Source organism: Danio rerio, chromosome 13 (genome assembly GCF_052040795.2).
Source record: "Danio rerio strain M-AB ecotype USA chromosome 13, GRCz13ab, whole genome shotgun sequence".
Classification (NCBI taxonomy): domain Eukaryota; kingdom Metazoa; phylum Chordata; class Actinopteri; order Cypriniformes; family Danionidae; genus Danio; species Danio rerio.
The window spans coordinates 37,888,038-38,140,537 of record NC_141033.1 but is presented as its reverse complement, the minus strand read 5'-3'; the positions used below and the strand labels follow the sequence as shown (position 1 = coordinate 38,140,537).

The following is a 252,500-nucleotide window of genomic DNA, read 5'->3' as shown; positions in this document are numbered from 1 at the left end:
TCTTGTGTAACTATCAGAAGGAAAACAGAAATGCTCCTTTTCAACCTCACCAAGGTTTGAAAGCCTCAAAGCAGATTTTCAAACAGAAATCAAAGCATGTCGTACCATGCAGATGTGCCTTGGGTCAGTGTTAAAACGTTTATTTTTCATCCTGTGTTATCCACTCTCCATTTTGCCCACTAAAAAAAAAAAGACTTGATTTTAGTCTGTCTCGAATCGGTTTTCACTGTTTTTAAAGTAGGGGAAGAGATTCATCGGCTTCACCCAGCACAACACCTGTTCTTGTACTGTTAAGAGCTTTTGTTATGTTAGTACCGTTTATAACTATTCAAAACTATTAAAATAGCAGTTCACGCGTTGTCAAACCAATGTCGGAGTTAATTGAAGCACTCCACATGGGAGTCGTTTTTTGAATCTCAGGTTACATTAAAGCATTACGGAATTCTCGCCAGATATGACAAAGGGTCATGGCAAATGTTGCAAAGAAACAATAAAGTGTAATAATGACAAAAAGTTAATATGCTGTGGTGTTCCTTTTACTCGTCTTAAGTGTTTTGCAATTTCTTTCAGTGTTTGTGACATGTTTATGAGAAAGTTTGTTATTGAAGTGGCCCACATTCATTTAATTGCGCTTCTCTCCCAAGTTGTTGTTTCTCTGCCGCTTTGTTTTGTTTTTAACTGAAAGTTAAACGAATCATTGATGTGTGAGTATTTGTAATCCATGTTAAGTGAAACAATCTAAATGTGTATGTTTAAATGATTTATATGCAGTAAAAGCAATCCTTAACATGCTTCGGTCATTATCAGTCATGGATGTGATTAGAATTGTGCAATTGTTAATGATATAGTATTATTGAGTTCTGATATTTGTACTGAAAGTTTTCACTGTAAAAAGCAATTAGTTAGGGGAGAGCGGGGACGCAATTAACGTGGGACGAAAGTAACAAAGCAATTTTTTTTAAAGCCATGACAACATTTGCTTTCCAGGCTATAACAGCACATACAGCATGCAATCCTTGATGGATCTGCCAAATATCAGCTGATTGCAGGACCGTGTCCCGTGGTTAGGTCTGAATTTCAGTATTAAGTGCAAAAAGTAAATTATTGTAGCGGTTCTTTTTTTCTTACTACAAGTTGTGTTTCTCTTTTCATGTATCACTGGAATGATCAATCTACAGGTTATTTAGTGCAATAACACATCCTTAAGTTTGCAATCTCTGAGTTTTTCAGTTTAAAAGTAAATCAGGTTTAAATGGTTCCTGTGGGGACGAAAGTAACATTGTTATTTATGTCCTACTGCTAATAGACAAACCTTATTTTTCACTACCACGTTACGAGTTTTCAGGGTTTGGACTCATTTGTTTTATATTATATTTAATTTTCAATAATAAAAAATAATATTGAAAAAATCTAGAAAATTTTAACACATCGCATTGTTGGATTGCTTTTGAAACATTTGATGAAAGTGAAATTTACAATGAAAATGCAGTTCAATTAATTTTTTATTTTTTGCAAAAATAAAGGACAAAATATGTTTGTAGTGAACCTTTACAAGGTCATAGTCAGATGTATTTAAAATAAACAAGATCAAGCTAGAATATCTAGAAAATATTGTGTTAATTTTGACCCTCCCATGTGTTTTTTCAACCATGCTGACGGGGTCAAAAGTAACAATGCACAATTTGTTTAAATTGGAATTATTTTGAAGTTGTTCTACATTTTTTCAAAATAGCACCCGATATTGATAGACCACACTTATGAGTTAGTAACCAGAGCAAAAATATATTTCTGTCTAAAAGGTTATCTTTTAAATGAAAATGGTATTTTCTTTCCCGCTCTCTCCTACTTAAAATATGGTAAACAATTGGCTTAAAAGCAGCAAGTTGACTTTACTTTAAAAAGTGAGTAAAGCAATTGTAACTTTGAACTCTTATGTAAATTGAATATACATTTACTTAATTTTATGGCAACGGATCAACGGATCTTGAATTATGGTAAATACATGACATGCAAACTGAATAGTATCTGCTGGTTTTAAACAGAGTAATAATGAAATACAGTTACGTAAACAACCTAAACATTACCCTTATCCCTTACCCAAATCAAAAATACAATAAAAACAAATAAATAAATATTTAAATAAATGAATTAATAAAAAAAAAAAACTAAAAGTAAAAGAAGGAAAAAAAAAAGGTGGGTGGGGATGGGGGTTGCATCTACAAAGAAGGTAAGATCTTGACAAAAGAACTCGCAGGTTTCCACATTTTATAAAATAAAGTCTCTAATGGAGTATTTGCAATAAAGAATTTTTGTGATGCTATTTTGTCACAGAAATTGTTGCAATAAGCGGTAGTATTGAGATCATGCCACTGATTATATAATTATAATACTAAAGCATAATGTAAATAGCCATAAACACTCAAGACACAAAGGCTTTCCATTATTAAGGTCATTTAGATTGTGTAATTTGATGTTAGAGTATGTTAAAAAGGTTGATGTTAAAATGTTAATATACTGTATACACACTTTTAAATGTCCAAATATAAACCTCGACACTGGGGAGGTAGAATGTAAATGTAATAGTAAAATGGCTTTAATATTTGTGAATTTGTAAATATTTATTGCAAAACCAAAAATGATTGAGGTCATGTCCAAGTATTGTACAATTAGTCAATATATTGATTATTGTGACAAGCCTATTTTAAAAGCTTAAGGGTTATTTACTGTTCAAGGGAAAGTGAACTAATCACAGTTTAGGTTTTTTTGTGTAATTTCAAGATTGAGCTTTTAGTCTATGTGGTTTTAGTTGATGCATGAATAAAACTGAAGTATAGGCATTATATAGCTTGCAAATCTCAACTAATAATCACAAGGAGCTTTGTGTTGTATAGACAACATTTGAAGTTCTGTCCATGTTATGAGGGCAATAATAATTAAGAGAATGCAGTTTTTAATGCACTTTAGTTTGTATAGGCATATCAGTTCAAACATTGAGGGAATATGATCATTTCTTCCTCTATAATGCTAGTTACAGCACAAAATAAACATGAATAAATTCTCTCACTATTTCCTTTAGAAAAATTTAAATATTGGCATTATATTAGCCTAAATTACTTATCTTGGTTATGAAACTCACTGTTTAAATAAATAAAAAAAAAAAAGACTAAGGAACTGAAATGCAATTTAAAAATGATAAAATAAAGATTTAGATGTCATTTTAAATGCTGATTATTATATGTAGAATAAAATAGGTCGGGTTCTGTTGTTAAATGCAGAAGTAGTGTACAAGCATTAGGGCTCCCTGTGTAGTTTGAGATGTTGTTTTTTTTATTCCTTAGAAAATTATAAGGATAATTGAATCCACTTAAAGACTAGTTACTAATCAATTATAATTGGAAAATGGACTTGTCAAACCTTCTGTAGGAGAAAGACTGTTTTCCTCTCCATATGACACCTTTTTATAAACATTTAACATTTCACATTGTGCAATTCTGAGTGTGCTTCACTCTGGTAAGTGGGCATGACAAACCATCTGTACTGTCGGAAACACACTCTTTCCATATGCAACAGACACTTTTCTACAAACACACTGTTATATGGACCCTATAAATAAGTTTAGAAAAAAAGCTGAATTAACTTATAGACTTGTCATGGCATCTATATATCACTGCTTTTATCCGTATTCGTAAGTTTAGATAAAAGCATCTGCTAAATGAGTAAATGTAAATATTTGTACAAATTTATCTTAAAATAAATAAATTCATATCTAAATTATATTTATATTTATAAAATTATTTTATATAAAACATATTAAAATATTAATTTTGTGTTTTTATATTTTTGTATTATGTATTAAAAATATTTAAAAACAAAACCTTATTAAACCCACATATTAAGTGCTCACGAATGACAAGTCTTATTCAATTGCTCTTGCAAGCAAAGTCTTATATTGAAAACAGAATAGTCAGGCACTTTTCTGCCAACCTCACGCAATCGTCACATTATCGTGCATGTTTTTTAAATAAGAAGAGCACACGCAGGGCTGTGCATCTGCACGGCAGGCCAGTTTACCTTTTAATTCTGGGTTCTATTCAGCAGAATTCCTGCAGGAATAAGAATTTCCTGTTTATTTTCCATTGATTTCTGTAGATAGCTGGGGCCATAAAACAATCTCAAGCTCTTTAAGTAATTGAGGTGATAGATTTGGACAGAGTGAATGAAAACTAAGTGCAATTATAGACAATCCTAAGGATACATTTTCGTAGCCCAAACTGTGGTCAAATAAACATTAATAGATAGTGGTGAACGCCTTGGAAAAGTTTTGACATTTGAATAAAGAGCTTGTTTTTATTGGCAGAATTGGAAGTAAAACTCTTTCAATTGTGTTTTTTAACTTCTTGCATTGGTTTAAAGTTTAAATTCTAATTCATTTTCTTTGAAAAAGGATTTGTTTTAAATTAGAATTCATTTTTTGTGAAGTCATTCACAAGGGAACATGAGATTGCGGTTCCCAATAATTGGAGCAGCTCAACAAATATATCACTTCATCAATCAGTTCTCAGTTTAGCAGTGTTAACGTTTCAAATGAGCCGTTTCAGGGTGCACCAAATTCATCCGGGACGTCAAGAATTAGTTTTGAACACAGGTGTCAGCTGTGGTGACCGCAAGTTTCTAATATGACTTCAGTGTTGCTCTCTGCCTTACACTATGTTCTCGAACGAAATAAAAAGCTTGTTCCGAATCGAGGTCCTACTTTATACTAGGTGGCCTTAACTACTATGTACTTGCATCAAAAAGATATACAATATACCTACTGTGTTCATGATGTATTATAGAAAACAGATGTTGCTGCTTACACTTTTTCTAATTAAATACTGTAGTCATCTCAACTTAGATCAGTCAAATTGACAAAAATATTAAATTAAACCTGATAACTTAAAATAAGCTAATGTAGCATAAAAACACGTGTTGTCATGACTTTTTGTTATATCATTATTACAGTGTAAGGTGAGGATGGGTGAAAGGGCCATGAAACCCCCCTCTTTCAGTACAAATCTACCTCAGAATTTTTTCAAAAAATACTGCATGATGGGCGTGGAGCGCTGTGAGCAGAGGGAGGAGTGGGTGTGGCCGGCAGAGCATGGGAAAAAGAGGGGAGAGAACTGTTGTCAGTTAGCTCACAAAATAAGACACAAACCACGAGGAGACCAATGATTTATAGTTAAAATGCAAAGAAATAAACAGTAATTTAATGCCCTGCTACATATATTACTTGTAATTTCAAACACACATAACCACAATTTGTTATGTCATCATAAAGATAATCATGTTATTATAAACACTATAAATGAGGAGAACTTCTCTCCTCTATCCCCTGGTTTGAATGCTGACAGTGGATAGCAGCGCAGCATTAGGGTGCTTTCACACCTGTGAATCGATTCAGTTGTTCCGGAATAGGGATTAAAATTGTTACATTGTTGCTCTTTGCTCTTGGTGCGGTTTGCTTTCACACAGCAAAGTTTCTAACCGGACCAAAAGAGCTAAAACAAGTCACGTGTGAGTAAACTCTCCTCACATTGGTCAGAGTTTCACGGTTTATTTTGCAGAGTCCCGCTCAGCTTTCAGGGGAAGTGGTGGTTTGGTGGTGTTTGACAAGGTGCATGTGACGTGTCTGAATAGTGAAGAGGGATGCAGTAGGGAGAAGGGAGCACAACGTATTTGAGGACCGGGAGAGAGACGCGTGATTTCCGGGAGATTATCACTCGTTTGCGGGCATCCGGGAGTGTCTGTGCCAGTGGCGTAGCGCAAAATGCAGAGGCCCCCCTGCAGGGATCGCTGACGGGGCCCCCTGATGAAGGGGGGGGGGATACGTCAATTTGCATATCACTGACGTCATCACGTTCTACCGTTTCTGTTTAACAGCATATGGTTAATAAAGGGGTATTTATAATTGCACTACACTTTATATAAGCATGTTTATTTAACTAAATTTATTGCTGTTTGAATACAGTATGTCATTATAGATGTGTAGTGAATGTGCAGTAATCTCTCATATGTAATAAACTCAGACAAGTTCAGAAACTGTCAATAAAATATCTGTAATTGTAAACAAGAAAAAATAAACGGTCCAATTAAATTGTTAAAATAAAGGAGAAGTACATCGGTTTGACTGTACAAGGGAAATACCTTCACACTGCCTGTGCTAAATCATTTGTCGTCGGTACGCAGAGGGGTGATCTGCTTTCGGGCTGCAGGTTGGAGAGGCTGCTGTACGAGGACTGACTGGGCCGCCTGTCAGTGCTGTGAGGCGGGGGAGGGGCCGGCGGCATCACACGCAGCTTGTTGAGAAGAGTAGGGACGGTACAGTATGGACAAATGACAGTCTAAAAAAAATCTCCAATAACACACAAAAAAGTCGCTAGATTTGTCGCTAGGGGGGTCTGAAAATTCGCTAAATCTAGTGACAAAGTCGCTAAGTTGGCAACATTGGCGGCAAGCAATCAGAATGAAGTAGTCCACCGCTTGAGAGATGTTCAGAGAACACAGACGTGTGAACTTTGGTCCCGACCACAGTTGTTCCCAAGAGTTTATTGAAAATCGCGACGACGCGGGGCCCCCTAATCACGCGGGGCCCCCCCGCGGTGCGTGCCCTGCGGGTCCGTCCGCTACACCACTGGTCTGTGCATTTGCGGGAGACTACCAAAACTTCTGGGAGACTCGGGATGTCAGTTGAATGACCACCTGCCCTACTCATAATTCTCTCTTCATATAGCCGTATGCCCATTACGTATCCATAAAACACTGTGAAGTAACCGGGTTCGGATTGTATCGTTCTCACTACAATCGATCCACATCAGAGTTTGTTTCAGTCGAACCGAGACCACCTCATTCAAGCGATCTCCGAGTGATTGTTTTGGCGCAGATCGGAGCAGGATTGGTGCATTCACATATGCCAAATGAACCGTGCTAACTGGGCAAACGAGACGGGTTCCGAAACAATAGTCTAGGTGTGAAAGCACCCTTACTGTCTATTCTAACCATTAACCCTGCTGGAAATCTGGATGATTTAAAACATATGGCGAACAGCAGCACGGAAATAGACGATGTGTCTGAAAGGTAATGAACTCAACTGATAAAAGACAAAGCCTGCCATTCTCCAAATCTCCTACAGCTCTTCTGACAAAACTGCTTGCTGCACACAAACAGCTTTGCTGTATCGGCACTGACAGAATCGCGGGGAAAAACAAGCAACAAATCCTGTGGAACGTGTAAACAAACACATACAACCCGTGCCATGCGTAGACACGCCAGTCATTGGGTCTCACAACTTGGCAGCTCTGTCTTCGGAAAGCATGTGCTCTCCGAATCTGAATAATTAAGAAGCAGGGTCTTCTCATAGGATAAGAAAACTCTGCTATAAATAATAATGAGAAACCGTCACGTCATCACTCCAATAGCAGATTCGCACTACGTCACTGATTTTGATCCCACCCCAAAAATTATTTTAAACCCGGAAGATGAAATTAGCTGACAAAAGCTCAAAATTATACAATTTTCTCCACAATTTAGGCTGACAGGTGTTAACGTTTTCTTCAATGATGCTCAACACACACAAATCTGTGTGAAAAAAAAAAGTAGTCCAGGGTGTCTTGAAACTTGAAGGTGTAAGGGATGGTCAACATTGTAATTTAAAATGCAATTACAGATGTAATAACATGCAGGTATTTACTCAGTCATGAGTAGACCCACACGGAATCTGCATGTGCATAAATTCACAGATTTTATCCCATAATTGAGTCTATTTATTTACTTGTGTAGCTTAAATGTGTGTAAATGTGTATTTTGAAACTAATTTTAGTAATATTATTGACTAAGATGAAAGTGTTTATTTGATTCATTTACGATACAGTTTGTAAAGTAATATTTAGTTTTTTAGTTGATATATTATATGAAAGACTTGCGTTGTTTATCAAATTAGTGGATCTAATTGGATTTGCATTGTAAACATTAAATAAAAGTAAAAAAGGTATTATTTTTTGATTTCATATTTTAAGTTTTTAGTTATGATAGTATGATACAGCATGAACCCACAGATTCTTTTGCAAGATTTTGCGCAAAAATAGCAAAAAACGTCTGCAGATTCTGTCTTGCCCTATACATACAATGTAAAAACATGTATTTACACAATAAGTAGATTGTAAGAAATGATTAATTTCCATATGAGTACATATTAGTTAAGGACACCTAATATAAAGAGGAACTAAAATTGAATACATTTTAAATTCCAAAAAAATTCTGTTTCTTTTTTCATCTTTGTTTTATTTTCTGTCAAGCAGGTAAACATGTTTGCGTAAATGCACATCAATCAAAATGAAGTAATTGAAGTAATGGCTATTTCAAGATTCATTTATCAGCGGTCAGGCTGTAAAATGTATTCTTTTAAGTGTTTCCTTGGAAACGTAACGTGAAGGACTTGGCTTTGCCGTGCTCCCCGTTGTTTTAAGTGACTTTTATGGAGTGGCTGGTTTATGCTGGGGACATAAACACTGAAAGGTTATTGGTAATATGGATTAATGGTGCGAGGGGAAATACTCAGGCATGTTTCCTGCTGTTTGATGTAGTTCTTTACATACACAGCATCCACGCGTACACTGTTCTCAGCGGGTACTTTCTTAATTACAGGAAATAACCTGTTGTGAGCCATAGAAGAGACCGCATGCTTTTCTGCAAACCATTTGATTTCATCATACTGTACATTAATGACCTGAGGGAAGAACGATCTGAAACTATTTGCCCACAATTTTGGAAACTGTCTGAACTTGATTGTGTGATGATTATGTCAAAATATTTAGGGTAATGTTGTGTAAAAATGTATAGCCTGAGTCACCATTTGAGGTAATCAATAGTGACGTACAACAACATTTATTAAGTCGAGCTTTATTGTTTACTTTATTATGTTTACTTTATTATTTACTTTACTGTTTATGTTACTAAATAGATATTTTTATTTTAATTAAAAACAGTTTCTTTTTTACTTTCTGATTAGAGAGTCTAAACATGTATGATGGGCTCCATAAGAAAAAATATTAAACAGTATAACGGTTTTCAATTGTCAGAATAAGAAATGTTAATCACTGGCCAACAATTTATGAAGGATCACGTAACACTGAAAACATAACAGCAATAAATTTAATTAAATAAGCTTTTAAACTTTAATTAAACTGCTTGGGGTTATTCATATCATTAAACATTATTGTACTTATACAGTAGACATTTTAGTCATATTTAAATTAATTAGTATATTATAAATGATATAATATAGATTAGGGTTGTCGTGATACCATTAATTTATCTTACGATACTATACCAGCTTAAGTATCACGATAGCAAGTAGTATTGCGATACTGTAATTCATAACTCAAATTATGAAGAAAATTGTCATAAATACTTTATTTTACATGTTATAATAAGGCTTGAATTTAATTCATAATTACATTTTTATTGAAAAAAGTGTTATTTAGGAAGTAAAAGTATCACCTAAGATTTATTCGTTTTTTTTATTTTGTAGATAACTGGCTAACAAAAAAATACAATAAAATAATGATACAAATTATACCAAATTAAACAAAAAGAGCATTTTTCAAAAAAAAAAAAATATATATATATAAATATATATTATAATACCTATATATATATATTTTGGTTATATGAAGTGGGCAAAAACTGTTTTAATGTTTCTCGTTGCTATTTTGAGTTTTTCATCTATTGTTTTTTTTTTAGCCTGATCAGGAAACAACCTGAAGTATTTCAAAATTTTACTTTGTGAGTCGTTCTTTTTAAAAGATTGTCTCTTAATTTGAATTGTCTCTTCTTTTTTTTTTTTTTTTTTTGGTCAACTTAATAGTTCTTATGGCCAGTCCACTTAAATTTGTAAAAACTAATAGGTTAAATTAATTCCTTCATGTTGTCCCAACACAAATAATTTGGAGCCTGGCATTTTTAACAGTGGCCAATATTTATAGATGATATTATCAAATATTTAATAATAATAAATCTTTCTGGATAGCTATCTTTGTTGTTTTAACAATACTGATCTTTCTAATTAGGGAAACTTATCTGGGAATGAACATGCATAATACTGATTAGTTTCTTAATTATTAATAATTGTACTTAATGTAAAAGTTATTTAAAACTAGAATAGAACTTAAAATAAAATTAAAAAGTGTGTCCATGTATATATATATATATTTAGATAGTTGAAGTCAGAATTATTAGCCCCTGTTTGAATTTTTTTTTTCTTTTTTTAAATATTTCCCAAATGATGTTTAACAGAGCAAGGAAATTTTCAGTATGTCTGATAATAGTTTTTCTTCTGGAGAAAGTCTTATTTGTTTTATTTCGGCTAGAATAAAAGCAGTTTTTAATTTTTTTTTTATCAATTTTAAGTTTAAAGTTTAAAGTTAAAAATTATTAGCTCCTTTAATATTTTTTCAATACAGAACAAACCATCGTTACACAATAACTTGCCTAATTACCCTAACCTGCCTAGTTAACCCAATTAACCCAGTTAAACATTTAAATGTCACTTTAAACTGTATAGAAGTGTCCTAAAAAAGATGTAGTCAAATATGATTTACTGTCATCATGGCAAAGATCAAATAAATCAGTTATAAGAAATGAGTTATTAAAACTATTATGTTTAGAAATGTGTAGAAAATCCATTAAACAGAAATTGGGGAATAAAAATAAATAGGTGGGCTAATAATTCAGGGGGTTAATAATTCTGTCTTCAATTATATATAACATAACATTTGTATTTATATTATTAATGTATTAACATAATACATGTAAAGTTCCTTGCATATATAAGACACACTTTTACAGTCTGAGAGGAGATGTTTTTTGATAAGTATTGATACGTCAGCAAAAACAAGAACACACGCACACACACAAACATAACGCCCAGAAATGTGTCAATACTCAAAAGAATTAGCTCTTTCTCCAAGCTTGTCATGCTTTGACTTGAAACAGGTTGATCAAGGACAGATAGTGGATAATTACAAATGAGAATCCAATACCTCTGTTGAATCTTTTGGAGCATAAATATATATGATCGTGCCTTCAGCAGGTAACAACCTCCATCCTGCTGATGACAAAAACATCAGTCTATCCTCTCTGACATGCACAAAAAAACAGACATGCTTTTGTTTTTAGACCATTCTGTGAACAGAAAACTGATGCCCCCCACATCCCCCTCCCACCCCCATCAACTAGTGCATTTCTGGAAAAATCTCCCTCAAAATGTCAAAAAAAAAGAGGAAATGTCTTTGAAAAAGGCATTCTCACATTTCAGCAAGCTGTAGCACGGTCAGGACTCCACTCTCGCCTTGCTTTTTTTTGGGGAGGAGCTGCTTTTAGACGCTGTGTTTGCGCAAATCTGCTGAGGGGTTAAGAGGGGAGATACAGCATTAGGCTCATACCTGGTTTGAAAACGGACGGATACTCGACCTCCAATGCAGTGTCAGGAGCTCCTCGTGCGGGGCCTGAGTTTAGGGATGATCCTGGGTGGGGTAATGCACTTTATTTGTCTCATGAAGTCTCACGCTGCCTATGGCCGCTACGTGGACACCTCGGGCAGCTCCATGATGGTGCCCGCAAGGCTAGCGTGGTTCCTCCAGGAGATTCCAGCTTTACTGGTGCCCTTGCTTTTGATGATGACCACCGATGGAAACCACGGCACTGGGAAACACCTGATGCTCTGGACCTTCTGCCTGCACTACTTCCAAAGGTAATCTAGAACAAAAAATGGGGTAAAGACAGCTTTTACTCAGAACTTGCTGGTAAATTTTTATAATCACTAAGAAATGGCAAGTAACGCTTAAATGTGAAATTTGAGAGTAGAAAATCTGACTTTTTTATTGGAAAATCAAACTGTGTGCATGATGGAGAAACCATTGGGGCAGATGATGAAAAGCTATAAACTGTTAGGGCGATCATGTTTCTAAAATGGAAACTGGAGACATTTCCAAGTTCAACTGTTGAAATGTAATTGAAATCACACGCTGTTTGTAATTTATCAAAAAGAAAATTGTTTGTATTTTAATTGTTGTGGGTTCCACAGAACTAGAATTATTATTATTATAAATAATAATGATAATGTTTGCCAACTGGTTTAATACAATTCACCAATATTGCACAATAAATTATATTAAATAGAAAACAGACTGTTGCGGCAAAACTAAAAGTGGTTAAATGCGAAAACAAAACCATTTCCTTTTGTATTTTATCCTGTAGTAATAACTTTTTAAACTTTTTATATTCTGCTTGTACTTTTGTATTTGAATATTTACTACCCCAAAACTGTATTATTAGTTTGCATTTTAAGCTCATTTTGAATCCGAAGTATATGCTTTTCTGCTTTTGTAATTGCTGTAAGTGTTATTGTTTAGTTGATTCTTATCACAAACAGCAAAACTACACCCTCCAGCCCTGTTAAACACTACTGTTTTCATTTAAATTCATGTTAGGCTACGTGACTACACTAACAGAAATAATATTATCCCTTTTTATATATTTGATGATAATACTGCTCTGCTTTAGTCCACGTTCAGTTCTTCATGGCTAAAGAAGCTGCGAATGATGTCAGGGGTTTCCAAGCATAGTCCTGGAGGGCCAGTGTCCTGTAAGGTTTAGTTCCAACCCTAATTAGACACATCTGAACCAGCAAATCAAGCTCTTTCTAGGTATACTAGAAACTTCCAGACAGGCATGTTGGAGCTAAACTACGTAGGACACCGACCCTTCGGGACTAAGTTTAGACACCCCTAATAGATGGCAGCACACTCTGTTGGTGACAATATTCAAAATATTGCTCAACCAACCAACCGTTTTGATCAGGCCTTTTTTTATCTTATTTATTGATGTTATAAGAACATGATTTCATAAGAACACACACGCACACAAAACTTCTGATCAATATACAAAGTGGGCCATTTATATAGATACACCTTAATAACATGGAAATGGTTGGTGATATTAATGTCCTGTTTGTGGCACATTAGTATATGTGAGGGGGCTTGTAAATAACTCATAAAAGAATAAAGTTACATTTAAAACCAAGCACACCATTGTTTTGATTGTGAAATTCCTAAAAAGGTTATTAAGGTGTATCCATATAAATGGCCCACCCTGTATTATATTTAAGAACATGTATTATGTGTCATTGTTTTTTTTTTTTTTTTTGGCAATGGCTTGCTTCCTCCAAAACACATGAACTGGCACAGGCAGTTGTAGACCTGGGGCCAGAACTTGAAAGAGATTACCTTACAGTATGTCTCATTTACCAGTGAGAAAATATTACACTGTACTTCTAAAAGCATAATATTACAGTGGAAACATAATAAGGCTGTGTGTCCACAAATAAGTTTAATCCACCAGAATGACGACGCAATGTTCACACAGTGTTTTTTAAAAATGCATGGAGAATAGTCAACTTTGAGTTAAATGCAGCATTGCAGAAAAGTTGTGTTTTCTGCAGGTGGTTTGTCAAGCCCACTCATCTGTGTGAGACACATGTCATGTGGTGAGAAGAGGGGGTCAGGTGATCGTTGATGTTTTTACTTTTTAGTTGTCGTTTGAATAATAACACTGCAAAAAATATATATATATATCGCTGCCTTATTGTTTTTAGTTGAATCAGATGAATGTTTCTAGTCATCTCAACTTACATCAATCAAACTGATTTAAAATATTAAGTTGAAATTTAAAAAAAATTAGATGAAACCTGATTAACTTATTAAAATTAGTTAAAGTAACTTAAAAACATGCGGCACAGTGGCACAGTGGGCAGCTGGAAGGGCATCCGCTGCATAAAACAAATGCTGGATAAGTTGGCAGTTCATTCTGCTGTGGCAACCCCAAATTAATAAAGGGACTGAGCCAAAATGAAAATAAATGAACTTCAAAAGATTTGTTGTCATGACTTTTTGTCATGTATTTTTTTTACAGTGTAGTGAATCAGCAGTTAATGTTTTTTAAATCAGAAAAAGTTGGGACAGTAAGGAAAACAATACATTTAAATTTATTAATATAATAAAAGTAATACGATGCAGGTACTTGACTGGCCTGCCTGCAGTCCTGACCTGCCTCCAAAAGAGAATGTGTGACACATTTTAAAGCGCAAAATGCAACATCTGTTGCCCACCTTAAGACTTGTTTGCATGAAGAAAATTACTAAATGACACCAGAAACAGTTCATCACTTAGTGTCTTCAGTTCCCAAACGTCTTTTAAGTGTTGTGAAAAGGAATGGTAACATTACAAAGTGGTAAATGCTTTACAACTCCAACCTTTTTTGAAATGTGTTGCAAGAACCAAAATTAGTATATGTTTATTTTTAAAATAATATTAAAAAACAAAACAAAAAAAAATTGTGAGGAATACATTAAATAATGTTTGCTGTATTGTCTGCAATAAAATACATGTCATTCAAAAAGTAATTTAGAAATCACTACTTTCTTTTTTTATTTGCGTTTTCCATAATGTCCCGACTTTTTCTGATTTGGGGTTGTAGCTTATTAGCTTAATGAGCGCTATTGAGATATGAAAAGACTTTTATCACCTACCCTGATGAGTAAAAATGACCTTTTCAAAAAATATAGGTCAGTTTTTTCCTAGGAATTTAATATTATGAGAAGATTTACTGGCAATGTGTGAACACTGTCTGAAGGCAGAACAATACAACCAATATGAGAATGTACAAGGTTAGAACGCACTGATAGAAGAGTAATTCTATGCAAGTCATAAGATTCTGATCCAGATGAAGCATTTATTTGCTGTTGGATGTGCAAATATCTGACGCAGTAATATGTGTAAACAGCACAGTTTTTTAGCAGCATGTAGTGTCTCTTCCTTTGGATGCTAGCATTTGAAGTTGCCTAATAAGATGTCTCTGAGCCCAATGCAGCTGCAAAAATGTGAACGTTTGACACAAAAATTATGGGTCCTACTTTATATCAAGGCTTAACTACTATGCACTTACATAAAAAAAATAAAAAAAAATAAATAAGTACAGTGTATTTATTGTGTTCATATTGTATTGCATATGAATTATATGGGTATGGTCAGTCACATGTTTATATGGGTAGCTTTAAGGGTAAGATGATGGGTCGATACTGTAATTATACATGTAGTTACAGACATTAATTACAAACGTAATTACACTGAGATCATTTTTAAAAGATAAGTACATTCTCAAAACATGTATATACAGTACATATTAAGAGCATTGTGTCAAATGATTAATTTGAAAATAATTGTATAGTAATTAAGTCCACTTAATGTAAAGTTAGACCAAACTAGGCTTTCATTTTTCATCAAAACGTTGACCATGTGTACCCCTTTAGGAAGGTATAGCCATTTAGATATCATTTCTGGTTAATGGGCTTCTCAGAAATTACTGGTGCTTTAAAAATCTTAATGGTGCTTTAAGGATTTTTTTATGTACCGGCAAAGTGGTTCTGTAATTTTACAGCAATTTACTGGTATTTACTGTGTAAAAGAGGGCTAATTTTGTTATGCAAAAGGAATTATCTTTACAGACATATCTATATATAGTCTAAAGTCTGAAATATATATTGTAATCCAACTAGCATCATTTTATTTTAATTACTTCATCTGTCGATTTGATACCATTATCATTACATGCTTTTTAAAGGGTTGTCTTCTCACTGCTGTTTTTGTTTTGCTTGTTAATTTGTTAATAACCTTTGAGACTGTCAGGATTGTGAAAGGAACTGGGATGTTTGTTTACAGTATATGACTAAGAGCACTTCTGGGCTGTATTTCAGAAAGTTAGGTTAACTTAACATCTGCTAAACCCTGAACTCTGAGTTTATTAAATCTAAACCTGCTTACTCAAGACATGTCCATTACAAAACTGCTCCTAGGAATAAGTTTAGTCATCTCAGAGTATGTTAACCACGACCATAAAATACATTCTCAACAGAAAGCAGAAACCACAAGTCTCCATGGAAACAGACGTCAAAAAGCAGTATGCCACACCTCTCCTTTCTTTTTCTTCAGATTAATAGTGGATTACGTTCTTAAAGTTTATAGTGGTAGTTGTTCATTATTTTATAATATTGATCTTAATTCTTTAATATTAGTTTTATTGTTTACAAGAGTTATAAACTTTGCAAGACGATAATTACAAATTACAATTAAAATACAAATATTAATGAACATTAAATGGACGATTCATTAAAATGTTAACAATCCTTGCAAGATAATGTAAGTTTATATTTATTTAGATGGTTGGTTGGTTTTGCTTCCACATTTCTTATATATATATATATATATATATATATATATATATATATATATATATATATATATATATATATATATATATATATATCTTTATAAGAAATGTGGAAGCAAAACCAACCATCTAAATAAATATAAACTTACATTATCTTGCAAGGATTTTTAACATTTTACAGTATGTAATTTTATTATGGAAATAAATAAATAAATAAATATATATTTACCGTATATATATATATATATATATATATATATATATATATATATATATATATATATATATATATATATATATATATATTAATTAATAATTAATTATATTAATTTTAAGCATCCTGTTATAATAATAAAATATAGTGCAAATCCAGATCTAATATCCCATAAAAAGTACATACATTTTTTTTCAAAGAAGATGACTACAAACTCTATTGGGATCTTGTCGCCCTTTGAAGCTGCACAGATTCTTTAGTTTAAAAGTTCAAACCACTGAGCACCACAGAAATCCACTGTATGAACATATACTTAAACTTATATGGGATAATCTGCTGTCTAGAATCTGCTTCCCCTGATCAAATAGCTCAAAATATCTTTGCCTTAAGCACATTAAGGTATTGAATTATACTCAGTCTTTCATACCTATGGCACAATTGCGAGCGCAAGCAATGCATTTCTGGCTTCAGTTCAGTACTTCACTTAAAGGATTAGTTCCCTTCAAGAAAAATACTAAACTGAAATCCTTATAATTTACTCACCCATTAAAAGTGACCTTGCCATTTATTATTTTCTTCAGTGAAAAATAAATGTTTTATATATATATATATATATATATATATATATATATATATATATATATATATATATATATATATATATATATATATATATATATGTATGTTTTGGACTTTTAAACTGCAGTTTCTATGGATCCTCAAAGGGCTACATGATCCCAATAGAGGAATAAGAGTCTGTCTTAGTCATTTACTAAATAAATAATAAATACATAAAATAAAATAAAAAAAACTGTATGCTCTTTTTAACCACAAAATGCTCATCTGGGATGCAAGGTTTTGGGATTACATGATTTTTCTTTCGTTTTTTTTTCTTAAAGAAAATGACTAATATTTTTTTCCTCCTCTGGGATCCTGCAGGGCTCTTTGATGCTACACTGAAATGGCAATTTGGAAGCTGGAAAAACCACAGACATCCACTATTTGTAAAAAAAAAAAAAATTATCTGCAATTAACATCTTGACAAGGGGTTGAGAAGAAATGTTCATTCTGAAAGTGAACCAATCAATTAATAGCCATTAATTAATGGTATATCATCAATAAAAGTTTCTGTATTCTACATAAATCCCCTTTAATTTAACAATGTTAATAAAAAATGGTTAAACACTTTAAAATAATGGTCCATTAGTTAATGTTAGTTACTGGATTTACTAACATGACCAAACTATTAGTAATACATTTATTACAGTATTTATTCTTTTTTTTTTTTTTAGCTTTAGTTAATGTTAAGTTCATAGTAACTCTAATGTTAACAAGCATAACTTTAGAATTTAATAATGAATTAGCAAATGATGAACTATGATAAATAAATGCTTTACAAGATTATTCATACCTAATGTTAGTAAATGAGACATTCTAACAGAAACGTACATTATCTGGGCCTGAAATAAAAACATAAATACAGTCAATAAAAAGTATTTCATGCCAAAGATACCTGTTGTTCTGTAAAGGAATATGTCATTCATTTGGTTCTTTATTTAAAACACTTTACAAATGTACAAACTGTCATTCAGAAATAGCAAGTGTAAGTTGTTATGATTTACATCAATTGATTAAAAACATAAAATTCTAAATAAATTCTACTAATAAAAAATACCAATATATAAAACAAATAAATTTACAATTGTCCCCATGTTTCTGTCCTTTCACATTTGCATTATATTTAACACAAAATGTGTGCAATACACCTTTAAGACTATGACTCGGAAGACATCATTTGATAGAGAAGCTGACATTAAGGATGCGTTCTATCATTAAATTGTATGATTTTTTTAAGGACGACAAGCTTAAAGATCACATTCATTCATTCATTTTCTTTTCGGCTTAGTTCCTTTATTAATCCCGGGTCACCACAGCGGAATGAACTGCCAACTTATCTAGCACGTTTTTATGCAGCAGATGCCCTTCCACACAGAAACACCAACTGACTCTACTGAGGCTCGAACCAGCGACCTTCTTGCTGTGAGGCGACAGCACTACCTACTGCACCATTGCGTCACCCTTTTAAGATCGCATTTTTATGAAAATGAAAACATACATTTCTGGTCGAATGTCCCAAATACATTAACATTAACTAATGGACCATTATTATAGTGTTGCCACTGTAAGTTTAAAAAGCTTATAAGCTTTTGGGATGACTCTGTGTGGATCATCACAACTTTAAAATTACATTGGCATGCCATTAGACTATACACTGTAAAAAGTGATAACTTAAAGCAAGTAAACCAATTGCGTTAAAAGCAACAAGTTGACTTTACAAAAATAATGTAAGTAAACCCATTGTAACTTGGAACTGTTAAGTTGACTTGATTTTTTAAATTATGCACACTTTTTTTAAAGTCAACTATCACATTTTTACAGTGTCAGACTATCTTAGCATGTCTGTTTTCAAATAAATATCGTAATTATCACAATATGACATATTTGGTGCTTCATTAAGTCTATAAAATATACAATTACAGCCTGTATTGAATTTTGAGGACACACTGGAGTCTGGAAGAGCAGATTTATTTTACTGTGTCATTTTGCTAGACACAGAAAAGCTGATTATATATAATAAATATATATATAAAATAAAGGTGTATTGAAAAGAAAAGTGATTGCTTTACTTTTATTTTTAAAAGTGAGTACAATTTGCATAATTATAAAAATTAAGTCAACTTAACAGTTCCAAGTTACAATGGGTTTCCTTAGATTATGTTTGTAAAGTCAACTTGTTGCTTTTAAGGCAATTGGTTTACTAATCACTTTTTACAGTGTACTAAAAAAAATATATATATATTTTTCTGCTTGTTCAAACTACTTACAGTATTAAAAATGAGTTGAAACAACACAATTGTTTTATGTGTTTGAAGACAATGTAATTGTTTTATGTTCAATCAACTTAAAAATTGTTAATCAATTAGTGTTGTGACAACATGAAGTACAGTAATTGTGTGGATCCAAGAATTTTTACAGTACATTTTTGCTAGTAGTTTGTTTATTTAACTTGCTGTGAAACCAAATACAGTCATGCCATTTCACAAATCTGGATGTGCTATCTAGCTCACCCAGAACAAATGTGGAAAAAAATACCCTTAATCCAAAGACAAAAGGGATCACGCTAGGCGGAACGTTCTAGATTCCTGCTCCTTTCGACAATCATGTTCTGTTCACAACAAATCAAGCCTGCAGAAATGTAACAGCAGAAATAATTTGTGAAATTACACTTAACTGCACTCTAAATAAAGTGTGAATAAAGTGAGAAATGCCTGTATAATTTAACAGAATCATCATCTGGACAAAACACAACAGGTTTGTGAGATGGTGTTATGATCTGGTGCCACAAATTTACCAAAGTACTGTAATCCACTGTAGGCAGATGACCAAAAGATTGAATTTAATGTGTATGTATTTTCCGGTTTCCAGGAGCTGTATCTACTCTCTGCTGACCAAAGGACGACCGTATCCATTTAACATCATGTTAACAGGGGTGGTGGTTTGCTCTATTAACGGCTTCCTGCAGGCACACTATCTGCTCCACTGTGCTACATTTCACAGCACATGGTTTTCTGATGCCTGTTTACTGACTGGTAAAACTTGTTTACTGAAATAATTCATTTAATACTGGGTGGTTGTGCAAGAATCAGAATTGAATTGAGAGCCAAAACAGTGGCATAAGGTGATGGGAGATTATTAGTTACAATTTTATTTAAGAAAGTGGAATTAAATAGGGTTCATTCAAAGAAATTGAGGTTACACTACGGTGCCCTTATTACATTGTAACTGCTCAGTTAATTACTAAGTACGATTAATTAACAACTCTTATTTTTATAATGTTGGGATTTTTGCATTATGATTTGGTTTAAGGTTATTGTGTGTAATTAACTATGCTATTACTATAGTAAATAAACAGTCATTAAATGTAAATCCTAATTTTATTGAAAGAATTGTATTTATTAATAAGTTCAAAAATAAAAAATTCTACAATAATTTTTAGTAAATCCTACAATGTCTTGATAGACATGGTGGCTTATGCCTAGTTCAGACTGCGTGATTTTAGCCCGGATTTTGGCTCGCCGACAGGTTTTGAGAAATCGCCGACAAATGCCTGAAATTACAGGCAAATCGCTGCTCGTGCACGGGAGTGACAATCACATGATTTTGAGAGAATCGCAGATGAGTCGCCGATGCCTGCGAGATATTTGGCATGCTAAATATCTGGAGCTGTCGGCGATTCAAATCGAAATAGTATTTATAGTAAATGCTGTGTGAATTGAGTTTTGACTGAAAATAACATCGGCGATCGCCTACAGCCAATGAGAGAGCAGCATTCACTGGTGTGTGCGTGTGTGTATACCTGCTGCAGGCCAACGGGAGGCTGGGGGAGAAGTTAAAAGGGCTCTTTTTTGGTTTATTTGGACCCACGAAATGGAGGAAAAACTAGTGGCGGTTTGACAGGACTCAGGAGCAACCGTGTCTGTTTGACGTTTCATACAGAAAGAAATTTGTTTATTATCAACGTTGAGGGGAAATGGCTAATTCCCTTTAAACCCAGGTGAGCAAACATGCACATGTTCTACCCCATTAAAGGCTTCTTTCTCATTATGTAGTTAATAACAAAAGACATACTACGTGTTTTTGGCTGTGAGATGTAGTTTGGACGAACTTGTCGGCGATTCTTCCTATAGTAAAGTCATGCAATGTGAAAGTCCTTGTCACCGATCCATCTTGCAGTGTAAACAAAGCAGCGACGAAACGCTAACCCAGATAGTCATGCAGTGTGAAAACATCTGTGACACAACTACTTTGAAAATCAAGCAGTCTGAACTCGGCATTAGTGGTTAGGGTCCCACTTTATATTAATTGGCCTTAATTAATATGTACTTACATAGGAATTAATAGTTTGTTACAATGTACTTATTGTGTAAATACATGTATTTACTGTGTACTTATGCTTGAGTAAATACATGTATGCAACTACATCTGTAATTAACTTTTGTAATTACATTTGTAAATACACTGTTGACCATCCCTTACACCTTAACCCACCCTTAAACCTACCCATGCCACCAAACCTGTCCCTAACCCAACCTCTATGCCAACTCAAAAGCACTACAAGTGTTCTCAAATACATTATAAACACAGTAAGTACATTGTATTTATTTTTTGATGCAAGTACATAGTAGTTAAGGATACTTAATATAAAGTGGAACCGTGGTTAGTACTGTCGCCTCACAGCAAGAAGGTCGCTGTTTCGGGTCAGTTGGGCCAGTTGGCATTTCTGTGTGGAGTTACATGTTCTCCACGTTTGTGTGGGTTTCCTCCGGATGCTCGGCTTTCCCCTACAGTCCAAGGACATGTCAATTGGATGACTATAGGTGTGTATGTAAATGCAACTGTGCATGGATGTTTTCCAGCACTGGGTTGCAGCTGAAAGGGCATACGCCGCGTTAAACACATGCTGGAATAGTTGGTGGTTCATTCCTAAGACTAAGCCAAAGGAAAATGAATGAATGAATGTAATGTTTTTGATTCATACTATAGTAAAGTACTTGAATTGATCTGTTGCGGTCATGCTATAGTTCTTATGGTAAGACAGAAACTATATAAACAAATCACCCAATACTGTAAATAAATAAATAAAGCAGAGTTTATTGTAGTAAAAACTAAAGTATACTACAGTATTTATTATAATTCATCAGTTCACTATAGTTAATACTAGAGTATGCTGTGACATTCATTAACAAAAATTTGTGATCACTGTAATATGTATACGGTATAAAACACTTTACTATAGTATGGTTAAAAACCACTATGATATTAACTATACATTACTACACTACCTGACAAAAGTCTTGTCATTGATTTCAGTTGTAAAAGTAACAAATAATAACTTGACTTCTAGTTGATCATTTGGAGAAGTGGCAGAAGGTGGATTTTTCCATTGAATCATCTGTTGAACTGCATCTCAATCATCACAAATACTGCAGAAGACCTATTGGAACCCGCATGGACCCAAGATTCTCACAGAAATCAGTCAAGTTTGCTTCAGTCAAATCATGGTTTTGGGTTACATTCAGTGTGGGGGCATGCAAAAGATCTGCAGAGTGGATGGCAACATCAAAAGTCTGAGGTATCAAGATGTTTGTGCTGCCCAGTACATTACAAACCACAGAAGAGGGAAAATTCTTAAGCAGAAGAGCGCTCCTTTTTCAGACTTCAGCCTCCATATCAAAGTTTTTGAAAGCAAAGAAGGTCAAGGTGCTCCAGGATTGGCCAGCCCAGTCACCAGAAATGAACATTATTGAGCATGTGGGGTAAGATGGAGGAGGAGGCATTGAAGATGAAAACAAAGAATCATGATGAACTCTGGGAGTGCTGCAAGAACGCTTTCTTTGCCATTCCAGATGACTTTATTAATGAGTTATTTGAGTCACTGTAGAAATTTATGGATGCAGTCATCCAAGCTAATGGGCGTCATACACAATATTAACTATATATATTATAATACTATACTGTTGTCACCGACTTGGTCCCAGTCATTCCCCTCGCTGGCCAGCAGAGGTCACCATCTCCGGACTTCTAACCATTACGTCATCCATTTCACTCTGTTCCCAGCACACCTGTTATCCATTCCACTAATGACCCACGTACCACATATAAGCAGCTCTCACACACACTTCAGTGCGAAGTCTTGTTTAGTCCCGGCCAGCATTTCTGAGCGTTCTATCCTGCCTGATCTCCCGTTTACCACTTCAGCCCGTTTCACGACTCTGCTCTGTCTTCTGCCTGCCCTCGACCAAAGCCTGTTTTCCTCGGACTCTGATTCTCGCTGCCTGCACCTGACCAAAGCCTGTTACACGGACTCTGAATCACGCTGCCTGCCTCTGACCCAAGCCTGGTAATCACTCTGCGTCTGTTATCTGCTAAACCTCCTTTGATGTGTATGTTGTATGTCCGCACAGCGACATTGTTGATGTTTAAGTGTGACTTAATAAATACTGCAAAATGGATCCCTCCGTGTCAGTCTCCCCGTTACAACTGTACATTATTTCTGTTAAGTTACAAAAGTTTTGTCTAAGCAAATTCATACCTTACTGTCCTAATTAAATAATTTATAATTAAGGCATGATGATATTTTATTTTGGTAAAATGAGTGCAATTTTGAGGCCTTTGCTTTTCGTATAAGCCACTTCTGATACCAAATGATCAAGAACTTTTCATGTGGGTTTTAATAGGTGTTTTACACAATTTTTAAATGATTCATTGCACACTGTAGTTTAATGGTTAAAAGAAATCACTGTAAATTGAAAGAAAAATTCATTTTATTGGTACCAGGTATACATTTTCTATGGATTTAATTGTATAGTATGTGTAATAACAGCAGAATTAAATAACCTGCAAATAACTTGCACTCTAAGTAAAAGTTTTAATTTTAACAATAAACTGGGAAAAAGGCCAACCAGGCAGTTAAAGTGCCTTTTAAAGTGATAAAGAGTTCATGAAGTTTAGAATACACATGTATATGATAATTATTTTAAACTGTATCTTTGCTTCTAGGTCTGATCATATTTTTCCTAGGAATGGGAATCAATATCCACAGTGACCACATTCTTCGAAACCTGAGAAACCCTGGAGAAATATCCTATAAAATCCCGAGAGGTACAAATACATCAGGTTCTTTGTAATGTTAGCAACACTCATCATTTACTGTCTCTATCTTAGTCTCTCTAAGCAAACCCCAATTAGTGTCAGCGAATAAATGCTGAGCTGATTTATGTGTTCGTTTTAACTGCAGGCGGCATGTTCGAGTACGTGTCTGGAGCAAATTTCTTCGGAGAGATAGTGGAGTGGCTGGGATACGCTGTTGCTACATGGTCTTTACCAACGTTCGCTTTTGCTTTTTTCACAATCTGCTTCATAGGCCCCAGAGCCTATCATCATCACAAGTAAACCGAAATTCATCAATTACTCAGAAATATACAAACTGCACTACTCTAACATGCTTTCATTTGGAATTTCGATTGATTCAGTAAATTGATTTTCGACAGTACAATGCCGGAAATAAATGTTAGAAGTGGTTACTCTAATCTCTTCCAGGTTTTATAATGAGAAGTTCAAAGATTTCCCCAGATCAAGAAGATCTCTCATTCCCTTCATCTTCTGAGGAGCCACAACGAATAAAATGAATTCATCTTCTCAACTGTTGCAATGAAGAGCTGTTCTTGGGGTTGTTTTCATTACCTGATTTACCATACATTATGAGGGAAATTCTGCCACATGTAGGAAAGTAACTAAAATGTATAACTCGAAAATGTAATGGTAAAGGATAAATCATATAACAGAATGTTTTATTACTTGCTTATATTTTGTTGCAGTTGTTAGTGTGAAACTGTGTCATCTTTTTGTGATAATTGTAAGTGGGTTGATTTCCCTAAACAGTGTCAATACTATGTGATGCTACAGTATTAAAACCTAAGCGTCTTAACCGGCTCGTTTGAAAATCAGTAATTACATTTTGTTGAATGATTAGGGGTATTGACAGTGTCTGGTAATTCTGAACACAATTTTGCAAGTCGGTGATGCTTATTTTACTGCATCTTTAAAGTAAAAAGGTATTAATAGAACAATTAAACTACTTGGTTTAGAAATGTTGTTAATCCTCTGTTTTATTTAATAAAAGCGACAATCATTTAATCAAGACGTTGAAAGTAGGATGTAAAGAGAGAAGAATGTGGCCTACAGGCTTTTAAATCAAAAATATCAAATTGTATAAAATATGAATCAGTTATGGGTGTTTGTATAAAATATCTGGTGTAATACTGTATACATTTTTAAAGGTTTTCTGAGGAACCAAAGTGGGAAAAGGCCAGCATTTAGGCTACAGTATAGCAAATATTGTGAGCAAGCTGTGGAATCAGAAAAAGCTAAAACATTTGGAAAAGAAAAATACATAAATTATTTTAAAGACAAGTAATTGGTACCTCAATACTCCTCAGTCGTCAATTATGGACATTGAGCCAGATTAGTGTATCTTCAGACCTCAGAATTTACCAACCACGATTAAACAATGTTTACAACGAAAACGAATCGCTCATTTGATTTGAATCAGTTGAATCGGTTCAGTAAAATGTCCGAGTGATTCCCTTGAATCTGAAGAGGCATAAAGCGAGTCGACTCACTGAGTGAACTAAGAACTCTGAAACAAGTAGGCTAGTAAATTGTTCAATGAGCTGTTACCGTATAAAATTGACTCGAATCTTTAATTGCTGAGCCACTCTTCACCACGAGGGAGACAGTAGGAATCATTAATAAGTAAGTGTATTATAATGGAAGACTCAGATTTATAGAACTGTAAACTATCCAAGTCATATGCATTATAATTGTGTAAGTTATACATTAAAAATAACCTTTAATATAATTTTTTAGAACTGCTTCAGTGAACTTGAACAAGTATATTAAAAACCATTCATGTTCACTAGTTTTATTAGTATTTTTTCAAAGTGTACTTAAAATGCTTAAAAATTAGTCAAATCTTTGAAGACTAGAAATATATGTACTATATCATTTGTTTAAAAAAATGTGGGCAATAAATTATAGATTAACTTTATTTAAAAAATATTATATTAATCTAGGGCGAAGCAGTGGCGCAGTAGGTAGTGCTGTCGCCTCACAGCAAGAAGGTCGCTGGTTCGAGCCTCGGCTCAGTTGGCATTTCTGTGTAGAGTTTGCATGTTCTCCCTGCGTTCGCGTGGGTTTCCTCCAGGTGCTCCGGTTTCCCCCACAGTCCAAAAGACATGCAGTACAGGGGAATTGGGTAGGCTAAATTGTCTATAGTGTATGAGTGTGTGTTTGAATGTTTCCCAGGAATCGGTTGCGGCTGGAAGGGCATCCGCTGCGTAAAAACTTGCTGGATAAGTTGGCGGTTCATTCCGCTGTGGCGACCCCGGATTAATAAAGGGACTAAGCCGACAAGAAAATGAATGAATGAATGAATGTTAATCAAATTTTTAAATTCAACTATAGGGGTGCGGCCTGGTAGGGGGCCCTACAGGACATTGTGCCCAGGGGCCTCTGAATTCTTAATCCGGGCCTGGATGTGCCGTATCTATGGCTATATTTTAATATCCATTAATAACTGTATATTAAAATACAATATAAATTTAAAAGGAAAACTTTACCCTTATGTAAAAAATTACTAGGAAACATGCTTGTTCTTTCCTACAACGTATAATTTCATTTAAAATAGAAACTTGTGTGGAAATTAAGCAGATGTTTTAAACCTTATACTGCAATAATTTCAACAACTCTACCTGGAGATAAGTGCTTGCTCAAAGGCACAATGACAGTGACTGAGGCAGACTCCAAAATAAAACTTTTACCACACCTTTAACTGCTAAACTGAGGAAATGCACCTACAGTCACAAAACTTTATCGTGCCTTTAAAAATTCATCCTTGTGGCAACATGTTTAACTGTTTGCATAAAAAAAATAAATTAATTAAAAAACCATTCTGACATTTGAAGCTGGCCTAAAGTAAAATTTTGGCAAATCTACCAATGGTTGGTAAAAGTTAGTGGCCATTAATATATTGTTTACTGCCTAATTAATTATAGTTATATTATTTGATAATAATTATTATCAACATTGATATTAGTATTTGCCAAACAAACTTTTATAGTTGTTTAAGATCTTCATTATTTGCATTTGCCACACGTGAGAGTTCATTTTAGCCCAGGCTTGGAGCATTTTATTTAAAATAAAATTGACATTACAGTTTTTTTGTTTACAAATATTTTCCTCATAAAATTTGTTTTGAGTAAGAAATATAATATTTTTATATTACCACTTGGAGGAAAAAAACATCAGATTATAAAAACCTACCATACCAATCATCCTTGATTCAAATCACAATTCTTCACCAACATTCAATTAACATCCTTGATTATATATTTTACATCAAGAACCAAACTAGCCATCTCAACTGCCACATTCAACGCATTAAGCTTGGCAGAAAAGGAATCTAATACTTTAGGCTGAGTGTCATTGTTTTCTAGGAAAACAGGAGAAAAAGTCTGACAAGCTGTATTTAGATGAGTCTTCTCCAGGTTGGATCTGTCCTCCAGCAGTCCACAACCACAGGTGTGCTTAACTTCTGTCTGAGAACTGATATCCATGACCCATCTGTGGCCATATGTCAGGTCAATGAGACAGTCCTGTCCATCATGCTCTAAGGAAAGAGCCACAGCAAGTAAAGAACTGCGAAATGACTCGACTGCCATCAGGAACTCTGAATGGGAAATACCCAGAGCTGCAGCAGTGGTTGGAGCTGTGGACTGATTCTGTAAAGTAAAAAACAAGAATTAAAACAGAAGTTAATTAATGGGTGTTTCAATGGAATGTCTATTGTGATTGTGTCTCTGATAGGTGAAGTAACCCACTTGCAACATCCAGCTATAGGGGTTCCTCAGGGCTTAGTACAACAAACAGCATTAATAGGATCACATCCTTCCTTTCAGACCATGCTACACAACTCCTTGTCCAAGTTTTTGAAGATAATTAATTGGTTTCTACAGTCATCAAACCTTGTCAAAGTGTTTTTAATAATTTTTGACCACTGCAGCCTCAAAATAATTCAATCTTATTTAAAATTCAAGAGATCACACTTTATAGCTGATGATAGATTATAAAGCGTGTTTGGCATGCTGTCCCAGGAGAGAGCCCTGCGCTCATAAGATCCTCCAGCCTAGGGCTCCCTCCCGTTTGTAGGGCGAGAGGAGAGTTTGAGCTCAGATAGGGGCTTATTTATGGCTAATTACAAATTAGGAATAGCTATGGAGAGATATACTGCTGACTAAGAGCTAATCTATGGTGTCAATTTGGTTTAGTCAATTCACTTACAGTTAAAACCAGAAGTTTACATACACCGTATAAAAAGGCACATAACCATTTAAAAAAGTCAGATGTTAATGTGACTAAACTTTTTCTCTTTTAGTTAAGTTAGGATTATCAAATTTGTTTCTGTTATGTTTAATAGCAGAATAATAAGAGAGATATTTTTTGAAAAATTGTTATAACTTTTCTTGAAAGTCAAGTGTACATAGCATTATTATGCCTCTGAAAAGCTAAGATGATGTCGGCAAGGTTTTTGAGGTTTTTGATAATTGACAACATTTGAGTTAATTTGAGGCACAACTGTAGAATACTATTTAGGGAAAACCTCAAACATATTGTTTCCTTTTGTGACAACATGGGGAAATCAATGAGCCAGAATCAACAAAAAAAGCTAGATTACAATTTGCTAAATTACACTGGGAAAAAGAATAATTTTTGGAGACATGTCCTGTGGTCTGATGGAACCAAGACTGAACTGTTTGGCCATAATGACCAGTGTTACATTTGGTGGACAAAGGGGAAAGCTTACAAGCCTAGGAACACCATCCCAACTGTGAAGTATAGGGGCATCATATTGTGGGGCTGTTTTGCTGCAGGAGGGACTGGTCCACTTCACAGCATAGATTGCATCATGAAGAAAGAACATTATGTAGAAATACTGAAGCAACATCTTAGGACATCAGCCAGGAAATGAAAACTTGGCCAAAAATAGGTCTTCCAAACAGACCATGACCCTAAGCATACTGCCAAATTATTTCAAATGTGCTTTAAGGACAACACAGTGAATGTTTTGGAGTGGCCATCACAAAGTGCTGAACTCAATCCTATAGAAAATTTGTGGGCAGAGTTGAAAAAGCTTGTGCGAGCAAGACAGACAACAAATCTGACTTAGTTACACCAGTTATGTCAGGAAAAATTGGCCAAAATTCCTTCAAACTATTGTGAGAAGCTAGTGGAAGGATACCCAAAACATATGAAAAGAGTTACAGTTTAAAAGCAAAGCTAAAAAAATACCAAAGAAATGAAAACTTTTGACTCTCTGGAAATTAATAGAAAAATTCTCATTATTCTGTCATTTAGCAAATGTAAATCATTTAGGTAATCCTACGGACCTTAAATAGTAAACGTTTAGTATGATTTACCACCAGACATTTTTTAAAAAATGGTTATGTCCGGGTAAACCTACGTGAGCACGAGGAGAACATGTAAACTCTGCACAGAAACGTCGACTGGCCTGGTAAGGATATGAACCAGTGACATTTTTGCTGTGAAGATGCCACCCTATCAAGGAAAAGGGAGGAGGAGTTGGGGTGGAAGGAGGGATACATCAAGACAAAGATAGCTGAGGTAAGAAACTCTGGTTATTTATTATGAGTTGTATCATGTGATGGCTAATGCGGCACCAGCTGTGATCAATCATAAGCATATGATCCTCTTGAAATTTGTTTATAAATAAAATTTACTTATTTAATGCAAACATGTAATTGTCTGTAGATTAAATTAACAAAACATTTTATTACAATCAAGCGCATTGTTTTAAACAGATGTATGGTAACCTTATTGATGTTTATATATATATATATATATATATATATATATATATATATATATATATATATATATATATATATATATATATATATATATATATATATATATATTGCCAATTTGGAGGAGCTGCTTTTTTCAAAAAACAATTTATTCTTGGAGGCGCACACCTGTTTCTTAAAATGATGCAACCCAAAATTGTGAATGATCCAACAAAAGCTGCAAACTGTAATGGTTTATACACCCCGCCAATAATATCTATGTTTGTTTGCACACCCCCCAATAATATCTACATTTTTTACATTTCTAAATGAGGAATGTACTATATAATGCACAAACTCTTTTGTAAAATTCTGACTTGTGAAAGTTTCTAATCAATATTGTAGAACTGAACGTCAATCTGATGTGTAACTCAGTGTAATAGAATACCATATGTGTGATGTGGGTGGCCAGCTGTGTTTCTGTGCAGCCGCCTCCAAGCAGGGCGTAGGGCTCCCTCAGAGTCAGTCGCAACACATGTTCTGCTCTCTGGCAAGTCATCTGTCCGACAAATGGAACAAATGTTCATCATTTCAGAGCAATGAAAGAGGAAATCAATGCAATACATTTGAATGAACAACAAATGGAGTTCATTAAATCTGGAAAAAAGTTTGACTTCATTTGGATTCATGTCTTTGGACTGTGGAGGAAATCGAAGTACCCGGAGGAAACCAATGCGAACATGGGGAGAACCAGTGGAACCAGAACCAGAATTGGACTCGAACCAGTGACCTCCTTGATTTGAGGAGACAGTGCTATATAGACTTAAGATCAATGCTTATAGAGATAGTTCAAACAAAAAGAAAATATTTAAGACTTGAAAGTATGACAATTGTCCTAAGTGACATGTTCTGTGCGAAACATTTCATGTGTTTTGGAAAAAAATAGATTCATATAAATAGGCATAGATTCAACAAGGTACTGGAAATATTCCTGAGAGATTCTGGTCCATATTGACATGATAGCATCACACAGCTGCTGCAGATTTGCACTGCAAAAAATGCTTTTCTTGCTTAGATTTTTTGTCTTGTTTCTAGTCTAAATATCGAAAATTTCTTATATCAAAAAGCATTTTCTAGACAGCAAAACATATTGTCTTGTTTTGAGAAATAATATGCCAATATTAAGTGAGTTTTTCCTTAAAACAAGCTAAATAATCTGCTAATGGGGTAAGCAAATAAATCTTGCTTTTTCTTTTAACGTAAGATTATTTTGCTTGCCCCATTAGCAGATTATTTTGCTTGTTTTAAGGAAAAACCCACTTAATATTGGCATATTATTTCTCAAAACAAGATAAAATGTTTTGCTTGTCTAGAAAATTCTTCTTGTTTTAGGAATTTTTAGATATTTGGACTAAAAACAAGACAAAAAAATCTAAGAAAAAAAAGCATTTTTTGCAGTGTGTTGGCTGCCCATCCATGATGCGAATCTCCCATTCCACCACATCCCAAAGGTGCTGTACTAGATTGAGATCTGGTGATTGATTTGTGCGTGAAAATCCCAGTAGATCAGCAGTTTCTGAAATACTCAGACCAGCCTATCTGGCACAAACAACCATGCCATGTTCAAAGTGACTTAAATCACCTTTCTTCGCCATTCTGATGCTCGTTCTGAACTGCTGCAGATCGTCTTGACCATGTATACATGCCTCAATGCATTGAGTTGCTGCCATTTGATTAGCTGATTAAAAATTTGCAATAACAAGCAGTTGGACAGATGTACCTAATAAAGTGGCTTGTGAGTGTATTTTCAATCTCTGAGTCAAATTGAGAATGAAGATATGATTCAAAATGAGAGCTTCTGAAGCAGAACCTAATCAACTCAAACATCTAAATCAAATTAAAACAAACTGCTAAACAAAATAATTAAAATTTAAAATAAAAAAGTCTAAATAACAAGAAGCACTCAACTGCACAAACCTTCAGTTCTTCCAGCATAGTTTCATTTCTGTGGCAGAGGACCATAGTGCTTATTGCAGCATGTTTAGAGGAGAGGAGCTGAAGCAGCTTCTTGGATCCACAGTCCTGGAAACATAATCCAGCAACCAACCCATAAGCTTCCATCGGGACCAGAGAGAAAAGAGATGCAACAGCCCGTGCACCTGAAATATCAGCATAAGTGTTCAAGTTAAGCCTCTATGAATGTAGAGACTAACATCTACTTTAAATTCTACTGCATTGGACTATAATATTACATATTATTACCAATAACGTAAGCAAAGGCATGGCTTTAAATAATAAAAATAAAAAGTAAATTCATATATATTGACCAGTGGTTCTCAAAGAGAGGTCCAGGACCCCCTGAGGGGTTGCAGGACAATGACAGGGAGTCGCTTTGTGATTTTCAAAAGTCAAATAAATTGTATTAAACCATTGATTTTAACCATAAGCCACATAAGATAAATAGTAGTTTTTAATAGTAAAAAACAAAAACATGCAAATGAAAAGCATCAGTCTTTAAACTTCTTTTTTAAAGGATTAGTGCGATTATGTTAGATTAGCAACACAGCAATAGTGTCAGCTGCAGCAGATTGATTTTATAGCACCAGGGTAAACTTTCTGACACCTTTCTGACATTTAAATACATTAAAAATAAATACAGGCCACAACTGAATATTGAGGATGATCTCCATTATTATTATCTCTAAAATAAACCAAGAATAGACTTGTGCTGAAAATATTTTGCCCAACAGTTTTTTTTAGGTGTGGTTAATATTAAATTAAATAAATTAATAAATGACTATAAAATGATATGACTGTTAGACTGTTGTACTTTTTTGTGCTGTCAATATACTTGTGTTTATATACAGGCATATTGTTGTTTGCGAAACGTTTGTATATTTATAACCACCTTCGAGAAATTTAGGATAAAACGTTTGGGAACCCCTGATATGGGCTACAGTTCAAACGTTTAGGGTAAACAAATATAAAGATAAAAAAACATAATCCTGCAGCACTGCAATTTAAAATAACCATTTTCAGAATTATTATATTTTAAAATGGAACCTATTCCTGTGATGCAAAGCTGAAGCCGTTCCTCCAGGAATCAGTGTTATATGATCCTGCACAAATCGTTCTAATGCACTAATTTGACACTACTTGAAAATAAAAAAAGGTTAAAAGCTTTTAAAAATTTAATTTAAAATATAAAGATTTACTCTTAATCAATTTAATGCATCTTTGCAGAATAGGGATAATAAACACAACCAATAATATAACGCTAGACTTTATAACTACATTTTTAATAGTACAATAATAATAATACTCATTAATGATATTTTGGGGCAAAGCAGTGGCGCAGTAGGTAGTGCTGTCGCCTCACAGCAAGAAGGTCGCTGGTTCGAACCTCGGCTCAGTTGGCTTTTTCATATGGAGTTTGCATGTTCTCCCTGCCTTCGCGTGGGTTTCCTCCGGGTGCTCCGGTTCCCCCCACAGTCCAAAGACGTGCTGTACAGGTGAATTGGGTAGGCTAAATTGTCTGTAGTGTATGAGTGTGTGCATGAATGTGTGTGTGGATGTTTCCCAGAGATGGGTTGTGGCTGGAAGGGCATCCTGCGTATAAACTTGCTGGATAAGTTGGCGGTACATTCTGCTGTGGCGACCCCTATTTAATGAAGGGACTAAGCCGACAAGAAAATGAATGAATAATAATATTTTGACAACAATTTCATTAGCCCACAAACATTTAAAAAAAAAAACATTTATAAATGCATTTATATGTGTTAGTTTTCATAATTACATAAATAAAAGTCAAACACACATTTTAAGCTAAATCCTTTTTTTTTTCAAAACATCATACTCGGAAACCAGAGCACCCGGAGGAAACCTATGCGGATATGGGGAGAACATGCAAACTCCACACAGAAATGCCAACTGGCCCAGTTGGGACTCGAACCAGCAACCTTCTTGCTATGAAGTGACAGTGCTAACCACTAAGCCACTGTGCCACCCCAGATGCAGTATATACACTTGTATTTCACAACTCCATTACAGTAAAACTTCATATTAAATTACACAAAAACAAATCCCCATGAAGCCCTGAACTAAATATTTACCTGTTATCTTGGCAAACGGCTCCATCAGAGCGAGTCCGAGCCTTTCGATCACGACCACTTCATGCTCTCTCAGGTAGTGCTGAAGAACTGGATGTACCACTTTTTGGCATGCGAATAAACTCACTTTATCCTTTACAACCTGTTCCCCAATCTTCAAGAGCTGCTGAAGGAGATCTCGTTCGGGGTTCAATCCTCTGTGGACCTCCAAAGCAACATCGCCAACCTCAGAAATATCCCCCGACAGTGACACACCAAAAAGCACCACCTTAAACGGACCATCTCCCAGTCTTTCGAGATCTCCAGGCAGGAGCATCTCAGGAACATCCAGCAGCAGTCCAGGAAAAACTGAAGAATGGTTCACAGATTGACCCTCAATGCCAATAGTGACCGTTCTTCCAAAGCAGGCTGTACCAGAAGAGTTGCAAGGGATGGAGTACAGAAAAGCCTGTGTGATCAATGAACTGATCTGCTGCGTCTCTCTGCTGTCCAACATGCAGGCTGGTTTGCTGGTGATCATGCTGTGCGCCAATGCAACAAGAGAATCACAGCTGCTAAACTCCACTGGCACCTTACAGCCACAAGAGTCTCCTTTAAGATACACATTACATTGTTCCACAAGGTGTTTGTACACTTTGATTGCCGTGGATGTCCTAAGCCCATATTTTTTGGTGTTTTCAATAAGTGTGAGTGTAAAAATCCCCATAAACAGCCCTGAGTCACTGTAACGTGTGGTGTGATGTTGAAGAGCAGTTGAGATCAGTTTGAGAAGCGGCTCAGACATTTCTAGTCGTTTGAGAAGCGCTGTTGAGGTTGAAGTTGTCAAGACGTGGCCCCCAACGTTGTTGTGTATTTGTTTCAGTCTGCCGGTAGGTCCATAGGCTGTGCTGAGTATGTTTCTTAATAGAGTGATCTTTTGGCAGATGGTACTGTTGGAAAGAGGTTCGTCTGTGCATAATGCTGGCTTCTTCTTACTAATGCGAGACATGCTGTGGCTTAATTTGAAAAAATTGGCTAAATCAATGTAGGTCAGTTACTTTGACAAGAATAGATGGTATGTATATAGTATTATAGAAAAGGTTAAGTATTGATTAAACTGGTATATGAATACCTATAGGTAGGCCCACACAGAATCTGTGCACGCAGATTTTTAGCCCATGGTTGCGTCTATATATTTACTTGAGTAAAAGTGTGTAAATTTATATTTATTCAGTATTTAAATTAATGTTAATGAATTTAAAGTAATATTATTGACTAATATGAAAATGTTCTTATGATTAATTTACAATACAGTTTGTATTGTATTGTATTGTATTGTACTCGCTTTATTTTACTAATTAAGTGGATCTAATTGGATTTGCGTTGTATACATTAAATAAAAGTTTAAAAGGTATTATTTTTTATTTCATATATCAAGTTTCAGTAATGATACTCCCAAAATCTTTTAAATTTAAACATTTTCTGTGCAGAAATAGCTAAAAATGTCCGCAAATTCTGTCTGGCCCAACCTATAGGTAACTGTATATATAACGTCCTATGACTGTTGCCATTCACTAGTTATTTTAAATGACAAAACAATATTTAACAATCATAACACAATTGGAACCATTTAACCTGAACCAGATAAATAAAAATGTCTAAAAATGCATTGTTTTCAGTGAGGGAATTCATTTTTGCAATTTTTCATCTAAATAATTATTTATGTTTCATACATTATGACAGTTTTTGAGCAATCTTTAGTTATTATCTATTTATTTCATTGGAATATATGTGCATTTTAAAAAAAAAATCTTACATATGAAATATTAAGTGATTATTTTTGATGAGATATTAAATTATACTATTTCAATATTTACATTAACATATTAAATAATTTATAATACACTAAGGCAATTTGATTCTTATCAAAATTTATTTTGCATCTGTTTATAGTTAGCAACTTGTTTATAAGTTAACAAAAGGTCATATATGTAGTAATAACATGGTAAAATCATGGTAACGTTGAAAATATTTACGACTTTAATTTGCTCACGAGATGTTGCTGATATAAATATGGTTTTGTTTAAAAAAACAAAGTTCCAAAATATTAATATTATAAATATTATAAACGGCTAAATAGTTACGTTATAACAAAGTATCTTTTAAAGTCTTTGGTTATAATAATTCAGATAGTGTTATGTGGTTATTTATTATGAGGTCAGTACATTTTATTTGTAGTCTACAAAGTATTGTACTTTAACCACTCATTATAACATAGCGTTACTACACTTATCTTTTACTTAATAGCAATATCTTCTTTCATATAACAACTAATAACAAACCTAATAGCTTATAAAACGCGCATATTTAGCGTCATACATACCAAAATTCAGCTTATATCTTAACTAACTGAAGAAAGAACAGCCAAAGGAACATTAAACCGTACCGCACAAACCAGGCAGATGGTGTTTATGTGCTGCACATGATCTCATAGAGTAACTAAACTATGCCAGTTAAAAAGTGTTTTACAAAATAAATGGATAAATTAATGGTTAAATTATGAACAGCAAGCGCTATTCATGTTTTGTGTCCTTTTATGTAAGCTGAGATATATCGTTCAGGATATTTCACAATTTACGTAAAATAGCAATCACCGCTGTCTGGCAAAAATATAGCTTCCTACATCCGGCTACGTCTCTATGACAACTGGTAGCGCTGGGGTCCTTACGTGACACAGGGCATGTTTCAAACCATCGGCGGGAGATTAAAGTTTCGTTCATTGCGGCTATTTTATTGTCATTCTCGACTAAATTGTGATTAAACATGTTAAATATTTATTGTACGTTACATTCAAATAACCCATGTATATTGTAAGCCAGGTCTGAGTGCCGCATAATCGCCCTTCTGCTTTGTGTTTTGAATTTGACTTGTATCTGTCACAATCCAAACACGTGAGTAGCTGCTTCACTCTAATGACTTGACGTTCATCACTGAATGCTCAAAATATCAGCAATAAATAAAAAGTATTTGTGTTTATCTAGATGGGGGAAATCTAACGACTGAATTTGAACAGGATGGAGCCCTCGAAATTTGTGGTCAAGGTAAACTTTTCATTTTATCAGTTTATCTTAGAATCTTCGTTGCTTTTGTGTTTTATTTTTACAGTAATTGTAAAATTAGTGGTTGAGACAAATGAAATCGAAGCTGTAATTTCACAATTTTGACGTTTTGTGTCTGAATGTTTACAAATGTATGTCGTTATGCCAGCCTTATTGTTTTATGAATGTGTTGTTACCCTTTATGCAGTGATCATGATTATCTTCATATCATCATAATTTAGAATTCGTAACCTTGGAGTTATGTCCAAGTTTCTGTCTGCGTTCTGAATGATTTTGAGGTATTGAGCTTTAAAGTTTTTGCACTGAATAGCAAACAGTATGTGTGTAACATTTTTTTATTTTTTATAAAAAGGCTTAAAATGTAAACAATAATAAAAAAACATCCCATAATGTAAATAAGTTGTCATTTAATAAGAATATATGAATATCTCAATTTGGACAAAAATGTCAGGTAGAACCTTATAATTCTAAGGTGACAAATTGTTTATCATGATTTTGAATTTTTAAGTCGTTACTGTGATTTACCAAAGATTATGGCTTCCATATAATAAATTATGATAAACCTAAAGAAACGAGTGTATTCAATGCTTAAGAGATCGTTGAAACAAAAATAAATAATAAATTCTGAAAAAAATGAGTTTTTCTGTTTTTGAAAGCTTCAGGTATTTCTGATTTGTGACTTGGAGTTGAGACAGAGGGTATAGTTAGCTCAGAGAAAAAAGTTTGTGGATTTTGTTTTGTCGTAGTTGTATTTGTCTTGATTTCTCAAAACTTGTGTTTTTTTTGTGTGGGTGAGTTGCATACATAGTCAGCTACAAAGACCAGGGTGAGCTAATGTTTGGAGTTCTGTCAAAAATAATAGCCCTGCTGTGACTCTTCTTTTCAAATATTTGGCAAATTATGTTTTACAGAGCAAGGCATTTGTCAAAGTATTTCCTATATATATATATATATTTTTTTTTTTTCTAGAGAAAGTCTTATTTGTTTTATTTTGGCTAGAATAAAATCAGTTTTATTATTTATTTATTTTTAAATTAACATTTTAGGATCAAAATTATTTGCCCTCTTGTTTTGATTGGCTACAGCACAAACCACTGTTATACAATGACTTGCTTAATTAACCTAATTTACCTAGTAAAGCCTTTATATTGCACTTTAACCTTAATACTAGTATCTTGGAAAATATTTAGTAAAATATTCACTGGCATGATGGTAAAGATAAAAAAAATCAGTTATTAGGAATTAGTTATTACAACTATTATGTTTAGAAATGTGTTGAAAGAAAATTTTTATTTCCATTAAACAGAAATTCGGGAAAAAATATAAAATATTATATTATATTTTCTTTTACCAAACTCTATTATATATCTTGGGAACACTTAATATATGATGCACGTGCTGCTTAGGACAATTCTTTGAAATGTTTGGGCCAGATTTACCAAACAGGGTAAATAATCACCTAATTTTCATAATATCAAAGAATTGCATAAACTACGGCAGTTTGGCTCATAAACAAGCAGATTGATGATAAGGTGCAAAAGCACTGGTGCAAATTAGGGTAATCTGGTAACGTTGAGTTGAGTTGACTTTATTAGTACCCGTAGGTAGATTCTTTTTTCAGCAAAGTTTTGCATTTGGTACAAACAATTAAATCACACATATACATACCCACATATACACATACAAAGTACCTTTTAAAAGATTATAATTTATTCAGAGCAACAATAGATGATGGGACAAAGCTATTCCTGAACCATTTTGTCCTATAAAGCATCTGAAACCTTTGACCCGAAGGGAGTAGGTTAAACTCCTCAAACAGAGGATGAGAGCTACAAATAATAATGTTCTGGGCATTCCGTAAAAGCTGCCTACTATACAGGGATTCAATACTTAGCTGTGATTCACCAATCAACCTGCTAGACCACCTAACATCCTGGCTCAGTCTATTCTTGTTTTTGAGAGACAGACCTCCAAACCATGCCACCAGAACGGAGGATAGAATAGACTCAATAAAAGCAGGATAGAAAAGAGTAATCATATTGGGGCCAATGTGGGCATTTCACAGCTTTGAAAGTTAACTTCATGAAATACAATAACAACTCACCCAAAAATAAAAACAAATAAATGAAATATTTGGAAAGCTGAGATTTGAATGCTGTAAACCAAAATACTAATTTTCTAATGTATTGTAACATTTGAAATTGGGCATAATTCTTTTCCATTTTACCTATTAAAATAGACCAAATCCATGCTTATACTCCAAATAATGCAGTTTACTTTTTAGACATGTACAGTTTTACAAGTTTTTAGCTGTTAGTAGCAGAAATATACAATAAATAATCGATTGAAGATGTGCATACGGCATTAAAAAACACCAGAGTGAGTTTTATTTTTGTGTGAACTATCTGTTTAGAAGTGCGGACTGTACTTCATTATTTAAACTCTAGATGGAGCAGCTGTCTTAGGAATGAGGGCTATTAGCTCATAGAAGAGCATTGAGCTGTCTGTATGTATTCAATGTGTTGTTTAAAAAGCACAGCTCTTAATTTTTCATGTTCTAAACCCATAATATGTTCAGTCTGTGCTTTTTTTTTTTTTTAACTCAAATTTCATAGTAATGTTAGAGATATTATGTTTTCCATATATCTCAGCTTCTTTGTTTTACATTACATTACGGTTTGATGTTTCTTTTTTTCTTTTTTTTTTTTAAAGTATTCATGTATGTATATCTATCCAGTTGATTGTCTCTGCAGCACAGATGCTGGACCGGTGCTGTCTATTCATCCACAGGCCAGATGAATGAATGTCAGTACTAATGCTTGTCAGATGTTTCTATTAAGCGCTAGAAAAGCCCCGGGTCTTTTTCTTTGTTGACGTTTCATATAGCGAAGGCTTTAACTCTAGATTCTGGACGCGACTGTGGATCACACACATCCGCGTTGAGTGCCAGACTTTGGCTGCATATTTCTCTCTTTCTGTCTTTCTCACTCATCATCTCTCCCGTCTTTCTGTTTTTCATTGTGGGAGAGCACCACTCACCAACTTCACCCTCCCAGTCTGCACATAATGATACTGTTATATATGTTGCTCTCCCTGAGAAAGAAACTGTCATGCCCAACACTGCGACCACAGAGAGACATTTAAAATGGGGAAGCAAACAATACCGTCAGCTGGGCCCAGTTCTTAGCTAAACTGTTCTAGGACAGCATAAGACCCGCGTCATTTGTAAAATAATTTTTCTTATTTTTAGTTAAAAGTTATAGTTTAGTAAAAATTTAAATTCTGTCATGTTTTTTAAAATGTTGCAACTTTGAATGAAAATGTATATGTAGTTAACATAAAGACTCATTTAATAACTTAATAAAAAATAACTGTTTTATTTAGAACAACTGCAAGTTAAACATGTGTAGAAAAATGTCACTGATCATTTAGTTTTTGCTAGAGTTTTCATTAACACTAAATGGAACATTGGTTTAATTTAAGTTAATACACCTATAAAAAATAAATATGGAATTTCTTCATAATAGCTTAAAATATAATTTGCGATAATCTTTTTTTCCCCATCATGGCTTGAGTATAAAACCTTCTTGAACAAGAAAACATGTAGAGTAGACATATGAGGATATTCAATAATAATATAAATATATTGTAAAAATTAAACATGGACAATATTAACATCCTGGGCACCTCAAAATTCCATGAATAATTATTATTTATTCAATCATTCAGGATGCTTTTTGAGATTATGCAGATTTTTGCCAGTTCTTCATCAGATCAGCAAGTGCTTCAAGATTTAATAGTTTTTTTATTTATCTTTTTATTTTTTTCAAACATTAACATTTTCACAAAGTAATCTAATCTGGTTTATGATATTAAAAATTCTGTGACTGTGTACAGGCAGTATGTTTATTAACTCTGTAGTCTGTACACCAAGGATCCATTTAGCATCAGTTAATTTGTTCATTCATTTTCCTTCGGCTTAGTCCCTTTTTTAATCAGGGGTCACCACAGTGGAATTAACTGCCAGCTTCTCCAGCATATGTTTTACACGGCAGATGCCCTTCCACCTGCAACCAAATACTGGAAAACACCCATACACTCACATTCACACACACATACACTACGACCAATTTAGTTTATTCAATTCACTTGTACCACATGTCTTTAGACTGTGGGGGAAACCGGAGCACCTGGAGGAAACCCAGATGAACAAAGGGAGAACGTGCAAACTCCACACAAAAATGCCAACTGACCCAGTTGGGATACAAACCAGTGACCTTCTTACTGTGAGGCAACAGTGCAATCCACTGAGCCACTGTGTCGCCCTATCAATTAATTCAATGTAATGACAACTACAAAAGCAATTATTAATCTTATATGATGTTAATTTAGTTAATGATTAATAATGCATTAAAAGCAAAAGTAGTACTTGTTTTATTATTTATGTAATAATTAATAATCAATAACCAATAAACTTAGTTTTAATAATAATTAATAATATTAATTATTAATAACTAATTAAAAAAGCTGTACATTTTTTTATTTTACTTGAACATAATATAATATGGCTATTTCTCACTGTTGATTTTAATCCATCAATTAAGGCTGCAGTTATTGATTATTTTATTAATCGATTAATCTACCACTGTAATGAATTAAGTTTTTTCCATTTTCATTGAAGATCTTGTGACACACACACACACACACACACACACACACACACACTTACACACACACACACAAACAGTAGCATGTAAATTGAGCTGAACGCAATAAAGTTTACCACTATAAAACTACTATATTCTGAATTTAAACAATGGCATTTTTTATTTCACCAGATATTACATATAATCATATAATATCAGGATAAAATAAAAACAAGCTCCATATTGCTTAATTAAAATAATTATAACAAGCAAATCAAATAAATGTTATACAGACAAGAAGTGATGAGTTAAATGTATTTTTTAAAGCAAGTAACTCAATTATAACTTTCAGATAGCATCAACAAATGTTCAATTCTAAGACTTAATAGTAACATGCTGTTACCTATTGCTTCATCCTTTCGTCCTTTTGTACAGTTTAATTTGTTTAAAACATTTATTTGGTCATGCATATACAATATGCATATACAATAAAGCATTACAGTAAATATCATTTGGTTATTATACTGTTATATGCAGCTTAAGTCAGTATCGTATATCATGATAAAAGCATCAGCAATTAATTGCAACAAAAAACTATTAATAGTGGCAGAAGCCTAATGTAGAGTAGGACTGAATGAATAAGTGGATTGTCGTCTTTGCTGTTGCAGCCTGTGGTCTTTGTCATTGCAAGATAGATCAGAAATAGGCCTAAATAAATCAGTTACAATAAATACTTCAACATTCCATAAAATGGTAACTTTAAAACAATGCATTGTGCCTTCAACCTTACTACAGATTCTTGTAGAGTGTGAGCCAACATTCTGTCCAGCCTTACACAGCAGCGTAAAGTTGGATGTCATATTTCCACTGTGCACTGCAATTCTTGCAGGCGATGAGATACTCCCACATTAGTTGACTCATGCTTTGAGACCCTGGGTTTCTCCTTAACGCCTCAGAAGACACTGAATATTTACACAAGACCTGCCACACCACTCTACTGTTATACCCATCTGGTGTATGAGATGGTGGGAGAGCGAGATTCTTTGTTTTTGAGTATGAACGTTAAGTGCTGGGTAGTATGACAGATGTCTTGGCTCTGGTTTATGTGCTAGGTCGACTTCCCTGGTAGATACGGACCACACACTTGGACCTCCAAGCATCCTGTTACTGTCATCAGATCAAGGAAATCTGTTGTCATTTCTGAAACACAGAGGGAAAATTTGGATGGATGCAGCTTAGCAGACATGGGAGGATGTAATAGAATTCTAATCTTGGCGTTCTTGGATAATACAGAAAATTACAGCAGATGTTGAGACCGACAGGCTTTTGCAGTCATTCTTGTAAAAAAAAAACACACTGCATGGGTATGGAGGAATAGTTGTTTAGTTTTTCTTGTCTCCTCACACTTCCTTTTTACTAGAATTCTTAGGATCTCTCTGATATTGTTTAATTGTTTGTAGAGCTTTACCAGGTGATATTCCTGCCTGTTCTTGCTGTTGGAATTTCGCTTCTGGGTTGTGTCCTCGCTTGTGGAAAAAACAGAAATCCATTCAGGTGTGCTAACATCCAGAGCTTAACTCGCAGAGTGCTTCAGAGTTGCTAGAAATAAAAGCCAGCTTAGTTATAATCACACTGATTTATTAGTGGTTCATGTTGAGGTTTTGAAAACCTCTGACCCTAAATAGGGGCTCCAGACTTTAAAAAAAATGATTAAGGATTTACTGGCACCCATAATAAACATTTGGCTTTTAAACAAATTAAACACTTTAATTATAGAAATAGCTTTTTAAGGGGAAAAATACAGAATTGATGAATTATATTTGTACAACATTTATTACAATAAAATAAAAAAGGCCTGTGAAGGTTTGTTTAGAATACATAACTGAAAAATGACTGGAGATATTCTAAGAGTGTCTTTAAGCTTGGTTATGCTTTTTAACGATTTACTGGCTTAGTGAAACCAAAAAACAAACTGGCAATCAAGTCTTGTTTTGGGAATCAATTAAATTAAATTAAAGTTTTAAAATAATCGTCTTTTGATCACAAAGTGGACCTCGCAACTTATCATCAAACATTCGAAGCATGACACCTTTTGAAACGCCTTACGATGTGATAGCTAACAAAACTAGGCTTTTGTTTTTATAACCTTATAAGTAACCTTGCATGGTGAAAATTGTGTAAATTGTTTATGAATGTTAATAAGTATTTATAAATAGTTTTACTGCCGCAGACACATCACACTGAAGTCCGATTACTCTCTGAAGCTAAACAGGGTTGAGCCTGGTCAGTACCTAGATGGTAGACAACATACTTAACCGCCAACTTAACCAGCATATGTTTTACACAGCGGATGCCCTTCCAGCTACATCTCATCACTGGGAAACACCTATGCACTTTTTTTCAAACACATACACTACGGACAATTTAGTTTACCCAATTCACCTACTGTATAGTGCTTGTCTTTGGACTGTGGGGGAAACCGGAGCACCCGGAGAAAACCCACACCAACACGGGGAAAACATGCAAACTCCACACAGAAATGCCAACTGCCAGGCTCGAACCGGTGACCTTCTTGCTGTGAGGCGAGATCGCTACCCACTGCGCCACCGTGTTGCCCCAAGTATTCTTTTTATTTATTTATTTATTTAATATAATTTAGTTGAAGTTCTTTCATTGGTATATTGTACTGTCATATCTTAGTATTGGTTATGATAGCTGGATTTTTATACTGTAACTTTTTATAGATTTTTGTTTTGTGAGATTTTTGCAAATCTTTTTTTGTCTTTTTCTTTCATTTTTATTGGATTCAGAGCCCTGCTAAGTGTCACATAACAAATCCCACTTTGGATGTCATAGATATTCATCAAAGGACGGGCTTGATGCGCTTCTAGATCTCACAATTTCTAAAATAATATCTATGCTAGATGAAAGTAGCAAGAGGACGTATTGGAAACTTTAGTTTACTCACATTCAGTGTTGACAACAAACACTGTTGCTGTGACAATGTCAAGTTTAGACATGATGTTAGAGAGTTGGGGGTAGGCAGTTTTTACTTCAACCAATAGAAATCTTCCATTGAACACCTTAGCAACCGCACAACAACATCTTGGCAACCACCCAAATCACACTACCATCACGGCTTCATGTTTTCCATGTAAAAATCTAGATAAACTTGTTTGTGTCTCATGTCTCTTTTGCTTGTTTGAAATTGACAGCACCAATGTTGACCCTCTTGAAAGAATTCCAGGTGACTCACACTACACAAAATCAGCAAGTCAAGACCAAAGATTTAAACCTTTAACAGGCAACACCCAGAGATCTAAAGAGTTCCCTTAGGCTCCGGAGACTGTTCGTCGACCTGCGACGCTCTTGCAAAGACAAAGACGGAGCTAGACGGAGGGGGAGTTTTATTGAGTGAGACTGTTTCTGCTGCCCTCTCTCTCTCTCTCTCTCTCTCTCTCCCTCTCTCTCTCTTTCTCGCTCTCTCTCTTTCTCTTTCAGTATAAACATCTGTGGCTGGTTAATGTTAGCCCCAGAGCTAAGTGCAGAGAAAGGGGTTCTGGTTCTCACAACAGTGATAGCAGTGGTAAAAGGGCAGGGAGGTGTGGTGGCGAACAGGCAACAGCTACACAAATGCTCCTGGGCCGACTGCCCAATACTAATCAGAGAGAGAGGGCAGGAGAAAGCCCATTTAGGGGGGTAAAACTGATAAGAGAAGGTAGCTGGGGAGCATCTTGGGAACTGAAAGTGATGCAGAGTAGGAGTCCAAAAAGCTGAAAGCGACTCTGCTTTGCCTTGTGTGTTTTCTTAACAATAGGGAGCAGAAAATAGCACAGCTTAGTTGTGGACTTTGGTCAGAATGGCAGGGACTGATTTGGTACTGTTCTGTTTTATTGTTTGTTTGGTTTCAGGGCCTTTGTAGTATGTTTTTGGCAGGTCAAGCTGATCTGATAAAGAGTGAAATGTAAGAACCAGTTTAATCTGGAGGTTATTGACCCACAAGAAGCCTCAGGTGTATTCAACGAGAATCAACAAACCAAAGGAAAATGAAAAAGCAGCTCTGCCTCAAGCTCTATGTACAATAATTAATATGGCAAAGACTAAAGAAACCTTGTACGATCCTATCTGCAAAGGATTTCCTGAAGACACTATCACTCTTCCTACACCATGCGACAGAGAGCTGTCAAGACTTTCATTGCACAATAGTGAAGAATTTGGTAAAACCATAGACCCTTTTCACATTTCCGGGTTTCTCAGTAGCCGAAGGCATCAAAGTTAAGTAAACTTAACGCGCAGTGAATTGGAGAGTACAAAAAGTTTTTTTACAGTCCTATTTGCTGAAATAATAAAAAAGAAATGACACAATAGTGTTAAGACTTTCAGAAAAAGAAAATAGTTTGTGAGACTGATGACGGCAGCCAGAGGAGAGAATAACTTCAAATTTACTCTAAGCCCCATAAACGATGCATTAGAAACTCCTTGCATAAGCAGTAATTTGTTAGTTTGACGCAAAGATAATATAATGCATTCATAAATGCATATAAATCTTCTTAGTTTTTTTCAAATCAAAATATTAAAAAATTTCAAAGAATTTAGATTATGTTGACCGTTAAATGCATCATAACAGTTTTGTGAAAAGGCTCCATTGAAAGTGTTTAAAATAAGTAAGGTAGACTAATACATTACACTGGGATAAATAATGAAGCAGCAAATAAACATGGAACTCCACTAACAAAAGGAACTCTGCAAACATACGTCTAGTAGATTACAGATTCTGAGAAATTTCATGCATCCGCTTAGGGAATAGTTTAACAGAGGTTGTGTAGCGGCTAAGGTCAGAGATCACCTCTAGTTTCAGCTGTTTTCAGACTGATTTACTTTTTTTTTGTTTTTTTTTCAAACTGAAAGAGATTTCTGTAAGACATTCAAGAAAATCATTGCAAGAGTAACTGTTGCAAAATGTGTTATGTTTTTACACCACTCTCAAATGCAAATACAGCCAAGGATTTGCTGGTTTACTGGTATAATAATAGACTTTGGATGGCTTTTTAGTGTTTGTTATTGTAAAGTTTCGCAGACTGTTTTGGGAATTCAAACAACAAAAATTAATCCAAATCTACAGATCTTTTTATTGTAGCTTGTTAATGCAACATTGGTTCATTTGCTGGTATTTATGCAAACAGGAAGGTTGTAAAATGTACAAAACCCCCAAGTTTAATTTATTTGGCTTCTCCATTCATAGAAACATGTGTCCTCTCACTGCCCGCTTTAAAGAGATTTGCTCCACAGTTGAAGGTTCTGTCATCATTTATTCATTTTCTGCTGTTTCACCTGTATTTTCCCATTCAGTGAACATATCAGACCTCTTTGACCTTTACTCCTATGCATCATAATATGCATGAATTGATGTTGTACCTTCTTTTGTGCTCTGTATGCATGGCATATGCATGTTTAAACAACATATATGTGAATTAATGATCGCATGTCTTTCAGTTTTTGCTAAACAACCCTTAAAACACCAATTTCACCAGTCCTTCTCGAAGCAACCCTTGTTTTTCTTTCCAAACAGTCTGTAACAATGTGGACTTGACTCATTCTAACTGCACATTTAGGACTCCCATAACAGGCAAATGCAGTTTACTGTTTCTCTCTGTCCCATAGTTGCACAGGGCCTGGAAAAGCCGAGCGAACATGTCTCACAAACACTGGGAACATTCCTACAGTGTTTTGTAATGGCATATTTCAGATTTCGAAAAGAAAGTGGAGAAAAACAAAACAGCATGCGATAACGCGGCGGTTCCAGAAGCAGCATAAGAAGACACATTATGGAACCATCGAAGCCAAGCTCCTTTTCACTGCCTGATTGACAGTTCCCGTCCATCCCCTCTGATGCTTTCCCACGCCACAGTAATTGTAAAAGGCAGTCAGCCGAAACCACTGGTCAGTCGCAGAATGGCCACAACACAAAGACTTGATGAGAAAGCCGGCCAGTGTTTTCTAAAGGATCTGCTGTCCTCCACATACATGCATACATAAAGATGCCTCTGTTTCTTGTTTTAGCTCTTGTCTCTGCTTGCCCGCAAAAGGATTAACTCTTTCTCAGCTTTTAATGCTGCGTCGGATGAGATTTATCACGGATGATGGAATGAATGTATGTTTAAGCATGTCTGTGAAATACAAACAAACTTGACACAGATTCTAATAGAGTTGTCTCGTGCCTACACCTATATATAGTTGGTAATTCCTAAAAAACACATTTCCGTAGTGTGACACAAGGGGGCAGCCTGTCCCTCAAGTTCAGCGCCCCTGCCACCAAACTAACCCTCATGTACACAAAGCAGCAATTAGAGGAAAATATGCTTTCATGTCAAAAACAAAGCTATTTGGCAGCACGATTTGGCCTGTCTTTGTGCTAATAATGTGCCGTAATCCTGCTTGACTGGAGATGAATTTGGAGGTTAGAAGCCAAACGAGAATGCTGGAGACGTTTTATTTACTCAGTCGCTGTAGATTCCTCTGGTATGGGAGGCATAAATCATCGCTTATGGGACGAAAGAGAACGAGACAGTGGAGATGTAAGGAGAGAGAGAAAAATGAGTGTAGCTAGAGAGTGGTGCTAAACAATGGGCTTTACCCAACACACCCTACTAATTCACTTTCTCACGTCATCTCTTCTCAGATGGCTTTGGGGAAACATGGACCCAGAGCATTACCGCCTGGCCCGGGCCACTTTAGCTCCTCTCTAGGGCCCACTAAAACACACACTCGCTCACTCGTGTTCTATCAGGGTTTTATCTAGCACTCTGGAAGTGCTCTAGAATGTGTTCTGGTCAGTGTCTTGAATAGGGGAATTTCTTCCTGTCTCCTTCTTTCTGATGTCATCAATGCGGGAATCAATGCAGCCACATCTAGCTCTGAGCTCAGGTGTTGACATGCATCAGTGCCGGCTCCTCTTCGTCCTCTTGCGGGTGGTCTGGGAAAGACCCGTGTGAGTGGACTGGAGCGCAGTGACAGGCTTGCTCTTGCGCTCATGTGTAAAACATAATCAGGCCGGTGTGGAGCAGAGATGTAACGAGTGCTTAAACGGCCGCGACGTCTCTGGCTCCCCTACTCTGCAATGACTTATTGTCCTTGACGTGCTGACGCAGCACTCTAAGAATTCCAGTCTTTGGATGAAGTTCTGCAGACTCCCCAATTCGGGCCCTCTTCTTTTCTTGTCACATTTCCATAAACTAACAGGTTAGCGAGGGCATCCTTTGGCAAAGCCTGCAAATCCTTTGCTGTGTCATTCCTCTGCATGGCTTTGGTTTTAACGCCTCCATCTCTGAGATCAAGTGTATCTGGTTACTGACATAATGCTAATGAGGTGCGTTTACAAAGCTTGTAAAACTGCTGGGTAGAAAGGGGGAAGCAGATGCACAAAGACAAGAGGAAGGGGATGATGTGACTTGCCTTCAGCTATGGATTTGAAGGTGTCATTCAATCAGCTTAGTGATGACTTCTTTTTTGTTGTGTTTAATACCCTCATCCTTCTCTCTTTCTCTCTCAAAAGTGTGGGAATTACGCCGTGCTGGTGGATCTTCACATATTGGCCTTAGGCGACCAAGACAATGCCAACTGGTTCTCTCCAGCGCACAGGAAGGTATGGGAATGAGGGTGTGTTTCTGTTTGTTTGTGTATGTCCTCTTACATTTCAAAAAGCTTATACTGCAGGAATCTGGAATTTGGATCTTCTCTTGGGGATCCCCCCATCCTCTTTCTGCATTTATAAGATATATGTTTTCATTGGCCCACACTGCCTAAAGGCAGAGAGGCTTTGAATGATTTCCCCTCCAAGGTTTAACTCTACATGCAGCACTTCTAGTTAAATTTGAGCTCCATATAAAAGGTTTCGAGTGAATGTCACCTTGGGAGGTTTTTTTAGGTTTGCACAAACCGTTACTTGTTTTTATTCACAGGAAGTGGGCTCTTTGATTAGGGATGCATTGGAGCCCAGGGTGAGGCAGTTCCAAGAGGCCAGATACCAGAAGATCCAGTCCAAACCAAGGAAAGATCTCACCCCGACTGCCCCTCTTTGTCTTGAAGGTATAAACACATATGCTCTGTTCCAAAATCTAAGCTGTGTCTGAAATTGAATGCTTTCTAGTGCAGGAGTGTCCAGTCTTGCTCCAGGGCAGCCAATGTCCTTCAAATTTGAGCTCCAACGTGCTCAAACACACTTGTCTGAAATTTTCTATTGACTCTGAAAACCGGGTTTAACTGTGTTTGATTGGGGCTGAAGGTAAACTCTGGAGCACATTGGTTTGGACACCCTTGATCTTGTAGGCACTTCATTTGTGTTTACACCTATTTTGCAACTGTAAAGTATGTTTTATGTAGTGTACATGTGGGTAGTGTAAATGAAACTTGACCCACCAATTTGTGTTGTTTTACTGCCTATGGCAACTCCTTTACTGTGGGCTCATGGGTTAGTAAAGATGTGCCCTTCAGATAATCTAGAGTTGTTGTTGTTTGCCAATGTAAGATATTTAACTACACTATTTAGTTTAAACCTTTGGCATGCATTGAGATAATGGTGATGAATGGACCCATCCTTTACTTTAATTAATGTCTACTAATACTTAACATTATATTGATTTATGTCTATTTTGCTGTGCCCTTTTGAACCACAATTACCACTGTAATGTTCCAATACAATACCGAATGCATCTGTCAAGATGCGTAAAATATCGGTTACACCTGCATATTTGACAATTTGCTATAGGCTATTGAAATGTATAATTACCTGTGATCAAGTTGCAAGTGAAGACCTGCGTTTTTCTCTCACACCTATTTTAAAAATGAACTCTACTTCATGAACATGAGACATGTCACACAGCTTTACCGCACGGGTGCTCAGTATGTTGCTGTCCCACAGCAGGAAGGGAGAGATTTCATAACAAAGTAGAGAAATTGATGACATACCTGCATGCCAGCATAAATGAAAACTAGTTGAGACTAGGTAGCACTCCCCAGGAGTGTCTCGACCGCCCCCATAGAGATGTGCTGAATGTGTTTAACTTGGCTTTCTCTTCAGCATGTATGCAGGCCATATGTCTCACCCGCCCACCTCTGCTTTTCTCTTGATATTCTCATGTTGCGTTTAAACTATCATGCAGTTGGCTTTAAGTTTTCTGTATTTTGATCAGGGATGCCAAAACTACTAGATATTTTTTTCAAACTGCATAATGCGTTTAACTTTGAGATTTTAGGAATTGATATCAATAATGTTTCAAGTTAAACTTTAACTCTTGTCAGTGATCTTTCAGTTCCATTTTTTGATTTGCATTTCTTGATCTTGCTCAGTTTTCATAATTACCTTAAATCATAATTACACTAAGAATGTTTCTTGCATTAATTGCAATTTCCTGTTATGTATTTGATCTATGAGCAGGTTTTTCTACTCAACCTTTTAGGTAGTTATTTACTCTTAAAATAAACTCTTTGAATTATATTTTTTCATGAACAAATGACATTCAGAATCGAGGTGAATGTATATAAAATGTATACAAATTCAATCCGCAGCTTGTTATTCTGAATCAAATTTTAAAAAATGTGATAGTGTGATACCTGAGCATTAAGGGTGTCACGATCCTCCAAATCCTCGATTCGATTACATTTTCGATTCTAAAGGCATGATTCAATTCGATTTTCGATTATGAATAATTAATTAATGACCAATTAATTATTTGTAGCCTACCATTTAAACTACCTGACCTGCATGGTCTTTGTTTTACCCATAAACAAATCATACAGTAAATGAATAAAGGCAAGATACACGCATAATTACCACCTGTCAATCACTTTTTTCTGCGGGACTCGTGAATAGGCAGTGATCTGTGTCGTTATAATGGCGTCGGTAAAAAAGACGCACAACCAACAGGAACCAGCCAACAGTATCTGAGGTGTTCGCTAAAATGACTAAGTACAAGTGAGTGAAAGATTGAAGCAGTCCTCTGACTGCCTGGACCTGCTGTCTCGAGCGCATGGCTGTGAGTGCGTCTGTGTCTGTGTGGTCACGTGATGTGCATTTTCAGAGGTAGAGAGGAAGGAGGGCTGCTCAGAAACGCTACACACCACTGTGGATGTCAAATCGTTGTCGTTCTAAAATGCCATTTAAAAACAAAGACAGTGTAAACAGGGCCTGAGTGTGTACTTTTCACGAGCGGATTTGCGCCGGGGGCGGGCGGAGGATCGCGATGTTGGTGTTGTCTATCGGACGAACCGTACGTAATAAAAACATAGCAGAGCTTGCAAAACTGGGTTTTTTTTTTGTCGACAACACAAACGTTGTCAACATAACTCACTGGAAATCCAAAATGCTTACACACCGGCGACTTCATTGAAAGAGGAGAGGGTTTAAGTTCTGTCGACGGGTCTCCTGCTTCTGCAGTTTAACAAGCACTTCAACAAGCCTGTTTTTTTCCCGCTTGGCAAGCCAAGCTGACGTGACATGGTGGTGTTGCAGCATCGACGATTCTATTTTTTGATTCGATAATCGAAATTGAGCATAAATTTCGATCGATTTTGATTAAAAATCGAAATCGTGACACCCCTACTGAGCATTGATCCAGCATTCACAAATGCATTCAACTCCTTCCAAAGCTCTTTAATCCATTTTTTACTCTCTATATTGATGTGTTCATATATAATACACATAACAAATAACCGTAAATTGTGTGAAAAATCTGTCATATTACAATTTAAAGAGGAACAACGGATCCCAATTTCAATCGATTTTATCTTTAGACACTTTTAGCACTTTTGAATTGCATTAGGGGACCTTGATCTCTGCCCTGACAACTTTAAACTATACTTAAAATGCAAATCAGTCACTTTATACTTCTCATCGTTGAAGCTGTCAGAGATCAAGTTCCCACGATGCAGTTCAAAATAAACAGAAAACACCCATGAGTCACAAAACATGGGTTAAGAAATATTTGCTATAGCCTATTAAGGTCTTGTATTCAAGATTTAATTACGTTTCTATGCAAGTTTGTTCTTAAAATAAACAGTGGTGGCTGTTGCAACCTGTTTTTTCATGTAACGTTATGTGACATTGTTTACAACCTGTTTTGCTAATGTCTTTTCATGTTTGAAACAATGATTGAGTGATTGCATACATTGAAAATCAGTTATCCATATCATCAACCTAACCCTAGTTCATAAGGCCTCCCACTCTATTTGGGCCTGTCTCTTTCATCTAAAACAAGCAGTGTCAATCCACTGAAACTAAGTACATAACATAATTTTGGGCAGATTTACAGTAGTTTGTAATGACATCATGCCAGTTCGTTCTATGATTTCGTTTGAGATATACTGGGGCCTTAAAGGGTGGTGGTTCTTTTTGCACAGGTAGCACTTAAAGCCTGTAAAAGGCTGACTCACTGCATGGGCCAGGTCCTGCTGAGAGAGGTAGATTACAGGGCAGTTAAGCTCATAAAAAGAAATTTCTCCTCTTTAGATGTTGCTGCCCCTCTCATGGCACGTCAAGGCACAGCTGCACCACTGCAGAGCTGCTCATCTGTCTCTGTTCTTGTTTAGCACTAGAATTGCATCCAGTTTAATAGGCTTGGGTGATATGACAAAAATTTCATATCGCGATAATGATATACAGTTGAAGTCAGAATTATTAGACCTCTATTTACTAGAAAGAAGTTTTTTTTTCAACACATTTCTACATACATAAAAATAACTCATTTCTAATAACTGACTTGTCTATGTCATGATACATAAAATTTTACTAGATTCTTTTCAAGATTCTAGTATTCAGCTTAAAGTGCAGGTTAAAGACTTAACTAAATAAATTTTGTTATTTAGGCAAGTTATGGTAATCCGGCAGATCATTGTATAATGATGATTTCTTCTGTAGACCTTCAAAAACATATTGCTTAAGGGGGCTAATAATATTGAAAATGGTTTAAAAAAAATAAAAACTGCTTTTATTCTAGCCGAAATAAAACAAATAAGACATTATAAACAAATAAATATTATCAGACATTCTGTGAAAAATTCCTTGCTCCGTTAAATCTCATTTGGAAAACATTTGAAAAGAAAAAAAAATTCACAGGAGGGCTAATAATTTTAACTTCAACTGTGCATCACAATAGAAGTCATCTCACAGCCCAATAACATCGATATACAGTGCTCTGCATAAATGAGTACACCTTCTTTTGAAAATTAATATTTTATCAATTTCTCAGTGAATATTGGCAATATATTTTGGTGCATTTAAACAAATCTGTTTTATTTAACAGTTATATATATTAAAATAAGAGTTTGGTCAGCTAGCATCTTTAGGAATAGAAAGATAATACATTTAAATTCAAACAAAGACTCTAGAATACACAAAACATGTCATTCGTATCTTTTTTGAATTGGGAAAATTGTAGCGGTCAATATGGTGAATAAAGCCCCGCCTACTAGTAGAGGAGTCAATCATCGATCGACATATGGTGAAAAAAGCCCACCTTCTTGTACAGGAGCTAATCATCATTTACTATAGACTGACGATACTCCAGGGAAGGGGCTCGGACCAGACGTGAGTTTCTGCAGATTTGTGTGTGATTTGGATGTTTAGAAATGAAACTAAAGCGACAGTTGTTGTTTAATTTTATTGGTGATTCCTAATATGAAATTCAATGGTAAGCAGTTTTGGAGAATTTGATGTTTACCCATTCAAACAGAATGCCCGAGCATACTGCCCGAGAGGCATGTCAAAGATGGCCGCCGGTGCCGTGTGAAATGACTTGCCTTAAAGGGACTTTGATACAAATGAGTTATCACACACAAAACATCCAACTAGAACATTTCAACTACATTTGATATATTTTAATTGTTTCTTATGAGTTTTCCTGTTTATTAAAGTTGCATTTAATATTTTATCACAAAAAATGTTCATTTGGGTGTGCTAATTTTTGAACAGTGACCTTAAGTGTTTTTTGTTTTGTGTTCCAGTTTTGGCTATACTGACTAATCTAATGTATACTCACCAGCCACTTTATTAGGTACACCTTACTAGTGTACTAGTCTATGGGTTGGAGCCCCCTTTTCCTTCAGCCTGCCTTAATCCTTTGTGCCATAGATTTAAAAAGGTACTAGTAATATTCATGAGAGATTTTAGTCCATATAGACTTGATACCATCATGCAGTTGCTGCAGATTTGTCAGCTGAATATCTATGATGCGAATCTCCTGTTCCAACACATCCCAAAGGTGCTCTGTTGAATTGAGTGCTGGTGACTGTGGAGGCCATCTGAGTACAGTGTAATTGTCATGTTCAAAAAAAAAAAAAAAAAAAACAGCTCTTGATGACATGCAGCATTATCCTGCTGGAAGTAGCCTTCAGAAGATGTGTACACTGTGGTCAGGGACAGAGGGATAGACAATACTCAAGTAGGCTGTGGCTGTGTATTAGGTACTACTGTAGTGTACCTTAAAAAAGTGGCCAGTGAGTATATATGCACTATTATTTTATTGTAAAGCACCAAACAAAAACAAAAAAACGTTAACTTTAAAGAGAGATCTGGGAGGGGTGAACTTTTATGCTGAGCACTGCATATAACAATATAAATTCAATCATTACTAGTTCATATAGATGATGTAATCATGATGCAAAGGACATTTTTTACATTTAAAAAAAGTATATAGTCAGGAATTTATTCATCCATATGTGATCTTATTTTCACTTTATTTAGAATGTCAGGGCTAATGTCTGATCAAAAATGTAGAAATCCAAAAATGAATATTAATAAAATGTAAAACACATTTCTAAAACCAATGATTACAGGCCGAAAATATCGCTAAATAAAATGCAAAATGTAAATATTTCAAGATTGCAAGTTTCTCACAATGCTGTTATTTGGGTTTCTGTCTGCATCCCCATAATGTCATGCTAGCACTGCACTCAAATAAATTACAAAAAGCATTGCCATTAACAACGTATTTTGTGATACCACAAAAAAAAAAAAAAAAAAAATAGAGCGTAACTTTAAACGATATACTTTTATTTTTTCAAAATGTATGTATATGTTTTATGAGTAAAATAAAAGTATGTTTTCTACTCTTGCTGCTAGGATAAAAGTCAGAGAATAAAAAAGCAAGGAGGTGGTTGTTTATAGTCTGGCATTGAATATTGGGGTTTTCAGGGTCTGTCAGTAGCTGGTTTGCCAGATAATGATTGACTTGCCTCAATGCTCACTCATGACACGGTTTGTCTGTGTGTGTCCAGCACCTCTCATTAGAGATCGATTACAGATGAGCTAATCTGACAAACACATCATGAATCACTGCTCGCTGTGTATCTAACTGCTGTGAGAAGTGCAATGTCTCACCCCTGGGCCAGGTGAGAACAGGGTTATTGTCTAATATATCAGAAAGACTGACTCATTATCTCTGACAGATAAGCATAACAAATGATGAAACGCTCACACAGGGTGTGTGCACGGACACTGCCTCCCTTACTTAAACATAGTCGTTTCAAGTATTTTTAGGCCTCCAGCAGGAAATGGATCTGGACTGTTACTGGGAAATTAATGTAAAGGTCACATGTTCAGTGTGTAGGTCAAACACTAAACTCTCATTTACACATATCAGCGTGATCACCTAGCAGATATGCAGGAATTACGACCCACATTGCTCTCTTATGTGAACAAATATAAATTATATAGTGGTGGAGGTGAGGAGACACCCCCCCCTCATATTATTCATTCATTTATTGGCATTTTGATATTTGCATTTTGGTGTCCACAGCAAATTAAATTAAAATTTTATTTTATATACAAATAAAACATTAAATGGATAGTGTATAATGTTTAATATACCGTGTTAAATGTGTTGTACTGGTTTTGTTCAGCACTTAGGTCAGAGCAAAGCTGAAGATTAATGTGCTTCATAAATAAACTTTATTCAAAATGTGGGTCAAATAATGTTGCAAACTGCAAAACTGTCATTAAGGCCCTGTTTACAATAATACTTTTTAGTTTTAAAATGCTTAAGTGTTGCTACCTTTACTCCTGTCTGCTCCACCCCGGAGCATAGAAAACGGAGCATTTTTAAAAATGCTGAAGAGGCTATTTTGGTTTCAAAACGCTGCTGCTCCGTTTCAGTATGGATGGGGAAAAAATGAAGACGTCTGAAAACAGGCATGACTGCAGGTATTCACCTCTCTGATTGGGGCTTTTTCCTCAAAGGCTAGTGCACAAAGTTTAGTCTTGCACCCTTATAAGTTTAGACTTTGCAAGTTTGATATGGAAAACAAAAAGCATTCCCATTAACAACGTATTTATTGATACCACAAAAAAAAAAGAGAGCGTAACTTGAAACGATATACTTTTATTTTTCAAAATGTATGTATATGTTTTTTGAGCAAAATAAAAGTATGTTTTCTCCTCTTGCTGCTAGGATAAAAGTCAGAGAATAAAATAAAAGGAACAGTGTACTTTATAAAATCATTCGCATCACCCTGGCTATTGTTTCACTTAATCTTAACATAAAAATAAAATAAAAACATAATATAAGGAACTGCTTATTTTCATTTTTATATTAACTTAATAGCAGTAAAAATGTTAAGGTATGTTGTGGCTACATATTTATATCACGTCATTTTCACTATATGCATATTTATAACAAACAAAGCCTATAAATAAGTGCCTCCTTTTATTTTATTTTAAAAGTACAATACTCCATCTCTTTTGCTGAATATTAGTTTTAATAATCAATAATAGCCATTATAAAAGTATAATATACAATAAGTTTATACCATATGGGCAAGCAATTAGTCAAATGTGCAGAATCCGTTTACACGGTTACATAAATTAATATATTAACTTATCTTTGCGCTCAGCCAAAACATATTACCTGAAAACAAGTAGGCCTAATATATTCAAAAGATCAAAGAGTCTTTAAATAGAGACAAGATTAATTAAATTTCACATTTAACAACTATAGTGAGATGAAATCCAGCGGAAGATCCTTGGTGAACTGTCCGACGTGCGCTGCTCTCACCTGGGGAGGTGTTTTCATACTCGCTAATTACCTGGGGTTCAGACGTGCGCAGATGCTGCAGAGTGTACCAAAGTGTGCGTGTGGTCACGTAATGTGTGCTTTCAGGGGTGTAGTGTGGACAGAGAGCTTTTCAGAAACGCTAGGTTAAATGCTAGTGTGGACGTGGAACGTTTTCGTTCTGAAATGCTGTTTTAAAACTAAAACGTATTAGTGTAAACTAGGCCTAAGTGTGTACTGTCCAGACTTTCATTTTATTAATACATCTTTAAATTAATTTGAAAAAAAAACTATGAAAAATATATTATTTATAATAGTAAAATGTAAGCAAAAAAAATAGCTTTTTTGGATTAAAGCAAGTAAATACTTATAATTTCTATGACTGGGTTTTCAATTATTAACATACTCACAGGCCACTTTATTAGGTACACCTTACTAGTATTAGGTTGGACACTCTTTTGCCTTTAGAACGTTATGTGCGTTCAGATGCTCTTCTGCATACCTCAGTTGTAACGAGTGATTGTTTGAGGTACTGTTTCCTTTCTATCAGCTCGAACCAGTCTGGCCATTCACCTCTTACCTCTGGCATCAACAAGACATTGTGCCCACAGAACTGCCGCTCACTGGATATTTTCTCTTTTTCTGACCATTCTCTGTAAACCTTAGAGAAAGTTGTGTGTGAAAATCCCAATAGATTAGCAGTTTCTGAAATACTCAGACCAGCCTGTCTGGCACCAACAACCATGCCACATTCAAATTCACTTAAATCACCTTTTTTCCCCATGCTGATGCTCAGTTTGACTGCATCATCTTGACCATGTCTACATGCCCTTAATGCTTTGAGTTCCTGCCATGTGATTGGCTGATTAGAAATTTGCGTTAACAAGCAGCTGTGTGTACTTAATAAAGTGGCCGGTGAGTGTATTTTTGGCTGAAATGTTTGGCTACAATTATTTCACCCTAATATTATTATAAGTGTTGCAATCTTTTTCTGAAAATGTCAGAAGAGATATCCCATGGCCATAATATAGGATGAAAATGACAAAACTCATTAGGCACAAATTGCGAAAGAAGGCTTTTTCATACATGAATTAACCACCAATTGACTTTTTGATGTCTTTGTCTGATGGGTCCAATGTTTGCTGCACATCCCACTGCACATCTTTAGTATCTTCTTTAGCTTTGACTACAGTGTGAATTCGTCATGCCATTGTTTCAACAACCTAATGCAATGTCAAAGTTTGTTTCCATCAACAGAAGCATTCATTCTTGACTGTGCAACTTATTTTGGCTGGGCAGTATTTATGTAATCATTTGTCATAGTTAACCTTTAAATGTACTCACTTGTGTCTTTTGTCTTATTCCCTTCTATATCAGCGATTGCCTCAGGGAAATACCCCCTCCCCCTCCCCCATGAAATTTAATAATTGTTTAAATAACATTGGATGGTGCAACACATGTGATTCTAATACTTTCTAATACTTATTGAATGAAACTGACATTAACCACATTTGGTTCATGTCATTTACAGAGGCTGTCAGAGTGAGTATATACAGTAAGGACTCCTTAAGATTTTGAATTTCATTTAAACTGGTCAAATACCTTGTGGAGTCCACTTCACATCAAACTTTCAGGCCATTGGAACGTACCCAAAGAGTTTTTGACTTCCCAGTCACAGGACATGTGACCACTCCAGCTGTCGGCTATCAACAGCTATTAACTCTCCCCTGATCCTTTTGTGTGAACTTACTCATGTACCAGAGAACTCACCTCCCCCCTCCTCCTGCATGTGTCAGCCCACTTGAGTCTACATGGCTTCATCAAGCATGAGCCAATCATGGTGTTGTGTGTCCATTCTCAAGTTAGACATGTCTATTGTCAACCTGTGTCTGTTTACGTGCTTGTCACATGCAGCGAGCGTGTCACATGCCGACACATTTCCTGAGTGGTCTGCTCGGCTCTCAGCTGCAAAGGCCATTTTCCAAATGTCAGCCCTCATAGATTCTCCCTGACTGGCTACCTCATGCTTCCCCATTAGCTCATAGTGAGTTGATTTATTTATGCTTTGGAGAGGGCGGGAAAGGGGGAACTTTTCCCACCAAATGTCTTGGCTTGGTGTAAGCACGAGCCGGACTCTTGGCATGCTAACCAAGGAAATGTTTTCTGCTGGAAGACAGGAGATTGCAGTGTTTTATGTAGTCATTTGTTTAAGCATATCTGCCCTCAAAAGGGCAAAACTAAGGTTACTTTCCGAATCTTCCCCTTTTTAAGAAATAATGATTTTTTGGAGCGACTTAAGTTGCACTCGGGGCACATGTCTGTTTTCTTTCTGATTTTTACTATTCCTAAGAAGGAAGACTCTTTATGACCCTGTCGGGGAGTCTATTTGTGTCTGTGTTACAAATGCTACAAATTGGGATAGTTAAAAAAGGTATAGTTCAATGTGCAGAGGTGGGTAGAGTATCCAAAATCTATACTCAAGTAAAAGTGCGAGTACTTGCTGAAATTTTTACTCAAGTAATAGTAAAAGTAACAATCTTAAAAGTTACTTCAGTAAGAGTAAAAAAGTATCTAATAAAAAAATTACTCAAGTAGTTACTAGTTACTGTTCATCATACATACACACACACACACACACACACACACACACACACACACACACACACACACACACACACACACACACACACAAACACACACACACACACACACACACACACACACACACACACACACACAAACACACACACACACACACACATATATATATATATATATATATTAGGGGTGTAACGGTTCACAAAAATCACGGTTCGGTTCGATACGACACAGTGGTGTCACGGTTCAGTATGTTTCCGATACAGCAAAAAAAGAAGAAAGTCAGAGGATTTCTTTGATTTAAATTTTTTAATGTATTAAAACTAACAACATTAAAGTATGATCTTGGTTTTTTTCTTTTACTTAAAACAGTGATTGAGCTATACTTCCGGGGTTTCTGCTTAGCAGCAAATAAAACAAATCCTTCTTTACACTCGAAACAAAAAAGCTGCTATAAAAATCAAATGTAATATTGTAGTAATCTGTAGGAATTGCCTGTCTAAATGCTGTTCCAGTTCCAGTTACTGATTCCGTGATGTCAGTGTAAATGAGTTGATATGCTCAAATATTACCGCTAAAATAGCTTACTGTCATAGCAGATGTATCTGAAGAGCGATGGAGGCGTATGCTCGCGATGTACCTGAGTGGCAGGAGCGAGTTGTGACCAACGTACCTGAAGAGCTGGGAGGGATGCGGTGGAGAGGAGTGTGCATCGTATTTATCTGGGATGCCATGTTGAGGATTGCTGCACTGAAAACATTGTATTTTGTACTTATTCTCTTTTATCTTTTTAGATGTTAGTCTAAATCGAATCGTTCGTATTGTAATTCATACTGAACCGAAAGTCTCATACTGAACGGTTCAATACGAATACCCGTATCATTACACCCTTAATATACACACACACACACACACACACACACACACACACACACACACACACACACACACACACACACACACACACACACACACAGTTGAAGTCAAAATTATTCGACCTCCTGGGATATTTCTTTCTATTTTTCTTTTTTTTTTAATATTTACCTAATGATGTTTAACAAAGCAAGGAATTCTTCAGTATTTTCACATTTTTTTTCTGGAGAAATTCTTAATTATATATAGATTAGAATAAAAGCAGGTTTTAATGTTTTTAAAACAATTCAAGGTACCTTATTATACACTAACTTGCTGAATTAACCTGATTAGGCCTTTAAATGTCACTTTGAGTGGTATACTAGTATCATGAAAAATGTCTAGTAAAATATCATGTAAAGTCACCATGGCAAACTTAAATTAAATCAGTTTTTAAAACTATAGAAATATTTTGATAAAATGTTTCTGTTAAACAGAAAATGGGGAAAAATATACAAGTGGGCTAATAATTCTGACTTGGAGCTGTGGATCACGTATATGTTGCGATGTCAGTTCTATGTTGACCTCTTGGAGTGAAAACAAAGACTGAACTTGAGGTCGCGGTGAGCTGGTCTGATAAGCTCTCTGCACAGACAGCGTGACCATCCTTCTCGGAACCGCAGATGGCAACATGGTGTAACCGCAGTATAAAATTCAAACGCGCACTCTAACCAAAAGCGGGAGACGCGTCTCTATAGCAACCTCTCGCGGCACAACCTCTCCAATGTGGCACCTGGCGACATTTGCAAACAAGTCAAATGAATCATATTTATTATTATTTGACAGTAACGGAGGAACACTGCCAAATGCAGCGATGTAAGACTAAGGCTTAATCTCTAATAATTTACTTGAATAAGAGTAAAAATGCACATTTTTAAATGTACTCAAAAAGTACACATTACCCTACTATTTTATTCAAGTAAATTTAATAAAGTAAATGTAATCCATTACTATACCCACCTCTGTCAATGAGTAAATGAAAATTCACTCATAATTTAAACCATTTTTCCACCAGCATGAACCAGGTGCTTGTTCAGAGCCGGTTCCTCTGACGAGCCTTTTATGAACTGCTTTGCTTTTCACCTGGCTGCAGAGCCACTGTAGAGACAGGTCTGACATCACTCTATACATCTCATTTAGCAAACACAAGTGTCAAATACAAACACAACATCAACAATTACTTTCTATTAATGTTAATAATTCGTTTAACGGTGCAGCAAGGTGGCACGGTTGGCAGCACGATCACCTCACAGCAAGAAGGTTGCTGGTTCAAGCCCTCAGCTGGTCAGTTGGCATTTCTGCGTGGTGTTTACATGTTCTCCGCCTGTTTCCTGCAGGTGCTCCGGTTTCCCCCACATTTCAAACAAATGTGCTATAGGTGAATTGAATAAACTAAATCGGCCGTTTTGTATGTGTGGGCATGTCAGAGTGCTGCATAAAACAAATGCTGGATAAGTTGGCGGTTCATTCTGCTGTGGCAACCCCTGATTAATAAAGGGACTAAGCCGAAAAGAAAATGAATGAATGAATTCTGTTAACACATATATCGACATCCAAACACAGAGAATCCAATGTGTTCACGCACTGTGCCATAGTTTGTATAAAGAATCAAAGCGATTATGTGTTCTGCTGCTATTTCAAATATGACGTTTAAAACTGTTTGTCTCATTGGTCTTTTCTTAGCCCCTGACACAAGCTGTCCTTATTTACCCAGCAATGTTTTGGTGCTACTTAAGAGACACTTTTTCCTGTTCAAAGCTGGTGCTTTAGATGTTAAAAGACAAAGAATTAATTTGGAACTAGGCCCAAGTAAACAGAAACTGTTGTAGTTTATTAAAGACGCAACCCCCTCAGTACGTACGCTGCAACTTCAACAAACCTCATAATACCTGCACCACAAGGACTTTTGTGATTATTTATGAGCGTCAAAAGTGACTGACAAGCGTGTTTCAGCACGGTTCAAGGCAACAGTCCTTAGTGTGAGTACGCCCTTACTCACACTTAACACTCATTTATACTTTTGCGTCAAGTCCACACAGATGGCCTCCGCACAATCCCAGACTCTTTACTGACAGGTACCGCTAAAAAATTTGAAACACATTTGGGCTGCACAGTATTGTAAAAATTTCACATTGCAATGACTTTTATTTAATTTTTTTTGTGATATACATTTCAATATAAATACAATTTAACCAGACAACTTAAACAGTTTCATTTGGCAATTCATTCATTTAGACTGACTTGTATGATTTTGTACATATTTTTTATGTAATTTTACGTAATTTATTATGTAATAAACAAACTACAGTCAAATAACTGACTGTAGAGGAGCATGCCTGTTGGGGCGTGCGAGATTAACAAGTGTTGAGTCCCTTGGAGGAGCTCCATAATTAATACTTTTGTCTTGGGTTTACTTTGATTAAAGTTGTTGCATGTCTGCTGGTTTCCGTCTTTGAATAAGTGAGTTTGAGCTACTTGTACAGTAAGTCAGCATTACAAGTATGTCCAATGTAAACAAAACACCCACAAAAAAACTCAACACAGAGTAACATGGAAACAGAAACCCCACTGCCAGCTATAGTGTTTCTAAATTGTTATTGTTAAAGCAACACAAACAGAATGCAGATGTATAAATGGACGCCTTTGCAAGGCATGCGCCAGGGGTTTTGGCGATCACTCGACACAGAAATATATTTCAGGCTTTATTTGGTCTAAAACCAATTACACTCTTTTCTTTTTTTTTTTGTTAAATTCATACAAAAAGCTATTTTAAATCATTTTGGAAACCTGTAGCAGTTGACATCTATACTAGAACAACAACAAAAGCTACTGGTTAACATTTCTTAAAATAAATATTTTCTTTGTATTTAGCAGAAGAGTCTGGTTCGGAACAAGGTAAACAAGTGATGGCAGAATCTTTATTTTAGGAAAAACTATCCCTTTAAAACAGAGTTACAGGGTTTAAAGCGAGATCATGACCTAATTAGATTGTTGCTCAAAGGTTCTTCCAACAAAATCTTTTTTAAGAAGAAACTAAATCAACTCAGTGTCTTTCACTGCAAGAGTTATAACACGATAAGAAACGCTTGTTTTCTTTTCTTTAACTTACTCTCACCTCTTTTTTCCAGGAGTACTTTTACTGAGAAAACCTGTAAATTCAAAGATCAGTTTCTGGCAGTCGAGTTCACAAAAGCTTTCCAGTTTCATCTCCTTCAATTGAATAGACACAAATTTAGGAACTTAATAAATGACTCGCATCACATTCTAGCTGGAATGTAACTAGTTTGTATGAAATTGATTTAGCATGAATGAGTGAATCGAATTTGGACACTTGCAAGGATTTTGATCGACAAAATAGTAGGACTCTGATAACTTCATTTTTTGCAACATGATTATATGGTGTCACTGGCATTTGCTTTATAACCAAAACCTTATAGTTTGGACAAAACTATGCAGTTCATTTAGCTGCATTGATATAAACATTTCCATTCAGATTTTATTCAATATTACTGAAAATGTAACAGTTTGGTTATATACATTTCTGACGGTATGATAACCTTGAATAAAACTATCATGGTTTCACGATACTGTGATTACTGCTCTAAAATATATTCTTTTTAAATGTCTGGGTAAAAAACAAAAACGTTTTCCCCTTTGAACACGATATATTTTATTTTGAGAAACATTTTAAATATTTTGTAGCCATAAACATAAATACTTCAAATGAATCATTGACTTCTGCTGTCTTTATTTGTTTCAAAAACACAGATTTTTTTTCCATTTTTAAAATAGTATCTTTGGACATCTTTTCTGTTGGAGATACTGTTGTCCTAAAAAACATTTAGAAAAAATCTTACATATACTGTTGGAACAGTGTAGCAGAACATTTTGGTGGTTTTGAATACCTTGAAAACGGTTATCGCCCCATGCCTAATACATTTATGCAAAACTAAATTAAAAATGAGGATATATCAAGCACATATTTAATTGATCAAATGTGTCTAATTATGTGCCTTTTTCACTTTTAACAATTCAATTTTAACTTTCTATTAATCAGTCCTAAAAACGATTTCCAAAAATATTATGCAAAGTAGCTTGTTTGCCCAAAAATGAAATCTTGGCCATCATTTACTCACCATTTTCTTTTTTTAAAATCTATTTGAGTTTCATTCTTCTAATAAAAGAAGATATTTTGAAGAATGCTGGTAATGGTGCCCAATGTCAACCATAGTCAATTTGTTTTTCTTAATATGGAAGTCAGTGGGTACAGTCAACCTGCATTTATGTTTAAAAGAAGAAACTCATTAAGGTTTAACACCACATAAGGGAGAGTAAATGTTGAAATAGGGTAACTATCCATTTGAACTTCATCCCTAATTATCAATTTCATTAGCAACAGCAGGAAAAAAATGTTTTATATTTTAATATTGAAATGTTTTTTTATTTGTAAAAAACATTTTACAGTATTAATGTTTTTCTGTAGTATTTGTATGAAACAAATGCAGACTTGGAGATTTACACAAAAACCAATACAGATTCATGATTAAAAAAAACAACAAGTGTTAAACATAATAATGCAAACTGTTTTATTATAGTCGGAATTAAATTATGGAAACATTCATTCATTTTTCTTTCGGCTTAGTTATTCACCTTTATTAATCTGTGGTCGCCACAGCGTAATTAACCGCCAACTTATCCAGCATATGTTTTACACAGCGGATGTTCTTCCAGCTGCAACCCATCACTGGGAAACATCCATGCACACTCATTCACACACATACACTAGGGCCAATTTAGCTTACCCAATTCACATGGCCACAATATACCACGTCTTTAGACATGTGGGGGAAACCGGAACACCCGGAGGAAACCCACATAAACATGGCGAGAACCTGCAAACTCCACACAGAAATGCTAACTGACCTAGCCGAGCCTTGAACCAGTGACCTACTTGCTGTTTGGCGATCGTGCTATACACTGTGCCACCGCGTCGCCATGATAGCAACATAATACTGTAACTTTAAAAAAATGCAGTAAAATGTACAGTGTTACTACCAATTTTTGGTTACCATTAATACTGTAAAATTAACACATGCACTAAAAGTTAACAATTCCAATTGGTTCTAATACTGTAAAAATTTTAACATTTACCCTCACTTATAAAAAGTAACAATTTAACAATTGTTATTGTGAAAAATAACAATTTGTAATCCAGCAAATTAATCTAATTGTATAACAAACAGAAACAGACTGAAACAAACTGATAAATGGACTCCCACCAATATATTAGATTACCATGATCCAAACAGTAAATGCCAACATGCATACAAAACATTTACAAATAAAGCCAGATCACTTTAGCACCTTTCACACAGTGATAGTGGTAAATATCCAGAAAATATCCAGAACGATTTCGGTAAATTCATAAAAATGGTGTTCACACAGGCACGGATGTTCTGGAATTTTTCTGGAAAACACCACTCACACATCCATTTCAAAATACCGGTAAATACTGATATCATTAACCAGAAATGATCTATAAATGGCTGCGCTTGTATTTTTAAACATAAAAGGGGGTCAGGCCTTTCTTGATGATTTCACTTTTATCTAAATCTTTATTATTTATGAAGCTACTTTGTGAGACATCCAAAGGCAGAAACGCGAACCGCAGTTAAAAGTTTACACACATTGACTAAATTACAAATTATGTGGATGGATCAGTATTGTGAACAACTTATTTGAAAACATATGGAGGAACACTTTCACAAGTGGAGATGTTCATCATTTGTGTGTGTGCTAGCGCTCGCCAGAGCACTCCTGCACTTCACGTGCACGTGTCAAGCAGAGCTTAAAGGTAAACAATCAGCGATTTATCATAAGTATTTTACCGATATTTTTTACACAGTTGGCATTAAGAACAAACATTAGAAACATTATCTGACTTGCATCTAGCAGCTACATAAATGTGTCTGGACAAATATTCAAAGGCTTTTATTTTCATAAACCGCGCAGATGTGAATTCTGATTGGTTAGATGTCTCAGACATGAGCTCGCTCTTTCCAGCAATCTTCCGTCTGCGTTGACACAGCACAGGATTCCGGCAAATTTCTGGTAATGTTACAGCTTTTCTTTCCAAAAAATTGGCAGAACGAATTTACCAGTATTTTCAAAAAAGGTCTGTTCACACATACAGACCTTTCCAGTAAATTTACCTGGGGCTCTGTCCTGACGATGATCAAATAGTCCGAATACTCCTCTCAAGGGCAGTCCAATGAGTAACCAACAGGCTAAAGTAGCGATGTACGGATGACCGCAATCTCTACACCTCTTTCACCCTCCTCTTTTTCATAAAGCAAAAAGTCCTCTATAAATGCTCTCCTAGCCTATTATCTTCGAAGTACTAATCAGGTAATAAATGACGTGTGGGGAATTCCTCAGTACATAATGTCACTAGTGACAAGTCAAAAAGTGAAGCGCATGTGGCAATGCTACAAAATGACCAGTAATACTGTAAAAATGACAAGCGTACTGTAAATTAATATTTGCAATTGTGCTGTAAAACTACAACATGTTTGTAATTGTTAATTTACAGTACATTTGTACATTTTACAGTATTACCGGCAACTTAAATTGCCACTAAAACTGTAAATTTTACAGCAAATTATTTATTTATTTATTTATTTTTTACAGTATACGGGCCATTTTTTTTCATCCAGTGTTGCAAAGGTTATTCGGAAATAGCCCTAATATTCTTCTATGTTTTGTTGCACATACTGTAATGTAGTGTAAACCAAGATGTCTTCCATCCAAGTTGAGCAACACACCATTAGCATCTGCATGTGGCTCCATCCCCAACGTTTCCTTTTTGTCCTACCTACATCCGAATTCACCCACATCAGTGCGTTTGATCTGATGAGTACATCTTACTGCATGAAGGGGAGGAGAACAGAGGCGGGCTGCTCCTTCATACACCCCTCCTCTGTCCCGCAGGTGCCAGGGCTTACAGTGCTGGTGTGGCAGAGGGGGAGAAACACCTGGCAGGCTGTTCCCCCTGATGCTCTGCCGGGTTCAGAGGCATTTTCCCAGGCTCCCCAGATGAATGGTCACTAATAGCCGTGGGAGAGGGCTTTGCGAGCGCTGCACAGTGTACCAGGCTGACTCTTCTTGGCAGGCCCTGTGTGGAGGGCTTAAAGCAGGACTGACTGTGACCCAGCCCCATAGCCAGCACAAGTGCACTGTAGCAGATAGCCTTACTGCTGGAGAATGTGTTTACAATGAAATCTTACTCACTGGGTTGGAGGGATGAGGGGCTCTTCTGATTTTCTCTGCTTGTGTTTTTGCAGCAGCAGGATATGGTGGTGGTAGAAATGTGGATATGTTGGACAATTTTTTTTTTTTGAGTTTGAAGCAGCTGTCAGCAATTGTAGAATTTGAATAGTTTTCAACTTGTTACGTTTTGGCTTTTGATGCACAGTATGGGTTTTTATATTAGTAATAATTAAAAATTACTTTATGCCAGAAGATATTGAATATACAGCAGTGTTGAGCTGCACAATATTGGAAAAAAAACTGAGATTGCCATATTTTCATTCACTACCATATATAGTGCTATATAAATGCAATTTTACCAGATGACTTGAATAACTTGTAAAGTTTATAATTTTAGGTCGATTTGGATGATTGTGTAGTGGAGTGTATGTGCATAAAATATAATATAGGGTGCTTTCACAAATGTGGTACGGTTCATTTGGTCTGAACCAAGGGCAATAAATGATACAATGTAAAATTTTTCTGCCGTTTTTTGGTTCTTTTCACACCACACTGATTGCTTTGGTACGAACTAGTTGAAAAGAACCAAAATGCAGTCATGTGACAAAATCCACATCACTCATTGGGCAGATATTATTGAACGTATTTGTTAAACTGCTTTTCGAATAGTCAGAATTACAGTGCGGGAAAATGCCAATGAAACTCCTGCAAGTAAACAAAATAGCAGACACAAAATTACGCTTATTGCTATGGAGGAACAACTGCGCTGGCTGATTGTATCCCTGGTCATAGTATACTATAGTTTGTATACATCACTTTAGACAAAACTATACATTTCAAGAATGAAGCGAGGCTGCGACTGGAAAACAATGTCTCAATGCATTTCAAATGGCATAGACGCATCACAAGCCACTTCAGGAGGAGTTGTGAATTAATTAGATAAACAGCGACATGATGATCTTACAGAAATATTACCAACAATCCATTTGGTAATCTTTTTTCCTCTCAGGTGCAGTACTTTTTGTGGTTGGGTCAGTTTTATTTCGGATCATCTTCTCACCACAAACAAACCGCTCCAGTGTTTGTTTAAAAGCGTACACTTTTTTTGGTCCGCTTTTGGTGCTCACTTGAGTGTGATTGCTAAATTCACACCAGCCCAAACGAACCGCACCAAAGGGGAAAACTAACTCTAGTGCGATTCAACCGAACTAAATAAGGCAGGTGTGAAAACACCATTAAAAATGACAAGTATAGTTAAATACAATAGACAAAAGATGCAAATTAACAATCATTAATTATTTTCTGGGAGTCAAACATTATTCAGAAGCAGTAATGAAATTACGTAATTATCAGGCATGGGACGTTAACTGGTTTCAAGGTGTACCGTGGTTCACCGTGGTTTGGAAAAGTCTTCTTTTCTTTAAAAAAGTTTAGAATATCTGATTTTAGAGCAGTAATTACAATAACGTAATATCATAAAACCGTGATCAGAAGGATCAGAATCTTATAATAATCTTATAATCTAATAATCACTCTATAATAATAATAATAATGATAATAATAATAATAATAACAACACTATATTGTTTTAATTGAGTACAAATTTACAATTAACCTTTAAGTTACAAACATTTAATGTATTGTATCCAAATGTTTAATTTTGCTTAATTCTTACAGTCAGGCCTTAAAAACACATGCAAATAATAAACTTTCACTCAAAGGTTGAAATTTGAAATTACTCCACTAGATTGTAGATCCTTGCAATGAGACTATTGTGGACTTGCACATTGCGATGTCGATCCTAAAACTTTATATTGTGCATGTGCAGCCCTACAGCAATGTTTCGTAATTTGTGGCGAGTATATATATTTACAATTCTTTATTCAGGAGCATGCATTGAACTTTTAAAAAATGTTACTGGATACTGATTTAATTTTGAGTTTAAATAAAGGTTGTATTGCTATTTCCATAACTTGTTTGATTGTTAAAAACGTTGATAATAATAGTAATAATAATAATAATAATAATAATATTATTTGTGCGACACATAACAAATAAAAATTTTCACAATTGTTTATTTAATTAAAATGCAATTTGTCCTTGAATAAATGTATTGTTTTGTTTATTTTATATCAAATAATGATATTTAGAATCCATTACTCTTGTATTTAGAAGATAAAATACATTTAAAAAGAAAAATGTTTGTTTAATATTTAATAATGTTACAATATGTGTTTTTGTATTGATTTAATAAACACAATCTTTGTGAACATAAGATATTTTTAGAAACATTTTTGAAAAAGATCCCAAATGCCCAAACATTCGGAACACACAATATTTCTATATCACATTGGTAACAAAATTCTGATCTGCAATAAAGGGAATAAAATAACTATATTAAAATAATTTTTATAGAATAACGTATTAAGAGACTTAAAATAGAAAATGATTAATTTAACATATTGTTCTTTTTTTTTTTTTTTAGAAACATACTGGCAAACTTTTGAAGTAGAGTTCTGTAAGAAAAATGGCATGAAGAAATTAACTAATTAGTTAATTTTTTTTTTTAGATATTTAAGATTGAACAATAAAACAATTTTGTACGAAAAAAAAACCCTCAAGGATTGTTTCAGCATATTTAAAATAAGTAGTTAGAACAAACACCAAACGTGTTGTTTTAGTGATGTATATTGACTGAATTGCAATGCTTATTTTCTTTGCTTTTACATTTAGATGACCATTGCTTATGCTATCTCTGTCTAACACAGTCATAATAGAAAGTCATCTCTACATTAACAGAAAATGGAAAATCATATTTGACTGTGATCTTTGAAAATCTCAAAATTAATATTCATAATTTAAGTACATTATAATATACCTAAATTACCTTGCAGTATTGAAAACTGATGATTTTGATTAGTTTTCATTCTTATATTTTGTTGTAGATAATAATAAGTTATCTTGCTTTCTGACTTGCTTTCCTTTTATCTGTGCCGCCTCTCCAACAATCTGCCACGACAAGAGCGTTCTGTTTCTGCCCCGTCTGCCCCTGTAGCCTTTAAATATAAAGCATGTGGCAGCATTAGCAGCAGTTACCTGCCCTGGAACATGTGAGAGGGACTATGCAGGGATTACCAGCATGGGAAATGGAGACCTGGGAGGCAGGAGCTGTCGAATTCCTTGGTCTCTTTTGACGGCCTGACTGCCTGCCTGTCAGTCTGTCTGTCTCTATGTACTAGAATTAGCCCTTGATGCTTTGTCATGTTGCAGTTGCTGTGCAAATCCACCTCTTAAGCCCTGCGTCTCACTGTACAAAAAAGCCCCTGGACAGCGGGACAGCACTTTCACACTCAGACTTTCGAGTTGTAACTCGCACCCGCCTGAAGTTGATGTTTATACATTCACTATGACTAAATTCCACCACACACAAACACACACACACACACACACACACACACACACAAACGCGCACACACACCCCTGTCTTTTGTCCGGGGTCAGTGGTGTTCCTTTGGTTCTGTCCCACCACAGGGCTCTGTATGTAATTAGGATTGGGAAAGGAGAGCTTGATCAGTATGGGATGCATGGGACTGTTTCTTGACCACAATCTGGTCTGCAAGCTCAGACACACACACATAGTGTATATACATACAGACGCAGCCTCTGTGAACCCAGGCCGCCTGACCAAACATAGTTTCTAAAGGATCACGTTTTGGTTTCATAGTCCAAGAGCGGCTCAAATAGCAGGTCATGTGCTTAGGGTTAATGATGCTTTTCTGCTTTGGATCCATCGTTATTTTTTGGCTGCTATTATGTTATAATGAAATGCATATTTGTCTGTCAGAGGAAGATTGATTTGTTTTTTTTTCTTCACTGTAAATGGCATGTCATATTTCGTCATTAAGGTCTTGCATGTTGTCCAGGTAAGTCTGTTTTAAAGCACACAAATTCATAATCTAACAAGCTGGATAGATTTATTGGGAGAGCGAGACGAGAAGGTCTGGACTCAATGACAGGCTTAGTTTAGGTTCAAAACCTTCAGCTCTGGAGAACAACACATAAGTCAAGTTTTGAGAAGCCTTCCCCACACAGTTAATCTGCTGGAGTCAAACAGGAGGAATGTGTTTCCCTGCCTTCATTCACACCACATTTTCCTCCTGGGGCTTTCTAAAGAGCCCCCAATTACTGTATTTACTGTGCCATACCTGTATATCAAGTATTTATGGATTAAAATCTGTATATACAGCACTTATAAAAATAATGTACATTACTCAGTCTAATTGCTGTCTGTTTGAACACGACTAGTATTCATTGAGAAGATTTTATAGTTTCATCTTACACAGGCTTTGATTTTTATTCCATTTCAATTAAAATGACTTTTTCAGCCTTTAAAAGTATTATAGAGGAACTTTATTTATTTATTTATTTATTTATTTATTTATCTATTTGTTTGTTTGTTTATCTATCTATAAGTGGTCTAATCTTATCTGTGATTTTGGCACATTATTGTTTTTGGGACATTTTTTTTTTTGACGTTTTTGACTTTTGTCAAATTAAGTTACTAAAGCTAAAATTCTTAATGCACTACCTGGTGTACATCTTTATTAGCTTAAAAATGTACAGTATGCCAATTTTCCTTGGTAAAATAAGAAATTTAAGTATTGCTGGAACAGCCGTTGCAGTGTCAACTTTGGGCATAATTTTTGCTTTATTTTTTTGCCATTTAATACACTGTAAACCCTAATGTTGTCTTTACTTAAACAATTAAGTAAAGTTTACTTAACATAACTTAAATTTTTCATTTTTGGCCCTATCACTTAAAATATGAATTTAACTTGTAATTGACCATGAAAATGCATAAACTTAAGATTTCAAGTGTAGTGAGCTCGAAATCATAATTAATTCTTTGGAAAAAAATAGGTCATTTTCACAAATGTAGACTTGACTGTAAAATTCTAATATGTGCAAACTTTTAAATGCAAGGTCTTTTTAAATCAGATATAATCAGGCATAATTAATTATCTTAATGTGAATAAATGACTACTTATTTTTTTTATTAAAATGTATTAATTTCATGGTATATTATTACACACACATGCATATATATTAATATTGTAACAGAATGTAATGTCTGTCACTGATTTTTTTTATTATTTATTTTTTTATGGAATGGAAATAAAAATGCTGTTCTTATGGAACTACAGGGTGTTAGAGGGCGCTGGTCAGACACCTGGAATGTATAATAGGTGAGTGGGTGAATGAAGAAGAGATTCAGTTATGATAGAGGGAACGCATGGTTCCTTGGTGATACTTCAAACTGTTTGTATTGTGAAGTCCTGGTTGGGAACCCTTGCATTTTAAGCTCAGCCTAAGGACTTTCTTATTGTCCAGATAACTGAATGTTTGGAAAATGTATTGGTATTCGATAGTACTAAGTTTAGTGAACTGAAATATTTAAGTATAGTCTACAAAACCGGCAAGTTAAATAAACTTAAATATGCCAGGTTTGGGAGATTCCATTACTCTATTAAATTGAGGCAACAAGTTTACTCAATTATTTTAGTTCAGTCAACTTATTAGGGTTTTCAGTGTAGAGTGCAACAGAAATGATGTCAGAACTGGGGGAAAAGATTTGCTACTGTATGTGTTCAAAAAAGATTTTTCTATCGGGTATAATGGGGGTTTTCAGTTACTGGGTAAAATAAGGTCTGTGGTAAATTTATCTCAATGTTACCTGAACGTTTAACTCTACAATAAGCTGCATTATCAAGTTATTTATTGGAATCATAATGTATATTTATAAAATAACAAATAAGAGTTTCAAAATGCATTTTTTTAATATGGGATGTCTAATTTACGATGTAATGTTAAGTATTGACGAAATATGTTTATTATAAATGCCTTCATTCATTCATGCATTTTCTTGAGGCTCTCCTATACACAACCTTACAAAAGTCTTGTCCCCTATCCAAGCAAATAATAACTTGACTTCTAGCTGACCATTTGGTATCAGAAGTGGCTTATGTGAAAGATAAAAGTCTCTAGAGTATGCATATTTTACCAAAATAGAAAAAAAGAGGATCATGCCTTAATTAAAATTTTTTAATTAGGACAATAGGTCTGAATTTGTTGAGACAAAAGTCTTGCCACTTAACATAAATAATGTACAGTATATAATATAAAGTCAAGGTGCAGTGAAAAAAGAATGATTATTGTGTATGACGCCCATGAGCGTGGAGGACTGCATCCATACATCTCTGCAATGACTCAAATAACTTAATAATAAAGTCATCTGGAATGGCAAAGAAACTGTTCTTTGTAGGACTCCCAGAGTTCTTTGGATTCGTTTTCAATGCCTCTTTCTTCATCCTACCCCAGACATGCTTAATGGCGTTTATGTCTGGTAACTAGGCTGGTCAATCCTGGAGCACCTTGACCTTCTTTGCTTTCAGGAACGTTAATGTTGAGGCTGAAGTATGAGAAAAAAAACTATCCTGCTGAAGAATTTGCCCTCTCTTGTGATTTGTAATGTAATAGGCAGCACACATGTCTTGATACCTAAGGCTGTTGATTTTGCCATCCACTCTGCAGATATCTCGCACGCCTCCATACTGAATGTAACCCCAATCATGATTTTCCTTCACCAAACTTGACTGATTCCTGTGAGAATCTTGGGTCCATGTGGGTTCCAATAGGTCTTCTGCAGTATTTGTGATGACTGGGGTGCAGTTCAAGAGTTGATTCATTGGAAAAATCCACCTTCTGCCACTTTTCCAAATGAACTTGAATCAAGTTGAAGTCAAGTTATTATTTCTTTTGCTCTAACAACTGGGATCAACATCAAGTCTTTTGTCAGGTAGTGTACACAATGTGTCATATACGCACTACCAATCAAAAGTCTTTAATATTTATAAAATACTTTTAAGCATTAATGCTTTACATGTTTATAATACTTTTATTCAGCAAGAATGCATTAAATTGATACAATGTCACTGGAAAGACATGAAAAATGATTCTTTTAAACCTAGCTTTTCTCATAGTAATGTTTATAAACTAGCCCACGTACAGTGCGGGATAGCCTTAAAAAGGCCGCTCACTGCAGCATGCAGGCGCGCAGTGAGGAAAAATAGACTGACTGCATCAAAACTGCGTTCATGTGCAATGACAAGAAATAATATAGATCTCTCCACCAAACACATGGAAACAAAAGTAATGAGCCCGATTTAAAAATATGAGAAGTAGAATGTACAGATATTTGTGTAAAATGTAAGAAGTAAAAGTAAAATGTTATCAGAAAAATAAGTAATGGAGTAAAATATTGATACCAGAAAAATCTACTTAAGTACAGTAACAAAGTATTTTTACTTATTACGTATTTGTTACTTTCCATCTCTGATTATCAGTACCCGATAGCTCCGCCCCTTCCACTACATGAGCAAACCAGTGGCCGTTGAGTGCGTTTCCAACAATCAACACACTTGATTTTAACGGTTTAATAAGTGCATCATCTGGGTATTTAAAGTGCACTTATACTTTTTAGAGTTTCCAGTGTGAAGCATTACTTACACTATATATGGGATTTGGGACACACCTGTACCAAAGTCTCTTTAAGGCAAGTCATTTCACTTGGCGGCCATCTTTGAAACAGATCTGGGTCAGTATGCTCGGGCATTCTGTCTGAATGGGGAAACATCAAATTCTCTAAAACTGTTTGCCAAGCTTATGATACATTAGATAATTGGAATCATCATTAAAATGAACAACAACTGTCAACTGGCCATCTTTGAAACAGATCTGGGTCAGTATGCTCGGGCATTCTGTCTGAATGGGGAAACATCAAATTCTCTAAAACTGTTTGCCAAGCTTATGATACATTAGATAATTGGAATCATCATTAAAATGAACAACAACTGTCAACTGGCCATCTTTGAAACAGATCTGGGTCAGTATGCTCGGGCATTCTGTCTGAATGGGGAAACATCAAATTCTCTAAAACTGTTTGCCAAGCTTATGATACATTAGATAATTGGAATCATCATTAAAATGAACAACAACTGTCAACTGGCCATCTTTGAAACAGATCTGGGTCAGTATGCTCGGGCATTCTGTCTGAATGGGGAAACATCAAATTCTCTAAAACTGTTTGCCAAGCTTATGATACATTAGATAATTGGAATCATCATTAAAATGAACAACAACTGTCTTATAAGTTTAATTTCTAAACATCCAAATCAAACAGAATCAACATAGTTTTAGGCTGCCCGAGCTAATGCGCATGCGCACTCAAAAGGAAAGTGATCACGACACCAACCTCATTTATGGTCGTTCTACACATTGTCATTCTCTGGGTAATCTCGCTGCTCATCTGAAGTATTTCACAACATGGTCTTGATGGCGAATCTCCGCCAGAAATTACAGCAATGCTTTGTTTACAAGTTTATGGCCGTTTGAATAGCTTTTGCTGTCATGTGATGTGCATTTGACAGGAAAGACTGTACCTTGCATTCGTTTCATACTAATTACAAAACCTGAAAACTTTTGTTCTTAAGTGCACTTGATGCATTTAAAAGTGGAGATTTTAAGCTTTATGTGGATATATTTCTTATGTTTGTGAAGCAAGCATTCACTGAGATTCCAGTGTGTTTGTTGACCACATAAAATGTCGTAGCACACATCTGATCTTAGCTTCTCCCCTGGAAAAACGTCAGTCTATAGCAATTGAAGATTGGCTCCTGTACTACTGTAGTAGGCGGGGCTTCATTCACCATATTGACCATTTCACTTTTCCCCATTTAAAACTGTACGAGTGACATGTCTTCTGTATTCCATCCGCTTGTTCAGTGTGACGTCACGCGAAGCGGCTTCCGGGTCCAAGCGCTCTATTCAACTGAATAGGGAGACTCATGAAATGGTAATAATAAATGTTTACAAAGCAATTAATGCTTTCGAAAATCACCATCGCAGTATATATGTCCATGCCTATTATCCGATGGCCAGAAAGTGATTAATTTTTTTATAAATTGTAAAATTTTTGGTATTCGTTATGCAGCAAGCCCAGAGATTGTTGTTTACACTATGACTTTTTGTAAAATTAACTTTAATATGTGATAGTAATACAACGTGATCATAAACAAATGATTTCTCCACTCAAATGAAACAGGAAACAGTATTACATAAGTCACAAACACGTCACCACTTAACAAGCGGATTGTCTTTGCCTACTTAAGTCGTGTGCGGCTTTAAGAGCAGGTGTAGGCAATTAACTAAGTGTTGCATTAGGAGGAGCTCTAATTAAAGGGGACATGTTTCAGAAAAAAGGTGGGATGTTCTGTTTGAATGCGACTGGTGGAAGTCTTGTTCAATTTGCTGTGTCATAGTAATGTTTTTTATGGGCTTTTGGCCAAAATAATGTCACAGCGTTACACTGGGTATTCATCTTTCTGCTCTCTGAAGGTACTTTAGTCAATTCACTTATCTTTATAGTTCTGCTTTTGATTTCGTGTTGCATCCTCCTGTTGGGCCACACTGCATTTCATAACCAAGCTGAAGGGGTCACCCAAATGTTAAATTGAACGCTCATGTGCAAATATTGTTTCAGGTGGACATTGAACAGAGTGATAAGACACACCGCCCGCTCGGCCCAGGCTACAGTTACGCAGCCGGGTGTGATGTGCTTCCAGGAAAACCCCGTTCGGCCCTTCCATGTGGCGACCCCCGTGAAACGCTCACACACATTCGCACAATCGCCTACGAGCCCCACCCTGACCCAGTAAGAGCGAAGGACAAGATCTTAGAGGGTGATCATTCACATCAAAGTGAGGACGGAGAGAAAATATTTCTACAAATTCCTACTCGGTCATCTAGACACCCGCTTTCCACCCGACGTTCCTGGGTTTTCACATCTAGGAGATCACTTCAGGATCGCCCATTACACACACAGTAGCCATGTGCTCAGATATCACTTGTCATACCCGGTTTTGCCACCAGAAATCGTATCTGATGTTGCCTGTTTTTCAAGCTCAATGTGTTTAGATTGTACAACCTCTTTGGCTTGTCTCGATCTAGACTGTTGTGCTGAGAGATGATTATTATTCTTTCACATGTTGAGCTGTCTGTGCTCTCCATTTGTTTAGAGCTGATGAGGTTTTTATAGCTCATGTTCGTCTTTGAACTCAGAATCAATGGAAAGAATGCCTCTAGTTGGAGACAAGGGATCACTCACCCCGCTATTCCACTTTATTTCACATTCCTCTTTACATTCTTCTGGTTTGTTGACTTTTCCTTCTTTCTATTGTTTTCCCAGGAAGTGGTAAAAGCTCTAGGGGGGCTGTTTACTGATACACTTTATGTATTTATGCCTTGGGTTAGTGTCACTGAAACCTTTTTTAATTTATGCATGTTGTAATGCTTTGTTGACTTGAGTTTTAGAAGATTTTACTCGGAAGGTATTTTCTCAGTCATTCACTGGAACGTCACATGCCTTTTGCAATTTCTTTTCGCTCTGGTGGCCACATTCTGATTTTGTTAGTGATACTGTAGGAATCAAAACAAAACAATACAATAATTTACAGTTTGAATGAAGCATTTTTTTCTCTTGTGCAATTTTTATTCTTTTAAAGGACATTTGCTGTTTATCTATTCGCCCTCAGGCTTTCATGATGTAGGTAAATGAAAATGATTATTAAGCTTTTTTAATTTCAAGCCACAGCATCTGCGAATGGTCCTGTATGCGTTCATGGTAGTCATCATTTGCAAAGGATGTGGATTAAAATGAATGCTAGAAAAATGTGTGTTCTTGCAAAGTGTTCTGCTTCTTAAGAAATTGTCTGGCGCATTTATCCATTCTTCTTTGGCTTAGTCCCTTTATTCTTTGGGTCGCCACAGCGGATACCCTTCTAGCTGCAAACCGGGCTTGGAAACACCCAAACACACTCACATGCACACACATACACTATAGCACAATTTAGTTTATTCAATTCACCTATAGCACATGTCTTTGGACTGTGAAGGAACTCCCAAGGGAAACCTACATGAACATGGGGAGAACATGCAAACTTCACACAGAAATGCCAACTGACCCAGGCCGGAACTTGAACCAGCAACCCTCTTACTGTGAGCCACCATGTTGCTTACTTTTCAGGAGCAATTGTGTATTTTTACTCTGCTCATGCAGTTTATTGGCTACCAGTGCTTTCAGTGACCAGCCTTTCAGCAAAAAAATCTAGATTTTATTGTTCTGCAGATGAAATCACGTGAGGGTGACCTGAGGGTGAGCAAATTAAGACCAAATTATCATGTTTATTAGGTACACTATCCCTTTTTATTTAGCTCTTTAAGCAACTTTGACTGGAAGATGATGCCATATGATGTGAAACCTTACTGTATATATACCGTATATATTTTTCAGCACAGTTTTTTTTTTTTTTTTTTTTTTTGCAAATCAGTGTTAGATTTGAGCATCGTTGGATTTGCTCTTTAGTGGTTTGGATTTTGCTGTGACATTTGCTTTAAACTTAACTGTACTTTTAGTTTACTAGAACTTCATCTGTTAAGCTCCTTTGACACAATCTACATTGTAAAAGTGATCTAGAAATAAATTGTATTAAAAAGTGAATTAAATAGAAGGAGTGGAGATCTTCAAAATTTGCCACACTGTACATTGCTCAGCTTATATAAGTAAACCCATTACAAATCTATCTTTTACATTTTTTATTTTTAATAGGAAGCCATACAATACTATATTTGTGCATATACATTAGATTAGTAAGCACTAAAACCAAATCTTGAGCTTATCCAACAAAATAACTTATGACAACGGTCTAAAAACTAGTACACCAAAATTTACATGTTATAGAAAAATATTAATTACAAAATTAAAAGAGAAGAAAAAGCAAGAGAAGCAGGAAAAAAAAAACTGAAAAAGTTGAGTTACATGCCTTTATTGATTTTTATTTCCCCAAGGTTTACAATAATTCAAACCCCAATACCCAAAACTTACCCCAGACAGGTTAGGGAGAAAATTTTTTTAATTATTATTTAAAATAATAATAATAATAATAATAATAATATAAATAGTAAAAAAATTAATAAATTAAAATAGAATAAAAAATCCAATCAAGCACCAATTTACATTCCTCAACTTCAGACTTCCAAAGCTTCTTCAATATCTCCATTTTTCACAAAGTTCAAAAACACCTCCTATGACAAAATTCTAAGGATTTTTTTTACCTTATTATATATGTGAGCTTTTCGAGAGCCAAACATGTTAAGTCCAAAGGAGGGGTGATTATCATTTTTCCAGCATAAAGCAGTACAATGCCTTGCTTGTATTAAACATAATATTTGTATTAAACATAATATTTTCTTTAGTAGACAAAGCACAACTGTCTTCATAGATATTCAATATACATAATCCAGGACATAAAGAAATTGGAATGGAAATAAATTTTGAAATATATTGAGTCACCTTCACCCAAACTTTTTGTACCTCCTCACACTCCCACACACAATGAAAAAATGTACCTTGTATCTTATTGAATTTAAAACAAAAAGATAATAGGGTTGAATTTATTTAATCTTACAGAAGTAATATAAGTTCTCATTACCCAATTATATTGCAGCTATCTCAATCGGGAATTCAATGTTGTTGTTTGTGCATTCAAACTAATGGTATTCAAGTCCATTTCTGGATTATCCATTTTTGTATCTTGGATTAAAGCTAGTCTTTTTCTCTTAATATGTTATATAATTTTGTAATTCGTCCTTTGAAGGAACAATCTTGTGCAAAAATTGAAAAATTAAGTAGAAATTTTGTAGGTTGTAATTATTTTTTGCAATATTTTACTTGAGTTTAATTTTATTTTCTTTTAATGTCTAAATGTTTGGTGACTAAAATATTAGCTTAATAAATATATGTGTTTAACAAATCTGTTTTGTTTAAACACACCAAAATACATTGCCCCTAATCACTGAAAAATGAATCAAAATATTTATTTTCAAAATGGGATGTACTCAATTATGCTAAGCACTGTAGCATATATCACAGGAAAAAATAAGTTTACAGTCCATAAAAGTCGCTTAAAATTCAGTCAGTTTCATGAATTATTTAACTGTTTAATTTATATGGCCTGTCAGGGCTGTTAACTTTGACATGATAAGAAATCTTGATAGAGTTTATCAGCAAAATCTTGGTCCTGAATCAAAGACACTTGCAAACATCAGTCCTTATCTACATAGCTCCAGTTTTTTTCCCTTCAAGAGTTTATTTCAGAAGTGCTCTAAATGCTGAAGGACTAGATTCACATCTGCCTTGCCTTTTTTCTTTTTAATCATCCAACAGCTGATTTCTCAAAACAAGCTGTCTTATGGTTCCACTCTAGAGCCAGACTCCCCACTCCACTTTGTCCTGGGAATTTGCTCTTTGAAGTGAAGAAAAAGAGAAAGCACAAATTCTATCAACATTTTTTTCCTCCCATCAGTAAAGAGGCGGGAGGACGGGTCAGCCTAAGTTGGAATGGGCATGAATGAAATGCACTGAAGAAGGTTTCGAAGCTCACAGGAAAGATGCCCAGTTCTTTATCTCCTGAACTATGCAGATTATCAGTCTGCTCTTTGTTATATCCATCCACACCAGAGTTAAAAAGGGAAAGAACATGCCCTAGGCTCCTGATGCTTAGCAGAGAGATTCATGTTATTACTGAAGTTTTTTTTTTATTTTCCCATAACTCTCTCAAGCTTTTGGGGCAGCTGGTTGCATGCTTGAATGATTAAGAGCAGGAAAGATAAGATACCGATACTGTCCACGCACGTTTTATTTCACCCTCGCTGAAGTTGGTTGGGTTCCATGTGCCATCTTAATCTCTCTACCGGTGTTGGCTTTCTCCCCTAAGCCTTTTAAGGTCCTAGCCATCTCAAAAGCATATAAATCTGATATCGAAATCCTCCTTGGTTGATTCTTTGTGATGGAGAGAAACACCTGAGGGAGCATCTGATTCATATTAACCTGCATCTCTATAAGATGAACCATTCTGTTAAGGGACATGCTGTCGTTCCCACTAGTCTTGTATCACTTCCCTTAAGCAAATGAAGCACCAAATTCTTGGAAACTTGACATGAATATCAACTTTAGGAGCCTGTTTGGCAAGCTCACCGCGGTTTCTCACTTATACCATAGCCTATTATTCTCGTAGGTGGGATAAAATAACATTTATAGTAATTATTTTGTATCTTGGATACAGCGACTCGAGTTTGGGGTTTAATTGGGTTTAAATGCTCTGTTTGTTATTTTTATTAGCACTTTTGATCGTGTATGAGCCTTGAACGGAAGATATTTCAAAGCAAGTATGATAATCCACCTCCTTTCTTTACCAGGACAGATTGTGCTGTTGTTTGTATTTTGTTTGTGTTTTGATTGCTAATAGGGGAAAAGGAATTAGCTGTGTGCCAATTGGCATAATATACACTGTGCAGTATGCCAGCGATGTTCAAATATAGAATGGACAGGATTTTAAACAATTCACATCTTATTGAAATATATGTTTTATGTGGCCCGCCATCCAATATTTTCCAGTTGTTCTGTTTTGAATTTTCACCACAATGGACATACATGTCGTACTAGATTTTTCTTCGGATGTAGTGATAACTGTGAATAAATAAGTGATTAATGGCTTGGCCACTGAGTTTTATCTGGGATTTTCTTGATAACACCATGACCACATCAAAGATACTTAAGTACATAAATACGGCTGTGGATTTTATGAGTACTGGAAATCAAATTATTTTATAGTTGCTCTATCCTCATATGTCCAGAAACAACCTCTACTATAAAAGAATTTAATGAAAATAGGTGTGAATATGAAAACAGCAAGCATGTAAGTTGCCAACATTTTCTTTTTCTTTTTTGGTGACTTGCATCCAACTAAAAAAGGCTTCTGGAACAAGAAAATCTGTTACTGTATTGGCAATTACAATAAAAGTCATCCAGATCAGTGTTGTTTGTATTTAGAATACACGCAGCACCACATTAGCGACAAATCCCCTACAGTAAACTGATGTCTTGTTCTGTTTCTAACATGAAGGAGAATTTGATTTGGAACGTTTGGTTTGTCACACCCAGTGTGAGTGTTCCGACTGCTGTGACATGAGCTATTAAGTGCTGTGTCTGTAGAAATGGTTTTACATTGGCTAAAAGCCTGCTGAATTTATGCTAGATGCCTGGTACTGTAAAGTTGTATAGTTCACTAATATTTACTTTAAAATGACATTTCATTAATGTACTTGCTGTCATTTTGACCATGTTTGAATTTTGTAATTTTGAGAACTATGTTGAAATAAAACCAATTTAGCGTTTGTAGTACCCTGACTTTCCTATATATATATATATATATATATATATATATATATATATATATATATATATATATATATATATATATATATATATATATTATAATTATGTTTATTGGATTGTCTCAATAATACAGACATAATGATATATGTAACAATAATATATCTTTAAAAGACACACAAAGAAAAATATAAACATAAAACAAGGAAGAAAAAAAAGGAAAAAGGAGAGAGAGAGAGAGAGAGAGAGAGAGAGAGAGAGAGAGAGAGAGAAAGCTCAGATTGTATATAAAACAGGACTACCCCAATAAAATACACCAGAAAAAGGCTAAAAGCTTTGCTTATTTTTCAGATAATAATACAGTTACAGTATTTTTTTATATATATATATTTTTTTTGCTTGATAAGTCAAAGACTAGGTTCCAAATAATCCAAACTTTGAACTATTATCTTTTTTTTTTTCTTCTTTTTTTTTTGTATAATATATGGGTTAGCTGTTCCAAGGAATTAACTTAAATGAGCTTGTGCCAACCTTTAAGTGATGAAAATTTATCACTAATCCAATTAGGTAAAATATTTTTTCTGGCGGCAAAGGTTAAAATATTATACTACTTTTTAACTAATGAAAAAATGCTTCCATAAGGTATACCCAAAGTCAATGAAACTGGGTCAAAATCCAGCTGCCCGTTAAAGATTATTTCTTTTTCCCCCAGCACCAAAGATCAATACCTTTGCAATCTGTTACATGACCACATACAATGCGTTAAAGTACCTACTTCAGTTTTACATTTAAAACACATTGGCGAATTAAAAGGGTTAAAAAATGTCTGCGGTTAGGAGAGATATGGAGTTTATATTGTTTTATATTGTATTTCTCATCCCATGTTTCCTCATCAATATCATATAAGTCTTCCTCCCATTTGGTTTTAAGACTTTTTCTATATTTAATTAACCTTATTTTATTGAAATTACAAAAGAGTACTGTGTAATTTTTCCTTGTATAGCCATAATGGTCAAGTTAACTGCATGCATTTCAGGGTCCTCTACATTTTCCCGTGCATTTGAATATGCGTGTCCCTGTTGCCTAGCAATGTCTGCTAACAAAAACACACTTTCTGATAGCAAAAAAACTAACTTTATTTCAAACATGCCTTTCAAACTTCCAAAAATAGATTTTTACCTGAAACTTTGCTCTCCCGCTTGTGCCGAAGTGTGCTACACACCTTCATGGGATGTCTGTAAAGGCAAAAATTCAAAGCTTCATTTTAAAATCATCACTTGAGTTTTAAATCTATATATGACATGACAAAAACCTGATTCTGCGCAACCTTGTATGACTGGTCAGAATGATCGATATGGCCATTGAAGTAGTTCTAGAATTTTGTTAGTTTTAGTGTCAATGAGGCTTCCCAACAAAGAGAATGACAACGCTGTTATCATGTGACATTCAAGAGACTAAAAGAGTTTTAATAATCTGAACTACTTAGTTTTTTTTTCTTGTTTCAATCTAAAAGATCCTGCCCACGCTGCTCAGAGCAAAATGTAGATAAATACATATGTTGTCTCAATACCAAATCCAACACACAACACAATTTCTATGACAAAGAATGCATAAATGGCACAGAATGCATAAATGTGCAAATTGGGACACACCCATTGTAAATAATTCAGACAACTGAAGAAGAGCAGCTACCTGTGCAATGGAGGAAAGTAGGAGGTAGATCCATAAATCACATACTGGGGTGCTGATGACAGTTTTGTGGCTGGCAGACACTGTAATTGCATATCATTACTTGAAGGAGCACACCAAGCTCCCGTTTGAGAGACTAGCTAGCTGTTAGAGGGACCTGTGATGACATCAGCTGGTAAAACAGTCAATGCCTTTCTGCTTATTTGGTATATCTAACACAGACATTGAAGACAAATGTTTCTAGGTATTGTGGTGAAGCTGTTTTTTTTTCTGATGCGAATTGATATGCTCAAGCACTTCAGTTTGTAAGATAATTGTGTGATCAATTTGGTGTGTATTTTATGGTGTTGTGGCAGCCTAGGGCAGTCTCTCACAGACAGACAGAGAGGCTGATGGGTCTATTCAGGGCACAGAGTGAGAGCTGATGGATTCCCATGCCTGTTTTCTTGTTTACAGCTGCAACAGCAGATAGCTAGCATGTTCATCAGGCCCCCTCTCTTGCTCACAAATTCCTCCCACATTAAGCAACAGTGCTGTGCCTTCGCAGTCGAGTGGATCTTGCATTCCTTGGACAATGACAAACAGATCTAGGCTGGATTCTTCCTTTGCCCACTGTCTCTTAAATTAAAACAGAATGGTCACATCGTTGCTACAACTTTAGGGCTGAATGAACTCGTTTTCTTGGCTTGTTAACAGTGAATGGGTATGGTTGCTCCAGCAACTGAAGAAGTGAATGAATACACAACATTGACCTCACTAAATGCTTCACATAATGAAGGTTCAAGTTAAAAATCCCATTTTAGAAATGTTCACAGCATCTCACAATATTTTGTACATTCCATTTAATTTTTTTAAATTTGACTTTATTTTAAATCTGAACCTTAGGTAAAGATAAAAAGTGCTTTGTTAGTAAAGAATAATCGACTCTGGTCTATTAAATGTGGCCAAGGAAGAAGAAGGTAAAAAAAATGTCAGCTTCAGTGTCAGCTGCACATCCATGATGCAAATCTCCCCTTCCACCACATCCTAAAGGTGCTCTATTGAGTTGAGAACTGGTGACTGTGGAGGCCATTTGAGTAAAGTGAACTCAAAGTCATGCTCATGAAACCTGAGATATAAGATGATTCGCACTTTATGACATGATGCGTTATCTTGCTAGAAGTAGCTATCAGAAGATGGGTACACTGTGGTCATAAAGGGATGGACATGGTCAGCAACAATACTCAGGTAGTCTGTGGTGTTGACACAATGCTTAATTAGTGCTACTGGGGTCATAGCGTTGCAAGAATATATTCCCTTCACCATTACACAACCACTACTAGGCTGAACAATTGATACAAAGCAGGATGGATTCATGCTTTCATGTTGTTGACACCAAATTTTAATCCTACCATCCGAATGTCGCAGCAGAAATCGAGACTCATCAGATCAGGTAATGTTTTTCCAATCTTCTATTGTCCAATTTTGGTGAGCCTGTGCCAGTTCTAGCCTCAGTTTCCTGACAGGATTGGTACTTGGTGTGGTCTTCTGCTGCTGCGGCCCATACTTCTCAAGGTTGAACATGTTATGCATTCAGAAATGCTCTTCTGCATACCTTGGTTGTAACAAGTGGTTATTTGAGTTACTGTTGCTTTTCAATCAGCTTGAATCAGACTGGCTAATCACCTCTGATCTCTGACATCAACAAGGCGTTTGTGCCCACAAAACTGCGCTCACTGGATATTTTCTTTTTTTCTGAATATTCTCTGTAAACCCTAGAGATGGTTGTGCTTGAAAATCTCAGTAGATCAGCAGTTTCTGAAATACTCACACCATTCTGTCTGGCACCAACAACCATGCCATGTTCTAAGTCACTTAAATTTTCTTCCCCATTCTGAAGCTCGGTTTGAATTGCAGCAGATCATCTTGACCATGTCTACATGCCTAAATGCACTGAGTTGCTGTGCTGCCATGTGATTGGCTGATAAGAAATTTGCGTTAAAGAGCAGTTGAACAGGTTTACCTAAGAAAGTGGCCAGGGAGTGTACATTTTGTTATTGCAAAAAACAGAAATGTGCTCACATCTAGAAAATCTTGAAGGCAGGTGCTCGATCAAAAAACAAACATTAGTAGCAAAAAATCCAAAGAAAATCGGCACACTGCCACTTTTGCTTTCAAAAAAATCTTTAATGTCAAAGTCATTATGTTTCGACCGACATGGTCTTCATCTGGCAAAGCATTGTAAAAGATTTTATTATTTTATTATGATTTTTTGCATTTTATTATTACCATTAAATTTCTCTATGGAAATGTTATAGTTTTAGAAATATTGCAATGCTTAATTGCAATAATTCATGTTTTTCCAGTACCGTACAGGCCTATAATACTTTAGATGAATATAATTTTTTACATACAGTGTCAGTGTATAATAATGTTGTATTCTTTCCAGAAAAAAACAAAACCTTAAAATGAAATAATAAAAAAAATAAATACATATTGTAAAACTTTCAAATAGTGTGATTGTATTTTTTTTTATTTGAAACTTTTAATTTAAACTTGCATATGTTTGTTGGACATGTTTGTTGGATTCTTTCTTTTTTCTTTTCTTTTTTTTTTTAGTTCGGATTGTGAATAAGTCAAATACAAATCTTGGTTTATACATTTCACTCAGCTCTTGTATACACCCTGTTCATTCACTTCTTTTTTTGTTGTGCATAATTGTGCAAGCAGAATATTTGACAATAAATCTTCATTTATTCACATGTCATCTGACTTCTGCAAAGTAAACCGAGAGAACGATCAGGACTTACATTTATTTAAAGGGGTTTATGCTGCGATAATTATCTGCTGACTGTACTTTATCCCGTTTATTCAATGTTGAGTTGTTATTTCAGGATGTGAGAAGAGCGATATATTTGAATAGGTCACAAAAAGAACTAAACTATAGCACAGTGTAATCCACTAAGTAAGCAGTTATTACACTAAGATATTTGATCTCAGAATGCAGCGATTGACCAATCACAAGTGAGTATTCCAGAAAGTTGTGTAAGAAGGATAAATAACAGTCCTCAGTGCTCATTCTCGGCAAGTGTTTAGAATTTTTTTGCACTGTAAAATATAGGTTATGCAGGCAAAAGTGGCACATTACATGCTTTTCACAAAGGAATGAAGCGTGAATTCATAAAACTCTCTCTGCCAATAGAGGCTGTAAATAGTTTCAGCGTTCAATCAGTCTTGTAACTGTGGTCTTCAAAGACATTGACACCCCCGGCGCTGCTTACGCTAGCACTATGATGAGGCTTTTTTCTCAGTTGCTTAAACGCTTTGGTATTTTTCAGACATTAAAACGCCTTTGAGCAGTGTCATGTTTGGGAGACATTGGCAGCCTTTGTTTTGGCCTTTTGCACGGCCATAGATAATTGATAACGTTCAAATTCAGATGGGTCTCAGTGCTGATTTGCATTAAAATAATTTTACATGGAAAAATGTTTCCTCATGCGTAAATGAGCATTTGTTTAAACCAACAGGCATTCTGACTGTTCGCTGTTTCAGTGTAGTTTTTTTCATGTCAGTCTTTTAACGTATACATTTACCTCATGAAATGTATTTTCTCCTGCAGGTGGGAATGTTCGCCTAGCGGTGCACTTCATGAAACGTCATGTCAACCTGAGATGCATTGTCAGGCAGCACTACAGAGGTAGTTTATTTCTTCTCCTCGTTGGCTAAAGGTTTGTGTATTTTTTTTTCCACATTAACGTGCCTCATGATTGTATCAGAAGCACCTGTGTTGTTACTACTTCGTACAGCTGTCAGGCTCAGTCGGGGGTCACTGTCCGGATCACTTTATTTTGGAAAAAGTTGACTGAAATATGTGGAAACTCACGATGAACATGATTGAAAATACATTTTATGCCGAACTTGTGGTTTCAAGTCAAATTTATAGAGATCTAAGAGAAACGTCTTTGAAGAAACCACCCTTTATATCTGGCTAGACAGTTGGAGACGAATGCACTTCATCCTAATAGCTGCAAAGCTCAAATACTCGAGACCAAAGCCAAGTCAGTCTGAGTCAGGCTTGACAGCAGCTCACAAGGAAAATGTGGTTTGCTTATCTTAGTAAACAAGTTTAGACTAAAGTTTCAGTGTGTCTTCAGAGGTATGCATGTCAGACTTCATGAAGGAAATTATAAACTTCATTGTAGGTGATTTATGTTCAACACGGCTCAAAGAAATACAAACAATGTAGGAGCCTACAGACTAATAAGGCTATCCGGTATAGATTATTTTGAGTGATCTAGAAAAAACAAAGAGAAAAAGCAGCCGACCAACAATTTGCTTGGCCTTCGTTTTTCAAGCTAAATTTGGCCAAGTTTGGAGGAAATAAAGCGGAATACATCAAACAATGTGGTTTGTTTTAGTTATATCGAGTTACATATTTGAAACTTTATTGACTGAGGGGCAGCGGGGACATGAAGTCGCCCAATGTTAATGTTCAACTTTATGCCATTTTCTCAAAAACAACACAGCGTAGGGTTGCATAGTATTCAATTTTTCCCATGAAGAGGGCGTTGGGGTCAGTCTATCCTGCTGATGCTCCTGAACATTCATCGTCTGTGAGAATTTAATATGAATATCATACTTATTTCCCTCCCACCTTTCCATTTCAACCATTTTACCATTGTAAATTGACTGTATATACAGTAATAATGCCTTAAATGCTTTCCAACCCACTTTGTTTTTGACCTTCAGAGTTGCGTGTATTTCCCGAGCGTGTTGTAGTGTGTGCCAGTCCTCCAGAGAATTCCGCACTTCCCAATGGAAATCTGAACCTGGATGTGGTAAGAACTGCTTATGTTATAAAATAATGTTTATAATCAGTGTCGGAGAAGCTCCTTTTTAACTAGCTTGCCAAGCTACAGTCTACTTAAATAAATGTTGTTAAACTACAGTCAAGTGACCATCTTTAAAAAAAAAAAATGTATATATATTTGTCTGCCCAAAAGTATCTGTTTTGAAGCTAAACTGATTTTATTCTGTGGACAGTCTGTGGGCTTGACTTCTGAGGTGGTGACTAGTTATTCTCCAACTCTTTATATAATATATAAAGAATGTAAGAAAATGAAGTACATGTGTCTTTACTGTATAGTGTTTCCCAATGTTGAACCCATTCTCTGCAAATGCCATGAAGTGGGTTCTGGACTCATGTAGTTGATTCCTATGCGTTTTATTCTTCCCCTCTCTTATTATGGGGTGACAAATGAGTAGTTGAATGGGACTGATTGGTGAGGCTCTTTTTGCTCTATACTGTTCTGTGAGGTGGACCACTAAATTCCTTTGGCCTAAGACACGGAGCCCTAGCTTCTATATTCCAGTGAGTGCAGCATGTAAATATGACCACGAAGCTGTACATCGAAAGTTCATAGCAGACTTTCTCAAACGTTTTTTCACACAAAGAGGCCCTTTTTAAGATTTGAAAGGCTTTTTATGACACAAACAAACAACAAGTGGGTGAAATTATGTGAAAAATGTGTGAAATAATGGTAAGTGTGGTATTGTAATGTGGAAGATATATATATATTTTTTAAGTATTTATGTTGTAATTTTACCAAAGTATGCACTGGTAAATGAATGTTCAATATTTGCCAAATATATTCCTACATTTGCAGTGACCTTGGTTTATAAATGGTTGAACATTTTAAAGAGAAACACATGTAATATTGTGTAAAACTGTGGAAAAATAAAACTCAGGTTTATTTGTATAACTCTTGATTACAATAATTCTTGTTTCAAAGCAGCTTTAGAAAATCGCAATAGCAATAGAACATTTTCCTACCCTACCCCCCTCTCTCTCTCCAAATTGCTTTCTGTCTCAATACTGTCCTATCGAATAAAGGCAAAAAGCCAAAAAAAAAAAGAAAAAAAAGAAAAGTTGTATATTATAGCATTACAATGAAATTGAATTATAACTTACAATCAAATCTCATCTAATTTTTGTCCACAAAAATTTAATCAAATATAAGTTATTATATCAAAAACATAGTTAACCTGGAGTTTTAAAGCATATAGGTAATGTCTATGAGTAACGGACACCAGCTAGAGAAGTGCTAGTGAAGACACCTTACTCCTCTTATCTCTAAAGGTGCTCTATTGACAGACGCTTAAGGTCATGGTCTTTAGCCTCCTCGTTAGAGCAACCAACTCAGATGCAAAAAGCCGGATCCTAGCTCGGAGCAGCTAGGGTGGTGCAGGGCTGGCTCTTATTACATTGGTACCGTGACTCAAATGGAAGTGAGGTTTAGGGGGGTGAGTTTAATGGACGCCATCTAGTGAAGTGTTATGCAGGTAAATGTTACTCCTCTTTCCTCTAAAGATGCTCTCGCGGCAGACGCTAAAGGTCATGGTCTTTAGCCTCCTTGTTAGAGCAACCGACTTCCATGCAAAGAGCCATCGGTTCGATCCCAGCTGGAAGCGGCTAGGGTGGTGTAGGACTGGTTGGGTTACATATGTTTACATGTTTAATGAAGTTTATTAAGTGGATCCCATCAATGGCGCTTCACAATCTCTAGAGGCCTCGGGATGAGTATCCCCAGGTGGCAATTGAAAACAAAGAAAATTATTAGTGTAGCTGCTGTTTATAGTGTATTTAAACAAGAGATAATACATGTCAATGCCAAAATGAAGAGCTATAAACGAAAATAGGAGTTATATAAACAAACATAGAAACAAACAAATAAAACATATCATCAGTATTTCTAACAAATGGCCTGGTGCAATAAGACATCAGGAGTGTGTCCTACAGGTGGTTTGTCAAGCCCACTCACCTGCATGGAGCACACTCACACATCCCACAGTTATTTGATGCATTGCTTGTATGCTTTACTTAAAAGATAAGTCTTTAATCTTGTTTTGAGTGTGTGTCTAAGCCTCAGACATTATCAGGAAGGCCATTCCACAGTTTAGGAAAAATGTGTGTTTTTTTTTTTTTAAGTTTAAGTTTTTTAAACAATTAAATCGTTCATAATTTGTCAAAGTTACAAATGGTACAGTCACATTGCGATATCGATGCTGAAACGATATAAAGTGCAGCCGTAGCAGAAACGTCTTTACTTTCATAACACCTTCAATGCTTTATTTACCGTAGGAAATGAAATCCAGTGTGTTCTGAAGTCACGAGTTGCATCACTGGTACACTATGTGTTTTGCTTCAGAAGCAAAGCCACAGTTTTACTTGGCTCACACATATGTTCTCTTACTCACCTACTTTTATGGCAACGGTTGTGTGTGTGTGGGTATATGAAGACGGTGCTTTGGTTCAGCAGGATAGTGGTTGGATCTCTGTAGCCACAAATGTCCAATCAAAAGCATCCTCATTTGGACATCCCGCTGAGTGTCCCAAGTCTTGCAATCTGCTGCATCCTCACCCCCCTCAAGTCTTTTCATGTCCACTTCTTCCCTCTGAGCCTTATCCTACTTTATCTTCCAATAGAATCCTGGGAAATCTGCACAGAGCCGCCCACCTTGGTCGCACATCAAGGACAAAGACAGTTTCCCATCTGTTTTGCCATTAAAGTCGGTACTTTTTTGGGTTGAATCATTTACCGTTGTTTTTCTTCAAGACGTTTTGTTTCAGCCTTTTTTTCCTGCGTTGCTTTGGCTTTCAATGAAAGCAAGAATTGTAATAATTTGAGTGAAGTTATCCAGTTCGACAGTGAAAAGTTCACATTGTGTAACCGCTTTTCCAGTTCAGGGAAAGCAGGGCCCTTGTTTTTGCATTCCCCTCTTCAGGATGTGGTTCTCTGTGCTTGTGTTTGCTGCGAGGAAGGGTTAGCAGGAGCTTGCGGTGGTGCTTTCACTATTTGGCAGATTGGAGAAGAGAGGCATCAGGAGAGCGAGCTGGAGTTTCTCTCATGACAAAACAATTATTTCAGTTACTCCGCACTAATTTGTCACTGGAAGCTTTTTCAGCCTCTCTCTCTTTTTTGTAAACCAGAAAAGTTATGAATCTTATTAGGAAATGTGGCTCAACCGTATGAGTCACATACAATGTACAATTTCAATTTAAAAATGATAATGGCTCGGTGAATTTGTTCTTCCAGTGTTGTCATATGTTTATGGTGAGCTGCTCTCACCGCAAAGCTTGACAGCGCGAGTCTGAATGACGCCACATGTTTTCAGGGAGTTTGGGAATTTGTCTGTCTGTGGTGCTTCTATATGATTTAGTGCTTAGTTTGGAAAACAACCTTTATATCAGCTTTACTGGGCTGCCATAACACCTATCCGGAGGTCAGAAGGTTGGACAGCGAGTGCTAATACAGCGTGTGGTTTCTTGAAGGAGTGTGAAAAAGATATGTGGTGCTATTTGGAAAGTTGAACCCTGGAAGGGATGTTTCATGAACTGGAAGGTGACTTGTGTTCCTTGTCAGGGCCAGATTAATGGTTTCTTGAATGATTCACATCCTGAAGTGGTCAAGCTGGATGGATCCTGCATTGTTGCATAGCAAAGAAGTGATGCGAGTGCTGTGCACAGTCAGCATTGCATCATGTCATCACGATAGAGGCGACAGACATCTCTTCCTTTTCCTTTTAATGCTTTTCCTGAAACACTTTCAGAGGGTTTCTTCCATTGAGACTGTTTTTGGTCACACCTCACATTAGTAGTGTTTGTGCTCTCTTATACTCACTAAATGTACATTTAATTTAATAGAAATAAAGTAAAAGAGTAATATTGTGAAGCAAAAAAAAAAAAAAAAAAACAGCAATTACTGTGATCTTCAAGGTCACGTAACCTTTCAGGAATTATTGGAATATGCTGAGTTGGTGAAGTTTTTGTGCTGCTTAAGATTTTCTTTTTTTTCCTTTTTTTTTCAACTATTTGATGAGTAATGTAAATGTCTTTACTGTTGTTTAATCAATTTAAAAGCTATAGATATATTTAAAATTTTATATATATATATATATATATTTTCACACTGAGGACAATTGACATACTCAAAAACAACTAATAAAAATAGGGTAAAATGCTCACCTATGTTCCAAAAGGAAACGCAATGCAACACAATAAAGAGCCGACTATAAAAGCTTAAACAAAAATGAATATGACAAATAGTTCTTGTTTTGTTGAAATCTTTTTTTCTTTTTTTCCATTTAGTTTTGCCATTTAGACTTGTGAGAACATACTTGCATGTTGACAGAAGATAAATAAAGTACAATTTACTTTGATCTTGAAGTTTTGAGACAATTTAGGACTGTACAATATTTTCTCTATATAATATATAACTCTATTTAATTTTTTTGTACATTATTATGTTATATTATTATATAAATGTCTAACATTATTCAGGTACCAAAATTCAAAAAAAAAAAAAAACACTGTATAGTCTTTATTGTATAAATAATTCAATACAATTCAATTTTGTCAAACTTCCAAACATAATTTCTTGTGCATACTGTTACAGGCCTTATAAAGACATCCTAACGATAAACTTTTACTCTATTAAACTTTGCAGCGACTACAAATCTATACAAAAACTTACTTGTAGTTTTTGTTGTGCTTAGTACAAATGTGCAAAAACAAACGTATTTCCAGACAACTAAGTTTGTTTATCCTAAAAAAAGCTCAATAATCTGCCAGCAAGGTTAACAAATAAAGATTTTTTGTTTAAAATAAGAATATTTTACGCTCCCCACTTGCAGATAATTTAGCTTGTTTAAAGGATAACATCTCTTTATTTTGACATATTTCTGAAAACCAAAAAAATTTTTTTTTGCTTGTTTTGAAAATGCTTCTTGATTTAAGAATTTCTGCATATATGAACTAGAAACAAGACAAAAACTTAGTAAGAAAGCATTTATTTACTTTTTTATTTGCATATCGTGACTATAGATGCCTAAACAATATCCTGTACAGCTCTAAAGCAATTTGTCTAAATGTGTATCTTTAAATGTTCCATAAAGTGCTTTGAAATGGGAATTTTCATTCTCAATCTAAACACGAAGAGTGGGAGGGATATAGTGTAGCTTCGCACCTTAAAAAACAAAACAAAAAAAACAGGCAATAGCATTTTGTTTTGTCACTGCTCTTTCAGTAAGAGTGGTTGAGCACAAGCACATCAAATGTGAATCGTCTTGGAGAGGGCAGAGCATGTCAGATAATAGAGACCATTTGATTGGCCAAGATTTGATGAGATACTGACGTGTGAGGTGACGTAAAAAATATTGTTGCTCCATTTAGGCGGAAGTGACAAACTACAAGCTTCACATGTTAATATCAGTTTCATGTCTTCTAAATGCAAAGTTTGTCACTGTTTTAGAGCACACTAGCTAATAGATCTCCTAAAATGAACAACACTGATACTAACATCTAAAAAACGTAGATTTTAATTTAACTGGTTGAAAAACTAGAGCATTCATTGAAACATATCGCTTACCTAAAAATCTAAATGGAGTACATTTGACCATAATGTATTTGTTTGTTTCACAGTTTCATGATTTCTTTTGTGTAACATAAATAGTTTTTGTCTGTGTACAGTATAATACGGTGTTCAGTGTTGTCTTTTGTTAGTCAGTTTAGCATTTTGATGGAGCCGCATCTGTTTTTCTGAATGTGTGCTGCAAGAATGGTGCAGATAGAGGCCTTGTAATGAAGCGGTGGATCAAAGCTCAGGGCAGATGTGTTTTTACAGCCTTCTCTCTCTCTCTTTGGGGAGAGCCCAGTGTTTATGGACATAATTTATCCTTTCTTTGTTCCTCTCCTATCTCCATTTCTCACTCTTTCCAACAGCAAGTCACAGTACACCAACAGTTCAGGGCTCATTGTCACCTAATCTGGTTTGTCTCCACTAAAACAAGGTGGATTTTTATTATTTTTTTGGAGTGGTTATGTTTTATAGATGCTTTTTATGTCTGTGCTCTGGGTTAGATGGTTGGAACATTGTTTTGACAGGTACTTAGAGAAGACGTACTCCATTCATGTATTTTATCACTCCCAGTTTTTTTATGCTATTCAGCTAATACAGGCAGATGCTCATCCTCATGAAGTGCGTAGGTCGTATTGTTTGTTTGCATTGGTCTTGCTGTGGTGTGCAGAAATGAATGTGAATGGAAGCAAGGCTGTGTTCTGTTAGACTCAAGTCTCCTCAAAGACTTCATCTTCGGGATGACAGCAGTGTTACGCAATGATGTTTGGATGTTTTTCCATGATGGCAAAAGACAGATGTGTGGTGGATGCTTCCGTGGTTCACTTTAGTCTCTCCAAACATTTATATTCTTAATGATCTCAGTACATTATTCATAGTTAAATGGATTTACAAGCCTTCAGTGGACAGTACTTTCGCAACATGAGTTTATTAATTTGGTTGGTTGATTGATTGATTAAATGATTGATCAAGACTTCAATTGCTTTCATTGGTCTCTACTTTCACAACATTTCAGATCAATTGATTGATTGATTGATTTATTGATGTATTGATTAATTAATTGATCAGGTTTTTATTTGCTTTCATTGGTCACTACTTTCACAACATTTCAAATCAGTGGATTGATTTGATTGATTGATTGATTGATTGATTGATTGATTGATTGATTGAACAGGCCTTCATTTGCTTTCATTGGTCATTACTTTTGTAACATTTCGGATCAATCTATTGATTGATTGATTGATTGATTGATTGAACAAGCCATCATTTGCTTTTATTGGTTGCTACTTTTGCAACATTTCAGATTGTTTGATTGATCGATTGATTGATTGATTGATCCAGGCCTTCATTTGCCTTCATTGATCACTACTTTAATAACATTTCAGATCAATTGATGGTTTGATTGATTAATTGATTGATTGATTTAGCCATCATTTGCTTTCTTTGGTTGTTACTTTTGCACCATTTCAAATTGATTGATTGATTGATTGATTGATTGATTGATTGATTGATTGATTGATTGATTGATTGATTGATTGATTGATTGATTGATTGATTGATTGATTGATAAATTGATTGATCAAGCCCATATTTACTTTCATTGGTCTGTACTTTCGTAATATTTCAATCAATCAATTACTCAATTATTCCATCAATCTGGGATCAGTTTTGATACACAATTCATATGTAAAAAATCTGAATGATTGTTTAATTTATGAATATATTATTAGTTATTTTAAATATGTATTTGTAAATAATTTTAAATAAGTCTTATTAATGAAAAACATAAATTGAAATGTGTGAATTAATTAATTCTATATTATAATAAAAAGTAATTGAAATGATGGAATAATTAACATGTCCTGTGTAATATTTTATATAATTATTTAATAATAATAATAATAATAAAATAATAATAATAGACATTTTTATCAAAGCTTCAACATATTATTAATAAAGTGCAAATATATTAAATGAACTATCATGTAAGAAGTTATAGGATGTAATTCCCCTTATTAAGTATAATATTTGTGTATGTTTGCACTTCCACACAATCAAAAAACTTAATTTAATATTCACATATTTGCTTTAAAATATTGATAAGTTATTGAAGTGCATATGATGAGTGAATTAATAATGATATGACATATAACCTGTGATATGTCATTTAATTTTTTTACCATATGCTTTTTTAAAAAATTTGCTTATGCTTGCATTTCCACTCTTGCTTTTTTTTTCTAAGTCACTGAGACAGACTTGCGTGACCTTTGCTTTACTCACAGTGACTGCAGTAAACTTGTTGGGACAGTCCTGTTAGAGAAACCTAGAGTTAAGTGCTGGGCTCAAGGGCATTCTGGTCACGGTTAAACAGCAGGTCATGGATCACCTCTTACTGACTGATCTTTATCCTGATCCGTAACAGCACTTCCACTACCCTCATTGAGGGCCTTCAAGTGCTTCTCTAACACTGATCTGTCTGGTGACTAATGAGTTCAGATCACGTGATTAGCGCTACATGTTTGTTTGTTTACTAGTACAGATGAGCTGTTTTAAGAGTGTCCTTTAAGTGTGCCAGGACTTCAGCTTGACTCATTCAACTTCATTTCATGGCTAAATACGAATGCTTGTGCTTATGGAAAAGATTGACTCATTTTCTTTCTAAAATGACTTGTAGTTGATAGAAATGCCTTTCTAGCTGACATGTTCAACAATCATTTAGCGTAGAGAGTTGAGACATAAATAAATAGTATGTGGGCTGCTCTCTCCATTCTGGATTCTGCTGGAATTAGCTTCATTTTCAACTCAGAGGTTATATCTGACAAAAACTGCTTTTGTAACTCCCGAGGCATTTACAGCTTTGACATTTTAAAGGGATGATCCAGAGTGTATTTTTAAGGCTTGGTTGTGTTTATAAGATGCAAAGTAATGTGTGCTCATGCTTTATTTGTAAAAAAATCACGTTAATTTGTTCAAATATCTTACTTTGATTATATACAGCTACTCAGCTAACATAAACCAGACAATCAGATTTCCTAGTTCCTCTGAAAGGCCCGCTTCAAGAGACTCTGGTCAGCTAACATAATGTGCTGTGATTTGCCAATCGGCTCCACGTCACCAGGAAAAGCGTCACACCCCTACAAACATGTCCTTTGTAAACACTGTCAGTCAGAATAGCTGTTAGCCATATCAGTTTGAGCCTGAATCAGACAAAAATTAAGAGGACACAGCTGAACCACCTGCCTGCTCTCTAAAAAAATCTGACAAGTGTCTTTTATAAATATTTGATTAAGGCATGTGTAAGTAATATGAAATGGTCACATATCTTTTGCGAGTACGTTATTTATGTTGTAGAACGCAAGGAAAGTGGCCACTGCAGAGACACTGCAGCGCTGGTGACGATTGTGGCTGTTTACATCGGTTTTGATGGATAAATATAAATATGTAGCTAAATTGTTAGCGGTGCCAAACAGCATTTCCCATTGTTTACATTCTTGTTTATGTCTTTCCTCCAACATATTGTTAACGCTAAACTATGCATGTAATAGATCAATTTTAACAAATAAAAAATACTTACAGGTTGTGGCTCACAATACACAGCCTCGTCTATTATGGTTGGTGCTGCTCCTTCTTTGAGGAGTTTTTAGCCATATCCAGCTGTAAACTGGGAGAGATTCTAGAAGCTGTTCTTTGTCAAATGCTAGCTATATGTTTTTTATCATTCTCTGGAACTTAATTAAAATTAAACTTTAAGCACTTCGTTTATTGTGTCATGTCCTTCCGAAGCCCAAATAAAGAAACAGAACAAGCTCTGTGTAAAAGCAGTGTGTAGAGGCATTTTAGCTTTCTCTGCTATAACATTACAGCACCTCTGGCCATGCTCCTTTGCTGGCGCTGGGTGTATACGCGTAAGCTGAAGCATTTGTAATCTCATTAGCCCATATGTATGTATTTTTATTTTTTTTGTAGTTCCCAAACTTTGTTTGCTATAGGCTTTGCTAAGCTAACTCTGTAAAAGCCAATAGCTGTGTCTTATTTCAGAGGCTGCATCCTCCGAAGAAAAAAAAAAATCCAAGGCTTCTTCGAACGCAACCTCAAAATGCGATCTTCGTTTCCTAGGTAATGAAGGACACAATCGGTGGATCCTTCGGCCTTGAACGTCCCAAGATTTGTTGCGCACTGATAACAGCAGGACGTTTTCCTGGATGAATTAAGTTTATTTTACTTAGATATCTAAACACATGTTAAAAAAACAAAACAAAAAGAGTATGACATGTTTCCTAAAAAGTGATTTTATAGACAGTTTACATTTTTATGTGTACATGTATGGGTCAAAGGAAATATATTTCCAACTTCTGTGTACCTTGTTTTGCCTTCAGATCGCTTAAAATAAGTTTTAAAATCATTTTGAAATAAAGTCATTACAAATTTTATGAGCACTTATTAACAGCAGCTGTTACGATTGCCTGGTGACCTCTGTCCTCTGTAGGCTAGATCGTCTCATGTCAAAATGCTTGGTTCAGCCTGTGTGGACTTTGAAAGACTCACCTTTGAAGTCAGCATACTTCGGAGAATGCAGCATCTGAAATGCTAGTGACTCCCTTTGCATTGAACTTTAAGCATATGTTTGTGTTCACACAGCTCCATTTCACATCAACTAAAGTTTAAAAAATGATATCGTAGTGGACCAACCCTTTAATAATGTATCAATCAATCAATCAATCAATCAATCAATCAATCAATCAATCAATCAATCAATCAATCAATCAATCAATCAATCAATCAATCAATCAATCAATCAATCAATCAATCAATCAATCAATCAATCAATCATTCATTCATTCATTCATTCATTCATTCATTCATTCATTCATTCATTCTTTATTTATATACCACCTTACTACAACCAAGGTTGACCAAAGTGCTTTATACCAGTAAAAACAAATAAACAAAGCTAGAAAGCAAACAATGAAAAATCAATACAAGAAATATCTATAAAATAGAGCAAAACATTAAAACAGAGAAAAGTGTCAGTGCTACTATGCATTAAAAGGCTTGGCTTTAAACAGCAGGTCAGTGATTGTACGAAACACAGTAGAAAGGATATTTCCAAAGTTCGAGACCTGCCACTGCAAAAGAGCGATCACCCACATGCTTGTACCATAGTTAATTCAATATTAATTATTTCATGATAATTGAGGCTGAATGTAAGAATTAGGAGGTGGAGACAGTCAAAAATATACTTTAAGGTAATAATTTCAAGACAAAATATCTCTAAATACACATACTAACAATTAAGTGATTTTTGTTGAATGATGATTGTGTGATTTTCTTTTTTTATGAATCTTCAATGATTTTTATTATTATTTGCTATATTATAAATGTCCTTGTCTGTATTAATCAGTGTTTTGCATTAGGGCTGCATGATGTTGGACAAATCCAACACTGCGATATTTTGTTTACAGCGATATAAATTATGATATTAATATAAATACACTGGATGATTTATTAATTAAATAGCTCTATTCTAAAAGATTTCATGATTTTAGGGGTGATTAAATTTTGTACTATGGAGTGCATCTGCGAAAAATGTAATAAATTACAAGCATACAGTGCTCAGCATACATAAGTATACCCTTTACAAATCTATTTTTTTAATTCATATGATTAATAGGAAGCTATACAATATTATATTTGTGCATATACATTAGATTTATCAGTACTGAAGGCAAAAGGGGAGCTTAACTAACAAAATAACTTACGATAACGGTCCAAAAACTACTACACCCAAATTTATATATTATAGAAAAATATTAAATGCAAATTTAAAAAAAGAAGAAAATCAAGAGAAGCAAAAAAATTAACCATTTAGTTTAAATTTTGTAGGTTGTAATTTTTTTGCAAAATTTTGCTTGAATTTAATTGTATTATCTTTTAATTTTTAAATATGTTTGGTGACTTTAATAAATATTTCTGTTTAATAAATGTGTTTAGTTTAATTGCACCAAAACACATTTCCTATATTCACAGAGAAATGGATAAAAATATTCATTTTCAAAATGGGTTGTACTCAATTATCCCGAGTATACTTTATATAAATGTGACAGCAAAAATCAAAGTAAAATAAACAGTGCTTTATGGTTTTCTGTGGAGTCTAACAGTATTCAAATACAGACAAATTAATCAAACGTAAAATAACATGATCATCATTGTAAAAATATTTGTATATAATAAAATAAAAATAATATTAATTAATAACTGTCTTTTAATCTTTAATAAATAATCTAATCATGCGATGTAACTATTGCTGATACACACATTGTGATATCAATGCTCAAACGATTTATTGTTCAGCCCTATTTTGCATGCTTGATTAAAATAAATAAACAAATAAATAATGGTGTCAAAATTAATTGTTTCTTCAATGCACCACGATGCAGACGCGGACAATTCGGTATCGGTTCAGTAATAATAACCGGTTATTATGTACTGACGTCATTTATCTCATATGCGCTCGGTCGCGAGAGAGGTGAGCGCGGGTATTTACAACAGTCCAAGTGCCAACTTAAAAACGCAGAAACTGTGCAAAATTTCTCTGCGTGTGTGTGTTTTCTGGACAGTCTTTCACTGACTTACAGCAGAAGCCTCTATTTCTCTGCGATTGAGGAAATGAAAGTGAACTCCATTTCTCACTCTGTGGCCCATTTTACCTGCTGGCGTGACTTTTACTCTCAGCTGCTGACGTGACTTTTCCTCCCCTCTCTTTTCCTCTCGGCTGTTACGATACTTCTGGAAATAGATCTGCATTCCCGCAGATGTACCTGTGCATTGTCGCGGGACCCGACCAGATTTCAATAAATTTCAAAATAAAGCACGGGAGCGATCGGTAACTCTGGTGTAATTTTAACAGAAGCAGGCGCACACAATATCGCTCCCGAGCGAGCTAGCAAGCAAGTGCGTGCGTGCGTGTGTGTGTGTGTGTGTGTGTGTGTTTTTGTGTGTTTTTGTGTGTTTGTGTGTTTGTGTGTTTGTGTGTGTGTGTGTGTGTGTGTGTGTGTGTGTGTGTGTGTGTGTGTGTGTGTGTGTGTGTGTGTGTGTGTGTGGGTGGGTGTGTGTGTGTGTGTGTGTGTGTGTGTGTGTGTGTGTGTGTGTGTGTGTGTGGGTGTGGGTGTGGGTGTGGGTGTGGGTGTGGGTGTGGGTGTTTGTGTGTGTTTATACAGACAACTTGTTATAACCCCCCCCAAAACAATGTGTATGGAAATCATCATCAATGCACCTAGATAGCGAATTGAACCGAATCGATGGCATGATAATCGTAACCGAACCGTGAGACCGGTATAGGTTCACACCTTTATAAATTAATACAATTGACATGACAAAAACATCTTAATGACCTGTAGTGTTAGTGTAACCAACTAGCATCACTAATTATCATTTTCATAGAACTTCCCTGTTCCCATAGACTGACTGACTCAGTTCTCTGTTCAGCTAACAAATCACTCTAAAATTCTGACTTTAGTTTCTTTCCTTATCACTCATTCTCCTTCCCTTGTTCTTCTTTGAAGGCCAGCAGAGTACATGAGAGAATTGCTTCTTGGGTGAATTTCCCTGGGAAAGAAACACTGCTTCATTGTTACCGTCTCTTTCATCTGTTTTTTTCCAAAGGTTTGTAAAATGCATATGAAGACATTGAAATTCAAATGCTCTTCCTCTCCTGTCTTCCATGTTTTCCAGCGTGCGTATGTGCACTGTATCTTTGACGCTTCCCGGGTGTGTTTATTTTCAGTGGACTTATCGTTAGCGAGCATGAGAGTGTTTTGGTGTGCTTGTGTGTCTGGATATCCCCCTAAAAACCATCCAGTCTCGGTTGCAGTGGCCGGAGGGACGTGGTAAATGTTTTTGCATGCGTCTAGGAGAGAGTTTGACAGACAGCGGTCATGGATGGACACAGTCTACAGATGAGACAGCATTTGTTTTTGAAATGGATTGTTTTTGAATGCTAGTGGCCCATGTTACAACATGATTTCATGATGAATACTTGTCTGTGTGGGTGAACACACACCGCAGAGAGTCTCTAGGGCTAGCATAGACTGTTTTCTCAGATCTTCACACGCCTTAACCTTCCCACTGCCTTAAAGTGAACCTACCTACTAGCTATTGATCAGCCCATTCAGAGTCATTCTGATTTATGTGCAGTCCTGCTAAACCTGCTGCTTTTAGACAGCTTGTGGGAACAGCCTTCACAAAGTTGGCCCTTTCAGTCTGTGGCTGTTTTTTTTAACAATATTTTGTATGTGACTTTAATAAAAATTATTTCATAATAGTTGATAAAATTGTAGAAACAATATGACTGTGCCTTGTGATTATATGTACATTTGCAATCAGAATTATTAGCCGCCCTTTGAATTATTATTATATTTTTTAAAAAATATTTCCTAAATCATGTTTCACAGAGCAAGGAAATTTTCACAGTATGTCTGATAATATTTTTTCTTCCGGAGAAAGTCTTATTTGTTTTATTTCAGCTAGAATAAAAGCAGTTTTAAATTTTTTTTTATTATTATTTTAAGGACTAAATTATTAGCCCCTTCAAGCTATATTTTTCAATAGTCTACAGAACAAACCATCATTATTCAATAACTTGCCTTATTACCCTATCCTGCCTAGTTACCCTTAATAACCTAGTTAAGCCTTTAAATGTGACTTTAAGCTGTATAGAAGTGTCTTGAAAAATATCTAGTAAAATTTTATTCACTGTCATCATGGCAAAGATTAAATAAATCAGTTATTAGAAATGACTTATTAAAACTATTATGTTAATAAATGTGTTGAACCGTTAAACAGAAATTGAGGACACGCATGTAAAACCCAAAAGGTAACTCAAACCGTTTGAGGAAACTGATTGCAACAAACCATTTAAGTTCAAAAACTAACCTTAATGAGTACTGTGAACTTAATCCATTTGAGTAAATGAAGCAATTTGAGCACAGTAAAACCCGATAAATTAGGAGAACTCTACTAAGTACTGTAAAACCCAATAAGTTAAGGCAACTCAAACCGTTTCAGGAAAGTAATTGCAACAAACCATTTGAGTTAAAAAAAAAATTAATCTATACAAGCACTGTGAGCTTACTCCATTTAAGTTAAAGTAATGAGGGATTTAGTTAATCAATTGCCTTCAAAACTACCTACCAACACAGACAGTTAACTACACTCATTTAATTTACAGGATATGAGATGACTTATACTGTGATATGAGATTTTTATCATATCACCCAGCCCTAAGACACAACAATCCTGTGGCATTTAAATGGTGGTACTAGGGTTGTAACGGTATGAATTTTTCACGGTATGATAATCGTCTAAAACAATACCACGGTTTGACGGTTTCGCGGTATACGGTATGTTACAAATGTTACAAAATAATAGAACAGTGAAGCAAATTTGACTTTTTCCAAATAATATATTTTTAGTTACTATAAACAACACCACTTACAATGAACAAATAAAAATAAGAAAATAATAAATAATGTGTCAAAGTCCAAATAAAGTCCAAATAAACATGGTGCAAATCCTCAGTAAAAAATAGATATAAATATTTACTATACTATTAATAGTTACATAACGAAACTAGATTCAATATGGAACATCCTTAGGTTTTATGTGCCAGCATGGATATGGTTGTCTGTGGATATGGATTTGGATATGGTTGTCTGCAATGCAGACAAACAGCTGCACCTTCATTTGCGTCTTTTGAAAACAGCAAGAGCAGCAGTTCGTCTTTGCTGTGTCACTGTTTTGTCATGTTTCTGTGCTGCTGTGCATGCAAAAGTACTTAGTATGAGAATTATTTCATGCAAAACTTTTTTTTTTTGCGTTTTATTTAGCCACGCATAAATGTATGCCTATCTCTCATTCCGTGTTGTTCAAAAAGCTTGGTCCACAAACAAAAGCGAAACCTATGCTTATTGGTTGTGATATAGCGAGTTTGAACCAATCTGGGCATGGAGGAGGGACAATGCATCAATGTATCATGTCTGATTTGTCCGGAGACACAGTGACGAGCGTTTCTTTGTCAAATCAGAGTTGTCAAATGTTGATGACGTAACCGCACTGATTCCGGAGCCTCTGAAAGTCCGCGAATGTTATGTGATACAGCACTGGAAAGCTGAGATTCTCTTCTTTATGCCAATCTTTGAATTGTATGAATCAGATCAGCGGATCAAAAGTTATTAAACATTTAAGAGCAATACTTATTTTTAGCCGCGGGCGGCTGTCTCGGTCTTTAAGGGTTAAAACCGTTGATATGCAATTGTTCATGGTATGATAATCGTGCACGTTCAAATCGTGGTAAACCGTCATACCGGTATATTGTTACAACCCTAGGTGGTACCAAAAGTGCGCCAAGAAAATGTCCATCTCACATTACACGACAACCAGCAGAATAAACCCATGCATTCTGACCCTACAAATTGAGTGTTGCAACAGAAATTGAGAGTCATCAGAAAAGACAACCTTCACCCAATCATTTATTGTCCAGTTTTTCCAGTTCCTGGCTGACAGGAGTGGCGCCGGTGTGCTCTTCTTCTGCTGCTGGAGCTCATCTGTTTTAATGCTTTTGACATGTTGTGTCCTCAAACATGCTCTTCTGCAGACCTTAGTTGTAATGGGTGGTTCTTTGAGTTACTGTTGTGCTTTCTAGCATCTCAAACCAGTCTGGTCATTCTCCTTTGACCTCTGGCATCAAGACGGGATTTTTCACCCATATGACTGCTGTGTGCTGGACATTTTCTTATCTGAGCAATCTCTGTAAACCCTAGAGATGGATGTACTTGCATATTCTTGTAGATCAGCAGTTTCTGAAATACCTAGAGCAAGTCGTCTGGCACCAACAACTATGCCAGTTTTAATGAAACTCAAATGACCTTTATACATTTTCTTGGTTTGATCTTTAGCAGAATATGTTGACCTCGTCTGCATGCCTAAATGCATTGAGCTGTCATGTGATTGGCTGATAAAATTTTTGTGATTTAGAGTAGATAATTAGGTGTACCAGTTGGTCATATCACCAGTTCCTAGGAGAGATGGGAAGTAACGAAGTACAAATACTTCAAAACAAAGTAGATTTTTTGGTATCGGTGCTTTACCCCATTACTTATTTTTTGACAACTTTTTACTTAAATGTACTCCGTACATTTTTTAAAGCACGGTCATTACTTTTATCTTTCAAGTGTTGGTGGCGCGATCTATATTATTTCTTGTCATTGCGCAATATGAAAACAGTTTTGATGCAGTCAGTCCTTTTTTCCTCATTGCGCGGCAGAGTGCTGCACTGCGTGGCCTTTTCAAGGCTATTGCGCACCATACGTGGGCTAGTTTATGAAGATTACTATGAGAAAGGCTATGGCTATGCAGATGTGACAGAGGGAGACGGCGAATTTTACAATGCTGATGTTGCCCTCTTTACATGGTAATAAGACACCTTTTGCTCGTTTGGATTACAAGTAGACAAGAGATACAAATTCCAGTTCAAAAGCGTGCCGTTTTTAGTTAAGCCTTTTGTCCAGTTCCGATCGTTCTGCATGAGCTGTCTCTGGTCTTTCATTCTAATACCGCAAAAAAAATTTGCTTTTTTGTACATTTACTAAAACAATCAAATACTTTATAAAAAATTATGCATTGCGGTTTATTTTTTAAAATTTCTGATAAGTTCACTGTTCCTAATACAGAATTTATGCTATTGTTCAGTTGTTATAGATTTTTTTAATGTGCCTATTGATTTTACACAGGCCTATACTGTTGTCCTCAATTAATATTTTAAAAATATATATTTTTCAAGAACAAATGTAAGTATACTAGGCAATTTATGAATAAAAATATAATTATTCCAGCATTTGTTTTACACAGTGGATACCCTTCCATCTGCAACCCAGTACTAGGAAACACCCATACACACTCACATTCACACACACACACACACTTTCACACTGCCAGTTTAGTTGAATTATTATTTACCTATACCGCATGTCTTTGGAACTGTGGTGGGTACTTTTTATTTATTACTTTTGTACATTTTTGAGGCAGTACTTATTTACTTTTACATAAGTACAATAGTGTAGTCAGTACTTCAACTTTTACCAGAGTCGTTTTAAACATGAGAATCTGTACTTCTACTTAAGTGAAGGATGTGTGTACTTTTTCCATCTCTTGTTCCTAGTGTTAACTTTACAGTGCTACTTTATGAATGCTTGATTTAAACACTAATGCTGAGTTCGGACTGTACGATTTTCAAAGTAGTCGTGTCACAGATGTCTTCACACTGCTGCATGACTTTTAAATAGGAAGAATCGCCGACAACTTTGTCTCGGTCCCCAAACTATGTCTCACAACCAAACTTGCGAAAAGTGGCATGGAAACAACACAAGGTCACGTAAGATCTTTTGTTATTAACTACCTAATGGAAAAGATTTAATGGGATTATTAGAGAAGTAGAAAATGTAATTATTTTGCTCTCCTGGCTTTTGAAGGGAATTAACAACTTCACCTCAACTTTTTTCTTTTTGACCTGGTTGGTATTGCTAAGGCCCCGTTTACACTAATGCGTTTTAGTTTGAAAACGCATAAGTTTTGCTACGGTTACGCCATCCGTCCACACTACGCCAGAGTTCTCGAGCGCCGAAAACGGATCGTTTCGAAAACGCTGGCATTCTGAAACGCTGCTGCTCCGTCTCAGTGTGGATGATGGAAAACGGAGAAATCTGAAAACGGAGGCGGGGCTGCAGACGTTCGCCTCTCTGATTGGGGCTTTTTCTGAATATTAAGTAGCCTAACATGCACAGTTCAGTCCTGCATCTTCTCCGTGTAAGTTCAGACTTCGCAAGTTTGATCAAGGCTGCTGTCTCTTCTTCTCAGTTTGATATGGAAAAGCAGACTATACCGAGGACACGCGTAAATCTTCAAAGGGAACAGTGTACTTTATAACTTCATTCACATTACCCTGGCTTCGTTGTTTCACTTTCTCAACAATAAAATGTAAACATGATATAAGGAACTGCCTATTTTCATTTTAATATTAGCAACTTAGACAGCAGAAATGTTGAGGCGTCGTGCTGCATAAGATGAGCGTCATCTTCACTGTGTGGATATTTATAACCAAACGGAGTTGATAACAACTGTCTCCTTTCAATTTCAGTGAAAATACGAAACACACCCTCTCTTTTGCTGAGTATCAGTTTTAATAATCGATAATGGCCATTATAAAAGTATAACATACAATAAGTTTATACATTATAGGAAATAAAGGCAAGCGATCAGTCAATATACAGAATAGGCTACGTGGTTACATTAATCATTAACTTATCTTTGCGCTCAGCCAAAACACGTTACCTGAGAACAAGTAATAGATTCCAATGCCCAAAGTCAGGGAATATGTCGTTAGATAAAGACAACAATATAAATGAAATATCCCGTTTAATAAATATAGTGAGATTAGATCCAGCGGGAGATGCTTGATGAGAAGTCCGACTAGCACAGCTCTCATCTGGGTAGATGGGCGCAGCGCTTGCCCGAGAGCGTCTCTGTGGTCACGTGATGTGCGTTTTCAGCGTTTTGGTGTGGACGGAGAGCAGTTCAGAAACGCTGGGTAAAACGCGAGTGTGGACGCGGATCGTTTTCATTCTAAAACGCCGTTTTAAAACTAAAACGTACTAGTGTAAACGGGGCCTAAGATGACATGTCAAACAGACATGGGTGCTCCTGCCAAATTTACACTAGTTTTTCCTCCATTTCTGGGGCCCAAATAAACTGAAAAGAAGCACTTTTAACTTCTCCCCCAACCTCCCGCTGGCCTGCAGATACCTATACGGATACTGCTCTCTCATTAGCTGTAGGTAATCGCCGATGTTACAGTGTTTAAAATCAGAACACATTTCACACGTCATGATTTGAATCACCAATAGCTCCAGATGTTTAGCATGCCAAATATCTCACGGGTGCTGCGACTCTTCAGCGATTCTCTCAGATCGTGTCTTTGATAGTTCACTCACGTGAACGAGCATCGATTTGCCTGTGATTTCAGCCATTTGATTTCTCAAAACCTCAAAAAATTGATGTGATTTCTCAAAACCTGTCGGCGAGTCAAAATTGGGGCTAAAATCATGCAGTTTGAACTCACCATAAATATAATTGCCAAAATGCACATAAAACACACAGAATATTTAATCTCAATACACCTACATGAAATGCAATGAATCGTTGAAATACATTCTTTTGTGCATGAAAAAGTCACATGACTGAAAATCATCATAGAGCATCTCAGAATTTGCTTAGACGTTCTGAAATTATCATTTACTCTTAATCTAAGTTAGCTGTAAGGTGATCTTATCTTGGGCTGGAAATGTTACTTTGTTTGCAATCAAAAGTGCATTTACATTAATGCTTTTTGTCCGATACTTCAATTCAGTTCATGACATCTCATAACTTTGTAAGCATCTTTAAATACTGATGAGTTTCAGAAATGCACATAAAAACTTTTCTCGTAACCAAGACCCTATCTTGTGATAATTTATGATTCATTTAGTCTTTTGTTGACACTAAAAGAGCAAAGTATTGCCAAATGATCATCAGACAGGTTGCAACACTGTCACATGCATCAATTATATGAAATAGGTGGATCTTGTGATTCAGAATCATTCAGCATGACTTGTCCACAATGTCTTCACTCAAAGCTGAGCAAAACGCAACATGCATAAAGAATCATTCTGTCATCTGATTTTCTTTTTGGATTTAGATCACTGAATTTAGATTCAAACCCATAACCTTTTGGTTACCATCACATTCTTTCATGCACTAGGCTACACCACCCTAATAAGCCATTTTTTAGGGTCTATAGAGGCCCCTTCTTCAGGCTAGCGTCTATGCACTTCATATGAAACGCATCCCTATGCAATTTCCTCATTTTGCTCTAATGACTTGACGGAGCTTGTGCTTATCTGACCGTTTGCTCCTAAAATAGAACTAATAGCCCATATATCTTGAACCTGCTCAGAGGCCAGTGGGTAAACCTACACTTTTATGAAATCCAATCAGTTTGGACTGGAATGATTGTTTTGTGTCAGTTAATCGCAGTTCAATGATCCTGTGCCCCTAAAGACGACGGGCCACAAGCGCCCGCTCTGTTCTTGCTCAGTCAAGGATTGTTCTGTTGATAGAGCTTCATTAGGACTGTTGAAGGTGTATGTTGGTGGGATGCAATAAGCTGCTTCGTCTCATTATTCTTCTCAGAGCTGCCCAGTTAAGGATGGCTAGTACTAAAACAAGGACTTCAAAGTGTTTGTCAGACTATTCAGGTGGTCAAGCCAGGTCTTGAGAAACACCCACAGACAATGGAAATATTTTGTTGAGAAGCTTCGGAGATTTAGTGTCTTATGAAAAGCAAGTGTGTCCATTTAAAGTAATCTTGTTATTAGAATGATTTGCTAAATGTGTCTGTTTATAGATCTACTGCTTTATATAGTCTCAATTCTGCTACACGTCAGCAATAAAAGATGTTAGTTTTATTTTCTTTTAAATAATAACTACATTATACATTTGAAACAAAACCTTTGTACAGCAATATAAATTTCACTACTACTTTGTATTAGTTTAATGCATTCTTACTTTAAGGTGCCCTATAATGAAAATCTAGGTATACCAAGGCATAGTAGAATAGTAAAAGTTCGGTATATGGACCGTATATGGGCATACTGTGAGCTTTAGACACCACTGTTTCCTTGTCTTCATGTAAATTATATGAGTGTAAAGGTCTGGTGGAAAACAGGCCAATCAGAGGACAAAACATGCCACAGCCATGTCACCCTGCAGCCCAAGACCGGTTACTCACTGAAGCTAAGCAGGGCTGAGCCTGGTCAGTACCTGGATGGGAGACCACTAGGGAACACTAGGTTGCTGTTGGAAGTGGTGTTAGTGAGGCCAGCAGGGGGCACTCAACCTGTGGTCTGTGTGAGTCTTAATGCCCCAGTAAAAGTGAAGGGGACACTACACTGTCAGTGGGTGCCGTCTTTCGGATGAGACGTTAAACCGAGGTCCTGACTCTCTGTGGTCGTTAAAAATCCCATGGCACTTCTCGTGAAAGAGCAGGGGTGTAACCCCGGTGTCCTGGACAAAGTGGCCAAATCATGGCCTCCCAATCATCCCTTTTCACAAAATTGGCTCGATCACTGTCTCTCCACTCCACCACTCCACTGGCGCCGTTGTCCTGTGGCAGCCGTCGCATCATCCAAGTGGATGCTGCACACTGGTGGTGGTGTGGAGAGACCCCCCTCATGATTGTAAAGCGCTTTGGGTGTATGGCCATACACAATAAATGCGCTATATAAATACACATTACATTACATTACATTACATTACAAAACAAACTGTGACAAGACTTAAGGGGCATGCCCTCCGCATTTGCATGTATGCCTACTTTAGGTCTTTCATCCAGACCTGATGAACAGCCACATCATCAAGAGAACACAACTCATATGCAGCTATGAGATCATAAAAACGCCCTGAAATCAATAATATGCATGTCTTAGGCTGTGTTTGATAAGCCAAATGTTTTCTAGTGACACAACATTGATATTTTTCCTCCTTTTATTTTGAAAACGTGAGCCCTAAATTGTTTGCTGTGCATTACTGGGCAACCACTTCACAAGAAATGTTCAAACTGGCTTCAGGCAAGATTTACAGATTATACTGTACATTTATTCATCTCCACGCTGAGGCATGAAGTATGTTTAGTTTAGCATTTGTTAATTTATCATGTTTGTAAAATTAATAAACACATGTAGACTGCTGAATTGTGTCAAATCACTCAGCTCAACTGTTATATATTCATGCAGAGGTTGGTATTAATTTCTGCCTGTGTTGTCTTTGACTGTAGTTTCAGAATACAAAGCAATAAATTACTATCACTCTCTTTTGTCAACTTTAATTATAATTTAGCCTTTATCCACAACAGATCTGGTGAGCAAAACAGGTAACGTTACTCTGATTGGGATTATATTTGTTTGTGTTTAACGTAAACCATGCTTTGTGTGTGTGTGTGTGTGTCTGTAAGAGCTGCACGTTAGAGCCAAGCTCATTAATATTCACAACACAAACTATATAGGTTCAATCATGGACTTTCTGATCTATTTTCTGGAGTAATAAATAAGCTTTTAAAACTGTTTCTGTTGAATATTTTTACTTTTTTTTTTTAACTTACCGAAACCATAAACCTATTATGTAGATACCAGAGAACCATTTTACTTAATAAACCAATGCAGTACATGACACATTTAATATATTTGCAAGTCTTTTTACCCACTATTAATATTGTTGCTTTAGATTAATTTTTAATATGATTAATACAAACATACACACATGTATAATAAGCATTATGAACAAGCATGTTGTCCTTTAAAGCAAGTCAACAAATATTAAATTCTTATATTTAGACATTTGATGACCACGCCAGAGAACAGAGAAAAAAGTGCTTCCTCTGAATACTGGCAGTTCAACACAAGGTTTTTGCTTGTGTTTTTGCTTGGTCTCTTGGGTATGGCCATCAAAACAAAACATCCCATGGATTTGTTCCCATGGCTACACCAAATATCTCCAAGTTTATTCTTGTCAGTACAATGGACTTTTCTTTTGAGTCCATGAAAAAGAAAAAGAAAGAACTAATGTGCATCAGTTTTTGTCAGGTGTTGAGAGTTCTGAAACCTAGTGAGTTGTCTTCTTAGCATGCTTTCTTCTAAGACAGCATTCCACCTGAGTGTAAACCTAATAATGTAAAATGTAAACTTATTAATGAATGTGTTTATTATTTATTTAACAGAGTGAACAGAGTCAGTCAAAATACTTTTCTAACTCTGGTGAGACGGCAAATCCATTACCAATCTCCACAGCTACAAAAAGAGCTGTCCTTCAGAAGATGTAAGTATTGTTTTTATATAGACTGTGGTTGGCCTTCATCATCTTATTTAACATTTCCTGATTCTTCCAGTGCCAGAAAGACAAAAATCCAGCCCCCACGATCGCAAGATAATCAAGAGTCCAAAACAGGACAATTTCAAGCAGACAATGCAGAGAAGGGCTCTAGATCTGTCCTTCAGAGGATGTACGTAAGCAATGTTGAGATATACCTTTTGTTGATCTATTTCATTTTTATTTAAGATTTGATTATTCTTTTAGAACTAGACAGGAAAATGTTCAACAGTTCCAAGATGATCAAGAGTCCAAATCAGGCCAATTTCAAGCAGACAATGCAGAGAAGGCGTATAGATCTGTCTTTCAGAGAATGTACTGTACAAAAGCACTGTTGAGATATGACTTGTGCTGATCTATTTCATTTTTGTTTAAAATGTCCCTATTGTTTCAGAACCAGACAGGCAAACGTCCAACCCCAACAGTGCCAAGATGACCAAGTGTACAAATCAGGCCAATTTCAAGCAGACAAACAAGAAAAAGGCTCTGGAGATGTCCTTCAGAAGATGTAAGAGTTGTTCTGAAGTAGATTGGGGTCATCCGTTGTAATCTTCAATTTTCAATCTTCAATTTTCAATATTTCCTCATTCCCCAAGTGCCAAGCAAATAAGTGTTAAACCCCAACATAGCCAAGATAATCAAAAAAAAAGATTTGACTTATGTTGATCTCTTTCATTTTCATTTAAAATGTCCTTGTTATTTCAGAACCAGACAGGCAAACATCCAACCCCAACAGTGCCAAGATGATCAAGAGTCCAAATCAGGCCAAGTTCAAGCAGACAAAGAGGAGAATGGGTCGGGAGATGTCCTACATAAGATGTAAGAGTTGTTCTGAAGTAGATTGGGGTCATCAATTGTGATTTTCACTTAATATTTCCTCATTCACTCAAGTGTTCCCATAAGTGTTAAACCCCAGCAATGACAAGATAATCAAGAGATGATACAGAGAAGGGGGTCAAGTGCTCTCTGTCAGATGATGTAAACATTGTTCTGAAGTACACCTTCATTTAACATTTCTTCATTCTTCCTGTATAAGTTCAGGCGACCATCTAAACCCAACACTCCCAAGATGATCAAGAATCTAAATCAGGCCAATTTCATGCAGACCAAGCAGAGAAGGGGTCTAAAACGCACCGTTATGATATAGCTTGTGGTCATCCACCTCATCTCAATTTAACATTTGATCATTCTTTCAAAGCCAAACAGACAAATGTTCAACCCTTACGATCACAAGATGATCAGGAGTCCAAATCAAGCTAATTTCCAGCAGACAAACAGGAGAATGGGTCAGGAGATGTCCTTCAGAAAATGTAAGAGTTGTTCTGAAGTAGATTGGGGTCATCCATTGTAATCTTCACTTAATATTTCCTCATTCCCCCAATGCCAAGCAGATAACTGTTAAACCTCAACAATGCCAAGATAATCAAGAGATGATACAGAGAAGGGGTCAAGTGCTCTCTGTCAGATGATGTAAACATTGTTCTGAAGTACACCTTCATTTAACATTTCTTCATTCTTTCAGTACAAGTTCAGGCAAACATCCAAACCCAACAATCCCAAAATGATCTAGAGTCCAAATCAGGCCAATTTCATGCAGACCAAGCCGAGAAGAGGTCTAGAATGCACTGTTGTGATATAGCTTGTGGTCATCCATCTCATTAACATTTAACATTTCATTATTCTTTCAGAGGCAATAAGACAAACATCCAACCCCCACAAACACAAGATGATCAAGAGTACAAATTAGGCCAATTTAAAGCAGACCAATCAGAGAAGGGATCTAGATCTGTCCTTGAGAAGATGTAAGCACTGTTCTGATTTAGCTTGTTGTGATCTATCCTCAACTTCATTCATTTCCTTAATATTTTCAAGTGCCAGACAGGCAAACATCCAATCCCTACATTCCCAAGATGATCAAGAGTTCAAACGAGGCCAATTTCATAGAGACCAAGCAGAGAATAGGTCTAGAGCACACTGTTGGGATATAGCTGGTGGTCATCCATCTCATCTTTATTTAACATTTTCTATTTTTTTTTCAGAGCCAAAGAGACAAACACCCAACCTCCACAATCCCAAGATGATCAAGAATTCAAATCAGGCCAATTTCCAGCAGGCGAATCAGAGAAGGGATCTAGATCTGTCCTTCAGGAGATGTAAGCGCTGTTCTGATTTAGCTTGTGGTCATCCATCTCTCATCTTCATTTAACATTTTCTTAATTTTTCCAGTGCCAGACAGGCAAACATCCAATCCCCACATTCCCAAGAAGATCAAGAGTTCAAATCAGGCCAATTTCAAGTAGCAGAGGAGTGTGTGGAAGCATGTCTCCCAGTCCCCATATCGGTCTCAAGCATTGAGTCATTGGTGGACGGGAAAGCATTGTCGTCATCTAAATTAAGTAACAATAAAGATGTCACCGAATCCTATCTTGACACCACCGGTCCAAGAAGACGCCCACGGGCCCCGAGTAGCTCAGGAGAGGACGCTGACCACCAAAAGACAAAAAGATTGCGACTTGGACAGTCTGCAGTGTCAAGCGATTCCAACAATCCCTCTTCCGGCTACGCCGCACCAGACTCTGTTTGCAGTCCCCAGCCTGAGATTTCACAGACTAACCAAAGCGGGCTGGCCACAAGTCTAAGAGGCCTATCCGTCAAGCCCGTATCCTCTGGGTCCTCTATTAGTTCCAGACCGGCCGCCAGAGAGGAAAGGAAGGGGGGTGAACCCAGAACATCCCGATTACGCCGGCTCAAGAAGTCCTGAGGGGTGCAGTGGCGTACAACGAGAGCGGATATCTGACGCCACCTCCATGGATCTTACAGTACACACTTCTACTGTAATGCTGTCTGTCAGCAGTAGTTGCACAAGAGTTCACCACACACAGCCTTTGCACATACAGTATTTCGCTTCTGCCTTCCAAGTAATAACACACACACACAAACTGCTTGTATTAGATTACAGAGAAGCTTTTAAAAGTTTGAATAAGTTCCACTAGCTTTGAAGCAACTCGTGCAAATCGTAACTTTGCTCTAAACAAAAACACAAATACAGTTTGCGCATTCTGCGTAAGAGTTGTATTTCAGACTAACGGGAGCCGCAGAGCACACTGTGGCTCCAAGCCCAAATCTCTGGCTCCATCCGTCTGAAATCTCCCCTCTTCCAGCTTCAGCTGAGCACATGATTGATTTCGCTGTGTTCTCACACACACCACGCTCTTTAAGCGATCAGGGCTTTTCACCGTTGGAGCCGACTGCCGTCTCTTTGCGGTTATTATTTGTAAATGTGTTATTGCTTTTCGTAACAGCTAAAAGTCTTCTGCGGGATGATTGACAACGTTGTGGAACGCTGCAGTGCCTCTCGCGTCCGATATTTGGCTAATCACGGGTGCAGTCGACATTGATGTAGTGTGTGATGGCAGGATGATTATACGTACGGACAGAAATGCTCACATGAGAGTCACATGCTCGGTTTTCCAATCGTACTTACAAATTACTTGATGTTTATGTCATTAGGATAATAGATATGTGTCATGAATATGTTATTAAAATCGATGAATATTGTTTCGTTATAGCACCATAACAATGCAGAGTTTACAGTTACTGTACAGTACTTTTTAAAGTAATTTTACTGTAAATTCTGTAATGAAAACCATTAAAGATGGAAATCGTTTGTTTGATTGAAATCGTCACTTGGTTCATGTTATCTGTTGTGCTGCCTCACATAATAATTCATATTTTACTACTACTTAAACAAGCAATGTGTATTATTTAGAAACCTATTTATTTATTATTGCCAATGTTTTTATGGCAGTACAGTATGCTGACAGTAAATAAAAGATGGAGATGGGATTGGGAAAAGTGCGTGAGTTGGGATGCCTCCAGCACAGTTGTGCTATATATTTCTATACGGCACACTGCCCTGTAGGCTATCAATGCTGAAGAAACGCATTTTTAGCACCACCGGTGGTCTTTTTGTGTACTGCAGCCAGAAAATTATTGCTTGTGCGTACATGTATGTTACACACAACAGATTAAACATGATTTATTGCCACTATATAATCAAGCTGAAGCTCTTTCTCATCTACTCGAGCACATCTAAAGACTTTCAGTGGGCATCAGGTCAAGTAATTGTCAACGTGTGAAAATGAAGCCTTGTTTCACAGTTTTGGCTCAATGAATCATTGCATTATAGCAATGAAAAATGACCATGGGATACATCTTCTGAGATGATTGTTTAAAAAAAGCCACACATTGAATCAGTTAGGGTTAAATAATAGTTGCCAGAAACAAATCACTGCAGCAACGGTCCAATACGACTCCAACAGACTCATCAGAAATTGCTTACATGAATCCAGTGTGGTATGAATATTAATTTCTAGTCAACTTTAAAAAAAAAAAAAGTTTATCCATAAATAAAAATGTCATTAACCCCTTAAACTCTGCTTATATGAATGCAAAATGAAACTCTGGAGTTTGAGTTGGGCGCTCATTTCAATACGATTACAGTGAATGGTGAATGAGGTTTCAAATGTTTAAAAATAGCACTATAGATTATTATATTCAATTCAAATAAAAGAAATATGAAGCTGTTGTTCAATGATAATCCTCTGATGCAACCAAATTGAGTCAGTCTGATTTATAAATCGTGTACACTCTGAATCACTGAAAAGATCTGACTCAAAACAATGATTCATCACAAATTGGACCAGTCAAGCTGGATGTCAATTTCACTTAAATTTCTCACGTTATCAGTTTAGAACACTTTGAAAATAGGGTAAGAGTTGAGAATCACTATTGTGATGCATATTCTTGAAATTTCCATTCCGCATTCATTGCACATTGAAAACAACTTAATTATTATTTTTTTGTGTTTAGTAAAGTAAAAACATGTACAAAACAACACAAAGTCAAGATAATAATGACAGAATTTACATAATAACTGACTGAAAATCATTGGGTAAACCCCTTTCGTTTACTCGCCACCCTTAGCTCTGCCTTTTGCCCTGCAGGCATGTTACTAAATACCTCATCCAGTCATCATATGAAGAAAGTATTTATGCGCCGACCGCAATCGACTACCATTTAAACCCATTTGTGCTTCAATAACATGACGTCAACGTCAGACAGATTTCATCTCCTCCCAAAGCAGGACAATGGCGCAAAGTCGAAAAAACAAACATTTAATCTTCCTTTTATACAAAATGTTTAATAAATATAACATTCAAAAAATATTGCCAGGAACAAACTAAAAAAAAAAAAAAAATGAAAACAAATTTACAATAAGGTCAAATGTGAACATTGAATATTGCCATGATCTCATAGAATTGACAAATGTGATAAGCATGTCGGTTTGGTGTTTTAGAGAGCCTCGATATAAAAGAATTACGAAAAGAACACTACATGTGCACAGCAATAGAAATGGACTCCTGAAAGCAAGGCAGTCTACAGTGTTTCCATTGGCCCCCTACTGTTCAAGTATTCACAGCCTAGCTTATGACATACTGCAAACCCAAGCTGAAGAGAAATGATCCGTGTCAATCGGGTTTACCAACAAGCAACTAGAAGACTCGTGTTCCCTTTTATTGGAGACTTTTCAATCATTTATTTTTCAACCGTGGCAAGCAATGTGTCTGCCGTTAATTATCCCAACAAAAAGCAGCCATGTTTGTTGATATTACCTGCGTTGAGCAAGTAAGAGTTGGCAATATACACACAATGCATCCGGAAAGTATTCACAGCGCTTCACTTTTTCTACATTTTCTCATGTACAGCCTTATTCCAAAAGGGATTCAATTTATTTATTTCACACAATACCCCATAATGAAAAAAAAGATTTTGTGAAATTGTTGCAAATTTATTAAAAATAAGAATGCTGAAAAATCATAACTATTCACAGCTCAATACTTTGTTGATACACCTTTAGCAGCAATTTCAGCCTCCAAATCTTTTTGAATATGATGCCACAAGCTTGGCACACCTGTATTTAAGAATTTTTGCCCATTCTTCCTTGCATTACCTCTCAAGCTCTATTAGGTTGGATGGGAAGTGACAGTGTACAGCCATTTTCAGATCTCTACAGAGATGTTCAATAGGATTTAGGTCTGGGTTCTGGCTGGACCACTCAAGAACATTCATCAAGTTGTTGTGAAGCCACTCCACTGATATTTTGGCAGATGCCTTTTGGCAAATTCCAGGAAGGGAGTGGCTTCTGTTTGGCCACTCTACCATACAGGCCTGATTGGTGAATTGCTGCACAGATGGTTTTCCTTTTAAAAGGTTCTCCGCTCTCCACAGAAGAATGCTGGAGCTCAGACAGAGAGACCATCAGGGTTACTGATCACCTGCCTGACTAATGCCCCATTCACACAAGGCGTCAGCGTCAACGCTTCCCATTCACTTTGAACGTCAGCCAATCAGATCGCTGTATGCAAATACACCAGCTAGACAATGGTCTATTGCTGACTGAATTTCAGTGTCTGACGCTGCTATGACGATCGTTTCAGCCCCAACTTCAGATACTCCTTCAGTCAAGCGTTGATGCTGAAGCCCTGTGTGAATAGGGCGTAAGGCTCTTCTCCCCCGATCACTCAGCTTAGATGGCCGGCCAGCTCTAGGAATAGTCCTGGTGGTTCCAAACATCTCCCATTTACGGATGATGGAGGCCACTGTGCTCATTGGAACTTTCAGAGCAGCAGAAATCTTTCTGTAACCTTCCCCAGCCTTGAGAAAATCCTGTCTCGGAGGTCTACAGACAGTTCCTTTGTCTTAATGCTTGGTTTGTGCTTTGACATGCACTGTCAACCCTGGGATCTCATATAGACAGGTGTATGCCTTTTCAAATCATGTCCAATCAATTGAATTTACCACAGGTGAACTCCAATTAACCTGCTGAAACATCTCAAGAATGATCAGTGGACACAGAATGTACCTGACCTCAATTTAGAGCTTCACGGCAAAGGCTGTGAATACTTTTGTACATGTGATTTTTCAGGTTTTTAATTTAGCAGCAATTTCAAAAAATATTTTTTTCACATTGTCATTATGGGGTATTGTGTGTAGAATTTTGAAGAAACAAACAAATTTAATCCATTTTGGAATACAACTGTAACCAAGAAAAGTGCAAAAAGTGAAGCGCTATGAATACTTTCCGGATGCACTGTACAAAAGTTTTAAAATATTGAAATATCCGACAATGTATAAAAAGAAAAAATATATATTGTTGTGTCTTTTCATTCTAAAAATAAAAAATCGACTGCTTTTTGAAAATTTTGGTGTGAAACATGAAACAAATGTCGTCTGAACAAAGTTATAGGCTTACAAAGCTATCAAAACCTTCAAAACTAGACAGGACATATAAATAAAAAGGAATGATATTTTAAGGCTCTTGATTATTAAGTTAATAAATCAAATATACACAGTGATTAATTAAAAAAAATATACATATCTACACTAAATTGACACGATTCTTCATATTGGCAGCGAAATGCTAACCGACCTATCCCGCCCCAAGAAAAGAAAAATAATAAATAATTTTTTTGTTCTTTGATTTTTTTTTTTTAATATACTCCTTTCCGACAATTGCTGTGGTGCGTAGCTGTGAAGGCACTTTCAGTTCAGAACTAGAAATAAAACCAACTAGAGAGAGTTTCCGCACAGCCGCTGGATAAGGAAGAAACAACTACTTTAGCTGTGAGAGCACTGTCATTATGAACAAAAATAACACTATTTGCAAACTTACTGAGATACTCAAACGTATCCACGAAAATATAAACATTTGAAATGTGTACGTTTTCTTTTTTTACTGTTTTTTCTTTTTGTGTCTCTTTTACGAAGGAAAACACTGGATGCGAAACGCAGCGTATGGGTTTTCCAGCCGTCCACAGCGACTATTGATTGCCAGTGTGAAGCCAGCTTGTCAAAACTTAAATTAACACAGGGCAAATAACAGCCTTGGAGTCCAGAACACAACGCAACAGTTTTCAGAAGCACAACCCTGCCATGTGACCGGTAAGTGCAACAGGGGCAACACAGCTGCCTGCTATACGATATACTCCATCCTGTTTAAGCTCTGTGCCGTCTCCAAGTCTCTGTTGTCCTGTTTGTTAGTCCAGTTTGGGTTTTTGTTTGGCGCGCGCTCTTCTCGCTCCACCAGCGTGTAGGCCGGCTGCTTGGTGAAGCGCGCTTTCTGCAGGTGTTTGTCCATGTCCTCTTCCTCCACCTCAGAGTTATGCGTCCTAATTTTGGCAATGATGGAGTTCTTGCCCTCGTAGTCTTTTATGGGCACGCCGTGAGCTGCGTGCTTCTCGATGGGGTTTTTGATCTGGTTGAGCTGCTCACGCACGTTATTGGTGGTATTGTCCTCTGTGGCTGAGGTAGCAGTGTTGCTGTGGGTGTTTTGTTTCCGGCGCCGGTGGATGCACCACAGGAAAGCCGAGGCCAGAGCGAAGATCCAGAGCACGATGAAGATGGAGCTCAGCAAAGGAACCAGGTAGTCTGGGGGAGAACAAGCACAAGGACAGTCAGGATTTGACAGAAATAAAAAGAGAAAATATTTTGGCCGTTCATTAAATTCAGGTGGCCTGGAAACAAACATGACATTTGGGTCACACTTTATTTTGAGGGCCCGTTGGAAGTTACATTGCATCTACATGCCAACTAATTCTCATTAGATTATAAGTAGACTGTTTGGTTGGGGTTAGTGTAAGTTTACATGTACTTGCAATGTTTCTTATAGTCAGTTAAATGTCTGTTGAAGGAGCTGTATCAGCAAATATTAAGCAGCCAGTCTACTAATACTCAAATGTTCCATCAAAATAAAGTGTTACAGAAATTGAAATGGCCGAATGTGCCATTCAGATCCAATGTGTCTTTGCTTTAAAAATGCGCTAAGAAATGGTTTGAAAAATGTTTGCAGTGATTGTTCTGCTTTTGAGTTTTTTCTTATTATTATAACCTTTATTTTACCAGGAAAAGCACATTGACATTTAAAATCTATTTAACAAGAGCCTCCTGGCCAAAATTAGGCAGTATACAGTTCACATGGGTTTAACAAACAAAAACAAATAACAGGTGACATCATTCATCCATCAAAACACACATATAATGATAGTTAAAAGCTATTCAGTACATCTACGGGTTGTTTCAAACTCTAAATCATTTAAATCTTTTTAAAAGCATGTAGTGAAACCAACTTTTTAAAATGCAACTTTGTTTGGAAGTTATTCTATGCCTTCTTCTGATTGGTCTATTGCTTTGGAACTGATATTGATGAGCAGTGCTGCATGTGAAAGTTGAATTTCTTTTAACTTCACACAGTGTCTATGTGAGACTGTCTGTGTGAGAACTCGATTATTATCGATCAAAGATATCCATCAAGCATGTGTTTACATTGAAAAACAATTGAAAAGTAGCGCATTGGAAAGGAGAAACACATTCTGTGTGAACTGCCCCTTAAAATGCACTTTTGAAAAGGATACTGTGATCATCTCTATGATTTAATGAAAATGGTGATGTAATGTGCATAGTACTGTATGGTGTAGCGCTGCTGGGTTTACTTGGGTTCAGTTCACCTTCATCTCTGGATCCTTCTTGCTCAGCTTGATTTGCATTTCTATTGCAGGTTAGTACTTTTTCAAGTGGGTGGGATTTTCGCTATAGTTGCGTCACCTCTACTGCCATGACATCATTAGAAATGATGAAATAATGATGACAAATGATTAACACAAACCAACCAGGTTCTGTGTGTCATGTTGTAAATCTAATGAAGCAGGTTGTGATGTCTCTTTTGAACCAATCAATGACCAGTCTTGTGTGTAGGTCACATTTTGGCTTGCTAAAAACTACAAAAAATAAACAATTAAATCAGCTACTAGGTACAGAATGCAGTGGAAAAGCACCTGAAAGTGAGCTGTACTGAACTAAATCCCGCTGTACCATGCAGTGGAAAAGCACCTATAGTGTTTTTTTACAGAGAGATATGGCCAACTACTGGCCTGGCATGCATATTCAGCAATTCTAGCTGTTTTTGTAGATCTTTTTGAATGGGGATAATTTAACCACATTATTGTCCATTTTTAATGTTGGATGTTGGTTGTTTCTGGTTTGGAAAATTGTTTGTCATTTTCAAGAAAAGTTTGACCTATCCACTCACAAAAATGTCTTGTGGTGTAACCATTGAGCATTACATACTTAAATATCAGTTATAATTATAATTTTTTGCTTGCACCTCAGGAAATGTACAAATTCTGTGATAATTTGCAGACCTTGGCAATCAAGACAGTCTGTTATATCTTTAGCATAACTTTTATTATTTATATAGCAACTTTGGTTGTTGGCTAGTTTTTTTTTATATAATTTTTTTAAATCATTAAATATATTCCTGGAGAACATGCTAGAGAGATCACATAGGCTGATAGAAATGTAAATAATTTGAATGCAGTGCTAGTCACTTTGAATTAAAGGAACAAATAAGTGATGTAAAACCACACAAGTTTTTTTTCTGTCATTTTTATTGTATAAAAACAAAATCTAAACTAATTTTAAATCAGTGTTTGAAAGCTAATATATAACTTATATGGATGAATGCTGTTTTTATGCATTCAGTTTGATCAATGAATCATGCTATTGGCCTGCATTTAGACAGCAAGGGAATCTTTTAAAATCTCTTAAAAAGACCCAAAGCTTGTTTTATTCCTATTTACTGCTGTCTGTAAGCGCATTGGAAACAGAAAACCCTGGAGTTTGAACAGAAGCAAAGTTGGAAAAAATAATCCTAACATCAATTTAACAGAACAATTTCCTATTTTGGACAAGACATATACCCTGTTTATACCTACTCCCCTGGCCCAATCTACAGAGGCTGGCACACATCTTATAAAGGTTTCTTACGTTAGGAAGAAACTAAGCAGCTTGGCAGAAACATTGGACGCCATTTTTGATGAACGGCATTCATAAAGAGGGCCCTGATGTCTAACTGAAGTTCCATCCAACTGGCAGAGCTGATATAACATTCCAGAGCTTCAATGACTTAAAGCTTCTTTTGACAGTTAAACATCGCTCAAGCAAGACAGACCAAGGACATACAGTTCAACACAACTGGCCCAGACTCTGGAAACCTTAATGCATTGATTTTTGGCTGCATTTTGCAAAGATGGACCCAAATGTGTGCTACCTACCAGTTTTGGGGCTTGGTATCTGATGAACCCGTACGCCGGTGATGGCTTTAATGATGGTGCTGTTTCCATTATGCTTGCTCACCAAGTCAATGATTTGAACCGTTATGTCTTTAATAGGACTCCTGTCTGTCCTGGGCTCCTCTGTGGACTGTACAAAAAATAAACACATAAATATCACACTGTATGCTCTTTTTTCCTTTTTCTAAAGATAATTGGAAGTTTCAACTGTTTTAATCCATAAAATGGTCTTTGTGCAAACAATTAGGGACCACATTGACTGTCAATAAGATTTTTAAAAGTATTGCAATTATTATTTTTTCTTTGACAAATTCTGCGTTTCTTAAGATAGTTTCAATCATTTTTGGACTGGTTTTGTCCTTAAAGTTGAGTCAGTGGGGTCCAAAACAAACACTAACTGTCAGTGTTTGGACAGAAGGAAATTGGCGACCCCATTGACTGTCAATTTTTGGACACAATCTATTCAGGCAGAACATCTCTGGACTCTTCTGACTCAATGGATGGACTAAAAAACACTTTCTATGGTGTTCCAAAAAGAAAAGGGAGTCATGCAGCCTTGAAACAATATCATAAAATGACCAATCCTGTCAAAAACTGAGTGTCTACCTACATGAGAATAGCTGCAACCTAAAAGGCCTAAAACACCTAAACCAACTGATCCAGTCCTCCAGAGAAACTTCCTTCCATTCATTCTGGTGTTTTGGAAATAAAGCTAGCACACCAGTAGTGTCATTAAGGCTGGTTTATACTTTTGCGTCGAGTGATCGCTGTGACTCACGGCACCTACCCTGCACGTAGCCATGCATTTATACTTCTGCATGTTTGTGTTGCTCTGCAATAACCCTTCCGAAACGCTAGCTGGCAGTAGGTTTTTGTGTTTTTTTGTGTTGAGTTTCTTCATAGGTGTTTTGCTTTTTTTGATAGCTACCTTAGTACAAGTAGCTAAAACTCGCTTATTTAGAGGCGGGAAGACGCGGATGTGCAACAACTTTAATCATAAAGTGAGCACAAAACAATAGTTTCCATCTGGAGCTCCTTCACGAAACTCGAAACTTGTAAACACTGGCTCCATCGGGCTCACGGCTCTCAGCACCGCCCACAAACGTCACAGCCATTAAGCCGACCAATCACAGAGCTTGCGCTACGCATCGTTGCCATATGTAGTTATATTTTTCAAGAGGTCTGCGTCGACCATGGTGAGGGCTATGTGACCGCATGAAGACTGCGCCGGACCATACGCATTTGCTTGATGCAGAAGTATAAATCAGCTTTTAAATGCAATGTTAGACACATATAAACTTGCAGAAAAGCCATACTTACAATGCTGATGTGGATCTCATTGCTGGCTGAAGAAGATGGCTCACAGCTGATGGACACCGCGTATTCTGTCGAGAGGTTCTTCAGCAGGTACCAGTGCCTCAGTTCATTACATACATGTTCCACACTCAAGCCCTGTCAGAACACAAAGATCTTTTATAAGTTTGTTCATATTTAAACCCATTCCAACTTAACATATTAGTGCAATATTCATCTAAATCCCCCAAATGGCTCCTCGGTTTTTAGGTTTGTCTTACATAGCAATGTGTGGGCAGGAAGAAAAAAATATTTAGTCAGTAGGGAGAAACTAAAAGAGAAAACGATGGCTTCCCCTGTCAAATATCAATCCAAGACACACCCCCACCTTATGAGAAGAAGTTACGCATATATTTTTAATGGCTGTCGCAGACTTTTGTTGCACTGGCTTGTCTCTTGTTCAGCAGTTCGGGCTGGCTGGTGGGCAGTCGCCAGCGGTGTTTCTCTGCTCTCATACAATGACTGCCTAAGTATTAAACCGTTACGGGATATTAGCTCAGGAATGCCTTGGTTCGGAAAGGGATACAGAGCCAGGGCTTATTGTACAAGATGTATTTCTTGTGCTTTTTTTTCACCCAAAGAAAAAGTGTTTGGATATGACAACAAAGCTTGCGAGATATCCAACTAGCCTGGAAAACTTCACCCATGAGGAACGTTGTCTCCTAGACGAAGAGAACCTGATCTTTCACGCCCCACCACGCTCTCGGTTCTCCAACGAATTAGAGAAGGGTGGAGGAGGCATATGGAGAAGGGGGGAAACAGCTCAAAAGCTCATAATTCAAATGCTGGACTCTGAAAGTATGACTCACTTGAGGCATGTTCTCCTTGTTAAAGGTGAACGTGATGTTGGCACAGCTGTCGTCCTGGTAAGAGAAGCTGGCGTGGCATTTAGAGGGTGGAGGGGGTGCAGAGGGCCAACACTCTCCTAGACTGGGACAGGGCTTGACAAAGCACTGCTCTTCCTTGATGGGAACACAAGATTGGCTTGCAGGACATCCACCTCTGGCCTTTCCTGTGCGACATGACTTTGGTCCACACCACATCTAAACCGAAAAAAAAGTAGTTTTAATTAAGAGAAATGTTACTAAATGCCTCAGGAATATGATGAAGTGTCAGCTATGTACCATTGTGCAATGAATCCTTCCATTTTGGCACTGACAAATGTTGCAGTCTTCTTCCCATTTGGCACCATCGGCAGTTACTTGTCCATTAGCAATGCAGGGTCTCCCTACAACTGAATGACAAAAAAGAAGATCGTGATGTGGCAAGGAAGGGTTTGGTCTGGTTTAGCAATAGCAAGCTATTTGTTTTCAGACAACATGCACATTTTCAGTTTGTAAGCATGTGTACGTATAAAATACAGTGGTCCCTTGCTATAACAATTGTTTGTGTTCTGCGTCCTGATTAATGCATTGTGTTCTCAGAGAATATGCAGGAATCCTAAAGGTGATTTCAATACCTTTTTTAAGACTTAAAAAGAAGATCTTTAAAGACCTTCTAAGAATATTTTAAGACCATTTCAAGTTTCAATCAGTATTAAACCTTTACCTTAATAAACAGTTGTAGTTTAATACATCAATGGAGCACAACCATGCAACAGAACTCAGATAAGCTCAGAAGAAACGATGCTCGAAAGAATAAGTTACTCGGTTGTTTTCAGCAAAAGGCTTCAGCCACTGTTTAAACTCGTCTTCCTCCAACCAGGAATACGCAAACTTACATTTTCCCATTTTTGCCATCTGTTTCTCTCTATGGTTTTGCTACATGTGGAGAGCGTCACTTCGCCTTCTCGTGTTTGTTGCAAATTACGTGACATCAGCTTGGCCGGACTTGCCCCGGCCTGATCCAATTGTGCGAATCGAGCACGCCGTTATTAATATTAAGAGGAAAATAAACATATTTATGCTTTTTTATATGCTTTGGACAACGCTTGAACAAAAGTGAAGACCTAGTAAAAACGCGATTAAGACTTTTTAATACCTTTTAAGGGCCTTCATTTTCTCAAATTTGATTTTTCAGCTTTTAATACTTTTTAAGACCCAGCGGACAACCTGGTTCTATGTCCTGACTGGCTGTAGACCACTGTCAATAAATCTCCTTTGTGCCCTGTCTCCTGTACAGTTCAGAATGTGTTTATCTTCGATCGCTAGCAGTGTGACTCTGAAGTGCTGTACTGTATGTTTGGAAGATTGACGAAATGTTCTGCACCGTCAAAGTCACCTGCGGTAGCACCTTAAAGGCAAAGGAAGATGCTAACCGTCGCAAAAAAGTTTTACTGTTCTGGACATGCTAAAGGAAGGTAGAAGTTATGCAGTTTTAGGGCACTATTACGAAATAAATAAACGAAGATCAAATGGTTTTACTCTATAATACTGGACTTATTTTTCTACAAAGAACTTTGAGAGTGTTTAAACAAGAGAGTAAAGTGTAAATATATAATCTCTGTCTGAGAAAAGTGTATAAAGTGTGTAGTGAGGGGTTTTACAGCCTTAAAACATCTATAATTGTAAAAAATAAAGCTGACTACTACACGGATTTAACCTATTGTGAGTTATTTTATCAACCCGAATATCGAGGGACCACTGTGTAATATTGGCGATTTACAGGATTGCATCTGCACGGGCTATTTACAAAGTGACATTGCCACCTACAGGCCTGGCATGCATAATACAGCTTTATTTTAGTAGCTTCCATGGATCCATTGTAAAAAAAGTAACCCAAGTCTTGTTCTTTTTAACAATACATTGTGGTCTCCTGGGGTTGTAGATGAGGTTTGTGGGGTTATGCTGAGCGTGGCCTGTTTACAAAAAGAGAGCCTCACCTTCCTGACAATCCGGTCCTATTCTTCCAGGTGGACAAAGACATCGGTAACCATTGATTTCATCAACACAGGTAGAGCCAAATGCGCAGGGAGAAGACTGACACTCATTTATATCTGAAGGAATGAAGAAAATCTTTTAGGAAGCATGCAAGGAACACACAAGCAACGGATATAGTCTTGTTTCCCATTATATATATTTATTGATTTACCTAATAAACAAAACTGCTTGAGATATTAAAGACTTGTTCGTCAAGAATGTCTTTTTAATTAAGATGCTAAGTACATTGTTTTTCCATGTCATGCAATGTTGGCAAAGCTCCAAAAGAGATCATCCTGACTGAAGTTCAATCGCTCTTTGCTGATGGACTATATCATGTTGAGCTCAGCTGACAGTAATGCCATGAGCTCATTTACAGGTTTTGATGCATCAAACAGTAAAGCCTGAGGTATGGCTCGCGCAGCCAGATGAAAGCTTTTAAAAGAGAAAAATGAGCTCTTTAATCAGTGCTGGATAACCAGGCTGATTGGCTTTCGGTCACTGTGGGTCAGTTTGTCCCGAGGGGCTGTGAACATCAGCGCTGCAGAATGTGAGGACACTGCTTGCTGTGTTGTTGGCATTGTGCCCAGAGGGTTGGCTAATTGGGTGGCTAGACCGTGCGTTTTGCTCCAGCTCTGTTTGTTTTTGAAGAAATGTGTTGCACATTAACAGTGCTGACAGGCAAGAGAATCAGGCGAATCAAATACTCACTTATGCGACAGTCTGGTCCGGCAAATCCTGGAGCGCACTCGCAACGGTACCAGTTTTCACCATCCACACATGTCCCACTGTTGTAACTGTTGAGAGAGAAAAATGGAGGGTCAATGCAGATGCAGTTCAATTCAGCCATCATTGCAGCTTTACAAAAGAAACAGTCACAAAGCACCAAAGAACCTTAAATGTCATATTGAGGTACTGTATACTGTATAAAAACTCATAGTGAGCAAGGTTTGAGTTCCGTCAACTAAAGTGGTAAAACGTCAATATTTACTATAATTTTTATTATACAATTATTATAATTTTTATTTTTAAATAAATGAATTATATTAATTTAAAAAATCTAAAAATCATTAAACGTCAACTACAATAAACAACAATACAATAAAATTACAATATATAATACAATAATATAAGGAAAAATATAGTTGTATATAAAACAATAAAAATAATACAACATAAATCAAAGTTTAAATAAAATAATTTAAAAGTGTTTATATACAATATATAAATTTAAAATGGAAAATTTTGTAAAATTAATTTTTGTTAATATGTAAAAATTATTTACCCCCATTACATAATAAATAAACGAAGATCAAATGGTTTCATTCTATAATAGTGAACTTAATTTTCTACAAAGGTTAGAACTTTAAGAGTGTTTAAACATGAGAGAAAAGTGTGAAAATGTTAATGCCTGTCTGGGAAAAGTGTATAAAGTGTGTAGTGATGGGTTTTACAGCCATAAAAACATAACGCTAGAATGTAACTCCCACAAATAACGAGAGACCACTGTATAACATTGCCGATTTACAGGACTGTATGTGCACAGGTGCGTTTTTCTATGTACAAATTGACATTGCCACCTACAGGCCTGGCATGTATAATACAGTTTTTTTTTGTAGCTAAAAAACCCCACAACCACCAACATATATTACAATAAAAGAAGCAGTAATTGTAATTGTAAATGTTCTCCAAAATACATTATTTTATTAAAAACTTATGGAAAGCTTCAAAGAAAACCTGTCTGGTAACAAAACATCTGTTGCAGCTTGCAGGTTTTTGAACAGCTATGTGAACGGGTAAATCTAGTCAATTCACATGATATTGGCCAGTGTTTAGCACATTTTGGCCTTTGATTCCAAATGAACCCATGCTTAAACTGTTGTCTCTCAATATGTTATTGTACACTCAGAATATCTTGCTCAGACAACTTCTGGAGCAGATGAACCTGATGTCAGAAGCACAATAGGCAGCGAGCTTAACGCACCCTTGGAATGACAGAAGCAATGGGAGTGTCTGTTTCCCAGGACTGAGAGAGAGTGTGAGAAAGTGCGGCACAGCTGTACAGGCCTGTTTACAACAGCAAGATCTGTGTGCGTAAATGTTTTGCCAGGACTTACCAAGGGTGTGGGTTGCAGTCGTTGGTATCTAAAAGAGAGAGAGAGAATAAGAGTGAGGTTTGTTTCACTTCACACCCATGTGAGCATAAGAACGAACACAACAGTGAACATGTCAGAGCTTGTGTCGGTGTGCGATTGTGCGTCTGCGTGCTCGGCTTGGCACGGGCACTAACTGACTCGCCGTCTCCAGCTTTTCTTTGGACTCCAGGTTTCTTCTTTGGTGCAAAACAATACATGTGAAAGGCACATCAAGGGGGAAACAAAAAAGAGAAGAGAGGTAGTGGGCTTGTGGAAGAGGGGGGGACATCTGTCTCCACTTTCCCTCATTTACATTTTTTCCTTCATAGCTGGCAGCAGTCAACAATGTCCAGCCAGGGCGAGGTGGGTTTAGAGAAAGAATGGAAAAGAACGAGCAAGACAAAAGCCAGGAAAATGGATCCTTGCTTTATTCTCAGACTATTTCAGTGTTGATGTCACTGTAAGTTAGTGATGCATGTTTTTATTGGATCATTTAATAAATCAGTCAATAATTGCTTGAAATGTAAATATCGGTATCAGTATCAAACTGGTCTTGCTGATGCTGAGGTGTTGATCGTGTGCCAGGAGTTCTAGCATAATAGTTTAGGGATGCACAATATTATTGTAACATTTGATATATCGGCCGATAATTGCTTGAAAACTAAATATCAGTATCAGTCTTGCCTTCCCGATGACATGTGATGTTTATGAGCCTGCAGCAACTGAATCGTCTGCCCACAGTTCTATCATGGTAGTGTAAGGATTAGAGATGCGCGGTTGGCGGTTATAGCCGCGGACTCCGCGGATAAACCGCGGATCGGGCGGATGACGTTACGAAAAAATTATATTTTAATTAAATTCGGGCGGGTGGCGGGCGGTTGTACTGTTTTTATATACATAGCTGGCGCACCAACGAAAAAGCCTAGGACTGACTTCACAGAATGGGAGGAGGAATTGGATACACTAATTCTGGATGAAGTGTACAGAAGTATTCCTCTACAAACTTCCGTATAGACGGATATTCAGAGCAAAATCTACTTTCCTTTTGGGAGAAATAAGGCAGACATTCCCACGACTACAGCACCTTTCCAAGAGAATTCTATGCATTTCAGCAACAAGTGCTGCGAGCGAGCGCTCCTTCAGTGCAGCAGGGCGCATTATAGTGGCTATGCAGGCGCTCCCGTCTGAATCCTGACACAGATGCTATTTTATTCCTGCATTGTGCCAAGAAAAAAATCGAACTAGACCTAAGGTCAGGCATATTAAACCAATTAGCCTATGTTATTTAGGCTACACATATGTTCAATATAAACTTTTGAGTTCGGTCAGCTGATAATTTTACGTTCATATTGGTTTAGCCTATTCTATTCTAGACATGTTGGCCGCGCTTTTACGTTCCGAGGCTAAGGTTATTTTGCCAGAATTTCTTTGTCGCAACTTTAATGGCGTAGTATTTCGTTATGCTTCAAGTTTGAGGGGAATGGGGATAATCCTAAGTCTATGGGTTATTGGGGCACTTGTCATACATGCACTTTAGCCTGGTCAGACTTTATGTTCGCTCAAAGAGGGATGGCATATCTATTTTTCTAATTTAATTTCTAATTGTGGGGGTGACTGAGCCTACAAGGCTTAGGCACGATATGACGTTTTTATTAAAACATTTTCAACTGTTTGCCAAAGCATGCGACTATAGCCTATGCCTACATTAAGATATTTATGTTAATATTTTTTTTTACTGCCTGTTGTTTCTTTTGGCATATAAAATAGGTATTGTCTGATAGAGATATCAATAAAGGTTTATCTGTGTCGCAGAACTGTGTTGTTTCCGATTTCTACAAGCTCAATAACATCCACAGCCAAAAATAAAAAATAGTCGAAAAACTACAAGCAGGTACGTTTTTGGGGTTGCTATGGACAACTACAAATGTAAACATTATTAGGCTATAATGTAAATGACTTATTATTCTATCTATTTACTAAAAAATAAAGTGAAATAGGCATTTATTAGTAGGCTAAATAGCAGCATGTTGAAATGATGTGTCAATGCGTTTTCTATTAGGCTACAATAAAAAAAAAGTTGTACAGTACAGTGCGTTTAATTTAGGCTATTTATTTATTTTTGTCCCTGTGCGCCGATTGGAGACAGAGTTCACTGCTGATATTCTGAGAGCTTTATAGGGGTGCTTCTCATTTCTTATTTGTGCATCCTCGTTACCTTTCCTTGCTTTTTTTCCTCGTGTTTCCACGCCACCGGGATAACTTTACGAGGGAAGGACGCAAGGAAAAGACTGAAGGACCGAGGAATCGAATCAAGTGAAAAGACACGTCCTCGTATCTTTAGCGTAACTTCAAAGCATCGTCAATTAATGACTTGCACGTTTGGATTAACTGCATGTCTACATTAAAGTCATTCTCTATTATATAATGATTAATAAAGAAACATTCATTTAATAAAAAAGGAATAAGCCATTCAAATAAAGAGCCCAATCAGCAGATGGCGGGCGGGTGCGGTTTTAAAAATTGGTCAAAAATGTTAGTGCGGATGGATGGCGGACGGATGATGAATTTCGTCATGCGGTTGCGGATGAAATAATAGCCCATCCGCGCATCTCTAGTAAGGATGCATAATATTATTTTAATGTTTGACATTGTCCAATAATCACTTAAAATCTTACATCAGTATTGGTCTGGCTGATAAGATAGGCTGATTATGAGCCTGCAAAAACTTACTTGCCAGCCAAAAGTGCAAGCATGGTAGTCTAGGGATGCACAATGCTATTGTAACATTTGCTATATCGGCCGATAATTGCTTGATCTAAATATTGTTATTGGTATCAGCCGTGCCTTGCCAATAAGATGCGTTGATTATGAGCTTGCAGCAACTTACTTGTCTGCCAATAATGCTAGCATGTCACCTATGGGTGCACAATATTATTGTAACGATTGATTTATAAATTAAATCAACCGATAATCGTTTGAAATCTAAATATCAGTATTGGTATTGGCCTTGCCAATAAGATGTGTTGATTATGAGCCTGCAGAAACTTACTTGTCTGCCAAGAGTGCATGCATGGTAATCTAGGGATGCACAATATGATAGTAACGTTTGATATATCAACCGATAATCTCATGAAATGTAAATATCGGTATCTGCTTTGTCTTGCCGATGTGATGTGTTCATCATGAGACTGCAGCAACTTACTTGTCTGTCAGGACTCAGGATATGTATATATTGAAATGTATATATCCGTATGGATCCGATAAGATAATTATGTTGATATGCCTTGCCAATAAGATGATCTATTAATAATAAGTGTGTAGTAACTGAATTACCTGATATAAATGCTAGCGATACCATAAGGTCAGCAGTCTGCTCATTCTTGGTGAATACTGCCTGCATGGTGATTTAGATTCACTGTTTCAGACTGCTGACTTAAAATTATAAAAAACGGTGTACAATATCCATCATTAAGTTATTTAATAAGTGTCAATAGTCTAGCGTGCGCAGCCACCTCTTTAGATCCTAATGCTTGAACGGTAAAAAGGTGATGTAAGCATTAGGCTAGCAAAACATGTCAAATGCACATTCAAATAACATGAAATTGTCATAAACGCATGAGTCTGACCTGATTTATTGTCAGAACGGAGACTCTAGTTTCTTTAAATCTATATTTTGGCTTATTGGAAATCAGCAAAAATCCAATATTGTGCATCTCTTATAAAAATCCACTTATGTACTCACTCTCAGTGCAGGTGGATCCTTCCCAGCCTTCCTTGCAGACGCAGTTGAAGGAGTCGCCGTTGACCACACAGGTGCCTCCGTTCTCACACGGGTTGGGCAAACAGCTGCTGTTCTTGGCTGAAGAGTAACCACAAAAGAGGTCAGAACCCTTTGAACTGAACAGATCAACAAGACAGCGACCACAACAAGACTGCCACACTTAAAACATCTTGAAGTGATACCAAGTATAACATTTCCCAAAGCCCGTTCCAACTCAACTTTTCCCATCAAAGAACTGGAGCAGGCAGATATGATATTTTCTGCATCGCACACAAAAGAATACCCATTCCAAGATGTGAATAGGTCCTTTGACAGATTGTGCTGTTTGAAGGAAATTAGGGCCAAAACAGTGAAAGAGAGTGATGGGTTTGGTTTGAAAGCTAGAATGACTGAGTTAGAAATATTGCAGAGCAATGGGTACTTTCATATGAGAACTATGTACTTTTAAAGTGTTGCACCAACCTGATTTCACATTTTTCTGGAATACCATTTATGTTGATCCTGGAACAACATTGCAATCAGCCAACCAGAGTTAAGAGATATGTTTACCGTTTATGTAAAATTTAGGATTACGGTTAGGTTTAACAACTTCTACATGATTGTTATCCAACTATTCTCCTCTGTTTTTGGGTATAATTTACAGTTGTAGTTGGGATTAGGGGTAGGGAATAGCTTTGGATTACATTTTCCAACAAAAATGATGTTCCAGGATCAACATAGATGTGAATCCAGGATCACCTCGTGCTTGGCAAAATCCTGACGTGACGTTTTTTATAAGTGCTTCATAAAGATAATAGTGCTATAGTTAAATTGACCAACGAATTCACAAATATGACTAATAATGCTGCATTATGCATGTCAGACCAAAATTGGTAGTGATATTTAGCAAATTCAGAATCAAAAACAGCCTTTGTTATTTTGGTTGAACCATAGTCTGTATACAGTTTAAGTCAGAATTATTAACTCACTGAATTATTAGCGCCCCTGTTTATTTTTTTCCCCAATTTCTGTTTAACGAAGAGAAGATTTTTTTTCATAACATTTTTTAAACAATAGTTTTAATAATTCATTTCTAATAACTGATTTATTATACCTTTGCCATGATGATAATAAATAATATTTGACTATATATATTTTTAAGACACTTTTATACAGCTTAAAGTGACATTTAAAGGCTTAACTAGATTAATAAGGTTAACAGGGCATGTTATGGTAATTAGGCAATTTTTGTATAACAATGGTTTGTTCTGTAGACTATTAAAAATATATAGCTTTAAGGGGCTAATAATTTTGACCTTAAAATTGTTTAAAAAAATTAAAAACTGATTTTATTCTAGCAAAAATAAAACAAATAAAACTTTCACCAAAAGAAAAAATATTTTCAAACATACTGTAAACATTTCCTTGCTCTATTAAACATCATTTAGGAAATATTTAGAAAAGAGAAAATATTCAAAGGTGGTGAGCTAATTCTGACTTCAACTGTATGTAAAACACATGAGAATCACATCAGCATGTTACAAAATCACATTTATGCAGTTTATACACAGATGATTATGATGATTTTTTCAAAAGTAGTTTTTTCAGCCCTACAAAACACATGCAACTTTTATATATATATATATATATATATATATATATATATATATATATATATATATATATATATATATATATATATATACAACAATATTTATACGCACTACTCACAATACTACATATAGCTATTATATGATATTATAAAATAATATTTGGCTACAGTACAAGAAAAAAATATTGTCTAATATCATACTTGCTATATTTTATTATTTTATTTATATTTAAATCATAATAATACCACAATTTTTCTTTGTAAACTGCTTTTCTGTAAAATCTAAACTGCAGTATTCACATTAAGAGAGAGCTACTTCACAAAATAATCAAATGTGAGGTTTGTTGTTTGTATGTTGAGCATTGTAAAGTTTGAAAATGTCTTTGATACGAGTTAACTTGCATTCCAAAATAATTTGCAGCTTGTATTTTGGCGGCTTCTTTAAAACGGTGTGTTAAATGCATTTTCATGCATACGTATGACTTTGCAGGAAGAAGATTGCCGGAAGGGTTTGTGGGAATGCTGTTTTTGTAAGAGCTTGACGCACAAACGCTGTATCACGTGCTAAGTGAGAAGAAATCACCCAGACTGACCTATGTTACATGTGGCTCCCTCCCAGCCAGGTGAGCATCTGCATTTGAAGGTGTCCCCTTCATCATGGCATGTACCTCCATTGTTGCATGTAGCTTCGTCACACTGGCTATCACCTAAAATTACAGTTGATCCCACAGTATTTTATAACTTCATATGTACACGCTCACACAAACAACAAAAAAAATCTCAACAAACTGGGTGGGTCATAAAAATAGTCTTTCTTACGGGAGTGGCAGGTTTTTCCCTTCCAGCCATTTCTACATTCGCAATAGAAATCGTTCACCAGGTCTTGACATGCTCCCTTGTTCAGGCAAGGGTTCAAGCTGCAGTCATCTATGTCTAAAAACGAGGAGAAAAGATCAAGAAAATGAGCTCAATGAAGCACAAAAAAGAGAAAAACGTTTTGCAAAAAATCTATACTTGAACTTACTGATTTCGCAGTGAACTCCTTCCCAACCGTCAGCACAAATGCACTGATAAACGTTCACTTTGTCGATGCAGGTCCCACCATTGCGACATGGGTTACTTTCACAATCGTTAATGTCTGAAAAAGTACCATAACCAGCACAAAATTTAGGATCATCTTAGACAATAATGCAAACAGTACAATAACAATGAATACTTTTCATTCTAAATTATTGATTTTTAATGTGTTGGTGATATTAGATCTGTAATTGTGTATGAATATTTTCATATTAAGCATTTTAATATATAAAACTCAATTTTTGATAACAATCTTTAATAAAACTCCACATAAATCACAGCAGTTTCAGGAATAATCTAGCAAGGATGCACATTAAATAACTTCATACGGATTAGGATGTATTACTGATTTTTGGCAATTAGGTATTTACCAGTTATCTGTTAAAGCAATTATCGAGATAATATAAAGAAGTCTGTGCACTCCAGTGGGATAATATTTTCAGACTTTTATGAAAGTAAATGTATAACTGATTGAAATCGACTAGTATCAGTCTATATATTGTGTAGGTTTTTTAAATAAAATATTTATTGGTTAATATAATTACATACTTACAAAAAAAAGTATATTATCAGCGACTGAAGTTATATGTTTTTAATCTTAATTTAATATCCATAGTCATATCACCTTCCAGCCCAAGTCCGGTTACTTACTGAAGCTAAGCAGGGCTGAGCCTGGTGCATCCCTGGATGGGAGACCACAATGGAAAACTAGGTTGCTGTTAGAAGTTAGTAAGGCCAGCAGGGAGCGCTTAACCTGTGATTTGTGTGAGTCCTAATGCCCCAGTATAGTGAAGGGGACACTGTATTGTCAGTGAGAGTCGTCTTTAAGATGCTACGTTAAACTAAGGTCCTGACTCTTGTGTTCATTACAAATCCTATAGCACTTCTCGTATAGAGTAGCCCCGGTGTCCAGGTAAAAGTCCCTCTTCGACCCTTACCGATCAAGATCTTCCAATCATCCCCATCCACCCAATTGGCTCTTACCGTCTCTCCACTCCACCAATAGCTAGCATGTGGTGAGCGCACAGGCGCCGTTGTCCTATGGCTGCCATCGCATCATTCAAGTGGATGCTGCACACTGGTGATGGTGTGGAGAGACCCCTCCCTCCCACCTTCATGATTATAAAGTGCTTTGGTTGTATGGCCTTACACGCATTACATTACATTAACTTCATTAAGTGTATTGGCAGTATGTGTATTATTGATCTTGCTATTCTGGTATTGCTAGATATATGTATTGGTTTTTTTATGTGCATTTTTCTTATGTTTACATTTAGAATACAATGTCTCATTATAAAGAATCTATAGCAAATGATCTATCCCTTCTACAAATGTATATAATATTTAGTTTTACTTGGACATAATATTGTATGATTTTATTATCAGGCATTTATCGGATAAAACAATCACTTTCTACCAATATCAGTGCATCCCTATAGCCTAAAAGGAAAATGTTTAGACGTACTCTCGTGGCAGTAGGTTCCTCTGAATCCTTCTTGACACTCGCATGTAAACTGGCCTCCAGCTTGGCTCCTGCAGCGTCCATGAGGCCCACAGACATTTGAAGAGATGTATCGCACTCCTTCCGGTGTACTGTTGGACGCCACTGCGACTGTGCAGCTGTCAATCACTGTAAAGATTTACGATAAAGAGCCAAAAATCCAGCTGTTAAAAGCAAGTGAAAAAAGCTTGCAACACCACCCGCTCTTTTTCTTTATAGCAAATTATTTGTAGATATTTTGGGGTTCATTTTACAAAGAAAATCCATTTTTTTAACATCTGCTTTTGCAGAAAGAATGTGCAGGACAGCAAATTTAATGCACATAAGCCCTGATTCTGCTTAAAAAGAAATTTGATGGGCTTCTCTAGCTGGGGGGTTTGCCCCTCCTCAAGCACACACACACTCACACACACACGTTCTCTTCTTAAAACATCCAAGGCAGAGAATCCCACCAAGTCATTACCACGAAGAACACACACAGAGCTGTTAAGAAACTGGCAAATGTTCAGGAGGATTTGGGAATGGAGAAAGTGTTTAAGAAACTGTGTGTGTGTGTGTGTGTGTGTATGTGAGCTGCGTGTCCAGAGAGGTTACTGTCAAATAGCTCACAACGGGCTGAAAAAGCCTCATGTAACAAAATATGAGCTCTTTTTCTTTCTCCCCGAAGGTGGTGGGAGAGTCCACGGGCCTGTAATCTAGTTTTACTCAGCAGCTGAACAATGGCATGCAGCTCGCAGATCAGCTTACTGTGGGCTTTAGGGGCGGTTTACAAAGAGATCGAGAATCGGGATCCGTCCTGGAGAGAGGGAGATTTCTCACCTTGGCATGATGTGGTTCGACAGTGGTCCTTCAGATGAGAGCAGTTTTTGCCCTCGTAGTCGTCAGGACATTTGCAGAAGTAGTCGGAGGCCAGGTTGAAACACTGCGCGCCGTTTTGACATGGGTTGGGCTTGCAGTAATCGATATCCAACTGCACCAAAGATTTACAAGAGGAGAAAAGAGTCAATGAGGAGGGGGGAAATGATATCCAGGCATTTTTGGGTTCTTAGAAAACACTGAGCAACTCTCGACACGGCGTTTGCCAGGAAAAAGTGCACTAAACGCTCAAGAGAATGAAAACAAATAGAAGAATATTTTAAAGAGTGAGCCAAAACCATGCCTGTCTCAAACCTAGCCCGTCTATCTTTAGGGTATAACTAGAGCTGGGCGGTTGAAGGTATACAATACTGTTTAAAGGTTTGGGGTTAGAAATTAATACTCCTATTCAGCTAGGATGGAGTATGCGTCGTCACGTTCCATGAAAACAACTAAAAAGGCTTTATTATGTCTGCTAGGCCAGTAGTTGGCAATGCAGGTTTGATAAAACAAAATCTGGCTATCGATTGAACATAATGTACATGCAAGACGTCAGCCATTTCAAAAGTTTACTGAGATGCTAAGTGTATCTTTTAAAAACATGCACTGAAACCTTTTGTTTTTAAAGGGTCCCGAAACACCAAAACAGATTTTTTGAGCTGTTGACAGTCGTATATGTGTCCCAGACTGCTAAAAACACCATTAGGACACCTATATTTCACTAAAAAGTGTAAATTGGTTGTTTTTGCGTTATTTCAAGCAAATTCGTACTTCCGGTTTGAAACAAATTTTTGAAGCTGCGTCACGGTCATGACATAATAGCGTGTATTCCAGCGTGCAGACTGGGCGTCTGTGCCAGAGTGAGTCTTATTACGTCTTACAGTGTGATGCATTAATGCATGAGTAAGGCTTGGTTCAAACCAATTAGCGCGCTCTATTGTGCAACTTCATTAATATTCATTACTGTGTTTACACGACAGAGACGCCACGTTGTGTTGGCAAAACAAGCGTGAAGTGTTGCTTTTATACTTTGCTGCCGTTAAGTTTTGTTTTCATTTTCTCTCTGTGAGAGCTCATCTGGAGTCACGTGTGGATTAACAGTGTACGCGACGCTCGACAACAATAACTTGCGTGTCTAAGGAGGATTATTGTTTACCCGAGAGCTGTTCTCATCTGCAAACGCTGAGATCCGGATTCGCTTGTAGTCTTCTCTTCATAAAGATGCGGCTCTAGTTGGTGGTGATTGTCCTGTCTCTACAGATTTGGTAAGTGAGCGGCCAGTGCTCTTTGTTTATTGAGTTTGTTCGTATCGAACTAAGTTAACTATTGCACCGAGTGTAAACATGTGCACCACAACCAAACTTTAACCTCGTGTAGGGTTTTTACTGCATTTTGTGACCGGAATAACACACACGGCTTTCTGACACTACCTGCCGTGTGCATCTAAGTTTCCGGGAAATGCGGAGGGTTTTTTTTTTCTCATTCGCCGTGCGGTATCAAACATTGCATGAAAAATACACGCTTAGAGCAGTTCCTCGAATCAAATATCTTGTTTGTCGCGAGGGGCATTAATGAATTCCCTGAATCAAAGAGCCAAACTGCAGTTGAAGTCCACCATTTAATAATTTGGCAAATAATTCGACTACAGATGTCCATGTAGGTTAAACACCATCACTTTCTCCTGTGTGTGTGTATTTTGACTCTGAAACTCGCGCTTGCCCAAATAGAAACTCCCACACCCTCCCACTTTAGTTCCTCCGACACTCCCCCCTAAACAGAGCTGGACACGCCCACTTTGCTGACTTTGCTGACTGACCTGCTGAAACGAGGGGGTTTCATGGCCCTTTAAAGGTTAGCATTTTCAAAACGTTTAAATATTCAAATACTGCAAAATAAACAAGTATAAATTACCTGACACAGTTGACCCGAAAAGCCAGCAGGACACAGGCACTGAAATCCGTTAACTTCATCCTGACACCGCCCACCATTCAGACAGGGGCTGCTAGCGCACTCGTCCACATCCTTCTCACACTGTTCACCAGTGTAACCAGGAGGGCATAGACACCGGTATCCATTCACCAAATCCTGTCAAAGAAGACATTTTATTTTATTCTCGACTCATTGTGCTGAAGCAGCCAAGGTCAAATATTCTCCCTGCCAAAATCCCAGACTAACTTTCCTGGCACAGACCTCCTTAAAAATGACTATCCAGTTTAGAGCGCTTACTTTTGCTTTGTACAAGAATGACTGGTATCAAGATGTCAACCTCAGACGACACACCCATGAACTGTTCGTGTTTTTGTTCTGGATGTTTACAGTTTCTAGGCTTCTACAGTAAGCCCTCCTAGTCACTGGATTTGTCAGTTTGAGAGCTTCCTGATGTTAAGCCATAGAAGGCACCCGGGGGGTTGTTTGAAGCCGTCAGTAGCAATAATAAGGGATATCCTTGAGCGCACCTGTATATTTGACTTGGTTCATAGTTATATCTGATTTCAGATAAACCTATTTTAGATATCAAAATGACTTGCTGTACTTGGCTGCTTGCCAAGCTTAAGTGCCAAATATTACAAGTGCTGCCATCTATCTGTATGCATAGTGTGGAAGTGGGTGATGAGAAACACTAGCGAGGTCCTTGACTTTACCAACTTGTCCACTTTTGACCAAATTGTGATGCAGTATATGAAGAGGGTATAATGGAAATTTGAATACAAGTGGGTGCTTTTGAATGCATGTCAATACCAAGTGTAAAGTAAATGATAATACATCAGGCTACTAATGTTTGGATCACTAAAAACATGTTAATACCAGGTGGATGAATGGCCTTGGAAGAGAAAGTCAATTTCAAAACGGAAAATTCTGTCATAATCGACTCATCCTCTGCTTGCTCCAAACCTGTTTGTCATCCTTTCTCCTGTTGAATGCATAAACACTGACTTCCATAGTATTTCTGTTTCCTACTATGGAAGTCAATGGTTACAAGTTTTGCGTTTTCTTCAAAGCATCTTCTCTAGTGTTAGTAAACGTTTGGAATCACTTAAGCCTGAGTAAATAGTGAGTACATTTCCTTTGTGGGATGAACTATCGCTTTAATGCAGTCTTGATGAATAAAAGTACCTCTTACAATCTTATCAAACTTGTAAACACAACATTGATAGCAAGAGGCTATTTTTTGGAGCATCAACAATCCTAATGTTTTAATGAAAGAGTAGTCAGATGAGGAGATCCCTTACCTTGCAAGTTCCTCCATTCAAACACTGACCCTTACAGTCATTTATGTCTGAAAAATGAGAGAAAAAAATGTCAATATTATATGAAAATGTGTATGAGATTACAAAAAAAATCAACACTTAAATGATTATACTCACTTATATCACAATTTTGACCTGACCATCCAGGGAGACACTCACAGAAATATGCACCAATCAAATTGTGGCATGACTTAGCGTTCACACATGGCTTGTCCTCACATTCATTGGCATCTTTGAAAACAATGATTTGAACTACTAGTCAAACACATGCACATGTTTGAAAATATAGTTAAAATATGAGATGCTGTCTCACCAATTTGACATGTTTTGCCAGTCCAGTGAGGAGGGCAGGCACATTTAAAGCCATTGACCAAATCTTGACATGTGCCTCCATGTTTGCACTGGTTAGGTGTACAGTCGTCCACATCTACGAGAACAGAGCAGGTTACATACATCAAGTACTGATGGGTCTCTTCTAATGTTATACATGTATAAAAAGAGTGTGGCTACTTACTGATTTCACAGGATGTGCCACTCCAGCCGATTGCACAGTGACATTCGTACCCCTGGCTGGTCTCCTTGCACGTCCCTCCATTTGCACATGGGTTGGATAGACAGGCGTGTTCAGCTGTAAATGCAAATAGACTTATTTGTTACTTTTTTGTATTGGTTTTTTAATACCACAAAATTAATATTCTGGGTTTATCAGAGTTGGGAGTAACACGTTCCACAGTAATGCGTTACTGTATTTTAATTACATATTTGGGGAATGCAGTAATGTAACGAATTACATTTTATTCATTCATTCATTTTCTTTTCGGCTTAGTCCCTTATTAATCCGGGGTCGCCACAGTGAACGAACCACCAACTTATCCAGCACGCGTTTTATGCAGCGGATGCCCTTCCAGCCGCAACCAAATTGCATTTTAAATTTGTGTAATTTGATTACGGTTACTAAAGTCAGTGCGTTTGTTACTTACGTACCAATATAATTTTATAGCCAGCTGACATGGTTAACAACAAAAGTGGCTGCTTCTTCAAGTGGAAATCCAGACATCACTTCGAATTCATTGAACGTAAAAACAAAAATATTACTGTGAAATGCAGTGTATGTCTAGTCTCTCTTCACTTTTAACTCGACCAGCCACTTAAATTATATGACAATACTCATGACCAACTCAGCCTAAACAGGCTAAATTGAATTTTTGTGCAGGATCGGGAGTAAAGGTATCTTCTGAATGTGTAGAGAAGCATAGCTGCTTATGGGGCCGATCACATATTGCGTCTTTTGCGCGTGCAAGTTCATTATTTCCAACGGCAATGCCAATATTCTAAGGTTATTTACCTCAGACAAACACAGCACTGCAGTGCTTTTTCACACTATGATTGTCAGTGGTTACAGGTATCCAATTTTCTTCATGTCGTCATATAGACAAAAAAAGACAAACAGGTTTGCAACAAGTGAATGATAAGAAAATTTGTACGTTTTGAGTGAACTCTAAGTCTTTTGAATATGTCAAGCGGCTGTGATCAACCCACTGTAATGTTTTTCAGTGAATATTAAATTACTGAACGAGCTGCAGTTTATTTAGTTTATTTATTTTGTTTTTATAAGTATATTTATATGTTTTAAAAGTGACTTCAAAGTATTAGTAATCTGATTAGATTTTACTGTAAGTTATTAGTAATGTAATCAGATTACAATTTGTCATTAATTTGTAATCTGTTTCCTTTTTAAAGTAACTTCCCAAACACTGGTCTTTACATGATCACCCTATAGTCATTTTAAACAAATCAACTCTCTTGTGAAGCCTTGCCATCCTTATGAACACAATTGGGTCATAGAGGTTTGAAACTACATCTCAGTGAAGACATTACTCCTATTTTTGTGTGAACTATAGGTTCACCTTTGCAGACACCAGAGCATGCAGATCTGACCTTTGCACTGTAGCCACATGATTGACAACAGCAACTTAACAGTTAGTTCAGCTTTATCTCCCAGAATGAATCTTCCTATGGTTTGTATAGGGGATGATTTTTTTTACCTTATTGCAAAATAATAACAATTAACAAACTCTCCTTCTGTAATTTGCACTGAATTTCAAGTCAAAATAGGATAGTAATATTGATTAATCATTGATTTTCCTTCAGCTTAGTTTCTTATTTATTAGGGATCGCCACAGCTGAGTGAACCGCCAGCTATTCCAGCATATATTTCACACATGCACTTATAAACGAAGGCCAACTTAGTTTACCCAATTTACCTATAGCACAGGTCTTTGGACTGTGGGGGGAACTGGAGCACCCGGAGGAAACCCACGCGAACATGGAGAGAACATGCAAACTTCACACAGATATGCCAACTGGCCCAGCTGTGACTCGAATCAGCGACCTTCTTGCTGTGAGGCGACTGAGCCACCGTGCCACCATTGATAAGTGCATTTATTTTTACACATCAAAACTAAGTAACTTTCAGCACAAAACAAGTTTTCTTCTTGCTTCATTGGCAGATATTTTCTTTCAAAGCATGTCACTTGATCAGATTTTCAGAAAACAAGATTTTGTTTCTCAAATCAGTGTATCTTAATTTAAAAACATTTGGATGTTTGTGCTGGAGAACATTTTTTGAAGACTCTGTCACCACACTGAGCGCCTGAATTTGGATTATATGAATCCAGGAGGAGGATGGGGAGGGGGGAAAAAAAGCCATGACGGTCCATCTGGCACATTTCATCACTATACCCATCCAACCACTGACTGTCAAAACAGACGGGATCCACTGGCAGGACATATCATAACAGAGGATTAGCAGACCTGGGCGCCCTTCCTGACACTGTAGACAGTTAAGGCCTGAGTCTGACATCATCTGATCCCTCGTAGGCCTTCAATACGCCCTTTCCCATCTACATTTATACCAGAACACAATGACATTGCTGAAGTAATTTAACTCGGTGTCGGTAACAAAATGTCTTTGTGTTAGAAAAAGTGACTTGTGCCAACAGAAACACAGAAAGCAGCACATAATAGCTGTAAAGATTTATCAAACTAGAGTCATAAATGGGGAAACATGGAACAGCTTTTGGGTAGTACTGTAAAATGTTTGACCTTTAGCAAAACAACAGCTTCTTATTGGAGCAGCGTAAAGCTTTTTGTAAACATTATGTTCTTCAAAACAATGCCTATTTAAATGTAAAAAGCAATATCTTAACACAACATGACGTACCAAATGATGCAACTCTGTGACAGGTTAGATGAGTTTTTGTCCTCCCAATGCCGAGTTCAAACTGCACCATTTTCCAAATAGTCGTGTCACAGATGTTTTTACACTGCATGACTATCTGGGGTAGCATTTGGTCGGTGCAGTGTTTACACTGCAAGTTGGGTCAGCGACAGGAAGTTTCACACTGCATGAACACTGCACACGATATGATCATGGATTTTAGGAAGGCTGCTCACTCACAGGTGAGCACTTCCATTAAAAATCAGACTGTGGAAAGTGTGCAATCATATAAATACCTTGGCACAATTATTGACTCTAAACTTTCCTTTGATGAGAATTGTGCAGCAGTGTGTAAAAAGAGGCACCAGCGACTATTTTGCTTGAGAAAGTTAAATTATTTCCATATCGATAAACAGATGATGAATCTTTTTTATCACGCCTTTCTTGAATCCGTTTTATCCTTTGCTCTGGTGTCATGGTTTGGAAATCTTTCTGTCAAGAATAAAAATTCACTAAATCAAATAGTTAAGTGGTCCAGTAAGCTGACCGGGGTGTCACTAGCCAATCTAGAAGCTGTGTACACTAGGCAGCTAAAGAGAATTACAAATTCAATTTTAAATGACACTGCTCATCCCCTACATTCAGAGTTTCAGCTCCTTCCCTCCGGTCATAGGTTTCTAGTATTAAGCTGTAAAACGAAACATTACAAAAATAGTTTTATACCAGCAGCCATTAGACATTTAAATAAGACTTAAGCAGAGATGTTTCAGTGACCTGTATATTTTAAATCATTTTAAATATTTACTTGGGCGAGGGGGGTGGACACTTAAAGTGGTTATTTATTTATTCTTTATGTTTATGTTTTATGTCCTAATGCGCATTTGTTGTTGTTACTGTGTGAGTTGCTTTGTGTGGCACTGTTGTAAGATGAGGACTCTTGACTGCAAATCAAATCTACCTTCGGGTATAAATAAAGTAACCTAACCTAACCTAACCTAACTGCATGACTTTACAATAGGAAGAATCGCCGACAACTTTGTCTCGATCTGCAAACTACGTCTTACAACCAAACACACACGAGAAGTGACATGGAAACAACACAAGTTCAATAAAAAAAGCCTTTAGTGGGGTAGAAAATGTACTTATTTTGCTCACCTGGCTTTTAAAGAGAATTATCAATTTCTACTCAACTTTTTTTCTTTTCGACCCGGTTGTAATATTGCTCAGATGACACATCAAGCAGAAACAGCTTCTCCTGACAAAATTACACAAATTTTCCCTACATTTCTTGCGTCCAAATAAACTGAAAACGAGCGCTTTTAAATTCTCCGCAACCTCAGGCATTTGTCAGTGATTTCTGAAAACCTGTCGATGAAGCCTCGGCATAACCATCCACAAAATTTCAGTTTTGGTAGTTTATAGTTTTGTGACATCGCAGCTGGAACTACTACTGTACGTTAATGATAACCTCAGGTACTGATTATGTGCTTTATTCAGTGTTAGATGTTACTAGTCTACTAGTGTTTGAATACCATTTTCCATTACATTTATAACCATAGTGCTAGCAGATAACTTACATCAAATTTTCGAAAATAAAATTACTAGCTTATGTTTAAACATGAATGCTAGATCTCTGAATGTTGCAAACTATCAACATCAGTCAATCAGCATGTACTTTAAGTAATGTTAATGAGGTTTAATATTTATTATTATAAACTGGGGTTGGAGCACCATTCTGCACTTCTGAATCTCTTTTGGTATTTAAATGTTTATTATGTCGGTATAATCTTGTCATGCCACTTGTTGCTAGGACACGGTGTAAAGTTAAACTGCAGGTATTGGAACGTCAGCTATGGTTTGCATTTACGCATATGACATTTAATTCAAGGTACTCATTTACATTTTATCAGTTCTTTGTTTTTTTCTTGGAATTGAACTCATCGCTAGTGCAATGCTCAACTGTTTGAGCTACAGGATTACCAAGGCTAATAAAAACTAAGAAACAGGAAGACTTCTGAAAGCACAAGAATGACATTTATGCTCAACACAAACCAACCTTTCTCATCCTCAGATGGCAATCTCAGATGCATAATGCATATCAAATGACAATGATGAAAAAGCCCTTTCCAATTGTTTTTTATTAAAGATGTAATGAGATCTATTTCATTGTGTATATACATGTAAATAATACATATAAACAAAGCAATGCCTGCTTTGCATGTCATTTCAAGTCTAATAGGTAATCTTGAGCAGACCCTGCTAACTTCACCAGATTTTACACAGAGACAGACTGACCTCGTTCACAGTTGACGCCCGAGTATCCGTCTTCACAAGAGCACTGGTACTTGTCAGGCCCTGTGTTGCTGCACGTTCCTCCATTCAGACATGGCTGGTGAGTTCCACAGTAGTTTAGATCTGAAAGGTGTGAATATTTGTTATGTGTTTTGAATATTAGGCAGCAAATACAAAGACAGATTTATTAAAATGAAAGTGTGCTTACCTTTGTCACAGAGTTGTCCGCCCCAGTTAGTGTCACAGAGACACTGCCAGGGTTCAACGCAGGTTCCATGTACACAGCCCGGGTGAGGGATGCATTTATCACAGTATGGACCCTGCCAGCCATACAGACACCTGAAAGAAACGGATATACACTATGGTAAGGTTTTAGAAAAGCAAAATGTCTATTAAAAACTGTTAAGCTGATTTTACAGTGTAATTGCTTTGCAAAAGTTTTGCATGGCCTTGATTCGCATTTCCACAACAGTTTAGTAGCACTTAAGTGGGTAGGACTATCACTATAGTTGCACTGCCTTTACCGCCCTGACATCACTGCATTAATTCCGGATCAACCCATCCCAAACAATGAGAGGAATGTCTGGACTTCCTGGTCCAATGTGGCTGACAATTGTCTCAGACCAATTAGTAATCAGCAGTGTGCATATGTCACACTTTGGTAATGGGAAGGCTATTTTGGAAACTCGTTTGAGGTGGTCCTTAAAAAATGGTAAAAAACCAGGTACTTGATACAGAACAGTGGAAAAGCATCCATAAATGAGTTGTGCCAAACCAAATCGAAAAAGCCTTTTTTCCCTTATTTTATTTATTTTATTTTAGAAAATGGCATATATCAGGGATTCTGCAGAGTTCACCAAGTTAAATTTAAGACTTTTTAAGACCATTATGAATAAAATGTTTGACTTTTGACAGGGCTAAATGCTGTCTCCTAGTTAGAAAAGATTTTCACTTGACCCATCAAAAACTGATTATAATTTAATAATACAATAATAATAATTTAATAATAAAAATATAGGTCAGGTCAGTATCCTCAGCAGTAAAAAAAATGGAGAACTTTTAAACAAATGTTACTGTAATGAAGGAAATTAAATGCAATTTTTAAATAAAAAGTTTTGTTAAGATTGGGATTGTTGGTGATTGTATGGGTGTTCATGGCCAGATTGGGTAGCTATACATGAACATAGTAAAATTAAGACCTGTTAAAAAAAAAAAAAAAAGATTTTAGACCTACAACCCAATATTTTAGTAGATTTAAGACTTGAAGGCCTACAATTTAGCTTTTAAGATTTAAGACTTTTTAAGACTTTAAGATGGATACCCTGTATAATGTAATCAACCCACAACATAATAATTTACATAGGCAGTTGACATAAAAGATTTGTTGTAAATGAGAATATTTTAGAAACATTCAGAAACACATACACAAACATATGTTTTGTTTTGAATAATGTACGTTGCGTTTCAGTGGAAAGTTCATGGACAAAATCAATTAAATCAGCAATGTCACAGTGAGTTCTCCAATAGTAATATAATAACATGTCATTTCAACAAACAGCAGAATATGTTCTTGTTTGCCCTCAAAAAAAGTTTAAATGCCATACACCAACACCCCTTTTATGAGAGCTTTCTTTTTTAATTCTTTCATTTTGTCAGAAGGCCTCAGGGTGTAGAAGTATGTTCTACTATAATGGCAACACCACACAAAAACAGTGTGTAGTGATATTCTGAAGCATAATGTGCCATAATTGTACTCAAATCAAAACTTTGAGGAAATGGCTGTTATTCAGGATCTTCAACACTGAGAGGTTACCCTTTTGTTAACCGTTTTAAAAGTTCACTCCAGTCCAATGGGGAAAAGGGAACCGCCGACAACTTCTTGTCTGATTATTTAATGCCAAGCCATGCAAACAACAAACAGCAGCTTTAAAACTCCACTGGGTCTTTTAGAGAGACTAACATTAGCTTGTGGCAGGACACTCTGTCTCAATAAAAGCGGAGCGGCTTGGCCTCGAAACTGCTCGGACCGTCTGGGTGGGGGGAAGAATTGTGTTTGCAGACTGCTCTATTGGCTAATGTATTTACGGCGGGTTATTTTGCATTCTCACTCCTGTTCCCATGTACCCAGGAAAGAAAAAAAAAGAAAAGAGTCAGCCGCAGAATATCTACAAGCCTGTAATTAAAAGCCATCTCCAAAACGACTCTGCGATAGCTCCCCGCTACACTTCCCCCTTACGATGGCCGTAAATAAACAGCCAAAACGATAACCTGCATCTTAAAAAAAAGGAGATAGTAAGTCACTTGAGTGCTCAGCCACAGGAAAACAGACCGGCCTCTAGGGAAAAAAGAAAACAATTAGCCTGAGGCGGCAGTTCAGCTGTAAAAATAAACACGGTGGTTGAGGAAACCTCTCTCTGTGATTAAAGGCAACTATTCTTGAACGTGCGAGAAGATTTCACTATGAGAAACCTTCACAAAAACACCGCATTTGGTCTTAAAATTATATTAAAGCAGAGATGTGACGTTAAATCTGCATGGCTGTGAAACATTTTCACCCTGTAGGCCTCGCTGGTTCCGATTTAGCACAGTAAGAGCTCTTGTTACAACAGTTGCACAATTGGATGGTTGTGTGTTCTGGCAAGCTTTCACTGAGAGATGAATAGGTAATGGGATATAATCATGCCAAATGTAACAAAGAGCTGAGGTTTTAGTATACATTGAGTTCTAGCCTTGATCTCCAATGCTTTCAAAAATGGTACAATGGCGAGAATTAGCCAAACAAGCAAGGTCTTCATAACAACATCAAGCTGTTGACCGAGTTTGAGCGAAAACATGCAAATAACTAACGAACCAATGGAAACAAAGCGGAAAAATCTCAACGTAAAACCTGCCAAGACTTGCCCTACCGAATAGAAGATTGGTTTGTTTTGCAAGAAATTCAATTTTCATTAACTGAATGACCCACTCAACACAAATGAGCAACACATGATGCATTCCTTTATGACGAACCGAATATCTGCGGTAATTCTCATCTATAGGTTTTCCTTTTCTAGGAACAGCTTTGGATAGCTATAGCTGGACTAAAAACTGCTTAATTTTGCTTTCTAGAGGGAAAAAAGAAACAATAGTAGTAGAATAAAACCACCATGTTATTTTATTCCACAGCCATTTTGTTTACGACTTATTTTTTATGTGAATCAGTGTCACAAAAGAGAACAACAGCACTTATGATCCACTTGGGAGCTATAACTACACACAAACACACACACACACACACACACATGCAGATAGATATGCATCGCTTTCTCTTCCCACTGTGGCCAAATTCATACATCATTAGTAAAACAAGCAGTGCATTTTAAAACCCAATTAAAGGTTCAGCTTGTTAGATTATGGTTAGTAGATAAGGCCTCGACATCTTGCCAGACAAAAGCAAAACATAAAATAGCTATAAATAGCTTTGTGCTTCAGTCGTCTCCACAACCTTATTGACACCGCGCTAAACGTGAAATGGCCATTCTTGTAGGTTGATGCCAGTAATCTGCGCTTTTGTTGACTGTGGGAGCTATCAGACTCTGACAGGTCAAACAGGACACATGGATTCTAACTAGATTTAACCATGAGCTTCTAGTTGCAGTGAAAGCTTGTACTGTTGCATCTTTAACAAGGCTGTGGTTGTTGCTCAAAATGTTAAAGAGCAAAGCTGAGGACGAAATAAACCTGCTGACACCATTTTTCGATGCATGAAATGGCTGAAAATTAATTAGGAATATTTACTTGCTAATAACTTACTTGCAGCCGCCTGGTTGCTTGCATGATCCGTGTTCGGTGCTGCAGCCTTGTCTGCAGATCGCTGGAAAACAGAGAACAGGAAAAAAAGATGAGATTTGGGGCCTTGTGAAATCACACAGTGGGCATCAGTGTCCCCTGTTCACCCGTGAAAATGTGTCAGGAATGCATAAGGCTGAAATCTTTAAAACCCCTGTCCAGCCCACAGAATTCTGCTCTAATTTGAGGCTTGTCATCAGGCTTTAGGTGCTGCTCTTTCTGTCTTGTTCCAAACTATGGTCACCCTCTTAAAATGGCAACTGTTTGGAAGCATTCAAGTCAGCATCTTTGTGATTTCATCAGATGTATTCAGGTGTGCACAAATTTCATGAATTTTCTAGAACTTTGTGAGTTTTATATAAATAAATAATATTTTAGTTGCAAATAAATAGATAATGCATTGATTTTTGCCAGTAATTTTTTTTACATATAGTAAATGTTTTAAATATGGTCAAATAGAACACAACTAAAAATAATAATATTTCACTTATTCACATATTTTATCTTTCACATATTTCACAATTCTTAATTTATTTTCTTTTTTTTATTTACATGAGATGCTTTTTTAAAAACCATAAAAAGTACAATTTAAAGTACACTACCTGACAAAAGTCTTGTCGCTTAGAAAACTTAGAAGTTTAAGAACAGGAAATAATAACTTGACTGCTAGTAGATTGTTTGGTATCAGAAGTGGCTTATATGAAAGGCAAAGGCCTCTAGATTACACTTATTAGTTATTTAATAAGGACAGTAAGGTCTGACTTTGCTTAGCAAAAGTCTCACTAAACAGAACTAATGTACAGTATAGGATATAAAGTCATGGTGCAGTGGATAAAGAATTATTATTCTGTTTTAATCCCATGAGTTTGGAAGACTGCATCCATACATTTCTGCAATGACTCAAATAACTTATTAATAAAGTCATCTGGAATGGCAAAGAAAGCATTCTTGCAGGACTGTCAGACTTCATCAAGATTCTTTGGATTCATCTTCAATGCCTCCTCCTTCATCTTACCCCAGACTTGCTCAATAATGTTCATGTCTGGTGACTGGGCTGGCCAATTCTAGAGCACCTTGACCCACTTTGCTTTCAGGAACTTTGATGTTGAGGCTGAAGTATGAGAAGGAGTGCTATCCTGCTGAAGAAAGTGCCCTTTCATGTGGTTTATAATGTACGGGGCAGCACAAATGTATTGTTACCTCAGGCTTTTGATATTGCCATCCACTCTGCAGACCTCTTGCATGCCCCCATACTGAATGTAACCTCAAACCATGATTTTTGCTTTACCAAACTTGACTGATTTATGTGAGAATCTGGGATCCATGCAGGTTTTAATAGGTCTTGTGCAGTATTTGTGATGATTGGGATGCAGTTCAACAGATGAATCATCTGAAAAATCTACCTTCTGCCACTTTTCAAACCATCAACTAGAAGTCAAGTTATTATTTGTTGCTCTTACAACTGGGATCAACGAAAAGACTTTTGTCAGGTAGTGTACATTTAGTATAAATGTCAGTATAGAAATGTCAAACCTTTTAAAATCTGAATACCACTGTTTCACTCTTAAGTTTTGCCTATAAAAAATGACTTGATCATGAAAAGTGGGCTAATAAAAATACAATACAATCAAAAATACACCAAACAAAATTGGGCTTTATAAGTGGCTTTTTGGGTCATTATCAGTCAAAACAGGGCAGAATCAAATTCTCACCTGTGTTGCAGTCAGGACCCGTCCATCCTTCCAAACAGGTCTTGTTTCCATTCTGATCACAGGTATAATGTCCAAAGAACTCGTCACGTGGCCGGCAGAACTTGTTGCACCCGAAGCCGTAGTAGTGTTCAAGGCAGGTCACCCGGATTTGGTACTCAAACTGGGCGACGGGGCCATTATGGGTGAGCCTCTGCCATTGTCGATTTGGGTTGATCATGCCAGAGTGGTACGCTTTCTCGATGAGCTTTCCACCTGAACAGTCGATGTGTGACAGTCAGAAAAGGCCTTGACACAATAACACCACACACTACTCAAGGAGCTAAAGGTTAACTAGGAAACTTTAATGTCTCGATATCTGGTTGCTCACAGATTAAAGATATCGCTGGCCTTAAATGACCTCTCTTGTCTATAGCTGAAGGAAAAGCCACATTCACTATTAATTACATTGTGCAAACAATAAGTAATCCCATTGGCAGTCAGCGCTTGTGACGTCAGTAAATAAACACTGTCTTACACTCTCTGTCATTCACCCCAGTAAACTGAAACTATTTGCCATAGAAATAGTTCACACAGAAATTGCTAGTAAATTTTACAATTACAAATACAAAGGAGTTAACATTGCATTTATTTAGATTTCTTTAGGAGGGACTATCTGAATCAATCATTTTAAATGTATATTCATCCAAAATGTGATTATATTTAAACAAAAAGTTCTCTTTGTTACATCACACTATTTGTTGATGTGAAGGAGCTTACACACAGAATGCATTTGTGCATTTAAAGCAGTGACTTTGTACAGTTTAACGCTTAATGCATATTTCTGCCACACTTTCAAGATGAACATGATCGTGAAGATGCTTATTATTCTGTGTGCATGATATAAGTATACAGGTTTTTTTCTTAGGGCAGTTTTAGAAATGAAATTCATTTGATGAAGTCCTCCTAATATATATAGAAAGATGGCATATTCTGAAAACACCACAAATCTCACATTTCCGAGTCTCTATTTACTATTCAATCAATTAAAATCAAATTCTTATCTCCAATTTTGGCCTTCAGCGATTATGAAAAAGCATAAAATCATTATTTCATATCCTTCATATCTTGCACTTTCCAGTAGCGCACATTCGTTCCTCTGCAAAGCCCATTTTCACATGGAAATAGGTAAAATCATGTAATCTGACTTATGCCGCATGGGACGTGCTTGATTTATGGAAGTGTATTAGATTTAGCCACGTTTTTAAAATCGCAAATGAAATCATGCTTCTAGAATATAAAACTTACATGTTTTCTTTCAACTTAAGTTGTGCGCCTAAATGGTTAAATACATGCACAAATATGGCAAAATGCAGTACTTAGTAATTATTTACATAAACCCTGGTTTGTCATGTGATAAATTAACATGAAACATGCACATGTACCAGTAAATTGGATTTGTGTGGCTCTTAATGTGACAGAGGTCTATTCTTGCTTCAGACTGGGCTTATGATTAGTAATTAAACAACAGTCTAATAAAAATCCCTCACTGCTCATCACTATTATAGATATAAATAAATAAATCCTGATCATGATTTTTCTATAATTGAGCAGCCCTAGTGTGTACTATTTAAAACTGTGTTATACATTCACACAGACAGGAAGACTTCATAGTAGTTTGCTGATTAATTTTAACGCACACTAATCCATTTCTCCAATTAATGGTTTAATTATACAGTCATTCCATTTTCATGACCACATTCTGCAATGTTTTTCCTTGGATTTTATACTTTTATTTTAGGGCTGCACAATATATCGTTTTAGCATCGATATCGAAATGTGATCATTCGCAATAGTCACATCGCATGTATACACAATGTTGAGTCTAAATAATAATTTATTATTTTGCAGGTGTTTTTTGAGGCCTTTGGCTGTGTGAGGGTTTTAAAAGCATTCAGGCCTATTAAATTGTACCATCTGTAACTTTGACAAATTAATAACCGTACATTTTATTGAACTGTTTAAAAAATGAAGATTTTGTAATATTATTTTACATTTAATTATTCAATTACTGTATACCGGAATACAGTTCGATTCCTCAGAAAACAATAAAACGTTTATTTAATTTTTGTCTTTTTCTTTATTGAACTTATCAACACTTGTAGATTGTTTATTATATTTTATGCACTCCAATACAGAATCATCCCAATCAGTTTAAAATGATACATTCTTTCCAAATGGTTATTCAACTCAATAGTATCCGTATAGCAATATATGTATCATAGTATAAAATAAATTGCAATGTTACATTTTTTCAATATTGTGCAGCCCTAATTTATTTACACCATGTTTACATAGAAAAACAATCGAAAAGTTACATAGTGGACAACAGTTTAGCGTTCTGTGTGAACCAACGCTAAATAATTGTTAAAGTACATAGCAGTCTTTATATGTTAGGAACAAAGTTATTTAGTGATTATTCCTGGTATCAATTTTAAAAAACACCTGGATTGAAAAAGTAAGGCTGCATCTAAAATCGTATACTTCCATATTATATAGCACGCTATATTTCTAAAGTGCACATCCCATGCACGCTACGCAATCCCATGATGCCTCATGGGAGAATTTGTAAATGGGAGTGAAGCAATGCAACTCATAAGACTAGGTCATTTGATTATGACAAAATGGCGGATGTAGCTACTAGTACATCCAAATTCCATTGATAGTCCTCGGTGTCCTGCAAAGTTTAGTTCCAACCCCAATCAGACACACCTGGGCCAGCTAATCAATCTTTTACTAGGCTTTCTAAAAACATTCTTGCAGGTGTGTTGAGGCAAGTTGGAGCCAAAATCTGCAGGACACCGGCCCTCCAGGACCGAACTTGGACACCCCTGTTATAAAACGTACTTTTCTAACGGCCAAGTAGTACGTTTAAATCCAAATGCAGTTTGGGACCCAGCTTAACTGTTTGTGAGACACTTACTTGAAACAATACTAGCAAACTGACCTGCATTCCCATCAGACACTCTGACCACACAACCAACCACAAATTTCATCCTTAAATTCTTTACACACTCATCAAAAAAAGCAAAAATAACAAAAATGATTAATATTATTACAGTCATGTGAAATGACTCCAACCGGTTTTTGTCACACCGCCCAACCGTGCTGTTTCTACTCGCAGAAGTTGAGGTAAACTGACAGCTCTCATCGTTCAGCATTTCATTACTGAATCTGACTAAGACAGTGGACTGTGAAATGTCAATTCCTCCCTTTCACATGAACACTTATCTTTCACCTCTCAAACCACCAAACAATCTTCTCTGCAAACTAAATGCAACGTGCTACAGTTTCCAGAGGAGATAGAAATAGTCAAAGAAAAGCGATAGCATTAGGGCAGGTGGGCCTATAGTTCATAGCACTCTGGAATGCAGAGGGTCATTGTGGCATTTCGCTTGCACCCTGAGCCCTGCGGCCCGAGCCAAGTGTCACGTCTTTACTACCTGCAGCCTGATCCACTTCACTGTGGGGTGAGGAAGTCACATTAAACTGATAGAAAAAAATCCTCTGTGCTTGCAGGACAAAGCCGAAGGTAAGCTGCTGGCAAAAATTAAAAACTAATGTTATTTCTTACTATAATGCAAATATACTACTAAAACGAAGGGTTAAATAATAATAAAGAAAGAAAGAAACAGAAATTGCAATCCCATTGAAGAGCTGATATGTGGAAAGTTCTGCGGATGATTTTACTGAAAATGCACAAATTAAAGGACAGATGCAACAGATCTTTTTTTACAATATCCAATGCAATCTAACAAAAATTGAGCTGCTAACAAGATAAACGAGGGTTTAATACAAGATGTAAGCAAATCTGGCCCTAAAACATTCATATAGCATGGGTGCTTTATCAAAAGTGAACGTAAAATGTATAAGATTTCTGTTTTTTTTTTTTTTTTTTTACTTTTCATTGAGTAATCCTATTATATTACTAATTCTACAAGTGCAGTGCAACTTTTTACATGTTGATAATGTAGATCAGAGTTTCTCAACTACATTCCAGGAGCACTGCACATTGTCCATGTTTCCTTAACCATACTGAAATTTTAAAAACGTCCATTTGCAGCTAACATTTGAGCATGTTCTTAAACAGCTGTGATTTCAGGTTCACATGCTCAAGAGAAATTACTGTGATTGGCGGTGAAGGTCATCAGTTCACCAACCTCACCGCTGTTTACTGAGTGTAACCACAGATACAGGGACACTGGAGTGTTTCTAACTCACGTTGATCAGCTAGTTTGTCTACAAGCTGACATACGAGCGATCCGCTGATGAATCGTAGCTTTAAAACACTCCAGTCCTCTTATATTTGTGGTTACACTCAGTAAACAGGTTACACTCAAATATTCGGTACCACTAATTCGGAATTCGGCACCATACTGAATACTGAATTTTTGAAAATTTAAATTTCCTGCTAACATTTGAGCATGTTCTTAAACAGCTCTAATTGGCATTGGGTTCACATGCTCAACAGAAATAACTGTGATTGGACGTGAAGGTCATCAGTTCACCTAACTCAACACTGTTTACTGAGGTTAACTACAGATACAGACACACTGCAGCGTTTGAAAGTCACGTCGATCAGCAAGTTTATTTATAAGCTGACATACAGGCGATCCGCTGATGAATCGCAGCTTTAAAACGCTCCAGGAAACAGCATTGAGTTTGGTGATCTGATGACCTTCACGGCCAATCAGCAATTTCTGATGTGCTCGTGAACACAATGGCAAATCAGCGATGTTTAAGAACATGCTCAATAGCGCTCAAATGTAATCAGAAAATGGACGTTTTTAAAATTTCAGTATCGTTTGGTATCGAATTGCAGTATTGTGCAACCCAAAATCAAACACACCTGATTCAGATCATCAGTTCATTAGCTGAGGCTGAAAGACCTGTTATGGTGTGACAGATAAAGGAGACATCAAAAACATGTAGTGTTGGTGGTCCGCCAGGAACGTGGTTGAGAAACACTGATGTAGATATGCATCTCGAGCAGCATTTGTGAATATTAAAAAGATTCCTAAAGGATCGCTTGACACAAAAGACTGGAGTAATGTTGAATAAACTGCATTTTTAAAAATGGATTTAAAAATATAACCATTTTTTTTCACAATATTTCTGTTTTTACTGTATTTCAAATCAAATAAATGCATCCTCTGTGACATTAAACTTTTAAACGTCATACTATATAGTATTGTATATGAATAAAAATATATCTTATAAATGTATCATTCAAACAATCAGAGTAAAGTAAGTAAAATACCTCTTAAATGTAACAAGGCTCATATTAAGAAGCACTTTTTTTAAAGTCTTAATAAAATTTCTGGATAAACCATTAACATGCAGGCTAAACCTGATAAATGCTGTAGCATAGAAAACAAAACTCCCAACATGTGTGCTTTTCTGCAACAGCACCTTTGAACTCTACACATCTGAACGTCGCTTTATCAAAGCTAATGGTAATACAACCCTGCAGAGCTATTCAAATGAACTTCGCCAGACTCAGTTTAGTGTCTAAATGGGATTGTTTCTGGAGTGTTAAGCCCTGTTGAGGTGTAAGAAGAGAGAGGTTATAGCAAACATAACCTTGCGCTTAAGCTATGCACCGTGACAGAGAAGCCGTGAGACCTTGACTGCCAACACCTGCCATTAGTCATCAGGTATTCGGAAACATTTTCATAAGCATGAGGCCCACTCAACAATGTTTCTCACAGACACACACACAGTCTTCCTCGTCTTCTGTTCCCTGTCCTGTCACACACACCTGTCAGCACATTTGGTTTAAAGACCAGTAAACTATGAGCGGAAATGGTACAAAAACAAACTTTAATTTCTTAGATTTCCTAAAGCTAAAACCGAAGGTGAAAAATACTGAAATAACCCAAACAAAAGCACTTTAAATGAACAGTCCACTTGTTTTGGAAATAGATTCATTTTACAAATCATCTAGAGTTAAACAGTTGAGTTTTACCATTTTTGAATCCGTTCGTCTGATTTTCAGGTCTGGCAGGAGCACTTTTAGCTTAGCTTAGCTTAGCATAATCACTGAATCGGATTACATAATTAATAGGTCCATTCTTAGCCATATTACAAAATACAAACTTATTATTATTATTTTGAAGAAAGATGCAAACGTTCTACATCAGATTCAATGATCTATGCTAAGCTAGTTGGCTGCCACCAGACCCAGAAATCGACTAAATGGTCAAACTCAACTGTTTTCAATTGTAGCGTTTCCTTAAATAGAGAGGCAAAACAAACATGAAGAAATCAAGTCAAACAAAAAGCGAAGCAACACAGCAGATTAGTGAGCTTAAAAAAATCCTGCTACTCACTTTCACTGGCGGTCTCATTATTGAAGTCCAAGGCCTCCACTATCAACGTGTAGGACCTCTGGAAGAGGAAAAACACACATGCGTTCAGCAATGAAACCAAAACACAGAAACATCAAAGATCATTTTACATCAACAGAGCTTTAGTCAGGGACGTCGACTCGTAACCAATAAACACCAATGACAAAATGTGGCCATGGGGACATGCTGAGAAATGAGCCGTGGAAGATCAGAGGAATAACTTAACCTTCACCCTATCTGATAGTAGTAGTAGTAGTAGTGCTCTCCTGAAACTTTGGACAGATGTAGAATGGTAATTTCACAATTCAGACCAGGGGAGACCTTTGTTTATCTTATCAAAAGGAGAAAAAAATCTGTCTGTCTGTCATTATGAGTCAATCTGGCCTGGTGAAAATCATAAGTAATATGCACAGCTGAGCATCATACTTGCATTATTTGAACTAATTTGTTCAATGAAACTTATTTGTGTGTACATAAAATTAAAGTTTTGCATAATTTGAGTTGTAACTGCTTTATAAAAGATTATAGTATATATTTTTATCATAATTTATTTGTGTAGTTTGTTTCTCGCAAGGAAAGCAGTTTACAAGTTAAAATCCACTTTGTAATGGTAATAAAAGTCACAATTAAAACACATACTGTAATTAAAAATTGGAAATAAAAAGCAAGTTATAAAAAAAAGCAACAAATTAAACACATTTAAGCTTTTTATTGTTCTCGAACAATGCAGGATTGAGCTGTTTTACTCTATTCAAAATAATAATACAATTTCCTGAAATGACAAAGTCAGACTTCTTTTACATGTGTGTGTTAATTATGTGTGAGGTTCTGTTGAATTACTGTTTTGTGTTTGTTAGTCTCATTGACAGTTATGTGGCATAAGTTCAGTGGTCACTGTAAGGACATTAAGTCCAGCATACTGCTAGTTTTATTATTCACAACAATATATAACGGAATATATCACTGACAATGGGAAATACACTGTTTGACGATGCTGAATTATTGTCATATTCGTATCCCTTATTGCTTGGCTTCACTCGAGGTTCAAGGTTTGGTGAGAATGTCTTAATTGTACTCCACTGTTAGGTGTTGTAATTACACAATTAAGCATTAACTAAAACATCTTCATTAAGTCATACAAAATATATGTTTCCAGGCCACTACTTTTAAAACTTGGCATCTGTGATACAGATATAGCACAACTCAACCAACCACCCAACTTACCTTCTCTGCACCTGCGATTTCCTATCTGAACCCTATACTGAGTTCTACAATTAATGCAAATACTAAAAATGGATGCTTTCTATAGTGAACAATAATGTAGTATTGATGATAATCTTTCCGGTGCTATTCGTCAATCAAAAGACATCTCAATGACAGTCACAGAGCCGCTAGGAGGCTGACCATGTGATTGATTAAATCCCATTTGTCGCTTAAGTTTTTGACTAAATGTCAGAATTCAAACTGTACTAGTTGACCAATGGGAATGCTAGTTGTTGGGTTTAACAGACCTCCTTAGTTCTGTTACGGTACATGTTTGGGAAAAAATGTTCAACAGAATGCCTTGCAGTAAGGGGCAGACATACTAATAAATTTCCACTATTCCCATTCAACATCATTACCTCACATATCTGACAGGAAGAGTTATGCGCAGGAGAATAAAATGGCAGGTTGAAAGTGGACTTTTTTCTTTGAAAAACCCACAAAAATCCCCTTTCACTTCTCGCTTTCAGGTCTTTTGTGTGCTGCGTTTTGTTCCTCTTTTTCCCCACGGAGAGGAATGTGGAGTGAGGATCTGAGGGAGTTGCGGGGGGTGGGCTGCTTTTAGCATGACTCCAATGCAGGCCGAGATCTCTGGAGGGCTTGGCTACATTTCAGCACTTCTGAAACGCTTTGTCTGACTTAAGGTCATCATGGCTCTCACCGGTATCAGGTAACAAGAGTCACGAAGAGAGAGAGAGACAGAGAGAGATCGCTCCGCCTGAGAGAATAAAATGAGTGTCCATATCTAGGTTTTAGTGTTAGAAGTTGAATGAAAAAAAGCAGAAGTATATGAGAGAAAACGAGTGGCTGTGCGAATGCTCCTGTGCCAGAACTGAAGCGTCTCTTTTCGGCACCTACTTGTCAGATTCACACACTCGTACTTTTGACGAGGCACCATGGAATTTCCAACATCACCCAAGCTCTCGCTGTCCATTTGTAGCAATGACAGTCTCTCTCTCTCTCTCTCTCTCTCTCTCTCTCTCTCATTCTCTCTCTCTCTCTCTCATTCTCTCTCTTTCTTTTGAGTCGCTCAAGCCAGACCATTCAAACCAACCTCTAACTGTAAAAAGAGCTAAAATAAGACTTGGTCATTCTGATCTCCATGACCTGAAGAATATCTTGACAACCACCTCGCAATACAAAGCAGCCCCTCGAGTGAAAAAATGTCAATCAAGTGTTGATCAAAATAACTAATTATTGTCCAATATTAAATTTAAATAATTTCTATTCCAATTTGTCAAAAAAAAAAAAAAAAAAAAAAAAAGCCGCATTTAAATGAAAGCATAAAGTCTGAAATTATATATAATATTATTTAATTAAGAAGAAATGGACTCCATTTTTAACCAGGATGCAATGGCATTTTCATTTTCGACCGAAACAGAAACATGGCTGAAAATATGATCTGAAAACAGGTCTGCACTGCCCGGCAGTGTTCAGCACTCTGGTTTCACTGTAATTCCATCCATAATCCCTGCACGGATTGCAATTGCTTTCAAACCATATGCGGAAAGTGTTGCGCTATGAAACCCATTCATTTTTTTTTATTGTGTCATGGAAAGACAATGTTGTTGACAAACACAAAAGAAATACCAGAGCGCGCACCATGGTCAGTTTAAAATAGCTCAATATTCCACTCTGTGTATAAACTACTGAACCTACATACTTATCTATGAATGGACCACACGTGCTCACCAGAAAAGCAAAGTTCACTTAAATACTGTGCTAACAGGACATTTCTATGTAGCATATATTTTTTTGCTGCTCACAATAGCGCTACTGTGGCAACACTGGTAAACTATGGTAACATTGGTAAAATGATACCTCTCGACTAGTTTACTGTCAATAAAATGTGGTTATTTTATTGGCTTGTTTTTTTCCATTAAGTTTAGTTAAATTAAAGTTGTACAAAATTATGTTGTTTATTAAAATTGTTCATGATTATCCGTTTTTGTCCAACTGCCTCCAGAAATTTCAAGTTCAGTCCAGAATTTTAGTTGTGGTGCATTCCTATTCACCTTATTCTTTGCGTACAAACAGGCACAGCCATTTGAACCTTTTGGGCTTGAGACTTCCAGTATCATTACCTTCCGTTGATTTTTAGACATTAAAAACAGCTTGTTCTGCTGCTTGATGTTGCAAATTGATATTTTATTATTTTATTATTCTGCTTTGTCTATATAATCATGCAAATACTTGTTTGTAGAGCAATTAGTTTGACCGTTTTCTGGCACTTATTTTTCCTAGTCATTTCTCCCATAAGCAGCTGAATCAGAAGTTCTAAATCAATCGCAAAAACGAGCGCACTTATGCATTGAAGAATAAGGTAAATAATTTGGGCCAATAGCGTAAGCCAGAAAGGTATACAGTGGGGTTGTGCACAATATTGAATTAGACACATTTTAAAAGCTAACATTATTTAACTTTTTAACCACTGATCAATATGTGATACAGATCAATTTAACCCATTTCATGCAAAAAAAAACACTTGCATGAAAAAAAGGCATGATTCAACATCCAGGACATCCATCTGCATATATAGTAGCAGCAGTGCTTTAAATGAACTGAAATATACATCTTCTCTTACTGTGCAGAATATCCAAGCTCACTTACCAACTACTAAACCATCACACAGTGACTAACTGATACAGCTGTCATTGTTATGTGCAAATATCAGTTAATTTGATGCAATCTGTTCCTCTTCCGTAGAGGTTCACATTGTCCTTCCTCTCCTTGACCACACTTGAATGCATTATAGACACAAACATGCAGTTGAATCCCTATTGAAGTGATAAATCTCACTAGTGTATGTTCTGTATATCAAGCACATGGATCATTGATTTCAACCGCCCTGCACTTCCACAAACCACCTTTGATAGTGCCCGCTGCGGGATATAACAGACATGTCCAGACATGAGCCAGTAAATCTCCCATCACACCAGGGGCAACAGCGTAACTAAAAATGCTGATGGATTTAGTGTACAGTCATGCAGTTTGCAAATGTTTTATCAAAAACGACATAATTCAGCATAAACGTGCTAGACTAAGATGATTTACATACGCATTTGAATCTTCCATCTCTTGCATTTCATGGAAGGTCCACTAATAAAAGAAGTTAAACTTTTAAAAAGCTTAAAAGTCTTTCCAGGTTTTTATTCTTTGTAATTCAGTGCTCTGTCTCAAGTTTTAACCTCAAAAATCCATGCAACATGAATAGTTCCTTACATTGTATTAATGAAAATTGTTTTTGATCATTTCATGCATTCCTTGGGAACCAAACACCCATGACCTTGCCAAAGCAAGTGCTATTCTGTTTTTTCCCTTGAAAGAGTTTCATTCCATCTGTTTATTTTAAGAGCTGGCAAATACGAGACAAAATGGAAGTAATTAAGAAATAAACAGGCTAAATCAATGAAAAACAAACACATGTTTTTTCATTCAGAAGAGGCTTTAAGGGAACGACTTGCGCTGGAACTGGTTATCAACTCTGAACGCCTGTTGCCGCCAAGCAGGTTAATTTTTCCCATGCTTGTCATTGACCTCAGTGTCATCATTGAACTCTCACTATGCCCAGTACCAATCTCCCAAACTTTACATAGCATTTACCTTATCGCTCTAGGCCTACACAGACATCCGATAAGGTCTACACTCGCACTGAGCATTGATATGCGGCAGGTTCCACAAAGCGAGGCTCTTTAAATCATACGTTTTTTTTGCTTTTATCCCACCGCTTTGAGGTGGAACCCTGTCGATTGATGCCTCTGCTGGTAAAAGTGAGATTGCTAATAAGGAGAAGCTGACTTGAAGAATGACAAGCGGCCTTAACAATGGCTCCGGATGTACTCCGCCAGATTCTAATCAATCAGAGTCAACAGAGTTTACATTAGCAGCTTGGAAAACTAGATTATGACCAAGAAAGTAGACACCCTTTTTTTTGCCTTCCAGAAGGTGCAATCATAGAAGGGAAGCCTTTTTTTTCCTGGGAGATTCTTATCAGGAGTGGTGGCCGGAGATAAGAAGGGGCTCGCAGGGAAAGCTTTTGACAATCTTTCACTGCTCTCTCTGGTGTGGAAAATGAGACAGGCTTCTTCTGATAACAGGTCTGTCAGTCACCTGTGTGCATACAAGCGCTACTGGCAGCCATCTAATCTCCTGTCACTCACAAAGGTGATCCCGGTCAGAGACGGAGTAGAGAATCGGATCAAACGGCACATCAGCTGTCAGATAACCAGTCAAAAGATGAGTATTCAAAGCTTGTTTCTTGGTAACACATGGTGAATCTGAACCAATTCATGTTTGAGGGGATTGAGAAAGGTTTGCTAAACAGAACTTTAGAAGCACAGTACTGCACTACTTGACAATGGCCTAACAATGCCTCATTCAAGACTTTAACAAGAGGGAGAAAGAGACAAACGATGTATTTCCTTGTCCTACGGCTTGAGTAATTTGCACTTAAGTGCCACATCAGAAGGGACCACATAAAGCAAACATGTCATTATCCCCTTAGCTGCCCGTAGCTCTTTCCCTCAGGCTTTCGGACAGTTCACCTGCATATTTATTCCCACACCAATCCTCGGCCAGATTCTTTCCCACACTGCAAACCAATTTTTACTCATAAATTGCTAGTAAATGTCACAAATAATTACAAAGATTATCTTAAATTAAAGCTACATTTTAAAGCAGAGAGACTGAAGTGGTATTTTCTTCGCTGTACTCCAATATTCTTTGAAAAAATCATTTTACAGGCACAATGGCATAGGAGAAATGGAGGGAATGTGCTCAGAGAAGCAAAAGGAAGACGGTCCAAATCTGGTTTGGATTACTTTTGTATTTACTTTGAAAGAGACATGTATTAAATACATGCATAAATACTAGTTTGGCTTTTAGGAAAGGGAACGGGTTCACAGACCATTAAATCGAATGGAAGATGGGACAGGAAAAAAAGAATTATCCAATTTGTTGGTGAACCAGCTTTTTGGCTCATGCTGAGCAGACAGGCCCCAGGTGCATTCAGGGCCACGGGGCCAGAGAGCAGCGCTGTAATTTGCTGAAACGGCCAGTATGAGAAGTAAGGTCAGGGCTGGGGCGGGTTTGTCTAGGAGCCGATCTCATCACTGCTGAGTCGAACGCAGCTTCCTGTTGCTTGCCCTGGGCCGGCATTATTCCTGGACTGGCTCCATTATGCACAGTAATCCTCCCTGTAGCCAGTTTGGCCCAGCTATTGTCACCCCCTGTTTCATGTTCGCTGAAGCTGACTCTGTCTGGGTGGGCAATGCCTAAAACCCTCTCTCTCTCTCTCTTGCTCTCTTTGACTCTCTACATCCCTCTTTAAAAGCACAGGGCAAGCAAATGCAGTAAAAGGTGCTAAATAAATGGGTGGTATTCCTGTAAATGAAGGATTTAAAGTTTGGCGACGAGCTGTTGTGTCTGGGAACTTGCTGAGAGTAATTACCGAGGGTTGCCGAGTTAAAAGGTGCCATACCTAGTCTCCAGTCAGCCGTGACTGACACAAAGCCTAAACTTCAACTCTCCGCAGCTGCCAACTGAAAAAATAATTAACGACCGACTGAAGTGTCATATGTCACAATTTTGGATTTAATCATAATTTTGATGATTAAAAGCAGCCATGTTCAATATGGCTTGGCAGTGCCTATCACAAAAACAGCTGGAGAGTTTAACATGCTCACTGATCATCTAGTACTGGACAGGTGGACAGCTTACAGTTTAAACAGGGACACATTTCCTTTGTCAGACCGACAGTTTGTCCTTTGATATTTTTTTATCATTTTGACCTCGCTGAGAATGTGTCCACAATGACATCACCAAGCGAGCAGGTGCACAGGCGCTCACGCCAACAGAAAGTACGAAGGGTCTGTTCAGTGTCCCCACAGTCAAGAGCTCCTGAGAAATAAACACGAATACAGGGCTCCCACACTTCCCGAACAATGATTTTAAACAACTGCTCTATGAATTTGAATTTGCAAACACATTTGATGAAATTTTAATGTTTTCCAAAACCGTGGGAACCATGTGCAAGTCTTGCTAAGCTGTTTCTGAATGGGGAATCCCAAACAACTAGTTGATTGATAGCCCCAAAATAGCTCCAACTAAAGTATTGCTACCAAAATAAACAGTTTAACGTTACACTACACCAAGCTTTTGAACCTTTATGACCCCCAACCAGATTCTCAGCCAACCCTGTGACCCTCAGTATGAAAACCCCTCAATTTATTTAGTTTATAAAGCCAAAATGTGACCCTCATGTTGGCACGCTTCACACTGCATACTCCAATAAGGGATTCCATTACATTTACTGCAAATCACCTGCAGTTTAAACTTTCTTGATAACACAGTTTATAAAAGCACTTTAAAACCCAAGACTGCCATTTCAAGAGATCACGGTCAACTCATAAATTCTTTAGAGCTGCAAGACAAACATTGGTAAATCTGTCTCCTCTATAGAGCCTTAACTCAACGTGCTTCACACCAAACAAATCCTCTTTTATTTGCATTCTAATGCAATGACACAAATAATGAGGCGTAGGTGCAAGACGACTGTTATTTGACATTTATTTAGGAGGTTAGATGACAGCCAAAAAACATTTTTAGGAGCCACTGAATGAGGAGTGAATTTACTGCAGGAATAAAATGCTAATTACTACGTTTATAAATGCTTAGTGATAAAACTTCAACCCTTCCTCTGCAAACACACACACATAAAGCTACTGACGAAATGTAAGGAAGTTTGGCATCAGTGCGTTGTTGTTGTTTTGTTTACAGTGGTGCACACGATCAAAACTATCAGGTAACTCTATACACGTGGATCGAAATATTGCTAAAATGTATCATAAACGTTGCGTCATCATAACACAGCGTGACCTTGTTAAATATTTTCTAAAACAAGATGAGAATAAGAAGCAACATGTACTCACCGGCCACGCAAAACTGAAGGGTAAAACAATCCTTGACTTTTCACTGCGCGTTCCCTTGGTCGAAAATTTATTCCCACCGAGAACGGGCGTAGATCCAGTTCCGAAACTGCAAGCCCCAGCCGAGGAAACTCGCGATTGATATTCCTTTAGACAAACTTTAAAATATGTATCACATTCGTCCCGCGTGCATTTGCGATCCGCCGGGTTCCTCGCGCCGTCGCAGCACGCGCCGTTCTGCAGCTCGCCGTTCGCGTTCTGCATCGATAAGATTTCCAGCTCGAAGTGCCCCGATGCGTCAGACACCTGTTGAGCAGAACAAACTTTAAATCCTTGTGCAGAAAGATGAAATTACTCTCGTTATAGAGTGACAACAGTGTTGGAAATGCTCAGGCAATCTGTAAGTGTCAACATACAGAACTGTTTGTGTGAGGTACAAACAAGAGTTTTTCCTATAGCAGACATGCAACATGCTGTTTACAGAATATCTAACTTTTAAACAAATTACCCCAAACTATGTAATGACTTAAATCAAGACTCACCGTCGTCCGCAAGCATAACAAAAAGGCATGAAGGTAAAAAGCAGAAAATACTGAACTCCGTCGCAGAATCATGCCTTCTTGCTGGTGTTGCTTTGAGACTCAGAAGTTGTAGCCGCCTCACGGCTCTAATGTACTCCCCGATTGAACATGCACGGGTGGAGAACAACTTTTATTTCTTTCAGAAGACTATTTTCCAGTGTGTAGGAAACTGCCTCCTATTTTCCCAGCGTATCTGAAATTCTTATCTTTTTTGTTCTGCGTCTCTCTCTCAGCGGCGGGTATACATTACACAGAAGCCATGAGAGCGTTTGTCCGCGACTGACTGACTGCGCATTCAATACACCAAGTTCAGTTAATGGGGGTGGCGAACGCATGCGTAATTTTAATATTCAAAAGTTAAAGGGTGTGGTTTGTGCGGCAGCCCCGCCCGTGTCCCCCCAGTCCCACAAGATGACGGGTTCATCTGTGAGACTTACAGAGGACCAACCGCATGTTCTTACATCGCAAAAGATTAGTATTTTAAAGGGAAAGGAATGCAGGATGCTACAGTAATTAGCTAACCTCACCATATATGGTAGGACAATGTTTTAAATTACTTACTACAAGTAAACTACAAAAATATGGTCTGTAAAAACATGAAATATATAAATGTAGCATTAAAACATTTTACTGTGTCCTTGCTGCACGTTCCATGCATTTACTATAGTAATAACAACATCACATGCAAATGACTCATTACTTAAGTGTATTTACACTGTAACAAGAACATATTTAACCAGAACTGCCACATCCATCTATTTGATTTACTATCAGTTTACTCATGCCATATATGAAAATAAATAATATTTAAAATGCTTTAATTTGTATAAGATTGCACTATAAAATATTGCAAAACATTAAGATGAAATATCTATCTATCTATCTATCTATCTATCTATCTATCTATCTATCTATCTATCTATCTGTCTGTCTGTCTGTCTGTCTGTCTGTCTGTCTGTCTGTCTGTCTGTCTGTCTGTCTGTCTGTCTGTCTGTCTGTCCGTCCGTCCGTCCGTCCGTCCGTCCGTCCGTCCGTCCGTCCGTCCGTCCGTTCACCCATCTATTCGTCTATCCATCTACCTATCTATCCATCTATTATACATTGATCTATATACCATTCATCTTTCCGTCCGTTTATCCATTCATCCATCCATCCGTCTGTCTGTCTGTCTGTCTGTCTGTCTATTTATGTTTCTGTCTGTCTGTGTCTGTCTGTCCCTCCGTCGATTCATATCTATCTATCTATCTATCTATCTATCTATCTATCTATCTATCTATCTATCTATCTATCTATCTATCTATCTATCTATCTATCTATCTATCTATCTATCTATCTATCTATCTATCTATCTATCTATCTATCTATCTATCTATCTATCTATCTATCTATCTATCTATCTATCTATTTATCTATCTATCTATCTATCTACTGTATCTATCTATCTATCTATCTATCTATCTATCTATCTATCTATCTATCTATCTATCTATCTATCTATCTATCTATCTATCTATCTATCTATCTTTGATCAGCCTATTATTTTGTCTGTCCACAATTACAATAAACATATCAGCATCGTGTTTTATGTTTTATTTAGTCAGGCAATACACATGAATTCTTGTACAGTAAAACGATGTTAAAATAATATAAATCTATCGCATTCATCCCTCTCCATATATTTGTTCACTTGGATCAGTAACTTTGAGACAGCAATAACATTAAACATATCAACATCTAAAAATAATGCCTTGCAGATTGAGTTATTCAATTGTGGAAAGTAATTTAGGAACTAATACAATGTATCAGTGTTGTAGTATTGATACAAAAAGGGCCCTTCTTAATGCTGACATTTAGCATTTTATGAAAAAAACGTGCCTTGATCTGATGCCTCTGAGTTTTAGACATCCCTAAGGCCCTATAGTTGCGCATATAATACAGTAGTTATTTGCCCCAACTGCCCCTGCTGCCCTCTTGTGGGTATGGGGTAAATCTAAAAAAGCTGTTCTAATATAAAGGTTATATAAAAGCAAATCCAAACTTGAGTGTCTGCCAGATATACTCTACTCTTCCAGATATTTCTCTGACGTTATAGGTCATGCTACAGGTCACACCACAAACCTTAGTTCAAACAGTCAAACAGCATGAGACAGTGGATAATCAGTAACTAGTGGCTTATTTCGCCACATCATTTTACAACCGCTGTAGTATGTGAAACAGCCAGGATTGTGGTATGAAATCGTCTGATAAGCAACCTCAGTTGGAGAAGTGCATTTCTACATGTCAGTCAAAGTGCTCTTTAGTCACAGCTTTGGGAGTCTTTAAATCTTGATGTTGAAAGATGGGTAAGGGCCTCTGTTTACATGCATGTCTGTGTTAAGAAGTACTGTACACTTTCAGAAATAAAGGTATGAAAGCTGTCACTGGGGAAGTACCTTTTTAAAAGGTAAATATTTGTACCTAAAGGCCTTCTAACTTATTTGCATATTAGTATTTTAAAGCAAAATTTTAGGAACTAATACAGTATGTAGATTTATGGTATCTATGTAACTGTAACTGCACTGTCAAAAAAACACATTATTTTACCACTAATTTAACACTGTAAATTAACCACCATTAAATTATAGACATTTACCATAAAATAATAGATGGTAAATTACAGAAAACAATCGTAAATTTAAGGAAACTTCTGTAATTTAACATCCGTTATTTCAGTTTTTTTTTTTCTTTCACTTTTTATTGTGATATGATCGGCATACGACCTCGAGCTGAAAATCGAACTTGGGTCGTCGTGTGCACCATGGTGCTATATGTCGGCACACTTAACTACTAGGCTATGAGCGCCGACCTGTCTGTTATTTTACAGTAAATGTCTAATTTAACGGACGATATTTTACTTTTTTTTTTCTGGCACCTCGCCCCAAATATCTGATTTTTTTACAGTGTACCTAAATAGAAAGGTACCGTTTTTACCCATACCTGCCAACACTCCCATTTTTCCCAGGAGTATCCCGAATTTCAGACCCATCTCCCGCCACCCTACCATTTTGTTATTTCGCCCAGAAAACTCCCGTAATTTCACTCCTTAAGAATATTTCACCCGTTATATTTTAGTATGATTCATCCCCAATGAGGTGTATGGTTAGGGGGGAGTTTGAGAGCACACCTCCTATTAAATATCATACATTTTCATTCGAATTAAATCATATGAATTTATACAAATTAGCCACTTTTCTGACAATACGAACATTTCATGCGCATGGCTTTGCTGGCAGGGATCGATGGTGCTGTGTACTGGATTGCTCACCCAATATTTACTTATCTACTGTAATTTATATAGTTTATAATAATACTATTTAACAGTATTTTAACTTTAGGAAACCTACATTATTATTTTTTAAAATAAAATATTGTGATTTCTTGATTAAATATAGCAAAAGTAGAGTCACTCCTTCAATATTATCCAGTCAGAGGAAACCAACAGTAAACGATTCACTAAATTTATAAACTGAATCAGGAAAAGCTGTATTGGAAAGAATTGTTGGTATTTATTCCTTTCAGTGCAGAAAAAAAACTTCAAATGGTTTACTTCATGGTCTACTTTAAGTTGAGATTTTTATTTGATATATCCTTTTACCTCTTCACCTTTATATTGCAATGACAGCAAAATCACATCCCTTAATAGTGTGTGTGGCCACATAAAGGAGATCTATAGCAAGTTGAGGGCAAGATGCCAGGCTGATATTTCCTGTCGGTGAGGTTCAAGATTAAAGGTGCTCTGGACCTTTTGTACCGACCACTGTGCCTTTAAAAGATTGTGACCCCCGAGAGAGGTCTCAGGTTTCTCACTGCATTCAAATAGCCACTCTGTGTAATAAGGGTTAATTAGACTATTTAGACCTCAAAACTTGAGCGCTTTCCTCTCAAAGGGTTTCACCCATTTTGATATCCGCATTCACATTTCATTTGGGATGCCAAAGCCTTGCTTTTGAAAGTCAGACAGGTTTGTTGGATTTAAGCGAATGCTTTTGTTAGAGAATCTTGACGTGCCACTTTTAAGATGGTGCTAGTTTAAAAGCGACTATGGATTAGTGAGATTAGTCCTATATTATAGAGAATATCATGTTCACTCTGTTATTGCAACATCCAAAGTTGTTGAAGGTGAAGGTCGGGAGTTCAGAATCTTGATTTGAAGCATGTAATTTGAAGATTTTTTTTTAATGATACAAAACCTGGAAAATGTTTTTGCATTATATCCTGGTAAAATTGTGCACATGATCTAAGAATGTTATAATGCTGAGCAAAATTGAGTACAGCCCATTTTGAAAGTGACTATTTTTTCATCTATTTCTCAGTGAATATAGGCAATGTATTTTGGTGCATTTAAACAAAACAAATTTATTATATATAAATATATAATAAGATATATTTATTAAAATAATATTTTAGTCACCAAAATTTAGAAATTGAAAGACAATTATTTATTGCAATAATAAATATTGCAAAATATTATTATTATTATTATTATTATTATTATTATTATTATTATTATTATTATTATTATTATTATTAATAATAATAATAATAATAATAATTACAACTTACAAAATCTTTCTTTCTTTCTTTCTTTTTTTTTTTTTTTGCTTTTTAATGAAAAGTTTTTGAAACATTATATGGCTTTAATTATTTGTGATTCTTCATTATTTATAATGGGTAACCACATAAAATGTCATAATAATATCACATTTAAAAATACAATTTTTATACATCTTTTTTATTTCACTTTATAAAATGACCTAATATTCTATCAGGTGTATTCTTTAAAAAGAGAACAAAATTAAGTACAAAAGCATAAAAAAGTAAATACCTATTTAGATCTATTCTCAAAATTTTTTTTATTGTTGTTATAGTTTATTCTAATTTAACCTAATTTATTAATGGATTGCAACTGCTGAATAAAAATTATTTAGTACAAAAAAAAAAAAAAGCTAAAAAGATATTAACTTGTTATTTTGGGCATTTACACCTACCTTACTTTAAATAGTAACAGTTCTTGACCCCAGTGAGCTATATGAATTAATGAGAAAGAAAAATTGTATTGTGTTTATGTTTTTTTTTTCATATACAAACAAAGGAAAACATTCATGTAATAGTTTTGAAAAAATATACCTTTAATGCCAAGTGTGTCAGGAGTTTATATTTTAAATTTGATAACGATAGCAGTTTTTTCCGCAATATCGGAGGCCTTCTTTTCCTCATCGTCAGAGGCATTTTCTCAAAAATGACCTTTCCAAACTAAAATAGTTGCTGAATATTTTGGTCTACATTAACATGTACGTATCTTTGGAAAGAAAACTTTATAGGCTTTACTGCATCATCTAAAGTTTATAATGCTCAAAACAAAACAAAAGTTATAGATGCATAAGTAATGTAAACAAATTGCACCCCACTAAACATTTTATTATTTCATAAACGAATATATGAAATTAGTCCTGAAGCAATAAAGTAATAGGACAAAGCCCACACATCTCCTGAGTATATGTTTTGAATTTGAGGGCAATAACATGCTAAACAATATTTGTGGAATTATTTTTCTCAGACAATGTCTTGTGATTTTCTCCCTCTCCTTGTTCGTGAAGAAGCAGTCTGATGAACACATGCACTGAAGTTTTCTAACAACTGTTTTAATCATTTCACATACTACTTATTTTTTGTTTTTCAAATTATAAAATAATAGACAGAAATGTATAGTATGAGTGATTTATTTGAGTACAAAAAGTACATTTTGGGAAATGAGTCCAGCGCATATGCAGCAAAAAAGTCTTACCAGAGTTGTTTTTGCCCACTCACTCACTGGTAGAAACTGGTTCTGGGTCTGGAATATCTTTTCCAAAGAGTTTGCTGTTGGCTGGTGCTTAAACCCAACTCCATCAGAGATTCAGCTACATGCTTCAGCTGCAAAAATACAGATTTAGGATTTTATTGTAAATAATTCTAAATAAATTGAACAATATTGTGCTAAAATAGATTCATTTAATTACAAACGCCATTACTGACCACCACCAAAACAGCACCAGATTAAGAAATTGTCCTAATTTTGCTGTCAATTATGTACATATATTAATCAAATGAAAGTGATGGACTTTCTACATGTTCCAAAATGCCGTTTGGCTGTTGAAATGTCTAATGACAGAAATATGTTTGGTAACATTAAAAGTATGTTATCTTATTCTATCAAATAGACCAGTGGTTATCAAACTGTGGTATGTGTACCACTAGTAGTATGGAGGCTTACTTCTAGTGGTACCCGGAGGAATGAAATATGTCATGTTCATGCTACATACATTTCAAAATTTATCAAAAATGATGTATATAATATGTCATATATGACATATAGCCTTTATCTCTGAGGTAATCTGCCATGTTTTTTAACTGTGCAGAGTTGTAGCTGCTTTACTGGGCCTACTACGCTACTGTATTTCAATACTGCTCACTTTGATAGTACTTAGACAGACAATTTTTTCTGAGGTGGTACTTGATGAAAAAAGTTTGAGTACCACTGAAATAGACTATAGAAAGTTGGGTGACATATAGCTGCAAATACTTTTAGTTAACAGAGTTTGTCTAAAGAGCACCATCAGGATTACATTTATCATATTCAAAAAATACTTACAGTCTTTCTACTTCAAAATTGTAATTATTTCTGAATATAATAGTTTTATTCCTACACATCATTCCCATTGTAGTTGTGTGTGTTGGTTTTTTATGACTTTTACATATCAGCATATCCACAGGCCAGGACCTGTGTATGTTAAGCTGCCCCAGGGCTAATGTGATTTGAGTAATGACCACACAAGTGAGCCGCAAACCTTTGGGGAGCCCAAATTCAACTGGGGACCCGAGATGTGTACGGGTCATCAGATTGAACTGCACTTTTCCGGTCCCACTCTGCCTGCTCACCCCCTTTTTTTGCATCCTTGACTGGGATCAAACCAGGCAGTTATGGGCTCCTAAATCACGCCTGAAACCAGGAACAAAGGGTCAGATGGCTGTTGCTGAGATGACTATCTATTGTCTGACACTCACTTCTATATACCAATCCAATTACTTAAGCTTGTTGCCACCTCTCATATTACACCAGTCCAGCCTGAGAAGAATGTGGTGGAACAGATTATGTCCTTAATAAGAAAACCCATGTGCTTTCACTGCTGGATTCTAATAATTACTCACTGATGTTTTTTTATTGTTGTTTGACTTTGAACCATAGTTGATTTCTATTCTTAAAGGTGCTGTGTGTAAGTTTTTGACTCTTCTAAAGCATAAAAATACCATAATATGTTTGCAGATATTAAAGAAACATGCTAAGTTAACATTCTTGTTTATCTAAAAAACAATGCTGAAGTCAGATGTACTGCTTTGAATATGTGTTTTCTGTGGCTGAACGTTTGTCTTTGTTTTGGTAATTTTAACCTGCTCAATGCCAGTTTAGCCAATTATATTTCAACACCCCGGGTTGCCTTGGTAACAAAAAAAAAACAGCGTATTTCATTAGTTCATTCAGAAAGGCTCCCAAAGCATGCATTCGTGACCAAAATAAGACCTCTGGTGCACAGTAGCAGCCTCCTAAATGAGTAGCAGATTCAGAGTTCCACATGAGGATAATAATTAGCAAATAAATGAATATTACGAACGTAAACATTAGGTGAGCAGGTTACATTGCAACCCCGTATCCTAACAACTCACTATACACAGTGATAAGCAATTTGGCTGTTTGCACCAGACGAAACACGACAGAATTTCAGATACAGCCATTCAGAAGCACAGAATATGCACTCACTCACGAAATGGTAAGGTTTCAAATCTATTTAATACATTTTAACCCCTTTAACAATATTAAATGTAGATGCTGAATCCCTGATATGTGTTTAGTACTAAAGTTAAATTTCAAACAGAGTAGGGGAGCGCGAGGCAAAAGTAAAGAGGGTTCAAATGTAACACCGAGTTTTAAGGTATTTGCTCAGGGTTAACCATGGCATTCTGAGGTTTTCACCTCAGTGTTGGCAGACGTCTTCCTGACAATTATTGAAAAAGTTTGGCGAAATTTGGATGAGAAACACAGAAGAAAATTTTTTTGCATCAAAAAGTATTTTTTATTATACTCTAAAAAAATGTATTTAAAAAAATCTTATACTGTTTTGGTTACCGTCTTCTAGGCTAAAAGATGGAACCATTTTGAAAGATGTAAAAAACACATTGTGACTGCTAGCCAGTTTTGAGGAAAACACGACACAGTGGGGTTAGTTGTAATAGTGTTACAAATAAGCCACACACAACTAAACAAACAAAATAATTTTTTTAATTTTGAGTGTTAAGAACTTTGTAGAAAATTTGTAGAAAATTTTATGCTAATAATGCAAATGAATGCATTGTATAATAATGCATAATAATGCAAATAATGGCAATACATGTCATGTAAAATGGCATTCAAACTCACATTGTTAGCATTTAACACTGAAAAAGCACACAAGTTTGTGTGCCTGATGTGATCATTGATCACTGTGTTGGTTAGGATACAAACTCTTTTTAATATGGAAAATATTCCTCCTATTGGATGCTTTTATATAGAACAATACTTGTATCACTCGCTCCTGTCCTTTATCTGGCAACCTGCACTTGCGTTTGTTTTGATACAGGAGTACAATACCTAGTTCAACCACTTGGTGACAAACTTACATACTTCACCTTTAAGTAAAAATGATAGAATTTTTCACTATTTTCTTGTTTTTCTTCTCACACATTTAGGTTGGTGGTTGTTGTGTTTTATATTTAAGTTTATGGATATGAAGGGTTTGACATGTGCTAGGGATTTATGAAAGATCATCTTCAAAGTGCACAGCTGGACGATGGCGAAACAGAACATTGTTGGCGCATGATTTTACAGAAATCAAATGTCTCTCGGAAATCAAGACGAACTAATGTTGATCCAAAAATAATGCCATTGTGCACTGTCAACATGTGACTCAACAGAGAAAAGAGAAAGAGAGTAAATTATACACGCTGAATCTGTCTGAGGAGGGTGGAACGTAAAAGAAAGATGGTAAATGTCATAGAAAATGGCACAGAAAGTTGCAATATGACATTTTTGAAATATTAAATAATGAATGAATTTGATTATATGTCTATCCACATATTCAGTATGAGAGATTAGTCCATTATGCTTTCTCCTATTTTAAAACAATCACTGCTGTTTCTAAGATTAAGATATAATTTAATTTCATTCCAGGATTATTGTTTTAAACATGTTTTGCTTTGGACTTAAAAAAAGAAAAGAAAATTGAGCACAATTTATGTTCATGAAAATTCTCCTATGATCACTAAAAATGTATTTATTTGTTCAAAAACAGAATAAAAACAGTATTATTGTAAAACAGTATTAGTGATTTAGAGTGAAGACTTTTTAATTTAATACATGATATAATGTCATTTATTCCTGTGATGGTGAAGCCTAACAGACTTTACTGTCACATGATCCTTTAGAGGTCATTCTTATATGCTGATTTGGTGCTCAAAAAACATTTGCTAAGAGCTGGAAAGTTAAAAGAATTGATTTGAAATTTAAATGCAGCATTAAAATGGTATACGTCTCTTTTGACCTTATTAAATAAATCATAATAATAAAAATTATGATAATAATAATAACCATAATAATAATTACTTTTTAAAAATCTTATCAGCTAAAAGTCCCATGTTTTTTTGTTAAAAAGTGAAGACCCTATAAATGTCTGTACTGTACAAATCTCTTACATTAAAACGCATTTTACTGACTTTTAACGATTCCAGAACCCTTTTTGGTCACAGTTTATTTTGATTGTCCGTTTGTTGAATTTAAGTTACATTGTACCTTCATGCCAACTAATTCTCATTAGATTATAAGTAGACTGTAAGGTTGGGGTTAGGGTTAGGGTTAGGGTTGGGATAAGTGTAAGTTGACATGAACTGGCAAAGTTTCTCATAGTCAGTTAAATGTCTGTTGAGGGAGCAGTATCAACAGATATTAAGCAGACAGTCTTCTAATACTCAAATGGACCATCAAAATAAAGTGTTCCAGACTTTTTAATAAAATAAACTCCCTTCTGTCTTAACAACATTTTTAGCAAAGTGAAACTAAGAATTTAAGATTTAAAATAAATTTTATCATTCATTAGCGTTAAAAATCTCATTTGATTTATGTATTTGTTTGATGATTTTAATTGTATATTTATTATTAAAATGTTCTTGCCATTAAAATAGCCTTAGTTGTGGACATGGCCTTAAATAAAGAATACATTACATTACATTTTTCAGCCAAAAGCCTTGGAATATATACTGTATGCAGTCTATGAATTTCAGACACTTCACCTAATTGAAGGAACACCCATATGCAGATTTACAACTCATGCAAACTGTATAAATTATAGTCATGTTCTTTTTAGAGATTGTGTACAGTATCTGTACTGAGTGTAGTTTTATGTAGATCTTCATCTCTTTGAAGGTCATTGAGCTGTTCAATTAGGTTGTCTTTATTGATGTTACTTTGTGAGGATTGGGAGAACTGATGCTGACCAGATGACAGTAAAAGATGACCAAGTAAAAGAAGATGTGTTTGATGGAGAGAGATAAAGTGCTTCGTAACCTCTTTTTACTTTACTCTTCACTCACACTTTTAGAATATTTACTTTCTGTTTACTTGAGCAGCTTTTACTTAGATGGCAGAGACGGTGGGTTCTGAAATAAATATTATTCTCCCTTGAAACGTGGGACCTCAACTGCTATTTTCAACATTTATTTTACACCAGTGAATAATGGACATTTCATTAGTGACTGTAGAGTCGTAGATGGAAAGAAAGATGTAATCAAGGTTTATGACCAAGTTGACCATGGGTTTAAAGTTTTGATCATCTTTTTTGAATTGATTATATAACTGCATTGGTGACGTATATCAACATTGCGCAAAGTCTAATGTTTTACCTAGATGACATCTTATCCTTTAGAGATCTTGACGTAGCCTAACTTGTATTTATCAGATTAAGACAATGGTAAAATCATGCATTCTTCACTTTCACATGTGCGATTAGTGTTAAAGAAATGTGGCTTTCATTACTGGATTATCACTAGGATATGTAAGTGAACATTAGTCTCGTTAGCCAGCTTCATTCTCATGATGAGATTTCCAGAAAGGTCAGGGTCATGCCATCTGACCTCTGTTATTCTATCAGCATGAGCGGAAACTGACCACTCATCAGTATGAGAGGTTCCTTTTCACTTGTCAAAAGAAGGAGGCAAAGTTTGACTGTTTAAATGGATTACAGCTTAAGTGTTCTTTATGAAATGCAGCTTGTTTGTGGCGTTTAATATATATATATATATATATATATATATATATATATATATATATATATATATATATATATATATATATATATATATATATAGGAAAACAAAATAGCTTCATTAAAAAATATTATTAGAAAAAGCAAAGTAATCATTCATTTGAACAGATTCTCTTTAATGTAATTGACTGAATTTTTTCACAAGATGGACTGAATGATTCATAGCTGCAATTGGGCCTGCCCTAAATTTCAAGTAAACAAACTCAATTTTTGTGGATTTTATAATGGCGTCTATTTCTTTTTTTGATGTCAAACTAATTGAGCATTTTGATTAAAATCATCATCAAAGGGAGCGATAAGCAAGTTTTGTTGCGGAGAACAAGGAGAGCTTGAGCTTTATATATTTAAATCTAAATTATTAGAAATTTAAAAGTGTGAAAGTTAGTTATATCCCACATAACTAAATTTCTCTGGACAAGCTCTAACCCACACATTCAACTTTTCCTTGCCCCACATGCTGCTGTGAAGTCTGACTTCGAGACAAGGGCCAAACATGGACCAAATCTTGGTCAAATCTCAGTCAAGTTAATAACCCAGAACTAAACTGGGCCAGATATGGCGCATGTTTGGCCATTGTCTGGAAGCCTGACTTGGTGTCTCACGACTGCAATAAAATTGATAAACCCATGAATCATTCCGTTTTAGACATGCTATGGGTGTGCTTTTTCTTGAAGTCCAGCTTAATAGACTTTAATAGTCTTGTACACCTTGACTTGTTGGATCGCCTGTGTTTAGGGAGGGTTGGAGCAAAAGTGCAGAGCTGCGGCCCTCCAGGAACTAGAAGATGAAAATGACTTTGTTTATTAAAATATTTCTTTTAATAATAATTTTATAAAAAAAATTGGGGGAAAAAATAAAAAGGGGCTAATAATTCAGGGGGGCTAATAATTCTGACTTTAACTGTATACATTTTTGGGGCATTCTTCATCCACGCCTAAAAAGCAGACCAAGAGGTTAGAAAAAGATGATAGACTATCTGATCTGCTTAGAAGGTGTTATGTTGTATCACAGTCTATACTTCTTGTCTGCCACGAGTCTGTGACTTCATCCCCTGTGATGTCATATGGAGCAGTGATATTGTTAAAGCCTTCTTCCTCAGCTGTATGGTACGTCAGTTTTGTAACCAGTATAGGGATCCAAATGGATTAGGGATGAATGTGAGTGTGTTTATAGGTCTGTGTGTCATTAGACTGTGCTTGTAGGCCTGTGAATGGCAGTAAGATTTGGCGTAGAGAACATGCTCAATAATCCAGAGTTTTGATCCGGTCATATCATAGGTGGGGGCAGAGATGACTTGTGTTGTCTACGCACACACTGAGTGAGCCGATCATCCTTCACTAATGCTAATACCAAACACTGTCATCACTTTCTAGCTCTCAATGTTCTCACTGTTATCTCTGTCACATGCAGATGAAGGGAAATTTGTTTATGTTTGTATGATATAATACCCATGTTTAGCTGTAACCACTGGCATTTAGACTATAGCTACATATATAAGCTTATTTTAATCTGAAAATTATGTTTATTCATTCATTATTTTATTCATTCTCCTTCAGCTAAGACCTTATTTGTCAGGGGTCACCACAGCGGAATTAATACTATTCCAGCATGTGTTTTACATAGCAGATGCTCTTCCAGCTGCTAACCAGTACTGGGAAACACCCATACACTCTCATATTCTCACACACACAAATTTAGTTTATACATGTCTTTGGGATGTTGGGAGCAAACCCACACGAACATGGGAAGAGCATGCATACTTCACACAGAAATGCCAACTGGCCCAGCCGGTACTCGAATTAGCAACCTTCTTGCTGTGAGGCAATAGTGCTAACCACTCTTAAAGGTAATTGAATTAAATAACATGTTTCCCTTTATTCACTTCTAATATACTTTTTGTCTGTAACAATATCACAGATGCATGTTGTGCATGCAAAAATGACTCATCGAAACAATACAGTGAAATAATAATATTGGAAAAAAAGCAACCAGTGTCCTAGTGGCGCAGTGGGTAGCATGATCGCCTCACAGCAAGAAGGTTGCTGATTTGAGCCCCAGCGGGGTTAGTTGGCATTTCTGTGTAGAGTTTGCATGTGCTCCCTGTGTTTGTGTGGGTTTCCGCTCCGGTTTACCCCAAAGTCCAAAGACATGCGCTTTAGTTTAATAAAATAAGCTAAATTGGCCGTAGTGTATGTATGTAAATGCAAGAGTGTATGGGTATTGGGTTGCGGTTGGATGGGCATCCGCTGTGTTAAACATATGCTGGATAAGTTGGTGATTCATTTTGATGTGGTGACCCATTTGAAACTTTTATTTTGTATAAATTAAATCTCAGTTGTACTGTAACTTTTGTTGGTCAGTTATCTACTAGATGAACAAGAAGAACGAATAACATTTGAGGTTCCAAAACTCGAATTGCCGTGAGATTGTGTTGGTTTGTTAAATAAATAATAATTTAGCCTCAACTAAAGTTAAAGTGAAATATTCACACTTTTGTGAAAGCTTATATTAAAATGTTGTCACTTTTATTGACAATTTTAAATAAACAGGAAATGCTTTTGCAATGAATTTGCAGCACTAAACATTAGATTACCTTGGAAGAACAAACTCTGTTGGAAGGATGAGAGAACTCAGAAACTTGTTGTGAGAATGGAGCTGTCTGTATATTTGTGCCAGTCTCTCAAATAAAATTTCTTAAGACACATTAATATTTTAGAAAAGGTAGTTAAAGTTTGCATAACCAATGATTGAACTTATCCTATAAGTAAATATGCAGCCTATTTTTTGATTACCTGACCGGCAGAGATAACGGAGAAATGATGTGGTCCTATTGCACAGTGTCACCCACGTGACGGAACTCGTCATAAAAAACTAGGAAAAAATTCAACATGCTAGACTTTTTGTGATTGTGTCGTGAGGCGTTGCAGGCATGGTATAGATGAATTACCAGTTTGTAAACGTTCAGGATGCGCGCAACGAGGTTGCTGAAAAAAACCTGGAGCCTAGCATTTACAGCAAGAGAATGACATCCGATGCGGTACAGAGTTTGTTGTTGTCTTAGAAATAAGTTATATTGATTACATATTATATATGTATTGTTTACATAATGCTTTCAGGTCCTTTTGCAATAGCACCCTCCCAATGGATATTGGATAATATGAAATAGGCAAGCATCCAGGCCGAAATATACAACTATCTCATTAAAACTCCAAGTGAAATTTTCAAATTTGGCATCCTACTGCACAACACGACATGTTTGCTTTTGCAACCGGTCTTTTTTTGAAACCGGGGACCCGTGTGATGTAGGTTGGTAATTCCTCTGTAGGTTGTCGTGAACTATGCAACATTACACGAGAAGAAACGATTGAATCTTGTGTAACGATGCCCATTTGTCATTTACGAATCCCCATGAAACCCTACGTCAAGAAAATTGTTTCCGGGGCTTAAGCTGAAAGATAGTGAGTGAGAGGGTGAGTCAGCATAGAATGAAGAAGCAAAAATATGTTAAACTGATTAGAGGATGTTGGCATGGCATGGTGAACAAGTCAAATGGCACACTGTTTTCTCAGCCATAAGTGGACCATCTCAAGTCCTGATGAATGCTCTCGCTTTATGCACATAAGTGGCTCCACTGTACATGCTTGAGCCGTGCGTGAAGGGTCGCATTAGCACAGCTGTGTGGGAAACCCATGTCGCCGCTAAAACCCCTTGTGCCAAATGTCCTCTGTGTCCGGCCTAACATTAGCGTGAGAAAAAAAAAGTGAAAGGGAAAGAGGAAGGAAAACAAGTGTGGAGCTGCTGGCACTGTGATGGTAATGGTAGGAATGGAGATGATTGATGTGACGAGAGAACGGATTGAAGGAAGTGAGGAGCGCTTGCTTGTATCTCTCTGCACGCTCTGAAATAACACAAGCTCTCCCACATCGGCCTCTTGAGACTCAAATCTGCGGGACTTTGGGAGGGTTCCACTTCACTAGCTCAGGGTGCCATGTGACAGATTCTCAATGAGGTGGAACTCTGTCCTCCTTGGACAGGAAATGACTTGCTGGGCCTCGTGAGGCTAATTATTCACATTTCCCATCCACAGGAAAAGGGGGTTTTGATTGACTTTATCAAATGCTTCCGTCGCCATTTCCTTCTTGGTTGGTCTAATCCTTTTATCTCTTTCCAAGACACCTTTGGATTCATAAGGAAAAAACTTCTTAGGCGTCTAGCAATTCTGTGATTATTCATGTAGCTCTTTCTGTGCTTGACGGAAATAAGAGATTGTCTTCGCTTAATGTGCACAAATATTATGTATTTATTTATTTATCATTTTTAAGACAATCGGGCCAGACTCAGCATGAATGCACTTTTTTTCCCCCCAGAAACCCAGCAATGTTCATGGTTTGAGCTCTGTGCTGTAAGAGTTTTATGCAAGGATACACCAAGATTTAAAGTTGGTCTGAAATTGATTACCGATGAAGCTCATTATAATTGGAGACTGATAATTAATATAACAACATTATATAAAAATATTAATATACCTTTTTCTGAGTCTTGACTCATTCATCAACACATGAGAACAGTACAAACAATCACCAAACATACAAAATAAAGAGAAACAGGCTACTATCTCAGTGGCTACAGCGATAGTTGACCATTAGATGACTAGCATGGGATATTTTTTTCAAGTCTCAGTGTTGGTATTGGTTTGAGATGTTGTGGCATCTCATTTCAGGCCTTTATGAATTCATAAAAGAAAGATCTCTGTCTATAACAGTATTTAAAAGCCGGCAAACATCCATTTGTTACGGATCTGGTGACGATCAGTCCTGGAATTAAGTTTTGGTAGCAAAGCACAAAGGGCTACTGAGGTAGAACTTTATTTAAAATTTGATAGTACAGTTTACAGGCGGTACAGTGATGTTGTGGGTAGCGCTGTCACTTTACAGCAAGAAGGTCGCTGGTTCGAGCCTCGGCTGGATCAGTTGTCATTTCTATGTGGAGTTTGCATGTTCTCCCTGTGTTTGTGTGGGTTTCCTCCGGGTGCTCCGGTTTACCCCACAGTCCAAAGACATGTGGTATAGGTGAATTGGGTAGGTTAAAATCTTGCGTAGTGTATGTGTGTGAATGGGAGTGAGTGTGGTTTTGAGCAATACCAAAAGATGTGAAGTAAATAAGTCTCTAATAAATAATTTATTATATTAATTTACGTCACAGTGGCACAGTGGGTTTCCTCCGGGTGCTCCAGTTTCTCCCATGTCCAAAGACATGTATAGGTGAATTGGGTATGTGTGTGAGAGTGTGTAAGGGTGTTTTCCAGTGGTGGGTTGCAGCAGGAAGGGCATCTGTTGCATAAAACATATGCTGGATAAGTTGGCGGTTCATTCCGCTTTGAGATTCCAGATTAATAAAGGGACTAAGTCGAAAAGAAAATGAATGAATGAATGAATAATAAAGTTTAATCCCTGCGTTCATAATGTAATTCTTCAAATGGTAAAGCATTAGAGAGTGATAGAGCAAAGAAGTGATGTGTCTATCCAGAAAGTCTATTGTTCTGTTTGTCTCATTTATATACAGTTGAATTAAGAGCACCTGTTAAATTTGAATTTTTTAAAATGTTTTTTTTCCCCTATTTTCTTAACGGAGGGTAAAATGTATTTCCAAACATTTCTAAACACAGTTTAATAACTAACTTCTGATAACTTCTGATTTCTTTTATCTTTGCCGAGATGACAGTTCATAATATTATACTAGATATTTTTCAAGGCACTAGTATTCAGCTTAGTGACATTTAAAGGTTTAACTAGGTTAATTAGGCAAGTTATTGTATAAAAAATTAAATATTTGTAATTAAAAAAATATTGCTTAAGGGGCTAATATTATTGACCTTAAAATGTTTCTTTTTAAAAAATTAACAGCTGTTTTTCTTCCAGCTAAAATAAAATAAACAAGACTTTCTCAAGAAGAAAAAATATTATACACTGAAAAATTCCTTGCTGTTTGAAAAAGAAAACAAAATCAAGAAAAATTCAACTCTATATTTTAAATATTTGCTATATATTCTATTGTTTACTGTTAAATTCATTTAATTGTATGATCAATCACACAAATAGTGTTGTAGTGCAGTGTACATATTTTAATGCAATATAAACTTTATAATGATTAATATTAGATATGTTGTTGATTGTATTTTTCCAGATTTTTTTTTTTTACTGCTGTTGATTAGATTTTCTTTGATTATATCTTCATACACATTTGGAAAATGTCTCATATACTTATCATCTATATAATGCAGCTGTTTACTAAATCTACTTTGTATGTTTAAAGTTAGTTATGCATAATTCTTAGAATTGGGTTCCATCTTGCTTCGAAAATATCTTTAAATATATTCATCTGAAGTCTAATGCAATAATTTATTCTTTCCGTTTCGTAAATTTCTATAATGTTTTGAATCCATTGTTCGAACTCAGGTAGGTCTGATCTGAGCCAGTTAGACGTAAAACATTTTACTGCTACAGAGAGCAACTTTTGAAATAAATAAACAATTCTTTCTCCCATGCTTTCAGGCACCAAACCTAGAACTGCCACAGTTGGATCAAAGGGAATACCAATACAAAATCGGTCTCCAAGTATATTACACACATCATCCCAAAGCTGTTGTGGTTTTGAGCAATACCAAAAGATGTGAAGTAAATAGATTTCTAATAAATAATTTATTATATTAATTTATGTCACAGTGACACAGTGGGTTTCCTCTGGGTGCTCCAGTCCAAAGAGGTGAATTAGGTAAGCTAAATTGGCCGTAGTGTATGTGTGTGCGTGTGTGTGTGTGTGTGTGTGTGTGTGTGTGTGCGTGTGTGTGTATGAGAGTGTGTATGGGTGTTTCCCAGTATTGGTTTGCAGCTGGAAGGGCATTTGCTGTGAAAAACATATGCTGGATAAGTTGGCGGTTCATTCCGCTGTGGCAACCCCTAATTAATAAAAGGACTAAGCCGAAAAGAAAAGAAATGAATGAATACATTTTGGTTTCTCTCTCGTTGGTTGTTGACAATTTTTGCAATGCGACACCAAAGATATCCAGTGCAGTATTCTACAATGATATTATGCAGTCAATATAATAAAATAATAACATTAACTAAACATTTAACTAAACATTTAACATTTATACATAAATTTAACATTTAACTAAAAACCACTTCAGTCTTTAAAAAGCCCTAATTTAATGTGCAAGCTATTAATTGGCCATCAGCGATCATGTCAGCCAATCCAAGTTCCGCCGATCTTCACTGTTTCACCTCACAGCTCAAATGTGTGCGCAAACCAATCAAGGCAGGGGTGCGTGAGATCTTATAGCTGGTGTTGCTACTGCAGTTCGTTCAATCAAGACTTTTAACTTTCACTGAGGACTAAGAGGTAGTTGTGCCTGTGTAAATGTTGGCTCAGTGTCGTGTGTGTTCTTTCCCCCAAGTGTGTTTACACAGTAATGGCTCTGCTTGCAATGAGAGATGTGGTGCTAATTAACTTGAAAACACACTGTTAAACTGTCAGCAATCACTGTTTCAATGCGCGGCTATTTGCTTTAAAGCTGGAAGGAAGTTATGGATTTCTCTGTGGATGCAGCGAGAGTCTTACTAACCCAGTTTGCCGCTCACCCACCCGTCTGCCCCATTAAACAGCTAACAGTGGGAGGCATGAGAACTGTCAAACAAACTTGCCTTCTCTTTCTCCTGCACTTTGTGAAGAAATGCAGCCCGGTGCACTGATAAAGAGCCCAGAAACAGACGCTTCAATGTCTTGTTCGTGCTGTATTTGTCATAAAAGTGTTTACAGTATAAAGTAGAAGGCTTGTTGGATTTAAAGCCCTCCTTCAGCACATCATTAAACAGGTAGAGCCTCTTGTTTGGAATTGAGAAGATAATACATTATCCTTTTAAATATGTCTACAGTACAAGTGCATATTGTAAATCAGAAACATTTATGTAATTGTCAAAATATGTATGTTCAAGAATCTTCTTTATGGGCTTTTTGTGGGGCATAACAGTAAAGCATTGTGGGTATTACAGTAAAACATGATTTTATTATTACTACAGAAGTAAGCATACCACATTTTTATTTTAAGATTACAACAATTTTATAATTATACACTCACTGGCCACTTTAATAGGTACAACTGCTTGTTATTGCATTTTTCTATTCAGCCAGTGATATGACAGCAACTCAGTGCATTAAGGCGTGTAGAGATGGTCAAGACGATCTGCTGCAGTTCAAAATGAGCATCAGAATGAGGAAGAAAGGTGATTTAAGTGACTTTGAATGTGGCTTGGTTGTTTTTGCCAGACGAGTATTTCAGAGTCTGCTGATCTACTGGGATTTTTACGCATAACCATCACTAGGGTTTACAGAGAATGGTTTGGAAAAGAGAAAATTTCTAGTGAGCGGTAGTTATGTGGGCGAAAAAGCCTTGTTGATGCCAGAGGTCAGAGGAGAAAGGCCAGACTGGTTCGAGCTGATAGAAAGGCAAGTCAAATAACCACTTGTTACAACCGAGGTATGCAGAAGAGCATCTCTAAACCCAAAACACATCCAACCTTGAGGCAGATGGGCTACAGCAGCAGAGGACCATGCCAGGTGCCACTTCTGTCAGCTAAGAACAGGAAACTAAGGCTACAATTCGATCAGGTTCACCAAAATTGGACAATAGAAGATTGGAAAAAAGTTGCCTGGTCTGATGAGTCTCAATGTCTGCTGTGGCATTCAGATGGTAGGGTCAGAATTTGGCGACAACAACATAAGAAGCATGGATCCATCCTGCCTTGTATTAACAGTTCTGTAGAGGTGGGGTTATGGTGTGGGGGATTTTCTTGGCAAACTTTGTACCAATTGAGCATTGTGTCAACGCCACACCCTAACTGGGTATTGTTGCTGACCATGTCCATCCTTTTATGACCAGTCTTCTGATGGCTACTTCTAGCAGTATAACACGTCATGTCATAAAACGAAAATCATCTCAGACTGGTTTTTTGAACATAACAAGTTGATTGTACTCAAATGGCCTCCACAAACCATTATGGATGTGCAGTCGACAAACCTGTAGCAACTGTATGATGCCATCATGTCAAAATGGACCAAAATCTTTGAGGAATATTTCTAGTAAATGTGTTGAATCTATGCCACAAGGGATTAAGGCAGTTCTGAAGGCAAAAGGGGGTCCAACCCAGTACTAGTAAAGTGTACCTGTACTGTAGGAGTTTTATGGATATACCAAAATGTAAATTTGGTCTGATAACCGATCAATATCGTTATAATTGGAGACTAATAATTGATATAAGGTCATTAAATAGAAATATTAATATGTTTTTTTCTGTGTCTGATTACAATAACAAATGCAAACAAATACATTGGAGAGATAATTTTGTTTTAAAACCTTAATCTTAGAAAAAAATTACTTAAAGGGATATATTAAAGTCTTACTTTTCCAAAAATCATTTACAACTTTTAATTCTGTCCTATTTTCATTGATGTTGAAAACTCTTCAAAATCATTTGCATGTCATTTAAAAATCTCATGGCCAGCAGCGCAAATCTGAAGTGAGTCTAAAATAATCTAGAATTAACAGCTCATTAGTCACTTTGCTGTATTGAGCTGATAACAATAGCATTGAAAATATATATATATTTTTGGTGATACAGACAGGCATACCTGTCAACCCTCCCGTTTTTACCGTTATTCTCCCGTTTTTTACAGTTCAATCCTGCTAAAGGTATGTTCCCGTATTTCTTCCATATTTTCAGTCTTTCTCTGAAGGGTGGCAAGGAACATTAAAGAGCCAAACCTCTCTATAAGCAACCAATACCGCCAATATATAATACCCATACCGAGTCTGTTCTGTGCTTTCGCTTTGTTTAGGCACAAAAACTATTTGAAATAAATATAAAAATGGCGCGATTCCCCTTCCTTTTCATTATAGGTTCCGTCACACCTCCTATGCAATCCTCAAAACAGTCATATAATGGTGCGTGACTGTCAGCTGAAGTGCTCTATAGTGATAAATAGACAATGTATTATGGGGGGATTCCTAATTCAAATGACCATAAATGCTAAATAAACCAGGATTAAATGTATCATTCTCTATTTGTTCAAGACCAAAAGAAATAGCATAACTAAATTACAAGTGTAAACATATCGTAAAGCTTTCAGCAGGTGTGTTTACACCAAAATGCAGCCAAAATATTGATGACTCATTGTGTTTTAACAGTCATTACCATCTTTCCCTCCCAAATAACACCTGCAACATGTTTATAACTACAGTAAATGACTCATTAATACAAGTTGTAACATAATTTTATTTTGTGTGTATATACTGAAACATGTATTTAAACATGTGTTTGAACCGTTGAATTGTTGACTGGGTATTCTGCAAATGGCAGTATTGTCCACTTGTTGTCTGTGGAAACTTCTGTGAGATGGAAATGTTAAGTATGCTGTTGTAAAGCTATCAAGGCAAAGTGTTCATATTGTAGCATCTGCTAGTGAGCTTTGTGGCTGGGAGAATACCAATAAGCCCTTGCAAGTGAATAATTAAATTTTAGAGCGTGCAAATAATTGCTATTTAGAATTAGCAGATGTTTTAGCCTCATCTTACTTCATTTTTTTTGTATGTAGAGACTTTAAGAGTTGTGGTTTTTTCAGAGTCATTGTTAATGTGATTAGTGTTCCTTTGGTGCATTTGGATCCCGCTTAGCTAAAATAATTTAACGCCTGTGACCAAAAAAAAGTTTGTTTTGTTTTATTGCGGAATATTGCAGAAAAGAAAAACCCACAATATGGTCATGCTTTACATCAACACCCTAGTTACTAAAATACTGCACTGAGTCAACCTGAACTATTTTTTTTACTACTGTGTGTGGCTTTAGGTGCACCACATGTGGTTGAATCTTGGATTTCTCTCTATTGAATTGCTCATGTTTAGGTTGACGTTATCTGCACTTTTTTGCATCATATAGCTTAATCAGCCATTATATAAAAGTTGATGTAACAACTAAGATAAAAAAAAAAAAAAATTATTACAGAACAGATCTCACTGTGAAACTGTAGCATGTCATTCGCCAGACCAATTGAAGCTGGGTGAAAATATTGATGCTGGCGGAGTGAAGGAACCACTTGCAGGCCATGACGTAGCGGTTTTTCCATGACACTTCTGATGATTGTTTCCAAATGCTCCTGTCAGTAATAATAAATCTAACATAGACATTCCGTTTAGTTTCAAAGTAAACAAAAGCTTTTTCAATCCACACGGCTCATATGAACGCATAAAGCAATAACTTCAAGTGGTGCAGGCAGCGTTGTAAGATGATGTATGTTTTTATGTGTTAGGGGCTCTTTCCTCCACTTTTTTTTCATGAATTCTCCCTTCTCTGGAATGTATGAAGCACTGGAGGAGGGTAAAATCAGACTGATACTGTTTTCTTAACTTTACAAATGGCAAAAGCAAGTATTAGCGGTAAAGTCAGCTGTAGAAACATAGTTGTCTGATCTAATAGTAAAATAGTAATGATTTACAAGTTACAGCCAGGTGTTTATCCCATTTTCCATAAGGTTGAAGAATGAGAGTTCATATTTTTGTTGTTAGCTTTTTAATAAAATATTATTAGGTGATTGTATGTACAGCTGAGGTCAAAATTATTAGCCCTCTTGTGCTTTTTATTTTTTATTTTAGTTTTTCAAATATTTCCCAAATGATGTTTGCAAGGAAATTTTCACAGTATTTCCTATAATATTTTTTTCCTCTGGGGAAAGTCTTATTTGTTTTATTTCGGCAAGAATAAAAGCAGTTTTAATTTTTTCAAAACCATTTTAAGGTCAAAATTATTATCCCCCTTTAGCATTATTTGTTTTGATTGTCTACGGAACAAACCATCATAATACAATGATTTGCCTTATTATGCTAACTTGCCTTATGAACCTAGTTAAACCTTTAAATGTCACTGTAAGCTGAGTTCTTTAGTCACCTGAAAAATATCCAATAAAATATTTTGAACTGTCATCATGGCAAAGATAAAATAAATCCATTTTTAGAAATGAGTTTTCCTCATCACTATCCCAGCAGAGCAGAAGATATGTCTTGCAAATGTGTAAACCCTTTCTCAATGGATTGATACATTTTCCCCACCATTTTTCAAAACAGTTAACACGGAAGTCATTCAAGCAGTCAAAACCCCATCGTTTTGGCTATAGTAACCAAACAGAAACCATCTATTCCTATTCCATTAGAAACTACCAAGATCAGAATGAAATCTCTGATCACTGGTTTGACTTCTTTAGTTAGATATCAGTCTGCAAATCTCATAAAATAAGGTGGCAGGTCTATGTTGTTCTTTGAAAGCATGGGTGGAGGAGGTCAGTAGTGGCTATGTCTTATGCTCTCAATAGATTTTACTTTATTTTGGTTTACATGTGTTTTCTGTGATATTTACAGTATTTAATTGGTTTCTTTTTGTTTTATTTTTTTTACAGTATTTCAGTTTTCTGCCACAGTTTGAAAAAAATGTCATGAATTCAATAAATATGTATTCAAAGCATTTCTTATTCTGGATCCAATTCTTTGCCAAAAGGAAAGTTTGACACAGCCTACATAGAAAGACAACAAATCGCACTGGCAATAGGCAATGTCAAGCAATGGTGCACTGAGTTCTGTATTTGGTTGTCCATTGTGTAATGATTGATTAAAATAGCTCATATACGTATTTGCAAATTGTGTTGTTTGAAGGCAAATTGTGCTTTTGTTGCATATTTGAAATGTTTTGGCACAGTTAGAGCCTGCTCGTTTTGACCATGAGTGCCACTGTTTAGGCCTGTGTGTTAACTGTTTTAAAAATGTGGAGTTTCAGTTGACAACTGCATCAAGGCAATCAAGAACAACTGTAAACAGAAACTGGGGAAAGATATACAGGGCATTAATAATTCATGTAGGCTAATAATTCTGACTTCCTCTCTACATGCTCTGTAATACAGTAAAGAATAACTAAATCTTGATTGTATGTGTTTGGGGTTCAGGAAGTGCTCGCTTACATGAAGCATATCAACAAGTGTTTGATGCCAAACCGATGAGCCTGTTCTTCCTGCCTTTGTGATGGATTGATGGGTAATTAAGGGTGTTTTATGTTTAATTTGTCTGCGCAGTGTCCTGTTTGGAGTGTTCAATGAATGACGCATTAGTGCATTAGCAAAGATTAGTGCCTTTGCAAATAGCAATATCTCCACCTGAAGATGCGACATAAAGTTATGCACAAAACTGCATTATCACTTCCTGATAAACGGCTCCAAATATTAAAAAAGAAATTTGCTGCAAGTAGAAGAAGTTATCATGGGCTTTTTTTTTTTTCTTTTATAATAAATGACTTGCAGCTCAGAAGACGAAAATGCTTAGAACATTTTGGAGGTGCGAATAACTGACAGTTCTGATAATAGGGCTGGGTGATTTGGCCTAAAATCAAAATCTCTATTAATTGAACACTTTAACTTGATCAATGAGCAATTGTTTATTTATTTATTTATATATTCATTCATTCATTCATTTTTTTGCCCTCACAGTTCACTTACAAGTTTTGTACAGTAAATATGCTCACAAATTACTAGTGAGAGATTTTTGAATGAAGGGTGTATTAGTTGATTTAAAAAAACTGAAGGGAACACACATGCTATCTACTATCTATGATTATTTATTTATTATTTATATATATTTATTTATATGATTATCAGCAAGGAACAACTGACATTAAAACACACACTGCCTAAAACAGACGCTTTTTTCTTAAAAAAATGAAAATAAATAAATTGCTCTTTTCGAAACTATAATTTATTTTCAGTGTTTTTCATATTAAAAGTAGAAAATAAGCAGTATCTCTTTTAAATAAAATAACAGTGCATATCCTGCATCTTCTGTAAAGAAGTATTTTAATGTAAATAATAAATTTAATGTAGTGGAAAATATGACATCTCAAGGCGTCTCTGGTGCAGCTTCCCATCATCAATGTTGTGCAAAATAAGGCTCAAGAATGGGTTCATCGTCCTCATTGACCAGAGATCATATTTGACTGCAGAAATAAATCAGAGCAGGATCTCTTGACTCCACATGTGGTAAGGAAAGTAATTGAAAAAAATCGACCTACAAATTAGATTCTGAATGTCGATTTCAATTACTTTTTGATTAATCGCCTAGCTCTATCTGAAAGCTAATACACTGCTTTTTTGTCTAGTTCCTTCTCCAAATATTGAAAAATTCAAGAAATAGACAAAATACTGTCTTTTTAAAAGAAATAATGTCAAAATTAAGAGAGTTTTTTCCTTGAAATTTCCTTGAAAACTTGTAATTTTACTATTGATTTTCCAATGGAGTAAGCAAAATAATCTTATGTCAAAAAAAAACAACAAGATTATTTTACCTATCGCATTGGGAGATTATTTTGCATATTTTAAGGAAAAATACGCATAATTGCTTTTGTCTAAGGCATTGTAGATTGACCAAAATTGCATTTTAGATGATGTGCAATGTGGTCAGTCAACTGGTTTGTCCAGTTTTGCCATCCCATCACACCCCAGTTCAGGCAGTTTTTGTGTTATCACATGATCTGTCAAAACAAAATTGTGATTTTTTTTATGTGTATGTTGGAATTTGTTTGGTAAATGAGTTTCAATAGTAGCTTATGAATTTTTTTTCTTATGGGATAAAACGTTTATCCTACTTTCATTTCAAACCCTTGCCTCGGGGTATAGGGTCCCTTTGGCAAAGAACAGATGTAAATTTTAATTGTTCCTTTTGCTATTGATTAGCAGTTTTTTTTTATAATTATTTTTTAGGAGTTTTCACTTTTTATTGAGATAGGATAGTTGAGGACAAACAGGAAAGCATTGGGAGCAGTGAGAGGGGCATATTACCTCAAGCAGGGAATCGAACTCGAGTTGGCGGAGGTGTCTGGACATTTTTATTTTTTCTTTCATTTTCTAAATGTTGTTTATTGTTTATCCTAAGTGTGTGGTATGATATATATGTTTTAAATATATTATGCTGCAGAACTAATCACCCCAAAAGGGGACAATAAAGTTTACAGTAACAGTAACAGTTGTACGCATATGTTTTTTTTGCACATTTTCAAAATGTGTGTATCTTGGCAATTCCATTAAACATTTTCATCTAAAATGCGCTTAGATGGATAGATATATGGATATTGTCTGCCAAAATGAATGACGAGAACTACAAGTGTGAACTTAATAAAAAAATGACTTGGGTAATGTGATGCAAATTAAATTTCATGGATCAAATTGACAGTTTAACGCTAAAAATTGTTAAAGTGCCCAAATAGGTATTACAAATGCCTCTTCAAATCCATAGACAAAACAGATAAATGATCCGTATGGGTGAATTATGCTTTGATGGTGTGTTGGATGTTGGAGATTGTAATCAAAGATTTCTGATGAATTTTGGCATAAAACTACTGGGATGCTGGTTTGGACAATGATAAGAAGCGTTGCAGTCAGAGAACAGCTGTAACTCGATGCCGTGTAGTAGATGCTATTAAAGAGCTGCGTGTGTAAGTGGGAGAGATAAGGAGCGAAAAGAAACAACAGAACCATGTGAAAGTACAGAAGGTGAAAAGTGTGCAAATGGAGCTGTTGGAATGTTGATGAGAAAACATCTGTTTTGAGATCGACGTCATTTGAAAAGCGTGTTCTCAGACTAATTAGGAGGAAGGCATTAGATCTGAGCACAAAAGTGTGGCATGCAGATAAAAATTCCAAACAGCCCAGAGCTGAAATAGCTCAGTGATGTTTGTCAAAGATGAGACGACAACAGACATGAGGTCTTAATTATATTGTACTGTACTGTAAAAACTAGAAAGCTAATACACAGAGGGAACAAAAGAGTCAAATCTGTATCCATAATGTTTTCCATAATCCATCATTTTAACATAAAACACCAGAACTGTTCATGTGATAAACGCCTGTTGCTTATTAAAGTTGGCAGACTGTAGTGACATGGGGCTATTTTTTTTAAATATTTCAATTTATTTAGAACATTATTATTCCAAGGCAGCATCATGTTTCCTTTACAGATCTATTGCACAAACAGCTCTTCAGAGTGTCATAAGACTTTTTTTGATTCTAAAAATGTTCTTTAACAAAAATCAGTCCTTGTTAAAACATTCTCTGAATGTTTTTAAGGAACCAAAAATAATTCTTCTGTGACATTATAACAAAAACCTTGAATTGAATGACCATGAATTGGATGAATGAAAAATACTAAAATAATAAGGTGCACATTTCCCCTCAAATTAAAAAGAATATTAAAAAGTAATCAATATATCTGAAAAATGTCTCTTTTCTCCTTTCTTTTCTTTTTTTTTCTCTTTGACTTTGGTTGAAATATTTCAGGATTTTTACCCTAATTCAAAGAATATTTTCTTTTCCGTCATTTTCTTTCCTTTTCTTTTCTTTTCTTTTCTTTTCTTTCTTTTCCTTTCCCTCTCTTTTCTTTTCTTTTCTTTTCTTTTCTTTTCTTTTCTTTTCTTTTCTTTTCTTTCCTGTCCTGTCCTGTCCTGTCCTGTCCCTCCCTTTCTCTTCTCTTCTCTTCTCTTCTCTTCTCTTCTCTTCTCTTCTCTTCTCTTCTCTTCTTCTCTTCTCTTCCCATCCTTTCTCTACCCTTTCCTTTCTTTTTCTCCCATCCCTTTCTGTCCTGCCCTGTTCCATCCGTCTCATCGCGTCCTGTCCCTTTCCTTCCCATCCCATCCCTTTCCTTTCCAGTCCTTTTCCTTTCCTTTCCTTTCCTTTCCTTTCCTTTCCTTTCCTTTCCTTTCCTTTCCTTTCCTTTCCTTTCTGTCCTGTTCCATCCTGTCTGGGCCCATCCCTTTCCTTTCCTTTCCTTTCCTTTCCTTTCCTTTCCTTTCCTTTCCGTTCCTTTCCTTTCCTTTCCTTTCCTTTCCTTTCCTTTCCTTTCCTTTCCTTTCCTTTCCTTTCCGTCATGTTCCATCCCATCTGGGCCCATCCCTTTCCTTTCCTTTCCTTTCCTTTCCTTTCCTTTCCTTTCCTTTCCTTTCCTTTCCTTTCCGTTCCTTTCCTTTCCTTTCCTTTCCTTTCCTTTCCTTTCCGTCATGTTCCATCCCATCTGGGCCCATCCCTTTCCTTTCCTTTCCTTTCGTTTTTCCCTTTCCTTCATATCCCTGCCCTACCCCTCACCTTTCTTTCCATCCCATTCCTTTCTGTCCCACTCTGTTCTGTCTGTTCCGTCCTTTCTCGTCTCTTTTTTCTTTCCATCCCGTCCCTTTTCTCTCCTTTCTGTCCTGTCCTGTCCTTTCTTGTCCTGTCCCATCCCGTCCTTTTATTTCCTCTCCTTTTCTTTCCTGTCCTTTCCTTTCCTTCTCTTGCCATCCTTTCATCTACCCTACCCTTTCATTCTGTCCCATCCCTTTCTGTCCTGCCCTGTTTCATCTGTCCTATCCTATCCTATCCTATCCTATCCTATCCTGTCCTGTCCTATCCTATCCTTTCCTATCCTATCTTATCCTGTCCTTCCCATCCCTTTCTGCCCCGCCCCGTCTCTTCTCTTCTCTTCTCTTCTCTTCTCTTCTCTTCTCTTCTCTTCTCCTCTCTTCTCTTCCCTACCCTTCCTTTTCTTTCCATTTCACACCTTGCTGTCCTGCAATGTTCTGTCCGTCTGTCCATCCCTTCTTATCTCTTTCCTTTCCATCCTGTCTCTTTTCTTTTCTTTCTGTCCCTCCCCATGCTGTCCCGTCCTGTCCCTTCCTGTCCCGCCCCATCCCATCCTTCTTTCTTTCTTTCTTTCTTTCTTTCTTTCTTTCTTTCTTTCTTTCTTTCTTTCTTTCTTTCTTTCTTTCTTTCTTTCTTTCTTTGCTTTCCTTTCCTTTCCTTTCCTTTCCTTGTCTTCTCACTTTCCTTTATGTCCCTTTCCTTTACTTCCTGTTCTATTTTCCTATTCCTTTTTCTTCCCATCCCATCCCTTCCCTTTCTACTTCTCTTCCCCTCCCTTTCTTTCCATCCCGTCTCTTTCTGTCCTGCCCTGTTTCATCCCTTCTCCTCCATCCCTTTTCTTTTCTTCTGTATCGTCCCGTCTCGTCCATTCTTGTCCCTTTCCATTCCTTTTCTTTCCTTTCCTTTTGTTTTTCTAATTATTTTCCTTTATTTTATTAATAAAGGAATCTTTATTTTTGTTTTCTATGAAGCAGGCTTCCAGCTACCATATTTCACATCATGATTCATCCTGTTCATTTATATGATTTGTCCAATTCATTTCTGGTCCATCTCCTCCCCTTACCATATAACCCTACAGCAAACTCAAAAAATAAATGAATGCAAGACGGTTAACAAAATCAATTGAAATATTATGCAAATATTAATTATAATTTATTACTTTTAGAAATGCATTGTTTCTAGAAATGCATGTACTTATTTTTCTAAATTTCACCAGTGCTTTACAGCATTGAGTAAGTCTGTTTGCCTCGTGTGTTTGATAGACTTCCTGCCTCTGTAGTGTGTTCCAAATCATTCACTTATGATGTTCCACTGCAGTTATGATGCTGCCATAGAAAGCAGCTGTCTATATAGGCAGCAATGTCGTTTTGGAACAGAACTTTGTTTGTAGCATGTTTCAAACTGTTTCCTTTGGCCAAAGAACAAGGCACACTGAGGTCAGATACACTTCTCTGCCAACCTGTCCTTTTAATTTGAGCCACCGATCAGCCCACTCACATGAACATAAATGTAGCCAGAAAAACATCTTGTTAAATCCTCCAAGGCCAAGAAGTCAAATCTTGTTATGCCACTATCCACCAGAACAAAAAGCCAGAAGTCACTGGTGTTATGTGAGAACGTGCTCTTTACGGCAAAACCTCTGGATCAGGTCAGCATGCAGGTGGTGCCACATGAAGAAGCATGTTTATCGGTTGCTCAACTGGCATTCAATAAAAGAAAAGAAAATGCTATGTTGAGTAACAGGGGATTTGAATCAGATGTGAGCAGTGACTTCGTTTGTCTGTAATGCAATGATGGAGAGAGCAAATGTTGTTTACTGTGTTGGTGGATCCTGACGGGTTTGCCCACAGGGAATTTTGTACTCCTATTTCTTCTTTTCTCCTCATCCCTTGATACTTTTATTTGTAGTAATTTCATCAGAACTTGAGTAGCTGTTTGTAAATTTGATGTTTTTTCCTCCACGAGTGGGTGTGCATGTGGCTGGTTATGATCATAAAATTAGACTGACCTCATATTCAGTTTAAAAAAAACATGACTTTTCATGGGCTGAAATAATTTTTCTTTCAAGCAAAAAAAGTGCTTCGGAGTGGGGTGGTGGGGGTCTTACATTTAAGTCAATTTATATTTGAATGAATAGCTTTAATCTTCAGATTTTAATCATATAAACACTACCTCATTTGCAGGCCACTTTCAATTAAATCCAAGATTAAGTAATTAGATGAATTATCATCTATCAATTATCATAGTAATCACACTTGCTTTTAATAACATTCTGGGTGGAAACTGTGACATGTGAGACAGTTAATTAAGACTGAAGAGGTCTGCAGGATTTGTTCCTCACTCTTATAAAACTTTGTTTTAGCTTTTGACATTTACTCCATGTACAAACCGCCAAGAACAATGCTGCACGAAAGCTTTTGAGGTCAAAATTTTAAGTGATTGAACATCAAATAGATTTGATGAATGTTTTTTGAGAAGAAAGAGTTCGTTTTTAGAATGCTTTTAGAGATTTCGTGAGAAAAAAGCCTGCAATATTTCAACCAAAGTCAAAGAATGGACTAACTTGAAATGAAAAAAAAACTTGCTGACTTAATTTTTTAGTTGAATAGAATTAACGTTTCTAGTCATCTCATAGTATATCAGTCAAAATCATGGTTTGGGGTTACATTCAGTATGGGGTGTGCTAGAGAGCTGCAGACTGGATGGCAACATCAACAGCCTGAGGTATCAAGACATTTATGCTGCCCATTACATTACAAGCCACAGGAGAGGGTGAATTCTTCAGCAGGATAGCGCTCCTTCCCATGCTTCAGCCTCCATAACAAAGTCCCTAAAAGCAAAGATGGTCAAGGTGCTCCGGGATTGTGCAGCCCAGTCACCAGACATAAACATTATTGTGCATGTCTGGGGTAAGATGGAGGAGGCATTGAAGCCGTGACTTTATATTCTATACCGACATTATTTTTGTCAAATGACAAGACTTTTTCTAAGCAACGTCAGACTTTACTATCCTAAGTAAATAATTAAAAATCAAGGCATGATCATATTTTATTTTAGTAAAATAGGCGTAATCTAGAGGCCCTTGCGTTTCATATAAGCCACTTCTGATAACAAATGATCAACTAGAAGTCAAGTTATTATTTGTTGTTCCTGAAACTTAGATAGGTGACAAGACTTTTTTCAGGTATATCTGGGTGTATTAAAATCTAAATAGTAAAGGGATAAACTGAGGGTGGATTGGGTGGCTAAAAAAATCTCCAAATTCAACCACCACATAAAAAATATAATAATAATAATAATTGATGTTCCAATTACTGTTCTGTTGATCCTGTGTAACGCAAATGTACAGCAACAAAACTATTCATTCCCATTAAAACATGTATGTTTTATTCCCATTATAAAAAATGTACAGCCATGTCTGTTCTTCTGCCTGGATTCTGTGATCCTGTCTTGATTTTCTGCATCACGGAACTCATATAGGGCCTAACATAATTGCCATTTTTCCCTTGTATTGCATTTATGCAAGTTCATTGACAAATTCATTAAATATAATTTGAAAACTAGTCTTAACAAAAATTTTACAATTTTCTTCTTAAGCAAATCTGTTCAAAAATGTGAAATTTTGACATAAATGCAGATCTTTAGGAACTCAAAAAAAAAAAAATGGTGTTTTGAAGATGTCTGCTGTCGGCTAAACCTGAAATCTATCCTCTCTTTACCACAGTCTCCTTTCAGAAAACTCTGAAGTTCCCCAAATTAATTCTGGCTCAATTAATCCTGAAGCGGCACTCATTGGACAGCAATCATTACGCTCTGATGATCTGAAGGCCATTGTCACTGTGGCACTTGAAGGAATCTTTTGTGAACAGAAAGAATAGAGGGCAAATCAATGAAGCTGCAGAACAGAAGCAGTGAGGTGTATGTGTGTGTGTCTGCATGTGCGCCTGTGGATTGTGTTTCGTGGTCAAGCAACTGTGAGTGGCGTTGATTGACATATAGAGTGAAAGACCCTAAACCCTATAGCTTTGATGATTGACATGAGATGGGTATCATTTATTTGACAAAGCTAGTTGGTCCTTTTAGATACTGGTGTGTGTGTGTGTGTGAGAGAGAGAGCTCCCTATTCCTCTTATCACTCTGTTTTCTATTGGACTTGACTGACAGTTGTCATCTTAACTAAAATAGAAGTGAATTATATGTAAATATTTACAGTTAAGTTTAAAATTAAACTATATATAAAACTTGGACTTATTTTAATTGATATTATAAAAACAATATTATAACATTCAAGCTGTTTTTATCTACATTATATAAATAATTTACATCTAAAAATAGGGTGTTTGCAGTTTACTTATTTGAAATGAGCTGAAAACACATTTCGGTAACACTTTATAATACCTATACACAATAGGAATAATTTTTTAAGCATTAGCATATAGTTAATTCATTGTTTGTTAAGTATTAACTTTACATTAATAGACGTTAGTAAGCAGTTTATAAAATATTTATAAATTACTGTATATACATATATTACTGTAGAGTTTAAACATCGCGAACTAGCATTGAAATGTTGTATCATAATATATTGTTAAATTGTTATTATATTGCTGTTCTATTTTGACACTCCTGTTATTCAACGATGTTTAAACTTTACAGTTCGTTCTAGATAAGATTGCAGAACTTTAAAGGTTTATAAAGCATAAATAATCCTCACTTTAGATTGGGTCTCAAATTGGATGAAGCTGAGTTAATAAAGCATTTATTAACATGCAAAGTAACTATTAAATGTTAATTTGAATAGTTTATTAATCATTTACTTATGCATTCCAAATCAACAAAACAATAAAAACAAAAAAACAAACACTGACTATTCTTAAATAACTGCTTCGTAAATACCATGAAAAATGGTTCATTAACAAAGTATGAAAACACAAGTAGTTAAGCACATGCATGTGATTATAAATCTAGAAAACAGCATTTAGCTGTATTTATAAACTGCTTACAAATGTCTTACAATGTAGAGTTAAAACTTAACAACTGATAAATGAACTATTTGCTAATGCTTAATAAATGATTCATAATATGTAGTTTTAGTGTTATCCATTTGAGTTTTTTGGGACAACTGTTTTTCATGACTTTTTCAGTATTTTAAAATGAGTCATAATTGTTTATAAATAATTAAATAAAAATAAAAATATGTTAATATAAACATGCATATTTTAATTTAAAAACCTGAATTATTATTATTATTATTATTATATTTGTATTATTACTATTATATTTGTATTATTATTATTGTTATTATTACTTATACAAGTAATAATAACAATAATAATAATACAAATATAATAGTAATAATACAAATATGATAATAATAATAATAATAATAATTATAATCATCATCATCATCATTATAATCATCATCATTATAATCATAATAATCATAATAAAACAGAGCGTCTAGTTTCATGATTTTTTTTTGTGATTTTTTTCAAGCTTCTTTATTTTGGTCTCTTAGACAAGATCTAAAACAGATCTGAAATGGTAGGGATTAAGCCAAAGGAAGGTTGTATAACTCTTATTTTTATCCAAAATCTTTCTCTTACTTTCTCTTACATTTCACTTTCCAGAGGATTTTTCATCATGTATCTCACTCAGGACATGCGTTAGGGCTTCCCCTACCGTAATACACCTAAAACACGGATTGCTGTAAACTCGTCAATGGCAGGAATCTTTGCATTGACTTCACAAGTAAATCACTCACACTTCATCTGCGTCTGCTTACTGCACAGGCTAAAACACCACTCCCCACCTCCATTTCATGTAATATAATGATTATGAAGGGGCACAGCCACGCAGGTGACATGTCTTTTTTTAAGAGACACATTAAAAAACATTACGCACGCTGCATATGCAACATCTAAAAGTCTAAAATAAATATAAATTTTGATCGTATGGATTGAAAGGGTGTTTTATGAGATTAGTTTTTTTTTTTTGTGTAATCTAAAAAAAAATGTCTTTTTGTTGATTTTTTTCAGTGAAGGAATTCACTAGTGGGTCTGATAAAAGATCAAGTTATCTTATGTAATATAAACTGAAAAAGAAAATGAATAATACCTAATGAAATTCTTAATATGCATCAATCAGTCATTTACTGTCTGACAGCAACATGAACACCCTTATGTACTGTGTGCCTTTATTACCCATGCTGCATGTAGACTCGCATGTAGATGTGACAGCTCGTGTTGATTGACAGCTGGTCTCTGTAGTTTTCTGCATGTGAATTAACACCCCCGCAGTCTGGGCTTCAATGACGGGCTCCAGAACTCTCTGTCTGGCCCCTGAACCTTTGGCCCCTCGTGGGGCACATGCAGTCTTTCTTTCCCCCTGAGTCCACTGGATTCCCGGGGCTCTATGTGGTTCTGGACATGTGTTTCAGAGAGTGAGAGACTGAGGCCCCTGATCCCGGCTTCACCCGCAGGGGATCTGTGTGGAGGAAACAAAGTGTGTAGAGTCTGGAGGAAGACAAGCGAGCACTCACACTAATGACACTCAGCTCACTGACACCACTGCTTCATGAGGAGATCTTTCTTTCTTTTTTTTTTTGTCTTTTTTGCTTTCTTTCTGTCTGTCTATGGGGTCTATATTAATGATCTCGGCACATTTGCATTTGCTCGTCATTTGCTTTTTACATCGCAGTTTTTGTAAATGGCAAAACTGGAAGCTTTGCTAGCACGAAAACAGTTAAACAGACCATCTGCAGCAAGAAGATAAAGAATGAGCCTCCTCCATTCGGCTTCTTTCTCTTCAGTTTACTTTTACTCATTTACGTTCATGGATAAGAAAACAGTGTTGTACACCCTCCACTGAAGACATCCTTAAGCCAACATATTTAATTTAGTTTAAGCACAAAGATTTGTTTCAAAACTGTTTCTGATTTCAGTTATAACTTCCAGCAAACAAATGAATGCACAATAATAACGAAGTGTGGTCAAACAGTTATATCCAGTTATATCCAAATCCTATTCTATCAATCCCAATTTCTGCCACATATAGTGACGTATACGTCTCCAAAAATCGACAGGTGGACAAATCTAAAAATAGTTTTTAATTAAACAAATATAAATATGCATATAATAATTACTGCTAGTATTAATAACATTATACAAAGGCAAACTGTCATGAATAAACGGAAAAAACACCCACGATTTGAAGAAGGCATTGAGGCAGTTTTATATATATATATATATATATATATATATATATATATATATATATATATATATATATATATATATATATATGTAAAAATTTATAATTTTGTAAGGTTTTTATTCATTCATTTTTTTTTTCATTTAAAAAGATAGTTGTGTATTGCTGTACATCCCGTGCATATTAAGCAATGTGTAAGCGTTTAGACCTATATTCCAAGGCTAATGATAGTCTTTTATGACATGCTTGGCAACTGACAGCAGATTAATGGCCATTGTGATCAAATTCTGTGTCAGAAGGAGAGTTGAGACACTTTACATTAGTGCAACTTCAACTGCAACCACCATCAAGCCATTAAGTACATTAAGAACAGAAACCGTTTGCATTATCGAAGGAAAAGAAGTGTTTGTTTGATGTCATTTCTGCTGTATCATGAAATGTCTGAAAAGAAAGTGCAAGACATTTTTATCCAAACTTGAAAGTGAGTATAAAAGCAACACTTCAAATTATCAGAGCGCAGCAGTGTATAAATGCAATGACAAGTCTAAATTCATTCTGTTATGTAAGTTAGGTTTAAGAATATTATTATAAGAATAATATTATTATAAACTAAAAATAATAACATGCAGGATCCCTCAGTTTAAAACATGGGCATAGAATACATGGGCATGCTATTACATTTGGTATGACTTTTATTGATTTTCATTCCAATTGATGACATACAATATAATTATACAGACAAGTTTACTTGCATGCGTCCAGTTTGGATGTTTATAGAAGGATTATACAGTATCTATATTAATTAAGGATATGGACTAATCAGTTTTATTTTAATAATAATAATAATAATAATAATAATAATAATAATAATAATAATAATAGTTAAAAATCCCTCAAAACATTTATTAGAGCTGAGGTTCCTGTATCTATAACAAATACAAAATTATTTAAAACAGCATTTGTTGTCTGAATTTCATATTAAAATGGACATTGGGTCAGTGGATTATTATTTACAATATAAAAACAAACCAAAACTTGTGCTATATAATGTGGAGTGGTTTAATCATGAAGCACTCAAAAGCAGACTAATTAAGATTATAAGTTTAACATTTTAAGTTTATTTTAAATTATGCATAAGCAGTTCCTAAAACTGCATTTTTAAAAAAAAATTTTTTGGTGTGTATTCATACTAAATCGAAAGACCCCCCTTTTAAAGTCATCTTATTCTCTTCCCTCAGTCCTCATTTATAGTAGATGTGCTCAGTGAGGTGGCGGCAGCTATTGTGTTTGCGGGAATGCTGGAAATGAGTGTCTCATTGTCGTGTAGGTGGACGTCTGTTTTCACAGCTGATGTCTTTTGCTCAACAGGGAAATATACGGTGTTGTTTGTTATTCAGAGACAGTCCTGGTGCTTTAGTTAAAGTTCATATTTATTTTGTGAAGGAAATATGTCAACGCTGAGCCAAAACATTTTATTCATGTGCAGCCACAGCCATGCAAGTACATGTTCAGACACAGATATCAGTGATGAAGCAGGCTTTCCATAAAATCATTTCCATCAAAGAATATTTGAGTAATGGTCGTGTATATATGTGGGTGCATTTTAAGCAACACAGGCAAAAGATATACACAGCTGAAGTCTGAATTATTAGCCCTCCTGAATAATTAGCCTCCTATATATTTTTCCTCAATTTCTGTTTAATTGAAGGAAACATTTTTTCAACACATTTCTAAACATAATAATTTTATTAACTAATTTCTCATAACTAGATAGTTTTCAAGATTCAGTGCAATTTAAAGACTTAATTAGGTTAATTAGGCAAGTCTTGCTATGGTAATGTTTTGTTCTGTAGACAATTAAAAAATATTGCTTAAAGTGCACCTATTTTACCTCTTTTACAAGATGTAAGATAAGACTTTGGTGTCTCCAGATTGTATCTGTAAAGTTTAAAATCAAATACCCATCACATTATTATATAATATAGGATCTGCCATTTTCTGATGTCTGAGGACAATATAGCTGTTTTTGTAGACTGTGACTTTAAATGCAAAGGAGCTGCTGCTCTCCACAATACCAGCGTGCATGTCTGCTTCTCATGCTATGTCAGATAAACAGCCGTCAGTGATAGACACAGACACGGATGAAGCTGAAATAAGGCCACTAGTCAAAAATACCAAGTACGTTTATTTAATGTATTTGTGGTAAGGTTTATTCAAGCCTTTCTGAAATGATGAGTCACACACAAATATTGTTTGCAGTACACACAAATATACGCACGTTTACTGACACTATATTGACTTGAAAAGGGTTTTTAAAAATAAAAAACTACTTTTATTTTATTTGAAATAAAACAAATACGACAAATACTTTGAAAACTCATTGCTCTAAAACATCATTTGGAAACATTGTGAGGTTTTATCATACTTAATGTTGTTTGAAAACTTAACATTTTCTTTTAATTAACTAGGCAACAACAGATAATAGATGACTTATTTGCAGTAACTGTAAATTCAGAGGGGAGATTAACTGTAAATTTCACTGAGAATTAAGCAGAATCTATGGTGATATAAAACAAGCAGCACTTTCAGAGTAAAAAAAGCATAGATAGGCAAAACAAAATTAAAATCAGTAGCAACTCTAGTTACGCTGAGGTCTTCTGAAGCAGAAAAGATTCTGTTCAAGAAACACAACAGAAGATTAAGATTTTATTAACATTTGAAATAGCACTTACATTAAGGTTGTATTTGTTAGATAATGCATTTACTAACATGAATTAACAATGAACAATACATTTATTACGGGGAGGCATGGTGGCTCAGTGGTTAGCACTGTCGCCTCACAGCAGGACGGTTGCTGGTTCAAGTCCCGGCTGAGTCAGTTATCATTTCTGTGTGGAGTTTGCATGTTCTCCTTGTGTTTGTGTGTGTTTCCTCTGGGTGCTCCAGGTGAATTGAATGTTCTAAATTGACCTTAGTGTGTAAATGAGAGAGTATATGGGTGTTTCCCAATACTGGGTTGCAGCTGAAAGGGCATCTGCTGCGTAAAACATATGCTGGATAAACTGACAGTTCATTCCACTGTGACGACTGCTGATAAATAAGGGAATGAGCCGAAGGAAAATTAATAAATGAATACATTTATCACAGTATTTGTTCATGTTAGTTAATACAAATGCAGTTGTTCATTGTTAGTTGCTAACACATTAACTTAAGATGCCTTAACTAATGTTGACAAGCATGAATTTGGCTAATGATGATGTTAATGCATTATATGCTGAACTATGATTACTAAATGCTGTGTATGTATTGATGTACTGTTCGTTAGTAGTTCATGTTAGCAAAATACATTAACTAATGAAACCTCATTGTAAAGTGTGACCACGTTTGATAGAGTAAGTCAATGTGCAATAGTAAAATAGTGATCCAAGTTGTTAAGACTGCACTTGGGACAGAATGAAAGGTGGTAATGTTGGAAATAACATTCAGTTTTTGGTATACTATTCATTAACACTGCAAAGTAGTGCGAAAGTCAAAGTCAAATGTCAGTTTGGATTACATGTCATGTACTACCATGTTATCAACGTGCATGTAATTTTGACAGATGTTGGCTCTCTGTCACACCTTTTATTTGTAATACAGAGCAGCATCTAATTTTTTCCTTTTTTCTTAAAGACAGAGATGAAAACCAAAGATGTACCTGTGACGTAATGGCCTTGTAGTTCAGGTACATTTATTTGCATTCTGTCCCATCACTAGCAGTGTGTGTTTTCATTTTAAACTTGTTTAGCTACAGATGGCATTGCGAAGGCAACATTATCATCTAATTAGAATGGCTGAAGATCACAAAACTTTTTTTGCACCCATAGGTTGTCTTGTGCATAGTTGGAAAATTACTGTCTTTATCTTCTTGATCACTGTTTTTACACATTTTCAGGTCTGTGTACAGAGTGGCGGATTTCAGCTTCATTTACAATGGCATGCACCAGGGATTTAACATCCACCTATTTATTATCTAGGATTATAGGTGATGGCTGAAGCAACAAAAGCTTGTTGCTGAATAATTCCATTTTTTTTTCTTTCTGGGATGTGGAATTGCTGTTTATGATTTCCACAGTACAGGGTCAATTAACTGAAATATGTTTGCAGTTTAGACATGTGAGGCAACAGCAAACATACTCAGGCATCAAAACAGATACCAGTATTGAGTGTAGCTTTTTTTAATCTGTTCATTCTCTCATTTGAATAAATGTGACTTTTGACCAACACAGTAAAATAATAATCATGTTAATTTGTGCAAAACATTAAATCAGTTAGCAGTAAGTTAAATCAGTTAGCAGTAAGTTTGAATTTGCATAAAAAAATCATACTTAATTTTATAACATGATGACTTAAGCAATCAAAGTTCTGGGAAATCTAGAATCCACCCAACAGGCACAGGACAATAACATGACATCAGATTGACGTTGTACCCCAACATCGGGGGACATTGCATTTTAGGGGGTAATGAAAATTGTGTTGACATCAGAACCCAGCATCAAACTGATGTCAGTGTACAATGTCCGACAGACAGATTTTGGTCACTTTCCAACGCATCCTCAAAAACAACCAAAAATCAAAGTCTAATAATGTTACAGCTTGACTTTGTGTGGACATTACCACTATGATGTCTATCAGTTGGATTTTGGTTGCCATACCTGACCAATAAATGTCAGTATTTGACATCAATATGACGTTGGTTTACGATGTTGGCTTGACGTTGGATTTTGGTCTGTTTCTAACACAACCTAAAATCAATGAAATATCAATGTCATTTGAAGTCATTATTGGACATCAGAATAACCTAGACTCTGGCTAGACATTGAATTTTGGTCACCTGACATCACAACCTAAATCTAACATAGTATTAATGTCTTTTGATGTTGTGTGCCTGCTGGGTATTGGTATGCATTAACTAAGTCAATTTATTTAAGTTTTTTTTTTGTTGTTGTTGGTATTAATTATTTTTTCACCTATTTTCAATAGATTTATTTGATTGCTTTTAGTTAAATACAGTATTTCTGAAATGTAAATGACACCTAACTAGAAGTTGTAGTGAAATGCATTGATAAGAGAAAATCCTACATTTTTAACACCATTTCATGACAAGCGACCAATGCTGTAGCTCTAAATAAAACTAATACTTTAATAGTTAATAACATTATAACATAATAAAGTATGTTGTAGTTCTCCTTATTCTACATGAAATATTACAGTAGTCAGAACTCAAAAATGAAAGAAAAATATAAAACAAATGGAAATGATGATAAACATTAAAATTTTTAGAACAAAACTGAGGCCCTTTTTTTTACGGGAATGTATTTAGGTTAATCCACAAGTTTGATCATGTAGATTCTACCCTTTGTCCACACAACACTGGCATCTTCTGTGTCCTGAAACGAACTTTTTGAATAAGGAGTTATAGAGTGAAAATAAAATCTCAAGATCCTGCCTGTCGTGTTGTTTTGTGGATAGGCAAATCTGGCTACTTTTAAAAAGGCTACTTTTTGAAAACAATGACATCAAAGTTGACCAGGAAGAGGAAAAAAAAAAAAATGGGTTTAAAGTTAAAGTAAAGCTAAAGTTTATTAGGACTATTGCAGCAAAGAGACACATTAACAGTCATGCATCAGTAGGCCCACACAAATTCCGCAGAATTTTGCTGATTTTTAGCCCATCATTGATTCTGTTTATTTACTTGTGTAAATGTTTGTAATTCATATTTTTTCAGTTTTTTAATTAATTCAGTAATAATATCGACTAATATGAAAATACTTCTATGATTTATTTACAATAGTTTACTTTAATATAGTTTGTAAAGTAATATTTTATAGTAGATATATTATATGAGAGACTTGCTTTGTTTACCAAATAATGTGGATCTAATTGGATTTGCACTGTAAACATTAAGTACAAGTTAAAAAGGTGTTACTTTTTATTTCATATATTAAAGTTTTAGTTATGATGCTCCTAAAGTCATTCTGCATAAAATCCGCAGATTTTAACCAAACTTCGCGCAGAAATAGCAAAAAATGTCCGCTGATTCCATCTGGCCCTATGCATCAGATATTTTTAAATCCCCCATGGTGTTCTGTTTACACTCACCAGCCATTTATTAGATACACCTGTCCAACTGCAACAGCAACTCAATGCCATTAGACATGTAGACATGATGAAGACCATCTGCTGCAATTCAAACCGAGCATCAGAATGGCGAACAAAGGTGATTTAAGTGACTTGGCATGGCATGTTGGTGCCAGACGGGCTGATAAGTATTTCAGAAACTGCGGATTTACTGGGATTTTCATGCACAGCCATCGCTAGGGTTTACAAAGAATGGTCTGAAAAAGAGGAAATATCCTGTGAATGGCGGTTCAGTGGGCGCAAATGTCTCATTGATAACAGAGGTCAGATAAGAATGGCCAGACTAGTTTGAGCTCATAGAAAGGCAACAGTAACTCAAATAACCACACGCTACAACCGAGGTTTGCAGAAGAGCATCTCGGAACACAACATGTCCAACCTTGAAGCGAATGGGCTACAGCAGCAGAAGACCACACCGGGTGCCTCTCCTGTGAGCTAAAACAGGAAACTGAGGCTACAGTTCACACAGGCTCACCAAAATTAGACAATAGAAGATTGGAAAAACATTGCCTAGTCTGATGAGTCTCGATTTCTGCTGCAACATTCAAATGGTAGGGTCAGAATTTGGTGTCAACAACATTAAAGCATGGATCCATCCTGCCTTGTATCAACGGTTCAGGCTGGTGGTGTAATGGTGTGGGCCATATTTTCTTGGCACACTTTGGGCCTGCTAGTACCAGTAGAGCATTGTGTCAGTATTGTTGCAAACCATGTCCATCCCTTTATGACCACGTTTGGTCTCCTTGATACATTTCCGGTGTGTTCCATGCTAATTGAAAGTTTTATTAGAAATTGCAGCACATGCCTCAAACTACTAAAATGCCAATAAAAGTGACATTGTTAATCTGCAGTGTTGAATTTTCAACATCAAGCGTCAATAGAGCAGAGATAAAACTCCCATAATGCAAATCACAACCATAAAACAGAAAAACAAAATACAGAAGCTGTTAATTAACAGACTTTTTTTTTACAGTGTAATATTCAGTAAAACGCAGTACATGTTTCACAGAGAGGCCAGGTTTAATGATCATATGTCCTTCTGTTCTGTCTCGATTATTGTAGTGAATTTGAGTATATTTGCACTGATCATATTTTTATAGATCAACTAATATAGGCTATAGTGTCTCACCGCTGTTTATTCATTGAGCAAATACATTTTAAAAAAAGTGTCTCACAGCAGCAGAGAGACTATAATAGAGTTTCCCTTGTTTCTGCCGCTTGCAGACACACACAGCCAGACAGCGCCTCATCCTTTGGCTTTTTTTCCTCCTTTTTCTCGTTTTCTGATCATTAGGGGAAGTCCCGTTGAGTAATGCATCATGGGAGTAGGTGGAGTGGTTGAAAAGGCTAGCAGCAGGCCTCACAGACTTCCACTGGTACAGAGACTGGGCTGGGCTTTCAGACTGAGAAAGAGTTTTTGGCTCTTGGTGTCCGTCGTGAAGCTGGAATTTTCCCATTTGTAGATCTTAGATTGAGAGGAAAGAGGGTACGCAGCACAGGTCAAGGAGTTCAACTAATTTATAGCGCTCATTATGAGAAGCAGTGTGCAACATGACGCTATATGTGCATGCAGTACCGCTCAAATGTTGACATTTTGAATTTAATGGCATTGAGACTCACTGGCACAGATTGGGGGATCTGGCTAGCACATCACTCCTTTGAAAATAAGGAACAGCACATTAAAATTGCACAATGAAAACCTTTTTTTGTTCTTTCTTTTTAAAAATGCCCAAGACATTTTAAGCTACTTGTGTGGTTTTGAAACAGCATTATGGTTGAAAGAATTATGGATCATTGTAACTTTATTATGAAAGGTGTTTGCTTTAATCTGCCAGGGTTGAGAAACAGGACTATATCAGGCCACCAACCAATATGTTCCTGAACAAACCAAGCACTCTCAGGCAAACATTCTTGATCAGAAACTAATAACCACCAAAAAAAGAATCATTAACAAACCTCATTAACAAAGAGGAAAGGGAGATAATGCTGTAGATTAACTATAGATGGATGGGGAACTTAAAGGAGGATCAGGCTGAGTGCTCTTAGGTAATTGGTGGAGTTCCAATATATCTAGTGTAAAGCTTGAGTTCCTCAGATGGATTTCCAAGAGTAAAAAAACAGATTTTGTGTCAACTTTAATGTTTAAGTTAAAAAATCATTAATGCATATTTCAAATGTTGAGAAAATAATGCTACATCATCATATTTTTACATTTTAAACATCCACTAAATTAAACTGCTGTAAAAATAGATCAGATAAAAATTTTATTTTTGTTTTTTCATAAATCTGTAAATCAACCTCAGTCATGATCAAAACTACAAAATTGTTTGGAAACTTACAGGATTTTAACTCTTTAATTATCAAGTTTACAAATGATGTCACTGATTTGGTGTAAAACACACAAAATGAGGCATTTTTAACATAAATAGTAGTTTTAGGCTGATTTTCTTTAGCCTTTTATCACAGTCTTGAACGTGAACACTTAGTAAAAAGATTGGCTTTAATGCATTGTTTTATTTTTCTCTGTTGGTGAATTTACCAATTTACTGTTGGTGGCTGTTTTTGACCCATCGACTTCCAATATAACCACATTTGATGATACATAAATACACAGTCGTTGTTTTTGTTTACTCCATGTAGTTCTGAGAGCTGAGGTGCTAATTTTTGTTTTTCTCAGACACATCATGGTTAGTGTATAAAGGTTACTCTCACACACACATACACACACTTTAACTTGCTATATACTTCATATAAAATCTTTTTTTTTTTTTTAAATGGTCTAAATCAGGGGTGTCAAACTCCATTCCTGGAGGGCCGAAGCCCTGCACATTTTAGTTCCAACCCTGCTCCAGAACACTTACCTGTAGGTTTCAAACAAGCCTGAAAGACTCAATTAGTTTGATCAGGTGTATTTAATTAGGGTTGGAACTAAACTGTGAAGAGCAGTTCCCTTTTGGAACTGAGTTTGACACCTGTGGTCTAAATGGTTACTCGTGCCAACTGATAGTCAACAGTAAAAATGACAAAGTTTACCTCAAAGAAAACCACCAACAAACAAAAATGCATGATTATATGGTGTCATGGTTTTTTAATAAAAAAATGTGGTTATAAAGGAAGTCAATGGGACAAAAACAGCGACCAACAGTAAATTAGGGAGAACTAAGGAAAACTTATTAAAAAACAATGCATCAAAGATAATGTTGTTTCACATGTCTAAGACTTAAACAAAATCCAGTCAACAATTACTTTTTATATTGAAAATATGTAATTTAGTGTGTTTTTTCTTTTACAAATCAGTGACACCATTTAGGAATTTGGCAATTAAAGAGTTAAAATCATGTAATTTTCTAAACAATTTAGTTGTTTTGATCAGGACTGAGGTTGATTAACAGATTGCAAAAAAATTTAAGAAAAAAATTTATCTCATTATTTTTTGCAGCAGTTTAATTTAGTGGATGTTCTCATCCAGAACATAACAAAATGGTAGTAAAACTAAGTCAAAATAAAATTTGTCACCAAAATCATTCTGCTAGTTATGGCCAAATTAAGACACAAAATTACCCTATAAAAACACAGAATAAAATGATGGGTTCCTCACAATCCCGTTATCCCAACACAAATCGATTAAGCTAACTTGACTGTTTTTAAAGTGTAAGTGGATTGAACATAAAGATATTAAGTTGTCCCCTCTAAAAACCTTAAAGGATTGTGTTGATTCATCACATGAATCTCATTTTGAATCTCATGATGCTAATTTTTTTTAAAAGCAGTTTGAACAAGCAGCAGGAATTATTTTTAAGTGCATTTGAAAGATTTAAACACATTGTGGGGAAAATAAGTAAAATCTTGTTTGTTCTTAGTCCACCTGACTTGTGTGTGTGTTTGTTGGCTGGTGTGTATTGGTGTTTTAGCATGTGTGCAGGTTTAGTCCTGCTTTGGCTTCTTTGTGCACAGCTGAGTGTTGGTGTTAATTTTAGTGTAGTGTATGGAAAAAGTACTTTTCTCTTGCATAACAACTTCAGATGCTTAAGGGATGTGCTCACTGCTCCTCATGACTTACAGAATCCCACAATACTGCAGGCTATATGTAACTGAGGATAATTTGTGCATTTGTATGAAAAAATGTGCCATTAAAATGCTGTTTACATAATTTATTTGCTACTTTAATGTGAATATGGTTCATGGAACCTTTCGTTTTCTTTAACTAAAAAAAAAAAAAAATCTGTAGAAATCATCACAGATTTTCTAATGATTTCTTACTGCAAATGCCATTAAATCATTACAAACTATCAAATTGTACTTTTTAATAATTTCATAATGGTTTTAGGATATTAGGATTTACTTGTTTTAAAATGTTAGCAATAGAAGAAAAACTAGAGACCCAAAGAACCACTGAAACCACTACAATTTCTACTATAATCATTAAAACTATTTCAGAAATAGTATGAAGGTTTCTGTTTTTTTCCAGCAGTAGGCATCAATGGTGCAAAATGTTTATCATTGTGAGAATATTTGCTGTGTATGTTATAATATGAACTCTCTTGGTGGATAAAGAGAGGACCTTTCGTTTCCGGAGGTACTCCATCTGTGAAGAGTGACAAATCATAACAGTTAGGGAGGCATTTGACCTTCTGGACCTCTCCAATTAGACCCACGGGGTCAGGTTTACACATTAGCACTCTCTAGATGAGCTACATCACAGAGCAAAGCCATTAAAAACGTTTCATCTGCCTTTTTCTCACTTTCATTCTCTTAATCTCTGTTATACATCTCCAACTTGAGTTAAGAGTTCTCTGATATTTAAGGTCAGACTAATACAAATTAGCTAATAATAGGTCTACTTTAATAATATAAGAAAGAATATGAATGAGCTTGTATTTAAAACAGGAATCATTTTTTAGATTTTTTTGGTGCATACTGTTACAATGCATGACATTTTACTTGTTTTCTCTGTAATGCACAGTACAAATGGTACAGTTTTAATTTAAAGCTGACTTGCAGTTTCATTGTTCTGAACCCCGATCAACATCAGTGCAGCTACAGTGACAACCTTTAGTAAAAAAAAAAGGGGGAAAGTATAGTATTTATTTATTATTATAGTACTTTTTAAAAATATGAACTAAAGTGAATGTTGGATAATGCCTCATTTAAAATCAAAATCTACAATCACCTAAAATCCCTAAAAAAATGCAGTTTCGTGTACAGTATACAGGAATATGGAAAAGAGCTATTAGGCCACCCAATTTGCTATGCCATGATGACCTTTCCCACATGGCCAGAAACAAATAAATGCAATTTTCAGTGGATACACTGGATATCACAAAATGGATGTACATTAAATTAAATTGGATAAAAATGTCAAAATATAGGCCAGTAATTGTATTTAATGAACACATTTTATAAGCATGCATATTCTTTAGGATTTAGATTTATAACCTGACTGTATGCAACTGTGTGAAAATACCAAACAACAATTCTTGAAATTAACCCTTTTAAAAATTTCCACTATATTAACAGCAAGCTACCTATTTACAGGTGAAGGAAAATATATTTTCTCCTTTCTGAAATGTTCAGTTTTTGGCAGCAGCTTGTAACTTGTAACTTTCTTTACAGACATTTGTCTTAGTCAGTGTGTTTTGTCTTGAGCAAAGGTCTGTTGCAGCAGCATCTCCGTTTGAGCTGATAAACTCTGATAAACATCCTGTTAAATCACACAACACTGAGCTGTGTTTGCTGTGTGCTCTTTTTGTGGGTAAGGTGCTCTGATAAGCAAGGAAAGTATTTCCCAACAGCCTGTTTGAAAGTGATGCTAATCTGTTTACAAACAGTCCCAAAAGGGAATCCGCAGGTAGCCCGGACAAACAGTTGTGACAGATGAGATGCGTCTCAGGTTCGCTCCGGCCTCCATCAGTAAACAGGAAACCTTAGACCTCTTGACCTGTCCAAGATCCTACACGCTCTTCTCACGACTCCTGAGAAGCCAGGATTCACGAGACAACGTATTAGTTACCTCTCATCTGTTGATGTGATGTACTTGGGATTCAGGGAGAGTAAAAAAAAAAGTTTTGTCTGGTATGTTTTGCCGCTACAATTTTCCAATGCCAATCCATCCACCAAGGAAAAGCTGGTTTCGGCTATCAAGTTAAGTCCATTATGGAATGGACTTTAGCACAAAGTAATAATGAGACGCATTGTTTCTAACGTCAATATCGAGGAGAAATCCGAGTTGTCTCAAACCAATGATTTGTGCGCACTTCCGCAGTAACGAAAACGTTGGCAGCTGAACAATTGTCCCATTGAGGTGTGTAAGAACCTCCGGGGCCATGCAGAGGTCAAAGAGTCAGGCCCCCTGCCGACCGCCTTTCCCAGGCCTGGGTTTTATCAGAGTTGGGCATCACAACACAGCCTGGGAGAAAAGGGAACCTCTTCTGTTGTAGAATCACCAGAAATGACAATGAACCCCATTTCATATACATCAGCTATTGGTATTAGCCGGAAATATGTTATGGTCTCATGAAAGAAGTCTAAACTTTTAAAACAAGTTTAATGACTGTCCTATGTTGGCCAAACCTTTTGATGTAGAGAAATCTTATCTTAGAAAGGTAAAGTTCACTCAAAATATTGTGTTTGACTTTGTTCTGTAAATATTTGACCATGCAATGAAAGTTAATGGCGTTCAAATGTTTTCTTTTCTTTTTCCAAATAAAAAGTTACTTATTCTGAAAAATGATTACTTTGTGAGCACTAAGAAAGTATGCTGTACAGTATATAGTAGTAACATGTGTAATATAAAGGAAATTATTAGAATCACCATGATGTTAATGTCACGTGGCCTGTCAGTGTGTCACTTTACTGCCATTCATACATTTTCTCCTAAGGCCTGAAACATTAAATGTCATTCTAAATTGTCCATCAGATGCACAATTCAGAATCTTGTTGAAAGCAGTTGGTCATCTGTTGCTTTTTTTTTTTACTTATACTTCGTCTTTTTCATACATGCACCTACTTTTATATAAAAGAAAAGTGTGCAGTTTTTTTTCTGTTGAAGGCATGAGCCTTTGTTATTTCAGTCAAGTTTTTAAATAATTGTATCTAACATAGTCATTTCTGATTATAAAAATACAATTTCCACAAATTTATGTTGCAGTCACTTATTTACTATTGATTTTATTTCTACACTAAATTGTCTTTTTCAGTGCCTTGTGGACTTGTAATTATTTTCCTTAAAGATGTCCTATAATGAAAATCTGGGTATACCAAGGCAAAGTAGAATAATAAAAGATCAGTATATGAAAATGGGCTTACTATGAGCCTCAGACACCACCTTTTACTCGTTCTCATGTAAATGAGTGTAAAACCCTGGTGGATGTATGTATGGTGGATGTATTGAATGTATGTCTAATGGGGTATACTGTATGCACACATACTTTTAATTTCAGTCAGCCAGTCCCAGAGCTTCTGGTTAATTGTCATTCCATACAAAATTGATACGTTTGAGGTCTGATTTCTTTAAAAAACAGTGATCTTTCCTGCCTGGCTGAGATACGAAATAAAGTCAGTATCAGACCAAACAAGAAGCACTGCATTAAATTATATATTTTTTCCACTCTTTGTCTTTAAAATATGGAAACTAATTTTACCCCAATATTTTCAATTGAATTTCAGCGCTTACCTGCTGCTAATGACGGCTTCAGAGCTTAAACGGTCTTTCGTCTCTTTTTATGCTTTAATACCCAAATGAATGCTTAAGTCTATTTAACGGATTATATTTTAATCCGCTTGTTAAGTGGTGACGTGTTTGTGACGTATGTAATACTGTTTCCGGGTCCAAGCCGCTTTTCATTTAAGTGGAGAAATCATTCGTTTATGATCACGTTTTATTCCTATCACACATTAAATTTAACTTTATATAAAATCATAGTGTACACAACAATCTCTGGGCTTGCTGCATAACAAATACCAAAATTTTTACAATTTATAAAACAATGAATCACTTTCTTGCCATCGGATATTAGGCATGGACATATATATTGTGATCGTGACTTTCGAAAGTATTAAATCGCTTTGTAAACGTTTATTATTACCATTTCATGAATCTCCCCATTCAGTTGAATAGAGCGCTTGGACCCGGAAGCCGCTCCGCGTGACGTCACACTCAACAAGCGGATAACAGTGCGACATCAAAACTGTAAAATGAACCTTACAACATTTAAAAAAGTTACATAAAGCTTTCACCGGATGTTCATCATTGGCTGAAAACAACACTAGCTGTGCATATACCCAAAGACCCTAAGTTATTTTAAGCGTTTTTTTTTCACTTACTATGGATGTGGGACTTTTATTTTGAAATTGCGAGCGCCGAATAGTTTACTGGGTGCTCGGCAAAAACAGCACAAGGCATGTTTCAAACTCACCTTAAGGATTCAAAATGGAAGATTTACAGGTTACATATTTATTCGTCTCCACACTGAAGAGGCATGAGGTATGTTTAGTTACATCTTTTGTCAATGTATCGTTTTAAAATGAAATTTGATGCGTATGTTTCAACAAACATTTGTAGACTGCTAAATCTTGTCAAATCATTTAGCTCAAGTGTCATGTTTTCATGCAGAGGTTGATGTTAATTCCAGGCTGTGTTTTATAGCTTCAAAATACAAAAATACAACGCTATACATACATCTCTATCTCTCTTTTGTCAAGTTTAAGTATAAATTAGCCTTTATCCACAAAAGATCTGGCAAAATAGGTTAACATTACTGTGATTGGGTTTATATTTTTCTGTGTTCAGTACTATTTTTTGGAACGTTCAATAAGAGTACAAATATATACAGAAAAGGTATCCTATAACAACAAAAATAGACAACAGAGCAAAGCAAAACAAAAAGAGAAACAAAAAATAAAGCCAAGGGTAATATAAATTACAATAGAACATTTTAAATGTTATATTTCAAAGCATGATCACAGGGATGTATAAAAGATCATATGGAATACAGTCAGCTGGGTATTATGGACAGCGTACACCATGCAATGTATTTGTGTCTGTATGAGCTGCGCATCAGAGCAGAGATTACAAAACGAGCCATATATGGTCAATCATGGACCTTCTGATTATATGGGAATTTTCTGGAGTAATAATTGAGCTTATAAATCCATTTCTGGAGATCTTGTTTTAACTTACCGAAGCCATAAACATCCTATATAGATATTAAAGAACAAGTTAAACCAATGCAGTATATGGCACCTAAATTTGTAATGTTGGTTGATCTGGTTTATGGTTATAAGAAAATGACTTTTTGTTTTTGTGGCAAAAATGAGTATTAAAAACATTTCGGATGCAAAGTTGTTAGAAGCAGGGTGGACACTGTTTACCTCTATTACTCCACATTGTAGTATTACCATGGTTACCTATGCAGAAAACATGGTTCTATCTTGCAAGAGTAAGGGGAAAAATAATAACCAGACATAACATGATTTGGTGCTTGGGAATATGGGAAACACAAGTTGAGATCTATGTAGTGTCATTCCCTGATCCATTTTCACATAATTTCCTGTTTTCTCTCCACTATACTATAAAATTTTAGACCAAAAAAACAGATCTTATCTTGTTGTAATAGATTCCCGTAGTAGAATTGAACATTTGTCATAATGTGAAAAAGTCCCTCAACCTCACAAATTACATTTTGGCTTTATCGCTCATGTGTTTCCATCCACCCAGAGGAATCCTGTCAACAGACTGAACTCGCTAGTGTGTATTTATTTCATTAGTAGCATAAACCGTCACTCTCCCCGTCTGGCTTGGGATAGGAGAGGAGGGGCTCATCTGTTGGACACAGAAGGATGGGAGTCGGTGAGAGAGCGAACACAAACCAACTATTAACGTCTAGACGCAACATAAAACCAAGCAAATCCTAATAGCAAGCACTTGTGGACTGTCAGAGTCGACCTCTGAAGAGTGTGAGGGGACGTGCACTTTCAAAACATCTCCACTAATCACCAGAGGCAGCAGAAAAAACCCGCACAAACCAAAACTTGGCTTCAGGTCACTTGAGATGTCTGCTAGTTTGGATAGTAAGAGTTCAGTACTGAAAGATCCAGAGAGAGAGGGAAACAATGGGAACTCCGTTGTAGCGTTTTCGTTATTGTAACTTCTATAAGGTATAACTATTTTTATTTTTTTATAATTTATGGCCAAACTGAGAAAATGCTGGCATGGCAAATTGAGTGGCCTGATTTCTCTTTTCCTCATTCTTCTATGCACTAAAAACACTCTTTAATGACCTCTGGGTCTTGGCTTGGTTGGAACTCCTGAAGAGAATCGTTTTCCCCATGATTGCCTCTGCACCGAGGCCAGACATGAATTTCATTTCCAAGGGGTCCCCCACCCATCCTAAATGTATATCTCCATAAATCTGAACGCGATAGACTTGATGCACGACATAATGGTGCCATATTGATGTGTCTTGACACTCTGATTCAAAAAAGCTGCAAATGAACTTACAAGAACTTTTCACCCTAAAACTTACTGACCCACGTGCTGTTTCTTTCACAAACCACAAAAGCAGATATATTTTTAAACTTGAACTTGAATCTCTTTCCTTTTTCTTTCACTGTATTAAAACAAAGTTTTTTTTTATTAGCAAATATGCATTAAATTATGGAGACCCGAAATGGACATGATGGTGGTGGAAGAAAAAAAACTGTATGGGTTTTTGAAACGTTTTTGCATTCCCTTCCAAATATGTTTTGTGAGGGAATGCAAAGATGTTTTCGTTTTTCGTTTCGTTTCGTGTCTCGTTTTTGCTGGGATTCTCCCGTATTTTACCATTCTATCCCACTATCATCCTATCATTATGTATTTTCCCATATTTCTCCCATATTGTTAATCTTGAAAGCACGCTGAAATTTATATAAAATGTCTTCATTTACTTTTATTCTTTAAAGCTCTGTCAATCGTCGCCCTTCATATACAACCTCTGAATCAGTGAATGCATGTATAAGCGCTGACTGACGGATGCGCTCCATATGATAAACTGATCCCAGATCAGCTTCTGGGACACGCGATTTAAAGAAGAGCAAAAGTGCAGAACACTTTGGGATTCGAGTGTGTGTTTAAACAGACAAATACACTTAATAATATATAAACATGTCCATCCTGCATGTTTTATTTTAAACACAACTAATTTTCTTTTAAATGAGCACAAACAATTACTAGAGTACAAACAGTTACTAAACTTAAAAAACTAAAAGTTTAGTTAACTAAACTTAAAAAACGTGACTGTTCAGATGGACACAAGGGGATATGCACTTGATATCTTTACTTCTTTTATCATTTTACTAAACAAATGTAGTGCTTAGGCCATCATTGCTTCTCTCGGGTTCTGTTCTTTTGCTCATTCACTCTTGTCGCCTTGATTTCCGGGTATTTTAATTCATTTTGCGGGAACACGGAGCCGGTATGAATTTGCGGAAGACACGCAGAGCTTCCAGGAAAGGTCATAAGGTTGGATGAGACACTAACGTTAGATAGAGGAGATAGCTCCGCTTGCGTCACAGCATGGGATGAGAGGGGAGTGATGCGGGAAACATTTGAAAACCGGGCGGGAGAAGTCTCCCCTAGTCCCCCGGCAGTTCCGCGATGTCTGCATCTGTATATATTTTAGCTGCTGTGATGCGAGCGCAGAACAGAAAGGACATGCTGTTGTGTAAATAAGATATGACAAACGGCTGTTTACCTTGTTTATTAAAAAAAGTTGTGATCTGGCACTATATAGATAATACAATAATGTGACTTTAAAGGGGGTGGGTACAGCCGTTGAGAGGGCGGGGCGCCCTCCTAATAAAATGGTGGGGGAAACACTAAATTTATTTCACAAATTCACTTTTTTTTTAACTCAGAGATCATTTAAAAATTTCAAACACTTGCACTTCGTCAGCACCGAGAACTTCATAGGAAGTCATGTAGCACATAGCTTTAGGCATGCTGAGTTTGAGTCCCGACTTGCTTTCCCGAAAATGTCTTCCTTTCTCTCTCTCTCTCTCTCTTTCACCAACTGCATAAAACATGCATTTAAAAAACATGTCTTTTAAAGGGTGTTTTGTAAAGGGACCCTAAATCTCTGTAAGAACTCTAGTATGGCAGAAAAGAAAACCAATTAATGATTATTTGTGACCTGCTTGTTTGCCTTTATTAACTATTGGGATATCTATTTGTTGGTCATCCCTTGCAAAGTTTCCCTCTCTCTCTCTCTCTCTCTCTCTCTCTCTCTCTCTCTCTCTCTCTCTCTCTCCCTACCTCTCTGTTTTATTCTCCTCCCACTCTTTTGTGTCTAACCCTGAGTGCAGCTCAGCTAGGTAAAAAGGAATGAATGTAGTTGTTTCTCTGAGGAGACTGGAGGTCTGGCTCGCTCTTCAGATGGCACGGTGTTAGTTGGGGAATGTGCAATTATGGAGCTCGGTCCTTTGATCCCACTTTTTCCATCAGGCCTAAATTGTCCTCACATTGAGCACGGCCGTGTATCCTTGGGCACTCTCCTTGCGCAGGCTTTCTTTCATGTACGCCCCTTTGGAACTCGAAGCATCCCAGTCTGAAAACTGAGATTTTCCCCAGCCATGCTCCAGTGCTGGAGCGAGCCACGCTTTTGTTTCGTGTGTGTGTGTGTGTGTGTGTGTGTGTGTGTATGTGTGTGTGTGTGTGTGTGTGTGTGTGTGTGTGTGTGTGGAAGGTAAAATTAGAACAAAATCTGAATGTTTTGGATGGTACGCTTGAACTACTGATTGCATTCAGATAACTTTTGTTAATGTTTGTATGAATTTTTGGACATTAAGTTTAATGTTTGCTCTTAATCACTCTTCTCATGCATGCAGATAATGTGTGCATGTCTGTTTGCGTGTGTGTTTGTGTGAGTGTCACACTTTTTATTTTTTTTATTTTATTATTATTTTTTTTTTCACTGATTCTTTCCATATGCTCTGGTACGTTATCTATGCTTCACATAATAGCTTCCACCTCTGCGGGATTAACCCATGAAGTTTATAGACTTTCTTTTATTCATCACCCCCTCTTTTTTTTCTTGCCCAGGTCTAAATTACTAATGGAAGGCGTAGTGTCCATTGAGCTGTGGGACCACAGCTGCATGCTTTCCTTATGTACTCTGTGGGTCGCCTTTTCTTGTGCTAATGGCTCCTACAAAGCCAGGGAACCTGGACGGTCTATGCCACCTCTGCAGGGCACTGCGTTCAACTCCTACATGTCATTGTCCCAGAAGTATGCTCTGTCATGGCCATATGTTTTTCTTTTATGACATGGCTTGCTCAATCAGTAATCAATAATGATATGACAGTAATGAGAACATGGAGTCTGATAGTAAAAGCGGTTAGAAGTCTGCCATTAAGTGGTACATTTACTGTTGGGTACCCCATGTATTCCTGGTGCATATTTTTGGTTGCAAAACAAGCATTTGATTGATGCTTATATCAGCACATTTAGACCACAAATGGTTTCAAGAAGCAGGGATTTTGCGGCGTCTGCCACTGTGGTTTGCAGATTCTCAGCACTTAAGTGAGGATCCAGCAGAATGTCATAGTCATATGATTGAATAATATGATATAATCATAGAATTATAATAAAAAAATAAAGCTGATTTCTTTAATTTCAGTAATCTTACTGTTGTATATAATACATATGTACTGTGCCATCATCACTAGGGGTGTGAATTGTATAAAGCTTTTGAAGAAGAATAGTTTGTAAAGTTTGCCTTTAATTTCAAATCTTGAGAGATTTTTTTATTTTTAGAAAAAAGTAAAGGATATCTTCACATGTAGTTTAGTTCTCTCGGTCCTATTCTTGGACATTCCATCCTTCCTTTATATTTGTGGTCTGTGTCGCATTCATATTTCAATCGACCGTATCAGTGTTTGTTTGGAAGTGGACTTAGACGCACCTTTTCAGTGGTCTTCATGCACATTACTCCTGGAGGAACCTGTGGTTCAGTTACATTTTAAGGGTTCCAGTGACCAGTTTGGTGCAACTTTCAGCTTAACCAGACCTAACCCATAAGGGTTAATTGTGGCTATGGAAGTGGTGGAGAATGGGAAGGTTGTCCAGTATGCCCAACTTCAGGTCTTTAACATAGTGCAACAGACCTGAACACAAAAAACTTGTATTTTCTCCTTAAGGAAATTAACAATAATTGATAAACCCTTAAGGACAGACAACTTGTTTGGTCTGATGTTGCTAATTGATTGTACAGACTTTTGTTCAACCTCTCTGTTCATATTATTTCATCTTTTTTGTAGAATATTTTTTTTCAGGGTTTTCACCTTCAATTGATAGGACAGTAGAGAGTATAGACAGGAAAGGATGGAAAGCAGAGAGAGGGGAAGGACCTCAAGGTGAGAATCAAAATTAATAAGTGTGCCATGTGTCGACACACTAACCGCTACGCCATTGGCACTGACATTTCAACTTATTTTCAAAAACAATTGTTTTTAGTATTGAAATTAATGAAACTATATTACCCATGATACCAAACAGAATATTCCACTAATCAGAGAGTAGCAATAATTAATTAGCCAAAACCATAGCTCCCCAGACTCCAATTAAAGACCAAATGAAAGTAAATTAAACTTTCCTAACTTTTTCAGACAATTTCAATGCAGTTTAAATGGAAATGCAAATCGAAGTTCGACTACATTCAAACAATACTGTCTGAGTGGCCTATTATGGTCTCTACTTATTGTTCTAAAAGTTACACATGCATCTCCCCAGAGCACTAACAGGGTCACCTTCAAAACCATTCACACCTGTACCAGAACAATGCAACAGGCTGCCACCCTGACACAACGTTGTAGAATTACAAAATAGACAATAGGCTCTAAATCAAATTGGATTAATGTTTTCTAAAATAACTAAATATGTATGTGTTTGAAACATTGTAATAAACGCAAAATATGTAAGGAATTTTATTTACTTAAATCCTGACAAATCCAAACTTGCAAAAAAAGAGAGATCGGCTTAGTGAGAAAACTGGTGGTAGATTAAGTTCATGGCAGGATGACCAGACCTTTAAACACTTTTTCTGTCCAATCGCATCATGGGAACACACAATAGAACCTATTAATCATGTAAATGTGCTTGCATTTTTTTATTGTTAAAAAATGTGTTAGAATTCTGCAACAGTGGGCTTTACAGGAATATACTGCAGACATGCTATAGATCTATTCTATGTATTACATATATTCTTCATGAGATTGTAAATTTTTCGCTCATCAAAGTTTAGTTTATTCTTGTACCTCTGTCTTTTTACTGGATTTTCATATACTTCTTTGCTTCAAATCAATGTTTATGATGGTGTAAATCATCTTATTTTGTTCAATCTTAAAACGCTTTACCAAAGACATTTTAAAAATCTCTATGGGAAAAATAAAAGGGAAAAGTACTTCCAGAATCAGTGCTGTTAAAAATACACTCGACAGTATTTTCAGTCCAGGAGTTGCAAACCAGTCAGTGGTAGCGTGCGCATGATTGTCACACTTTCAGGACCACCCTACAATACTGGCCTTGTAAAATGTGAGACGCATATTGCCATTTCTGTTATTTTTATCAGGATTTTTTAGGTTCTACTGATGGCACACAGTACATGCAGATGTGTTGCAAAGATGTTCTGTAAGCAGCCAAAGAGTTTCATTCCTTGCTGCTTGTTTCTGCATGATGAGAAGATAAGAAACATCAGCCACTTGGAAAAACACAAAGAGCAAAACAGTCGGCGATGATAAACAATACCAGTTGATAGCCAGCACAGCGTTCAGTACTGAATCATATGGCAAACTTTTTGACGATCATTTATGTCTTTTCGATTCCATTGCCAATGCTGTAAATTTCCAGCTCAAACTATCCTCATCCAGAACTTTCAAAAATATGTTCTGAAGTGGCCAAGTCATGCATATAAATCTCATCGGGAGTTTAAGATTACTTTGAGAGGCACTGCATGTGCTATTGAGCGTGAGCACTAGCTAGTGTTGAGTTGAATAGCTTTTTTTAAAAGCATCTCCAGTTCAGTAATTCTTGTCCAGATGAATTGCTATTTGAAGGGAGTGTACTGTAACTCGATGTGCCAGATCACAATTTTCTGTAACAAAGGTTAATAACGTCTGTTGGCTATCAGTTCTTCTGTCGGGGTGTATTTTTTCCGTATAGTTGGCTTCTGTGTGTTTTCCCCCCTGCTGAGCTTCTGCAAAGCTTTTCAAGGAATGCATCCAGGGGATCTCTCCTGAGATACAGAAGAGCTCTGTCGGGCCACTTATCCTCTTTGTTTAGTGCTGAACTAACTGAAAGTAACAAGCAGAATCTGACCTGTCAGAGTAACATAGCGGTTTCGCTTCACTTACACACACTGTAGTTTTAATGTAAGCCGAAGGAATGCTTACGTTTGCAGACAGAAGGAAAACGTAGCCGAGTACCTCAGTGCAGCACTCTGGAGGATTGTGAAATAGAGTATTTTTAAACACAAGAGCCCTGGCTGTGGAGGGAAATGTTGCTTATTCACCCACTGCTTCAGAACTGACACCTCAGCAATCAAACACACCACTTTTGGCTCTGTCAAGACTTTAAACCAATGTCTGAAGTCTTTTGGAGTTGAGGAAAATACATCAGCACTTTTCTCCATCATATTCGACTAGGAATATATAAGCATGATTAAACTACATGGTTATAGATCAACATAAATAATTTTAAAACTATAATACTATCTTTATTATTTATACAGTTGTTTGTAGCCCTTGGTAGTTTTTTTATATATATATTTTTTAATTTATATATCTAACAGTTCTGTCTGGTTCTCGAATCTGATTTGCTGATAGCTGTGCGATATTCTGCAATAACACTCGTACAACCTCCTCACCCTTGTGTATTACTCCACCCACATAACAGCAGATTAATAAACTTACTACAGTTTGACAAATATTGCAGCTGTTGGACAACATGATGTACTTTTTTCGTCTTTTTTAGACGAGAATGTGGTTGTTTAGATTGCATCCATGCAGTTTACCTATAAGAATAGTGTCCATTATAAATTATTATAATTTCGGAGATTCAGCGCTTTGGCGGACATCAGCCTGTCATAATGAGCAGAGCAAAGACGGTCGATGTTCCGTCACTAGATGGCAAAAAAGAATGCAAGAAAGGCCTTTTAAAACTACAGCTGATCAAATCACTACAAAACAGGTAAGTGGCATTCTAAGGTGATCTCTATTTTGTATGTTGTAGTGCTTTATTTATACCATTGTAATCTGGTAGTGTGGCTTTTTTTAATGGTTATTGTAATCTCCCGATTGCAACAGAGATATACTGGGAAATCTCTGTAGACTCATGGCATTTCATGCTGTTCAGCCTTATAATCTAGAAATTTAGGTTTCTGCTGTTCTGACTGTCAGCTGCAGGTGTAAATAAATGGCATTAAAAAGTAGTTCTTAATACAAAAGGACTTTTTTAGAATCTCTGTGTTTGATTTTTTGTATACACTATTATAGTCCCAAACTGTTGTAAAAAAAAAAATGGGTGTTGTTCAACTCTACCTCTTTTAGTGGAATACATAACTTTTATGTTAAACAGATCTCACAATGTCTTTACAAAAAATATAAAACATTAGTATTTAGTCAAATGTAATGTACTGATATTTTGCAACCCAGGCTCATTCTGAAAACTTACCGCTATATACATTATTGGAGAGCGCCAAATACGTCCCAGGAGTTAAGTTTTTTTTGCAGTTTTTGTCTTCATGAATCCACCGGAGGCCACTGTGTTCGCTTTTTGAAATCTGAAATTTTTATTGGAAGTGCCATTCGCGCTTGCTCTATTTGCGTAAATCTTGACTGACTGACTGACTGACTGACTGATCGACTGACCAACCCTCCTCCTTCCCTAAACCCAACCAATAGCATTTTCAAAAGCACCAATTGACCCACCCACCCACTTTCCTTGACCCAACCGACAGTTTTAAAAAGCAATTCTGGTAACTCATCATCATCGTCAGCTCCTCTCAAATCCGCCAACGTACATATCAAGCTACTGGACAAACTGGTAACAGCGGGAAAGCTGTCCACACGTGGTAATCGATCGGCTAGTAAACGGGAAAAGGAATGGCATCATATCGCCCCTTGTCATTCGTTTTAAAGAAGAAATGCAGCCATTCATACTTCTAGCTACATTTCTGGCGATCTCCAGAAATGTTTACAGGTCTCTGTTTTCAGAATGAGCCTGTATTGCAACATATTGGCATTTTTAGTCTGTAATTCTGCAATGCCTAAATGTTATGCATTTAAATCTCTTCGCCATTTGCCAGTTATCAGGTTTATAAAACTATAGTATATGTAGGAAAAGGAGACAAATAATAATATTTTGAGATCTGTTATAATCAAGTTGTTTCATAAATTGCCATTTTTACTGTTTGTAAGTTGCTATAAATATAAATGGCTTATTACAGCCAAACCAGAATTATCATATCATGCTGCATTATGTTTTGTAACTAACAAAGCATTGTAAAAGCTTTTTCGTTTTATGCATCTTGGTTATGGTACGGAATCCCAGTTTTTTTATTGTATTTGTTTTTAGAGTGCGCTGTGAAGAGATGTTATATCTGTGTATATTAAAAAAAAATATGACTGTCTACTAAAAATAACCTCTAGGAAAAAAATAGGAAAACCTGTCCTCTCTGTGTTGCAGGTACTGCCGAATGATAGAAGAAGGTCTATTAAGCAGTAAGCACTGCAGCAGACAGCAGCATGGTATATGTCAGCTGTCGTGGGCCGTTAAGCGACTGGCGGAATGTGATTGAAGTGGTAAGCCTGGCGGTGGACCCGTGTTGAAACCACCTTCCACTGGCTCGCTGCCAACCCCAGCTGCCAGATCCTACAGGGAGGTACGACCCTGACCCACAAAACCCAAGAATTAAACATCAGTTAGGGTTTCCCACTGAGGTGTGGAGTGCTCTTTCAGACATGGTATCTCACACTGCTTGGCAGACCTCAGACATATACATAAAATCTGTGATTTACCATTGCTGCCGTGCTTCCCTATGCATGCGTAATGAGATCACATTTGCAGTATGGGCTGCGGGTTAAGGATTTGTTTTGTTAGTTATACAGTATGTAGATGCTTTTTGTAGAAATTTAAGATATTTGGACTTTGATCTTCATGGCTAGACTTTGCGATTTGACACATCAATGTTTGTGTTTTGACTGTGGTATGAAAGCCTAGTGAGCACTGATGATTGGGCTTTTGCACTTGAGGAATGTTTCCTACAGTAGCGCTGCAAAATATGTCACTTCAGCATTGGTATTGCAATGGTGGCATCTGCAATAGTTGGGATTATAATTAACAAGGAACCACAGTTCACAACACATAATTTGCGGAGTCATTGCAAAATTTACCATTAATGCAGTGAAAGAGTTTCAATTGAATATGTTTTTTAGGCATGTGCCTTTTTACGATTTCAAGTGAATTAAAACCATTATAGTTTTTGGCTTTAACAAATATTATATGCATTTAATGATTTGTTCAATAAAGACTATTCAGTGTTGTTTTACATTTTAATTTTTGGGTTTCTGCACATCAGGACTGTTAGAATCCACAGTAAACCGTAAAGCAATGTTTTAATTAATTTGTAGCATTGTTCTATTGTACTAATTTATGTTTGTAATTTGTTTATTACAATTTACGCAGATGCACTAATTATGCCAATCAAATCATCCCAAATCATCATGAATGTAAAATTCTAGTCATCTTGTTAAATTATTTTCATATCGCATTATATGTCCCAGAAAAACTCATGCAGCCCCAGTTCCTAGAACTATTGGCGGAGGTTCTCATTTTTTGGGATCTTTGCTCTGCAGTAACTGAGAATGATTTAAGTACTAAAAATGCCATTTGAGGGAACTAAAATTAGCTCTTACTTCAGAGCAGAGTCTAATCTAGCACTATCGGAATTATATTGATGTACGTTTAGATGTTAGATGTCAAATTGACATCTAATATTGGTGTCACATTTTCATGCCAATGTTGGATGTCAATTTGATGTTGTTTTCACTCCAAGGATAGTAAATTAAATCAAATCAATTTTAAATTTTAATGTCTTTTTTGATGTTGTTTTGACTTTCATCAGCTGGAAAGAAACCTTTCACATTTCATAGAAAATAAAAAAAAAACATTTATCTTGATTTTGTTTTCAGAACATACATGAACACCTCATTGGCTTTGGATGAAATAAAGGTGATTTAGTGATGACAATTGTAGGTAAAATAACCCGAATTGCAGGATCTTCATCAGACATTTAGAAAAGCTCAACCCCAGAAAACTGCCTGCTATGGAGACAGATTTCTGTGGCTTATTCTAACATTCCTTTCTGATAAAAATGTTTTAGGGAGGACGAATAGAGGCGCGTGCAAAGAATGAAAGAGTACCAGGGCTGGTGCAGACGAAAGTCTGGCTGCCTGCCCTGGAAAGCCACACGTGAGTGTCTTTAATTGCTAGACAAAGCTGAATAATTCTTTCATAATCTTAATTTATACAGTTGCATTAGTAAGGTCATAACATGCTGACAGAGAGTACCGACTATCACGGAGTAATCATTCTTTGTAAAACCAAAGGCAGTGTTCTTTTAGAAGCCAAAAAATGCTTTTGTTGTTGTGTTTAAAGACTTATTTAAGTGGCGGTTTGTCCTCAAAACTAAGGCAGCTTCCCAACCTCACTGGTGACTGATTTGTAACAATTTTTGGCTTCACTCACAGCTGATTTCATTGGATTTGTTTTTTGCATGTTGTCAGGCTAACAGCCCACAGTTCTAATAATATGCTACTATTGAAAAGGTTCTGGGTCAAGTGTCGTCAATACCCTGTAAGATCTTAATTAAGTAAGATTTCATTCAATTGATCAAAATTGACAATAAGAATATATATAGCAATACTACTTCAATTTGTCTTGGGAATGGCTGATAGAAGTCCTGCTCAGTGGCCAGTAGGATTTTAAGCCATTCTTCTTGCAGAATAGTGGCCAGGTCAATACGTGATGCTAGTGGAGGAAAACATTTCAATGAAAAAAGTGGCTCAATATTATTTATATCTGGTGACCGTGCAGGCCATATGAGATGTTCACCAGTTTTTTGATGTTCAACTTCACTTTTATGTTTATCAAACCACTCTGTCACTAGTCTTGCTGTGTGAAATGGTGCATAATCATCCATTACATTATCTAATACATTGCACTGCCTTCAAGATGGAAAGTTTGAACCACTGGGTGCAGATGGTCCTCTAGAATGGTTCATTAGTCCTTGGCAGTGATGTGCCTGTCTAGAACAAGAATTGGGCCTAAGGAGTGCCATGATTTTGCAGCCCAAACTATTACTAGTCCACCCCATGCTTCACTATGGATGTGCATTGGTCTGAGTGGTATCCTTTTTTGGGGCTTCTCCATACCATAACCTTCTCAAATGTGGGGAAAAACAGTGAAGGTGGACTCATCGAAGAACAATACATTTCACATTGTCCACAGCCCAAGATTTTGCTGCTGGCACCATTGAAACCAATGTTTGGCATTAACACAAGTGACCAAAAGTTTGGCTGTAGCAGTCGAGGTTAAGAGTTGAGGTGCACATTTCATTCTGCAGTAAGTTGCACAGATGTTGTTTTATGTTTTTTTTTTCTCTCTCGATACAATTGGGGTTAGCACCCTGACATCCCTTTCAGACAGCTACTTCTTGCGCCCACTGTCACTCCTCTTGGATGTGGTTTGTCCTTCTTGGTGATATGTTGACATTAGCCTGGATACCATGGCTCTTGATGCATAACAAATACTTGCTGTCTTGGTCACAGATGTGCCAGCGAGACGTGCACCAACAATTTGTCCTCTTTTGAACTCTGATATGTCACCAATAATGTTGTGTGTTTTGCAATATTTTAAACAAAACTATGCTATTACTCTGCCAATTAAACCTTCACACTCTGCTCTTACTAGTGGAATGTGCAGTCAATGAAGATTGGCCATCAGGCTGGTCAAAATTAATCATAAAACCTCCTATAGTAAATTGGCCAGTGTTTCAGTTTCAGCACCTCACACATGAGCACAGCCTTTTTAGTTGGTATGTGAAGATAAAATAGTTTTAACATTTACCCGCAGCATTTCAACATTTCACACATTTCAAACATCTTTCAACATTTCTCTTGGCACTTCAATCATTTTTATTTATTTAATATTATAATTTTTTTGTAATATCCATGTTTGATTTTATATATTCTGATTTCAGACTAGAAAACCGTCGGCAGTGCAGAAGGTTTTGGAATGTATTTCTCTCTCTTTTTTTTTTTTAAGCAAATGCCTTTTAAAGCATTTGAAATATTGCATTTGTGTTCTCACCCTCCCTTTCAATGACCTTCTTTTTGGTCAAGGATCTGCGTTGTGCCCCATCAGTTTTAACAAATTGGTAAATGACTAGGAATGTGTTTGTGTGTGCCACAGTGATTCTAGTTTCCTTCTTTAAATGATTGACTCTGTAGAAGGTCAGTCCTCCTAGGGGAGCGTCCCTGGACCCTCCCTTGACCCCCATCAGAAAGATGACTGTGTCTGACACATGTTCCCCCAGGCAGACTCCAAGGTGAGAACGAAGAGTACTCCGTCATAACTCATTTGTCATGTTTGCTTAAAATGAATTAGTCACATGATTAATTCAGTACATTTGAATGATTGTATTCTTGTGTGCTATTGCATGGGTTTACATCAAATGATAATAATACAGTTATAAATGCATACATTTAGTGTTAAGCATGAAAATGTGTCTTAACTATATTGTTTGGGTTACCTTTGCTGCTCTAAACCTGTGTAGCACCGGTAGCTCCAGCCATCTGCTCTGTCCATTAAAGAGGTACAGATGCCTCTGGCTCCCTGGGTCAGATGGATTTGTTGGGGTTGCTGACTGCAAGATGAGGTTTTTAACTTATTGAATGTCCTGCTCTTTACGGCCGAGGGGGATTGTTTGTGCACATATGTCTGTTCTGCAGCACGGCAGTGATGAATGACCATCTCTCAGGTGAGCAGTAACTTTTTCTTCATGGAGCAAACGGGACATGCAATTCTGATGATTGGGGGGTAGTTCTTCTGGAAGAGCTTGTAGAAAAAAATGAAGGTCTTCAGACATGCTGGAAAATGACTTTGTCCAAGATTCATACATATATTTGTACATCAGAGTCCTTTTTGAAGCCAACTGGATACAGTTGTACCAGATGCCCTCAGGTTCCCTGTCTGTCAGCGATTATCTTTACATTTAAATTTTTACCTCAGTTATGCTCACCAACCGATCAATGTGTAAAGCCAGCTTGAGACTGTGCAATATTTTGGTTTGTTGTCGTCTAAATTTGGGTTTGTCCTGAAATATGTCAGAATACACATTGCTTCCCAAACAATTATTGCTTGTGTTATCATTAAGAGGTGTAACTAGTGACTGACACGTGGAAACTAGAGTGTAAACAAACCTAGAGGAAACATTATGAAGGCAGGAGTAATGTAGATTCAATGAAATTCACTGCAAGTTGTCTTGGTTACTAAGACTTTAATGGTGAAAGCCTTTTAAATTAAGGCATAAGGCATTGCAAGTTTTAAAAAGGTGGATTATTCAAAATCAATAAGGTGATTTATTTATAATTTAATTGCCGTTATGTTTTTTTTTTTTTTTTTTTTTAATTTGAGCATGTCTTTATGTTTTGGCTTTTCACATTTTGATGTGAAAAGCAAATTATTTCAGCAATTTTTTGCATTGCACTTTTAGTAATTAATTGTAATTTTTTAAAAATATTGTGCATGTTCATATTTTTGCATTTAGATTATTTTGTTTTGAACATTTAATGCTCACTTCAGCTGTTTTCAACCAAATTTGCTGTGTTAATTTGGTTCAAACCTGCATACAGTTTATACTAAACAGTATATTTTATTAATAGGTTTGTTAGAATTTATTTAGGGATTTACCAATATGATTTTTTTTTCTCTTTTGGTTGATGCAGATTTTGAGAAAAAGCTTTCGGGCAATTTTCTCTACCAATATAGATATTGGTCAATTGCATACAAATTAGTTTTACTGAACTTTTTACATCCATTTAAAATTCAACTGTCCAACATGTGTAGAGAAGCATAAGTTTGGACAAAAATTACAATATGACAATCTTTAAAGGTGATTTTGTAACTTCCATTTGACATCATTTGAACACCTTTATTTAATAAACTGAACAATTAAAGCCAGTGTTGTTGCTATTTGTAAATTATAAATTTTGCTGCTTCAGAAAAATAAAGTGCTTTTAAAGTGCTTTTAAATTTTCTTTTATTGTGCAAGATGGTTTTAGCCCAAACTAACCAATGGTTTTGTGACTTGAGCATGGTGCACACTAGTCCTACATCTGATATTTTGTACATATAACAAACAGTCTTAAATATATATTTTTGCAAGTATTTAAGGATTTTGCTCTAAGAAAAACATTTGATTATTCAAAGGACATGCAGCTAATTTCCTCCATGGAATTAATATACCCTTGGTATAGTCCAGGGGTGTCCAAACTTGGTCCCGGAGGGCCGGTGGCCTGGAGAGTTTATCTCCAACTTGCTTCAACACACATGCCAGGAAGTTTCTAGTATATCTAGTAAGAGCTTGATTCGCTGGTTCAGGTGTGTTTGATTAGGGTTGGAGCTAAACTCTCCAGGATACTGGACCTCCAGGACCGGCTTTAGACATCACTAATATAGACCATATCACTGTGGTCATGTCATTGGCCCATAAAAAATTCCTGCTTGTTATCAAACTATTTCATAATTGTAACAAGAGGCAATTCAATCATAATTTCATGTTAAAACAGCTATCAAAACATTATTTATCAATATGTGGCTCATTTTGGACTCTTGGAAGCTATAGAAATAAAACAATGTAAAACAAGAAAAATACGTGTAGACCATTGTTTTTGTTTACATCACTCATATGGGCAACATTGTGTCTGTTTTATATATATATATATATATATATATATATATATATATATATATATATATATATATATATATATATATATATAAAACATGTTTACAAGGATTTTATCCTTTTTTTTAAGGAAGTGTCCAATTTTTTATTTATTTAGAGGTCTTTGGTCCATGTTGTGTTCACGTTGCAATCAAAATCCACCATTGTTCATTTGGAAACCTGACAGAGTCCCACTCTTTCAGTGATTGTAGTTCAGCTGTTTGGTACATGCCAAGATTTGTGTCAGCCTTCATACATTTTCAAATAAACAACATTAATAAAGCAGAACAGAATGAATTTTAGGTACACATTTATGATCAAACCAAACCAAACCAAACCTGTGAATCATAACTAAGAATAGCGGCCCTATGGCAAGGTCACACTGGAGTTTGAGCATGCAAAATTCTGTCATATAGCTCTGCAGAAGGTGGCAGAATTAAACAAAATTATTTGACATTTAAAAAGGGGAGTGATTGCTCCATATTTAAATATTCTGTCCAGAATTTATGTTTTAATTTTTGATTGGTCACACGTAGTTACGTGATGCGATTTCACAGGTCATAATTCACCAAGCTTGAACTTTGCGAAACTTGTTGCCTAGCTTTCATTTCCAGTCTGCCGCATTCGCATGTGTATGAATAGAAGTCTATGGGGCGAAATATACAGGTTGACCATAGCTTTAACCAGTGAAGCTTTAGCTGCTGAAGGTGGTCAACATGCATGACTAGCATCAAAAAAACCTGGTGGCCATGCAGTGACAATGAGGTTTTTAGCCACAAACTTAGATGATAGGTTCATCAAGATAGAAGCCATCTGCTTCATCAGAGTTGCTTCCTAAAACCCCTTGAGACAAATGACCTTTAGACGGTCAATACAGACCCAGCTGTCCATGGTTACCTAATTGCATACAAGCTCTACTGCTGATACGACTTCCCCATTGTCATCAATACAAATGCTGTTAATTCCTCCTGTCTGATTGACCATGAGAATAGGCATCATTTCTCACAGGAAGCCGCTCAATGCTGTGACCTGACAAATCTATTCAGGGCAGGAGAAACAAGATTGCACTTGTGCATTGCGTGTTTGTAAGCCTGGGAACATTCAAAATTTGCTTCCTCTACTTATCCTTTAAACCCAATATAACAAATATTTACAAACAAACTTAAACCTTTGCATGATTTCCTGTTTTATCCGAAACACCACCCACATGCTCACCTTATCAAGCATCAGATTTGGGCCGTTTTGCAGTGCAGACCGAATTCTCTGATAAAGTTTGATTTAATGCTACTAATGATTTGGAAAATTAATCGGTGTGTGTTAATGAAGAATGGTGCTTTTCTTATGCAGCACTCATCAACATCTCTACCGTTCTGGTTTTGGCTTTAAGAGCAAACTCTTTATGTGCTGCTTATTTATTGGGGCTGTGCTAGAAAAACTCAAGGCTTCAGTGTCTTTTAAATCACGCAGAGAGAATAACCAAGGACTCTTCATCATCTCTGTGGTTTTCAGAGATGGCAATAACAAATCTGTGCCCTTCGTTTGTCCTCTATTTCCATTCCTTCGTTCTCCTCCTCTCAAGTCGTAATTGCACTCTGGTGTTCTAAATAAATGGACACACATTCCAGGCATCCCAGTTCGTGAGAGGACAACGTTTTTTAGGAGCACAGATGGGATCGTGTTCACAAGCTGAATCAGATCATCAGAGTTCTGCTTTGTTAGAATGCATGGGTTTATTCGCATGCATTTAGATGCACATTTTGCATCCAAAATTTTCATGAAATTAATTTTATAAAAAAAAAACATTTTGTTGTTTTATTGTAACACACTTATACATTTAGTTTACATTTACATGCATTACAAACATTTAACTAAATACAAATTAATTGATTCATTCCAACTAAGAAAATATATGCATCAGTTAACTTAATTAATAATTACTTAAATATTTTTTTTCACATGAAAGTATTATACATATGTAATCAATTTAAAATTAAAGTTATCCATTGCATACTGTACATTTATATGCATCAAGACTTTAAAAAGATTGTATTAGAACTGTCATTTTTCAATTTTTCAACAAATACTTACAGTAAAAACGTACCCTGTATATATTTTTGGAGAGCAAGAACTATGTAGCCAGAACTATGTATTGCTGCATTAAGTATTTAAATGGAATGCTACGGGGTAGTATGAAGCCGTCAATGGCTTCTGCTTTCTTTTTTTGCTACCACTGACTGCTTACCTCTGTGTGGACGGCTTTTCCGATGTTACCATTTCTCCCTGTTGCTTGCCATGTACGTCAGCGAACTTGAGACGCAGAGCAGAGTTGTTTGTGACAACTGAGTTTGAGTCTGGGAAAAAACGATTCCAGAAAACAGGTAAAACAAAAACAAATGGCAAAAAACAAAATAAGTAAATAACAGGGTGAGAACATGGTAAAATCTGAAAATGTTGTAAAAATCAGGCAACCTTGAGGGCTTTTCTTTTTCTGTATTGCTTTTGAAAACACTGTCGGTTGGGTTTAGGGAAGGCGGTGGCCAGGTTAATCCGTGATTTTGAAAACACTGTCGGTTGGGTTTAGGCAAGGCGGTGGCCAGGTCAATCCGTGCTTTTGAAAACACTGTTGGTTGGGTTTAGGCAAGGCGGTGGCCAGGTTAATCCGTGCTTTTGAAAACACTGTTGGTTGGGTTTAGGCAAGGTGGTGGCTATGTCAATCCGTGCTTTTGAAAACACTGTCGGTTGGGTTTAGGGAAGGCGGTGGCCAGGTTAGTCCGTGCTTTTGAAAACACGGTCGGTTGGGTTTAGGCAAGGCGGTGGCCAGGTTAGTCCGTGCTTTTGAAAACACTGTCGGTTGGGTTTAGGGAAGGGGGTGGGCAGGTTAAGCCGTGCTTTTGAAAACACTGTTGGTTGGGTTTAGGCAAGGCGGTGGCCAGGTTAGTCCGTGCTTTTGAAAACACTGTCGGTTGGGTTTAGGGAAGGCAGTGGGCGGGTTGATCTGTGCTTTTAAAAACACGGTCGGTTGGGTTTAGGGAAGGCGGTGGGCAGGTAAATCCGTGCTTTTAAAAAACACTGTCGGTTGGGTTTAGCGAAGGGGGTGGTCATTCAGTCATTCAGAGAAATTTGAAATCTGAAAAGCGTACACAGTTGCCTCTGGTGGATTCGCAAAAACAAAAATTTCAATTAAATAAATGAATATTAGTAACTCCTTGGACATATTTGGTGCTCTCCAAAAATGTATATAGGGGTACTTACAGTATCTATAATGAGCCTGGGTTGAATTTTTTTTTGTACATTTAAAAAAATGAGTAAATTAAATAACTACAGCAACATAAATTACAATGAAATTAAATGAAATTTAATAGTTAAATAAAATTTACAGTTTTTACTATTAATATTAAATTAAATGCAATATTAATATATTAAAGGGCTAGTTCACCCAAAAAAAAATCTCATTAATTACTCACCTTTGCGTTATTCCAAGCCTCAGAGAATGAGTTTTTTTTTTTTAATGAAATCTTTGAGCTACCTCATCCACCATAGACAGCAAGTACAAAGAAGCTATGAGATTACTTTTGTGTGCACATAAAGCAAATACAACTTTAGTATAGTTTTGTTTCCTCAGTGTCAATATAAGGTGCACGTTCATGAGAATGCTTTAATTTATTAAATTAGCTTGATTGACATCACATCTCATGAATTTCTTTAGAACTTTTTTTTTCATTCACCAATATTGCACAAATGTAAATTTGCCCTGTAATTTTTGCTTTTGTGTCACACATATGACTCGCGGTAGAAGGAAAAGAACAAACAAGATAATGAGAAATGAATTCCGAAGGCTGGCTAAATGTTTTAATTACAGTATTTAGTGTTTGGATGTGTAATTACATGCTTTTAACATTCTTTTCAAAAGTGTCGTATGTCTTCTGTGCCCATGCTGTCAAAGCATAGTCCCGAATGAGACCGCAGACAAAGATCTTCTTCAACCTAAACTAATAAATAATCTCACCACAAGGACGCAAAGCTTCTCTTTTACATTATTATCAAAGAAACAATTCCAAGTTGTTTTTCTAAGATGTTTACAGCTGGCCCTGTCTGGGTTGATGTGAAAGAGGAAGCTCATGTAATTGACAGTGCCAGTATGAGATATTTGTTCCCTTCCCTTTCCTTTGTCCTAGTGTAATAATGGAGTGATGTATGGCAGAGCTGTTTGGTTTCCTGTAATGTTGAGGACCCACAAACCCGCATTCACAGTATTGTACGTAAGCTCAGCAATTCTAAATGTAGCCCGTAATGAAGAGTTAATTGACACACTCAAAAAATGACTTTTGCTGCTGCTTCAAGCAATATATTTATAAAGTGAGTTAAAAACAACACAATTCTTAAGTTTTTTTTGGAGACATGTTAATTGGTTTGTTCAATTTACACATATTTGTAAAAATGATTAACTTAATCGATTTGTGTTGGAACAACATGTACAAACATGTTTGAATAGTTGAGTGTAGACAGCGATACTTCAATGGCACAACAATATTTCATCAACAACAATATTCTAATAATAACACTATTAGGACATTACATTTATTAAAAATCCACGTAAATATATTTTTTGATTACTTTAGTCAAGTCATTCTTATTTCTATTGTGCTTTTACTATATTGATTGTGCCAAAGCAGCTTAACTTAAATGAAGAAAAGAGAATAAAAAGCCATAACAATATTTCAGATTGTGGAACATTCCAGCATATCAGGCAGGCAGGCAGGCAGGCAGGCAGGAGAGTAGTTTACAATGCTGGTTTAGTTCTAGTTAAAAAACCTGATTCAATTCAATGCAATACAATTGTGACTGTTGAACTTTGGGTTAGTTTTATACAAGTTTCACTGTTTAAGAACAGTCCACTAAAGAACAGCTCCATCAACCCCAGATAAGCGAGTGGCGACACAGGAAACAAAACTCCAACAATTGACATAAATGGAGAATAAGAATAATTGCAGCAAAGGCTCATTATGGATAAACGTACCCCTGTCTACATTTCAGGAGAACGTGAGTTATGTAGCCAGAGCTATGTCTTTCTGCATTTTGTCTTTAAAATAAATGCTATGGGGCGGTATGGCGCAGCGTCGGCATCTGTTCATTATAGCGATACCAGCTGACCACTTATCTCCCTATGGACTGCTTTTCCAGCGTTACCAATTCGTCCAGTAGCTCGGCTGTGTAGCTGTGTATGTCGGCACACTTGGAACATGGAGCATAGTTGACCGTGATGACGTAGTTCGATTCCATGTAAGAACGGTTGCAGAAACCAGGTAAAACATAAGTAAAAAATAAATGAATAAAAATAACTGGCTGAAAACGTTGTGAAATCACGTGGCTGCGAAAGCTTTTCTTTTTCTAGATTGCTTTTGAAAGCACAATAGGTTGGCTTTAGGAAAGGGTTGACAGCAAGCTGGCCTGGTCAGCTGAAGTGTATATTGCGCCCTCTGGTGGATTTATGGGAGAAGAATACGCATGAGAGCAATCCTCAGAAAGCATACACAGTAGCCTCTGGTGGATTTGCAAAAACAAAAACTATGAGCAGACATACTTAAGGTTTCTAATCTTGCTGTCCCCAGAAATGTAGACCTGGGTACATATCCGTAATGAGCCTGCGTTGAAAAATTGAGAGAAGCCAGGCTCTTTAAGGGTAGCCATTTCTCATCTAGACCTGTAGTCATTTTGGCGAGCTTGAGAATGATGATCATCTATCATAGAGGAAGTGCAGGTCCAAGTAGGTCACAGGCAGGTGTTCTGACAAGCAGATAGGATCAATGCAGAGATTTACCTGTCACTTTTCAGAAATCAGTCTTGCGTTCTTGACTTATTGATGACCGTAAGAATCATCTGCTAGATAGAGGCCGGATCCAAGATTTTGTCTTTGGAATAAGGAGAAACAGACAAACTAACAAGAGCATAGATTCTGTTCAAATTTCAGTGTCTTCAGAGGATTTGGATTTTAAAGTTATGCATTTGTGTTTTAAGTATGCCAATGCCAACTGGTGTGTCTTTAATGGATTTAAACTGAAAGATCGTGTCTGCCCCCCAAATTATGCTAGGACATACTTGAAATACTGTGCTATAGTCATTGTCGGAAGTTAATAACACTAATTAAGTAAGTAAAGTATTTAAATTTAGCTTATTATTAGTATTAGTATTCTTATTATTATAGAACTGCATAGTCTTAATCGCATTAATACCATCATATAGGGCTGTCATCACATTCTGCAACAGAATGCAGATGATTTTCCTGTTACTTTTCAGGGATCAGTCTTGTATTCTTGACTTATTGATGACCGTAACAATCACCTGCTAGATAGAGGCCAGATCCAAGATTTTGTCTTTGGAAAAATGAGAAACAAACAGACTAACAAGAGTGTAGATGCTGTTCAAAACTGTGTCTTTAGAGGATTTGGATTTCAAAGTTATGCTTTTGTGTTTTATGTGTTTGCTAATGCCAAGAGGTGTATCTTTAATCTAGATTTAAACTTTGAGTGTGTCTACTTCCCAAACTATGCAAGGACATACTTGACATACTGTGCTATAGTCATATTTTTTATTTTATTTTTGTTAACAAATGTTTATTAAGTTTTTCAGGAAACAATATAAAATGAAAAAAAGAACAAGTGCAATTTTAAAACCCACTCCCGCCCATCCAGCTCCTGGTGGACTTCAAAACATGAATAAAATAATAATAATAATAATAATAAATAAATAAATAAATAAATAATTTTACAAAAGAATTTTACAAAGACTTTAAAAAGAATAATACAACATCAAAGGCTGAATGCCATATACTGACAGTTTTCACATTAGCACCATGTATACGGGAAGTTGTGAGTTCCATTGAGAGAATATCCAACAAATACACTGTCCAGGTTCGTCTATCCATGGTATGAGGAGGATTCCAGCGGTTGACCAGCAATTTTTTGCTGCTGTGAGAGCAGTTAACAGAAGACATCTTTGTTGAACGGAGAAAGTGAGGTCCCAAAAGTGAACAGAGATTACAATTAGAAGATGAAGAGAGATTTATATAAAAACGTTTCTTTGGTGTCAAGTAGAACATATGCAGCAATTTCAAATGTATAATTTGGTGATTAGGATTTCTAGAGGACAATTTAAATATCTCCTATACCTGATCTGAAAATAAAACGTGTGCATCCTCATTAAGGTCCTAAGCCCAAACAGTTGTGATAGGTAGAGGTTTATATGAATGCTCAAGAAGAGAGAGATAGATAACTGAAGCAGAGGATGGAGATTTGTCAGAAGGAAGGATTCATTTACCTAATGGGTGAATAGATAGTTGAGAGTTCCAAGGTACCCCATAACCCAGAAGAGCTGATCTAATGCTCAGAAACATAAAAAAAAGTGCCTGGCAAATTATATTGAGTTTTAAAATTCTGGAAGGCTTTATCTCATAAAGTTTTTACTTTATTATGAGACCATAGCGGATACTATAGTCATATTTGGAGTTAACAACACTAATTAAGTAAGTGGAGTATTCCAGTTTAGCTTGAAGTATTCTTATTATTATGGAAGTGCGTAGATTTAATCGCAGTAATACCATAGTGTAGGTCTGTCATCACATTCTGGGACAGGATAATTTACATACACCGCATTAATAAAGAGTTTCATGACATTTAGTATAACATGCAAAATAAGTGAAGTGTATTTATAAACTATTTTCAAGAGGATCTTGTGCTTATGATTGCCTGCAGCCGGTCCTGCATTATTCATTTTATTATTCACCAATTAGACGATTCCTAAGCCAAACTATAAATACCCTAAATTCCATATAACAGCCATCTTTATTTTGGAGAATTCCCCCTTCCACCCCTACTCCTCAACCTTTCTTAGATGGGTGGCACGATGACCCAGTGGTTATCACTGTTACCTCACAGCAAGAACGTCACTGGTTCTTACAAAGCCAGCTGACGTTTCTGTGCAGAGTTTACACGTTTTCCCGTGCACACATGTGTTTTCCCCGGGTTTTGCAGTTTCCTCCCACCGTCCAAAAACATGCAACTTAAGTTAATTGACGAATCTAAATCACCACCATAAACATGCTCCTAGTAAGAAGTTATCTCTTAAGAGCAATCACTAGCTGTTCATAGCTACTACAGCAGGAGAGTTCTCGAGATCTACCTTAGCTCAAACTCCCTTCTTGGTCATAAATGAAATCTGTGTTGGGTAACAAAGACAAACTGATTGAGTGAATGTTGGATTTCATCGCATGTGGATGTAATGATGTATGCCATTAATCAATCAATGTACTAAAACCATGTAAAACACAAACATACGGCAATATTCTAAAAGCAACTCCTGTGAACACTTTAATAATAATGTCTTAGAGTAATGTAAATAATGTGTTTATTGATGTCCATGTAAACATGCTCACTGAGAGGTTGGGGGAGAGCAATAGAAAGAAAAGGCCTGAAAAATAAGAGTGGTGTATGTCAGAGAAAAGAGAGAGGGAGGGAGGGCTGAAGTCTAGAGGCCCAGACAGGCTCGAACAAGAAAGTAAAGAAAATATCTAATTGGAATCAAGTGTCTTGACAGAGAGCGTGGGCGACTGGATTCCGCAGAGCGTGCTGCTTTTTCTTTGAGGGTAAAGAGTATTAGAAAATCCCCTCCATAACAATTCTTTATTTCTTGGGGTGGTGTGTTAAACTTGTAGAGACAGAATGCCAGGGGTGCGGCTGCAGATTTCCAGAGACACCCTCGTCTGATGACTTCAGCCTCTGATTCTGGAGCGTGTGTGTGTGTGTGTGTGTGTGTGTGTGTGTGTGTGTGTGTGTGTGTGTGTGTGTGTGTGTGTGTGTGTGTGTGTGTGTGTGTGTGTGTGTGTGTGTGTGTGTGTGTGTGTGTGTGTGTGTGTGTGTTTGTGTGTGTTTGTGTGTGTGTGTGTGTGTGTGTGTGTGTGTGTGTGTGTGTGTGTGTGTGTGTGTGTGTGTGTGTGAAGGCAGGAGCTCAGACTTCCTCAAACAGCATTTCGTGCATTTCTCGTGCATTGATTGACCCTGCGCTCGTTGGGGCTGGATCAGTTTACCTTAATTAAATATTCAATTTTCAAGAATGTTAATTGCTGTCCTGTGCCTGTGAGTGCTTTTTATGGAGCGCCTGGGATTGATGTGTGGCTAGAGGCTACATTTTTTGGGGATATATGCAAAGTTTGGAATGTATAGGGTGTTGTCTTGTGGTAGGTCAGTGGATGTATAACTGGTTTAGCTGTGGATTGAACTTAACTAGTTTAATTTAATGTATTCATGCAGATTAAGCTTTTAATTTAAGCTTTTTATCAAGATTTATTTGTTCCCTGTGGTAAAATACCTTTTCATTTCTCTGTTCAAATAGGTTTTTTGCTGTTTGTTGTATTGGCTACCTTATCACACTATGTGTTGCTTATTGTATACTTCTTATTCCTATCAGTAGCATTAAAAAGGCAAATTGTTTAAAAGGGAAATAAAAAGTTAGTTATTTTATTATTATTTGTATTAACATGTTAGGCCCCCATTTAAGGGGAAAACCCCATTCTAACTTAAAATAGTAACAGTTCTTGTCCCCAGTGAGCTACAAACAAAAATAAGGTGTCATTGGAAAGAAGGCACTTTGAGCTTTACTATGTTATTAGTAGGTATTTGGTACATCTGGTTTTTCCAGTTCTCCAGTTTAATGCTAAAAAATATAAAAAGTTATACATGCAAAAGTAATGAGAACCAAAATTTGTATTTTTTCATTTACGAACACAGGAAAACATTCTTATAAAAAAACTAGAATAGATATTTCTTGAAAACCAAGTGTCTTGTGAGTATATATTTAAAATTTGATGAAGACAGCATGCAAAATAGGATTTTTGCAAAGAGTTTTCTGACGCTATATCGCTGTCCTTCTCATTGTCAGAAGCACTTTCTCAAAAATGACCATCTCAAATGAAACAGTGCCTGAATAATTTGGATTACATTCTCAGTTTCTTTGTCTGTGTATATGAATTATATTTGTATAAATACATATACATTCTACATTGGTCTACTTTCTCAATTTACACACAGTTGAAGTCAGAATTATTAGTTCCCTGAATTATTAGCCCCCCTGTTAGCCCCCCCAACACCCCCCAACAACTAATCTCTAATAACTGATTTCTTTTATCTTTGTCATGATGACAGTAAATAATATTTTACTAAATATTTTTCAAGACACTTCTATCAGCTTAAATTGAAATTTAAAGGCTTAACTTGGTTAATTAGGTTAACTTGGCAGGTTTGGTATTATTAGACAAGCTGTTGTATAATGAGGATTTGCTCCGTGGACTGAAAATGGTTAAAAAAATAAAAATTGCTTTTATTCTAGCCAAAATAAAACAAATAAGACTCTTTCTGGAAGAAAAAATATTATCAGACATCCTGTGAACATTTCCTTTTCTCTGTTAATCATAATGTGGGAAATATTTTAAAAAGAAAGAAAATTGAAGATGGGCTAATGATTCTGACTTCAACTGTATGTGGGTATATGTATTATATTTATTGTCATTTGTATGCTGTATTTCATGCAATTTATAATGAAAAATATATATATTTATTTATAACAATGCTATAAATTATTTCTAAAATAATATCTGATGATATTGTTTTCATATTTTAATTAATAAGTTATTATTTTATCGTCCTTTTATTTTGCAATGCTGCATTTTTGCAAGCAGCACCACCACCAATTACAACACAGTTTTAAAATATACTGTTATTTAATTATACGATAAACATTTGTTGTTTTCTTCTTTTTAAGTAAAATAAACAACATTATTTTAAATGTAAACAATTTTAAGAGTTTTTTTTAATAATTATTTATAAATTTTTAATTTTATTTTTTATTTCGGGGGTTTGGTATATCATGCACTCCGATTCTTTTGATCTTTTTTTTCTTTATGCCGGGGAGCAGGTGGCGTTCACTGTTGTAGGAGATTTGACTATTGAAGAGGCTTCTCGTGTTACTGTAAGTTACGCTTTCATGTGCGTTGAGTACTTCACAGAGAAATCAGATATCAGGGATCAGGAATCCGCCAGGGAAGTCATATTTATTTGATTTCCTGTTGATGAACTGTTAGTGGATCACTGTCGGCACGTTTCAAACAACTCCGTATTACTACCAGGCCAAATGTGGGAAATGTATTTCTCAATCTGGATCTTAGACTAGATATTAGAGAAAAAAATACATTGCAATGTGTTGAAGGTATCGATATGAAAGTGTGTTGACTGATTTGTCTCAATATGATGAAACCACAGCATCCATTTTAAGGTTTTGTAGAACATTTGCATGAGTTGGTTGCATTGTTAATGGGTTTAATTAATAGTGTTGGACTATTTATAGATGGTATTAGGGTATTTTTGCTCTAAAATGCACAATTTTTTTTCTGTGGTTATGCCAGGTGTTCAAACTACTCAGGAGTTTTTGACCTTAAAAAAGAGCCTTTTGCAAACATTGAAAGTGCTTCAAAATACAGACTTTTAAAGGATTTTCTCTCCCTGATTGGCTCTTCTTCATTGCATATCCTTTCCTAATTTGTCAAGCCCTGATCATATGACCATTCTGCAGAATTTTGTTTAATGATGTCTTACTCTAGTCTGTATGGCCATAAATGTTGAAGAATTTGAGATTGTTCCTTTACAACAAAGAAAAATGTGTGATTGCACCTAAACGTTTAAATGTGTGATTGCACCTTTGCTCAGTTTAAATGCAATTATGACAACTTGACATCAACAAATACGTCTTCATCTTTGTCATGACAACTTTACACTACTAAGACAACAAAACTGGTCATAAATCTGTCATAAACATGATTCTCATGAGGCCATTATATATGTGTCAGGAATATTTTTCTAATCACTTTTTAAGTGGAACAAACTGAATTTGTCATTAAAATGTTTCATTAAAAGTGTCAGTACTCAGTCAAATACATTTTAACAGCGTCATTGACATTTAATGACATATTTAGTGTTTAACACTGTAGTCGAGGCCAGAAAACAATTTCATTCATTCATTTTCTTGTTGGCTTAGTCCCTTTATTAATCCGGGGTCGCCACAGCGGAATAAACCGCCAACTTATCCAGCAAGTTTTTACACAGCGGATGCCCTTCCAGCTGCAACCCATCTCTGGGAAACGTTGGTTGTTGGTAGGGAAATTCAGGAGCTCTCTATTCCCAGCAACAGTTGCACCACAAGTGACCTACTCAAACCCTGTTGATAGTTCTCTTTTGTAGATCTCTGCAATCAGCAGATCCTGGACCATATTAAAATGGGAGCCTATGGGGTAACAAAAAAAAAAAAAAAAAAAAAACACAAGATGGCAGGACAAAGAAAAAGACACATGGGATGCTCAACAAAAATAAATAAATAAACCTTAGTTGTAACTCTGTGTTGTAAAATTCACGACATATTTATAATGGCTTCATGAAAGTCATGTTTATGACAGATTTTTGACAAGTTTTGTTGTCTTGGTAATGCCAGGTTGTTATAACAAACAATGTCAATTGACAGTTGTCATAAGCATGCATACAAATCTCATTTTTGCAATTATGAAGTGTCACATCATGATTATAATGTCATGTCTTGGGAACACCCCTTCAAGTAAAGTGTTACCAAATAATCAATGCAATTCTTAGCTTATTCTTTTTTTACGCATACAGGTAACTTTTAAATGTCTTGCTGCAACTTAAATGTGTATTCTTTCTCGGTGCAGTTTAATAGCGTATATCAGACCTCTCGTAAACTGACATGTCACCTGCGCCATCACAATTGTTACATTACATGGAAGTTGGACAGAGTTGTTTTGTAGCCTGTGCAGTAAGCAGGCGCGAATGAAACGCGAGTAATTTACATGTGAAGTCAATGCAAAGATTGGATTGGGCATCCTGCGGTGCAAATTGGGTGTTTTGTGCATTTGACATGTTTCTGACTGCAAAAGAAAGTGGAAAACAGCAAATAAACGGAGCAATGGAAGAAACAGAACAGCAAGCAACTTACAGTGATGGAGATTGTTCAAGATTGTTCAAAGATGATGGCAGCTGGACTTGACTGAATTGAAGGACATTATTTTTGCTTTACGTGTATGGCTGATATTAGGATGTGTGTAAGAGCGATCAATATTTTCGTTAAACTCTTTCCCTGTATAGTTAACGAGAGAAAACATTTCCCTGCCGAGTTTAACGAGTTTTACAGAAATCCGTGTTTTGGGTGTATTACGATAGGGGAAGCCCTGACATATAAATTTTCACAAAATTGTCCGCAAATTTCTGGGAATTACCACCACAAAATCAGTCATTTTTGTCACAAATAATCACAAAAAAGTTGTGAAAAACTATGGGGTCTGGCTTATCCTTATAAGAAATTCCATTATAACTTGTGTTTTAGAAGTTGTTTATTAGGCATCATTTGTGTTACGTTATACTGCTGCCATGCATTTTCAGTAATTTAACGTGGATTTTTTCTTAAGCCAGTTTCTCGGCACTAATTGTCATTTCCTGCACTGACATCAGCGTTTCAGTTCGTCTTTGGTGGCACTTTTTCTTATCTCCAAACAAGCGCGTGTGGTTCACATGCATGATCCTCCGGAGCGCTGATGGGACCCCCCACACATAAGGAGGCCCACCCGTATGACAGGAACGAGGTGACAGAGCTGCTTTCTGTTTCTATAAATGCACTTCAAACCTCTCAGTTCGTGCTCCACACTTATTACCACAACGTAGAGCGGCGGATCATCTCAGACATGCAAAAATGCCTGTTTCCAATGATTCATGACTTTAAAACTAGTCCTCATATTACCTTCGAAATGTACAGTACACACACACACAACTCAGGCATGCTTTTTAAAGTGATAGCAGAGAGCGTTTCACCCGCAGTCATTTGTTTCAATTAGCGTGAAGCTCTAATGCAGACCACATGCGTCAGGACTGTGTAATGAGGTGACTGTCTGGATTCGAAACTCCTCCGCAGTCACATCTGTGGATTTTTTTTACGCCATCGTCTACAAGTGACACTTTCAGACCACAAACTTTGCCATGAGGTAGCTAGACATTTGACGTTGTGCTTAAAACAAGCCTCCATTGAGAGACTTATCAGGACAAAGCATTGTAAAGTGACAGCAGAGCGAGTTTGTGTGTGTTGGAAACAGGAAAAACACATGCAGCTTAACTTCTCCATTTTTTATTTTACGTCTCCCCTTCTCGTAATTAGTCTCTGGAAACACCCTCACACTTTCAATAAAGCTCTGAAAAAGTGGGGATAAAAGGATGAGGTCACTGGATAGAAAGTGATGACAATATCTTTCTGAGAAGTTAAAGGGTTATTTGTAGACGTTGTGGTGTCATAAAAAGCAAGTGGTTTGCGTGGAGAGTCTCAAGCGCTAAAGCTGATGTTCTCAAGTGCTCAGTGTTTGATTTTCCTGTCTGACGGGCCTGAAATGTCTAGTGACATGTCTAGCATTCGTAAGCTCGTGCTTAGTGGTGAATGTAACTCAGTGGCATGATAAATGCTCGCAAGGAATATTCCACATTTGACTTCCAAGAGATATGTTTCCATCCCAACTGTGATTTTTTTATTTAGTAATATATTTTTCTTATTCAATCATGAGAAAAATGCATAAAAGTTTCCCAAAAATTATTATTTATTTAAATTATTTACATTTCTATTATTATTATTATTATTATTATTATTATTATTATTATTATTATTTATTAATTCATTAATTTGTTGAATTCATAAATTATTATTATTATTATTATTCATTATAATTCATTATTTAAATTAACATTTCTATTATTATTATTATTATTATTTTTAATTATAATAATACAATTATTGTTATTATTATTATTATTATTATTATTATTATTATTATTAACAACATCAACAATGTTACAAATAATAATAATAATTATTATTAATATTTTTTAATTTATTAATTTGTTTAATTCATAAATTATTATTAACATTATGCATTGTGATTCATTGTAATTCATTATTTAAATGTACATTTCTGTTATTATGACTATTATTATTAATATGAATAATAATTATAATAATACAGTTATATTATTTAATAATTAATTGATTTGTTAAATTTATATCATTATTATTATTATTATTATTGTTATTATTTAATCTTTAGTTTGTTTAATTCATAAATTATTATTATTAATTTTATTATTATTTAATAATTCATAAATTTGTTGAATTTATAAAATATTATTATTATTATTATTATTAGTAGTAGTATTATATTTTGAGGGTTATTTTCCATTCTTACTTGGTACAATATTACTATCATCAACTGTGCACTTTTCAGGATTTGGTTCCTTAAACATTAACTTTCTAGCCACGTTTTACGGCAGGACATTTGCACATTAATGTTCTTGGAGTGAGTTGGTGCAACCTGCATGCAAGCCCCTCCAG

The 252,500-nt window shown here is 36.2% G+C and overlaps 5 protein-coding genes and 4 long non-coding RNA genes across 18 annotated transcripts in view; 5 read left to right on the top strand and 4 right to left on the bottom strand.

Moving 5' to 3' along the window:
- Positions 1-9,916: 9,916 nt before the first annotated feature.
- LOC147834254 (uncharacterized) lies at positions 9,917-25,699 on the bottom strand. The gene is made up of 2 exons (XR_015506252.1): positions 25,579-25,699; positions 9,917-11,793 (listed from the first exon to the last, which is right to left on the bottom strand). It is a non-coding gene; the product is annotated as an uncharacterized LOC147834254 (long non-coding RNA).
- Positions 11,408-26,051, top strand: srd5a2b (steroid-5-alpha-reductase, alpha polypeptide 2b). 2 transcript variants are annotated; one of them, NM_001431067.1, is made up of 5 exons: positions 11,408-11,788; positions 20,021-20,184; positions 24,155-24,256; positions 24,393-24,543; positions 24,695-26,051. In NM_001431067.1, the coding sequence occupies exons 1-5, from the start codon at positions 11,514-11,516 to the stop codon at positions 24,759-24,761; spliced, it is 759 nt and encodes a 252-aa protein (NP_001417996.1). In that variant the 5' UTR covers positions 11,408-11,513; the 3' UTR covers positions 24,762-26,051. The 2 variants fall into 2 exon arrangements, with proteins under 2 accessions (NP_001417996.1, NP_001017693.2); NM_001017693.2 differs by having other exon boundaries at positions 24,393-26,051.
- A 1,270-nt stretch (positions 26,052-27,321) lies between these two features.
- On the bottom strand, positions 27,322-36,596 carry mkks (MKKS centrosomal shuttling protein). Of its 6 annotated transcripts, none has more exons than XM_087277674.1 (5): positions 36,553-36,596; positions 34,131-35,056; positions 31,987-32,177; positions 30,467-30,577; positions 27,322-27,936 (listed from the first exon to the last, which is right to left on the bottom strand). In XM_087277674.1, exons 2-5 carry the CDS (start codon positions 34,909-34,911, stop codon positions 27,523-27,525), a joined length of 1,497 nt encoding a protein of 498 aa, XP_087133800.1. In that variant the 5' UTR covers positions 34,912-35,056; positions 36,553-36,596; the 3' UTR covers positions 27,322-27,522.
- Positions 31,280-133,520, top strand: LOC147841155 (uncharacterized). The gene is made up of 3 exons (XR_015506254.1): positions 31,280-31,475; positions 132,419-133,430; positions 133,476-133,520. It is a non-coding gene; the product is annotated as an uncharacterized LOC147841155 (long non-coding RNA).
- On the top strand, positions 36,806-117,808 carry slx4ip (SLX4 interacting protein). 3 transcript variants are annotated; one of them, XM_087277679.1, is made up of 13 exons: positions 36,806-37,057; positions 37,148-37,207; positions 49,424-49,513; positions 49,830-49,956; positions 89,324-89,401; positions 90,454-90,542; positions 113,980-114,077; positions 114,148-114,261; positions 114,336-114,443; positions 114,523-114,636; positions 114,834-114,947; positions 116,168-116,281; positions 116,355-117,808. In XM_087277679.1, exons 2-13 carry the CDS (start codon positions 37,181-37,183, stop codon positions 116,887-116,889), a joined length of 1,608 nt encoding a protein of 535 aa, XP_087133805.1. In that variant the 5' UTR covers positions 36,806-37,057; positions 37,148-37,180; the 3' UTR covers positions 116,890-117,808.
- LOC137487424 (uncharacterized) lies at positions 42,029-93,508 on the bottom strand. The gene is made up of 3 exons (XR_015506263.1): positions 92,962-93,508; positions 85,216-85,271; positions 42,029-43,071 (listed from the first exon to the last, which is right to left on the bottom strand). It is a non-coding gene; the product is annotated as an uncharacterized LOC137487424 (long non-coding RNA).
- Positions 119,316-170,220, bottom strand: jag1b (jagged canonical Notch ligand 1b). Its single transcript, NM_131863.2, is given in 26 exon segments — positions 119,316-122,618; positions 125,300-125,447; positions 126,638-126,769; positions 127,480-127,713; positions 127,795-127,904; positions 129,492-129,605; positions 130,240-130,325; positions 131,646-131,673; positions 135,406-135,522; positions 137,629-137,742; positions 137,855-137,968; positions 138,060-138,173; positions 139,578-139,742; positions 140,433-140,583; positions 142,380-142,553; positions 143,699-143,745; positions 143,834-143,947; positions 144,030-144,143; positions 144,231-144,344; positions 149,232-149,351; positions 149,437-149,567; positions 153,021-153,081; positions 154,769-155,020; positions 161,137-161,194; positions 169,347-169,649; positions 169,886-170,220. Coding segments are annotated over 26 exon segments (3,642 nt in total). The 5' UTR covers positions 169,958-170,220; the 3' UTR covers positions 119,316-122,163.
- Positions 121,685-125,479, top strand: LOC147834253 (uncharacterized). Its single transcript, XR_015506249.1, has 2 exons — positions 121,685-122,943; positions 123,016-125,479. It is a non-coding gene; the product is annotated as an uncharacterized LOC147834253 (long non-coding RNA).
- Positions 170,221-220,353: 50,133 nt separating the features above from the next.
- Positions 220,354-252,500, top strand: part of LOC101882067 (uncharacterized) — a 180,357-nt gene continuing 148,210 nt past the window's right edge. For both annotated transcript variants that reach the window (XM_087279566.1, XM_087279565.1), the window contains exon 1: positions 220,354-220,471. The gene's annotated coding sequence lies outside the window, so the exon portion shown is untranslated. The remainder of the gene's footprint in view (positions 220,472-252,500) is intronic.

Bases quoted from the DNA above. Each gene is read 5' to 3' on its own strand.
- srd5a2b (NM_001431067.1), top strand. From the start codon at position 11,514: ATGCAGTGTCAGGAGCTCCTCGTGCGGGGCCTGAGTTTAGGGATGATC. The intron at 20,185-24,154 runs GTAAAACTTGTT...CTTTGCTTCTAG, and splicing joins TGATGCCTGTTTACTGACTG to GTCTGATCATATTTTTCCTA. The intron at 24,257-24,392 runs GTACAAATACAT...TTTTAACTGCAG, and splicing joins ATCCTATAAAATCCCGAGAG to GCGGCATGTTCGAGTACGTG.
- slx4ip (XM_087277679.1), top strand. From the start codon at position 37,181: ATGGAGCCCTCGAAATTTGTGGTCAAG. The intron at 89,402-90,453 runs GTAGTTTATTTC...TTTGACCTTCAG, and splicing joins TGTCAGGCAGCACTACAGAG to AGTTGCGTGTATTTCCCGAG. The intron at 116,282-116,354 runs GTAAGCGCTGTT...TAATTTTTCCAG, and splicing joins AGATCTGTCCTTCAGGAGAT to TGCCAGACAGGCAAACATCC.
- mkks (XM_087277672.1), bottom strand. From the start codon at position 35,115: ATGTCTCGCATTAGTAAGAAGAAGCCAGCATTATGCACAGACGAACCT. The intron at 30,578-31,986 runs GTTGAGTGCTTC...TTTGTCGGACAG, and splicing joins AAGAACTGAAGGTTTGTGCA to ATGACTTGCCAGAGAGCAGA. The intron at 27,937-30,466 runs GTATTCTATTAC...TTTACTTTACAG, and splicing joins CCACCCACATCACACATATG to AATCAGTCCACAGCTCCAAC.